Below are 288,358 nucleotides of genomic sequence, written 5' to 3'. Positions count from 1 at the left end.
TAGCTCCAAGTCGGTTTTACAGTGAAAACTGCAGGAACTTCAAACCGGCACTAGGAAACAGAGTGAGAAAGCAGAGAAAAAGTGTGTCCTGCATCCCGTTCCCTTGGTGCTAGATGAACGAACTTCTCTCCACTTGCTCAGTTCTGAGAGATAAGTGTGTGTGAAAGCCGTCCTTCACCTAGCTTGTTGGGAACACAAAGTTTCTTTTCAGTTGCAAACTCCATTCCATACATATATATGGGGAGGTACTAGCTCCAACTCGGTTTTACAGTGAAAACTGCAGGAACTTCAAAACGGCACTAGGAAACAAACTGAGAAAGCAGAGAAAAAGTGTCCCTGCATCCCGTTCCCTTGGTCCTAGATGAACGAACGTCTCTCCACTTGCTGAGTTCCGAGAGATTCGTGTGTGTGTAAGCCGTCCTTAACCTAGCCTGTTGGGAACACAAAGTTTCTTTTTTGTTGCAAACCCCATTCCATAAATATATATGGGGAGGTACTAGCTCCAAATCGTTTTTACAGTGAAAACTTCAGGAACTTCAAACCGGCACTAGGAAACAGACTGAGAAAGCAGAGAAAAAGGGTCTCCTGCATTCCGTTCCCTTGGTGCTAGGTGAACGAACGTCTCTCCACTTGCTCAGTTCTGAGAGATATGTGTGTGTGAAAGCAGTCTTTCACCTAGCTTGTTGGGAACACAAAGTTTCTTTTCAGTTGCAAACTCCATTCCATACATGTATATGGGGAAGTACTAGCTCCAAATCTGTTTTACAGTGAAAACTGCAGGAACTTCAAACCGGCACTAGGAAACAGACTGAGAAAGCAAAGAAAAAGTGTCCCCTGCATCCCGTTCCCTTGGTGCTAGATGAACGAACGACTCTCCACTTACTCAGTTCTGAGAGATAAGTGTGTGTGAAAGCCGTCCTTCACCTAGCTTGTTGGGAACACAAAGTTACTTTTCAGTTGCAAACTCCATTCCATACATATATATGGGTAGGTACTAGCTCCAACTCGGTTTTACAGTGAAAACTGCAGGAATTTCAAACCGGCACTAGGAAACAGACTGAGAAAGCAGAGAAAAAGTGTCTCCTGCAACCCGTTCCCTTGGTGCTAGATGAACGAACGTCTCTCCACTTGCTCAGTTCTGAGAGATAAGTGTGTGTGAAAGCCGTCCTTCACCTAGCTTGTTGGGAACACAAAGTTTCTTTTCAGTTGCAAACTCCATTCCATACATATATATGGGTAGGCACTAGCTCCAACTCGGTTTTACAGTGAAAACTGCAGGAACTTCAAACCGGCACTAGGAAACAGACTGAGAAAGCAGAGAAAAAGTGTCTCCTGCAACCCGTTCCCTTGGTGCTAGATGAACGACAGTCTCTCCACTTGCTCAGTTCTGAGAGCTAAGTGTGTGTGAAAGCCGTCCTTCACCTAGCTTGTTGGGAACACAAAGTTTCTTTTCAGTTGCAAACTCCATTCCATACATATCTATGGGTAGGTACTAGCTCCAACTCGGTTTTACAGTGAAAACTGCAGGAATTTCAAACCGGCACTAGGAAACAGACTGAGAAAGCAGAGAAAAAGTGTCTCCTGCAACCCGTTCCCTTGGTGCTAGATGAACGAACGTCTCTCCACTTACTCAGTTCTGAGAGATAAGTGTGTGTGAAAGCCGTCCTTCACCTAGCTTGTTGGGAACACAAAGTTACTTTTCAGTTGCAAACTCCATTCCATACATATATATGGGGAGGTACTAGCTCCAACTCGGTTTTACAGTGAAAACTGCAGGAACTTCAAACCGGCACTAGGAAACAGACTGAGAAAGCAGAGAAAAAGTGTCTCCTGCAACCCGTTCCCTTGGTGCTAGATAAACGAACGTCTCTCAACTTGCTCAGTTCTGAGAGATAAATGTGTGTGAAAGCCGCCTTCACCTGGCTTGTTGGGAACACAAAGTTTCTTTTCAGTTGCAAACTCCATTCCATACATGTATATGGGTAGGTACTAGCTCCAACTCGGTTTTACAGTGAAAACTGCAGGAACTTCAAACCGGCACTAGGAAACAGACTGAGAAAGCAGAGAAAAAGTGTCTCCTGCAACACGTTCTCTTGGTGCTAGATGAACGAACGTCTCTCCACTTGCTCAGTTCTGAGAGATAAGTGTGTGTGAAAGCCGTCCTTAACCTAGCTTGTTGCTAACACAAAGTTTCTTTTCAGTTGCAAACTTCATTCCATACATATATATGGGGAGGTACTAGCTCCAACTCGGTTTTACAGTGAAAACTGCAGGAACTTCAAACCGGCACTAGGAAACAGACTGAGAAAGCCGAGAAAAAGTGTCTCCTGCAACCCGATCCTTTGGTGCTAGATAAACGAACGTCTCTCCACTTGCTCAGTTCTGATTGATAATTGTGTGTGAAAGCCGTCCTTCACCTAGCTTGTTGGGAACACAAAGTTTCTTTTTTGTTGCAAACCCCATTCCATACATATATATGGGGAGGTACTAGCTCCAACTCCGTTTCACAGTGAAAACTGCAGGAACTTCAAACCGGCACTAGGAAACAGACTGAGAAAGCAGAGAAATAGTGTCTCCTGCATCCCTTTCCATTGGTGCTAGATGAACGAACGTCTCTCCACTTGCTCAGTTCTGTGAGATAAGTGTGTGTGAAAGCAGTCCTTCACCTAGCTCGTTGGGAACACAAAGTTTCTTTTCAGTTGCAAACTCCATTCCATACATATATATGGGGAAGTACTAGCTCCAACTCGTTTTTACAGTGAAAACTGCAGGAACTTCAAACCGGCACTAGGAAACAGACTGAGAAAGCAGAGAAAAAGTGTCTCCTGCAACCCGTTCCCTTGGTGCTAGATGAACGAACGTCTCTCCACTTACTCAGTTCTGAGAGATAAATGTGTGTGAAAGCCGTCCTTCACCTAGCTTGTTGGGAACACAAAGTTTCTTTTCAGTTGCAAACTCCATTCCATACATATATATGGGGAGGTACTAGCTCCAACTCGGTTTTACAGTGAAAACTGCAGGAACTTCAAACCGGCACTAGGAAACAGACTGAGAAAGCAGAGAAAAATTGTCTCCTGCAACCCGTTCTCTTTGTGCTAGATGAATGAACGTCTCTCCACTTGCTCAGTTCTGAGAGATAAATGTGTGTGAAAGCCGTCCTTCACCTAGCTTGTTGGGAACACAAAGTTTCTTTTCAGTTGCAAACTCCATTCCATACATATATATGGGGAGGTACTAGCTCCAACTCGGTTTTACAGTGAAAACTGCAGGAACTTCAAACCGGCACTAGGAAACAGACTGAGAAAGCAGAGAAAAATGTCTCCTGCAACCCGTTCTCTTGGTGCTAGATGAACGAACGTCTCTCCACTTGCTCAGTTCTGAGAGATAAATGTGTGTGAAAGCCGTCCTTCACCTAGCTTGTTGGGAACACAAAGTTTCTTTTCAGTTGCAAACTCCATTCCATACATGTATATGAGGAGGTACTAGCTCCAACTCGGTTTTACAGTGAAAACTGCAGGAACTTCAAACCGGCACTAGGAAACAGACTGAGAATGCAGAGAAAAAGTGCCTCCTGCAACCCGTTCCCTTGGTGCTAGATGAACGAACGTCTCTCCACTTGCTCAGTTCTGAGAGTTAAGTGTGTGTGAAAGCCGTCCTTCACCTAGCTTGTTGGGAACACAAAGTTTCTTTTCAGTTGCAAACTCCATTCCATAAATATATATGGGTAGGTACAAGCTCCAACTCGGTTTTAGAGTGAAAACTGCAGGAATTTCAAACCGGCACTAGGAAACAGACTGAGAAAGCAGAGAAAAAGTGTCTCCTGCAACCCGTTCCCTTGGTGCTAGATGAACGAACGTCTCTCCACTTGCTCAGTTCTGAGAGTTAAGTGTGTTTGAAAGCCGTACTTCACCTAGCTTGTTGCGAACACAAAGTTTCTTTTCAGTTGCAAACTCCATTCCATACATATATATGGGTAGGTACTAGCTCCAACTCGGTTTTACAGTGAAAACTGCAGGAACTTCAAACCGGCACTAGGAAACAGACTGAGAAAGCCGAGAAAAAGAGTCTCCTGCAACCGATCCCTTGGTGCTAGATGAACGAACGTCTCTCCACTTGCTCAGTTCTGAGAGATAAGTGTGTGTGAAAGCCGTCCTTCACCTAGCTTGTTGGGAACACAAAGTTTCTTTTTTGTTGCAAACCCCATTCCATACATATATATGGGGAGGTACTAGCTCCAACTCCGTTTCACAGTGAAAACTGCAGGAACTTCAAACCGGCACTAGGAAACAGACTGAGAAAGCCGAGAAATAGTGTCTCCTGCATCCCTTTCCCTTGGTGCTAGATGAACGAACGTCTCTCCACTTGCTCAGTTCTGAGAGATAACTGTGTGTGAAAGCAGTCCTTCACCTAGCTCGTTGGGAACACAAAGTTTCTTTTCAGTTGCAAACTCCATTCCATACATGTATATGGGGAAGTACTAGCTCCAACTCGGTTTTACAGTGAAAACTGCAGGAACTTCAAACCGGCACGAGGAAACAGACTGAGAAAGCAGAGAAAAAGTGTCTCCTGCAACCCGTTCCCTTGGTGCTAGATGATCGAACGTCTCTCCACTTACTCAGTTCTGAGAGATAAGTGTGTGTGAAAGCTGTCCTTCACCTAGCTTGTTGGGAACACAAAGTTTCTTTTCAGTTGCAAACTCCATTCCATACATATATATGGTGAGGTACTAGCTCCAACTCGGTTTTACAGTGAAAACTGCAGGAACTTCAAACCGGCACTAGGAAACAGACTGAGAAAGCAGAGAAAAATTGTCTCCTGCAACCCGTTCTCTTGGTGCTAGATGAACGAACGTCTCTCCACTTGCTCAGTTCTGAGAGATAAATGTGTGTGAAAGCCGTCCTTCACCTAGCTTGTTGGGAACACAAAGTTTCTTTTCAGTTGCAAACTCCATTCCATACATATATATGGGTAGGTACTAGCTCCAACTCGGTTTTAGAGTGAAAACTGCAGGAATTTCAAACCGGCCCTAGGAAACAGACTGAGAAAGCAGAGAAAAAGTGTCTCCTGCAACCCGTTCCATTGGTGTTAGATGAACGAACGTCTCTCCACTTGCTCAGTTCTGAGAGATAAGTGTGTGTGAAAGCCGTCCTTCAACTAGCTTGTTGGGAACACAAAGTTTCTTTTCAGTTGCAAACTCCATTCCATACATATATATGGGTTGGTACTAGCTCCAACTCGGTTTTACAGTGAAAACTGCAGGAACTTCAAACCGGCACTAGGAAACAGACTGAGAAAGCAGAGAAAAAGTGTCTCCTGCAACCCGTTCCCTTGGTGCTAGATAAACGAACGTCTCTCCACTTCCTCAGTTCTGAGAGCTAAGTTTGTGTGAAAGCCGTCCTTCACCTAGCTTGTTGGGAACACAAACTTACTTTTCAGTTGCAAACTCCATTCCATACATATATATGGGTAGGTACTAGCTCCAACTCGGTTTTAAAGTGAAAACTGCAGGAATATCAAACCGGCACTAGGAAACAGACTGAGAAAGCAGAGAAAAAGTGTCTCCTGCAACCCGTTCCCTTGGTGCTAGATGAACGAACGTCTCTCCACTTACTCAGTTCTGAGAGATAAGTGTGTGTGAAAGCCGTCCTTCACCTAGCTTGTTGGGAACACAAAGTTACTTTTCAGTTGCAAACTCCATTCCATACATATATATGGGTAGGTACTAGCTCCAACTCGGTTTTAGAGTGAAAACTGCAGGAACTTCAAACCGGCACTAAGAAACAGACTGAGAAAGCCGAGAAAAAGTGTCTCCTGCAACCGATCCCTTGGTGCTAGATGAACGAACGTCTCTCCACTTGCTCAGTTCTCAGAGATAAGTGTGTGTGAAAGCCGTCCTTCACCTAGCTTGTTGGGAACACAAAGTTTCTTTTTTGTTGCAAACCCCATTCCATACATATATATGGGGAGGTACTAGCTCCAACTCCGATTCACAGTGAAAACTGCAGGAACTTCAAACCGGCACTAGGAAACAGACTGAGAAAGCAGAGAAATAGTGTCTCCTGCATCCCTTTCCCTTGGTGCTAGATGAACGAACGTCTCTCCACTTGCTCAGTTCTGAGAGATAAGTGTGTGTGAAAGCAGTCCTTCACCTAGCTCGTTGGGAACACAAAGTTTCTTTTCAGTTGCAAACTCCATTGCATACATGTATATGGGGAAGTACTAGCTCCAACTCGGTTTTACAGTGAAAACTGCAGGAACTTCAAACCGGCACTAGGAAACAGACTGAGAAAGCAGAGAAAAAGTGTCTCCTGCAACCCGTTCCCTTGGTGCTAGATAAACGAACGTCTCTCCACTTGCTCAGTTCTGAGAGCTAAGTGTGTGTGAAAGCCGTCCTTCACCTAGCTTGTTGGGAACACAAACTTTCTTTTCAGTTGCAAACTCCATTCCATACATATATATGGGTAGGTACTAGCTCCAACTCGATTTTACAGTGAAAACTGCAGGAACTTCAAACCGGCACTAGGAAACAGACTGAGAAAGCAGAGAAAAAGTGTCTCCTGCAACCCGTTCCCTTGGTGCTAGATGAACGAACGTCTCTCCACTTGCTCAGTTCTGAGAGATAAGTGGGTGTGAAAGCCGTACTTCACCTAGCTTGTTGGGAACACAAAGTTTCTTTTCAGTTGCAAACTCCATTCCATACATATATATGGGTAGGTACTAGCTCCAACTCGGTTTTAAAGTGAAAACTGCAGGAACTTCAAACCGGCACTAGGAAACAGACTGAGAAAGCAGAGAAAAAGTGTCTCCTGCAACCCGTTCCCTTGGTGCTAGATGAACGAACGTCTCTCCACTTAGTTCTGAGAGATAAGTGTGTGTGAAAGCCGTCCTTCACCTAGCTTGTTGGGAACACAAAGTTACTTTTCAGTTGCAAACTCCATTCCATACATATATATGGGTAGGTACTAGCTCCAACTCGGTTTTACAGTGAATACTGCAGGAACTTCAAACCGGCACTAAGAAACAGACTGAGAAAGCCGAGAAAAAGTGTCTCCTGCAACCGATCCCTTGGTGCTAGATGAACGAACGTCTCTCCACTTGCTCAGTTCTGAGAGATAAGTGTGTGTGAAAGCCGTCCTTCACCTATCTTGTTGGGAACACAAAGTTTCTTTTTTGTTGCAAACCCCATTCCATACATATATATGGGGAGGTACTAGCTCCAACTCCGTTTCACAGTGAAAACTGCAGGAACTTCAAACCGGCACTAGGAAACAGACTGAGAAAGCAGAGAAATAGTGTCTCCTGCATCCCTTTCCATTGGTGCTAGATGAACGAACGTCTCTCCACTTGCTCAGTTCTGAGAGATAAGTGTGTGTGAAAGCAGTCCTTCACCTAGCTCGTTGGGAACACAAAGTTTCTTTTCAGTTGCAAACTCCATTCCATACATGTATATGGGGAAGTACTAGCTCCAACTCGGTTTTACAGTGAAAACTGCAGGAACTTCAAACCGGCACTAGGAAACAGACTGAGAAAGCAGAGAAAAAGTGTCTCCTGCAACCCGTTCCCTTGGTGCTAGATGAACGAACCTCTCTCCACTTACTCAGTTCTGAGAGATAAGTGTGTGTGAAAGCCGTCCTTCACCTAGCTTGTTGGGAACACAAAGTTTCTTTTCAGTTGCAAACTCCATTCCATACATATATATGGGGAGGTACTAGCTCCAACACGGTTTTACAGTGAAAACTGCAGGAACTTCAAACCGGCACTAGGAAACAGACTGAGAAAGCAGAAAAAATTGTCTCCTGCAACCCGTTCTCTTGGTGCTAGATGAATGAACGTCTCTCCACTTGCTCAGTTCTGAGAGATAAATGTGTGTGAAAGCCGTCCTTCACCTAGCTTGTTGGGAACACAAAGTTTCTTTTCAGTTGCAAACTCCATTCCATACATATATATGGGGAGGTACTAGCTCCAACTCGGTTTTACAGTGAAAACTGCAGGAACTTCAAACCGGCACTAGGAAACAGACTGAGAAAGCAGAGAAAAAGTGTCTCCTGCAACCCGTTCCCTTGGTGCTAGATGAACGAACGTCTCTCCACTTGCTCAGTTCTGAGAGTTAAGTGTGTGTGAAAGCCGTCCTTCACCTAGCTTGTTGGGAACACAAAGTTTCTTTTCAGTTGCAAACTCCATTCCATACATATATATGGGTAGGTACTAGCTCCAACTCGGTTTTAGAGTGAAAACTGCAGGAATTTCAAACCGGCACTAGGAAACAGACTGAGAAAGCAGAGAAAAAGTGTCTCCTGCAACCCGTTCCCTTGGTGCTAGATGAACGAACGTCTCTCCACTTGCTCAGTTCTGAGAGTTAAGTGTGTGTGAAAGCCGTCCTTCACCTAGCTTGTTGGGAACACAAAGTTTCTTTTCAGTTACAAACTCCATTCCATACATATATATGGGTAGGTACTAGCTCCAACTCGGTTTTACAGTGAAAACTGCAGGAACTTCAAACCGGCACTAGGAAACAGACTGAGAAAGCCGAGAAAAAGTGTCTCCTGCAACCGATCCCTTGGTGCTAGATGAACGAACGTCTCTCCACTTGCTCAGTTCTGAGAGATAATTGTGTGTGAAAGCCGTCCTTCACCTAGCTTGTTGGGAACACAAAGTTTCTTTTTTGTTGCAAACCCCATTCCATACATATATAAGGGGAGGTACTAGCTGAACTCCGTTTCACAGTGAAAACTGCAGGAACTTCAAACCGGCACTAGGAAACAGACTGAGAAAGCAGAGAAATAGTGTCTCCTGCATCCCTTTCCCTTGGTGCTAGATGAACGAACGTCTCTCCACTTGCTCAGTTCTGAGAGATAAGTGTGTGTGAAAGCAGTCCTTCACCTAGCTCGTTGGGAACACAAAGTTTCTTTTCAGTTGCAAACTCCATTCCATACATGTATATGGGGAAGTACTAGCTCCAACTCGGTTTTACAGTGAAAACTGCAGGAACTTCAAACCGGCACTAGGAAACAGACTGAGAAAGCAGAGAAAAAGTGTCTCCTGCAACCCGTTCTCTTGGTGCTAGATGAATGAACGTCTCTCCATTTGCTCAGTTCTGAGAGATAAATGTGTGTGAAAGCCGTCCTTCACCTAGCTTGTTGGGAACACAAAGTTTCTTTTCAGTTGCAAACTCCATTCCATACATATATATGGGGAGGTACTAGCTCCAACTCGGTTTTACAGTGAAAACTGCAGGAACTTCAAACCAGCACTAGGAAACAGACTGAGAAAGCAGAGAAAAAGTGTCCCCTGCAACCCGTTCTCTTGGTGCTAGATGAACGAACGTCTCTCCACTTGCTCAGTTCTGAGAGATAAATGTGTGTGAAAGCCGTCCTTCACCTATCTTGTTGGTAACACAAAGTTTCTTTTCAGTTGCAAACTCCATTCCATACATGTATATGAGGAGGTACTAGCTCCAACTCGGTTTTACAGTGAAAACTGCAGGAACTTCAAACTGGCACTAGGAAACAGACTGAGAAAGCAGAGAAAAAGTGTCTCCTGCAACCCGTTCCATTGGTGCTAGATGAACGAACGTCTCTCCACTTGCTCAGTTCTGAGAGTTAAGTGTGTGTGAAAGCCGTCCTTCACCTAGCTTGTTGGGAACACAAAGTTTCTTTTCAGTTGCAAACTCCATTCCATACATATATATGGGTAGGTACTAGCTCCAAATCGGTTTTCGAGTGAAAACTGCAGGAATTTCAAACCGGCACTAGGAAACAGACTGAGAAAGCAGAGAAAAAGTGTCTCCTGCAACCCGTTCCCTTGGTGCTAGATAAACGAACGTCTCTCAACTTGCTCAGTGCTGAGAGATAAATGTGTGTGAAAGCCGTCCTTCACCTAGCTTGTTGGGAACACAAACTTTCTTTTCAGTTGCAAACTCCATTCCATACATATATATGGGTAGGTACTAGCTCCAACTCGGTTTTACAGTGAAAACTGCAGGAACTTCAAACCGGCACTAGGAAACAGACTGAGAAAGCAGAGAAAAAGTGTCTCCTGCAACCCGTTCCCTTGGTGCTAGATGAACGAACGTCTCTCCACTTGCTCAGTTCTGAGAGATAAGTGTGTGTGAAAGCCGTCCTTCACCTAGCTTGTTGGGAACACAAAGTTTCTTTTCAGTTGCAAACTCCATTCCATACATATATATGGGTAGGTACTAGCTCCAACTCGGTTTTAAAGTGAAAACTGCAGGAATATCAAACCGGCACTAGGAAACAGACTGAGAAAGCAGAGAAAAAGTGTCTCCTGCAACCCGTTCCCTTGGTGCTAGATGAACGAACGTCTCTCCACTTACTCAGTTCTGAGAGATAAGTGTGTGTGAAAGCCGTCCTTCACCTAGCTTGTTGGGAACACAAAGTTTCTTTTCAGTTGCAAACTCCATTCCATACATATATATGGGGAGGTACTAGCTCCAACTCGGTTTTACAGTGAAAACTGCAGGAACTTCAAACCGGCACTAGGAAACAGACTGAGAAAGCAGAGAAAAATGTCTCCTGCAACCCGTTCTCTTGGTGCTAGATGAACGAACGTCTCTCCACTTGCTCAGTTCTGAGAGATAAATGTGTGTGAAAGCCGTCCTTCACCTAGCTTGTTGGGAACACAAAGTTTCTTTTCAGTTGCAAACTCCATTCCATACATGTATATGAGGAGGTACTAGCTCCAACTCGGTTTTACAGTGAAAACTGCAGGAACTTCAAACCGGCACTAGGAAACAGACTGAGAATGCAGAGAAAAAGTGCCTCCTGCAACCCGTTCCCTTGGTGCTAGATGAACGAACGTCTCTCCACTTGCTCAGTTCTGAGAGTTAAGTGTGTGTGAAAGCCGTCCTTCACCTAGCTTGTTGGGAACACAAAGTTTCTTTTCAGTTGCAAACTCCATTCCATAAATATATATGGGTAGGTACAAGCTCCAACTCGGTTTTAGAGTGAAAACTGCAGGAATTTCAAACCGGCACTAGGAAACAGACTGAGAAAGCAGAGAAAAAGTGTCTCCTGCAACCCGTTCCCTTGGTGCTAGATGAACGAACGTCTCTCCACTTGCTCAGTTCTGAGAGTTAAGTGTGTTTGAAAGCCGTACTTCACCTAGCTTGTTGCTAACACAAAGTTTCTTTTCAGTTGCAAACTCCATTCCATACATATATATGGGAAGGAACTAGGTCCAACTCGGTTTTACAGTGAAAACTGCAGGAACTTCAAACCGGCACTAGGAAACAGACTGAGAAAGCCGAGAAAAAGTGTCTCCTGCAACCCGTTCCCTTGGTGCTAGATGAACGAACGTCTCTCCACTTGCTCAGTTCTGAGAGATAAGTGTGTGTGAAAGCCGTCCTTCAACTAGCTTGTTGGGAACACAAAGTTTCTTTTTTGTTGCAAACCCCATTACATACATATATATGGGGAGGTACTAGCTCCAACTCGGTTTTACAGTGAAAACTGCAGGAACTTCAAACCGGCACTAGGAAACAGACTGAGAAAGCAGAGAAAAAATGTCTCCTGCAACCCGTTCCCTTGGTGCTAGATGAACGAACGTCTCTCCACTTACTCAGTTCTGAGAGATAAGTGTGTGTGATAGCCGTCCTTTACCTAGCTTGTTGGGAACAGAAAGTTTCTTTTCAGTTGCAAACTCCATTCCATACATATATATGGGGAGGTACTAGCTCCAACTCGGTTTTACAGTGAAAACTGCAGGAACTTCAAACCGGCACTAGGAAACAGGGTGAGAAAGCAGAGAAAAAGTGTGTCCTGCATCCCGTTCCCTTGGTGCTAGATGAACGAACGTCTCTCCACTTGCTCAGTTCTGAGAGATAAGTGTGTGTGAAAGCCGTCCTTCACCTAGCTTGTTGGGAACACAAAGTTTCTTTTCAGTTGCAAACTCCATTCCATACATATATATGGGGAGGTACTAGCTCCAACTCGGTTTTACAGTGAAAACTGCAGGAACTTCAAACCGGCACTAGGAAACAGACTGAGAAAGCAGAGAAAAAGTGTCTCCTGCAACCCGTTCCCTTGGTGCTAGATGAACGAACGTCTCTCCACTTGCTCAGTTCTGAGAGATAAGTGTGTGTGAAAGCCGTCCTTCACGTAGCTTGTTGGGAACACAAAGATTCTTTTCAGTTGTTAACTCCATTCCATACATATATATGGGGAGGTACTAGCTCCAAATCGGTTTTACAGTGAAAACTGCAGGAACTTCAAACCGGCACTAGGAAACAGACTGAGAAAGCAGAGAAATAGTGTCTCCTGCAACCCGTTCCCTTGGTGCTAGATGAACGAACGTCTCTCCACTTGCTCAGTTCTGAGAGATAAGTGTGTGTGAAAGCCGTCCTTCACCTAGCTTGTTGGGAACACAAAGATTCTTTTCAGTTGCAAACTCCATTCCATACATATATATGGGGATGTACTAGCTCCAACTCGGTTTTACAGTGAAAACTGCAGGAACTTCAAACCGGCACTAGGAAACAGACTGAGAAAGCCGAGAAAAAGTGTCTTCTGCAACCCGTTCCCTTGGTGCTAGATGAACGAACGTCTCTCCACTTGCTCAGTTCTGAGAGATAAGTGTGTGTGAAAGCCGTCCTTCAACTAGCTTGTTGGGAACACAAAGTTTCTTTTTTGTTGCAAACCCCATTACATACATATATATGGGGAGGTAATAGCTCCAACTCGGTTTTACAGTGAAAACTGCAGGAACTTCAAACCGGCACTAGGAAACAGACTGAGAAAGCAGAGAAAAAATGTCTCCTGCAACCCGTTCCCTTGGTGCTAGATGAACGAACGTCTCTCCACTTACTCAGTTCTGAGAGATAAGTGTGTGTGATAGCCGTCCTTTACCTAGCTTGTTGGGAACAGAAAGTTTCTTTTCAGTTGCAAACTCCATTCCATACATATATATGGGGAGGTACTAGCTCCAAGTCGGTTTTACAGTGAAAACTGCAGGAACTTCAAACCGGCACTAGGAAACAGAGTGAGAAAGCAGAGAAAAAGTGTGTCCTGCATCCCGTTCCCTTGGTGCTAGATGAACGAACTTCTCTCCACTTGCTCAGTTCTGAGAGATAAGTGTGTGTGAAAGCCGTCCTTCACCTAGCTTGTTGGGAACACAAAGTTTCTTTTCAGTTGCAAACTCCATTCCATACATATATATGGGGAGGTACTAGCTCCAACTCGGTTTTACAGTGAAAACTGCAGGAACTTCAAAACGGCACTAGGAAACAAACTGAGAAAGCAGAGAAAAAGTGTCCCTGCATCCCGTTCCCTTGGTCCTAGATGAACGAACGTCTCTCCACTTGCTGAGTTCCGAGAGATTCGTGTGTGTGTAAGCCGTCCTTAACCTAGCCTGTTGGGAACACAAAGTTTCTTTTTTGTTGCAAACCCCATTCCATAAATATATATGGGGAGGTACTAGCTCCAAATCGTTTTTACAGTGAAAACTTCAGGAACTTCAAACCGGCACTAGGAAACAGACTGAGAAAGCAGAGAAAAAGGGTCTCCTGCATTCCGTTCCCTTGGTGCTAGGTGAACGAACGTCTCTCCACTTGCTCAGTTCTGAGAGATATGTGTGTGTGAAAGCAGTCTTTCACCTAGCTTGTTGGGAACACAAAGTTTCTTTTCAGTTGCAAACTCCATTCCATACATGTATATGGGGAAGTACTAGCTCCAAATCTGTTTTACAGTGAAAACTGCAGGAACTTCAAACCGGCACTAGGAAACAGACTGAGAAAGCAAAGAAAAAGTGTCTCCTGCATCCCGTTCCCTTGGTGCTAGATGAACGAACGACTCTCCACTTACTCAGTTCTGAGAGATAAGTGTGTGTGAAAGCCGTCCTTCACCTAGCTTGTTGGGAACACAAAGTTACTTTTCAGTTGCAAACTCCATTCCATACATATATATGGGTAGGTACTAGCTCCAACTCGGTTTTACAGTGAAAACTGCAGGAATTTCAAACCGGCACTAGGAAACAGACTGAGAAAGCAGAGAAAAAGTGTCTCCTGCAACCCGTTCCCTTGGTGCTAGATGAACGAACGTCTCTCCACTTGCTCAGTTCTGAGAGATAAGTGTGTGTGAAAGCCGTCCTTCACCTAGCTTGTTGGGAACACAAAGTTTCTTTTCAGTTGCAAACTCCATTCCATACATATATATGGGTAGGCACTAGCTCCAACTCGGTTTTACAGTGAAAACTGCAGGAACTTCAAACCGGCACTAGGAAACAGACTGAGAAAGCAGAGAAAAAGTGTCTCCTGCAACCCGTTCCCTTGGTGCTAGATGAACGACAGTCTCTCCACTTGCTCAGTTCTGAGAGCTAAGTGTGTGTGAAAGCCGTCCTTCACCTAGCTTGTTGGGAACACAAAGTTTCTTTTCAGTTGCAAACTCCATTCCATACATATCTATGGGTAGGTACTAGCTCCAACTCGGTTTTACAGTGAAAACTGCAGGAATTTCAAACCGGCACTAGGAAACAGACTGAGAAAGCAGAGAAAAAGTGTCTCCTGCAACCCGTTCCCTTGGTGCTAGATGAACGAACGTCTCTCCACTTACTCAGTTCTGAGAGATAAGTGTGTGTGAAAGCCGTCCTTCACCTAGCTTGTTGGGAACACAAAGTTACTTTTCAGTTGCAAACTCCATTCCATACATATATATGGGGAGGTACTAGCTCCAACTCGGTTTTACAGTGAAAACTGCAGGAACTTCAAACCGGCACTAGGAAACAGACTGAGAAAGCAGAGAAAAAGTGTCTCCTGCAACCCGTTCCCTTGGTGCTAGATAAACGAACGTCTCTCAACTTGCTCAGTTCTGAGAGATAAATGTGTGTGAAAGCCGCCTTCACCTGGCTTGTTGGGAACACAAAGTTTCTTTTCAGTTGCAAACTCCATTCCATACATGTATATGGGTAGGTACTAGCTCCAACTCGGTTTTACAGTGAAAACTGCAGGAACTTCAAACCGGCACTAGGAAACAGACTGAGAAAGCAGAGAAAAAGTGTCTCCTGCAACACGTTCTCTTGGTGCTAGATGAACGAACGTCTCTCCACTTGCTCAGTTCTGAGAGATAAGTGTGTGTGAAAGCCGTCCTTAACCTAGCTTGTTGCTAACACAAAGTTTCTTTTCAGTTGCAAACTTCATTCCATACATATATATGGGGAGGTACTAGCTCCAACTCGGTTTTACAGTGAAAACTGCAGGAACTTCAAACCGGCACTAGGAAACAGACTGAGAAAGCCGAGAAAAAGTGTCTCCTGCAACCCGATCCTTTGGTGCTAGATAAACGAACGTCTCTCCACTTGCTCAGTTCTGATTGATAATTGTGTGTGAAAGCCGTCCTTCACCTAGCTTGTTGGGAACACAAAGTTTCTTTTTTGTTGCAAACCCCATTCCATACATATATATGGGGAGGTACTAGCTCCAACTCCGTTTCACAGTGAAAACTGCAGGAACTTCAAACCGGCACTAGGAAACAGACTGAGAAAGCAGAGAAATAGTGTCTCCTGCATCCCTTTCCATTGGTGCTAGATGAACGAACGTCTCTCCACTTGCTCAGTTCTGTGAGATAAGTGTGTGTGAAAGCAGTCCTTCACCTAGCTCGTTGGGAACACAAAGTTTCTTTTCAGTTGCAAACTCCATTCCATACATATATATGGGGAAGTACTAGCTCCAACTCGTTTTTACAGTGAAAACTGCAGGAACTTCAAACCGGCACTAGGAAACAGACTGAGAAAGCAGAGAAAAAGTGTCTCCTGCAACCCGTTCCCTTGGTGCTAGATGAACGAACGTCTCTCCACTTACTCAGTTCTGAGAGATAAATGTGTGTGAAAGCCGTCCTTCACCTAGCTTGTTGGGAACACAAAGTTTCTTTTCAGTTGCAAACTCCATTCCATACATATATATGGGGAGGTACTAGCTCCAACTCGGTTTTACAGTGAAAACTGCAGGAACTTCAAACCGGCACTAGGAAACAGACTGAGAAAGCAGAGAAAAATTGTCTCCTGCAACCCGTTCTCTTTGTGCTAGATGAATGAACGTCTCTCCACTTGCTCAGTTCTGAGAGATAAATGTGTGTGAAAGCCGTCCTTCACCTAGCTTGTTGGGAACACAAAGTTTCTTTTCAGTTGCAAACTCCATTCCATACATATATATGGGGAGGTACTAGCTCCAACTCGGTTTTACAGTGAAAACTGCAGGAACTTCAAACCGGCACTAGGAAACAGACTGAGAAAGCAGAGAAAAATGTCTCCTGCAACCCGTTCTCTTGGTGCTAGATGAACGAACGTCTCTCCACTTGCTCAGTTCTGAGAGATAAATGTGTGTGAAAGCCGTCCTTCACCTAGCTTGTTGGGAACACAAAGTTTCTTTTCAGTTGCAAACTCCATTCCATACATGTATATGAGGAGGTACTAGCTCCAACTCGGTTTTACAGTGAAAACTGCAGGAACTTCAAACCGGCACTAGGAAACAGACTGAGAATGCAGAGAAAAAGTGCCTCCTGCAACCCGTTCCCTTGGTGCTAGATGAACGAACGTCTCTCCACTTGCTCAGTTCTGAGAGTTAAGTGTGTGTGAAAGCCGTCCTTCACCTAGCTTGTTGGGAACACAAAGTTTCTTTTCAGTTGCAAACTCCATTCCATAAATATATATGGGTAGGTACAAGCTCCAACTCGGTTTTAGAGTGAAAACTGCAGGAATTTCAAACCGGCACTAGGAAACAGACTGAGAAAGCAGAGAAAAAGTGTCTCCTGCAACCCGTTCCCTTGGTGCTAGATGAACGAACGTCTCTCCACTTGCTCAGTTCTGAGAGTTAAGTGTGTTTGAAAGCCGTACTTCACCTAGCTTGTTGCGAACACAAAGTTTCTTTTCAGTTGCAAACTCCATTCCATACATATATATGGGTAGGTACTAGCTCCAACTCGGTTTTACAGTGAAAACTGCAGGAACTTCAAACCGGCACTAGGAAACAGACTGAGAAAGCCGAGAAAAAGAGTCTCCTGCAACCGATCCCTTGGTGCTAGATGAACGAACGTCTCTCCACTTGCTCAGTTCTGAGAGATAAGTGTGTGTGAAAGCCGTCCTTCACCTAGCTTGTTGGGAACACAAAGTTTCTTTTTTGTTGCAAACCCCATTCCATACATATATATGGGGAGGTACTAGCTCCAACTCCGTTTCACAGTGAAAACTGCAGGAACTTCAAACCGGCACTAGGAAACAGACTGAGAAAGCCGAGAAATAGTGTCTCCTGCATCCCTTTCCCTTGGTGCTAGATGAACGAACGTCTCTCCACTTGCTCAGTTCTGAGAGATAACTGTGTGTGAAAGCAGTCCTTCACCTAGCTCGTTGGGAACACAAAGTTTCTTTTCAGTTGCAAACTCCATTCCATACATGTATATGGGGAAGTACTAGCTCCAACTCGGTTTTACAGTGAAAACTGCAGGAACTTCAAACCGGCACGAGGAAACAGACTGAGAAAGCAGAGAAAAAGTGTCTCCTGCAACCCGTTCCCTTGGTGCTAGATGATCGAACGTCTCTCCACTTACTCAGTTCTGAGAGATAAGTGTGTGTGAAAGCTGTCCTTCACCTAGCTTGTTGGGAACACAAAGTTTCTTTTCAGTTGCAAACTCCATTCCATACATATATATGGTGAGGTACTAGCTCCAACTCGGTTTTACAGTGAAAACTGCAGGAACTTCAAACCGGCACTAGGAAACAGACTGAGAAAGCAGAGAAAAATTGTCTCCTGCAACCCGTTCTCTTGGTGCTAGATGAACGAACGTCTCTCCACTTGCTCAGTTCTGAGAGATAAATGTGTGTGAAAGCCGTCCTTCACCTAGCTTGTTGGGAACACAAAGTTTCTTTTCAGTTGCAAACTCCATTCCATACATATATATGGGTAGGTACTAGCTCCAACTCGGTTTTAGAGTGAAAACTGCAGGAATTTCAAACCGGCCCTAGGAAACAGACTGAGAAAGCAGAGAAAAAGTGTCTCCTGCAACCCGTTCCATTGGTGTTAGATGAACGAACGTCTCTCCACTTGCTCAGTTCTGAGAGATAAGTGTGTGTGAAAGCCGTCCTTCAACTAGCTTGTTGGGAACACAAAGTTTCTTTTCAGTTGCAAACTCCATTCCATACATATATATGGGTTGGTACTAGCTCCAACTCGGTTTTACAGTGAAAACTGCAGGAACTTCAAACCGGCACTAGGAAACAGACTGAGAAAGCAGAGAAAAAGTGTCTCCTGCAACCCGTTCCCTTGGTGCTAGATAAACGAACGTCTCTCCACTTCCTCAGTTCTGAGAGCTAAGTTTGTGTGAAAGCCGTCCTTCACCTAGCTTGTTGGGAACACAAACTTACTTTTCAGTTGCAAACTCCATTCCATACATATATATGGGTAGGTACTAGCTCCAACTCGGTTTTAAAGTGAAAACTGCAGGAATATCAAACCGGCACTAGGAAACAGACTGAGAAAGCAGAGAAAAAGTGTCTCCTGCAACCCGTTCCCTTGGTGCTAGATGAACGAACGTCTCTCCACTTACTCAGTTCTGAGAGATAAGTGTGTGTGAAAGCCGTCCTTCACCTAGCTTGTTGGGAACACAAAGTTACTTTTCAGTTGCAAACTCCATTCCATACATATATATGGGTAGGTACTAGCTCCAACTCGGTTTTAGAGTGAAAACTGCAGGAACTTCAAACCGGCACTAAGAAACAGACTGAGAAAGCCGAGAAAAAGTGTCTCCTGCAACCGATCCCTTGGTGCTAGATGAACGAACGTCTCTCCACTTGCTCAGTTCTCAGAGATAAGTGTGTGTGAAAGCCGTCCTTCACCTAGCTTGTTGGGAACACAAAGTTTCTTTTTTGTTGCAAACCCCATTCCATACATATATATGGGGAGGTACTAGCTCCAACTCCGATTCACAGTGAAAACTGCAGGAACTTCAAACCGGCACTAGGAAACAGACTGAGAAAGCAGAGAAATAGTGTCTCCTGCATCCCTTTCCCTTGGTGCTAGATGAACGAACGTCTCTCCACTTGCTCAGTTCTGAGAGATAAGTGTGTGTGAAAGCAGTCCTTCACCTAGCTCGTTGGGAACACAAAGTTTCTTTTCAGTTGCAAACTCCATTGCATACATGTATATGGGGAAGTACTAGCTCCAACTCGGTTTTACAGTGAAAACTGCAGGAACTTCAAACCGGCACTAGGAAACAGACTGAGAAAGCAGAGAAAAAGTGTCTCCTGCAACCCGTTCCCTTGGTGCTAGATAAACGAACGTCTCTCCACTTGCTCAGTTCTGAGAGCTAAGTGTGTGTGAAAGCCGTCCTTCACCTAGCTTGTTGGGAACACAAACTTTCTTTTCAGTTGCAAACTCCATTCCATACATATATATGGGTAGGTACTAGCTCCAACTCGATTTTACAGTGAAAACTGCAGGAACTTCAAACCGGCACTAGGAAACAGACTGAGAAAGCAGAGAAAAAGTGTCTCCTGCAACCCGTTCCCTTGGTGCTAGATGAACGAACGTCTCTCCACTTGCTCAGTTCTGAGAGATAAGTGGGTGTGAAAGCCGTACTTCACCTAGCTTGTTGGGAACACAAAGTTTCTTTTCAGTTGCAAACTCCATTCCATACATATATATGGGTAGGTACTAGCTCCAACTCGGTTTTAAAGTGAAAACTGCAGGAACTTCAAACCGGCACTAGGAAACAGACTGAGAAAGCAGAGAAAAAGTGTCTCCTGCAACCCGTTCCCTTGGTGCTAGATGAACGAACGTCTCTCCACTTAGTTCTGAGAGATAAGTGTGTGTGAAAGCCGTCCTTCACCTAGCTTGTTGGGAACACAAAGTTACTTTTCAGTTGCAAACTCCATTCCATACATATATATGGGTAGGTACTAGCTCCAACTCGGTTTTACAGTGAATACTGCAGGAACTTCAAACCGGCACTAAGAAACAGACTGAGAAAGCCGAGAAAAAGTGTCTCCTGCAACCGATCCCTTGGTGCTAGATGAACGAACGTCTCTCCACTTGCTCAGTTCTGAGAGATAAGTGTGTGTGAAAGCCGTCCTTCACCTATCTTGTTGGGAACACAAAGTTTCTTTTTTGTTGCAAACCCCATTCCATACATATATATGGGGAGGTACTAGCTCCAACTCCGTTTCACAGTGAAAACTGCAGGAACTTCAAACCGGCACTAGGAAACAGACTGAGAAAGCAGAGAAATAGTGTCTCCTGCATCCCTTTCCATTGGTGCTAGATGAACGAACGTCTCTCCACTTGCTCAGTTCTGAGAGATAAGTGTGTGTGAAAGCAGTCCTTCACCTAGCTCGTTGGGAACACAAAGTTTCTTTTCAGTTGCAAACTCCATTCCATACATGTATATGGGGAAGTACTAGCTCCAACTCGGTTTTACAGTGAAAACTGCAGGAACTTCAAACCGGCACTAGGAAACAGACTGAGAAAGCAGAGAAAAAGTGTCTCCTGCAACCCGTTCCCTTGGTGCTAGATGAACGAACCTCTCTCCACTTACTCAGTTCTGAGAGATAAGTGTGTGTGAAAGCCGTCCTTCACCTAGCTTGTTGGGAACACAAAGTTTCTTTTCAGTTGCAAACTCCATTCCATACATATATATGGGGAGGTACTAGCTCCAACACGGTTTTACAGTGAAAACTGCAGGAACTTCAAACCGGCACTAGGAAACAGACTGAGAAAGCAGAAAAAATTGTCTCCTGCAACCCGTTCTCTTGGTGCTAGATGAATGAACGTCTCTCCACTTGCTCAGTTCTGAGAGATAAATGTGTGTGAAAGCCGTCCTTCACCTAGCTTGTTGGGAACACAAAGTTTCTTTTCAGTTGCAAACTCCATTCCATACATATATATGGGGAGGTACTAGCTCCAACTCGGTTTTACAGTGAAAACTGCAGGAACTTCAAACCGGCACTAGGAAACAGACTGAGAAAGCAGAGAAAAAGTGTCTCCTGCAACCCGTTCCCTTGGTGCTAGATGAACGAACGTCTCTCCACTTGCTCAGTTCTGAGAGTTAAGTGTGTGTGAAAGCCGTCCTTCACCTAGCTTGTTGGGAACACAAAGTTTCTTTTCAGTTGCAAACTCCATTCCATACATATATATGGGTAGGTACTAGCTCCAACTCGGTTTTAGAGTGAAAACTGCAGGAATTTCAAACCGGCACTAGGAAACAGACTGAGAAAGCAGAGAAAAAGTGTCTCCTGCAACCCGTTCCCTTGGTGCTAGATGAACGAACGTCTCTCCACTTGCTCAGTTCTGAGAGTTAAGTGTGTGTGAAAGCCGTCCTTCACCTAGCTTGTTGGGAACACAAAGTTTCTTTTCAGTTACAAACTCCATTCCATACATATATATGGGTAGGTACTAGCTCCAACTCGGTTTTACAGTGAAAACTGCAGGAACTTCAAACCGGCACTAGGAAACAGACTGAGAAAGCCGAGAAAAAGTGTCTCCTGCAACCGATCCCTTGGTGCTAGATGAACGAACGTCTCTCCACTTGCTCAGTTCTGAGAGATAATTGTGTGTGAAAGCCGTCCTTCACCTAGCTTGTTGGGAACACAAAGTTTCTTTTTTGTTGCAAACCCCATTCCATACATATATAAGGGGAGGTACTAGCTGAACTCCGTTTCACAGTGAAAACTGCAGGAACTTCAAACCGGCACTAGGAAACAGACTGAGAAAGCAGAGAAATAGTGTCTCCTGCATCCCTTTCCCTTGGTGCTAGATGAACGAACGTCTCTCCACTTGCTCAGTTCTGAGAGATAAGTGTGTGTGAAAGCAGTCCTTCACCTAGCTCGTTGGGAACACAAAGTTTCTTTTCAGTTGCAAACTCCATTCCATACATGTATATGGGGAAGTACTAGCTCCAACTCGGTTTTACAGTGAAAACTGCAGGAACTTCAAACCGGCACTAGGAAACAGACTGAGAAAGCAGAGAAAAAGTGTCTCCTGCAACCCGTTCTCTTGGTGCTAGATGAATGAACGTCTCTCCATTTGCTCAGTTCTGAGAGATAAATGTGTGTGAAAGCCGTCCTTCACCTAGCTTGTTGGGAACACAAAGTTTCTTTTCAGTTGCAAACTCCATTCCATACATATATATGGGGAGGTACTAGCTCCAACTCGGTTTTACAGTGAAAACTGCAGGAACTTCAAACCAGCACTAGGAAACAGACTGAGAAAGCAGAGAAAAAGTGTCCCCTGCAACCCGTTCTCTTGGTGCTAGATGAACGAACGTCTCTCCACTTGCTCAGTTCTGAGAGATAAATGTGTGTGAAAGCCGTCCTTCACCTATCTTGTTGGTAACACAAAGTTTCTTTTCAGTTGCAAACTCCATTCCATACATGTATATGAGGAGGTACTAGCTCCAACTCGGTTTTACAGTGAAAACTGCAGGAACTTCAAACTGGCACTAGGAAACAGACTGAGAAAGCAGAGAAAAAGTGTCTCCTGCAACCCGTTCCATTGGTGCTAGATGAACGAACGTCTCTCCACTTGCTCAGTTCTGAGAGTTAAGTGTGTGTGAAAGCCGTCCTTCACCTAGCTTGTTGGGAACACAAAGTTTCTTTTCAGTTGCAAACTCCATTCCATACATATATATGGGTAGGTACTAGCTCCAAATCGGTTTTCGAGTGAAAACTGCAGGAATTTCAAACCGGCACTAGGAAACAGACTGAGAAAGCAGAGAAAAAGTGTCTCCTGCAACCCGTTCCCTTGGTGCTAGATAAACGAACGTCTCTCAACTTGCTCAGTGCTGAGAGATAAATGTGTGTGAAAGCCGTCCTTCACCTAGCTTGTTGGGAACACAAACTTTCTTTTCAGTTGCAAACTCCATTCCATACATATATATGGGTAGGTACTAGCTCCAACTCGGTTTTACAGTGAAAACTGCAGGAACTTCAAACCGGCACTAGGAAACAGACTGAGAAAGCAGAGAAAAAGTGTCTCCTGCAACCCGTTCCCTTGGTGCTAGATGAACGAACGTCTCTCCACTTGCTCAGTTCTGAGAGATAAGTGTGTGTGAAAGCCGTCCTTCACCTAGCTTGTTGGGAACACAAAGTTTCTTTTCAGTTGCAAACTCCATTCCATACATATATATGGGTAGGTACTAGCTCCAACTCGGTTTTAAAGTGAAAACTGCAGGAATATCAAACCGGCACTAGGAAACAGACTGAGAAAGCAGAGAAAAAGTGTCTCCTGCAACCCGTTCCCTTGGTGCTAGATGAACGAACGTCTCTCCACTTACTCAGTTCTGAGAGATAAGTGTGTGTGAAAGCCGTCCTTCACCTAGCTTGTTGGGAACACAAAGTTACTTTTCAGTTGCAAACTCCATTCCATACATATATATGGGGAGGTACTAGCTCCAACTCGGTTTTACAGTGAAAACTGCAGGAACTTCAAACCGGCACTAGGAAACAGACTGAGAAAGCAGAGAAAAAGTGTCTCCTGCAACCCGTTCCGTTGGTGCTAGATAAACGAACGTCTCTCAACTTGCTCAGTTCTGAGAGATAAATGTCTGTGAAAGCCGTCCTTCACCTAGCTTGTTGGGAACACAAAGTTTCTTTTCAGTTGCAAACTCCATTCCATACATGTATATGGGTAGGTACTAGCTCCAAATCGGTTTTACAGTGAAAACGGCAGGAACTTCAAACCGGCACTAGGAAACAGACTGAGAAAGCAGAGAAAAAGTGTCACCTGCAACCCGTTTTCTTGGTGCTAGATGAACGAACGTCTCTCCACTTGCTCAGTTCTGAGAGATAAGTGTGTGTGGAAGCCGTCCTTCACCGAGCTTGTTGGGAACACAAAGTTTCTTTTCACTTGCAAACTCCATTCCATACATATATATGGGGAGGTACAAGCTCCAACTCGGTTTTACAGTGAAAACTGCAGGAACTTCAAACCGGCACTAGGAAACAGACTGAGAAACAGAGAAAAAGTGTCTCCTGCAACCCGTTCCCTTGGTGCTAGATGAACGAACGTCTCTCCACTTGCTCAGTTCTGAGAGCTAAGTGTGTGTGAAAGCCGTACTTCACCTAGCTTTTTGGGAACACAATGTTTCTTTTCAGTTGCAAACTCCATTCCATACATATATATGGGGAGGTACTAGCTCCAACCCGGTTTTACAGTGAAAACTGCAGGAACTTCAAACCGGCACTAGGAAACAGACTGAGAAAGCAGAGAAAAAGTGTCTCCTGCAACCCGTTCCATTGGTGCTAGATGAACGAACGTCTCTCCACTTGCTCAGTTCTGAGAGTTAAGTGTGTGTGAAAGCCGTCCTTCACCTAGCTTGTTGGGAACACAAAGTTTCTTTTCAGTTGCAAACTCCATTCCATACATATATATGGGTAGGTACTAGCTCCAAATCGGTTTTCGAGTGAAAACTGCAGGAATTTCAAACCGGCACTAGGAAACAGACTGAGAAAGCAGAGAAAAAGTGTCTCCTGCAACCCGTTCCCTTGGTGCTAGATAAACGAACGTCTCTCAACTTGCTCAGTGCTGAGAGATAAATGTGTGTGAAAGCCGTCCTTCAACTAGCTTGTTGGGAACACAAACTTTCTTTTCAGTTGCAAACTCCATTCCTTACATATATATGGGGAGGTACTAGCTCCAACTCGGTTTTACAGTGAAAACTGCAGGAACTTCAGACCGGCACTATGAAACACACTGAGAAAGCAGAGAAAAAGTGTCTCCTGCAACCCGTTCCCTTGGTGCTAGATGAACGAACGTCTCTCCACTTGCTCAGTTCTGAGAGATAAGTGTGTGTGAAAGCCGTCCTTCACCTAGCTTGTTGGGAACACAAAGTTTCTTTTCAGTTGCAAACTCCATTCCATACATATATATGGGTAGGTACTAGCTCCAACTCGGTTTTAAAGTGAAAACTGCAGGAATATCAAACCGGCACTAGGAAACAGACTGAGAAAGCAGAGAAAAAGTGTCTCCTGCAACCCGTTCCCTTGGTGCTAGATGAACGAACGTCTCTCCACTTACTCAGTTCTGAGAGATAAGTGTGTGTGAAAGCCGTCCTTCACCTAGCTTGTTGGGAACACAAAGTTACTTTTCAGTTGCAAACTCCATTCCATACATATATATGGGGAGGTACTAGCTCCAACTCGGTTTTACAGTGAAAACTGCAGGAACTTCAAACCGGCACTAGGAAACAGACTGAGAAAGCAGAGAAAAAGTGTCTCCTGCAACCCGTTCCGTTGGTGCTAGATAAACGAACGTCTCTCAACTTGCTCAGTTCTGAGAGATAAATGTCTGTGAAAGCCGTCCTTCACCTAGCTTGTTGGGAACACAAAGTTTCTTTTCAGTTGCAAACTCCATTCCATACATGTATATGGGTAGGTACTAGCTCCAAATCGGTTTTACAGTGAAAACGGCAGGAACTTCAAACCGGCACTAGGAAACAGACTGAGAAAGCAGAGAAAAAGTGTCACCTGCAACCCGTTTTCTTGGTGCTAGATGAACGAACGTCTCTCCACTTGCTCAGTTCTGAGAGATAAGTGTGTGTGGAAGCCGTCCTTCACCGAGCTTGTTGGGAACACAAAGTTTCTTTTCACTTGCAAACTCCATTCCATACATATATATGGGGAGGTACAAGCTCCAACTCGGTTTTACAGTGAAAACTGCAGGAACTTCAAACCGGCACTAGGAAACAGACTGAGAAACAGAGAAAAAGTGTCTCCTGCAACCCGTTCCCTTGGTGCTAGATGAACGAACGTCTCTCCACTTGCTCAGTTCTGAGAGCTAAGTGTGTGTGAAAGCCGTACTTCACCTAGCTTTTTGGGAACACAATGTTTCTTTTCAGTTGCAAACTCCATTCCATACATATATATGGGGAGGTACTAGCTCTAACTCGGTTTTTCAGTGAAAAATGCAGAAACTTCAAACCAGCACTAGGAAACAGACTGAGAAAGCAGAGAAAAAGTGTCTCCTGCAACCCGTTCCCTTGGTGCTAGATGAACGAACGTCTCTCCACTTGCTCAGTTCTGAGAGATAAGTGTGTGTGAAAGCCGTCCTTCACCTAGCTTGTTGCTAACACAAAGTTTCTTTTCAGTTGCAAACTCCATCTATACATATATAGGGGAGGTACTAGCTCCAACTCGGTTTTACAGTGAAAACTGCAGGAACTTCAAACCGGCACTAGGAAACAGACTGAGAAAGCCGAGAAAAAGTGGCTCCTGCAACCCGATCCCTTGGTGCTAAATGAACGAACGTCTCTCCACTTGCTCAGTTCTGAGAGATATGTGTGTGTGAAAGCCGTCCTTCACCTAGCTTGTTGGGAACACAAAGTTTCTTTTTTGTTGCAAACCCCATTCCATACATATATATGGGGAGGTACTAGCTCCAACTCGGTTTTACAGTGAAAACTGCAGGAACTTCAAACCGGCACTAGGAAACAGACTGAGAAAGCAGAGAAATAGTGTCTCCTGCATCACATTCCCTTGGTGCTAGATGAACGAACGTCTCTCCACTTGCTCAGTTCTGAGAGATAAGTGTGTGTGAAAGCAGTCCTTCACCTAGCTCGTTGGGAACACAAAGTTTCTTTTCAGTTGCAAACTCCATTCCATACATGTATATGGGGAAGTACTAGCTCCAACTCGGTTTTACAGTGAAAACTGCAGGAACTTCAAACCGGCACTAGGAAACAGACTGAGAAGGCAGAGAAAAATTGTCTCCTGCAAACCGTTCTCTTGGTGCTAGATGAATGAACGTCTCTCCACTTGCTCAGTTCTGAGATATAAATGTGTGTGAAAGCCGTCCTTCACCTAGCTTGTTGGGAACACAAAGTTTCTTTTCAGTTGCAAACTCCATTCCATACATATATATGGGGAGGTACTAGCTCCAACTCGGTTTTACAGTGAAAACTGCAGGAACTTCAAACCGGCACTAGGAAACAGACTGAGAAATCAGAGAAAAATTGTCTCCTGCAAACCGTTCTCTTGGTGCTAGATGAATGAACGTCTCTCCACTTGCTCAGTTCTGAGAGATAAATGTGTGTGAAAGCCGTCCTTCACCTAGCTTGTTGGGAACACAAAGTTTCTTTTCAGTTGCAAACTCCATTCCATACATATATATGGGGAGGTACTAGCTCCAACTCCGTTTTACAGTGAAAACTGCAGGAACTTCAAACCAGCACTAGGAAACAGACTGAGAAAGCAGAGAAAAAGTGTCTCCTGCAACCCGTTCCATTGGTGCTAGATGAACGAACGTCTCTCCACTTGCTCAGTTCTGAGAGTTAAGTGTGTGTGAAAGCCGTCCTTCACCTAGCTTGTTGGGAACACAAACTTTCTTTTCAGTTGCAAACTCCATTCCATACATATATATGGGTAGGTACTAGCTCCAACTCGGTTTTAGAGTGAAAAATGCAGGAATTTCAAACCGGCACTAGGAAACAGACTGAGAAAGCAGAGAAAAATTGTCTCCTGCAACCCGTTCCATTGGTGTTAGATGAACGAACGTCTCTCCACTTGCTCAGTTCTGAGAGATAAGTGTGTGTGAAAGCCGTCCTTCAACTAGCTTGTTGGGAACACAAAGTTTCTTTTCAGTTGCAAACTCCATTCCATACATATATATGGGTAGGTACAAGCTCCAACTCGGTTTTACAGTGAAAACTGCAGGAACTTCAAACCGGCACTAGGAAACAGACTGAGAAAGCAGAGAAAAAGTGTCTCCTGCAACCCGTTCCCTTGGTGCTAGATAAACGAACGTCTCTCAAGTTGCTCAGTTCTGAGAGATAAATGTGTGTGAAAGCCGTCCTTCACCTAGCTTGCTGGGAACACAAACTTTCTTTTCAGTTGCAAACTCCATTCCATACATATATATGGGTAGGTACTAGCTCCAACTCGGTTTTACAGTGAAAACTGCAGGAACTTCAAACCGGCACTAGGAAACAGACTGAGAAAGCAGAGAAAAAGTGTCTCCTGCAACCCGTTCCCTTGGTGCTAGATGAACGAACGTCTCTCCACTTGCTCAGTTCTGAGAGATAAGTGTGTGTGAAAGCCGTCCTTCACCTAGCTTGTTGGGAACACAAAGTTTCTTTTCAGTTGCAAACTCCATTCCATACATGTATATGGGTAGGTACTAGCTCCAAATCGGTTTTACAGTGAAAACTGCAGGAACTTCAAACCGGCACTAGGAAACAGACTGAGAAAGCAGAGAAAAAGTGTCACCTGCAACCCGTTTTCTTGGTGCTAGATGAACGAACGTCTCTCCACTTGCTCAGTTCTGAGAGATAAGTGAGTGTGGAAGCCGTCCTTCACCTAGCTTGTTGGGAACACAAAGTTTCTTTTCACTTGCAAACACCATTCCATACATATATATGGGGAGGTACAAGCTCCAACTCGGTTTTACAGTGAAAACTGCAGGAACTTCAAACCGGCACTAGGAAACAGACTGAGAAACAGAGAAAAAGTGTCTCCTGCAACCCGTTCCCTTGGTGCTAGATGAACGAACGTCTCTCCACTTGCTCAGTTATGAGAGCTAAGTGTGTGTGAAAGCCGTACTTCACCTAGCTTTTTGGGAACACAATGTTTCTTTTCAGTTGCAAACTCCATTCCATACATATATATGGGGAGGTACTAGCTCCAACTCGGTTTTTCAGTGAAAAATGCAGAAACTTCAAACCAGCACTAGGAAACAGACTGAGATAGCAGAGAAAAAGTGTCTCCTGCAACCCGTTCCCTTGGTGCTAGATGAACGAACGTCTCTCCACTTGCTCAGTTCTGAGAGATACGTGTGTGTGAAAGCCGTCCTTCACCTAGCTTGTTGCTAACACAAAGTTCCTTTTCAGTTGCAAACTCCATTCTATACATATATATGGGGAGGTACTAGCTCCAACTCGGTTTTACAGTGAAAACTGCAGGAACTTCAAACCGGCACTAGGAAACAGACTGAGAAAGCCGAGAAAAAGTGTCTCCTGCAACCCGATCCCTTGGTGCTAGATGAACGAACGTCTCTCTACTTGCTCAGTTCTGAGAGATATGTGTGTGTGAAAGCCGTCCTTCACCTAGCTTGTTGGGAACACAAAGTTTCTTTTTTGTTGCAAACCCCATTCCATACATATATATGGGGAGGTACTAGCTCCAACTCGGTTTTACAGTGAAAACTGCAGGAACTTCAAACCGGCACTAGGAAACAGACTGAGAAAGCAGAGAAATAGTGTCTCCTGCATCACGTTCCCTTGGTGCTAGATGAACGAACGTCTCTCAACTTGCTCAGTTCTGAGAGATAAGTGTGTGTGAAAGCAGTCCTTCACCTAGCTCGTTGGGAACACAAAGTTTCTTTTCAGTTGCAAACTCCATTCCATACATGTATATGGGGAAGTACTAGCTCCAACTCGGATTTATAGTGAAAACTGCAGGAACTTCAAACCGGCACTAGGAAACAGACTGAGAAAGCAGAGAAAAAGTGTCTCCTGCAACCCGTTCCCTTGGTGCTAGATGAACGAACGTCTCTCCACTTACTCAGTTCTGAGAGATAAGTGTGTGTGAAAGCCGTCCTTCACCTAGCTCGTTGGGAACACAAAGTTTCTTTTCAGTTGCAAACTCCATTCCATACATATATATGGGGAGGTACTAGCTCCAACTCGGTTTTACAGTGAAAACTGCAGGAACTTCAAACCGGCACTAGGAAACATACTGAGAAAGCAGAGAAAAAGTGTCTCCTGCAACCCGTTCCCTTGGTGCTAGATGAACGAACGTCTCTCCACTTGCTCAGTTCTGAGAGATAAGTGTGTTTGAAAGCCGTCCTTCACCTAGCTTGTTGCTAACACAAAGTTTCTTTTCAGTTGCAAACTCCATTCTATACATATATATGGGGAGGTACTAGCTCCAACTCGGTTTTACAGTGAAAACTGCAGGAACTTCAAACCGGCACTAGGAAACAGACTGAGAATGCCGAGAAAAAGTGTCTCCTGCAACCCGATCCCTTGGTGCTAGATGAACGAACGTCTCTCCACTTGCTCAGTTCTGAGAGATATGTGTGTGTGAAAGCCGTCCTTCACCTAGCTTGTTGGGAACACAAAGTTTCTTTTTTGTTGCAAACCCCATTCCATACATATATATGGGGAGGTACTAGCTCCAACTCGGTTTTACAGTGAAAACTGCAGGAACTTCAAACCGGCACTAGGAAACAGACTGAGAAAGCAGAGAAATAGTGTCTCCTGCATCACGTTCCCTTGGTGCTAGATGAACGAACGTCTCTCCACTTGCTCAGTTCTGAGAGATAAGTGTGTGTGAAAGCAGTCCTTCACCTAGCTCGTTGGGAACACAAAGTTTCTTTTCAGTTGCAAACTCCATTCCATACATGTATATGGGGAAGTACTAGCTCCAACTCGGTTTTATAGTGAAAACTGCAGGAACTTCAAACCGGCACCAGGAAACAGACTGAGAAAGCAGAGAAAAAGTGTCTCCTGCAACCCGTTCCCTTGGTGCTAGATGAACGAACGTCTCTCCACTTACTCAGTTCTGAGAGATAAGTGTGTGTGAAAGCCGTCCTTCACCTAGCTTGTTGCTAACACAAAGTTTCTTTTCAGTTGCAAACTCCATTCCATACATATATATGGGGAGGTACTAGCTCCAACTCGGTTTTACAGTGAAAACTGCAGGAACTTCAAACCGGCACTAGGAAACATACTGAGAAAGCAGAGAAAAAGTGTCTCCTGCAACCCGTTCTCTTGGTGCTAGATGAATGAACGTTTCTAATCTTGCTCAGTTCTGAGAGATAATTGTGTGTGAAAGCCGTCCTTCACCTAGCTTGTTGGGAACACAAAGTTTCTTTTCAGTTGCAAACTCCATTCCATACATATATAAGGGGAGGTATTAGCTCCAACTCGGTTTTACAGTGAAAACTGCAGGAACTTCAAACCGGCCCTAGGAAACAGACTGAGAAAGCAGAGAAAAAGTGTCTCCTGCAACCCGTTCCCTTGGTGCTAGATGAACGAACGTCTCTCCACTTGCTCAGTTCTGAGAGATAAGTGTGTGTGAAAGCCGTCCTTCAATTAGCTTGTTGGGAACAGAAAGTTTCTTTTCAGTTGCAAACTCCATTCCATGCATATATATGGGGAGGTACTAGTTCCAACTCGGTATTACAGTGAAAACTGCAGGAACTTCAAACCGTCACTAGGAAACAGACTGAGAAAGCAGAGAAAAAGTGTCTCCTGCAACCCGTTCCCTTGGTGCTAGATGAACGAACGTCTCTCCACTTGCTCAGTTCTGAGAGATAAGTGTGTGTGAAAGCCGTCCTTCACCTAGCTTCTTGGGAACACAAAGTTTCTTTTCAGTTGCAAACTCCATTCCATGCATATATATGGGCAGGTACTAGCTCCAACTCGGTTTTACAGTGAAAACTGCAGGAACTTCAAACCGGCACTAGGAAACAGTCTGAGAAAGCAGAGAAAAAGGGTCGCCTGCAACCCGTTCCCTTGGTGCTAGATGAAAGAACGTCTCTCCACTTGCTCAGTTCTGAGAGATAAGTGTGTGTGAAAGCCGTTCTTCAGCTAGCTTTTTGGGAACACAAAGTTTCTTTTCAGTTGCAAACTCCATTCCATACATATATATGGGTAGGTACTAGCTCCAACTCGGTTTTAAAGTGAAAACTGCAGGAATATCAAACCGGCACTAGGAAACAGACTGAGAAAGCAGAGAAAAAGTGTCTCCAGCAACCCGTTACCTTGGTGCTAGATGAACGAACGTCTCTCCACTTACTCAGTTCTGAGAGATAAGTGTGTGTGAAAGCCGTCCTTCACCTAGCTTGTTGGGAACACAAAGTTACTTTTCAGTTGCAAACTCCATTCCATACATATATATGGGGAGGTACTAGCTCCAACTCGGTTTTACAGTGAAAACTGCAGGAACTTCAAACCGGCACTAGGAAACAGACTGAGAAAGCAGAGAAAAAGTGTCTCCTGCAACCCGTTCCCTTGGTGCTAGATAAACGAACGTCTCACAACTTGCTCAGTTCTGAGAGATAAATGTGTGTGAAAGCCGTCCTTCACCTAGCTTGTTGGGAACACAAAGTTTCTTTTCAGTTGCAAACTCCATTCCATACATGTATATGGGTAGGTACTAGCTCCAAATCGGTTTTACAGTGAAAACTGCAGGAACTTCAAACCGGCACTAGGAAACAGACTGAGAAAGCAGAGAAAAAGTGTCACCTGCAACCCGTTTTCTTGGTGCTAGATGAACGAACGTCTCTCCACTTGCTCAGTTCTGAGAGATAAGTGTGTGTGGAAGCCGTCCTTCACCTAGCTTGTTGGGAACACAAAGTTTCTTTTCACTTGCAAACTCCATTCCATACATATATATGGGGAGGTACAAGCTCCAACTCGGTTTTACAGTGAAAACTGCAGGAACTTCAAACCGGCACTAGGAAACAGACTGAGAAACAGAGAAAAAGTGTCTCCTGCAACCCGTTCCCTTGGTGCTAGATGAACGAACGTCTCTCCACTTGCTCAGTTCTGAGAGCTAAGTGTGTGTGAAAGCCGTACTTCACCTAGCTTTTTGGGAACACAAAGTTTCTTTTCAGTTGCAAACTCCATTCCATACATATATATGGGGAGGTACTAGCTCCAACTCGGTTTTTCAGTGAAAAATGCAGAAACTTCAAACCAGCACTAGGAAACAGACTGAGAAAGCAGAGAAAAAGTGTCTCCTGCAACCCGTTCCCTTGGTGCTAGATGAACGAACGTCTCTCCACTTGCTCAGTTCTGAGAGATACGTGTGTGTGAAAGCCGTCCTTCACCTAGCTTGTTGCTAACACAAAGTTTCTTTTCAGTTGCAAACTCCATTCTATACATATATATGGGGAGGTACTAGCTCCAACTCGGTTTTACAGTGAAAACTGCAGGAACTTCAAACCGGCACTAGGAAACAGACTGAGAAAGCCGAGAAAAAGTGTCTCCTGCAACCCGATCCCTTGGTGCTAGATGAACGAACGTCTCTCCACTTGCTCAGTTCTGAGAGATATGTGTGGGTGAAAGCCGTCCTTCACCTAGCTTGTTGGGAACACAAAGTTTCTTTTTTGTTTCAAACCCCATTCCATACATATATATGGGGAGGTACTAGCTCCAACTCGGTTTTACAGTGAAAACTGCAGGAACTTCAAACCGGCACTAGGAAACAGACTGAGAAAGCAGAGAAATAGTGTCTCCTGCATCACGTTCCCTTGGTGCTAGATGAACGAACGTCTCTCCACTTGCTCAGTTCTGAGAGATAAGTGTGTGTGAAAGCAGTCCTTCACCTAGCTCGTTGGGAACACAAAGTTTCTTTTCAGTTGCAAACTCCATTCCATACATGTATATGGGGAAGTACTAGCTCCAACTCGGTTTTATAGTGAAAACTGCAGGAACTTCAAACCGACACTAGGAAACAGACTGAGAAAGCAGAGAAAAAGTGTCTCCTGCAACCCGTTCCCTTGGTGCTAGATGAACGAACGTCTCTCCACTTACTCAGTTCTGAGAGATAAGTGTGTGTGAAAGCCGTCCTTCACCTAGCTCGTTGGGAACACAAAGTTTCTTTTCAGTTGCAAACTCCATTCCATACATATATATGGGGAGGTACTAGCTCCAACTCGGTTTTACAGTGAAAACTGCAGGAACTTCAAACCGGCACTAGGAAACATACTGAGAAAGCAGAGAAAAAGTGTCTCCTGCAACCCGTTCTCTTGGTGCTAGATGAATGAACGTTTCTCCTCTTGCTCAGTTCTGAGAGATAAATGTGTGTGAAAGCCGTCCTTCACCTAGCTTGTTGGGAACACAAAGTTTCTTTTCAGTTGCAAACTCCATTCCATACATATATATGGGGAGGTATTAGCTCCAACTCGGTTTTAAAGTGAAAACTGCAGGAACTTCAAACCGGCCCTAGGAAACAGACTGAGAAAGCAGAGAAAAAGTGTCTCCTGCAACCCGTTCCCTTGGTGCTAGATGAACAAACGTCTCTCCACTTGCTCAGTTCTGAGAGATAAGTGTGTTTGAAAGCCGTCCTTCACCTAGCTTGTTGCTAACACAAAGTTTCTTTTCAGTTGCAAACTCCATTCCATACATATATATGGCGAGCTACTAGCTCCAACTCGGTTTTACAGTGAAAACTGCAGGAACTTCAAACCGGCACTAGGAAACAGACTGAGAAAGCCGAGAAAAAGTGTCTCCTGCAACCCGATCCCTTGGTGCTAGATGAACGAACGTCTCTCCACTTGCTCAGTTCTGAGAGATATGTGTGTGTGAAAGCCGTTCTTCACCTAGCTTGTTGGGAACACAAAGTTTCTTTTTTGTTGCAAACCCCATTCCATACATATATATGGGGAGGTACTAGCTCCAACTCGGTTTTACAGTGAAAACTGCAGGAACTTCAAACCGGCACTAGGAAACAGACTGAGAAAGCAGAGAAATAGTGTCTCCTGCATCACGTTCCCTTGGTGCTAGATGAACGAACGTCTCTCCACTTGCTCAGTTCTGAGAGATAAGTGTGTGTGAAAGCAGTCCTTCACCTAGCTCGTTGGGAACACAAAGTTTCTTTTCAGTTGCAAACTCCATTCCATACATGTATATGGGGAAGTACTAGCTCCAACTCGGTTTTATAGTGAAAACTGCAGGAACTTCAAACCGGCACTAGGAAACAGACTGAGAAAGCAGAGAAAAAGTGTCTCCTGCAACCCGTTCCCTTGGTGCTAGATGAACGAACGTCTCTCCACTTGCTCAGTACTGAGAGATAAGTGTGTGTGAAAGCCGTCCTTCAATTAGCTTGTTGGGAACAGAAAGTTTCTTTTCAGTTGCAAACTCCATTCCATGCATATATATGGGGAGGTACTAGTTCCAACTCGGTATTACAGTGAAAACTGGAGGAACTTCAAACCGTCACTAGGAAACAGACTGAGAAAGCAGAGAAAAAGTGTCTCCTGCAACCCGTTCCCTTGGTGCTAGATGAACGAACGTCTCTCCACTTGCTCAGTTCTGAGAGATAAGTGTGTGTGAAAGCCGTCCTTCACCTAGCTTCTTGGGAACACAAAGTTTCTTTTCAGTTGCAAACTCCATTCCATGCATATATATGGGCAGGTACTAGCTCCAACTCGGTTTTACAGTGAAAACTGCAGGAACTTCAAACCGGCACTAGAAAACAATCTGAGAAAGCAGAGAAAAAGGGGCGCCTGCAACCCGTTCCCTTGGTGCTAGATGAACGAACGTCTCTCCACTTGCTCAGTTCTGAGAGATAAGTCTGTGTGAAAGCCGTTCTTCAGCTAGCTTTTTGGGAACACAAAGTTTCTTTTCAGTTGCAAACTCCATTCCATACATGTATAAGGGGAAGTACTAGCTCCAACTCGGTTTTATAGTGAAAACTGCAGGAACTTCAAACCGGCACTAGGAAACAGACTGAGAAAGCAGAGAAAAAGTGTCTCCTGCAACCCGTTCCCTTGGTGCTAGATGAACGAACGTCTCTCCACTTACTCAGTTCTGAGAGATAAGTGTGTGTGAAAGCCGTCCTTCACCTAGCTTGTTGGGAACACAAAGTTACTTTTCAGTTGCAAAATCCATTCCATACATATATATGGGGAGGTACTAGCTCCAACTCGGTTTTACAGTGAAAACTGCAGGAAATTCAAACCGGCACTAGGAAACAGACTGAGAAAGCAGAGAAAAAGTGTCTCCTGCAACCCGTTCCCTTGGTGCTAGATAAACGAACGTCTCTCAACTTGCTCAGTTCTGAGAGATAAATGTGTGTGAAAGCCGTCCTTCACCTAGCTTGTTGGGAACAGAAAGTTTCTTTTCAGTTGCAAACTCCATTCCATACATGTATATGGGTAGGTACTAGCTCCAAATCGGTTTTACAGTGAAAACGGCAGGAACTTCAAACCGGCACTAGGAAACAGACTGAGAAAGCAGAGAAAAAGTGTCACCTGCAACCCGTTTTCTTGGTGCTAGATGAACGAACGTCTCTCCACTTGCTCAGTTCTGAGAGATAAGTGTGTGTGGAAGCCGTCCTTCACCTAGCTTGTTGGGAACACAAAGTTTCTTTTCACTTGCAAACTCCATTCCATACATATATATGGGGAGGTACAAGCTCCAACTCGGTTTTACAGTGAAAACTGCAGGAACTTCAAACCGGCACTAGGAAACAGACTGAGAAACAGAGAAAAAGTGTCTCCTGCAACCCGTTCCCTTGGTGCTAGATGAACGAACGTCTCTCCACTTGCTCAGTTCTGAGAGCTAAGTGTGTGTGAAAGCCGTACTTCACCTAGCTTTTTGGGAACACAATGTTTCTTTTCAGTTGCAAACTCCATTCCATACATATATATGGGGAGGTACTAGCTCCAACTCGGTTTTTCAGTGAAAAATGCAGAAACTTCAAACCAGCACTAGGAAACAGACTGAGAAAGCAGAGAAAAAGTGTCTCCTGCAACCCGTTCCCTTGGTGCTAGATGAACGAACGTCTCTCCACTTGCTCAGTACTGAGAGATAAGTGTGTGTGAAAGCCGTCCTTCAATTAGCTTGTTGGGAACAGAAAGTTTCTTTTCAGTTGCAAACTCCATTCCATGCATATATATGGGGAGGTACTAGTTCCAACTCGGTATTACAGTGAAAACTGGAGGAACTTCAAACCGTCACTAGGAAACAGACTGAGAAAGCAGAGAAAAAGTGTCTCCTGCAACCCGTTCCCTTGGTGCTAGATGAACGAACGTCTCTCCACTTGCTCAGTTCTGAGAGATAAGTGTGTGTGAAAGCCGTCCTTCACCTAGCTTCTTGGGAACACAAAGTTTCTTTTCAGTTGCAAACTCCATTCCATGCATATATATGGGCAGGTACTAGCTCCAACTCGGTTTTACAGTGAAAACTGCAGGAACTTCAAACCGGCACTAGAAAACAATCTGAGAAAGCAGAGAAAAAGGGGCGCCTGCAACCCGTTCCCTTGGTGCTAGATGAACGAACGTCTCTCCACTTGCTCAGTTCTGAGAGATAAGTCTGTGTGAAAGCCGTTCTTCAGCTAGCTTTTTGGGAACACAAAGTTTCTTTTCAGTTGCAAACTCCATTCCATACATGTATAAGGGGAAGTACTAGCTCCAACTCGGTTTTATAGTGAAAACTGCAGGAACTTCAAACCGGCACTAGGAAACAGACTGAGAAAGCAGAGAAAAAGTGTCTCCTGCAACCCGTTCCCTTGGTGCTAGATGAACGAACGTCTCTCCACTTACTCAGTTCTGAGAGATAAGTGTGTGTGAAAGCCGTCCTTCACCTAGCTTGTTGGGAACACAAAGTTACTTTTCAGTTGCAAAATCCATTCCATACATATATATGGGGAGGTACTAGCTCCAACTCGGTTTTACAGTGAAAACTGCAGGAAATTCAAACCGGCACTAGGAAACAGACTGAGAAAGCAGAGAAAAAGTGTCTCCTGCAACCCGTTCCCTTGGTGCTAGATAAACGAACGTCTCTCAACTTGCTCAGTTCTGAGAGATAAATGTGTGTGAAAGCCGTCCTTCACCTAGCTTGTTGGGAACAGAAAGTTTCTTTTCAGTTGCAAACTCCATTCCATACATGTATATGGGTAGGTACTAGCTCCAAATCGGTTTTACAGTGAAAACGGCAGGAACTTCAAACCGGCACTAGGAAACAGACTGAGAAAGCAGAGAAAAAGTGTCACCTGCAACCCGTTTTCTTGGTGCTAGATGAACGAACGTCTCTCCACTTGCTCAGTTCTGAGAGATAAGTGTGTGTGGAAGCCGTCCTTCACCTAGCTTGTTGGGAACACAAAGTTTCTTTTCACTTGCAAACTCCATTCCATACATATATATGGGGAGGTACAAGCTCCAACTCGGTTTTACAGTGAAAACTGCAGGAACTTCAAACCGGCACTAGGAAACAGACTGAGAAACAGAGAAAAAGTGTCTCCTGCAACCCGTTCCCTTGGTGCTAGATGAACGAACGTCTCTCCACTTGCTCAGTTCTGAGAGCTAAGTGTGTGTGAAAGCCGTACTTCACCTAGCTTTTTGGGAACACAATGTTTCTTTTCAGTTGCAAACTCCATTCCATACATATATATGGGGAGGTACTAGCTCCAACTCGGTTTTTCAGTGAAAAATGCAGAAACTTCAAACCAGCACTAGGAAACAGACTGAGAAAGCAGAGAAAAAGTGTCTCCTGCAACCCGTTCCCTTGGTGCTAGATGAACGAACGTCTCTCCACTTGCTCAGTTCTGAGAGATACGTGTGTGTGAAAGCCGTCCTTCACCTAGCTTGTTGCTAACACAAAGTTTCTTTTCAGTTGCAAACTCCATTCTATACATATATATGGGGAGGTACTAGCTCCAACTCGGTTTTACAGTGAAAACTGCAGGAACTTCAAACCGGCACTAGGAAACAGACTGAGAAAGCCGAGAAAAAGTGTCTCCTGCAACCCGATCCCTTGGTGCTAGATGAACGAACGTCTCTCCACTTGCTCAGTTCTGAGAGATATGTGTGTGTGAAAGCCGTCCTTCACCTAGCTTGTTGGGAACACAAAGTTTCTTTTTTGTTGCAAACCCCATTCCATACATATATATGGGGAGGTACTAGCTCCAACTCGGTTTTACAGTGAAAACTGCAGGAACTTCAAACCGGCACTAGGAAACAGACTGAGAAAGCAGAGAAATAGTGTCTCCTGCATCACGTTCCCTTGGTGCTAGATGAACGAACGTCTCTCAACTTGCTCAGTTCTGAGAGATAAGTGTGTGTGAAAGCAGTCCTTCACCTAGCTCGTTGGGAACACAAAGTTTCTTTTCAGTTGCAAACTCCATTCCATACATGTATATGGGGAAGTACTAGCTCCAACTCGGTTTTATAGTGAAAACTGCAGGAACTTCAAACCGGCACTAGGAAACAGACTGAGAAAGCAGAGAAAAAGTGTCTCCTGCAACCCGTTCCCTTGGTGCTAGATGAACGAACGTCTCTCCACTTACTCAGTTCTGAGAGATAAGTGTGTGTGAAAGCCGTCCTTCACCTAGCTCGTTGGGAACACAAAGTTTCTTTTCAGTTGCAAACTCCATTCCATACATATATATGGGGAGGTACTAGCTCCAACTCGGTTTTACAGTGAAAACTGCAGGAACTTCAAACCGGCACTAGGAAACATACTGAGAAAGCAGAGAAAAAGTGTCTCCTGCAACCCGTTCTCTTGGTGCTAGATGAATGAACGTTTCTCCTCTTGCTCAGTTCTGAGAGATAAATGTGTGTGAAAGCCGTCCTTCACCTAGCTTGTTGGGAACACAAAGTTTCTTTTCAGTTGCAAACTCCATTCCATACATATATATGGGGAGGTATTAGCTCCAACTCGGTTTTAAAGTGAAAACTGCAGGAACTTCAAACCGGCCCTAGGAAACAGACTGAGAAAGCAGAGAAAAAGTGTCTCCTGCAACCCGTTCCCTTGGTGCTAGATGAACGAACGTCTCTCCACTTGCTCAGTTCTGAGTGATAAGTGTGTTTGAAAGCCGTCCTTCACCTAGCTTGTTGCTAACACAAAGTTTCTTTTCAGTTGCAAACTCCATTCAATACATATATATGGGGAGGTACTAGCTCCAACTCGGTTTTACAGTGAAAACTGCAGGAACTTCAAACCGGCACTAGGAAACAGACTGAGAAAGCCGAGAAAAAGTGTCTCCTGCAACCCGATCCCTTGGTGCTAGATGAACGAACGTCTCTCCACTTGCTCAGTTCTGAGAGATATGTGTGTGTGAAAGCCGTCCTTCACCTAGCTTGTTGGGAACACAAAGTTTCTTTTTTGTTGCAAACCCCATTCCATACATATATATGGGGAGGTACTAGCTCCAACTCGGTTTTACAGTGAAAACTGCAGGAAATTCAAACCGGCACTAGGAAACAGACTGAGAAAGCAGAGAAATAGTGTCTCCTGCATCACGTTCCCTTGGTGCTAGATGAACGAACGTCTCTCCACTTGCTCAGTTCTGAGAGATAAGTGTGTGTGAAAGCAGTCCTTCACCTAGCTCGTTGGGAACACAAAGTTTCTTTTCAGTTGCAAACTCCATTCCATACATGTATATGGGGAAGTACTAGCTCCAACTCGGTTTTATAGTGAAAACTGCAGGAACTTCAAACCGGCACTAGGAAACAGACTGAGAAAGCAGAGAAAAAGTGTCTCCTGCAACCCGTTCCCTTGGTGCTAGATGAACGAACGTCTCTCCACTTACTCAGTTCTGAGAGATAAGTGTGTGTGAAAGCCGTCCTTCACCTAGCTCGTTGGGAACACAAAGTTTCTTTTCAGTTGCAAACTCCATTCCATACATATATATGGGGAGGTACTAGCTCCAACTCGGTTTTACAGTGAAAACTGCATGAACCTCAAACCGGCACTAGGAAACATACTGAGAAAGCAGAGAAAAAGTGTCTCCTGCAACCCGTTCTCTTGGTGCTAGATGAATGAACGTTTCTCCTCTTGCTCAGTTCTGAGAGATAAATGTGTGTGAAAGCCGTCCTTCACCTAGCTTCTTGGGAACACAAAGTTTCTTTTCAGTTGCAAACTCCATTCCATGCATATATATGGGCAGGTACTAGCTCCAACTCGGTTTTACAGTGAAAACTGCAGGAACTTCAAACCGGCACTAGGAAACAGTCTGAGAAAGCAGAGAAAAAGGGGCGCCTGCAACCCGTTCCCTTGGTGCTAGATGAACGAACGTCTCTCCACTTGCTCAGTTCTGAGAGATAAGTGTGTGTGAAAGCCGTTCTTCAGCTAGCTTTTTGGGAACACAAAGTTTCTTTTCAGTTGCAAACTCCATTCCATACATGTATAAGGGGAAGTACTAGCTCCAACTTGGTTTTATAGTGAAAACTGCAGGAACTTCAAACCGGCACTAGGAAACAGACTGAGAAAGCAGAGAAAAAGTGTCTCCTGCAACCCGTTCCCTTGGTGCTAGATGAAAGAACGTCTCTGTACATGCTCATTTCTGAGAGATAAGTGTGTGTGAAAGCCGTCCTTCAATTAGCTTGTTGGGAACAGAAAGTTTCTTTTCAGTTGCAAACTCCATTCCATGCATATATATGGGGAGGTACTAGTTCCAACTCGGTATTACAGTGAAAACTGCAGGAACTTCAAACCGTCACTAGGAAACAGACTGAGAAAGCAGAGAAAAAGTGTCTCCTGCAACCCGTTCCCTTGGTGCTAGATGAACGAACGTCTCTCCACTTGCTCAGTTCTGAGAGATAAGTGTGTGTGAAAGCCGTCCTTCACCTATCTTCTTGGGAAAACAAAGTTTCTTTTCAGTTGCAAACTCCATTCCATGCATATATATGGGGAGGTACTAGCTCCAACTCGGTTTTACAGTGAAAACTGCAGGAACTTCAAACCGGCACTAGGAAACAGTCTGAGAAAGCAGAGAAAAAGCGTCGCCTGCAACCCGTTCCCTTGGTGCTAGATGAACGAACGTCTCTCCACTTGCTCAGTTCTGAGAGATAAGTGTGTGTGAAAGCCGTTCTTCAGCTAGCTTTTTGGGAACACAAAGTTTCTTTTCAGTTGCAAACTCCATTCCATACATATATATGGGGAGGTACTAGCTCCAACTCGGTTTTACAGTGAAAACTGCAGGAAATTCAAACCGGCACTAGGAAACAGACTGAGAAAGCAGAGAAAAAGTGTCTCCTGCAACCCGTTCCCTTGGTGCTAGATGAACGAACGTCTCTCCACTTGCTCAGTTCTCAGAGATATGTGTGTGTGAAAGCCGTCCTTCACCTAGCTTATTGGGAACACACAGTTTCTTTTCAGTTGCAAACTCCATTCAATACATATATATGGGGAGGTACAAGCTCCATTTCGTTTTTACTGTGAAAACTGCAGGAACTTCAAACCGGCACTAGGAAACAGACTGAGAAAGCAGAGAAAAGTGTCTCCTGCAACCCGTTCCCTTGGTGGTAGATGAACGAACGTCTTTCCACTTGCTCAGTTCTGAGAGATAAGTGTGTGTGAAAGCCGTCCTTCACCTAGCTTGTTGGGAACACAAAGTTTCTTTTCAGTTGCAAACTCCATTCCATACATGTATATGGGGAGGTACAAGCTCCAACTCGGTTTTACAGTGAAAACTGCAGGAACTTCAAACCGGCACTAGGAAACAGACTGAGAAAGCCGAGAAAAAGTGTCTCCTGCAACCCGATCCCTTGGTGCTAGATGAACGAACGTCTCTCCACTTGCTCAGTTCTGAGAGATATGTGTGTGTGAAAGCCGTCCTTCACCTAGCTTGTTGGGAACACAAAGTTTCTTTTTTGTTGCAAACCCCATTCCATACATATATATGGGGAGGTACTGCTCCAACTCGGTTTTACAGTGAAAACTGCAGGAACTTCAAACCGGCACTAGGAAACAGACTGAGAAAGCAGAGAAATAGTGTCTCCTGCATCACGTTCCCTTGGTGCTAGATGAACGAACGTCTCTCCACTTGCTCAGTTCTGAGAGATAAGTGTGTGTGAAAGCAGTCCTTCACCTAGCTCGTTGGGAACACAAAGTTTCTTTTCAGTTGCAAACTCCATTCCATACATGTATATGGGGAAGTACTAGCTCCAACTCGGTTTTATAGTGAAAACTGCAGGAACTTCAAACCGGCACTAGGAAACAGACTGAGAAAGCAGAGAAAAAGTGTCTCCTGCAACCCGTTCCCTTGGTGCTAGATGAACGAACGTCTCTCCACTTACTCAGTTCTGAGAGATAAGTGTGTGTGAAAGCCGTCCTTCACCTAGCTCGTTGGGAACACAAAGTTTCTTTTCAGTTGCAAACTCCATTCCATACATATATATGGGGAGGTACTAGCTCCAACTCGGTTTTACAGTGAAAACTGCAGGAACTTCAAACCGGCACTAGGAAACAGACTGAGAAAGCAGAGAAAAAGTGACTCCTGCAACCCGTTCCCTTGGTGCTAGATGAACGAACGTCTCTCCACTTGCTCAGTTCCGAGAGGTAAGTGTGTGTGAAAGCCGTCCTTCATCTAGCTTGTTGGGAACACAAAGTTTCTTTTCATTTGCAAACTCCATTCCATACATATATATGGGGAGGTACTAGCTCCAACTCGGTTTTACACTGAAAACTGCAGGAACTTCAAACCGGCACTAGGAAACAGACTGAGAAAGCAGAGAAAAAATGTCTCCTGCAACCCGTTTCCTTTGTGTTAGATAAACGAACGTCTCTCCACTTGCTCAGTTCTGAGAGCTAAGTGTGTGTGAAAGCCGTACTTCACCAAGATTGTTGGGAACACAAAGTTTCTTTTCAGTTGCAGACTACATTCCATACATATATATGGGGAGGTACTAGCTCCAACTCGGTTTTACACTGAAATCTGCAGGAACTTCAAACCGGCACTAGGAAACAGACTGAGAAAGCAGAGAAAAAGTGTCTCCTGCAACCCGTTCCCTTGGTGCTATATGAACGAACGTCTCTCCACTTGCTCAGTTCCGAGAGGTAAGTGTGTGTGAAAGCCGTACTTCAGCAAGATTGTTGGGAATACAAAGTTTCTTTTCAGTTGAAACACCATTCCATACATATATATGGGGAGGTACTAGCTCCAACTCGGTTTTACAATGAAATCTGCAGGAACTTCAAACCGGCCCTAGGAAACAGACTGAGAAAGCAGAGAAAAAGTGTCTCCTGCAACCCGTTCCCTTGGTGCTAGATGAACGAACGTCTCTCCACTTGCTCAGTTCTGAGTGATAAGTGTGTTTGAAAGCCGTCCTTCACCTAGCTTGTTGCTAACACAAAGTTTCTTTTCAGTTGCAAACTCCATTCAATACATATATATGGGGAGGTACTAGCTCCAACTCGGTTTTACAGTGAAAACTGCAGGAACTTCAAACCGGCACTAGGAAACAGACTGAGAAAGCCGAGAAAAAGTGTCTCCTGCAACCCGATCCCTTGGTGCTAGATGAACGAACGTCTCTCCACTTGCTCAGTTCTGAGAGATATGTGTGTGTGAAAGCCGTCCTTCACCTAGCTTGTTGGGAACACAAAGTTTCTTTTTTGTTGCAAACCCCATTCCATACATATATATGGGGAGGTACTAGCTCCAACTCGGTTTTACAGTGAAAACTGCAGGAAATTCAAACCGGCACTAGGAAACAGACTGAGAAAGCAGAGAAATAGTGTCTCCTGCATCACGTTCCCTTGGTGCTAGATGAACGAACGTCTCTCCACTTGCTCAGTTCTGAGAGATAAGTGTGTGTGAAAGCAGTCCTTCACCTAGCTCGTTGGGAACACAAAGTTTCTTTTCAGTTGCAAACTCCATTCCATACATGTATATGGGGAAGTACTAGCTCCAACTCGGTTTTATAGTGAAAACTGCAGGAACTTCAAACCGGCACTAGGAAACAGACTGAGAAAGCAGAGAAAAAGTGTCTCCTGCAACCCGTTCCCTTGGTGCTAGATGAACGAACGTCTCTCCACTTACTCAGTTCTGAGAGATAAGTGTGTGTGAAAGCCGTCCTTCACCTAGCTCGTTGGGAACACAAAGTTTCTTTTCAGTTGCAAACTCCATTCCATACATATATATGGGGAGGTACTAGCTCCAACTCGGTTTTACAGTGAAAACTGCATGAACCTCAAACCGGCACTAGGAAACATACTGAGAAAGCAGAGAAAAAGTGTCTCCTGCAACCCGTTCTCTTGGTGCTAGATGAATGAACGTTTCTCCTCTTGCTCAGTTCTGAGAGATAAATGTGTGTGAAAGCCGTCCTTCACCTAGCTTCTTGGGAACACAAAGTTTCTTTTCAGTTGCAAACTCCATTCCATGCATATATATGGGCAGGTACTAGCTCCAACTCGGTTTTACAGTGAAAACTGCAGGAACTTCAAACCGGCACTAGGAAACAGTCTGAGAAAGCAGAGAAAAAGGGGCGCCTGCAACCCGTTCCCTTGGTGCTAGATGAACGAACGTCTCTCCACTTGCTCAGTTCTGAGAGATAAGTGTGTGTGAAAGCCGTTCTTCAGCTAGCTTTTTGGGAACACAAAGTTTCTTTTCAGTTGCAAACTCCATTCCATACATGTATAAGGGGAAGTACTAGCTCCAACTTGGTTTTATAGTGAAAACTGCAGGAACTTCAAACCGGCACTAGGAAACAGACTGAGAAAGCAGAGAAAAAGTGTCTCCTGCAACCCGTTCCCTTGGTGCTAGATGAAAGAACGTCTCTGTACATGCTCATTTCTGAGAGATAAGTGTGTGTGAAAGCCGTCCTTCAATTAGCTTGTTGGGAACAGAAAGTTTCTTTTCAGTTGCAAACTCCATTCCATGCATATATATGGGGAGGTACTAGTTCCAACTCGGTATTACAGTGAAAACTGCAGGAACTTCAAACCGTCACTAGGAAACAGACTGAGAAAGCAGAGAAAAAGTGTCTCCTGCAACCCGTTCCCTTGGTGCTAGATGAACGAACGTCTCTCCACTTGCTCAGTTCTGAGAGATAAGTGTGTGTGAAAGCCGTCCTTCACCTATCTTCTTGGGAAAACAAAGTTTCTTTTCAGTTGCAAACTCCATTCCATGCATATATATGGGGAGGTACTAGCTCCAACTCGGTTTTACAGTGAAAACTGCAGGAACTTCAAACCGGCACTAGGAAACAGTCTGAGAAAGCAGAGAAAAAGCGTCGCCTGCAACCCGTTCCCTTGGTGCTAGATGAACGAACGTCTCTCCACTTGCTCAGTTCTGAGAGATAAGTGTGTGTGAAAGCCGTTCTTCAGCTAGCTTTTTGGGAACACAAAGTTTCTTTTCAGTTGCAAACTCCATTCCATACATATATATGGGGAGGTACTAGCTCCAACTCGGTTTTACAGTGAAAACTGCAGGAAATTCAAACCGGCACTAGGAAACAGACTGAGAAAGCAGAGAAAAAGTGTCTCCTGCAACCCGTTCCCTTGGTGCTAGATGAACGAACGTCTCTCCACTTGCTCAGTTCTCAGAGATATGTGTGTGTGAAAGCCGTCCTTCACCTAGCTTATTGGGAACACACAGTTTCTTTTCAGTTGCAAACTCCATTCAATACATATATATGGGGAGGTACAAGCTCCATTTCGTTTTTACTGTGAAAACTGCAGGAACTTCAAACCGGCACTAGGAAACAGACTGAGAAAGCAGAGAAAAGTGTCTCCTGCAACCCGTTCCCTTGGTGGTAGATGAACGAACGTCTTTCCACTTGCTCAGTTCTGAGAGATAAGTGTGTGTGAAAGCCGTCCTTCACCTAGCTTGTTGGGAACACAAAGTTTCTTTTCAGTTGCAAACTCCATTCCATACATGTATATGGGGAGGTACAAGCTCCAACTCGGTTTTACAGTGAAAACTGCAGGAACTTCAAACCGGCACTAGGAAACAGACTGAGAAAGCCGAGAAAAAGTGTCTCCTGCAACCCGATCCCTTGGTGCTAGATGAACGAACGTCTCTCCACTTGCTCAGTTCTGAGAGATATGTGTGTGTGAAAGCCGTCCTTCACCTAGCTTGTTGGGAACACAAAGTTTCTTTTTTGTTGCAAACCCCATTCCATACATATATATGGGGAGGTACTGCTCCAACTCGGTTTTACAGTGAAAACTGCAGGAACTTCAAACCGGCACTAGGAAACAGACTGAGAAAGCAGAGAAATAGTGTCTCCTGCATCACGTTCCCTTGGTGCTAGATGAACGAACGTCTCTCCACTTGCTCAGTTCTGAGAGATAAGTGTGTGTGAAAGCAGTCCTTCACCTAGCTCGTTGGGAACACAAAGTTTCTTTTCAGTTGCAAACTCCATTCCATACATGTATATGGGGAAGTACTAGCTCCAACTCGGTTTTATAGTGAAAACTGCAGGAACTTCAAACCGGCACTAGGAAACAGACTGAGAAAGCAGAGAAAAAGTGTCTCCTGCAACCCGTTCCCTTGGTGCTAGATGAACGAACGTCTCTCCACTTACTCAGTTCTGAGAGATAAGTGTGTGTGAAAGCCGTCCTTCACCTAGCTCGTTGGGAACACAAAGTTTCTTTTCAGTTGCAAACTCCATTCCATACATATATATGGGGAGGTACTAGCTCCAACTCGGTTTTACAGTGAAAACTGCAGGAACTTCAAACCGGCACTAGGAAACAGACTGAGAAAGCAGAGAAAAAGTGACTCCTGCAACCCGTTCCCTTGGTGCTAGATGAACGAACGTCTCTCCACTTGCTCAGTTCCGAGAGGTAAGTGTGTGTGAAAGCCGTCCTTCATCTAGCTTGTTGGGAACACAAAGTTTCTTTTCATTTGCAAACTCCATTCCATACATATATATGGGGAGGTACTAGCTCCAACTCGGTTTTACACTGAAAACTGCAGGAACTTCAAACCGGCACTAGGAAACAGACTGAGAAAGCAGAGAAAAAATGTCTCCTGCAACCCGTTTCCTTTGTGTTAGATAAACGAACGTCTCTCCACTTGCTCAGTTCTGAGAGCTAAGTGTGTGTGAAAGCCGTACTTCACCAAGATTGTTGGGAACACAAAGTTTCTTTTCAGTTGCAGACTACATTCCATACATATATATGGGGAGGTACTAGCTCCAACTCGGTTTTACACTGAAATCTGCAGGAACTTCAAACCGGCACTAGGAAACAGACTGAGAAAGCAGAGAAAAAGTGTCTCCTGCAACCCGTTCCCTTGGTGCTATATGAACGAACGTCTCTCCACTTGCTCAGTTCCGAGAGGTAAGTGTGTGTGAAAGCCGTACTTCAGCAAGATTGTTGGGAATACAAAGTTTCTTTTCAGTTGAAACACCATTCCATACATATATATGGGGAGGTACTAGCTCCAACTCGGTTTTACAATGAAATCTGCAGGAACTTCAAACCGGCACTAGGAAACAGACTGAGAAAGCAGAGAAAAAGTGTCTCCTGCAACCCGTTCCATTGGTGCTAGATGAACGAACGTATCTCCACTTGCTCAGTTCTGAGAGATAAGTGTGTGTGAAAGCTGTCATTCACCTAGCTTGTTGGGAACACAAAGTTTCTTTTAGGTTGCAAACTCCATTCCATACATATATATGGGGAGGTACTAGCTCCAACTCGGTTTTACAGTGAAAACTGCAGGAACTTCAAACCGGCACTAGGAAACAAACTGAGAAAGCAGAGAAAAAGTGTCTCCTGCAACCCGTTCCCTTGGTGTTAGATGAACGAACGTCTCTCCACTTGCTCAGTCCTGGGAGATAAGTGTGTGTGAAAGCCGTCCTTCACCTAGATTGTTGGGAACACAAAGTTTCTTTTCAGTTGCAAACTCCATTCCATACATATATATGTGGAGATACTAGCTCCAACTCGGTTTTACAGTGAAAACTGCAGGAACTTCAAACCGGCACTAGGAAACAGACTGAGAAAGCAGAGAAAAAGTGTCCCCTGCAACCCGATCCCTTGGTGCTAGATGAACGAACGTCTCTGTACATGCTCATTTCTGAGAGATAAGTGTGTGTGAAAGCCGTCCTTCAACTAACTTGTTGGGAACACAAAGTTTCTTGTCAGTTGCAAACTCCATTCCTTACATATATATGGGGAGGTACTAGCTCCAACTCGGTTTTACAGTGAAAACTGCAGGAACTTCAAACCGGCACTAGGAAACAGACTGAGAAAGCAGAGAAAAAGTGCCTCCTGCAACCCGTTCCCTTGGTGCTAGATGAACGAACGTCTCTCCACTTGCTCAGTTCTGAGAGATAAGTGTGTGTGAAAGCCGTCCTTCATTTAGCTTGTTGGGAACACAAAGTTTCTTTTCAGTTGCAAACTCCATTCCATACATATATATGGGGAGGTACAAGCTCCAACTCGGTTTTTCAGTGAAATCTGCAGGAACTTCAAACCGGCACTATGAAACAGACTGAGAAACCAGAGTAAAGTTTCTCCTGCAACCTGTTCCCTTGGTGCTAGATGAACGAACGTCTCTGTACATACTCATTTCTGAGAGATAAGTGTGTGTGAAAGCCGTCCTTCACCTAGCTTGTTGGGAACACAAAGTTCCTTTTCAGTAGCAAATTACATTCCTTGCATGTATATGGGGAGGTACTAGATCCAACTCGGTTTTACAGTGAAAACTGCAGGAACTTCAAACCGTCACTAGGAAACAGACTGAGAAGTCAGAGATATAGTGTCTCCTGTAACCCGTTCCCTTTTTTGCTAGATGAACGAACGTCTCTGTACATGCTAATTTCTGAGAGATAATTGTGTGTGAAAGCCGTCCTTCAACTAGCTTGTTGGGAACACAAAGTTTCTTTTAGGTTGCAAACTCCTTTCCGTACATATATATGGGGAGGTACAAGCTCCAACTCGGTTTTACAGTGAAAACTGCAGGAACTTCAAACCGGCACTAGGAAACAGACTTAGAAAGCAGAGAAAAAGTGTCTCCTGCAACCCGTTCCCTTGGTGCTAGATGAACGAACGTCTCTCCACTTGCTCAGTTCTGAGAGATAAGTGTGTGTGAAAGCCGTCCTTTAATTAGCTTTTTGGGAACAGAAAGTTTTTTTTCAGTTGCAAACTCCATTCCATACATATATATGGGGAGGTACAAGCTCCAACTCGTTTTTTCAGTGAAATCTGCAGGAACTTCAAACCGGCACTAGGAAACAGACTGAGAAAGCAGAGAAAAAGTGTCTCCTGAAACACGTACCATTGGTGCTAGATGAACGAACGTCTCTCCACTTGCTCAGTTCTGAGAGATAAGTGTGTGTGAAAGCCGTCGTTCAATTAGCTTGTTGGGAACAGAAAGTTTCTTTTCAGTTGCAAACTCCATTCCATACATATATATGGGGAGGTACAAGCTCCAACTCGGTTTTTCAGTGAAATCTGCAGGAACTTCAAACCGGCACTAGGAAACAGACTGAGAAACCAGAGTAAAGTTTCCCCTGCAACCTGTTCCCTTGGTGCTAGATGAACGAACGTCTCTGTACATACTCATTTCTGAGAGATAAGTGTGTGTGAAAGCCGTCCTTCACCTAGCTTGTTGGGAACACAAAGTTCCTTTTCAGTAGCAAATTACATTCCATGCATATATATGGGGAGGTACTAGATCCAACTCGGTTTTACAGTGAAAACTGCAGGAACTTCAAACCGTCACTAGGAAACAGACTGAGAAGTCAGAGATATAGTGTCTCCTGTAACCCGTTCCCTTTTTTGCTAGATGAACGAACGTCTCTGTACATGCTAATTTCTGAGAGATAATTGTGTGTGAAAGCCGTCCTTCAACTAGCTTGTTGGGAACACAAAGTTTCTTTTAGGTTGCAAACTCCATTCCATACATATATATGGGGAGGTACAAGCTCCAACTCTGTTTTATATTGAAAACTGCAGGAACTTCAAACCGGCACTAGGAAACAGACTGAGAAAGCAGAGAATAAGTGTCTACTGCAACCCGTTCCCTTGGTGCTAGATGAAAGAACGTCTCTCCACTTGCTCAGTTCTGAGAGATAAGTGTGTGTGAAAGCCGTCCTTCATTTAGCTTGTTGGGAACACAAAGTTTCTTTTCAGTTGCAAACTCCTTTCCATACAATATATATGGGGAGGTACAAGCTCCAACTCGGTTTTACAGTGAAAACTGCAGGAACTTCAAACCGGCACTAGGAAACAGACTTAGAAAGCAGAGAAAAAGTGTCTCCTGCAACCCGTTCCCTTGGTGCTAGATGAACGAACGTCTCTCCACTTGCTCAGTTCTGAGAGATAAGTGTGTGTGAAAGCCGTCCTTTAATTAGCTTGTTGGGAACAGAAAGTTTCTTTTCAGTTGCAAACTCCATTCCATACATATATATGGGGAGGTACAAGCTCCAACTCGTTTTTTCAGTGAAATCTGCAGGAACTTCAAACCGGCACTAGGAAACAGACTGAGAAACCAGAGTAAAGTTTCTCCTGCAACCCGTTCCCTTGTTGCTAGATGAACGAACGTCTCTGTACATGCTCAGTTCTGAGAGATATGTGTGTGTGAAAGCCGTCCTTCACCTAGCTTGTTGGGAACAAAAAGTTTCTTTTCAGTTGCAAACTCCATTCCATAAATATATATGGGGAGGTTCAAGCTCCAACTCGGTTTTACAGTGAAAACTGCAGGAACTTCAAATCGGCACTAGGAAACAGACTAAGGAAGCAGAGAAAAACTGTCTCGTGAAACCCGTTCCCTTGGTGCTAGATGAACGAATGTCTCTCCACTTGCTCAGTCCTGAGAGATAAGTGTGTGTGAAAGCCGTCCTTCACCTAGCTTGTTGGGAACACAAAGTTTCTTTTCAGTTGCAAACCCAATTCCATACATATATATGGGGAGATACAAGCTCCAACTCGGTTTTACAGTGAAAACTGCAGGAACTTCAAACCGGCACCAGGAAAAAGTCTGAGAAAGCAGAGAAAAAGTGTATCCTGCAACCCGGTCCCTTGGTGCTAGATGAACGAACGTCTATGTACATGCTCATTTCTGAGAGATAATTGTGTGTGAAAGCCGTCCTTCACCTAGCTTGTTGGGATCACAAAGTTTCTTTTCAGTTGCAAACTACTTTCCATACATATATATATGGGGAGGTACTAGCTCCAACTCGGTTTTACAGTGAAAACTGCAGGAACTTCAAACCGGCACTAGGAAACAGATGGAGAATGCAGAGAAAAACTGTCTCCTGCAACCCGTTCCCTTGGTGCTAGATGAACGAACGTTTCTCAACTTGCTCAGTTCTGAGAGATAAGTGTGTGTAAAAGCCGTCCTTCACCTATCTTGTTGGGAACACAAAGTTTCTTTTCATTTGCAAACACCGTTCCATACATATATATGGGGAGGTACTAGCTCCAAATCGGTTTTAAAGTGAAAACTGCAGGAACTTCAAACCGGCACTAGGAAAGAGACTGAGAAAGCAGAGAAAAAGTGTCTCCTGTAACCCGTTCCCTTAGTGCTAGATGAACGAACGTCTCTCCACTTGCTCAGTTCTGAGAGATAAGTGTGTGTGAAAGCCGTGCTTCACCTAGCTTGTTGGGAACACAATGTTTCTTTTCAGTTCCAAACACCATCCCGTACATATATATGGGGAGGTACTAGCTCCAACTCGTTTTTACAATGAAATCTGCAGGAACTTCAAACCGGCACTAGGAAACAGACTGAGAAAGCAGAGAAAAAGTGTCTCCTGCAACCCGTTCCCTTGGTGCTACATGAACGAACGTCTCTCCACTTGCTCAGTTCCGAGAGGTAAGTGTGTGTGAAAGCCGTACTTCACCAAGATTGTTGGGAACACAAAGTTTCTTTTCAGTTGCAAACACCATTCTATACATATATATGGGGAGGTACTAGCTCCAACTCGGTTTTACAATGAAATCTGCAGGAACTTCAAACCGGCACTAGGAAACAGACTGAGAAAGCAGAGAAAGAGTGTCTCCTGCAACCCGTTCCATTGGTGCTAGATGAACGAACGTATCTCCACTTGCTCAGTTCTGAGAGATAAGTGTGTGTGAAAGCTGTCATTCACCTAGCTTGTTGGGAACACAAAGTTTCTTTTCAGTTGCAAACTCCATTCCATACATATATATGGGGAGGTACTAGCTCCAACTCTGTTTTATATTGAAAACTGCAGGAACTTCAAACCGGCACTAGGAAACAGACTGAGAAAGCAGAGAAAAAGTGTCTCCTGCAACCCGTTCCCTTGGTGCTAGATGAACGAACGTCTCTCCACTTGCTCAGTTCTGAGAGATAAGTGTGTGTGAAAGCCGTCCTTTAATTAGCTTGTTGGGAACAGAAAGTTTCTTTTCAGTTGCAAACTCCATTCCATACATATATATGGGGAGGTACAAGCTCCAACTCGGTTTTTCAGTGAAATCTGCAGGAACTTCAAACCGGCACTAGGAAACAGACTGAGAAACCAGAGTAAAGTTTCTCCTGCAACCCGTTCCCTTGGTGCTAGATGAACGAACGTCTCTGTACATGCTCAGTTCTGAGAGATATGTGTGTGTGAAAGCCGTCCTTCACCTAGCTTGTTGGGATCAAAAAGTTTCTTTTCAGTTGCAAACTCCATTCCATAAATATATATGGGGAGGTTCAAGCTCCACCACGGTTTTACAGTGAAAACTGCAGGAACTTCAAACCGGCACTAGGAAACAGACTGAGAAAGCAGAGAAAAAGTGTATCCTGCAACCCGTTCCCTTGTTGCTAGATGAAAGAACGTCTCTGTACATGCTCATTTCTGAGAGATAATTGTGTGTGAAAGCCGTCCTTCACCTAGCTTGTTGGGAACACAAAGTTTCTTTTCAGTTGCAAACTACATTCCATACATATATATATGGGGATGTACAAGCTCCAACTCGGTTTTACAGTGAAAACTGCAGGAAATTCAAACCGGCACTAGGAAACAGATTGAGAAAGCAGAGAAATAGTGTCACCTGCAACCCGTTCCCTAGGTGCTAGATGAACGAACGTTTCTCAACTTGCTCAGTTCTGAGAGATAAGTGTGTGTAAAAGCCGTCCTTCACCTATCTTGTTGGGAACACAAAGTTTCTTTTCATTTGCAAACACCGTTCCATACATATATATGGGGAGGTACTAGCTCCAACTCGGTTTTACAGTGAAAACTGCAGGAACTTCAAACCGGCACTAGGAAAGAGACTGAGAAAGCAGAGAAAAAGTGTCTCCTGCAACCCGTTCCCTTGGTGCTACATGAACGAAAGTCTTTCCACTTGCTCAGTTCTGAGAGATAATTGTGTGTGAAAGCCGTCCTTCACATAGCTTGTTGGGAACACAAAGTTTCTTTTCAGTTGCAAACACCATTCCATACATATATATGGGGAGGTAAAAGCTCCAAATCGTTTTTACAGTGAAAACTGCAGGAACTTCAAAACGGCACTAGGAAACAGACTGAGAAAGCAGAGAAAAAGTGTCTCCTGCAACCCGTTTCCTTGGTGCTAGATGAACGATCGTCTCTCCACTTGCTGAGTTCCGAGAGATAAGTGTGTGTGAAAGCCGTCATTCACCTAGCTTCTTGGGAACACAAAGTTTCTTTTCAGTTGCAAACTCCATTCCATACATATATATGGGGAGGTACTAGCTCCAAATTGGTTTTACAGTGAAAACTGCAGGAACTTCAAACCGGCACTAGGAAACAGACTGAGAAATCAGAGAAAAATTGTCTACTGCAACCCGTTCCCTTGGTGCTAGATGAACGAAGGTCTCTCCACTTGCTCAGTTCTGAGAGTTAAGTGTGTGTGAAAGCCGTCCTTCACCTAGCTTGTTGGGAACACAAAGTTTCTTTTCAGGTGCAAACACCGTTCCATACATATATATGGGGAGGTACTAGCTCCAACTCGGTTTTACAGTGAAAACTGCAGGAACATCACACCGGCACTTGAAAACAGACTGAGAAAGCAGAGAAAAAGTGTCTCCTGCAACCCGTTCCCTTGGTGCTAGATGAACGAACGTCTCTCCACTTGCTCAGTTCTGAGAGATAAGTGTGTGTGAAAGCCGTCCTTCACCTAGCTTGTTGGGAACAGAAAGTTTCTTTTCAGTTGCAAACACCGTTCCATACATATATATGGGGAGGTACAAGCTCCAAATCGGTTTTACAGTGAAAACTGCAGGAACTTCAAACCGGCACTAGGAAACAGACTGAGAAAGCAGAGAAAAAGTGTCTCCTGCAACCCGTTCCCTTGGTGCTAGATGAACGAACGTCTCTCCACTTGCTCAGTTCTGAGAGGTAAGTGTGTGTGAAAGCCGTCCTTCAATTAGCTTTTTGGGAACAGAAAGTTTCTTTTCAGTTGCAAACTCCATTCCATACATATATATGGGGAGGTACAAGCTCCAACTCGGTTTTATATTGAAAACTGCAGGAACTTCAAACCGGCACTAGGAAACAGACTGAGAAACCAGAGTAAAGTTTCTCCTGCAACCCGTTCCCTTGGTGCTAGATGAACGAACGTCTCTCTACATGCTCAGTTCTGAGAGATATGTGTGTTTGAAAGCCGTCCTTCACGTAGCTTGTTGGGAACAAAAAGTTTCTTTTCAGTTGCAAACTCCATTCCATAAATATATATGGGTAGGTTCAAGCTCCAACTCGGTTTTACAGTGAAAACTGCAGGAACTTCAAACCGTCACTAGGAAACAGACTGATAAATCAGAGATATAGTGTCTCCTGTAACCCGTTCCCTTGGTGCTAGATGAACGAACGTCTCTGTACATGCTAATTTCTGAGAGATAATTGTGTGTGAAAGCCGTCCTTCACCTAGCTTGTTGGGAACACAAAGTTTCTTTTCAGTTGCAAACTCCATTCCATACATATATATGGGGAGGTACAAGCTCCAACTCTGTTTTATATTGAAAACTGCAGGAACTTCAAACCGGCAGTAGGAAACAGACTGAGAAAGCAGAGAATAAGTGTCTCCTGCAACCCGTTCCCTTAGTGCTAGATGAAAGAAAGTCTCTCCACTTGCTCAGTTCTGAGAGATAAGTGTGTGTGAATGCCGTCCTTCATTTAGCTTGTTGGGAACACAAAGTTTCTTTTCAGTTGCAAACTCCTTTCCATACATATATATGGGGAGGTACAAGCTCCAACTCGGTTTTACAGTGAAAACTGCTGGAACTTCAAACCGGCACTAGGAAACAGACTGAGAAAGCAGAGAAAAAGTGTCTCCTGCAACCCGTTCCATTGGTGCTAGATGAACGAACGTCTCTCCACTTGCTCAGTTCTGAGAGATAAGTGTGTGTGAAAGCCGTCCTTAAATTAGCTTGTTGGGAACAGAAAGTTTCTTTTCAGTTGCAAACTCCATTCCATACATATATATGGGGAGATACTAGCTCCAACTCGGTTTTACAGTGAAAACTGCAGGAACTTCAAACCGGCACTAGGAAACAGACTGAGAAAGCAGAGAAAAAGTGTATCCTGCAACCCGTTCCCTTGGTGCAAGATGAACGAACGTCTCTGTACATGCTCATTTCTGAGAGATAATTGTGTGTGAAAGCCGTCCTTCTCCTAGATTGTTGGGAACACAAAGTTTCTTTTCAGTTGCAAACTACATTCCATACATATATATATGGGGAGGTACTAGCTCCAACTCGGTTTTACAGTGAAAACTGCAGGAACTTCAATCCGGCACTAGGAAACAGACTGAGAAAGCAGAGAAAAACTGTCTCGTGAAACCCGTTCCCTTGGTGCTAGATGAACGAAAGTCTCTCCACTTGCTCAGCCCTGAGAGATAAGTGTGTGTGAAAGCCGTCCTTCACCTAGCTTGCTGGGAACACAAAGTTTCTTTTCAGTTGCAAACTCCATTCCATACATATATATGGGGAGATACTAGCTCCAACTCGGTTTTACAGTGAAAACTGCAGGAACTTCAAACCGGCACTAGGAAACAGACTGAGAAAGCAGAGAAAAAGTGTATCCTGCAACCCGTTCCCTTGGTGCTAGATGAACGAACGTCTCTGTACATGCTCATTTCTGAGAGATAATTGTGTGTGAAAGCCGTCCTTCACCTAGCTTGTTGGGAACACAAAGTTTCTTTTCAGTTGCAAACTACATTCCATACATATATATATGGGGAGGTACTAGCTCCAACTCGGTTTTACAGTGAAAACTGCATTAAATTCAAACCAGCACTAGGAAACAGATTGAGAAAGCAGAGAAATAGTGTCACCTGCAACCCGTTCCCTAGGTGCTAGATGAACGAACGTTTCTCAACTTGCTCAGTTCTGAGAGATAAGTGTGTGTGAAAGCTGTCATTCACCTAGCTTGTTGGGAACACAAAGTTTCTTTTCAGTTGCAAACTCCATTCCATACATATATATGGGGAGGTACATGCTCCAACTCGGTTTTACAGTGAAAACTGCAGGAACTTCAAACCGGCAGTAGGAAACAAACTGAGAAAGCAGAGAAAAAGTGTCTCCTGCAACCCGTTCCCTTGGTGTTAGATGAACGAACGTCTCTCCACTTGCTCAGTCCTGGGAGATAAGTGTGTGTGAAAGCCGTCCTTCACCTAGCTTGTTGGGAACACAAAGTTTCTTTTCAGTTGCAAACTCCATTCCATACATATATATGTGGAGATACTAGATCCAACTCGGTTTTACAGTGAAAACTGCAGGAACTTCAAACCGGCACTAGGAAACAGACTGAGAAAGCAGAGAAAAAGTGTCCCCTGCAACCCGTTCCCTTGGTGCTAGATGAACGAACGTCTCTGTACATGCTCATTTCTGAGAGATAAGTGTGTGTGAAAGCCGTCCTTCACCTAGCTTGTTGGGAACACAAAGTTTCTTGTCAGTTGCAAACTCCATTCCATACATATATATATGGGGAGGTACTAGCTCCAACTCGGTTTTACAGTGAAAACTGCAGGAACTTCAAACCGGCACTAGGAAACAGACTGAGAAAGCAGAGAAAAAGTGACTCCTGCAACCCGTTCCCTTGGTGCTAGATGAACGAACGTCTCTCCACTTGCTCAGTTCCGAGAGGTAAGTGTGTGTGAAAGCCGTCCTTCATCTAGCTTGTTGGGAACACAAAGTTTCTTTTCATTTGCAAACTCCATTCCATACATATATATGGGGAGGTACTAGCTCCAACTCGGTTTTACACTGAAAACTGCAGGAACTTCAAACCGGCACTAGGAAACAGACTGAGAAAGCAGAGAAAAAATGTCTCCTGCAACCCGTTTCCTTTGTGTTAGATAAACGAACGTCTCTCCACTTGCTCAGTTCTGAGAGCTAAGTGTGTGTGAAAGCCGTACTTCACCAAGATTGTTGGGAACACAAAGTTTCTTTTCAGTTGCAGACTACATTCCATACATATATATGGGGAGGTACTAGCTCCAACACGGTTTTACACTGAAATCTGCAGGAACTTCAAACCGGCACTAGGAAACAGACTGAGAAAGCAGAGAAAAAGTGTCTCCTGCAACCCGTTCCCTTGGTGCTATATGAACGAACGTCTCTCCACTTGCTCAGTTCCGAGAGGTAAGTGTGTGTGAAAGCCGTACTTCAGCAAGATTGTTGGGAATACAAAGTTTCTTTTCAGTTGAAACATCATTCCATACATATATATGGGGAGGTACTAGCTCCAACTCGGTTTTACAATGAAATCTGCAGGAACTTCAAACCGGCACTAGGAAACAGACTGAGAAAGCAGAGAAAAAGTGTCTCCTGCAACCCGTTCCATTGGTGCTAGATGAACGAACGTATCTCCACTTGCTCAGTTCTGAGAGATAAGTGTGTGTGAAAGCTGTCATTCACCTAGCTTGTTGGGAACACAAAGTTTCTTTTAGGTTGCAAACTCCATTCCATACATATATATGGGGAGGTACTAGCTCCAACTCGGTTTTACAGTGAAAACTGCAGGAACTTCAAACCGGCACTAGGAAACAAACTGAGAAAGCAGAGAAAAAGTGTCTCCTGCAACCCGTTCCCTTGGTGTTAGATGAACGAACGTCTCTCCACTTGCTCAGTCCTGGGAGATAAGTGTGTGTGAAAGCCGTCCTTCACCTAGATTGTTGGGAACACAAAGTTTCTTTTCAGTTGCAAACTCCATTCCATACATATATATGTGGAGATACTAGCTCCAACTCGGTTTTACAGTGAAAACTGCAGGAACTTCAAACCGGCACTAGGAAACAGACTGAGAAAGCAGAGAAAAAGTGTCCCCTGCAACCCGATCCCTTGGTGCTAGATGAACGAACGTCTCTGTACATGCTCATTTCTGAGAGATAAGTGTGTGTGAAAGCCGTCCTTCAACTAACTTGTTGGGAACACAAAGTTTCTTGTCAGTTGCAAACTCCATTCCTTATATATATATGGGGAGGTACTAGCTCCAACTCGGTTTTACAGTGAAAACTGCAGGAACTTCAAACCGGCACTAGGAAACAGACTGAGAAAGCAGAGAAAAAGTGCCTCCTGCAACCCGTTCCCTTGGTGCTAGATGAACGAACGTCTCTCCACTTGCTCAGTTCTGAGAGATAAGTGTGTGTGAAAGCCGTCCTTCATTTAGCTTGTTGGGAACACAAAGTTTCTTTTCAGTTGCAAACTCCATTCCATACATATATATGGGGAGGTACAAGCTCCAACTCGGTTTTTCAGTGAAATCTGCAGGAACTTCAAACCGGCACTATGAAACAGACTGAGAAACCAGAGTAAATTTTCTCCTGCAACCTGTTCCCTTGGTGCTAGATGAACGAACGTCTCTGTACATACTCATTTCTGAGAGATAAGTGTGTGTGAAAGCCGTCCTTCACCTAGCTTGTTGGGTACACAAAGTTCCTTTTCAGTAGCAAATTACATTCCATGCATGTATATGGGGAGGTACTAGATCCAACTCGGTTTTACAGTGAAAACTGCAGGAACTTCAAACCGTCACTAGGAAACAGACTGAGAAGTCAGAGATATAGTGTCTCCTGTAACCCGTTCCCTTTTTTGCTAGATGAACGAACGTCTCTGTACATGCTAATTTCTGAGAGATAATTGTGTGTGAAAGCCGTCCTTCAACTAGCTTGTTGGGAACACAAAGTTTCTTTTAGGTTGCAAACTCCTTTCCGTACATATATATGGGGAGGTACAAGCTCCAACTCGGTTTTACAGTGAAAACTGTAGGAACTTCAAACCGGCACTAGGAAACAGACTTAGAAAGCAGAGAAAAAGTGTCTCCTGCAACCCGTTCCCTTGGTGCTAGATGAACGAACGTCTCTCCACTTGCTCAGTTCTGAGAGATAAGTGTGTGTGAAAGCCGTCCTTTAATTAGCTTGTTGGGAACAGAAAGTTTTTTTTCAGTTGCAAACTCCATTCCATACATATATATGGGGAGGTACAAGCTCCAACTCGTTTTTTCAGTGAAATCTGCAGGAACTTCAAACCGGCACTAGGAAACAGACTGAGAAAGCAGAGAAAAAGTGTCTCCTGAAACACGTACCATTGGTGCTAGATGAACGAACGTCTCTCCACTTGCTCAGTTCTGAGAGATAAGTGTGTGTGAAAGCCGTCGTTCAATTAGCTTGTTGGGAACAGAAAGTTTCTTTTCAGTTGCAAACTCCATTCCATACATATATATGGGGAGGTACAAGCTCCAACTCGGTTTTTCAGTGAAATCTGCAGGAACTTCAAACCGGCACTAGGAAACAGACTGAGAAACCAGAGTAAAGTTTCCCCTGCAACCTGTTCCCTTGGTGCTAGATGAACGAACGTCTCTGTACATACTCATTTCTGAGAGATAAGTGTGTGTGAAAGCCGTCCTTCACCTAGCTTGTTGGGAACACAAAGTTCCTTTTCAGTAGCAAATTACATTCCATGCATATATATGGGGAGGTACTAGATCCAACTCGGTTTTACAGTGAAAACTGCAGGAACTTCAAACCGTCACTAGGAAACAGACTGAGAAGTCAGAGATATAGTGTCTCCTGTAACCCGTTCCCTTTTTTGCTAGATGAACGAACGTCTCTGTACATGCTAATTTCTGAGAGATAATTGTGTGTGAAAGCCGTCCTTCAACTAGCTTGTTGGGAACACAAAGTTTCTTTTAGGTTGCAAACTCCATTCCATACATATATATGGGGAGGTACAAGCTCCAACTCTGTTTTATATTGAAAACTGCAGGAACTTCAAACCGGCACTAGGAAACAGACTGAGAAAGCAGAGAATATGTGTCTACTGCAACCCGTTCCCTTGGTGCTAGATGAAAGAACGTCTCTCCACTTGCTCAGTTCTGAGAGATAAGTGTGTGTAAAAGCCGTCCTTCACCTATCTTGTTGGGAACACAAAGTTTCTTTTCAGTTGCAAACCCAATTCCATACATATATATGGGGAGATACAAGCTCCAACTCGGTTTTACAGTGAAAACTGCAGGAACTTCAAACCGGCACCAGGAAAAAGTCTGAGAAAGCAGAGAAAAAGTGTATCCTGCAACCCGGTCCCTTGGTGCTAGATGAACGAACGTCTATGTACATGCTCATTTCTGAGAGATAATTGTGTGTGAAAGCCGTCCTTCACCTAGCTTGTTGGGAACACAAAGTTCCTTTTCAGTAGCAAATTACATTCCATGCATATATATGGGGAGGTACTAGATCCAACTCGGTTTTACAGTGAAAACTGCAGGAACTTCAAACCGTCACTAGGAAACAGACTGAGAAGTCAGAGATATAGTGTCTACTGCAACCCGTTCCCTTGGTGCTAGATGAAAGAACGTCTCTCCACTTGCTCAGTTCTGAGAGATAAGTGTGTGTGAAAGCCGTCCTTCATTTAGCTTGTTGGGAACACAAAGTTTCTTTTCAGTTGCAAACTCCTTTCCATACAATATATATGGGGAGGTACAAGCTCCAACTCGGTTTTACAGTGAAAACTGCAGGAACTTCAAACCGGCACTAGGAAACAGACTTAGAAAGCAGAGAAAAAGTGTCTCCTGCAACCCGTTCCCTTGGTGCTAGATGAACGAACGTCTCTCCACTTGCTCAGTTCTGAGAGATAAGTGTGTGTGAAAGCCGTCCTTTAATTAGCTTGTTGGGAACAGAAAGTTTCTTTTCAGTTTCAAACTCCATTCCATACATATATATGGGGAGGTACAAGCTCCAACTCGTTTTTTCAGTGAAATCTGCAGGAACTTCAAACCGGCACTAGGAAACAGACTGAGAAACCAGAGTAAAGTTTCTCCTGCAACCCGTTCCCTTGGTGCTAGATGAACGAACGTCTCTGTACATGCTCAGTTCTGAGAGATATGTGAGTGTGAAAGCCGTCCTTCACCTAGCTTGTTGGGAACAAAAAGTTTCTTTTCAGTTGCAAACTCCATTCCATAAATATATATGGGGAGGTTCAAGCTCCAACTCGGTTTTACAGTGAAAACTGCAGGAACTTCAAATCGGCACTAGGAAACAGACTAAGGAAGCAGAGAAATACTGTCTCGTGAAACCCGTTCCCTTGGTGCTAGATGAACGAATGTCTCTCCACTTGCTCAGTCCTGAGAGATAAGTGTGTGTGAAAGCCGTCCTTCACCTAGCTTGTTGGGAACACAAAGTTTCTTTTCAGTTGCAAACCCAATTCCATACATATATATGGGGAGATACAAGCTCCAACTCGGTTTTACAGTGAAAACTGCAGGAACTTCAAACCGGCACCAGGAAAAAGTCTGAGAAAGCAGAGAAAAAGTGTATCCTGCAACCCGGTCCCTTGGTGCTAGATGAACGAACGTCTATGTACATGCTCATTTCTGAGAGATAATTGTGTGTGAAAGCCGTCCTTCACCTAGCTTGTTGGGATCACAAAGTTTCTTTTCAGTTGCAAACTACTTTCCATACATATATATATGGGGAGGTACTAGCTCCAACTCGGTTTTACAGTGAAAACTGCAGGAACTTCAAACCGGCACTAGAAAACAGATGGAGAATGCAGAGAAAAACTGTCTCCTGCAACCCGTTCCCTTGGTGCTAGATGAACGAACGTTTCTCAACTTGCTCAGTTCTGAGAGATAAGTGTGTGTAAAAGCCGTCCTTCACCTATCTTGTTGGGAACACAAAGTTTCTTTTCATTTGCAAACACCGTTCCATACATATATATGGGGAGGTACTAGCTCCAAATCGGTTTTAAAGTGAAAACTGCAGGAACTTCAAACCGGCACTAGGAAAGAGACTGAGAAAGCAGAGAAAAAGTGTCTCCTGTAACCCGTTCCCTTAGTGCTAGATGAACGAACGTCTCTCCACTTGCTCAGTTCTGAGAGATAAGTGTGTGTGAAAGCCGTGCTTCACCTAGCTTGTTGGGAACACAATGTTTCTTTTCAGTTCCAAACACCATCCCGTACATATATATGGGGAGGTACTAGCTCCAACTCGTTTTTACAATGAAATCTGCAGGAACTTCAAACCGGCACTAGGAAACAGACTGAGAAAGCAGAGAAAAAGTGTCTCCTGCAACGCGTTCCCTTGGTGCTAGATGAACGAACGTCTCTCCACTTGCTCAGTTCCGAGAGGTAAGTGTGTGTGAAAGCCGTCCTTCACCTAGCTTGTTGGGAACACAAAGTTTCTTTTCATTTGCAAACTCCATTCCATACATATATATGGGGAGGTACTAGCTCCAACTCGGTTTTACAATGAACTCTGCAGGAACTTCATAGCGGCACTAGGAAACAGACTGAGAAAGCAGAGAAAAAGTGTCTCCTGCAACCCGTTCCCTTGGTGCTACATGAACGAACGTCTCTCCACTTGCTCAGTTCCGAGAGGTAAGTGTGTGTGAAAGCCGTACTTCACCAAGATTGTTGGGAACACAAAGTTTCTTTTCAGTTGCAAACACCATTCTATACATATATATGGGGAGGTACTAGCTCCAACTCGGTTTTACAATGAAATCTGCAGGAACTTCAAACCGGCACTAGGAAACAGACTGAGAAAGCAGAGAAAGAGTGTCTCCTGCAACCCGTTCCATTGGTGCTAGATGAACGAACGTATCTCCACTTGCTCAGTTCTGAGAGATAAGTGTGTGTGAAAGCTGTCATTCACCTAGCTTGTTGGGAACACAAAGTTTCTTTTCAGTTGCAAACTCCATTCCATACATATATATGGGGAGGTACTAGCTCCAACTCTGTTTTATATTGAAAACTGCAGGAACTTCAAACCGGCACTAGGAAACAGACTGAGAAAGCAGAGAAAAAGTGTCTCCTGCAACCCGTTCCCTTGGTGCTAGATGAACGAACGTCTCTCCACTTGCTCAGTTCTGAGAGATAAGTGTGTGTGAAAGCCGTCCTTTAATTAGCTTGTTGGGAACAGAAAGTTTCTTTTCAGTTGCAAACTCCATTCCATACATATATATGGGGAGGTACAAGCTCCAACTCGGTTTTTCAGTGAAATCTGCAGGAACTTCAAACCGGCACTAGGAAACAGACTGAGAAACCAGAGTAAAGTTTCTCCTGCAACCCGTTCCCTTGGTGCTAGATGAACGAACGTCTCTGTACATGCTCAGTTCTGAGAGATATGTGTGTGTGAAAGCCGTCCTTCACCTAGCTTGTTGGGATCAAAAAGTTTCTTTTCAGTTGCAAACTCCATTCCATAAATATATATGGGGAGGTTCAAGCTCCACCACGGTTTTACAGTGAAAACTGCAGGAACTTCAAACCGGCACTAGGAAACAGACTGAGAAAGCAGAGAAAAAGTGTATCCTGCAACCCGTTCCCTTGGTGCTAGATGAAAGAACGTCTCTGTACATGCTCATTTCTGAGAGATAATTGTGTGTGAAAGCCGTCCTTCACCTAGCTTGTTGGGAACACAAAGTTTCTTTTCAGTTGCAAACTACATTCCATACATATATATATGGGGAGGTACAAGCTCCAACTCGGTTTTACAGTGAAAACTGCAGGAAATTCAAACCGGCACTGGGAAACAGATTGAGAAAGCAGAGAAATAGTGTCACCTGCAACCCGTTCCCTAGGTGCTAGATGAACGAACGTTTCTCAACTTGCTCAGTTCTGAGAGATAAGTGTGTGTAAAAGCCGTCCTTCACCTATCTTGTTGGGAACACAAAGTTTCTTTTCATTTGCAAACACCGTTCCATACATATATATGGGGAGGTACTAGCTCCAACTCGGTTTTACAGTGAAAACTGCAGGAACTTCAAACCGGCACTAGGAAAGAGACTGAGAAAGCAGAGAAAAAGTGTCTCCTGTAACCCGTTCCCTTAGTGCTAGATGAACGAACGTCTCTCCACTTGCTCAGTTCTGAGAGATAAGTGTGTGTGAAAGCCGTGCTTCACCTAGCTTGTTGGGAACACAATGTTTCTTTTCAGTTCCAAACACCATCCCGTACATATATATGGGGAGGTACTAGCTCCAACACGTTTTTACAATGAAATCTGCAGGAACTTCAAACCGGCACTAGGAAACAGACTGAGAAAGCAGAGAAAAAGTGTCTCCTGCAACGCGTTCCCTTGGTGCTAGATGAACGAACGTCTCTCCACTTGCTCAGTTCCGAGAGGTAAGTGTGTGTGAAAGCCGTCCTTCATCTAGCTTGTTGGGAACACAAAGTTTCTTTTCATTTGCAAACTCCATTCCATACATATATATGGGGAGGTACTAGCTCCAACTCTGTTTTTCAGTGAAATCTGCAGGAACTTCAAACCGGCACTAGGAAACAGACTGAGAAACCAGAGTAAAGTTTCTCCTGCAACCCGTTCCCTTGGTGCTAGATGAACGAACGTCTCTGTACATGCTCAGTTCTGAGAGATATGTGTGTGTGAAAGCCGTCCTTCACCTAGCTTGTTGGGATCAAAAAGTTTCTTTTCAGTTGCAAACTCCATTCCATAAATATATATGGGGAGGTTCAAGCTCCACCACGGTTTTACAGTGAAAACTGCAGGAACTTCAAACCGGCACTAGGAAACAGACTGAGAAAGCAGAGAAAAACTGTCTCGTGAAACCCGTTCCCTTGGTGCTAGATGAACGAAAGTCTCTCCACTTGCTCAGCCCTGAGAGATAAGTGTGTGTGAAAGCCGTCCTTCACCTAGCTTGTTGGGAACACAAAGTTTCTTTTCAGTTGCAAACTCCATTCCATACATATATATGGGGAGATACTAGCTCCAACTCGGTTTTACAGTGAAAACTGCAGGAACTTCAAACCGGCACTAGGAAACAAACTGAGAAAGCAGAGAAAAAGTGTCTCCTGCAACCCGTTCCCTTGGTGCTAGATGAACGAACGTCTCTGTACATGCTCATTTCTGAGAGATAATTGTGTGTGAAAGCCGTCCTTCACCTAGCTTGTTGGGAACACAAAGTTTCTTTTCAGTTGCAAACTACATTCCATACATATATATATGGGGAGGTACAAGCTCCAACTCGGTTTTACAGTGAAAACTGCAGGAAATTCAAACCGGCACTAGGAAACAGATTGAGAAAGCAGAGAAATAGTGTCACCTGCAACCCGTTCCCTAGGTGCTAGATGAACGAACGTTTCTCAACTTGCTCAGTTCTGAGAGATAAGTGTGTGTGAAAGCTGTCATTCACCTAGCTTGTTGGGAACACAAAGTTTCTTTTCAGTTGCAAACTCCATTCCATACATATATATGGGGAGGTATTAGCTCCAACTCGGTTTTACAGTGAAAACTGCAGGAACTTCAAACCGGCATTAGGAAACAAACTGAGAAAGCAGAGAAAAAGTGTCTCCTGCAACCCGTTCCCTTGGTGTTAGATGAACGAACGTCTCTCCACTTGCTCAGTCCTGGGAGATAAGTGTGTGTGAAAGCCGTCCTTCACCTAGCTTGTTGGGAACACAAAGTTTCTTTTCAGTTGCAAACTCCATTCCATACATATATATGTGGAGATACTAGCTCCAACTCTGTTTTACAGTGAAAACTGCAGGAATTTCAAACCGGCACTAGGAAACAGACTGAGAAAGCAGAGAAAAAGTGTCCCCTGCCACCCGTTCCCTTGGTGCTAGATGAACGAACGTCTCTGTACATGCTCATTTCTGAGAGATAAGTGTGTGTGAAAGCCGTCCTTCACCTAGCTTGTTTGGAACACAAAGTTTCTTGTCAGTTGCAAACTCCATTCCATACATATATATATGGGGAGGTACTAGCTCCAACTCGGTTTTACAGTGAAAACTGCAGGAACTTCAAACCGGCACTAGGAAACAGACTGAGAAAGCAGAGAAAAAGTGTCTCCTGCAACCCGTTCCCTTGGTGCTAGATGAACGAACGTCTCTCCACTTGCTCAGTTCCGAGAGGTAAGTGTGTGTGAAAGCCGTCCTTCATCTAGCTTGTTGGGAACACAAAGTTTCTTTTCATTTGCAAACTCCATTCCATACATATATATGGGGAGGTACTAGCTCCAACTCGGTTTTACAGTGAAAACTGCAGGAACTTCAAACCGGCACTAGGAAACAGACTGAGAAAGCAGAGAAAAAATGTCTCCTGCAACCCGTTTCCTTTGTGTTAGATGAACGAACGTCTCTCCACTTGCTCAGTTCTGCGAGCTAAGTGTGTGTGAAATCCGTACTTCACCAAGATTGTTGGGAACACAAAGTTTCTTTTCAGTTGCAGACTACATTCCATACATATATATGGGGAGGTACTAGCTCCAACTCGGTTTTACAATGAAATCTGCAGGAACTTCAAACCGGCACTAGGAAACAGACTGAGAAAGCAGAGAAAAAGTGTCTCCTGCAACCCGTTCCCTTGGTGCTATATAAACGAACGTCTCTCCACTTGCTCAGTTCCGAGAGGTAAGTGTGTGTGAAAGCCGAACTTCACCAAGATTGTTGGGAACACAAAGTTTCTTTTCAGTTGAAACACCATTCCATACAAATATATGGGGAGGTACTAGCTCCAACTCGGTTTTACAATGAAATCTGCAGGAACTTCAAACCGGCACTAGGAAACAGACTGAGAAAGCAGAGAAAAAGTGTCTCCTGCAACCCGTTCCATTGGTGCTAGATGAACGAAAGTATCTCCACTTGCTCAGTTCTGAGAGATAAGTGTGTGTGAAAGCTGTCATTCACCTAGCTTGTTGGGAACACAAAGTTTCTTTTAGGTTGCAAACTACATTCCATACATATATATGGGGAGGTACTAGCTCCAACTCGGTTTTACAGTGAAAACTGCAGGAACTTCAAACCGGCACTAGGAAACAAACTGAGAAAGCAGAGAAAAAGTGTCTCCTGCAACCCGTTCCCTTGGTGTTAGATGAACGAACGTCTCTCCACTTGCTCAGTCCTGGGAGATAAGTGTGTGTGAAAGCCGTCCTTCACCTAGCTTGTTGGGAACACAAAGTTTCTTTTCAGTTGCAAACTCCATTCCATACATATATATGTGGAGATACTAGCTCCAACTCGGTTTTACAGTGAAAACTGCAGGAACTTCAAACCGGCACTAGGAAACAGACTGAGAAAGAAGAGAAAAAGTGTCCCCTGCAACCCGTTCCCTTGGTGCTAGATGAACGAACGTCTCTGTACATGCTCATTTCTGAGAGATAAGTGTGTGTGAAAGCCGTCCTTCAACTAGCTTGTTGGGAACACAAAGTTTCTTGTCAGTTGCAAACTCCATTCCATACATATATATGGGGAGGTACTAGCTCCAACTCGGTTTTACAGTGAAAACTGCAGGAACTTCAAACCGGCACTAGGAAACAGACTGAGAAAGCAGAGAAAAAGTGTCTCCTGCAACCCGTTCCCTTGGTGCTAGATGAACGAACGTCTCTCCACTTGCTCAGTTCTGAGATATAAGTGTGTGTGAAAGCCGTCCTTCACCTAGCTTGTTGGGAACACAAAGTTCCTTTTCAGTTGCAAACTCCATTCCATACATATATATGGGGAGGTACCTGCTCCAACTCGGTTTTACAGTGAAAACTGCAGGAACTTCAAAACGGCACTAGGAAACAAACTGAGAAAACAGAGAAAAAGTCTCTCCTGCAACCCGTTCCCTTGGTGCTAGATGAACGAACGTCTCTCCACTTGCTCAGTTCCGAGAGATAAGTGTGTGTGAAAGCCGTACTTCACTTAGCTTCTTGGGAACACAAAGTTTCTTTTCAGTTGCAAACTCCATTCCATACATATATATGGGGAGGTACAAGCTCCAAATCGGTTTTACAGTGAAAACTGCAGGAACTTCAAACCGGCACTAGGAAACAGACTGAGAAAGCAGAGAAAAATTATCTACTGCAACCCGTTCCCTTGGTGCTAGATGAACGAACGTCTCTCCACTTGCTCAGTTCTGAGAGTTAAGTGTGTGTGAAAGCCGTCCTTCACCTAGCTTGTTGGGAACACAAAGTTTCTTTTCAGTTGCAAACACCGTTCCATACATATATATGGGGAGGTACAAGCTCCATCTCGTTTTTACAGTGAAAACTGCAGGAACTTCAAACCGGCACTAGGAAACAGACTGAGAAAGCAGAGAAAAAGTGTCTCCTGGAACCCGTACCCTTGGTGCTAGATGAACGAACGTCTCTCCACTTGCTCAGTTCTGAGAGATAAGTGTGTGTGAAAGCCGTCCTTCAATTAGCTTGTTGGGAACAGAAAGTTTCTTTTCAGTTGCAAACTCTATTCCATACATATATATGGGGAGGTACAATCTCCAACTCGGTTTTTCAGTGAAATCTGCAGGAACTTCCAAACGGCACTAGGAAACAGACTGAGAAACCAGAGTAAAGTTTCTCCTGCAACCCGTTCCCTTGGTGCTAGATGAACGAACGTCTCTGTACATGCTCAGTTCTGAGAGATATGTGTGTGTGAAAGCCGTCCTTCACCTAGCTTGTTGGGGACACAAAGTTTCTTTTCAGTTGCAAACTCCATTCCATAAATATATATGGGGAGGTTCAAGCTCCAACTCGGTTTTACAGTGAAAACTGCAGGAACTTCAAACCGGGACTAGGAAATAGACTGAGAAAGCAGAGAAAAACTGTCTCGTGAAACCCGTTCCCTTGGTGCTAGATGAACGAAAGTCTCTCCACTTGCTCAGTCCTGAGTGATAAGTGTGTGTGAAAGCCGTCCTTCCCCTAGCTTGTTGGGAACACAAAGTTTCTTTTCAGTTGCAAACACCGTTCCATACATATATATGGGGAGGTACTAGCTCCAACTCGGTTTTACAGTGAAAACTGCAGGAACTTCACACCGGCACTTGGAAACAGACTGAGAAAGCAGAGAAATAGTGTCTCCTGCAACCCGTTCCCCAGGTGCTAGATAAACGAACGTTTCTCAACTTGCTCAGTTCTGAGGGATAAGTGTGTGTAAAAGCCGTCCTTCACCTAGCTTGTTGGGAACGCAAAGTTTGTTTTCATTTACAAACACCGTTCCATACATATATATGGGGAGGTACTAGCTCCAAATCCGTTTTAAAGTGAAAACTGCAGGAACTTCAAACCGGCACTTGGAAAGAGACTGAGAAAGCAGAGAAAAAGTGTCTCCTGTAACCCGTTCACTTAGTGCTAGATGAACGAACGTCTCTCCACTTGCTCAGTTCCGAGTGGTAAGTGTGTGTGAAAGCCGTCCTTCATCTAGCTTGTTGGGAACACAAAGTTTCTTTTCATTTGCAAACTCCATTCCATACATATATATGGGGAGGTACTACCTCCAAATCGGTTTTACAATGAAATCTGCAGGAACTTCAAACCGGCACTAGGAAACAGACTGAGAAAGCAGAGAAAAAGTGTCTCCTGCAACGCGTTCCATTGGTGCTAGATGAACGAACGTATCTCCACTTGCTCAGTTCTGAGAGATAAGTGTGTGTGAAAGCTGTCATTCACCTAGGTTGTTGGGAACACAAAGTTTCTTTTCAGTTGCAAACTCCATTCCATACATATATATGTGGAGATACTAGCTCCAACTCTGTTTGACAGTGAAAACAGCAGGAACTTCAAACCGGCACTAGGAAACAGACTGAGAAAGCAGAGAAAAAGTGTCCCCTGCAACCCGTTCCCTTGGTGCTAGATGAACGAACGTCTCTGTACATGCTCATTTCTGAGAGATATGTGTGTGTGAAAGCCGTCCTTCACCTAGCTTGTTGGGAACACAAAGTTTCTTTTCAGTTGCAAACTCCTTTCCATAAATATATATGGGGAGGTACAAGCTCCAACTCGGTTTTACAGTGAAAACTGCAAGAACTTCAAACCGGCACTAGGAAACAGACTGAGAAAGCAGAGAAAAAGTGTCTCCTGCAACCCGTTCCCTTGGTGCTAGATGAACGAACGTCTCTCCACTTGCTCAGTTCTGAGAGATAAGTGTGTGTGAAAGCCGTCCTTCATTTAGCTTGTTGGGAACACAACTTTTCTTTTCAGTTGCAAAATCCTTTCCATACATATATATGGGGAGGTACAAGCTCCAACTCGGTTTTACAGTGAAAACTGCAGGAACTTCAAACCGGCACTAGGAAACAGACTGAGAAAGCAGAGAAAAAGTGTCTCCTGAAACACGTACCATTGGTGCTAGATGAACGAACGTCTCTCCACTTGCTCAGGTCTGAGAGATAAGTGTGTGTGAAAGCCGTCGTTCAATTAGCTTGTTGGGAACAGAAAGTTTCTTTTCAGTTGCAAACTCCATTCCATACATATATATGGGGAGGTACAAGCTCCAACTCGGTTTTTCAGTGAAATCTGCAGGAACTTCAAACCGGCACTAGGAAACAGACTGAGAAACCAGAGTAAAGTTTCTCCTGCAACCCGTTCCCTTGGTGCTAGATGAACGAACGTCTCTGTACATACTCATTTCTGAGAGATAAGTGTGTGTGAAAGCCGTCCTTCACCTAGCTTGTTGGGAACACAAAGTTCCTTTTCAGTATCAAATTACATTCCATGCATATATATGGGGAGGTACTAGATCCAACTCGGTTTTACAGTGAAAACTGCAGGAAATTCAAACCGGCACTAGGAAACAGACTGAGAAATCAGAGATATAGTGTCTCCTGTAACCCGTTCCCTTTTTTGCTAGATGAACGAACGTCTCTGTACATGCTAATTTCTGAGAGATAATTGTGTGTGAAAGCCGTCCTTCAACTAGCTTGTTGGGAACACAAAGTTTCTTTTAGGTTGCAAACTCCATTCCATACATATATATGGGGAGGTACAAGCTCCAACTCTGTTTTATATTGAAAACTGCAGGAACTTCAAACCGGCACTAGGAAACAGACTGAGAAAGCAGAGAATAAGTGTCTACTGCAACCCGTTCCCTTGGTGCTAGATGAAAGAACGTCTCTCCACTTGCTCAGTTCTGAGAGATAAGTGTGTGTGAAAGCCGTCCTTCATTTAGCTTGTTGGGAACACAAAGTTTCTTTTCAGTTGCAAACTCCTTTCCATACATATATATGGGGAGGTACAAGCTCCAACTCGGTTTTACAGTGAAAACTGCAGGAACTTCAAACCGGCACTAGGAAACAGACTTAGAAAGCAGAGAAAAAGTGTCTCCTGCAACCCGTTCCCTTGGTGCTAGATGAACGACCGTCTCTCCACTTGCTCAGTTCTGAGAGATAAGTGTGTGTGAAAGCCGTCCTTTAATTAGCTTGTTGGGAACAGAAAGTTTCTTTTCAGTTGCAAACTCCATTCCATACATATATATGGGGAGGTACAAGCTCCAACTCGTTTTTTCAGTGAAATCTGCAGGAACTTCAAACCGGCACTAGGAAACAGACTGAGAAACCAGAGTAAAGTTTCTCCTGCAACCCGTTCCTTTGGTGCTAGATGAACGAACGTCTCTGTACATGCTCAGTTCTGAGAGATATGTGTGTGTGAAAGCCGTCCTTCACCTAGCTTGTTGGGAACAAAAAGTTTCTTTTCAGTTGCCAACTCCATTCCATAAATATATATGGGGAGGTTCAAGCTCCAACTCGGTTTTACAGTGAAAACTGCAGGAACTTCAAACCGGCACTAGGAAACAGACTAAGGAAGCATAGAAAAACTGTCTCGTGAAACCCGTTCCCTTGGTGCTAGATGAACGAAAGTCTCTCCACTTGCTCAGTCCTGAGAGATAAGTGTGTGTGAAAGCCGTCCTTCACCTAGCTTGTTGGGAACACAAAGTTTCTTTTCATTTGCAAACACCGTTCCATACATATATATGGGGAGGTACTAGCTCCAAATCGGTTTTAAAGTGAAAACTGCAGGAACTTCAAACCGGCAATAGGAAAGAGAGTAAGAAAGCAGAGAAAAAGTGTCTCCTGTAACCCGTTCCCTTAGTGCTAGATGAACGAACGTCTCTCCACTTGCTCAGTTCTAGAGATAAGTGTGTGTGTAAGCCGTGCTTCACCTAGCTAGTTGGGAACACAATGTTTCTTTTCAGTTGCAAACACCATCCCGTACATATATATGGGGAGGTACTGGCTCCAACTCGTTTTTACAATGAAATCTGCAGGAACTTCAAACCGGCACTAGGAAACAGACTGAGAAAGCAGAGAAAAAGTGTCTCCTGCAACGCGTTCCCTTGGTGCTAGATGAACGAACGTCTCTCCACTTGCTCAGTTCCGAGAGGTAAGTGTATGTGAAAGCCGTCCTTCATCTAGCTTGTTGGGAACACAAAGTTTCTTTTCATTTGCAAACTCCATTCCATACATATATATGGGGAGGTACTAGCTCCAACTCGGTTTTACAATGAACTCTGCAGGAACTTCATAGCGGCACTAGGAAACAGACTGAGAAAGCAGAGAAAAAGTGTCTCCTGCAACCCGTTCCCTTGGTGCTACATGAACGAACGTCTCTCCACTTGCTCAGTTCCGAGAGGTAAGTGTGTGTGAAAGCCGTACTTCACCAAGATTGTTGGGAACACAAAGTTTCTTTTCAGTTGCAAACACCATTCCATACATATATATGGGGAGGTACTAGCTCCAACTCGGTTTTACAATGAAATCTGCAGGAACTTCAAACCGGCACTAGGAAACAGACTGAGAAAGCAGAGAAAGAGTGTCTCCTGCAACCCGTTCCATTGGTGCTAGATGAAAGAACGTCTCTCCACTTGCTCAGTTCTGAGAGATAAGTGTGTGTGAAAGCCGTCCTTCATTTAGCTTGTTGGGAACACAAAGTTTCTTTTCAGTTGCAAACTCCTTTCCATACATATATATGGGGAGGTACAAGCTCCAACACGGTTTTACAGTGAAAACTGCAGGAACTTCAAACCGGCACTAGGAAACAGACTTAGAAAGCAGAGAAAAAGTGTCTCCTGCAACCCGTTCCCTTAGTGCTAGATGAACGAACGTCTCTCCACTTGCTCAGTTCTGAGAGATAAGTGTGTGTGAAACCCGTCCTTTAATTAGCTTGTTGGGAACAGAAAGTTTCTTTTCAGTTGCAAACTCCATTCCATACATATATATGGGGAGGTACAAGCTCCAACTCGTTTTTTCTGTGAAATCTGCAGGAACTTCAAACCGGCACTAGGAAACAGACTGAGAAACCAGAGTAAAGTTTCTCCTGCAACCAGTTCCCTTGGTGCTAGATGAACGAACGTCTCTGTACATGCTCAGTTCTGAGAGATAAGTGTGTGTAAAAGCCGTCCTTCACCTATCTTGTTGGGAACACAAAGTTTCTTTTCATTTGCAAACACCGTTCCATACATATATATGGGGAGGTACTAGCTCCAAATCGGTTTTAAAGTGAAAACTGCAGGAACTTCAAACCGGCACTAGGAAACAGACTGAGAAAGCAGAGAAAAAGTGTCTCCTGTAACCCGTTCCCTTAGTGCTAGATGAACGAACGTCTCTCCACTTGCTCAGTTCTGAGAGATAAGTGTGTGTGAAAGCCGTGCTTCACCTAGCTTGTTGGGAACACAATGTTTCTTTTCAGTTCCAAACACCATCCCGTACATATATATGGGGAGGTACTGGCTCCAACTCTTTTTTACAATGAAATCTGCAGGAACTTCAAACCGGCACTAGGAAACAGACTGAGAAAGCAGAGAAAAAGTGTCTCCTGCAACGCGTTCCCTTGGTGCTAGATGAACGAACGTCTCTCCACTTGCTCAGTTCCGAGAGGTAAGTGTGTGTGAAAGCCGTCCTTCATCTAGCTTGTTGGGAACACAAAGTTTCTTTTCATTTGCAAACTCCATTCCATACATAAATATGGGGAGGTACTAGCTCCAACTCGGTTTTACAATGAACTCTGCAGGAACTTCATAGCGGCACTAGGAAACAGACTGATAAACCAGAGTAAAGTTTCTCCTGCAACCCGTTCCCTTGGTGCTAGATGAACGAACGTCTCTGTACATACTCATTTCTGAGAGATAAGTGTGTGTGAAAGCCGTCCTTCACCTAGCTTGTTGGGAACACAAAGTTCCTTTTCAGTATCAAATTACATTCCATGCATATATATGGGGAGGTACTAGATCCAACTCGGTTTTACAGTGAAAACTGCAGGAACTTCAAACCGGCACTAGGAAACAGACTGAGAAATCAGAGATATAGTGTCTCCTGTAACCCGTTCCCTTTTTTGCTAGATGAACGAACGTCTCTGTACATGCTAATTTCTGAGAGATAATTGTGTGTGAAAGCCGTCCTTCAACTAGCTTGTTGGGAACACAAAGTTTCTTTTAGGTTGCAAACTCCATTCCATACATATATATGGGGAGGTACAAGCTCCAACTCTGTTTTATATTGAAAACTGCAGGAACTTCAAACCGGCACTAGGAAACAGACTGAGAAAGCAGAGAATAAGTGTCTACTGCAACCCGTTCCCTTGGTGCTAGATGAAAGAACGTCTCTCCACTTGCTCAGTTCTGAGAGATAAGTGTGTGTGAAAGCCGTCCTTCATTTAGCTTGTTGGGAACACAAAGTTTCTTTTCAGTTGCAAACTCCTTTCCATACATATATATGGGGAGGTACAAGCTCCAACTCGGTTTTACAGTGAAAACTGCAGGAACTTCAAACCGGCACTAGGAAACAGACTTAGAAAGCAGAGAAAAAGTGTCTCCTGCAACCCGTTCCCTTGGTGCTAGATGAACGACCGTCTCTCCACTTGCTCAGTTCTGAGAGATAAGTGTGTGTGAAAGCCGTCCTTTAATTAGCTTGTTGGGAACAGAAAGTTTCTTTTCAGTTGCAAACTCCATTCCATACATATATATGGGGAGGTACAAGCTCCAACTCGTTTTTTCAGTGAAATCTGCAGGAACTTCAAACCGGCACTAGGAAACAGACTGAGAAACCAGAGTAAAGTTTCTCCTGCAACCCGTTCCTTTGGTGCTAGATGAACGAACGTCTCTGTACATGCTCAGTTCTGAGAGATATGTGTGTGTGAAAGCCGTCCTTCACCTAGCTTGTTGGGAACAAAAAGTTTCTTTTCAGTTGCCAACTCCATTCCATAAATATATATGGGGAGGTTCAAGCTCCAACTCGGTTTTACAGTGAAAACTGCAGGAACTTCAAACCGGCACTAGGAAACAGACTAAGGAAGCAGAGAAAAACTGTCTCGTGAAACCCGTTCCCTTGGTGCTAGATGAACGAAAGTCTCTCCACTTGCTCAGTCCTGAGAGATAAGTGTGTGTGAAAGCCGTCCTTCACCTAGCTTGTTGGGAACACAAAGTTTCTTTTCAGTTGCAAACTCCATTCCATACATATATATGGGGAGATACAAGCTCCAACTCGGTTTTACAGTGAAAACTGCAGGAACTTCAAACCGGCACTAGGAAACAGTCTGAGAAAGCAGAGAAAAAGTGTATCCTGCAACCCGTTCCCTTGGTGCTAGATGAACGAACGTCTCTGTACATGCTCATTTCTGAGAGATAATTGTGTGTGAAAGCCGTCCTTCACCTAGCTTGTTGGGATCACAAAGTTTCTTTTCAGTTGCAAACTACATTCCATACATATATATATGGGGAGGTACTAGCTCCAACTCGGTTTTACAGTGAAAACTGCAGGAACTTCAAACCGGCACTAGGAAACAGATGGAGAATGCAGAGAAAAACTGTCTCCTGCAACCCGTTCCCTTGGTGCTAGATGAACGAACGTTTCTCAACTTGCTCAGTTCTGAGAGATAAGTGTGTGTAAAAGCCGTCCTTCACCTATCTTGTTGGGAACACAAAGTTTCTTTTCATTTGCAAACACCGTTCCATACATATATATGGGGAGGTACTAGCTCCAAATCGGTTTTAAAGTGAAAACTGCAGGAACTTCAAACCGGCAATAGGAAAGAGACTAAGAAAGCAGAGAAAAAGTGTCTCCTGTAACCCGTTCCCTTAGTGCTAGATGAACGAACGTCTCTCCACTTGCTCAGTTCTAGAGATAAGTGTGTGTGAAAGCCGTGCTTCACCTAGCTTGTTGGGAACACAATGTTTCTTTTCAGTTCCAAACACCATCCCGTACATATATATGGGGAGGTACTGGCTCCAACTCGTTTTTACAATGAAATCTGCAGGAACTTCAAACCGGCACTAGGAAACAGACTGAGAAAGCAGAGAAAAAGTGTCTCCTGCAACGCGTTCCCTTGGTGCTAGATGAACGAACGTCTCTCCACTTGCTCAGTTCCGAGAGGTAAGTGTGTGTGAAAGCCGTCCTTCATCTAGCTTGTTGGGAACACAAAGTTTCTTTTCATTTGCAAACTCCATTCCATACATATATATGGGGAGGTACTAGCTCCAACTCGGTTTTACAATGAACTCTTCAGGAACTTCAAACCGGCACTAGGAAACAGATGAAGAATGCAGAGAAAAACTGTCTCCTGCAACCCGTTCCCTTGGTGCTAGATGAACGAACGTTCCTCAACTTACTCAGTTCTGAGAGATAAGTGTGTGTAAAAGCCGTCCTTCACCTATCTTGTTGGGAACACAAAGTTTCTTTTCATTTGCAAACACCGTTCCATACATATATATGGGGAGGTACTAGCTCCAACTCGGTTTTACAATGAAATCTGCAGGAACTTCAAACCGGCACTAGGAAACAGACTGAGAAAGCAGAGAAAGAGTGTCTCCTGCAACCCGTTCCATTGGTGCTAGATGAACGAACGTATCTCCACTTGCTCAGTTCTGAGAGATAAGTGTGTGTGAAAGCTGACATTCACCTAGCTTGTTGGGAACACAAAGTTTCTTTTCAGTTGCAAACTCCATTCCATACATATGTATGGGGAGGTACTAGCTCCAACTCTGTTTTATATTGAAAACTGCAGGAACTTCAAACCGGCACTAGGAAACAGACTGAGAAAGCAGAGAATAAGTGTCTACTGCAACCCGTTCCCTTGGTGCTAGATGAAAGAACGTCTCTCCACTTGCTCAGTTCTGAGAGATAAGTGTGTGTGAAAGCCGTCCTTCATTTAGCTTGTTGGGAACACAAAGTTTCTTTTCAGTTGCAAACTCCTTTCCATACATATATATGGGGAGGTACAAGCTCCAACTCGGTTTTACAGTGAAAACTGCAGGAACTTCAAACCGGCACTAGGAAACAGACTTAGAAAGCAGAGAAAAAGTGTCTCCTGCAACCCGTTCCCTTAGTGCTAGATGAACGAACGTCTCTCCACTTGCTCAGCTCTGAGAGATAAGTGTGTGTGAAACCCGTCCTTTAATTAGCTTGTTGGGAACAGAAAGTTTCTTTTCAGTTGCAAACTCCATTCCATACATATATATGGGGAGGTACAAGCTCCAAGTCGTTTTTTCTGTGAAATCTGCCGGAACTTCAAACCGGCACTAGGAAACAGACTGAGAAACCAGAGTAAAGTTTCTCCTGCAACCAGTTCCCTTGGTGCTAGATGAACGAACGTCTCTCCACTTGCTCAGTTCTGAGAGATAAGTGTGTGTGAAAGCCGTGCTTCACCTAGCTTGTTGGGAACACAATGTTTCTTTTCAGTTCCAAACACCATCCCGTACATATATATGGGGAGGTACTGGCTCCAACTCGTTTTTACAATGAAATCTGCAGGAACTTCAAACCGGCACTAGGAAACAGACTGAGAAAGCAGAGAAAAAGTGTCTCCTGCAACGCGTTCCCTTGGTGCTAGATGAACGAACGTCTCTCCACTTGCTCAGTTCCGAGAGGTAAGTGTGTGTGAAAGCCGTCCTTCATCTAGCTTGTTGGGAACACAAAGTTTCTTTTCATTTGCAAACTCCATTCCATACATATATATGGGGAGGTACTAGCTCCAACTCGGTTTTACAATGAAATCTGCAGGAACTTCAAACCGGCACTAGGAAACAGACTGAGAAAGCAGAGAAAGAGTGTCTCCTGCAACCCGTTCCATTGGTGCTAGATGAACGAACGTATCTCCACTTGCTCAGTTCCGAGAGGTAAGTGTGTGTGAAAGCCGTACTTCACCAAGATTGTTGGGAACACAAAGTTTCTTTTCAGTTGCAAAAACCATTCCATACATATATATGGGGAGGTACTAGCTCCAACTCGGTTTTACAATGAAATCTGCAGGAACTTCAAACCGGCACTAGGAAACAGACTGAGAAAGCAGAGAAAGAGTGTCTCCTGCAACCCGTTCCATTGGTGCTAGATGAACGAACGTATCTCCACTTGCTCAGTTCTGAGAGATAAGTGTGTGTGAAAGCTGTCATTCACCTAGCTTCTTGGGAACACAAAGTTTCTTTTCAGTTGCAAACTCCATTCCATACATATGTATGGGGAGGTACTAGCTCCAACTCTGTTTTATATTGAAAACTGCAGGAACTTCAAACCGGCACTAGGAAACAGACTGAGAAAGCAGAGAATAAGTGTCTACTGCAACCCGTTCCCTTGGTGCTAGATGAAAGAACGTCTCTCCACTTGCTCAGTTCTGAGAGATATGTGTGTGTGAAAGCCGTCCTTCATTTAGCTTGTTGGGAACACAAAGTTTCTTTTCAGTTGCAAACTCCATTCCATACATATATATGGGGAGGTACAAGCTCCAACTCGGTTTTACAGTGAAAACTGCAGGAACTTCAAACCGGCACTAGGAAACAGACTTTGAAAGCAGAGAAAAAGTGTCTCCTGCAACCCGTTCCCTTAGTGCTAGATGAACGAACGTCTCTCCACTTGCTCAGTTCTGAGAGATAAGTGTGTGTGAAACCCGTCCTTTAATTAGCTTGTTGGGAACAGAAAGTTTCTTTTCAGTTGCAAACTCCATTCCATACATATATATGGGGAGGTACAAGCTCCAACTCGTTTTTTCTGTGAAATCTGCAGGAACTTCAAACCGGCACTAAGAAACAGACTGAGAAACCAGAGTAAAGTTTCTCCTGCAACCAGTTCCCTTGGTGCTAGATGAACGAACGTCTCTGTACATGCTCAGTTCTGAGAGATATGTGTGTGTGAAAGCCGTCCTTCACCTAGCTTGTTGGGAACAAAAAGTTTCTTTTCAGTTGCAAACTCCATTCCATAAATATATATGGGGAGGTTCAAGCTCCAACTCGGTTTTACAGTGAAAACTGCAGGAACTTCAAACCGGCACTAGGAAACAGACTAAGGAAGCAGAGAAAAACTGTCTCGTAAAACCCGTTCCCTTGGTGCTAGATGAACGAAAGTCTCTCCACTTGCTCAGTCCTGAGAGATAAGTGTGTGTGAAAGCCGTCCTTCACCTAGCTTGTTGGGAACAAAAAGTTTCTTTTCAGTTGCAAACTCCATTCCATACATATATATGGGCAGATACAAGCTCCAACTCGGTTTTACAGTGAAAACTGCAGGAACTTCAAACCGGCACTAGGAAACAGTCTGAGAAAGCAGAGAAAAAGTGTATCCTGCAACCCGTTCCCTTCGTGCTAGATGAACGAACGTCTCTGTACATGCTCATTTCTGAGAGATAATTGTGTATGAAAGCCGTCCTTCACCTAGCTTGTTGGGATCACAAAGTTTCTTTTCAGTTGCAAACTACATTCCATACATATATATATGGGGAGGTACTAGCTCCAACTCGGTTTTACAGTGAAAACTGCAGGAACTTCAAACCGGCACTAGGAAACAGATGGAGAATGCACAGAAAAACTGTCTCCTGCAACCCGTTCCCTTGGTGCTAGATGAACGAACGTTTCTCAACTTGCTCAGTTCTGAGAGATAAGTGTGTGTAAAAGCCGTCCTTCACCTATCTTGTTGGGAACACAAAGATTCTTTTCATTTGCAAACACCGTTCCATACATATATATGGGGAGGTACTAGCTCCAAATCGGTTTTAAAGTGAAAACTGCAGGAACTTCAAACCGGCACTAGGAAAGAGACTGAGAAAGCAGAGAAAAAGTGTCTCCTGTAACCCGTTCCCTTAGTGCTAGATGAACGAACGTCTCTCCACTTGCTCAGTTCTGAGAGATAAGTGTGTGTGAAAGCCGTGCTTCACCTAGCTTGTTGGGAACACAATGTTTCTTTTCAGTTCCAAACACCATCCCGTACATATATATGGGGAGGTACTAGCTCCAACTCGTTTTTACAATGAAATCTGCAGGAACTTCAAACCGGCACTAGGAAACAGACTGAGAAAGCAGAGAAAAAGTGTCTCCTGCAACGCGTTCCCTTGGTGCTAGATGAACGAACGTCTCTCCACTTGCTCAGTTCTGAGAGGTAAGTGTGTGTGAAAGCCGTCCTTCATCTAGCTTGTTGGGAACACAAAGTTTCTTTTCATTTGCAAACTCCATTCCATACATATATATGGGGAGGTACTAGCTCCAACTCGGTTTTACTATGAACTCTGCAGGAACTTCATAGCGGCACTAGGAAACAGACTGAGAAAGCAGAGAAAAAGTGTCTCCTGCAACCCGTTCCCTTGGTGCTACATGAACGAACGTCTCTCCACTTGCTCAGTTCCGAGAGGTAAGTGTGTGTGAAAGCCGTCCTTCACCTAGCTTGTTGGGAACACAAAGTTTCTTTTCGGTTGCAAACTCCATTCCATACATATATATGTGGAGATACTAGCTCCAACTCGGTTTTACAGTGAAAACTGCAGGAACTTCAAACCGGCACTAGGAAACAGACTGAGAAAGCAGAGAAAAAGTGTCTCCTGCAACCCGTTCCCTTGGTGCTAGATGAACGAACGTCTCTCCACTTGCTCAGTTCTGAGAGATAAGTGTGTGTGAAAGCCGTCCTTCACCTAGCTTGTTGGGAACACAAAGTTCCTTTTCAGTTGCAAACTCCATTCCATACATATATATGGGGAGGTACTAGCTCCAACTCGGTTTTACAGTGAAAACTGCAGGAACTTCAAAACGGCACTAGGAAACAATCTGAGAAAACAGAGAAAAAGTCTCTCCTGCAACCCGTTCCCTTGGTGATAGATGAACGAACGTCTCTCCACTTGCTCAGTTCTGAGTGATGAGTGTGTGTGAAAGCCGTACTTCACTTTGCTTCTTGGGAACACAAAGTTTCTTTTCAGTTGCAAACTCCATTCCATACATATATATGGGGAGGTACTAGCTCCAACTCGGTTTTACAGTGAAAACTGCAGGAACTTCAAACCGGCACTAGGAAACAGACTAAGAAAGCAGAGAAAATTTATCTACTGCAACCCGTTCCCTTGGTGCTAGATGAACGAACGTCTCTCCACTTGCTCAGTTCTGAGAGTTAAGTGTGTGTGAAAGCCGTACTTCACCTAGCTTGTTGGGAACACAAAGTTTCTTTTCAGTTGCAAACACCGTTCCATACATATATATGGGGAGGTACAAGCTCCATCTCGGTTTTACAGTGAAAACTGCAGGAAATTCAAACCGGCACTAGGAAACAGACTGAGAAAGCAGAGAAAAAGTGTCTCCTGAAACCCGTACCCTTGGTGCTAGATGAACGAACGTCTCTCCACTTGCTCAGTTCTGAGAGATAAGTGTGTGTGAAAGCCGTCCTTCAATTAGCTTGTTGGGAACAGAAAGTTTCTTTTCAGTTGCAAACTCCATTCCATACATATATATGGGGAGGTACAAGCTCCAACTCGGTTTTTCAGTGAAATCTGCAGGAACTTCAAACCGGCACTAGGAAACAGACTGAGAAAGCAGAGAAAAATTATCTACTGCAACCCGTTCCCTTGGTGCTAGATGAACGAACGTCTCTCCACTTGCTCAGTTCTGAGAGATAAGTGTGTGTCTAAGCCGTTTTTCACCTTGCTTGTTAGGAACACAAAGTTTCTTTTCATTTGCAAACACCGTTCCATGCATATATATGGGGAGGTACTAGCTCCAAATCGGTTTTAAAGTGAAAACTGCAGGAACTTCTAACCGGCACTAGGAAACAGACTGAGAAAGCAGAGAAAAAGTGTCTCCTGCAACCCGTTCCCTTGGTGCTAGATGAACGAACGTCTCTCCACTTGCTCAGTTCTGAGAGATAAGTGTGTGTGAAAGCCGTACTTTACCTAGCTTGTTGGGAACACAAAGTTTCTTTTCAGTTGCAAACACCGTTCCATACATATATATGGGGAGGTACAAGCTCTAAATCAGTTTTACAGTGAAAACTGCAGGAACTTCAAACCGGCACTAGGAAACAGACTGAGAAAGCAGAGAAAAACTGTCTCCTGCAAACCGTTCCCTTGGTGCTAGATGAACGAACGTCTCTCCACATGCTCAGTTCTGAGAGATAAATGTGTGTGAATGCCGTCCTTCACCTAGCTTGTTTGGAACACAAAGTTTCTTTTCAGTTGCAAATTCGAATCCATGCATATATATGGGGAGGTATTAGCTCCAACTCGGTTTACAGTGAAAACTGCAGGAACTTCTAACCGGCACTAGGAAACAGACTGAGAAAGCAGAGAAAAAGTGTCTCCTGCAACCCGTTCCCTTGGTGCTAGATGAACGAACGTCTCTCCACTTGCTCAATTCTCAGAGATAATTGTGTGTGAAAGCCGTCCTTCAATTAGCTTGTTGGGAACACAAAGATTCTTTTCAGTTGCAGACTCCATTCCATACATGAATATGGGGAGGTACTAGCTCCAACTCGGTTTTACAGTGAAAACTGCAGGAACTTCAAAACGGCACTAGGAAACAGACTGAGAAAGCAGAGAAAATGTGTCTCCTGCAACCCGTACCCTTGGTGCTAGATAAACGAACGTCTCTCCACTTGCTCATTTCTGAGAGATAAGTGTGTGTGAAAGCCGTCCTTCACCTAGCTTGTTGGGAACACAAAGTTTCTTTTCAGTTGTAAACTCCATTCCATACATATATATGGGGAGGTACAAGCTCCATCTCGGTTTTACAGTGAAAACTGCAGGAACTTCAAACCGGCACTAGGAAACATACTGAGAAAGCAGAGAAAAAGTGTCTCCTGAAACCCGTACCCTTGGTGCTAGATGAACGAACGTCTCTCCACTTGCTCAGTTCTGAGAGATAAGTGTGTGTGAAAGCCGTCCTTCAATTAGCTTGTTGGGAACACAAAGATTCTTTTCAGTTGCAAACTCCATTCCATAAATATATATGGGGAGGTTCAAGCTCCAACTCGGTTTTACAGTGAAAACTGCAGGAAATTCAAACCGGCACTAGGAAACAGACTGAGAAAGCAGAGAAAAACTGTCTCGTGAAACCCGTTCCCTTGGTGCTAGATGAACGAACGTCTCTCCACTTGCTCAGTTCTGAGAGATAATTGTGTGTGAAAGCCGTCCTTCACCTAGCTTGTTGGGAACACAAAGTTTCTTTTCAGTTGCAAACTCCATTCCATACATATATATGGGGAGATACTAGCTCCAACTCGTTTTTACAGTGAAAACTGCAGGAACTTCAAACCGGCACTAGGAAACAGACTGAGAAATCAGAGAAAAAGTGTCTCCTGCAACCCGTTCCCTTGGTGCTAGTTGAACGAACGTCTCTGTACATGCTAATTTCTGAGAGATAATTGTGTGTGAAAGCCGTCCTTCAACTAGCTTGTTGGGAACACAAAGTTTCTTTTCAGTTGCAAACTCCATTCCATACATATATATGGGGAGGTACAAGCTCCAACTCTGTTTTATATTGAAAACTGCAGGAACTTCAAACCGGCACTAGGAAACAGACAGAGAAAGCTGAGAATAAGTGTCTCCTGCAACCCGTTCCCTTGGTGCTAGATGAAAGAACGTCTCTCCACTTGCTCAGTTCTGAGAGATAAGTGTGTGTGAAAGCCGTCCTTCATTTAGCTTGTTGGGAACACAAAGTTTCTTTTCAGTTGCAAACTCCTTTCCATACATATATATGGGGAGGTACAAGCTCCAACTCGGTTTTACAGTGAAAACTGCAGGAACTTCAAACCGGCACTAGGAAACAGACTGAGAAAGCAGAGAAAAAGTGTCTCCTGCAACCCGTTCCATTGGTGCTAGATGAACGAACGTCTCTCCACTTGCTCAGTTCTGAGAGATAAGTGTGTGTGAAAGCCGTCCTTTAATTAGCTTGTTGGGAACAGAAAGTTTCTTTTCAGTTGCAAACTCCATTCCATACATATATATGGGGAGGTACAAGCTCCAACTCGTTTTTTCTGTGAAATCTGCAGGAACTTCAAACCGGCACTAGGAAACAGACTGAGAAACCAGAGTAAAGTTTCTCCTGCAACCCGTTCCCTTGGTGCTAGATGAACGAACGTCTCTGTACATGCTCAGTTCTGAGAGATATGTGTGTGTGAAAGCCGTCCTTCACCTAGCTTGTTGGGAACACAAAGTTTCTTTTCAGTTGCAAACTCCATTCCATACATATATATGGGGAGATACAAGCTCCAACTCGGTTTTACAGTGAAAACTGCAGGAACTTCAAACCGGCACTAGGAAACAGATGGAAAATGCAGAGAAAAACTGTCTCCTGCAACCCGTTCCCTTGGTGCTAGATGAACGAACGTCTCTCAACTTGCTCAGTTCTGTGAGTTAAGTGTATGTGAAAGCCGTACTTCACCTAGCTTGTTGGGAACACAAACTTTCTTTTCAGTTGCAAACACCGTTCCATACATATATATGGGGAGGTACTAGCTCCAACTCGGTTTAACAGTGAAAACTGCAGGAACATCACACCGGCACTTGGAAACAGACTGAGAAAGCAGAGATATAGTGTCTCCTGCAACCCGTTCCCTAGGTGCTAGATGAACGAACGTTTCTCAACTTGCTCAGTTCTGAGAGATAAGTGTGTGTAAAAGCCGTCCTTCACCTAGCTTGTTGGGAACACAAAGTTTCTTTTCATTTGCAAACACCGTTCCATACATATATATGGGGAGGTACTAGCTCCAACTCGGTTTTAAAGTGAAAACTGCAGGAACTTCAAACCGGCACTAGGAAAGAGACTGAGAAAGCAGAGAAGAAGTGTCTCCTCTAACCCTTTCCCTTAGTGCTAGATGAACGAACGTCTCTCCACTTGCTTAGTTCTGAGAGATAAGTGTGTGTGAAAGCCGTGCTTCACCTAGCTTGTTGGGAACACAATGTTTCTTTTCAGTTCCAAACACCATCCCATACATATATATGGGGAGGTACTAGCTCCAACTCGTTTTTACAATGAAATCTGCAGGAACTTCAAACCGGCACTAGGAAACAGACTGAGAAAGCAGAGAAAAAGTGTCTCCTGCAACGCGTTCCCTTGGTGCTAGATGAACGAACGTCTCTCCACTTGCTCAGTTCCGAGAGGTAAGTGTGTGTGAAAGCCGTCCTTCATCTAGCTTGTTGGGAACACAAAGTTTCTTTTCAGTTGCAAACTCCACTCCATACATATATATGGGGAGGTACTAGCTCCAACTCGGTTTTACAGTGAAAACTGCAGGAACTTCAAACCGGCACTAGGAAACAAACTGAGAAAGCAGAGAAAAAGTGTCTCCTGCAACCCGTTCCCTTTGTGCTAGATGAACGAACGTCTCTGTACATGCTCATTTCTGAGAGATAAGTGTGTGTGAAAGCCGTCCTTCACCTAGCTTGTTGGGAACACAAAGTTTCTTGTCAGTTGCAAACTCAATTCCATACATATATATATGTGGAGGTACTAGCTCCAACTCGGTTTTACAGTGAAAACTGCAGGAACTTCAAACCGGCACTAGGAAAGAGACTGAGAAAGCAGAGAAAAAGTGTCTCCTGCAACGCGATCCCTTGGTGCTAGATGAACGAACGTCTCTCCACTTGCTCAGTTCCGAGAGGTAACTGTGTGTGAAAGCCGTCCTTCATCTAGCTTGTTGGGAACACAAAGTTTCTTTTCATTTGCAAACTCCATTCCATACATATATATGGGGAGGTACTAGCTCCAACTCGGTTTTACACTGAAAACTGCAGGAAATTCAAACCGGCACTAGGAAACAGACTGAGAAAGCACAGAAAAAATGTCTCCTGCAACACGTTTCCTTTGTGTTAGATGAACGAACGTCTCTCCACTTGCTCAGTTCTGAGAGCTAAGTGTGTGTGAAAGCCGTACTTCACCAAGCTTGTTGGGAACACAAAGTTTCTTTTCAGTTGCAGACTACATTCCATACATATATATGGGGAGGCACTAGCTCCAACTCGGTTTTACAATGAAATCTGCAGGAACATCATACCGGCACTAGGAAACAGACTGAGAAAGCAGAGAAAAAGTGTCTCCTGCAACCCGTTCCCTTGGTGCTATATGAACGAACGTCTCTCCACTTGCTCAGTTCCGAGAGGTAAGTGTGTGTGAAAGCCGTACTTCACCAAGATTGTTGGGAACACAAAGTTTCTTTTCAGTTGCAAACACCATTCCATACATATATATGGGGAGGTAAAAGCTTCAACTCGGTTTTACAATGAAATCTGCAGGAACTTCAAACCGGCACTAGGAAACAGACTGAGAAAGCAGAGAAAAAGTGTCTCCTGCAACCCGTTCCATTGGTGCTAGATGAACGAACGTATCTCCACTTTCTCAGTTCTGAGAGATAAGTGTGTGTGAAAGCCGTCCTTCACCTAGCTTGTTGGGAACAGAAAGTTTCTTTTCAGTTGCAAACTCCATTCCATACATATATATGGGTAGGTACTAGCTCCAACTCGGTTTTACAGTGAAAACTGCAGGAACTTCAAACCGGCACTAGGAAACAAACTGAGAAAGCAGAGAAAAAGTGTCTCCTGCAAACCGTTCCCTTGGTGTTAGATGAACGAACGTCTCTCCACTTGCTCAGTCATGGGAGATAAGTGTGTGTGAAAGCCGTCCTTCACCTAGCTTGTTGGGAACACAAAGTTTCTTTTCAGTTGCAAACTCCATTCCATACATATATATGTGGAGATACTAGCTCCAACTCGGTTTTACAGTGAAAACTGCAGGAACTTCAAACCGGCACTAGGAAACAGACTGAGAAAGCAGAGAAAAAGTGTCTCCTGCAACCCGTTCCCTTGGTGCTAGATGAACGAACGTCTCTGTACATGCTCATTTCTGAGAGATAAGTGTGTGTGAAAGCCGTGTTCACCTAGCTTGTTGGGAACACAAAGTTTCTTGTCAGTTGCAAACTCCATTCCATACATATATATATGGGGAGGTACTAGCTCCAACTCGGTTTTACAGTGAAAACTGCAGGAACTTCAAACCGGCACTAGGAAACAGACTGAGAAAGCAGAGAAAAAGTGTCTCCTGCAACCCGTTCCCTTGGTGCTAGATGAACGAACGTCTCTCCACTTGCTCAGTTCTGAGATATAAGTGTGTGTGAAAGCCGTCCTTCACCTAGCTTGTTGGGAACACAAAGTTCCTTTTCAGTTGCAAACTCCATTCCATACATATATATGGGGAGGTACTAGTTCCAACTCGGTTTTACATTGAAAACTGCAGGAACTTCAAAACGGCACTAGGAAACAATCTGAGAAAACAGAGAAATGTCTCTCCTGCAACCCGTTCCCTTGGTGATAGATGAACGAACGTCTCTCCACTTGCTCAGTTCCGAGAGATAATTGTGTGTGAAAGCCGTACTTCACTTAGCTTCCTGTGAACACAAAGTTTCTTTTCAGTTGCAAGCTACATTCCATACATATATATGGGGAGGTACTAGCTCCAACTCGGTTTTACAGTGAAAACTGCAGGAACTTCAAACCGGCACTAGGAATCAGACTGAGAAAGCAGAGAAAAATTATCTACTGCAACCCGTTCCCTTGGTGCTAGATGAACGAACGTCTCTCCACTTGCTCAGTTCTGAGAGTTAAGTGTGTGTGAAAGCCGTCCTTCAATTAGATTGTTGGGAACAGAAAGTTTCTTTTCAGTTGCAAACTCCATTCCATACATATATATGGGGAGGTACAAGCTCCAACTCGGTTTTTCAGTGAAATCTGCAGGAACTTCAAACCGGCACTAGGAAACAGACTGAGAAACCAGAGAAAAGTTTCTCCTGCAACCCGTTCCCTTGGTGCTAGATGAACGAACGTCTCTGTACATGCTCAGTTCTGAGAGATATGTGTGTGTGAAAGCCGTCCTTCACCTAGCTTGTTGGGAACACAAAGTTTCTTTTCAGTTGCAAACTCCATTCCATAAATATATATGTGGAGGTACTAGCTCCAACTCGGTTTTACAGTGAAAACTGCAGGAACTTCACACCGGCACTTGGAAACAGACTGAGAAAGCAGAGAAATAGTGTCTCCTGCAACCCGTTCCCTTGGTGCTAGATGAAAGAACGTTTCTCAACTTGCTCAGTTCTGAGAGATAAGTGTGTGTCTAAGCCGTCCTTCACCTTGCTTGTTAGGAACACAAAGTTTCTTTTCATTTGCAAACACCGTTCCATACATATATATGGGGAGGTACTAGCTCCAAATCGTTTTTAAAGTGAAAACAGCAGGAACTTTAAACCGGAACTAGGAAAGAGACTGAGAAAGCAGAGAAAAAGTGTCTCCTGCAACCCGTTCCCTTAGTGCTAGATGAACGAACGTCTCTCCACTTGCTTAGTTCTGAGAGTTAAGTGTGTGTGAAAGCCGTCCTTTACCTAGCTTGTTGGGAACACAAAGTTTCTTTTCAGTTGCAAACACCGTTCCATACATATATATGGGGAGGTACAAGCTCTAAATCGGATTTACAGTGAAAACTGCAGGAACTTCAAACCGGCACTAGGAAACAGACTGAGAAAGCAGAGAAAAAGTGTCTCCTGCAACGCGTTCCCTTGTTGCTAGATGAACGAACGTCTCTCCACTTGCTCAGTTCCGAGAGGTAAGTGTGTGTGAAAGCCGTCCTTCATCTAGCTTGTTGGGAACACAAAGTTTCTTTTCAGTTGCAAACTCCATTCCATACATATATATGGGGAGGTACTAGCTCCAACTCGGTTTTACAGTGAAAACTGCAGGAACTTCAAACCGGCACTAGGAAACAAACTGAGAAAGCAGAGAAAAAGTGTCTCCTGCAACCCGTTCCCTTTGTGCTAGATGAACGAACGTCTCTGTACACGCTCATTTCTGAGAGATAAGTGTGTGTGAAAGCCGTCCTTCACCTAGCTTGTTGGGAACACAAAGTTTCTTGTCAGTTGCAAACTCAATTCCATACATATATATATGGGGAGGTACTAGCTCCAACTCGGTTTTACAGTGAAAACTGCAGGAACTTCAAACCGGCACTAGGAAAGAGACTGAGAAAGCAGAGAAAAAGTGTCTCCTGCAACGCAATCCCTTGGTGCTAGATGAACGAACGTCTCTCCACTTGCTCAGTTCCGAGAGGTAACTGTGTGTGAAAGCCGTCCTTCATCTAGCTTGTTGGGAACACAAAGTTTCTTTTCATTTGCAAACTCCATTCCATACATATATATGGGGAGGTACTAGCTCCAACTCGGTTTTACACTGAAAACTGCAGGAAATTCAAACCGGCACTAGGAAACAGACTGAGAAAGCACAGAAAAAATGTCTCCTGCAACACGTTTCCTTTGTGTTAGATGAACGAACGTCTCTCCACTTGCTCAGTTCTGAGAGCTAAGTGTGTGTGAAAGCCGTACTTCACCAAGCTTGTTGGGAACACAAAGTTTCTTTTCAGTTGCAGACTACATTCCATACATATATATGGGGAGGCACTAGCTCCAACTCGGTTTTACAATGAAATCTGCAGGAACATCATACCGGCACTAGGAAACAGACTGAGAAAGCAGAGAAAAAGTGTCTCCTGCAACCCGTTCCCTTGGTGCTATATGAACGAACGTCTCTCCACTTGCTCAGTTCCGAGAGGTAAGTGTGTGTGAAAGCCGTACTTCACCAAGATTGTTGGGAACACAAAGTTTCTTTTCAGATGCAAACACCATTCCATACATATATATGGGGAGGTAATAGCTTCAACTCGGTTTTACAATGAAATCTGCAGGAACTTCAAACCGGCACTAGGAAACAGACTGAGAAAGCAGAGAAAAAGTGTCTCTTGCAACCCGTTCCATTGGTGCTACATGAACGAACGTATCTCCACTTGCTCAGTTCTGAGAGATAAGTGTGTGTGAAAGCCGTCCTTCACCTAGCTTGTTGGGAACAGAAAGTTTCTTTTCAGTTGCAAACTCCATTCCATACATATATATGGGTAGGTACTAGCTCCAACTCGGTTTTACAGTGAAAACTGCAGGAACTTCAAACCGGCACTAGGAAACAAACTGAGAAAGCAGAGAAAAAGTGTCTCCTGCAAACCGTTCCCTTGGTGTTAGATGAACGAAAGTCTCTCCACTTGCTCAGTCATGGGAGATAAGTGTGTGTGAAAGCCGTCCTTCACCTAGCTTGTTGGGAACACAAAGTTTCTTTTCAGTTGCAAACTCCATTCCATACATATATATGTGGAGATACTAGCTCCAACTCGGTTTTACAGTGAAAACTGCAGGAACTTCAAACCGGCACTAGGAAACAGACTGAGAAAGCAGAGAAAAAGTTTCTCCTGCAACCCGTTCCCTTGGTGCTAGATGAACGAACGTCTCTGTACATGCTCATTTCTGAGAGATAAGTGTGTGTGAAAGCCGTGTTCACCTAGCTTGTTGGGAACACAAAGTTTCTTGTCAGTTGCAAACTCCATTCCATACATATATATATGGGGAGTTACTAGCTCCAACTCGGTTTTACAGTGAAAACTGCAGGAACTTCAAACCGGCACTAGGAAACAGACTGAGAAAGCAGAGAAAAAGTGTCTCCTGCAACCCGTTCCCTTGGTGCTAGATGAACGAACGTCTCTCCACTTGCTCAGTTCTGAGATATAAGTGTGTGTGAAAGCCGTCCTTCACCTAGCTTGTTGGGAACACAAAGTTCCTTTTCAGTTGCAAACTCCATTCCATACATATATATGGGGAGGTACTAGTTCCAACTCGGTTTTACATTGAAAACTGCAGGAACTTCAAAACGGCACTAGGAAACAATCTGAGAAAACAGAGAAAAGTCTCTCCTGCAACCCGTTCCCTTGGTGATAGATGAACGAACGTCTCTCCACTTGCTCAGTTCCGAGAGATAATTGTGTGTGAAAGCCGTACTTCACTTAGCTTCCTGTGAACACAAAGTTTCTTTTCAGTTGCAAACTACATTCCATACATATATATGGGGAGGTACTAGCTCCAACTCGGTTTTACAGTGAAAACTGCAGGAACTTCAAACCGGCACTAGGAATCAGACAGAGAAAGCAGAGAAAAATTATCTACTGCAACCCGTTCCCTTGGTGCTAGATGAACGAACATCTCTCCACTTGCTCAGTTCTGAGAGTTAAGTGTGTGTGAAAGCCGTCCTTCAATTAGCTTGTTGGGAACAGAAAGTTTCTTTTCAGTTGCAAACTCCATTCCATACATATATATGGGGAGGTACAAGCTCCAACTCGGTTTTTCAGTGAAATCTGCAGGAACTTCAAACCGGCACTAGGAAACAGACTGAGAAACCAGAGAAAAGTTTCTCCTGCAACCCGTTCCCTTGGTGCTAGATGAACGAACGTCTCTGTACATGCTCAGTTCTGAGAGATATGTGTGTGTGAAAGCCGTCCTTCACCTAGCTTGATGGGAACACAAAGTTTCTTTTCAGTTGCAAACTCCATTCCATAAATATATATGGGGAGGATCAAGCTCCAACTCGGTTTTACAGTGAAAACTGCAGGAACTTCAAACCGGCACTAGGAAACAGACTGAGAAAGCAGAGAAAAACTGTCTCGTGAAACCCTTTCCCTTGGTGTTAGATGAACGAAAGTCTCTCCACTTGATCAGTCCTGAGAGATAAGTGTGTGTGAAAGCCGTCCTTCACCTAGCTTGTTGGGAACACAAAGATTCTTTTCAGTTGCAAACACCGTTCCATACATATATATGGGGAGGTACTAGCTCCAACTCGGTTTTACAGTGAAAACTGCAGGAACTTCACACCGGCACTTGGAAACAGACTGAGAAAGCAGAGAAATAGTGTCTCCTGCAACCCGTCCCTAGGTGCTAGATGAACGAACGTTTCTCAACTTGCTCAGTTCTGAGAGATAAGTGTGTGTAAAAGCCGTCGTTCACCTAGCTTGTTGGGAACGCAAAGTTTGTTTTCATTTGCAAACACCGTTCCATACACATATATGGGGAGGTACTAGCTCCAAATCGGTTTTAAAGTGAAAACTGCAGGAACTTCAAACCGGCACTTGGAAACAGACTGAGAAAGCAGAGATATAGTGTCTCCTGCAACCCGTTCCCTAGGTGCTAGATGAACGAACGTTTCTCAACTTGCTCAGTTCTGAGAGATAAGTGTGTGTAAAAGCCGTCCTTCACCTAGCTTGTTGGGAACACAAAGTTTCTTTTCATTTGCAAACACCGTTCCATACATATATATGGGGAGGTACTAGCTCCAACTCGGTTTTAAAGTGAAAACTGCAGGAACTTCAAACCGGCACTAGGAAAGAGACTGAGAAAGCAGAGAAGAAGTGTCTCCTGTAACCCTTTCCCTTAGTGCTAGATGAACGAACGTCTCTCCACTTGCTTAGTTCTGAGAGATAAGTGTGTGTGAAAGCCGTGCTTCACCTAGCTTGTTGGGAACACAATGTTTCTTTTCAGTTCCAAACACCATCCCATACATATATATGGGGAGGTATTAGCTCCAACTCGTTTTTACAATGAAATCTGCAGGAACTTCAAACCGGCACTAGGAAACAGACTGAGAAAGCAGAGAAAAAGTGTCTCCTGCAACGCGTTCCCTTGTTGCTAGATGAACGAACGTCTCTCCACTTGCTCAGTTCCGAGAGGTAAGTGTGTGTGAAAGCCTTCCTTCATCTAGCTTGTTGGGAACACAAAGTTTCTTTTCAGTTGCAAACTCCATTCCATACATATATATGGGGAGGTACTAGCTCCAACTCGGTTTTACAGTGAAAACTGCAGGAACTTCAAACCGGCACTAGGAAACAAACTGAGAAAGCAGAGAAAAAGTGTCTCCTGCAACCCGTTCCCTTTGTGCTAGATGAACGAACGTCTCTGTACACGCTCATTTCTGAGAGATAAGTGTGTGTGAAAGCCGTCCTTCACCTAGCTTGTTGGGAACACAAAGTTTCTTGTCAGTTGCAAACTCAATTCCATACATATATATATGGGGAGGTACTAGCTCCAACTCGGTTTTACAGTGAAAACTGCAGGAACTTCAAACCGGCACTAGGAAAGAGACTGAGAAAGCAGAGAAAAAGTGTCTCCTGCAACGCGATCCCTTGGTGCTAGATGAACGAACGTCTCTCCACTTGCTCAGTTCCGAGAGGTAACTGTGTGTGAAAGCCGTCCTTCATCTAGCTTGTTGGGAACACAAAGTTTCTTTTCATTTGCAAACTCCATTCCATACATATATATGGGGAGGTACTAGCTCCAACTCGGTTTTACACTGAAAACTGCAGGAAATTCAAACCGGCACTAGGAAACAGACTGAGAAAGCACAGAAAAAATGTCTCCTGCAACACGTTTCCTTTGTGTTAGATGAACGAACGTCTCTCCACTTGCTCAGTTCTGAGAGCTAAGTGTGTGTGAAAGCCGTACTTCACCAAGCTTGTTGGGAACACAAAGTTTCTTTTCAGTTGCAGACTACATTCCATACATATATATGGGGAGGCACTAGCTCCAACTCGGTTTTACAATGAAATCTGCAGGAACATCATACCGGCACTAGGAAACAGACTGAGAAAGCAGAGAAAAAGTGTCTCCTGCAACCCGTTCCCTTGGTGCTATATGAACGAACGTCTCTCCACTTGCTCAGTTCCGAGAGGTAAGTGTGTGTGAAAGCCGTACTTCACCAAGATTGTTGGGAACACAAAGTTTCTTTTCAGATGCAAACACCATTCCATACATATATATGGGGAGGTAATAGCTTCAACTCGGTTTTACAATGAAATCTGCAGGAACTTCAAACCGGCACTAGGAAACAGACTGAGAAAGCAGAGAAAAAGTGTCTCCTGCAACCCGTTCCATTGGTGCTACATGAACGAACGTATCTCCACTTGCTCAGTTCTGAGAGATAAGTGTGTGTGAAAGCCGTCCTTCACCTAGCTTGTTGGGAACAGAAAGTTTCTTTTCAGTTGCAAACTCCATTCCATACATATATATGGGTAGGTACTAGCTCCAAATCGGTTTTACAGTGAAAACTGCAGGAACTTCAAACCGGCACTAGGAAACAAACTGAGAAAGCAGAGAAAAAGTGTCTCCTGCAAACCGTTCCCTTGGTGTTAGATGAACGAAAGTCTCTCCACTTGCTCAGTCATGGGAGATAAGTGTGTGTGAAAGCCGTCCTTCACCTAGCTTGTTGGGAACACAAAGTTTCTTTTCAGTTGCAAACTCCATTCCATACATATATATGTGGAGATACTAGCTCCAACTCGGTTTTAAAGTGAAAACTGCAGGAACTTCAAACCGGCAATAGGAAACAGACTGAGAAAGCAGAGAAAAAGTTTCTCCTGCAACCCGTTCCGTTGGTGCTAGATGAACGAACGTCTCTGTACATGCTCATTTCTGAGAGATAAGTGTGTGTGAAAGCCGTGTTCACCTAGCTTGTTGGGAACACAAAGTTTCTTGTCAGTTGCAAACTCCATTCCATACATATATATATGGGGAGTTACTAGCTCCAACTCGGTTTTACAGTGAAAACTGCAGGAACTTCAAACCGGCACTAGGAAACAGACTGAGAAAGCAGAGAAAAAGTGTCTCCTGCAACCCGTTCCCTTGGTGCTAGATGAACGAACGTCTCTCCACTTGCTCAGTTCTGAGATATAAGTGTGTGTGAAAGCCGTCCTTCACCTAGCTTGTTGGGAACACAAAGTTCCTTTTCAGTTGCAAACTCCATTCCATACATATATATGGGGAGGTACTAGCTCCAACTCGGTTTTACAGTGAAAACTGCAGGAACTTCAAACCGGCACTAGGAATCAGACAGAGAAAGCAGAGAAAAATTATCTACTGCAACCCGTTCCCTTGGTGCTAGATGAACGAACGTCTCTCCACTTGCTCAGTTCTGAGAGTTAAGTGTGTGTGAAAGCCGTCCTTCAATTAGCTTGTTGGGAACAGAAAGTTTCTTTTCAGTTGCAAACTCCATTCCATACATATATATGGGGAGGTACAAGCTCCAACTCGGTTTTTCAGTGAAATCTGCAGGAACTTCAAACCGGCACTAGGAAACAGACTGAGAAACCAGAGAAAAGTTTCTCCTGCAACCCGTTCCCTTGGTGCTAGATGAACGAACGTCTCTGTACATGCTCAGTTCTGAGAGATATGTGTGTGTGAAAGCCGTCCTTCACCTAGCTTGTTGGGAACACAAAGTTTCTTTTCAGTTGCAAACTCCATTCCATAAATATATATGGGGAGGATCAAGCTCCAACTCGGTTTTACAGTGAAAACTGCAGGAACTTCAAACCGGCACTAGGAAACAGACTGAGAAAGCAGAGAAAAACTGTCTCGTGAAACCCTTTCCCTTGGTGTTAGATGAACGAAAGTCTCTCCACTTGCTCAGTCCTGAGAGATAAGTGTGTGTGAAAGCCGTCCTTCACCTAGCTTGTTGGGAACACAAAGATTCTTTTCAGTTGCAAACACCGTTCCATACATATATATGGGGAGGTACTAGCTCCAACTCGGTTTTACAGTGAAAACTGCAGGAACTTCACACCGGCACTTGGAAACAGACTGAGAAAGCAGAGAAATAGTGTCTCCTGCAACCCGTCCCTAGGTGCTAGATGAACGAACGTTTCTCAACTTGCTCAGTTCTGAGAGATAAGTGTGTGTAAAAGCCGTCGTTCACCTAGCTTGTTGGGAACGCAAAGTTTGTTTTCATTTGCAAACACCGTTCCATACACATATATGGGGAGGTACTAGCTCCAAATCGGTTTTAAAGTGAAAACTGCAGGAACTTCAAACCGGCACTAGGAAACAGACTGAGAAAGCAGAGAAAAACTGTCTCCTGCATCCCGTGCCCTTTGTGCTAGATGAACGAACGTCTCTCCACTTGCTCAGTTCTGAGAGATAAGTGTGTGTGAAAGCCGTGCTTCAACTATCTTGTTGGGAACACAATGTTTCTTTTCAGTTGCAAACACCATCCCATACATATATATGGGGAGGTACAAGCTCCAACTCGGTTTTACAATGAAATCTGCAGGAACTTCAAACCGGCACTAGGAAACAGACTGAGAAAGCAGAGAAAAAGTGTCTCCTGCAACCCGTTCCCTTGGTGCTAGATGAACGAACGTCTCTCCACTTGCTCAGTTCTGAGAGATAAGTGTGTGTGAAAGCCGTCCTTCACCTAGCTTGTTGGGAACACAAAGATCCTTTTCAGTTGCAAACTCCATTCCATACATATATATGGGGAGGTACTAGTTCCAACTCGGTTTTACAGTGAAAACTGCAGGAACTTCAAAACGGCACTAGGAAACAAAGTGAGAAAACAGAGAAATAGTCTCTCCTGCAACCCGTTCCCTTGCTGCTAGATGAACGAACGTCTCTCCACTTGCTCAGTTCCGAGAGATAAGTGTGTGTGAAAGCCGTACTTCACTTAGCTTCTTGGGAACACAAAGTTTCTTTTCAGTTGCAAACTCCATTCCATACATATATATGGGGAGGTACTAGCTCCAACTCGGTTTTACAGTGAAAACTGCAGGAACTTCAAACCGGCACTAGGAAACAGACTGAGAAAGCAGAGAAAAATTATCTACTGCAACCCGTTCCCTTGGTGCTAGATGAACGAACGTCTCTCCACTTGCTAAGTTCTGAGAGTTAAGTGTGTGTGAAAGCCGTCCTTCACCTAGCTTGTTGGGAACACATAGTTTCTTTTCAGTTGCAAACACCGTTCCATACATATATATGGGGAGGTACTAGCTCCAACTCGGTTTTACAGTGAAAACTGCAGGAATTTCACACCGGCACTTGGAAACAGACTGAGAAAGCAGAGAAATAGTGTCTCCTGCAACCCGTTCCCTTGGTGCTAGATGAAAGAACGTTTCTCAACTTGCTCAGTTCTGAGAGATAAGTGTGTGTCTAAGCCGTCCTTCACCTTGCTTGTTAGGAACACAAAGTTTCTTTTCATTTGCAAACACCGTTCCATACATATATATGGGGAGGTACTAGCTCCAAATCGTTTTTAAAGTGAAAACAGCAGGAACTTTAAACCGGAACTAGGAAAGAGACTGAGAAAGCAGAGAAAAAGTGTCTCCTGCAACCCGTTCCCTTAGTGCTAGATGAACGAACGTCTCTCCACTTGCTTAGTTCTGAGAGATAAGTGTGTGTGAAAGCCGTCCTTTACCTAGCTTGTTGGGAACACAAAGTTTCTTTTCAGTTGCAAACTCCATTCCATACATATATATGTGGAGATACTAGCTCCAACTCGGTTTTACAGTGAAAACTGCAGGAACTTCAAACCGGCACTAGGAAACAGACTGAGAAAGCAGAGAAAAAGTGTCTCCTGCAACCCGTTCCCTTGGTGCTAGATGAACGAACGTCTCTGTACATGCTCATTTCTGAGAGATAAGTGTGTGTGAAAGCCGTGTTCACCTAGCTTGTTGGGAACACAAAGTTTCTTGTCAGTTGCAAACTCCATTCCATACATATATATATGGGGAGTTACTAGCTCCAACTCGGTTTTACAGTGAAAACTGCAGGAACTTCAAACCGGCACTAGGAAACAGACTGAGAAAGCAGAGAAAAAGTGTCTCCTGCAACCCGTTCCCTTGGTGCTAGATGAACGAACGTCTCTCCACTTGCTCAGTTCTGAGATATAAGTGTGTGTGAAAGCCGTCCTTCACCTAGCTTGTTGGGAACACAAAGTTCCTTTTCAGTTGCAAACTCCATTCCATACATATATATGGGGAGGTACTAGTTCCAACTCGGTTTTACATTGAAAACTGCAGGAACTTCAAAACGGCACTAGGAAACAATCTGAGAAAACAGAGAAAAGTCTCTCCTGCAACCCGTTCCCTTGGTGATAGATGAACGAACGTCTCTCCACTTGCTCAGTTCCGAGAGATAATTGTGTGTGAAAGCCGTACTTCACTTAGCTTCCTGTGAACACAAAGTTTCTTTTCAGTTGCAAACTACATTCCATACATATATATGGGGAGGTACTAGCTCCAACTCGGTTTTACAGTGAAAACTGCAGGAACTTCAAACCGGCACTAGGAATCAGACAGAGAAAGCAGAGAAAAATTATCTACTGCAACCCGTTCCCTTGGTGGTAGATGAACGAACGTCTCTCCACTTGCTCAGTTCTGAGAGTTAAGTGTGTGTGAAAGCCGTCCTTCAATTAGCTTGTTGGGAACAGAAAGTTTCTTTTCAGTTGCAAACTCCATTCCATACATATATATGGGGAGGTACAAGCTCCAACTCGGTTTTTCAGTGAAATCTGCAGGAACTTCAAACCGGCACTAGGAAACAGACTGAGAAACCAGAGAAAAGTTTCTCCTGCAACCCGTTCCCTTGGTGCTAGATGAACGAACGTCTCTGTACATGCTCAGTTCTGAGAGATATGTGTGTGTGAAAGCCGTCCTTCACCTAGCTTGTTGGGAACACAAAGTTTCTTTTCAGTTGCAAACTCCATTCCATAAATATATATGGGGAGGATCAAGCTCCAACTCGGTTTTACAGTGAAAACTGCAGGAACTTCAAACCGGCACTAGGAAACAGACTGAGAAAGCAGAGAAAAACTGTCTCGTGAAACCCTTTCCCTTGGTGTTAGATGAACGAAAGTCTCTCCACTTGCTCAGTCCTGAGAGATAAGTGTGTGTGAAAGCCGTCCTTCACCTAGCTTGTTGGGAACACAAAGATTCTTTTCAGTTGCAAACACCGTTCCATACATATATATGGGGAGGTACTAGCTCCAACTCGGTTTTACAGTGAAAACTGCAGGAACTTCACACCGGCACTTGGAAACAGACTGAGAAAGCAGAGAAATAGTGTCTCCTGCAACCCGTCCCTAGGTGCTAGATGAACGAACGTTTCTCAACTTGCTCAGTTCTGAGAGATAAGTGTGTGTAAAAGCCGTCGTTCACCTAGCTTGTTGGGAACGCAAAGTTTGTTTTCATTTGCAAACACCGTTCCATACACATATATGGGGAGGTACTAGCTCCAAATCGGTTTTAAAGTGAAAACTGCAGGAACTTCAAACCGGCACTAGGAAACAGACTGAGAAAGCAGAGAAAAACTGTCTCCTGCATCCCGTGCCCTTTGTGCTAGATGAACGAACGTCTCTCCACTTGCTCAGTTCTGAGAGATAAGTGTGTGTGAAAGCCGTGCTTCAACTATCTTGTTGGGAACACAATGTTTCTTTTCAGTTGCAAACACCATCCCATACATATATATGGGGAGGTACAAGCTCCAACTCGGTTTTACAATGAAATCTGCAGGAACTTCAAACCGGCACTAGGAAACAGACTGAGAAAGCAGAGAAAAAGTGTCTCCTTCAAACCGGCACTAGGAAACAGACTGAGAAAGCAGAGAAAAAGTGTCTCCTGCAACCCGTTCCCTTGGTGCTAGATGAACGAACGTCTCTCCACTTGCTCAGTTCTGAGAGATAAGTGTGTGTGAAAGCCGTCCTTCACCTAGCTTGTTGGGAACACAAAGATCCTTTTCAGTTGCAAACTCCATTCCATACATATATATGGGGAGGTACTAGTTCCAACTCGGTTTTACAGTGAAAACTGCAGGAACTTCAAAACGGCACTAGGAAACAAAGTGAGAAAACAGAGAAATAGTCTCTCCTGCAACCCGTTCCCTTGCTGCTAGATGAACGAACGTCTCTCCACTTGCTCAGTTCCGAGAGATAAGTGTGTGTGAAAGCCGTACTTCACTTAGCTTCTTGGGAACACAAAGTTTCTTTTCAGTTGCAAACTCCATTCCATACATATATATGGGGAGGTACTAGCTCCAACTCGGTTTTACAGTGAAAACTGCAGGAACTTCAAACCGGCACTAGGAAACAGACTGAGAAAGCAGAGAAAAATTATCTACTGCAACCCGTTCCCTTGGTGCTAGATGAACGAACGTCTCTCCACTTGCTAAGTTCTGAGAGTTAAGTGTGTGTGAAAGCCGTCCTTCACCTAGCTTGTTGGGAACACATAGTTTCTTTTCAGTTGCAAACACCGTTCCATACATATATATGGGGAGGTACTAGCTCCAACTCGGTTTTACAGTGAAAACTGCAGGAACTTCACACCGGCACTTGGAAACAGACTGAGAAAGCAGAGAAATAGTGTCTCCTGCAACCCGTTCCCTTGGTGCTAGATGAAAGAACGTTTCTCAACTTGCTCAGTTCTGAGAGATAAGTGTGTGTCTAAGCCGTCCTTCACCTTGCTTGTTAGGAACACAAAGTTTCTTTTCATTTGCAAACACCGTTCCATACATATATATGGGGAGGTACTAGCTCCAAATCGTTTTTAAAGTGAAAACAGCAGGAACTTTAAACCGGAACTAGGAAAGAGACTGAGAAAGCAGAGAAAAAGTGTCTCCTGCAACCCGTTCCCTTAGTGCTAGATGAACGAACGTCTCTCCACTTGCTTAGTTCTGAGAGATAAGTGTGTGTGAAAGCCGTCCTTTACCTAGCTTGTTGGGAACACAAAGTTTCTTTTCAGTTGCAAACTCCATTCCATACATATATATGTGGAGATACTAGCTCCAACTCGGTTTTACAGTGAAAACTGCAGGAACTTCAAACCGGCACTAGGAAACAGACTGAGAAAGCAGAGAAAAAGTGTCTCCTGCAACCCGTTCCCTTGGTGCTAGATGAACGAACGTCTCTGTACATGCTCATTTCTGAGAGATAAGTGTGTGTGAAAGCCGTGTTCACCTAGCTTGTTGGGAACACAAAGTTTCTTGTCAGTTGCAAACTCCATTCCATAAATATATATATGGGGAGTTACTAGCTCCAACTCGGTTTTACAGTGAAAACTGCAGGAACTTCAAACCGGCACTAGGAAACAGACTGAGAAAGCAGAGAAAAAGTGTCTCCTGCAACCCGTTCCCTTGGTGCTAGATGAACGAACGTCTCTCCACTTGCTCAGTTCTGAGATATAAGTGTGTGTGAAAGCCGTCCTTCACCTAGCTTGTTGGGAACACAAAGTTCCTTTTCAGTTGCAAACTCCATTCCATACATATATATGGGGAGGTACTAGCTCCAACTCGGTTTTACAGTGAAAACTGCAGGAACTTCACACCGGCACTTGGAAACAGACTGAGAAAGCAGAGAAAAAGTGTCTCCTGCAACCCGTTCCCTTGGTGCTAGATGAACGAACGTCTCTCCACTTGCTCAGTACTGAGAGATAACTGTGTGTGAAAGCCGTGTTCACCTAGCTTGTTGGGAACACAAAGTTTCTTGTCAGTTGCAAACTCCATTCCATACATATATATATGGGGAGTTACTAGCTCCAACTCGGTTTTACAGTGAAAACTGCAGGAACTTCAAACCGGCACTAGGAAACAGACTGAGAAAGCAGAGAAAAAGTGTCTCCTGCAACCCGTTCCCTTGGTGCTAGATGAACGAACGTCTCTCCACTTGCTCAGTTCTGAGATATAAGTGTGTGTGAAAGCCGTCCTTCACCTAGCTTGTTGGGAACACAAAGTTCCTTTTCAGTTGCAAACTCCATTCCATACATATATATGGGGAGGTACTAGTTCCAACTCGGTTTTACATTGAAAACTGCAGGAACTTCAAAACGGCACTAGGAAACAATCTGAGAAAACAGAGAAAAATCTCTCCTGCAACCCGTTCCCTTGGTGATAGATGAACGAACGTCTCTCCACTTGCTCAGTTCCGAGAGATAATTGTGTGTGAAAGCCGTACTTCACTTAGCTTCCTGTGAACACAAAGTTTCTTTTCAGTTGCAAACTACATTCCATACATATATATGGGGAGGTACTAGCTCCAACTCGGTTTTACAGTGAAAACTGCAGGAACTTCAAACCGGCACTAGGAATCAGACAGAGAAAGCAGAGAAAAATTATCTACTGCAACCCGTTCCCTTGGTGGTAGATGAACGAACGTCTCTCCACTTGCTCAGTTCTGAGAGTTAAGTGTGTGTGAAAGCCGTCCTTCAATTAGCTTGTTGGGAACAGAAAGTTTCTTTTCAGTTGCAAACTCCATTCCATACATATATATGGGGAGGTACAAGCTCCAACTCGGTTTTTCAGTGAAATCTGCAGGAACTTCAAACCGGCACTAGGAAACAGACTGAGAAACCAGAGAAAAGTTTCTCCTGCAACCCGTTCCCTTGGTGCTAGATGAACGAACGTCTCTGTACATGCTCAGTTCTGAGAGATATGTGTGTGTGAAAGCCGTCCTTCACCTAGCTTGTTGGGAACACAAAGTTTCTTTTCAGTTGCAAACTCCATTCCATAAATATATATGGGGAGGATCAAGCTCCAACTCGGTTTTACAGTGAAAACTGCAGGAACTTCAAACCGGCACTAGGAAACAGACTGAGAAAGCAGAGAAAAACTGTCTCGTGAAACCCTTTCCCTTGGTGTTAGATGAACGAAAGTCTCTCCACTTGCTCAGTCCTGAGAGATAAGTGTGTGTGAAAGCCGTCCTTCACCTAGCTTGTTGGGAACACAAAGATTCTTTTCAGTTGCAAACACCGTTCCATACATATATATGGGGAGGTACTAGCTCCAACTCGGTTTTACAGTGAAAACTGCAGGAACTTCACACCGGCACTTGGAAACAGACTGAGAAAGCAGAGAAATAGTGTCTCCTGCAACCCGTCCCTAGGTGCTAGATGAACGAACGTTTCTCAACTTGCTCAGTTCTGAGAGATAAGTGTGTGTAAAAGCCGTCGTTCACCTAGCTTGTTGGGAACGCAAAGTTTGTTTTCATTTGCAAACACCGTTCCATACACATATATGGGGAGGTACTAGCTCCAAATCGGTTTTAAAGTGAAAACTGCAGGAACTTCAAACCGGCACTAGGAAACAGACTGAGAAAGCAGAGAAAAACTGTCTCCTGCATCCCGTGCCCTTTGTGCTAGATGAACGAACGTCTCTCCACTTGCTCAGTTCTGAGAGATAAGTGTGTGTGAAAGCCGTGCTTCAACTATCTTGTTGGGAACACAATGTTTCTTTTCAGTTGCAAAAACCATCCCATACATATATATGGGGAGGTACAAGCTCCAACTCGGTTTTACAATGAAATCTGCAGGAACTTCAAACCGGCACTAGGAAACAGACTGAGAAAGCAGAGAAAAAGTGTCTCCTGCAACCCGTTCCCTTGGTGCTAGATGAACGAACGTCTCTCCACTTGCTCAGTTCTGAGAGATAAGTGTGTGTGAAAGCCGTCCTTCACCTAGCTTGTTGGGAACACAAAGATCCTTTTCAGTTGCAAACTCCATTCCATACATATATATGGGGAGGTACTAGTTCCAACTCGGTTTTACAGTGAAAACTGCAGGAATTTCAAAACGGCACTAGGAAACAAAGTGAGAAAACAGAGAAATAGTCTCTCCTGCAACCCGTTCCCTTGCTGCTAGATGAACGAACGTCTCTCCACTTGCTCAGTTCCGAGAGATAAGTGTGTGTGAAAGCCGTACTTCACTTAGCTTCTTGGGAACACAAAGTTTCTTTTCAGTTGCAAACTCCATTCCATACATATATATGGGGAGGTAGTAGCTCCAACTCGGTTTTACAGTGAAAACTGCAGGAACTTCAAACCGGCACTAGGAAACAGACTGAGAAAGCAGAGAAAAAGTGTCTCCTGCAACCCGTTCCCTTGGTGCTAGATGAACGAACGTCTCTCCACTTGCTCAGTTCTGAGAGATAAGTGTGTGTGAAAGCCGTCCTTCACCTAGCTTGTTGGGAACACAAAGTTCCTTTTCAGTTGCAAACTCCATTCCATACATATATATGGGGAGGTACTAGTTCCAACTCGGTTTTACAGTGAAAACTGCAGGAACTTCAAAACGGCACTAGGAAACAAAGTGAGAAAACAGAGAAATAGTCTCTCCTGCAACCCGTTCCCTTGCTGCTAGATGAACGAACGTCTCTCCACTTGCTCAGTTCCGAGAGATAAGTGTGTGTGAAAGCCGTACTTCACTTAGCTTCTTGGGAACACAAAGTTTCTTTTCAGTTGCAAACTCCATTCCATACATATATATGGGGAGGTACTAGCTCCAACTCGGTTTTACAGTGAAAACTGCAGGAACTTCAAACCGGCACTAGGAAACAGACTGAGAAAGCAGAGAAAAATTATCTACTGCAACCCGTTCCCTTGGTGCTAGATGAACGAACGTCTCTCCACTTGCTAAGTTCTGAGAGTTAAGTGTGTGTGAAAGCCGTCCTTCACCTAGCTTGTTGGGAACACATAGTTACTTTTCAGTTGCAAACACCGTTCCATACATATATATGGGGAGGTACTAGCTCCAACTCGGTTTTACAGTGAAAACTGCAGGAACTTCACACCGGCACTTGGAAACAGACTGAGAAAGCAGAGAAATAGTGTCTCCTGCAACCCGTTCCCTTGGTGCTAGATGAAAGAACGTTTCTCAACTTGCTCAGTTCTGAGAGATAAGTGTGTGTCTAAGCCGTCCTTCACCTTGCTTGTTAGGAACACAAAGTTTCTTTTCATTTGCAAACACCGTTCCATACATATATATGGGGAGGTACTAGCTCCAAATCGTTTTTAAAGTGAAAACAGCAGGAACTTTAAACCGGAACTAGGAAAGAGACTGAGAAAGCAGAGAAAAAGTGTCTCCTGCAACCCGTTCCCTTAGTGCTAGATGAACGAACGTCTCTCCACTTGCTTAGTTCTGAGAGATAAGTGTGTGTGAAAGCCGTCCTTTACCTAGCTTCTTGGGAACACAAAGTTTCTTTTCAGTTGCAAACTCCATTCCATACATATATATGGGGAGGTAGTAGCTCCAACTCGGTTTTACAGTGAAAACTGCAGGAACTTCAAACCGGCACTAGGAAACAGACTGAGAAAGCAGAGAAAAAGTGTCTCCTGCAACCCGTTCCCTTGGTGCTAGATGAACGAACGTCTCTCCACTTGCTCAGTTCTGAGAGATAAGTGTGTGTGAAAGCCGTCCTTCACCTAGCTTGTTGGGAACACAAAGTTCCTTTTCAGTTGCAAACTCCATTCCATACATATATATGGGGAGGTACTAGCTCCAACTCGGTTTTACAGTGAAAACTGCAGGAACTTCAAACCGGCACTAGGAAACAGACTGAGAAAGCAGAGAAAAATTATCTACTGCAACCCGTTCCCTTGGTGCTAGATGAACGAACGTCTCTCCACTTGCTCAGTTCTGAGAGATAAGTGTGTGTGAAAGCCGTCCTTCACCTAGCTTGTTGGGAACACAAAGATCCTTTTCAGTTGCAAACTCCATTCCATACATATATATGGGGAGGTACTAGTTCCAACTCGGTTTTACAGTGAAAACTGCAGGAACTTCAAAACGGCACTAGGAAACAAAGTGAGAAAACAGAGAAATAGTCTCTCCTGCAACCCGTTCCCTTGCTGCTAGATGAACGAACGTCTCTCCACTTGCTCAGTTCCGAGAGATAAGTGTGTGTGAAAGCCGTACTTCACTTAGCTTCTTGGGAACACAAAGTTTCTTTTCAGTTGCAAACTCCATTCCATACATATATATGGGGAGGTAGTAGCTCCAACTCGGTTTTACAGTGAAAACTGCAGGAACTTCAAACCGGCACTAGGAAACAGACTGAGAAAGCAGAGAAAAAGTGTCTCCTGCAACCCGTTCCCTTGGTGCTAGATGAACGAACGTCTCTCCACTTGCTCAGTTCTGAGAGATAAGTGTGTGTGAAAGCCGTCCTTCACCTAGCTTGTTGGGAACACAAAGTTCCTTTTCAGTTGCAAACTCCATTCCATACATATATATGGGGAGGTACTAGTTCCAACTCGGTTTTACAGTGAAAACTGCAGGAACTTCAAAACGGCACTAGGAAACAAAGTGAGAAAACAGAGAAATAGTCTCTCCTGCAACCCGTTCCCTTGCTGCTAGATGAACGAACGTCTCTCCACTTGCTCAGTTCCGAGAGATAAGTGTGTGTGAAAGCCGTACTTCACTTAGCTTCTTGGGAACACAAAGTTTCTTTTCAGTTGCAAACTCCATTCCATACATATATATGGGGAGGTACTAGCTCCAACTCGGTTTTACAGTGAAAACTGCAGGAACTTCAAACCGGCACTAGGAAACAGACTGAGAAAGCAGAGAAAAATTATCTACTGCAACCCGTTCCCTTGGTGCTAGATGAACGAACGTCTCTCCACTTGCTAAGTTCTGAGAGTTAAGTGTGTGTGAAAGCCGTCCTTCACCTAGCTTGTTGGGAACACATAGTTACTTTTCAGTTGCAAACACCGTTCCATACATATATATGGGGAGGTACTAGCTCCAACTCGGTTTTACAGTGAAAACTGCAGGAACTTCACACCGGCACTTGGAAACAGACTGAGAAAGCAGAGAAATAGTGTCTCCTGCAACCCGTTCCCTTGGTGCTAGATGAAAGAACGTTTCTCAACTTGCTCAGTTCTGAGAGATAAGTGTGTGTCTAAGCCGTCCTTCACCTTGCTTGTTAGGAACACAAAGTTTCTTTTCATTTGCAAACACCGTTCCATACATATATATGGGGAGGTACTAGCTCCAAATCGTTTTTAAAGTGAAAACAGCAGGAACTTTAAACCGGAACTAGGAAAGAGACTGAGAAAGCAGAGAAAAAGTGTCTCCTGCAACCCGTTCCCTTAGTGCTAGATGAACGAACGTCTCTCCACTTGCTTAGTTCTGAGAGATAAGTGTGTGTGAAAGCCGTCCTTTACCTAGCTTGTTGGGAACACAAAGTTTCTTTTCAGTTGCAAACTCCATTCCATACATATATATGTGGAGATACTAGCTCCAACTCGGTTTTACAGTGAAAACTGCAGGAACTTCAAACCGGCACTAGGAAACAGACTGAGAAAGCAGAGAAAAATTGTCTCCTGCAACCCGTTCCCTTGGTGCTAGATGAACGAACGTCTCTGTACATGCTCATTTCTGAGAGATAAGTGTGTGTGAAAGCCGTGTTCACCTAGCTTGTTGGGAACACAAAGTTTCTTGTCAGTTGCAAACTCCATTCCATACATATATATATGGGGAGTTACTAGCTCCAACTCGGTTTTACAGTGAAAACTGCAGGAACTTCAAACCGGCACTAGGAAACAGACTGAGAAAGCAGAGAAAAAGTGTCTCCTGCAACCCGTTCCCTTGGTGCTAGATGAACGAACGTCTCTCCACTTGCTCAGTTCTGAGATATAAGTGTGTGTGAAAGCCGTCCTTCACCTAGCTTGTTGGGAACACAAAGTTCCTTTTCAGTTGCAAACTCCATTCCATACATATATATGGGGAGGTACTAGTTCCAACTCGGTTTTACATTGAAAACTGCAGGAACTTCAAAACGGCACTAGGAAACAATCTGAGAAAACAGAGAAAAGTCTCTCCTGCAACCCGTTCCCTTGGTGATAGATGAACGAACGTCTCTCCACTTGCTCAGTTCCGAGAGATAATTGTGTGTGAAAGCCGTACTTCACTTAGCTTCCTGTGAACACAAAGTTTCTTTTCAGTTGCAAACTACATTCCATACATATATATGGGGAGGTACTAGCTCCAACTCGATTTTACAGTGAAAACTGCAGGAACTTCAAACCGGCACTAGGAATCAGACAGAGAAAGCAGAGAAAAATTATCTACTGCAACCCGTTCCCTTGGTGGTAGATGAACGAACGTCTCTCCACTTGCTCAGTTCTGAGAGTTAAGTGTGTGTGAAAGCCGTCCTTCAATTAGCTTGTTGGGAACAGAAAGTTTCTTTTCAGTTGCAAACTCCATTCCATACATATATATGGGGAGGTACAAGCTCCAACTCGGTTTTTCAGTGAAATCTGCAGGAACTTCAAACCGGCACTAGGAAACAGACTGAGAAACCAGAGAAAAGTTTCTCCTGCAACCCGTTCCCTTGGTGCTAGATGAACGAACGTCTCTGTACATGCTCAGTTCTGAGAGATATGTGTGTGTGAAAGCCGTCCTTCACCTAGCTTGTTGGGAACACAAAGTTTCTTTTCAGTTGCAAACTCCATTCCATAAATATATATGGGGAGGATCAAGCTCCAACTCGGTTTTACAGTGAAAACTGCAGGAACTTCAAACCGGCACTAGGAAACAGACTGAGAAAGCAGAGAAAAACTGTCTCGTGAAACCCTTTCCCTTGGAGTTAGATGAACGAAAGTCTCTCCACTTGCTCAGTCCTGAGAGATAAGTGTGTGTGAAAGCCGTCCTTCACCTAGCTTGTTGGGAACACAAAGATTCTTTTCAGTTGCAAACACCGTTCCATACATATATATGGGGAGGTACTAGCTCCAACTCGGTTTTACAGTGAAAACTGCAGGAACTTCACACCGGCACTTGGAAACAGACTGAGAAAGCAGAGAAATAGTGTCTCCTGCAACCCGTCCCTAGGTGCTAGATGAACGAACGTTTCTCAACTTGCTCAGTTCTGAGAGATAAGTGTGTGTAAAAGCCGTCGTTCACCTAGCTTGTTGGGAACGCAAAGTTTGTTTTCATTTGCAAACACCGTTCCATACACATATATGGGGAGGTACTAGCTCCAAATCGGTTTTAAAGTGAAAACTGCAGGAACTTCAAACCGGCACTAGGAAACAGACTGAGAAAGCAGAGAAAAACTGTCTCCTGCATCCCGTGCCCTTTGTGCTAGATGAACGAACGTCTCTCCACTTGCTCAGTTCTGAGAGATAAGTGTGTGTGAAAGCCGTGCTTCAACTATCTTGTTGGGAACACAATGTTTCTTTTCAGTTGCAAACACCATCCCATACATATATATGGGGAGGTACAAGCTCCAACTCGGTTTTACAATGAAATCTGCAGGAACTTCAAACCGGCACTAGGAAACAGACTGAGAAAGCAGAGAAAAAGTGTCTCCTGCAACCCGTTCCCTTGGTGCTAGATGAACGAACGTCTCTCCACTTGCTCAGTTCTGAGAGATAAGTGTGTGTGAAAGCCGTCCTTCACCTAGCTTGTTGGGAACACAAAGTTCCTTTTCAGTTGCAAACTCCATTCCATACATATATATGGGGAGGTACTAGTTCCAACTCGGTTTTACAGTGAAAACTGCAGGAACTTCAAAACGGCACTAGGAAACAAAGTGAGAAAACAGAGAAATAGTCTCTCCTGCAACCCGTTCCCTTGCTGCTAGATGAACGAACGTCTCTCCACTTGCTCAGTTCCGAGAGATAAGTGTGCGTGAAAGCCGTACTTCACTTAGCTTCTTGGGAACACAAAGTTTCTTTTCAGTTGCAAACTCCATTCCATACATATATATGGGGAGGTACTAGCTCCAACTCGGTTTTACAGTGAAAACTGCAGGAACTTCAAACCGGCACTAGGAAACAGACTGAGAAAGCAGAGAAAAATTATCTACTGCAACCCGTTCCCTTGGTGCTAGATGAACGAACGTCTCTCCACTTGCTAAGTTCTGAGAGTTAAGTGTGTGTGAAAGCCGTCCTTCACCTAGCTTGTTGGGAACACATAGTTACTTTTCAGTTGCAAACACCGTTCCATACATATATATGGGGAGGTACTAGCTCCAACTCGGTTTTACAGTGAAAACTGCAGGAACTTCACACCGGCACTTGGAAACAGACTGAGAAAGCAGAGAAATAGTGTCTCCTGCAACCCGTTCCCTTGGTGCTAGATGAAAGAACGTTTCTCAACTTGCTCAGTTCTGAGAGATAAGTGTGTGTCTAAGCCGTCCTTCACCTTGCTTGTTAGGAACACAAAGTTTCTTTTCATTTGCAAACACCGTTCCATACATATATATGGGGAGGTACTAGCTCCAAATCGTTTTTAAAGTGAAAACAGCAGGAACTTTAAACCGGAACTAGGAAAGAGACTGAGAAAGCAGAGAAAAAGTGTCTCCTGCAACCCGTTCCCTTAGTGCTAGATGAACGAACGTCTCTCCACTTGCTTAGTTCTGAGAGATAAGTGTGTGTGAAAGCCGTCCTTTACCTAGCTTGTTGGGAACACAAAGTTTCTTTTCAGTTGCAAACTCCATTCCATACATATATATGTGGAGATACTAGCTCCAACTCGGTTTTACAGTGAAAACTGCAGGAACTTCAAACCGGCACTAGGAAACAGACTGAGAAAGCAGAGAAAAAGTGTCTCCTGCAACCCGTTCCCTTGGTGCTAGATGAACGAACGTCTCTGTACATGCTCATTTCTGAGAGATAAGTGTGTGTGAAAGCCGTGTTCACCTAGCTTGTTGGGAACACAAAGTTTCTTGTCAGTTGCAAACTCCATTCCATACATATATATATGGGGAGTTACTAGCTCCAACTCGGTTTTACAGTGAAAACTGCAGGAACTTCAAACCGGCACTAGGAAACAGACTGAGAAAGCAGAGAAAAAGTGTCTCCTGCAACCCGTTCCCTTGGTGCTAGATGAACGAACGTCTCTCCACTTGCTCAGTTCTGAGATATAAGTGTGTGTGAAAGCCGTCCTTCACCTAGCTTGTTGGGAACACAAAGTTCCTTTTCAGTTGCAAACTCCATTCCATACATATATATGGGGAGGTACTAGTTCCAACTCGGTTTTACATTGAAAACTGCAGGAACTTCAAAACGGCACTAGGAAACAATCTGAGAAAACAGAGAAAAGTCTCTCCTGCAACCCGTTCCCTTGGTGATAGATGAACGAACGTCTCTCCACTTGCTCAGTTCCGAGAGATAATTGTGTGTGAAAGCCGTACTTCACTTAGCTTCCTGTGAACACAAAGTTTCTTTTCAGTTGCAAACTACATTCCATACATATATATGGGGAGGTACTAGCTCCAACTCGATTTTACAGTGAAAACTGCAGGAACTTCAAACCGGCACTAGGAATCAGACAGAGAAAGCAGAGAAAAATTATCTACTGCAACCCGTTCCCTTGGTGGTAGATGAACGAACGTCTCTCCACTTGCTCAGTTCTGAGAGTTAAGTGTGTGTGAAAGCCGTCCTTCAATTAGCTTGTTGGGAACAGAAAGTTTCTTTTCAGTTGCAAACTCCATTCCATACATATATATGGGGAGGTACAAGCTCCAACTCGGTTTTTCAGTGAAATCTGCAGGAACTTCAAACCGGCACTAGGAAACAGACTGAGAAACCAGAGAAAAGTTTCTCCTGCAACCCGTTCCCTTGGTGCTAGATGAACGAACGTCTCTGTACATGCTCAGTTCTGAGAGATATGTGTGTGTGAAAGCCGTCCTTCACCTAGCTTGTTGGGAACACAAAGTTTCTTTTCAGTTGCAAACTCCATTCCATAAATATATATGGGGAGGATCAAGCTCCAACTCGGTTTTACAGTGAAAACTGCAGGAACTTCAAACCGGCACTAGGAAACAGACTGAGAAAGCAGAGAAAAACTGTCTCGTGAAACCCTTTCCCTTGGAGTTAGATGAACGAAAGTCTCTCCACTTGCTCAGTCCTGAGAGATAAGTGTGTGTGAAAGCCGTCCTTCACCTAGCTTGTTGGGAACACAAAGATTCTTTTCAGTTGCAAACACCGTTCCATACATATATATGGGGAGGTACTAGCTCCAACTCGGTTTTACAGTGAAAACTGCAGGAACTTCACACCGGCACTTGGAAACAGACTGAGAAAGCAGAGAAATAGTGTCTCCTGCAACCCGTCCCTAGGTGCTAGATGAACGAACGTTTCTCAACTTGCTCAGTTCTGAGAGATAAGTGTGTGTAAAAGCCGTCGTTCACCTAGCTTGTTGGGAACGCAAAGTTTGTTTTCATTTGCAAACACCGTTCCATACACATATATGGGGAGGTACTAGCTCCAAATCGGTTTTAAAGTGAAAACTGCAGGAACTTCAAACCGGCACTAGGAAACAGACTGAGAAAGCAGAGAAAAACTGTCTCCTGCATCCCGTGCCCTTTGTGCTAGATGAACGAACGTCTCTCCACTTGCTCAGTTCTGAGAGATAAGTGTGTGTGAAAGCCGTGCTTCAACTATCTTGTTGGGAACACAATGTTTCTTTTCAGTTGCAAACACCATCCCATACATATATATGGGGAGGTACAAGCTCCAACTCGGTTTTACAATGAAATCTGCAGGAACTTCAAACCGGCACTAGGAAACAGACTGAGAAAGCAGAGAAAAAGTGTCTCCTGCAACCCGTTCCCTTGGTGCTAGATGAACGAACGTCTCTCCACTTGCTCAGTTCTGAGAGATAAGTGTGTGTGAAAGCCGTCCTTCACCTAGCTTGTTGGGAACACAAAGTTCCTTTTCAGTTGCAAACTCCATTCCATACATATATATGGGGAGGTACTAGTTCCAACTCGGTTTTACAGTGAAAACTGCAGGAACTTCAAAACGGCACTAGGAAACAAAGTGAGAAAACAGAGAAATAGTCTCTCCTGCAACCCGTTCCCTTGCTGCTAGATGAACGAACGTCTCTCCACTTGCTCAGTTCCGAGAGATAAGTGTGTGTGAAAGCCGTACTTCACTTAGCTTCTTGGGAACACAAAGTTTCTTTTCAGTTGCAAACTCCATTCCATACATATATATGGGGAGGTACTAGCTCCAACTCGGTTTTACAGTGAAAACTGCAGGAACTTCAAACCGGCACTAGGAAACAGACTGAGAAAGCAGAGAAAAATTATCTACTGCAACCCGTTCCCTTGGTGCTAGATGAACGAACGTCTCTCCACTTGCTAAGTTCTGAGAGTTAAGTGTGTGTGAAAGCCGTCCTTCACCTAGCTTGTTGGGAACACATAGTTACTTTTCAGTTGCAAACACCGTTCCATACATATATATGGGGAGGTACTAGCTCCAACTCGGTTTTACAGTGAAAACTGCAGGAACTTCACACCGGCACTTGGAAACAGACTGAGAAAGCAGAGAAATAGTGTCTCCTGCAACCCGTTCCCTTGGTGCTAGATGAAAGAACGTTTCTCAACTTGCTCAGTTCTGAGAGATAAGTGTGTGTCTAAGCCGTCCTTCACCTTGCTTGTTAGGAACACAAAGTTTCTTTTCATTTGCAAACACCGTTCCATACATATATATGGGGAGGTACTAGCTCCAAATCGTTTTTAAAGTGAAAACAGCAGGAACTTTAAACCGGAACTAGGAAAGAGACTGAGAAAGCAGAGAAAAAGTGTCTCCTGCAACCCGTTCCCTTAGTGCTAGATGAACGAACGTCTCTCCACTTGCTTAGTTCTGAGAGATAAGTGTGTGTGAAAGCCGTCCTTTACCTAGCTTGTTGGGAACACAAAGTTTCTTTTCAGTTGCAAACACCGTTCCATACATATATATGGGGAGGTACAAGCTCTAAATCGGATTTACAGTGAAAACTGCAGGAACTTCAAACCGGCACTAGGAAACAGACTGAGAAATCAGAGAAAAAATGTCTCCTGCAAAACGTTCCCTTGGTGCTAGATGAACGAACGTCTCTAAACATGCTCAGTTCTGAGAGATAAATGTGTGTGAATGCCGTCCTTCACCTAGCTTGTTTGGAACACAAAGTTTCTTTTCAGTTGCAAATTCCAATCCATGCATATATATGGGGAGGTTCTAGCTCCAACTCGGTTTTACAGTGTAAACTGCAGGAACTTCAAAACGGCACTAGGAAACAGACTGAGAAAGCAGAGAAAATGTGTCCCCTGCAACCCGTTCCCTTGGTGCTAGATGAACGAACGTCTCTCCACTTGCTCATTTCTGAGAGATAAGTGTGTGTGAAAGCCGTCCTTCACCTAGCTTGTTGGGAACACAAAGTTTCTTTTCAGTTGTAAACTCCATTCCATACATATATATGGGGAGGTACAAGCTCCATCTCGGTTTTACAGTGAAAACTGCAGGAACTTCAAACCGGCACTAGGAAACAGACTGAGAAAGCAGAGAAAAAGTGTCTCCTGAAACCCGTACCCTTGGTGCTAGATGAACGAACGTCTCTCCACTTGCTCAGTTCTGAGAGATAAGTGTGTGTGAAAGCCGTCCTTCAATTAGCTTGTTGGGAACAGAAAGTTTCTTTTCACTTGCAAACTCCATTCCATACATATATATGGGGAGGTACAAGTTCCAACACGGTTTTTCAGTGAAATCTGCAGGAACTTCAAAACGTCACTAGGAAACAGACTGAGAAACCAGAGTAAAGTTTCTCCTGCAACCCGTTCCCTTGGTGCTAGATGAACGAACGTCTCTGTACATGCTCAGTTCTGAGAGATATGTGTGTGTGAAAGGCGTCCTTCACCTAGCTTGTTGGGAACACAAAGTTTCTTTTCAGTTGCAAACTCCATTCCATAAATATATATGGGGAGGTTCAAGCTCCAACTCGGTTTTACAGTGAAAACTGCAGGAACTTCAAACCGGCACTAGGAAACAGACTGAGAAAGCAGAGAAAAACTGTCTCGTGAAACCCGTTCCCTTGGTGCTAGATGAACGAAAGTCTCTCCACTTGCTCAGTCCTGAGAGATAAGTGTGTGTGAAAGCCGTCCTTCACCTAGCTTCTTGGGAACACAAAGTTTCTTTTCAGTTGCAAACTCCATTCCATACATATATATGTGGAGATACTAGCTCCAACTCGGTTTTACAGTGAAAACTGCAGGAACTTCAAACCGGCACTAGGAAACAGACTGAGAAATCAGAGAAAAAGTGTCTCCTGCAACCCGTTCCCTTGGTGCTAGATGAACGAACGTCTCTCCACTTGCTCAGTTCTGAGAGATAAGTGTGTGTGAAAGCCGTCCTTAACCTAGCTTGTTGGGAACACAAAGTTACTTTTCAGTTGCAAACTCCTTTCCATACATATATATGGGGAGGTACAAGCTCCAACTCGGTTTTTCAGTGAAATCTGCAGGAACTTCAAACCGGCACTAGGAAACAGACTGAGAAACCAGAGTAAAGTTTCTGCTGCAACCCGTTCCCTTGGTGCTAGATGAACGAACGTCTCTGTACATGCTCAGTTCTGAGAGATATGTGTGTGTGAAAGCCGAACTTCACCTAGCTTATTGGGAACACACAGTTTCTTTTCAGTTGCAAACTCCATTCCATAAATATATATGGGGAGGTTCAAGCTCCAACACGGTTTTACAGTGAAAACTGCAGGAACTTCAAACCGGCACTAGGAAACAGACTGAGAAAGCAGAGAAAAACTGTCTCGTGAAACCCGTTCCCTTGGTGCTAGATGAACGAAAGTCTCTCCACTTGCTCAGTCCTGAGAGATAAGTGTGTGTGAAAGCTGTCCTTCACCTATCTTGTTGGGAACACAAAGTTTCTTTTCAGTTGCAAACTCCATTCCATACATATATATGGGGAGATACTAGCTCCAACTCGCTTTTACAGTGAAAACTGCAGGAACTTCAAACCGGCACTAGGAAACAGACTGAGAAAGCAGAGAAAAAGTGTCTCCTGCAACCCGTTCCCTTGGTGCTAGATGAACGAACGTCTCTGTACATGCTCATTTCTGAGAGATAATTGTGTGTGAAAGCCGTCCTTTACCTAGCTTATTGGGAACACAAAGTTTCTTTTCAGTTGCAAACTAAATTCCATACATATATATATGGGGAGGTACTAGCTCCAACTCGGTTTTACAGTGAAAACTGCAGGAACTTCAAACCGGCACTAGGAAACAGACTGAGAAAGCAGAGAAAAAATGTCTCCTGCAACCCGTTTCCTTTGTGTTAGATGAACGAACGTCTCTCCACTTGCTCAGTTCTGAGAGCTAAGTGTGTGTGAAAGCCGTACTTCACCAAGCTTGTTGGGAACACAAAGTTTCTTTTCAGTTGCAAACTACATTCCATACATATATATGGGGAGGTACTAGCTCCAACTCGATTTTCCAATGAAATCTGCAGGAACTTCATACCGGCACTAGGAAACAGACTGAGAAAGCAGAGAAAAAGTGTCTCCTGCAACCCGTTCCCTTGGTGCTAGATGAACGAACGTCTCTCCACTTGCTAAGTTCCGAGAGGTAAGTGTGTGTGAAAGCCGTACTTCACCAAGCTTGTTGGGAACACAAAGTTTCTTTTCAGTTGCAAACACCATTCCATACATATATATGGGGAGGTACTAGCTCCAACTCGGTTTTACAATGAAATCTGCAGGAACTTCAAACCGGCACTAGGAAACAGAATGAGAAAGCAGAGAAAAAGTGTCTCCTGCAACCCGTTCCATTGGTGCTAGATGAACGAACGTATCTCCACTTGCTCAGTTCTGAGAGATAAGTGTGTGTGAAAGCTGTCATTCACCTAGCTTGTTGGGAACACAAAGTTTCTTTTCAGTTGCAAACTCCATTCCATACATATATATGGGGAGGTACTAGCTCCCACTCGGTTTTACAGTGAAAAATGCAGGAACTTCAAACCGACACTAGGAAACAGACTTAGAAAGCAGAGAAAAATTGTCTCCTGCAACCCGTTCCCTTGGTGTTAGATGAACGAACGTCTCTCCACTTGCTCAGTCCTGGGAGATAATTGTGTGTGAAAGCCGTACTTCACCTAGCTTGTTGGGAACACAAATTTACTTTTCAGTTGCAAACTCCATTCCATACATATATATGTGGAGATACTAGCTCCAACTCGGTTTTACAGTGAAAACTGCAGGAACTTCAAAACGGCACTAGGAAACAGACTGAGAAAGCAGAGAAAAAGTGTCCCCTGCAACCCGTTCCCTTGGTGCTAGATGAACGAACGTCTCTGTACATGCTCATTTCTGAGAGATAAGTGTGTGTGAAAGCCGTCCTTCACATAGCTTGTTGGGAACACAGATTTTCTTGTCAGTTGCAAACTCCATTCCATAATTATATATATGGGGAGGTACAAGCTCCAACTCGGTTTTACAGTGAAAACTGCAGGAACTTCAAACCGGCACTAGGAAACAGACTGAGAAAGCAGAGAAAAAGTGTCTCCTGCAACCCGTTCCCTTGGTGCTAGATGAACGAACGTCTCTCCACTTGCTCAGTTCTGAGAGATAAGTGTGTGTGAAAGCCGTCCTTCACCTAGCTTGTTGGGAACACAAAGTTCCTTTTCAGTTGCAAACTCCATTCCATACATATATATGGGGAGGTACAAGCTCCAACTCGGTTTTACAGTGAAAACTGCAGGAACTTCAAAACGGCACTAGGAAACAAACTGAGAAAACAGAGTAAAAGTCTCTCCTGCAACCCGTTCCCTTGGTGCTAGATGAACGAACGTCTCTCCACTTGCTCAGTTCCGAGAGATAAGTGTGTGTGAAAGCCGTACTTCACTTAGCTTCTTGGGAACACAAAGTTTCTTTTCAGTTGCAAACTCCATTCCATACATATATATGGAGAGGTACTAGCTCCAACTCGGTTTTACAGTGAAAACTGCAGGAACTTCAAACCGGGACTAGGAAACAGACTGAGAATGCAGAGAAAAATTATCTACTGCAACCCGTTCCCTTGGTGCTAGATGAACGAACGTCTCTCCACATGCTCAGTTCTGAGAGATAAGTGTGTGTGAAAGCCGTCCTTCACCTAGCTTGTTGGGAACACAAAGTTTCTTTTCAGTTGCAAACACCGTTCCATACATATATATGGGGAGGTACTAGCTCCAACTCGGTTTTACACTGAAAACTGCAGGAACTTCACACCGGCACTTGGAAACAGACTGAGAAACAGAGAAATAGTGTTTCCTGCAACCCGTTCCTTGGTGCTAGATTAACGAACGTTTCTCAACTTGCTCAGTTCTGAGAGATAAGTGTGTGTCTAAGCCGTCCTTCACCTTGCTTGTTGGGAACACAAAGTTTCTTTTCATTTGCAAACACCGTTCCATACATATATATGGGGAGGTACTAGCTCCAAATCGGTTTTAAAGTGAAAACAGCAGGAACTTTAAACCGGCACTAGGAAAGAGACTGAGAAAGCAGAGAAAAAGTGTCTCCTGCAACCCGTTCCCTTAGTGCTAGATGAACGAACGTCTCTCCACTTGCTCAGTTCTGACAGATAAGTGTGTGTGAAAGCCGTTCTTCACCTAGCTTGTTGGGAACACAAAGTTTCTTTTCAGTTGCAAACACCGATCCATACATATATATGGGGAGGTACAAGCTCTAAATCAGTTTTACAGTGAAAACTGCAGGAACTTCAAACCGGCACTAGGAAACAGACTGAGAAAGCAGAGAAAAACTGTCTCCTACATACCGTTCCCTTGGTGCTAGATGAACGAACGTCTCTCCACATGCTCAGTTCTGAGAGATAAGTGTGTGTGAATGCCGTCCTTCACCTAGCTTGTTGGGAACACAAAGTTTCTTTTCAGTTGCAAATTCCAATCCATGCATATATATGGGGAGGTACTAGCTCCAACTCGGTTTACAGTGAAAACTGCAGGAACTTCAAAACGGCACTAGGAAACAGACTGAGAAAGCAGAGAAATAGTGTCTCCTGCAACCCGTTCCCTTGGTCTTAGATGAACGAACGTCTCTGTACTTGCTCATTTCTGAGAGATAAGTGTGTGTGAAAGCCGTCCTTCACCTAGCTTGTTGGGAACACAAAGTTACTTTTCAGTTGCAAACTCCTTTCCATACATATATATGGGGAGGTACAAGCTCCAACTCGGTTTTTCAGTGAAATCTGCAGGAACTTCAAACCGGCACTAGGAAACAGACTGAGAAACCAGAGTAAAGTTTCTGCTGCAACCCGTTCCCTTGGTGCTAGATGAACGAACGTCTCTGTACATGCTCAGTTCTGAGAGATATGTGTGTGTGAAAGCCGAACTTCACCTAGCTTATTGGGAACACACAGTTTCTTTTCAGTTGCAAACTCCATTCCATAAATATATATGGGGAGGTTCAAGCTCCAACACGGTTTTACAGTGAAAACTGCAGGAACTTCAAACCGGCACTAGGAAACAGACTGAGAAAGCAGAGAAAAACTGTCTCGTGAAACCCGTTCCCTTGGTGCTAGATGAACGAAAGTCTCTCCACTTGCTCAGTCCTGAGAGATAAGTGTGTGTGAAAGCTGTCCTTCACCTATCTTGTTGGGAACACAAAGTTTCTTTTCAGTTGCAAACTCCATTCCATACATATATATGGGGAGATACTAGCTCCAACTCGCTTTTACAGTGAAAACTGCAGGAACTTCAAACCGGCACTAGGAAACAGACTGAGAAAGCAGAGAAAAAGTGTCTCCTGCAACCCGTTCCTTTGGTGCTAGATGAACGAACGTCTCTGTACATGCTCATTTCTGAGAGATAATTGTGTGTGAAAGCCGTCCTTCACCTAGCTTATTGGGAACACAAAGTTTCTTTTCAGTTGCAAACTAAATTCCATACATATATATATGGGGAGGTACTAGCTCCAACTCGGTTTTACAGTGAAAACTGCAGGAACTTCAAACCGGCACTAGGAAACAGACTGAGAAAGCAGAGAAAAAATGTCTCCTGCAACCCGTTTCCTTTGTGTTAGATGAACGAACGTCTCTCCACTTGCTCAGTTCTGAGAGCTAAGTGTGTGTGAAAGCCGTACTTCACCAAGCTTGTTGGGAACACAAAGTTTCTTTTCAGTTGCAAACTACATTCCATACATATATATGGGGAGGTACTAGCTCCAACTCGATTTTACAATGAAATCTGCAGGAACTTCATACCGGCACTAGGAAACAGACTGAGAAAGCAGAGAAAAAGTGTCTCCTGCAACCCGTTCCCTTGGTGCTAGATGAACGAACGTCTCTCCACTTGCTAAGTTCCGAGAGGTATGTGTGTGTGAAAGCCGTACTTCACCTAGCTTGTTGGGAACACAAATTTTCTTTTCAGTTGCAAACTCCATTCCATACATATATATGTGGAGATACTAGCTCCAACTCGGTTTTACAGTGAAAACTGCAGGAACTTCAAACCGGCACTAGGAAACAGACTGAGAAAGCAGAGAAAAAGTGTCCCCTGCAACCCGTTCCCTTGGTGCTAGATGAACGAACGTCTCTGTACGTGCTCATTTCTGAGAGATAAGTGTGTGTGAAAGCCGTCCTTCACATAGCTTGTTGGGAACACAAAGTTTCTTGTCAGTTGCAAACTCCATTCCATAATTATATATATGGGGAGTTACAAGCTCCATCTCGGTTTTACAGTGAAAACTGCAGGAACTTCAAACCGGCACTAGGAAACAGACTGAGAAAGCAGAGAAAAAGTGTCTCCTGCAACCCGTTCCCTTGGTGCTAGATGAACGAACGTCTCTCCACTTGCTCAGTTCTGAGAGATAAGTGTGTGTGAAAGCCGTCCTTCACCCAGCTTGTTGGGAACACAAACTTCCTTTTCAGTTGCAAACTCCATTCCATACATATATATGGGGAGGTACAAGCTCCAACTCGGTTTTACAGTGAAAACTGCAGGAACTTCAAAACGGCACTAGGAAACAAACTGAGAAAACAGAGTAAAAGTCTCTCCTGCAACCCGTTCCCTTGGTGCTAGATGAACGAACGTCTCTCCACATGCTCAGTTCTGAGAGTTAAGTGTGTGTGAAAGCCGTCATTCACCTAGCTTGTTGGGAACACAAAGTTTCTTTTCAGTTGCAAACACCGTTCCATACATATATATGGGGAGGTACTAGCTCCAACTCGGTTTTACACTGAAAACTGCAGGAACTTCACACCGGCACTTGGAAACAGACTGAGAAACAGAGAAATAGTGTTTCCTGCAACCCGTTCCTTGGTGCTAGATTAACGAACGTTTCTCAACTTACTCAGTTCTGAGAGATAAGTGTGTGTCTAAGCCGTCCTTCACCTTGCTTGTTGGGAACACAAAGTTTCTTTTCATTTGCAAACACCGTTCCATACATATATATGGGGAGGTACTAGCTCCAAATCGGTTTTAAAGTGAAAACAGCAGGAACTTTAAACCGGCACTAGGAAAGAGACTGAGAAAGCAGAGAAAAAGTGTCTCCTGCAACCCGTTCCCTTAGTGCTAGATGAACGAACGTCTCTCCACTTGCTCAGTTCTGACAGATAAGTGTGTGTGAAAGCCGTTCTTCACCTAGCTTGTTGGGAACACAAAGTTTCTTTTCAGTTGCAAACACCGATCCATACATATATATGGGGAGGTACAAGCTCTAAATCAGTTTTACAGTGAAAACTGCAGGAACTTCAAACCGGCACTAGGAAACAGACTGAGAAAGCAGAGAAAAACTGTCTCCTACATACCGTTCCCTTGGTGCTAGATGAACGAACGTCTCTCCACATGCTCAGTTCTGAGAGATAAGTGTGTGTGAATGCCGTCCTTCACCTAGCTTGTTGGGAACACAAAGTTTCTTTTCAGTTGCAAATTCCAATCCATGCATATATATGGGGAGGTACTAGCTCCAACTCGGTTTACAGTGAAAACTGCAGGAACTTCAAAACGGCACTAGGAAACAGAATGAGAAAGCAGAGAAAATGTGTCTCCTGCAACCCGTTCCCTTGGTGCTAGATGAACGAACGTCTCTCCACTTGCTCATTTCTGAGAGATAAGTGTGTGTGAAAGCCGTCCTTCACCTAGCTTGTTGGGAACACAAAGTTTCTTTTCAGTTGAAAACTCCAATCCATACATATTTATGGGGAAGTACAAGCTCCATCCCGGTTTTACAGTGAAAACTGCAGGAACATCAAACCGGCACTAGGAAACAGACTGAGAAAGCAGAGAAAAACTGTCTCCTGAAACCCGTACCTTTGGTGCTAGATGAACGAACGTCTCTCAACTTGCTCAGCTCTGAGAAATATGTGTGTGTGAAAGCCGTCCTTCAATTAGCTTGTTGGGAACAGAAAGTTTCTTTTCAGTTGCAAACTCCATTCCATACATATATATGGGGAGGTACAAGCTCCAACTCGGTTTTTCAGTGAAATCTGCAGGAACTTCAAAACGGCACTAGGAAACAGACTGAGAAACCAGAGTAAAGTTTCTCCTGCAACCCGTTCCCTTGGTGCTAGATGAACGAACGTCTCTGTACATGCTCAGTTCTGAGAGATATGTGTATGTGAAAGCCGTCCTTCACCTAGCTTGTTGGGAACACAAAGTTTCTTTTCAGTTGCAAATTCCATTCCATAAATATATATGGGGAGGTTCAAGCTCCAACTCAGTTTTACAGTGAAAACTGCAGGAACTTCAAACCGGCACTGGGAAACAGACTGAGAAATTAGAGAAAAACTGTCTCGTGAAACCCGTTCCCTTGGTGCTAGATGAACGAAAGTCTCTCCACTTGCTCAGTCCTGAGAGATAAGTGTGTGTGAAAGCCGTCCTTCACCTAGCTTGTTGGGAACACAAAGTTTCTTTTCACTTGCAAACACCAATCCATGCATATATATGGGGAGGTACAAGCTCCAAATCGGTTTTACAGTGAAAACTGCAGGAACTTCAAACCGGCACTAGGAAACAGACTGAGAAAGCAGAGAAAAAGTGTCTCCTGCAATTGTTCCCTTGGTGCTAGATGAACGAACGTCTCTCCACTTACTCATTTCTGAGAGATAAGTGTGTGTGAAAGCCGTCCTTAACCTAGCTTGTTGGGAACACAAAGTTTCTTTTCAGTAGCAAATTCCATTCCATGCATATATATGGGGAGGTACTAGTTCCAACTCGGTTTTACAGTGAAAACTGCAGGAACTTCAAACCGTCACTAGGAAACAGAGTAAGAAAGCAGAGAAATAGTGTCTCCTGCAACCCGTTCCCTTGGTGTTAGATGAACGAACGTCTCTGTACATGCTCATTTCTGAGAGATAAGTGTGTGTGAAAGCCGTCCTTCACCTAGCTTTTTGGGAACACAAAGTTTCTTTTCAGTTGCAAACTCCTTTCCATACATATATATGGGGAGGTACAAGCTCCAACTCGGTTTTACAGTGGAAACTGCAGGAACTTCAAACCGGCACTAGGAAACAGACTGAGAAAGCAGAGAAAATGTGTCTCCTGCAACCCGTTCCCTTGGTGCTAGATGAACGAACGTCTCTCCACTTGCTCAGTTCTGAGAGATATGTGTGTGTGAAAGGCGTCCTTCACCTAGCTTGTTGGGAACACAAAGTTTCTTTTCAGTTGCAAACTCCATTCCATAAATATATATGGGGAGGTTCAAGCTCCAACTCGGTTTTACAGTGAAAACTGCAGGAACTTCAAACCGGCACTAGGAAACAGACTGAGAAAGCAGAGAAAAACTGTCTCGTGAAACCCGTTCCCTTGGTGCTAGATGAACGAAAGTCTCTCCACTTGCTCAGTCCTGAGAGATAAGTGTGTGTGAAAGCCGTCCTTCACCTAGCTTCTTGGGAACACAAAGTTTCTTTTCAGTTGCAAACTCCATTCCATACATATATATGGGGAGATACTAGCTCCAACTCGGTTTTACAGTGAAAACTGCAGGAACTTCAAACCGGCACTAGGAAACAGACTGAGAAATCAGAGAAAAAGTGTCTCCTGCAACCCGTTCCCTTGGTGCTAGATGAACGAACGTCTCTCCACTTGCTCAGTTCTGAGAGATAAGTGTGTGTGAAAGCCGTCCTTAACCTAGCTTGTTGGGAACACAAAGTTTCTTTTCAGTAGCAAATTCCATTCCATGCATATATATGGGGAGGTACTAGTTCCAACTCGGTTTTACACTGAAAACTGCAGGAACTTCAAACCGTCACTAGGAAACAGACTGAGAAAGCAGAGAAATAGTGTCTCCTGCAACCCGTTCCCTTGGTGTTAGATGAACGAACGTCTCTGTACTTGCTCATTTCTGAGAGATAAGTGTGTGTGAAAGCCGTCCTTCACCTAGCTTGTTGGGAACACAAAGTTACTTTTCAGTTGCAAACTCCATTCCATACATATATATGGGGAGGTACTAGCTCCAACTCGATTTTACAATGAAATCTGCAGGAACTTCATACCGGCACTAGGAAACAGACTGAGAAAGCAGAGAAAAAGTGTCTCCTGCAACCCGTTCCCTTGGTGCTAGATGAACGAACGTCTCTCCACTTGCTAAGTTCCGAGAGGTAAGTGTGTGTGAAAGCCGTACTTCACCAAGCTTGTTGGGAACACAAAGTTTCTTTTCAGTTGCAAACACCATTCCATACATATATATGGGGAGGTACTAGCTCCAACTCGGTTTTACAATGAAATCTGCAGGAAATTCAAACCGGCACTAGGAAACAGAATGAGAAAGCAGAGAAAAAGTGTCTCCTGCAACCCGTTCCATTGGTGCTAGATGAACGAACGTATCTCCACTTGCTCAGTTCTGAGAGATAAGTGTGTGTGAAAGCTGTCATTCACCTAGCTTGGTGGGAACACAAAGTTTCTTTTCAGTTGCAAACTCCATTCCATACATATATATGGGGAGGTACTAGCTCCCACTCGGTTTTACAGTGAAAAATGCAGGAACTTCAAACCGGCACTAGGAAACAGACTGAGAAAGCAGAGAAAAAGTGTCTCCTGCAACCCGTTCCCTTGGTGCTAGATGAACGAACGTCTCTCCACTTGCTCAGTCCTGGGAGATAATTGTGTGTGAAAGCCGTACTTCACCTAGCTTGTTGGGAACACAAATTTACTTTTCCGTTGCAAACTCCATTCCATACATATATATGTGGAGATACTAGCTCCAACTCGGTTTTACAGTGAAAACTGCAGGAACTTCAAACCGGCACTAGGAAACAGACTGAGAAAGCAGAGAAAAAGTGTCCCCTGCAACCCGTTCCCTTGGTGCTAGATGAACGAAAGTCTCTGTACATGCTCATTTCTGAGAGATAAGTGTGTGTGAAAGCCGTCCTTCACATAGCTTGTTGGGAACACAAAGTTTCTTGTCAGTTGCAAACTCCATTCCATAATTATATATATGGGGAGGTACAAGCTCCATCTCGGTTTTACAGTGAAAACTGCAGGAACTTCAAACCGGCACTAGGAAACAGACTGAGAAAGCAGAGAAAAAGTGTCTCCTGCAACCCGTTCCCTTGGTGCTAGATGAACGAACATCTCTCCACTTGCTCAGTTCTGAGAGATAAGTGTGTGTGAAAGCCGTCCTTCACCTAGCTTGTTGGGAACACAAAGTTCCTTTTCAGTTGCAAACTCCATTCCATACATATATATGGGGAGGTACAAGCTCCAACTCGGTTTTACAGTGAAAACTGCAGGAACTTCAAAACGGCACTAGGAAACAAACTGAGAAAACAGAGTAAAAGTCTCTCCTGCAACCCGTTCCCTTGCTGCTAGATGAACGAACGTCTCTCCACTTGCTCAGTTCCGAGAGATAAGTGTGTGTGAAAGCCGTACTTCACTTAGCTTCTTGGGAACACAAAGTTTCTTTTCAGTTGCAAACTCCATTCCATACATATATATGGAGAGGTACTAGCTCCAACTCGGTTTTACAGTGAAAACTGCAGGAACTTCAAACCGGGACTAGGAAACAGACTGAGAATGCAGAGAAAAATTATCTACTGCAACCCGTTCCCTTGGTGCTAGATGAACGAACGTCTCTCCACATGCTCAGTTCTGAGAGATAAGTGTGTGTGAAAGCCGTCCTTCACCTAGCTTGTTGGGAACACAAAGTTTCTTTTCAGTTGCAAACACCGTTCCATACATATATATGGGGAGGTACTAGCTCCAACTCGGTTTTACACTGAAAACTGCAGGAACTTCACACCGGCACTTGCAAACAGACTGAGAAACAGAGAAATAGTGTTTCCTGCAACCCGTTCCTTGGTGCTAGATTAACGAACGTTTCTCAACTTGCTCAGTTCTGAGAGATAAGTGTGTGTCTAAGCCGTCCTTCACCTTGCTTGTTGGGAACACAAAGTTTCTTTTCATTTGCAAACACCGTTCCATACATATATATGGGGAGGTACTAGCTCCAAATCGGTTTTAAAGTGAAAACAGCAGGAACTTTAAACCGGCACTAGGAAAGAGACTGAGAAAGCAGAGAAAAAGTGTCTCCTGCAACCCGTTCCCTTAGTGCTAGATGAACGAACGTCTCTCCACTTGCTCAGTTCTGACAGATAAGTGTGTGTGAAAGCCGTTCTTCACCTAGCTTGTTGGGAACACAAAGTTTCTTTTCAGTTGCAAACACCGATCCATACATATATATGGGGAGGTACAAGCTCTAAATCAGTTTTACAGTGAAAACTGCAGGAACTTCAAACCGGCACTAGGAAACAGACTGAGAAAGCAGAGAAAAACTGTCTCCTAAATACCGTTCCCTTGGTGCTAGATGAACGAACGTCTCTCCACATGCTCAGTTCTGAGAGATAAGTGTGTGTGAATGCCGTCCTTCACCTAGCTTGTTGGGAACACAAAGTTTATTTTCAGTTGCAAATTCCAATCCATGCATATATATGGGGAGGTACTAGCTCCAACTCGGTTTACAGTGAAAACTGCAGGAACTTCAAAACGGCACTAGGAAACAGACTGAGAAAGCAGAGAAATAGTGTCTCCTGCAACCCGTTCCCTTGGTCTTAGATGAACGAACGTCTCTGTACTTGCTCATTTCTGAGAGATAAGTGTGTGTGAAAGCCGTCCTTCACCTAGCTTGTTGGGAACACAAAGTTACTTTTCAGTTGCAAACTCCTTTCCATACATATATATGGGGAGGTACAAGCTCCAACTCGGTTTTTCAGTGAAATCTGCAGGAACTTCAAACCGGCACTAGGAAACAGACTGAGAAACCAGAGTAAAGTTTCTGCTGCAACACGTTCCCTTGGTGCTAGATGAACGAACGTCTCTGTACATGCTCAGTTCTGAGAGATATGTGTGTGTGAAAGCCGAACTTCACCAAGCTTATTGGGAACACACAGTTTCTTTTCAGTTGCAAACTCCATTCCATAAATATATATGGGGAGGTTCAAGCTCCAACACGGTTTTACAGTGAAAACTGCAGGAACTTCAAACCGGCACTAGGAAACAGACTGAGAAAGCAGAGAAAAACTGTCTCGTGAAACCCGTTCCCTTGGTGCTAGATGAACGAAAGTCTCTCCACTTGCTCAGTCCTGAGAGATAAGTGTGTGTGAAAGCTGTCCTTCACCTATCTTGTTGGGAACACAAAGTTTCTTTTCAGTTGCAAACTCCATTCCATACATATATATGGGGAGATACTAGCTCCAACTCGCTTTTACAGTGAAAACTGCAGGAACTTCAAACCGGCACTAGGAAACAGACTGAGAAAGCAGAGAAAAAGTGTCTCCTGCAACCCGTTCCCTTGGTGCTAGATGAACGAACGTCTCTGTACATGCTCATTTCTGAGAGATAATTGTGTGTGAAAGCCGTCCTTCACCTAGCTTATTGGGAACACAAAGTTTCTTTTCAGTTGCAAACTAAATTCCATACATATATATATGGGGAGGTACTAGCTCCAACTCGGTTTTACAGTGAAAACTGCAGGAACTTCAAACCGGCACTAGGAAACAGACTGAGAAAGCAGAGAAAAAATGTCTCCTGCAACCCGTTTCCTTTGTGTTAGATGAACGAACGTCTCTCCACTTGCTCAGTTCTGAGAGCTAAGTGTGTGTGAAAGCCGTACTTCACCAAGCTTGTTGGGAACACAAAGTTTATTTTCAGTTGCAAACTACATTCCATACATATATATGGGGAGGTACTAGCTCCAACTCGATTTTACAATGAAATCTGCAGGAACTTCATACCGGCACTAGGAAACAGACTGAGAAAGCAGAGAAAAAGTGTCTCCTGCAACCCGTTCCCTTGGTGCTAGATGAACGAACGTCTCTCCACTTGCTAAGTTCCGAGAGGTAAGTGTGTGTGAAAGCCGTACTTCACCTAGATTGTTGGGAACACAAATTTTCTTTTCAGTTGCAAACCCCATTCCATACATATATATGTGGAGATACTAGCTCCAACTCGGTTTTACAGTGAAAACTGCAGGAACTTCAAACCGGCACTAGGAAACAGACTGAGAAAGCAGAGAAAAAGTGTCCCCTGCAACCCGTTCCCTTGGTGCTAGATGAACGAACGTCTCTGTACATGCTCATTTCTGAGAGATAAGTGTGTGTGAAAGCCGTCCTTCACATAGCTTGTTGGGAACACAAAGTTTCTTGTCAGTTGCAAACTCCATTCCATAATTATATATATGGGGAGTTACAAGCTCCATCTCGGTTTTACAGTGAAAACTGCAGGAACTTCAAACCGGCACTAGGAAACAGACTGAGAAAGCAGAGAAAAAGTGTCTCCTGCAACCCGTTCCCTTGGTGCTAGATGAACGAACGTCTCTCCACTTGCTCAGTTCTGAGAGATAAGTGTGTGTGAAAGCCGTCCTTCACCTAGCTTGTTGGGAACACAAAGTTCCTTTTCAGTTGCAAACTCCATTCCATACATATATATGGGGAGGTACAAGCTCCAACTCGGTTTTACAGTGAAAACTGCAGGAACTTCAAAACGGCACTAGGAAACAAACTGAGAAAACAGAGTAAAAGTCTCTCCTGCAACCCGTTCCCTTGGTGCTAGATGAACGAACGTCTCCCCACTTGCTCAGTTCCGAGAGATAAGTGTGTGTGAAAGCCGTACTTCACTTAGCTTCTTGGGAACACAAAGTTTCTTTTCAGTTGCAAACTCCATTCCATACATATATATGGAGAGGTACTAGCTCCAACTCGGTTTTACAGTGAAAACTGCAGGAACTTCAAATCGGGACTAGGAAACAGACTGAGATAGCAGAGAAAAATTATCTACTGCAACCCGTTCCCTTGGTGCTAGATGAACGAACGTCTCTCCACATGCTCAGTTCTGAGAGTTAAGTGTGTGTGAAAGCCGTCATTCACCTAGCTTGTTGGGAACACAAAGTTTCTTTTCAGTTGCAAACACCGTTCCATACATATATATGGGGAGGTACTAGCTCCAACTCGGTTTTACACTGAAAACTGCAGGAACTTCACACCGGCACTTGGAAACAGACTGAGAAACAGAGAAATAGTGTTTCCTGCAACCCGTTCCTTGGTGCTAGATTAACGAACGTTTCTCAACTTGCTCAGTTCTGAGAGATAAGTGTGTGTCTAAGCCGTCCTTCACCTTGCTTGTTGGGAACACAAAGTTTCTTTTCATTTGCAAACTCCATTCCATACATATATATGGGGAGGTACTAGCTCCAAATCGGTTTTAAAGTGAAAACAGCAGGAACTTTAAACCGGCACTAGGAAAGAGACTGAGAAAGCAGAGAAAAAGTGTCTCCTGCAACCCGTTCCCTTAGTGCTAGATGAACGAACGTCTCTCCAATTGCTCAGTTCTGACAGATAAGTGTGTGTGAAAGCCGTTCTTCACCTAGCTTGTTGGGAACACAAAGTTTCTTTTCAGTTGCAAACACCGATCCATACATATATATGGGGAGGTACAAGCTCTAAATCAGTTTTACAGTGAAAACTGCAGGAACTTCAAACCGGCACTAGGAAACAGACTGAGAAAGCAGAGAAAAACTGTCTCCTACATACCGTTCCCTTGGTGCTAGATGAACGAAAGTCTCTCCACTTGCTCAGTCCTGAGAGATAAGTGTGTGTGAAAGCCGTCTTTCACCTAGCTTTTTGGGAACACAAAGTTTCTTTTCAGTTGCAAACTCCTTTCCATACATATATATGGGGAGGTACTAGCTCCAACTCGGTTTTACAGTGAAAACTGCAGGAACTTCAAACCGGCACTAGGAAACAGACTGAGAAAGCAGAGAAAATGTGTCTCCTGCAACCCGTTCCCTTGGTGCTAGATGAACGAACGTCTCTCCACTTGCTCAGTTCTGAGAGATAAGTAGGTGTGAAAGCCGTCCTTCAATTAGCTTATTGGGAACAGAAAGTTTCTTTTCAGTTGCAAACTCCATTCCATACATATATATGGGGAGGTACAAGCTCCAACTCTGTTTTACAGTGAAAACTGCAGGAACTTCAAAACGGTACTAGGAAACAGACTGAGAAACCAGAGTAAAGTTTCTCCTGCAACCCGTTCCCTTGGTGCTAGATGAACGAACGTCTCTCCACTTACTCATTTCTGAGAGATAAGTGTGTGTGAAAGCCGTCCTTCACCTAGCTTGTTGGGAACACAAAGTTTCTTTTCAGTAGCAAATTCCATTCCATGCATATATATGGGGAGGTACTAGTTCCAACTCGGTTTTACAGTGAAAACTGCAGGAACTTCAAACCGTCACTAGGAAACAGAGTAAGAAAGCAGAGAAATAGTGTCTCCTGCAACCCGTTCCCTTGGTGTTAGATGAACGAACGTCTATGTACATGCTCATTTCTGAGAGATAAGTGTGTGTGAAAGCCGTCTTTCACCTAGCTTTTTGGGAACACAAAGTTTCTTTTCAGTTGCAAACTCCTTTCCATACATATATATGGGGAGGTACTAGCTCCAACTCGGTTTTACAGTGAAAACTGCAGGAACTTCAAACCGGCACTAGGAAACAGACTGAGAAAGCAGAGAAAATGTGTCTCCTGCAACCCGTTCCCTTGGTGCTAGATGAACGAACGTCTCTCCACTTGCTCAGTTCTGAGAGATAAGTAGGTGTGAAAGCCGTCCTTCAATTAGCTTATTGGGAACAGAAAGTTTCTTTTCAGTTGCAAACTCCATTCCATACATATATATGGGGAGGTACAAGCTCCAACTCTGTTTTACAGTGAAAACTGCAGGAACTTCAAAACGGTACTAGGAAACAGACTGAGAAACCAGAGTAAAGTTTCTCCTGCAACCCGTTCCCTTGGTGCTAGATGAACGAACGTCTCTGTACATGCTCAGTTCAGAGAGATATGTGTGTGTGAAAGCCGTCCTTCACCTAGATTGTTGGGAACACAAAGTTTCTTTTCAGTTGCAAACTCCATTCCATACATGTATATGGGGAGGTACTATCTCCAAATCGGTTTTACAGTGAAAACTGCAGGAACTTCGAAACGGCACTAGGAAACAGACTGAGAAAGCAGAGAAAAAGTGTCTCCTGCAATTGTTCCCTTGGTGCTAGATGAACGAACGTCTCTCCACTTGCTCAGTTCTGAGAGATAAGTGTGTGTGAAAGCCGTCCTTAACCTAGCTTGTTGGGAACACAAAGTTTCTTTTCAGTAGCAAATTCCATTCCATGCATATATATGGGGAGGTACTAGTTCCAACTCGGTTTTACAGTGAAAACTGCAGGAACTTCAAACCGTCACTAGGAAACAGACTAAGAAAGCAGAGAAATAGTGTCTCCTGCAACCCGTTCCCTTGGTTTTAGATGAACGAACGTCTCTGTACATGCTCATTTCTGAGAGATAAGTGTGTGTGAAAGCCGTCCTTCACCTAGCTTGTTGGGAACACAAAGTTTCTTTTCAGTTGCAAACTCCTTTCCATACATATATATGGGGAGGTACAAGCTCCAACTCGGTTTTACAGTGGAAACTGCAGGAACTTCAAACCGGCACTAGGAAACAGACTGAGAAAGCAGAGAAAAAGTGTCTCCTGCAACCCGTTCCCTTGGTGCTAGATGAACGAACGTCTCTCCACTTGCTCAGTTCTGAGAGATAAGTAGGTGTGAAAGCCGTCCTTCAATTAGCTTGTTGGGAACAGAAAGTTTCTTTTCAGTTGCAAACTCCATTCCATACATATATATGGGGAGGTACAAGCTCCAAGTCTGTTTTACAGTGAAAACTGCAGGAACTTCAAAACGGCACTAGGAAACAGACTGAGAAACCAGAGTAAATTTTCTCCTGCAACCCGTTCCCTTGGTGCTAGATGAACGAACGTCTCTGTACATGCTCAGTTCTGAGAGATATGTGTGTGTGAAAGCCGTCCATCACCTAGCTTGTTGGGAATACAAAGTTTCTTTTCAGTTGCAAATTCCATTTCATAAATATATATGGGGAGGTTCAAGCTCCAACTCGGTTTTACAGTGAAAACTGCAGGAACTTCAAACCGGCACTAGGAAACAGACTGAGAAAGCAGAGAAAAAGTGTCTCCTGCAACCCGTTCCCTTGGTGCTAGATGAACGAACGTCTCTCCACTTGCTCATTTCTGAGAGATCAAGTGTGTGTGAAAGCCGTCCTTCACCTTGATTGTTGGGAACACAAAGTTTCTTTTCAGTTGCATACTCCATTCCATAAATATATATGGGGAAGTAGTAGCTCCAACTCGATTTTACAGTGAAAACTGCAGGAACTTCAAACCGGCATTAGAAAACAGACTGAGAAAGCAGAGAAATAGTGTCTCCTGCAACCCGTTCCATTGGTGCTAAATGAACGAACGTCTCTCCACTTGCTCAGTTTTGAGAGATAAGTGTGTTTGAAAGCCGTCCTTCACCTAGCTTCTTGGGAACACAAAGTTTCTTTTCAGTTGCAAACTCCATTCCATACATATATATGGGGAGGTACTAGCTCCAACTCGGTTTTACAGTGAAAACTGCAGGAACTTCAAACCGGCACTAGGAAACAGACTGAGAAAGCAGAGAAAATGTGTCTCCTGCAACCCGTTCCCTTGGTGCTAGATGAACGAACGTCTCTCCACTTGCTCAGTTCTGAGAGATAAGTAGGTGTGAAAGCCGTCCTTCAATTAGCTTGTTGGGAACAGAAAGTTTCTTTTCAGTTGCAAACTCCATTCCATACATATATATGGGGAGGTACAAGCTCCAACTCTGTTTTACAGTGAAAACTGCAGGAACTTCAAAACGGCACTAGGAAACAGACTGAGAAACCAGAGTAAAGTTTCTCCTGCAACCCGTTCCCTTGGTGCTAGATGAACGAACTTCTCTGTACATGCTCAGTTCAGAGAGATATGTGTGTGTGAAAGCCGTCCTTCACCTAGATTGTTGGGAACACAAAGTTTCTTTTCAGTTGCAAACTCCATTCCATACATTTATATGGGGAGGTACAATCTCCAAATCGGTTTTACAGTGAAAACTGCAGGAACTTCGAAACGGCACTAGGAAACAGACTGAGAAAGCAGAGAAAAAGTGTCTCCTGCAATTGTTCCCTTGGTGCTAGATGAACGAACGTCTCTCCACTTGCTCAGTTCTGAGAGATAAGTGTGTGTGAAAGCCGTCCTTAACCTAGCTTGTTGGGAACACAAAGTTTCTTTTCAGTAGCAAATTCCATTCCATGCATATATATGGGGAGGTACTAGTTCCAACTCGGTTTTACAGTGAAAACTGCAGGAACTTCAAACCGTCACTAGGAAACAGACTAAGAAAGCAGAGAAATAGTGTCTCCTGCAACCCGTTCCCTTGGTTTTAGATGAACGAACGTCTCTGTACATGCTCATTTCTGAGAGATAAGTGTGTGTGAAAGCCGTCCTTCACCTAGCTTGTTGGGAACACAAAGTTTCTTTTCAGTTGCAAACTCCTTTCCATACATATATATGGGGAGGTACACGCTCCAACTCTGTTTTACAGTGAAAACTGCAGGAACTTCAAAACGGCACTAGGAAACAAACTGAGAAAGCAGAGAAAAAGTGTCTCCTGCAACCCGTTCCCTTGGTGCTAGATGAACGAACGTCTCTCCACTTGCTCAGTCCTGGGAGATAATTGTGTGTGAAATTCGTCCTTCACCTAGCTTGTTGGGAACACAAAGTTTCTTTTCAGTTGCAAACTCCATTCCATACATATATATGGGGAGATACTAGCTCCAACTCGGTTTTACAGTGAAAACTGCAGGAACTTCAAACCGTCACTAGGAAACAGACTAAGAAAGCAGAGAAATAGTGTCTCCTGCAACCCGTTCCCTTGGTTTTAGATGAACGAACGTCTCTGTACATGCTCATTTCTGAGAGATAAGTGTGTGTGAAAGCTGTCCTTCACCTAGCTTGTTGGGAACACAAAGTTTCTTTTCAGTTGCGAACTCCTTTCCATACATATATATGGGGAGGTACAAGCTCCAACTCGGTTTTACAGTGAAAACTGCAGGAACTTCAAACCGGCACTAGGAAACAGACTGAGAAAGCAGAGAAAAAGTGTCTCCTGCAACCCGTTCCCTTGGTGCTAGATGAACGAACGTCTCTCCACTTGCTCAGTTCTGAGAGATAAGTAGGTGTGAAAGCCGTCCTTCAATTAGCTTGTTGGGAACAGAAAGTTTCTTTTCAGTTGCAAACTCCATTCCATACATATATATGGGGAGGTACAAGCTCCAAGTCTGTTTTACAGTGAAAACTGCAGGAACTTCAAAACGGCACTAGGAAACAGACTGAGAAACCTGAGTAAATTTTCTCCTGCAACCCGTTCCCTTGGTGCTAGATGAACGAACGTCTCTGTACATGCTCAGTTCTGAGAGATATGTGTGTGTGAAAGCCGTCCATCACCTAGCTTGTTGGGAATACAAAGTTTCTTTTCAGTTGCAAACTCCATTTCATAAATATATATGGGGAGGTTCAAGCTCCAACTCGGTTTTACAGTGAAAACTGCAGGAACTTCAAACCGGCACTAGGAAACAGACTGAGAAAGCAGAGAAAAAGTGTCTCCTGCAACCCGTTCCCTTGGTGCTAGATGAACGAACGTCTCTCCACTTGCTCATTTCTGAGAGATCAAGTGTGTGTGAAAGCCGTCCTTCACCTTGATTGTTGGGAACACAAAGTTTCTTTTCAGTTGCAAACTCCATTCCATACATATATATGGGGAGGTACTAGCTCCAACTTGGTTTTACAGTGAAAACTGCAGGAACTTCAAAACGGCACTAGGAAACAAACTGAGAAAGCAGAGAAAAAGTGTCTCCTGCAACCCGTTCCCTTGGTGCTAGATGAACGAACGTCTCTCCACTTGCTCAGTCCTGGGAGATAATTGTGTGTGAAATTCGTCCTTCACCTAGCTTGTTGGGAACACAAAGTTTCTTTTCAGTTGCAAACTCCATTCCATACATATATATGGGGAGATACTAGCTCCAACTCGGTTTTACAGTGAAAACTGCAGGAACTTCAAACCGTCACTAGGAAACAGACTGAGAAAGCAGAGAAAAATTGTCCCAGCATCCCGTTCCCTTGGTGCTAGATGAACGAACGTCTCTGTCCATGCTCATTTCTGGGAGATATGTGTGTGTGAAAGCCGTCTTTCACCTAGCTTGTTGGGAACACAAAGTTTCTTTTCAGTAGCAAACTCGATTCCATACATATATATATGTGGAGGTACTAGCTCCAACTCGGTTTTACAGTGAAAACTGCAGGAACTTCAAACCGGCACTAGGAAACAGACTGAGAAAGCAGAGAAAAAGTGTCTCCTTCATCCCGTTCCCTTGGTGCTAGATGAACGAACGTCTCTCCACTTGCTCAGTTCTGAGAGATAAGTGTGTGTGAAAGCCGTCCTTCACCTAGCTTGTTGGGAACACAAAGTTACTTTTCAGTTGCAAACTCCATTCCATACATATATATGGGGAGGTACTAGCTCCAAAACGGTTTTACAGTGAAAACTGCAGGAACTTCAAACTGTCACTAGGAAACAGACTTAGAAAGCAGAGAAAAAGTGTCTCCTGCAACCCGTTCCCTTGGTGCTAGATGAACGAACGTCTCTCCAATTGCTCAGTTCTGAGAGATAAGTGTGTGTGAAAGCCGTCATTCACCTAGCTTGTTGGGAACACAAAGTTTCTTTTCATTTGCTAACACCGTTCCATACATATATAAGGGCAGGTACTAGCTCCAAATCGGTTTTAAAGTGAAAACTGCAGGAACTTCAAACCGGCACTAGGAAAGAGACTGAGAAAGCAGAGAAAAAGTGTCTCCTGCAACCCGTTCCCTTGGTGCTAGATGAACGAACGTCTCTCCACTTGCTCAGTTCTGAGAGATATGTGTGTGTGAAAGCCGTCCTTCACCTAGATTGTTGGGAACACAAAGTTTCTTTTCAGTTGCAAACACCGTTCCATACATATATATGGGGATGTACAAGCTCCAAATCGGTTTTACAGTGAAAACTGCAGGATCTTCAAACCGGCACTAGGAAATAGGCTGAGAAAGCAGAGAAAAACTGTCTCCTGCAAACCGTTCCCATGGTGCTAGATGAACGAACGTCTCTCCACTTGCTCAGTTCTGAGAGATAAGTAGGTGTGAAAGCCGTCCTTCAATTAGCTTGTTGGGAACAGAAAGTTTCTTTTCAGTTGCAAACTCCATTCCATACATATATATGGGGAGGTACAAGCTCCAAGTCTGTTTTACAGTGAAAACTGCAGGAACTTCAAAACGGCACTAGGAAACAGACTGAGAAACCAGAGTAAATTTTCTCCTGCAACCCGTTCCCTTGGTGCTAGATGAACGAACGTCTCTGTACATGCTCAGTTCTGAGAGATATGTGTGTGTGAAAGCCGTCCATCACCTAGCTTGTTGGGAATACAAAGTTTCTTTTCAGTTGCAAACTCCATTTCATAAATATATATGGGGAGGTTCAAGCTCCAACTCGGTTTTACAGTGAAAACTGCAGGAACTTCAAACCGGCACTAGGAAACAGACTGAGAAAGCAGAGAAAAAGTGTCTCCTGCAACCCGTTCCCTTGGTGCTAGATGAACGAACGTCTCTCCACTTGCTCATTTCTGAGAGATCAAGTGTGTGTGAAAGCCGTCCTTCACCTTGATTGTTGGGAACACAAAGTTTCTTTTCAGTTGCATACTCCATTCCATAAATATATATGGGGAAGTAGTAGCTCCAACTCGATTTTACAGTGAAAACTGCAGGAACTTCAAACCGGCATTAGAAAACAGACTGAGAAAGCAGAGAAATAGTGTCTCCTGCAACCCGTTCCATTGGTGCTAGATGAACGAACGTCTCTCCACTTGCTCAGTTTTGAGAGATAAGTGTGTTTGAAAGCCGTCCTTCACCTAGCTTCTTGGGAACACAAAGTTTCTTTTCAGTTGCAAACTCCATTCCATACATATATATGGGGAGGTACTAGCTCCAACTTGGTTTTACAGTGAAAACTGCAGGAACTTCAAAACGGCACTAGGAAACAAACTGAGAAAGCAGAGAAAAAGTGTCTCCTGCAACCCGTTCCCTTGGTGCTAGATGAACGAACGTCTCTCCACTTGCTCAGTCCTGGGAGATAATTGTGTGTGAAATTCGTCCTTCACCTAGCTTGTTGGGAACACAAAGTTTCTTTTCAGTTGCAAACTCCATTCCATACATATATATGGGGAGATACTAGCTCCAACTCGGTTTTACAGTGAAAACTGCAGGAACTTCAAACCGTCACTAGGAAACAGACTGAGAAAGCAGAGAAAAATTGTCCCAGCATCCCGTTCCCTTGGTGCTAGATGAACGAACGTCTCTGTCCATGCTCATTTCTGGGAGATATGTGTGTGTGAAAGCCGTCTTTCACCTAGCTTGTTGGGAACACAAAGTTTCTTTTCAGTAGCAAACTCGATTCCATACATATATATATGTGGAGGTACTAGCTCCAACTCGGTTTTACAGTGAAAACTGCAGGAACTTCAAACCGGCACTAGGAAACAGACTGAGAAAGCAGAGAAAAAGTGTCTCCTTCATCCCGTTCCCTTGGTGCTAGATGAACGAACGTCTCTCCACTTGCTCAGTTCTGAGAGATAAGTGTGTGTGAAAGCCGTCCTTCACCTAGCTTGTTGGGAACACAAAGTTACTTTTCAGTTGCAAACTCCATTCCATACATATATATGGGGAGGTACTAGCTCCAAAACGGTTTTACAGTGAAAACTGCAGGAACTTCAAACTGTCACTAGGAAACAGACTTAGAAAGCAGAGAAAAAGTGTCTCCTGCAACCCGTTCCCTTGGTGCTAGATGAACGAACGTCTCTCCAATTGCTCAGTTCTGAGAGATAAGTGTGTGTGAAAGCCGTCATTCACCTAGCTTGTTGGGAACACAAAGTTTCTTTTCATTTGCTAACACCGTTCCATACATATATAAGGGCAGGTACTAGCTCCAAATCGGTTTTAAAGTGAAAACTGCAGGAACTTCAAACCGGCACTAGGAAAGAGACTGAGAAAGCAGAGAAAAAGTGTCTCCTGCAACCCGTTCCCTTGGTGCTAGATGAACGAACGTCTCTCCACTTGCTCAGTTCTGAGAGATATGTGTGTGTGAAAGCCGTCCTTCACCTAGATTGTTGGGAACACAAAGTTTCTTTTCAGTTGCAAACACCGTTCCATACATATATATGGGGATGTACAAGCTCCAAATCGGTTTTACAGTGAAAACTGCAGGAACTTCAAACCGGCACTAGGAAATAGGCTGAGAAAGCAGAGAAAAACTGTCTCCTGCAAACCGTTCCCATGGTGCTAGATGAACGAGCGTCTCTCCACTTGATCAGTGCTTGAGAGATAAGTGTGTGTGAAAGCCGTCCTTCAACTAGCTTGTTTGGAACACAAAGTTTCTTTTCAGTTGCAAACTCCATTCAATACATATATATGGGGAGGTAAAAGCTCCAACTCGGTTTTACAGTGAAAACTGCAGGAACTTCAAACCGGCACTAGGAAACAGACTGAGAAAGCAGAGAAAATGTGTTTCCTGCAACCCGTTCCCTTGGTGCTAGATGAACGAACGTCTCTCCACTTGCTAAGTTCTGAGAGATAAGTGTGTGTGAAAGCCGTCCTTCAATTAGCTTGTTGGGAACACATAGTTTCTTTTCAGTTGCAAACACCATTCCATACATGTATATGGGGAGGTACTATCTCCAAATCGGTTTTACAGTGAAAACTGCAGGAACTTCGAAACGGCACTAGGAAACAGACAGAGAAAGCAGAGAAAAAGTGTCTCCTGCAACCCGTTCCCTTGGTGCTAGATGAACGAACGTCTCTCCACTTGCTCATTTCTGAGAGATCAAGTGTGTGTGAAAGCCGTCCTTCACCTTGATTGTTGGGAACACAAAGTTTCTTTTCAGTTGCAAACTCCATTCCATACATATATATGGGGAGGTACTAGCTCCAACTCGGTTTTACAGTGAAAACTGCAGGAACTTCAAACCGGCACTAGGAAACAGACTGAGAAAGCAGAGAAAAAGTGTCTCCTGCAACCCTTTCCCTTGGTGCTAGATGAACGAAAGTCTCTGTCCATGCTCATTTCTGAGAGATATGTGTTTGTGAAAGCCGTCTTTCACCTAGCTTGTTGGGAACACACAGTTTCTTTTCAGTTGCAAACTCCATTCCATACATATATATATGGGGAGGTACTAGCTCCAACTCGGTTTTACAGTGAAAACTGCAGGAACTTCAAACCGGCACTAGGAAACAGACTGAGAAAGCAGAGAAAAAGTGTCTCCTGCATCCCGTTCCCTTGGTGCTAGATGAACGAACGTCTCTGTACATGCTCATTTCTGAGAGATAAGTGTGTGTGAAAGCCGTCCTTCAACTAGATTGTTGGGAACACAAAGTTTCTTTTCAGTAGCAAATTCGATTCCATGCATATATATGGGGAGGTACTAGTTCCAAATCGGTTTTACAGTGAAAACTGCAGGAACATCAAAACGTCACTATTAAACAGACTGAGAAAGCAGAGAATTAGTGTCTCCTGCAACCCGTTCCCTTGGTGCTAGATGAACGAACGTCTCTGTACATGCTCATTTCTGAGAGATAAGTGTGTGTGAAAGCCGTCCTTCAACTAGCTTGTTGGGAACACAAAGTTTATTTTCAGTTGCAAACTCCATTCCATACATATATATGGGGAGGTACTAGCTCCAACTCTGTTTTACAGTGAAACCTGCAGGAACTTCAAACCGGCACTAGGAAACAGACTGAGAAAGCAGAGAAAAAGTGTCTCCTGCATCCCGTTCCCTTGGTGCTAGATGAATGAACGTCTCTCCACTAGCTCAGTTCTGAGAGATAAGTGTGTGTGAAAGCCGTCCTTCACCTAGCTTCTTGGGAACACAAAGTTTCTTTTCAGTTGCCAACTCCATTCCATACATATATATGGGGTGGTAAAAGCTCCAACTCGGTTTTACAGTGAAAACTGCAGGAACTTCAAACCGGCACTAGGAAACAGACTGAGAAAGCAGAGAAAAAGTGTCTCCTGCAACCCGTTCCCTTGGTGCTAGATGAACGAACGTCTCTCCACTTGCTCAGTTCTGAGATATAAGTGTGTGTGAAAGCCGCCCTTCACATAGCTTGTTGGGAACACAAAGTTTCTTTTCAGTTGCAAACTCCATTCCATACATATATATGGGGAGGTACTAGCTCCAACTCGGTATTACAGTGAAAACTGCAGGAACTTCAAACCGGCACTAGGAAACATACTGAGAAAGCAGAGAAAAAGTGTCTACTGCAACCAGTTCCCTTGGTGCTAGATGAACGAAATTCTCTCCACTTGCTCAGTTCTGAGAGATAAGTGTGTGTGAAAGCCGTCCTTCACCTAGCTTGTTGGGAACACAAAGTTTATTTTCAGTTGCAAACTCCTTTAAATATATATATATGGAGAGGTACTAGATCCAACTCGGTTTTACAGTGAAAACTGCAGGAACTTCAAACCCGCTCTAGGAAACAGACTGTGAAACCAGAGTAAAGTTTCTCCTGCAAACCGTTCCCTTGGTGCTAGATGAACGAACGTCTCTGTACTTGCTCAGTTCTGAGAGACATGTGTGTGTGAAAGCCGTCCTTCACCTTGCTTGTTGGGAACACAAAGTTTCTTTTCAGTTGCAATCTCCAATCCTTACATATATATGAGGAGGTTCAAGCTCCAACTCGGTTTTACAATGAAAAATGCAGGAACTTCATACCGGCACTAGGAAACACAATGAGAAAGCAGAGAAAAATTGTCTCCTGCAACCCGTTCCCTTGGTGCTAGATGAACGAACATCTCTCCACTTGCTCAGTTCTGAGAGATAAGTGTGTGTGAAAGCCGTCCTTCAACTAGCTTGTTGGGAGCACAAAGTTTCTTTTCAGTAGCAAATTCCACTCCAGAATTATATATGGGGAGGTACTAGCTCCAACTCGATTTTACAGTGAAAACTGCAGGAACTTCAAACCGGCACTAGGAAACAGACTGATAAACCAGAGTAAAAGTTTTTCCTGCAACCCGTTCCCTTTGTGCTAGATGAACGAACGTCACTCCACATGCTCAGTTCTGAGAGATAAGTGTGTGTGAAAGCCATCCTTCACTTAACTTGTTGGGAACACAAACTTTCTTTTCAGTTGCAAACTCCATTCCATCCATATATATTGGAAGGTTCTAGCTCCAACTCGGTTTTACTGTGAAAACTGCAGGAACTTCAAACCAGCACTAGGAAACAGACTGAGAATCAATATTAAAAGTTTCTCCTGCAACCCGTTCCCTTGGTGCTAGATGAACGAACGTCTCTGTACATTCTAAGTTCTGAGAGATAAGTGTGTGTGAAAGCCGTCCTTCACCTAGCTTGTTGGGAACACAAAGATTCTTTTCAGTTGCAAACTCCTTTAAATATATATATATGGAGAGGTACTAGATCCAACTCGGTTTTACAGTGAAAACTGCAGGATCTTCATACCGGCACTAGGAAACATACTGAGAAAGCAGAGAAAATGTGTCTCCTGCAACCCGTTCCCTTGGTGCTAGATGAATGATCGTCTCTCCACTTGCTCAGTTCTGAGAGATAAGTGTGTGTGACAGCCGTCCTTCACCTAGCTTGTTGGGAACACAAAGTTTCTTTTCAGTTGCAAACTCCATTCCATACATATATATGGGGAGGAACTACCTCCAACTCGGTTTTACAGTGAAAACTGCAGGAACTTCAAACCGGCACTAGGAAACAGACTGAGAAAGTAGAGAATAATTGTCTCCCGCAACCCGTTCCCTTGGTGCTAGATGAACGAACGTCTCTCCACTTGCTCAGTTCTGAGAGATAAGTGTGTGTGAAAGCCGTCCTTCAATTAGCTTGTTGGGAACACAAAGTTTCTTTTCAGTTGTAACTCCACTCCATACATATATGTGGGGATGTACTAGCTCCAACTCGGTTTTACTGTGAAAACTGTAAGAACTTCAAACCAGCACTAGGAAGCCGACTAAGAATCCATTATAAGTCTTTCTACTGAACCCACTCCCTTTTGTTAGTTGAACAAATGTCTCTCTATATGTTGAATATTGAGTGTTAATTTTTTGGTAAGTCTTCAATGTTCTAAATTGTTTAGAACACATTTTTTTCTGTTGTAATCTGCACTACATACATATATATGGTGATTACTAGCTCCAACTCAGCTTTACAGAAAAACTTCATGATATTTGCCCGGATCTAGGATAAGATACTGATAAACCAGAGTAATTTTTTCTACTACAGTCCTTTCCATTTTTACTGGATAATAGAACTTCTCTTCTCATTCTCAATTCTGACAGATAAATATTTGTGCATGGCATCAGAAAGCTTAATTGTTGGAAAAACCGTTTCTTTTCAGTGGGTAAATACACTACATGCATATATATGGGAAAGTACTAGCTCCAAGTCGATTTTACAGTGAAAACTGCGTGAACTTCAAAGTGTCACTCTGAACCATACTGTGAGTCCAGGGTATGTGATTCTATTTCAACTCTTTTCCTTTTTATATATGAACGAACTTCTCTCCACTTGCACAATTCTGAGTGTTAAGTGTGTGTGAAAGTCTTCAATTAAATTTCCTGTTGGGAACACACAGTTTCTTATGAGTGTTATAATTCACTACATTTGTATAAATATGTAGATACTAGTTACAACTCGTATTTACAATGAAAACTGCATGAACTTCAAACCAGCACTAGGAAGCATAGTCAGAATCCAGTGTAGGTGTTTCTCCTGCACACCATTCCCTTTATGCTAGACAAATGAATATCTCTCCACATTCTCAATATTCAAAACTGAATGAGTGTTGAAGCCATCCTTCATCTACCTTGTTGATAACCCAGAGTTTCAGTCCAATGGAAATTACTTTTCTTTCATATATATAGGAACTTTCTAGCATGGACTCGGTTTTATACTGTAAACTTCTTTTATTTGAAACCGGCTTTGAGAAACATGCTGACAACTCATAGAATCTGTTTCTGTATATCACTTAACCTTCAATGCTGGATGAAAAAACTCCTCTCCACAGGCTTACTTCTGACATCTGAATTTGTTTTGGAGACGACCTTCACTTAACTTGTTTGAAAACCAGAGGTTCTGTTGTAGGGGAACTAAGCTACTTACGTATCTAAGGGCAGGCGCTCACTCCAACGTGGTTTTCCACACTAAATCGCTTTTACATTGAAAACGGCGTTAGGAAACATGCTGAAATTTTAGAGAATGTGTGTCTGTAATACCTCTGCATTTTATTCTGCATGAAGGAACTCCTCTCAACATGCTCAATTTTCATAACTCTATGAGTTTGGAAGCTTTAATTCACCTAGCTTGTTGGAAACCCAGAGTTTCAGTCCAAGGCAAACTAAGCTGCTTCCATATATATCGGGACGTAATAGTACTAACTCAATTTTAAACTGCAAATCGCCTTTACTTGAAATCGGCTTTGAGAAACATACTGAGAAATCAGAGTAATTATTTCTGTATGTCACTTAACCTTCAATGCTGGATGAAAGAACGTCTCTCCACAAGCTCAATTCTGATATCTGAGTTTGTGTTGGAGCCGTCCTTCAGCTAACTTGTTGGAAATCCATAGTTTCTGGTACAGGGGAACTACGCTACTTACATATCTAAGGGGAGACACTCGCTCCAACGTGGTTTTCCACACTAAATCGCTTTTACATTGAAAAAGGCGTTAGGAAACATGCTTACAAATCAGAGAATTTGTGTCTAGAATACCTCTGCCTTTTATGCTGCATGAAGGAACGCCTCTCAACATGCTCAAATATCAGATCTGTACGAGTGTGAAAGCCGTTCTTCACCTAAGTTTTTGGAAACCCAGTGTTTCAGTCCAAGGTAAACTACTCTGCTTTCCAATATATGGGGATGTACTAGCATGAACTCGATTTTTCATTGCAATCGGCTTTTACTTGAAACCGGCTTTGAGAAACATGCTGAGAAATCAGAGTACTTGTTTCTGTATGTAACTTAACCTTCAAGGCTGGATGAAAGAAGCCTCTCCACAAGCTCACTTTTGACATCTGAATTTCTCTTGGAGCCGTCCTTCACCTAACTTGTTGGAACCCCAGAGTTTCTTGTATAGGGTAACTACGCTACTTACATTTGTAAGGGGGGGCTTTCGCTCCAACTTCGTTTTCCAGATCAAACCGCTTTTACATTGAAACCGGCATAAGAAACACGGTCAGAAATCAGAGAATGTGTGTCTAGAAGTCCCTCTGCCTTTTATGCTGGATAAAGGAACGCCTCTCCACATGCTCAATTTTCAGGAATATAGGAGTGTGGAAGCCACCTTTCACCTAGCTTGTTGGAAACCCAGATTTTCAGTCCAAGGTAAACTTCGCTGCTTTCATATATATGGGGACGTACTAGCACGAACTCAGTTTTTCACTGCAAACCGCTTTTACTTGAAACCGGGTTTAAGAAATATACTGAGAAATCAGAGAACGTGTTTGTACATCTCACTCTGCCTTTTATGTTTACTGTGAAACGGTGGTTTGAAAGAAAAATCACTTTGCTTTGGTAAACTGCTTTGAATCGAGTTCCTCCGCTTTGATATGTAAATTGGGTAGTTCCCGTTTTCCAGAAGCTCTGGTTTTCCAACAGGTTAGGAGAAGGACGTCTCCAACACAAATTCAAGTGTCAGAAGTGATCTTGTGGAAAGGCGTTCTTTCATCCAGCATTGAAGTTTAAGTGACATACAGAAATAATTACTCTGAATTCTCAGCATGTTTCCTAATGCCAGTTTCTAAGGAAGAGTGGTTTGCTGTGGAAAACCACTTTGGAGCGAGAGCCTCTGCTTAGATATGTAAGCAGCGTAGTTCCCCTAGACCAGAAACCCTTGTTTTCGAAGAAGTTATGTGAATGGCTCCAACTCACATTTAGATGTCAGAAGTGAGCATGTTGGGAGGCGTTCCTTCTTCCACCATTGAAGGTTAAGTGACATACTGAAACACTCACTCTGATTTCTTAGCATGTTTCTGAAATCCGTTTCAAGTAAAAACGTCTTGCAGTGGAAATGAGAGTTGGTGCTAGTTCGTTCGCATATATATGAAAGCAGCGTTGTTTCCCTAGTCCAGAAACTGTTGGTTCCCAACGAGCTAGGTGAAGGACGGCTTCCATACATATACAGGTTTGAAAATAGAGCATGTGTAGAGGCCTTATTTCACCCAGCATAAAAGGCAGAGTGACATATAGAAACACATTCTCTGATTTCTCAGCATGTTTACTAACGCCGATTTCAAAGTAAAAGTAGTTAGCTGTGGAAATCCACGTTGAAGCGAGTGCCTCCCCTTAGACATGTTAGTAGCGTAGTTCCCCTAGACCAGAAACAATGGGTTTACTGCAAGTTAGGTGAAGGACAGTTCCAACACACATTCAGCTGTCAGACGTGAGCTTGTGGAGATGCGTTCTTTCATCCAGCATTGAAGGTAAAGTGACATACAGAAACATTTACTCTGATTTCTCAGAATGTTTCGCAAATCCGGTTTCAAGTAAAAGCGGTTTGCATAGGAAAACCGAGTTGGTGTTAGTACATTGCCATATATATGAAAGCAGCGTAGTTTCCCTAGTCCAGAAATTCTGGGTTCCCAACAAGCTTGGTGAAGGACGGCCTCCACACTTATACAGATCTGAAAATAGAGCATGTGGAGTGATGTTCTTTCATCCAGCATAAAAGGCAGAGTGACATGTAGAAACACATTCTCTGATTTCTCAGCATGTTTACTAACGCCGATTTAAAAGTAAAAGCTGTTTGTGTGGAAAACTGCATTGGAGAGAGTGCCTCCCCTTAGATATGTAAGCAGCGTAGTACCCCTAGACCAGAAAATCTTGTTTTCCAACATTTTAAGTGAAGGACGTCTCCAACACTCATCCAGCTGTCATAAGTGAGCATGTGGAGAGGCGTTCTTTCATCCTGCATTGAAGGTTAAGTGACATACTGAAACACTATCTCTGATTTCTCAGCATGTTACTCAAAGCCGGTTTCAAGTAAAGCGGTTTGCAGTGGAAATGAGGGTTGGTGCTAGGACGTCCCCAAATATAAGAAAGCAGCGTAGTTCCCCTAGTCCTGAAACTATGGTTCCCAACAAATAGGTGAAAGAAGGCTTCCATACATATACAGATTTGAAAATAGAGCATTTGGAGTGGCGTTCTTTCATCCATCATAAAAGGCAGAGTGACATGTAGAAACACATTCTCTGATTTCTCAGCGTGTTTACTAACGCTGGTTTCAAAGTAAAAGTGGTTTGCTTAGGAAAACCGCGTTGGAGCGACTGCCTCCGGTTACATTTGTAAGTAGCTTAGTTCCCCTAGACCAGAAACTCTGGGCTTCCAACAAGTAAGGTGAAGGACACCTCCAACACACATTCAAATGTCAGAAGTTATCATGTGGAGAGGCGTTCTTTCGTCCAGCATTGACGGTTAAGTGACATACAGAAACACTTACTCTGATTTCTCAGTGTTTTTTTCAGAGCCGGTTGCAAGTAAACATGGTTTGCAGTGAAAAACCGTTTTGGTACTAATGCATCCCCATAGATATGTATGTAGCGTAGTTTCCCTACCCCAGAAACTGTGGGTTCCCAATTAGCTAGTTGAAGGACAGCTTTCAAACTCATACATTATCTAAAAATTGAGCATGTGTTGTGGAGTTCTTTCATACAGCATAAAAGGTGGAGTGACATATAGAAACACTAACTCTGATTTCTCAGCATGATTCTGAAAGCTGGTTTCAAGTAAAAGCTCTTTGGAATGGAAAAGCCAACTGGAGCTTGTGCCTCACCTTATATAAGTAAGTACCGTAATTCCCCGAGACCAGAAACTGGGTTCTCAAAAACCTAGGTGAAAGTTGGCTTCCACTCACATATGTTTCCAAAATGGAACAAGTGTAGAAGAATTCCTTTGTCTCACCTAAACAGCAAGGCTAAATCTCAAGCACTTACCATGATTTCTCTGCATGTTTACTTGAGTAGATTTAAAGCTAAAAGCATTTTTCGCTCAGATACCTAGTTAGAGCTTATTCCTGCTGTTATATATATCGGTCGGGCAGTGCCCCAACACCACAATTCTGTTTTCCAGCAGTGTTGGTGAAGGGTGGCTTCCACACATATTCAGTTTTCTCTCATCCTCATTCTCCTGCTTAGACATCAATGCAGGTTGTGTATTGTGGAAGCCAAGGAAATTTTTTTTCATTTAGGATCAGCCTCGGAGAAAACTGAGACCTGCTTCTGCTTCTTTTCCCTGCTAGATTTCCTCTTGGTGCATTACCAATCCTCAAGAGTGAGTTCCTTTAACCAAGTAATTATTTCAAAAAAATGAGCAGGTTTCCATATGGCCATTACTTCTTTTATATTCTTGCTTTTTAATACCTCTCTTCCATCTCTTTATCTCCAGGTGTCTTATTTCTATGTCCTTTGGTTTGGGCTGATGGCTAATCAGCATTAGTGTAGAAATTGTTGCTTGATATTACTGATCTATATTCTTTCCATGGATATTTGATTTATCATTGGATTTTAGGGAAGATAGTTTCTTTAAAAAATCTCTGGTAAGTAACTTGCGGAGGACCCTGATTCTGTTGGTCTAGAACTATAATGCTTAATTTCTGAATAAGTGATACTTTCACAGAGCTCAAAATTCCAAAGGTTTGCGTGTCACCTCTGTCCCGAAGACTTTCAAACTTTTCTTTGGGGGCACTCAGAACTGAGTGTGTGTGTGTGTGTGTGTGTGTGTGTGTGTGTGTGTGTGTGTGTGTGTTTGTGTGTGTGTGTGTGTCCTTCTGGACTTAGTTTAGCCTGAAATGAGCAAAGGCAAGTACCCCCCATTTTACACAATCAATAGACGACTTTCACAATTTGATACCTTTTAAAAATATATGAACTGTAATGTTGTAGAATTTTACAAGAGGCAGTGACCTTCAGGACTGTCAGCAATGGAGGCAGAACAGTTGGAGGGACAGCAGGTGCTCGTGCTCAGTGGCTGAAGTCACACAACATCCACGGCCACCTCTGGTTAATCTTATAGAGTGGGTGCTGTCTGCAGGCTTTCAGGGCTGTGCCCCCTCCCCACCAAACATATATATTAGGAAAAGTGGTGAGCCTCAGTATGATACACAATAAAGAATTAGTAGGGGAAATTGAGTTTATTGTTTTTAAAAGAAAAATTAACATCCAGGTAGTTTAATTTCAGCTCCTAATAGACTGATGTGTTGACATTCACAAGGATGCGTAAACACCTGCAAGATCATGGGGCAGGACCGGAGACTCTGAAGCAGCAATCACCACACACAACTTCCACTGCTGTCCTTGATAGCCTTATAGAATTACTTGATTAAGAAAAGGCCATAGATTTTAAATATCATCATTTTGAGAAACCAGTACTTTTGAAATCTTATATACTAATGTAACTGAATTGGAGAAAGAAATTTTAAATGTGTAATAAAGCATCCAAAGAGGTAATGATTACTGAAAACACCACAAATTGAAGAGGACCACAGCATAATGTGCATATATATTTTAATGATCTGGAAGAATCAGCTCAGCAGTGTATTCGAGACATCTAGAGATGATGTCAAAAGTGGGTGTCCTTGGATAGCTTTTTGTGAATGTTAGAGTGAAGTCAGGGTCAGGTACACAAAATTAGTTTAAAAAAAAAGGTGAACCAGATTTCTTTTCAAAAATCTATTGTGTCTTGTTAGAAATCATCAAATCCAGTGTCAAGGGAAGGAAAAAAAAAACCTAGTGACCACGTGACTGTTTCAGGAGCTGGTAGTAAAATGACAGTTGACAATTGTGTAAATTAGATATGATCTTGATGTCCAACTGACCCAAAGATTTTTAGTCCATGTGCCAATAATATATCAAGGAATAAATAGTGATATATGTTTTATCAGCTCTGTTATCCCCCCTTCAAGCCTGCATTTTGATTGGGAAACTAAGAACTTCTACTGCAGGGAGGGGGATTTTCAAAAATGGAGTGTCCCCCAACCGAGAAAATTAAGAAAATGTAGCCATACACTGTAGAGACACAGGGAGATCTGTTGAGCCAGATGACACTTGCTTTACTGTCAACTAATGGATGTGCAGCTTTTTGAAGACTTGGGTACCACGTTGCTGCCTTTCTCAAGGTATTGCCGACGGCTCTTGAGAAGCGATGAAGTGAGGCCAAGGAATTAGCCTCCGAATGCCCTTTGCCATGGATGTTGTCTCTATTCGCCACTTTTAAGATTTAGCTTAGACAAGTTGCCGTGTCTTGCCAAGTGAGCTAAATACAGTAAGTACATCTTGAAGCACACGACTCTTTCCTCCTCACTGCAGCAGAGGACCTCTGCATTGGAGCATCCTGAGATGTCATCAATTGTCATTTTTTATGTTCGGAATCAGTAAGGATGCTATGTCCACATGGATGAGGAGGGTAAGATTTCATTCTCTAAAGTGGCAATGATGGGTTGACCTTTTCACTTAAAGGGTCTCACATCAACAAATGCGTGTCTGTTCTGGACCAAGAAGAAACAAGTGTTTGAAAAAGAATAGCTTGAAAGGTCAGTGGGACATGTCAGGCATCTTCTTCATGTCCTCAAGTTCGGGTATCCAACATGGTTTTCCTATCCTGAGTGATACTGACAATTTGCCGTGCTCTGTGCCACATGTATACCAAAGGCTTTCCTAAATAAAATATCTAGAAATGGTAACATTCTTGATATGTGTTAAACCGGGGGATGTGAAGGATTTAAAATTAGTCCCTAATGTGCATTGATTTTTTTAAAGACATCAATTTTATAGAAACTTTTGAAGAATTAAAGTGACAGAAAATTACAAAGCACCTTTTCCTTCTGGTAAGAAAGGGTTCTGTATTCCTTTATTGATGAATGTAACATAGAATCAGTACTAATATTGTTTGTATTGTACTTAGTGTTTACAGAGTGATTCACAGATATTCTCCTATTTCATCTGTGCAATGACCTCTGGAAGATAAGATTTCCTAGTTATGCTTTTTAATGTCTATTTTTAACTCTGTCTAAAAGCAGATTGAGCCCCATTTGCTCAATTTAGAAGGCTGGACTGATATTGTGTCAGAACATTCCATGAGGCAGAGGAAAGGAAGAGACTGGGGTTCTACATGATGGAAGCTGCTCCTGAAATGATTTGACCAGCAGTCTTATCCATTTTTCCCAAGGCTGGAAACAAAACATAACCCAAGACAAGGAGAACAAGGATCCCATGTGACTCCAGCCTTGGCACGTAGAGTCACTGCTGTCTTTCTGTGCCTTGGAGAGGAGGATGCTTTGGGACTGTGTTCTACAAACTCTGTTTTGTTTATCTCCACAGTGTCTTGTTTTACTGGCATATGCTGTAACTTGATTTAAATTTCATAGCTTTAAAACAAAAATCAAGATCTCTTTATCATTTATTAACTATTTGGTAAAGAGTTTTTGGTGAATATTGAACTTTATTATTAGGTCTTACCATGGCAATGCACAACACCTAGTTCCCCAGATAACAGCAGTGGCTTAAACATGCTAAAATTGTATTTCCCTCTTACATAAAGAAGTCAAGCAATCGGTAGCCCAGGGCTGGTTTGCATGATGGCCCCTGGGTCAGAGAACAAGATGCCTGTTATCTTCAGCCCATCAACCTGATGGCCCAAAGTGGCTGCCTGAGGGTCAACCATCAGGTCCACATTCCAGGCAGCAGAGAGGAGGGAAGAAAGGTGCTTCAGTTCCCTTTTGGGATGGTTCTGTAAAGTCCCAGGTAGCTTTCCTGCTTTTATCTTGCTTTAGACAGAGGGCTGAGAGACAGCTTGCTATGAGGTAAGCTCAACTCAGGACCAGCCTTCTCCCTCGAGGGGAGGGGAGGTAGTGCGCGGGGAGGAACCGATCATCCTGCACATGGTGTAAGACACCACGATGAGCCGCCAGGGGCCTCTGCAGTCCGCCCATTGCTTTGGGCTGCACTGAGCAGTTGGTAACGGTTGAGATTTTCACGTAGAGGTGCGTGTATGCTTGAACAATTGCTCGGTTCATTTAAACTAGTGGCTACCAGAGCACGTTGGAGAACACATTTGTTCTCACCTTCTAGCCAGTGACCCTCCCGCCAGGTTGCTGTCCTGCTGTTCATTTCCACGTTATTTTCCAAGACTTCCAGAAGAAATGTAAGCAGCCTGATGCTCAAATGCTTTTCTGTGTGATTCCCCCCTTGTTCTTTGAAGGAAAAACAAATTGCCTAGAGAAGAGTGGACAAAATTCCAACCCTCCATTTCTTTAAAGCTCTGAGATTTGGTGTTAGGAAATAGAAGAAAATTCCAGAAACACCGTTAAGAAACATTATTTCTTTCAAATGTGATTTTTAACAGCAAAGGACAATATAATTTATAGAACAACTTTTAAGACAATTGAATTGGCAGTAAGTTCACATAATGAAACTTCCAACAAGTCTTTATATTTCTCCTGGAAATTCCTTGGCTATTGGTGTAAATTATTAATAATTAATATCAGCTTTCTATTCTTTCTCTTCCTGTAGTTGTAGAGTTAACGTGAAAATAGCTTGTTGTGTCACTGAGAAAGCCTCCTGGTCAGCCTTTTAGTTAAACAGCTTGTGTGCGTTTCGGTGGCAGGTGTGCTAAATAGTAGTTTTCAGGCACTTGGGGGATGCCCATCACACCAGCACTGTGGGAGCCTATTTCTCACCCACGACCAGGTGAGACCCTCCTTTCCTCCACTGCCTCGCCCAGCCCCCCGCATTCTGGTTATTTCTCACCACCCAATTTCATCAGATTCAGCCCTGCACAAGCAGAACAAGTCTTGGTTTCTCAAAGACCAGGATCTTAGTTCTAGGTTTTCTGTTAAAGGACAGTGTATAAAATCAGGCAAATTTATGTGTCTATTGAGGCCTCGGGATCTCTGCAATTAAAACAAGAAGTTGAGTTACAATACTATTCTTTTCCACTTCTGAATTTCTATAACTCCACACAATAGCTTTTTTATTAATTAGCTAAAATTTTTTCCAGAATATATTTTCCTAAGATTCACAAATATCTGTTACTTTATATTTAAAGATGATATATTTAAAAAATGGAATAATTATTTACTTTTAAAAAGTAATTTAAGTCAAGAAATGTTTGATACTGAAAGTTTACTATGAGTTCAAGTATGTAAGCTTAATTTTTGTGGTACTGTCGTTAAAACACACAACGTGAGAGTTGTGGGTTAAGTTTTATCTGGAGCAAAATGAGGACCAGAGCCCAGGTGTCAGCATCTCAGAGAGCTCGGAGGAACTGCTCTGAATTTGAGGGGGAGTTCAGCATTATATGAGATTTCATTGAATGCGGGCGTGCAGTCAAGTGTACGTTAAGTCAGAGGCTGCTGCTATTCGAGGAACAGGTGTCTCTGTTAATGATTTTAGTGCTTTTCTAGATAGGAGGATATGCAAGAATTTGGGCTCATAAAATTTCCTGAAAATGTCTAACTATCTGAAAGATTTTCTGCCCATTTTCCCAGAGCACAGAGCGCCCCATTCCTGATCTCCACCCTGAACTACTTTCAGAGGGTGTTCAAGGTCAGCAGCTGCAGTGGCTCATGACTTAATCAAATCAGAGGCAGATGACAAGTGCCAATTTTTAGTTGACAATATGTATATATTGTAGGAAAAAATGTTACTTTCCAACCCTACCCCTGTTTTACTTATAGTTAGAGGTCAACTGATAACTGTTAGATGACTTAAGTCAGATGAGGGGTGAAGGAGTCGTCTCGTGAGCCGGCCAGTGCTCTATGTCAGCCTCCTTGATCACATTCAATTTTCTTTCTGTTCAAACAGCATGCATCTGATTTTATGAAGTTTGGAGACTGTCCTGAGCACATGGGGTCTGGAAGTGGCCCTGTTCCTGTGGTCTTTGTTTATTCTGTGAATTATGGTGTGAATCTTTATGTGCCCAAGCTTCATCATAATTTCAAACTTTAAGGATTTAAATATGGGAGATGGATGCCAAGTTCTGGGAATAGATTTTCAGGATAACAGCCAGGATTGGTAAAAAGTAGGGAGAATGGATACAGCCTTTAAAAAAGAAAAGTTATTTTACTATTTCTGGCAGATAAATTAAAGTCCTTGTTGGGATTCTATCAGGAATGTTTAATTGGGAGACCTACCTCCCATTTTCATGAAATAAAATAATTTTATTATTTGTTTAGTGCCTACTGTCTAACAAATAAGTATCCCCTTTGCATATATTTTTATCATTTAATCTCTACAAAGATTCCCTGGAGAACACACGTGTCACAGGTGAGGGAACCAAGATCATCCAGGGTAAGTGGCTGGAAGGCAGATGGGTTGGAGGGCTTACCCTCCTTCAGGCAGAGACAGAGACACCAAGGTTTATTGACAAGCTTGTTGTTGAAGTTGTTTATTTAATACTTTGCTTCCTTGATGAATTGGATCTCTTGAAATTGTTTATGTCTGGCTTATCTTCCCCTCTCTCCTCTGCCTCAGGACTTCTCCTCGTAAGTAGTATGAATTCAGCCTGAGCTGATTCAGGAAAATCAGAAAATAAAAAATTAGCCCACACAAATGACTTCTTAGTCCTTGTAATTCAGTACTTCCTAAAATTCTCAGAAACGCAAGGAAGGTGTGTTACCTCGGGGACTGAGTGCATTTGAAGAGTGAGAAATGTTAAGTGTGATATGGTAAAGGCCCAGGCTCTATAGACAAAGATCCGGGTTTGGGTACTGGCTCCATCAAGTACTGGAAACATGACCACCTACAGCCTCAGTTTCTTCATGTGTTAAATGGGCTGATGGAGCTCACGTCCAAGTGGTCAGGTCAAAATGAGATGGTACGAGTGACTCTCAGGCAGAATGCTTGGCAAAGTGCTAGTTGCTCTTGCTGGTTTATAATGTCCTCTTAGGTAATTCCGTTGTCCATTGGCTTGAGAATACCTCCTCATTTGATTTAAGAAAAATAGCATACCTTAAGAATTTTAAAATAAGGAATGAAGATTTACTGATTAATGCTGGGTGTATTTTTATAGGTCATTTATTAAAAAAAAAAGTAGGAGTTCTCTAAAGAGAATTTATTCAGTGTGCCTAGAATATGATTCAGTTAAAAATGGTTTTCCTTTAAATACTTTTCAGAAATTTTCTGTGATATTTTTCTTGAAATGTACTTGAAGATTTCTGAGGAGGTTTTACATTTAGAAAAGTTTATTCTTGTAACAATTGACACATTAAATAAATGATTCATATCCCTGGACAGCATAAAGCACTGGCTTTTTTTTTTTAATATATATAATTTTGGTGGTTAGTTCTATGACATTTTATTGGGTAGAACTATCTCCCATTTCCATTTTACAGGCAGAGAAGATGAGTCATACGATACTCACTATACAAGAGAAGCAGAGGCTGATTAATTTGGGCAGAAGTGTAAAAGGGTGTGGAGAAAAAAATCGTTGACTCACAAACTGGACGCATTCTGTGGTGCTGTGCAGCTGAAACGGATTTGATTTTGCTTCTGGGTTGTCCTAGGTTTTGGCACATGTGCCTGGAAATATCTGTCGGGCAAAGATGCTTATTTAAGAAGGTTGTCATTGTAAATGTTCTTAAGAGTATTAAACAAATTCCACAGCAAATAAATGAACATGTTTGGAAGGTTTTCCACCCTCATGTAATTTCCAGAAAACAAACATGATTCACTTGCTAAACCAAACACACAGGTACAGTAATGAGCCTGGCTCACATGACTGGACAGCACGGAGGGAGCCTCATCTATTGGCGTGGGTTACGCTGCAGGAAGCGCAACTGAAATTTTAATTAGAATTTATTTACAGCGAGTGCTGCTTCCGCGTTTTTCTCCCCAAAGTAAGGAAGCGCCCTCAATGCCTGGCCATTAGTCTGCAGAGCCCCGCGGCTCACACACTCCCCTGCTCATCAGGAGGCTGATGGAGCCAGTTTGCTTAGACACACTTAGCTACACTCGCAGCGGGGATCATCAGTCTCTTCTGTGTGTTGATCTCCACGTGCAGGGGAGAAAATCGACTTTTGCTGCCGACAAACGCTAAATGACTACCAGTTGTTTCAGAGGGACTGTGATGTTGAAAACTGGTGTCCCATTCATTTTTATATGTTGGATGCTGACAAATTTCACGGCATCACCTTCACGGTAAGTACACCCACCAGGGAGGGTGTCGGAGTTTGAATCTGTGTGTTTTAGTATTCAGATCCTGGCACTGGTCAGTTTACAGTGTTCTCGCTGGGTTTGGGAGACTGTTTCTGGAGCGATTTCTTTGGCTTCCAATAAATTTGCAAAGCCGTCTCCTTCAGTCGATTTCTGATGAGTTGAGTTGGGAGGGGCATGTGAAATTGGGGCGGGCAGAGAGGTGCAATGAAAACTAGCCACCATCTGGTTACCTTTCATTTTTTGTGGGCCAAAAATGCTTGTCTTCTTTTCTTTTCTCCTCAATTCATCCCTTCAGGTCAGGGAGTCGTCTTCAAGAATTTCTTCCTAAAATGTAAAGTAATGATGAAGGCAGTGTGTTTCTGTGGTTGATTTCATTTGATTTGCTTTCATTGTTAAAGATTTTCTGGTGAGGTTCTTATGAGCTCTTAAAAGCTGGAAGAGCAGCAATACCAAGGAGAGAAAGTCAGAGAAATGAGTCAGCGGCCCCTGTGAGGTCTGGGGGACGAGGGCAGGAGGTGGGGCGGAGGCAGCACCGTGGCCTCACCTGCAGCCCTGAGGGCAACGTGCGCATGTAAAGCCAGAGTCTCTTGTCACCATGTGTTCTAACAGGACTCCCACTAAAGGAATGCGAGGAGATTTGGGGAGGCCTTAACTTTTACCCTCTTGCCAAACATCTTTAATGCTGACTGTATTTATTCAAGATGACACAGAGATCACCTGCAGAGTGTGAGGAAGCGGTGCTTGCTTCCTGTCTTGCCCGCCCCAGGCTCACTCGTCAGACACCTGATTCTTGCAGGCACTGCAGTGCCCGTGGGGGGAGCTCTGCTCCTCGGGGAGCTGGGCACGGCAGTGCGCACACTGAAGCCGGCCGCACCATCGCTGATCCCACTCCAAATGGTGAGATGAGCCCTTTGTGTAAGTATTAGAGGTGGGATCCAGAGTCTTCCTGTGTTTAAGGAGTTCTGCAGTAAAGCCAACTTGGAGGAAAGAAAGAAAATGCCTACTGTTCCATGACTGTGTCCTAAGGGTTTAAAGCTCACTGTGGAGCACACGTGAGATCTCATTCAGTAAACACTCTGGGGTCTTGATTCTGACTTGTCTTGAATTTGGCATTCTCATGTTATTTCTCTTAAAATATGTCTAAGCAATCATTTTTGTTTGATGGTTATGTGTGCATAAGGGTCCTGAAGAAACTGTTGTGGATGGAAGTGTGGGTACCAGAAGGGCTGGTGGCCCTGGGGGCTGCCCGAGCTCCACACCATTTGTTACCAGCAGTCTTTCAGATTGCATCTTATTCCAGAGCTCATCGGGGCTCCCATCTCTCACTACGTGTCTTGAGAGAATATTTGTTCAGAGGGGAGGGGATGGGGTGCTTCCAAGTTTGGGTTCTGGGGTTCCCTGTCTAAAGGTGGCACTGGAACAAATCATTTATTCATGGAGTAATGAAGCCCCCCAGTCTCGTGGCTAATTGGGACTCCCTGTCCTTCTTCATTTTAGGAGCTGGAGGGCTTGGGTTAGGCCCCCAAACCTGTTTTTTGGTGAGCTTTCAGTCCTATAACTCCACCTGGGTTGTCCCGTTTCAGTCACATGACTTTGATTTTTGCAGGTAGGTGTGAATCCTGGATAGTGCCTGGGACTTCCTGGTTTCCCCTACAGTAGGGACACTGAAGAAAGTTCACCCCATAAGGTGTGTTCGGGGGCCTCGAGGACAAGTAGGGACCCACAGACAGATGTCTGGATGGGTGGCGATCAGGCCCAAGTCTTGGAAGAACAGAGATTCCATTACTGTTTTAACAGTGAAATTGAAGGAGTAATTCTGGAAGGTCTGATGCAACTGAGATTAAAATTATTATATGGTTTTTATTGTTAGCAGGAGTGGTTTTTAACCCTTAGACCCAGTCCCCCCTATTGACAATAAATATTTTTTAACCTTTCTTTTCTGGTGCCCGGAAGTGAACGTCATAGAAAATGTAAAGTAACTATAAATATGATAAACAAATAGACAGGTAGATGGAAATATGTTTTGCCTAAATTCTTATATTATGGGGTATTTTATATTCTATGCTAATTAGTGACCACTCAGGACAAAAGGCACATACAAAGGGAGTCACTTCTAATAAACTATTTTTCCAACCCTTACCTAACTGGGAAACAAGTGGCTTCAGAATGTTAGAGCACCTCCCAAGTCCCTGGGGAAATCTCCTTGTCAGAGTTACACTTGCTGATGGTGTCCTGTGCCAAGTGAAAGCAAATGCGGTTCGGAAGCTGCCCGGAGGCTGACTCCGTGGATTCCTTCTCCGTCTCAGCTGTGAGGGAGCCTTGTCTTTCCTGACCACAACCAAAGAGGCGATTTTGAATCTCTTAAAACTGCCATACCAGTGTATATCACAACCCTCACAAGATACATTGAATAAAGTAGAAAAATTTAAGTGTCTCCTTTAGGATAGAAATAGGGTATAAAAGAAATTAATTAAAAAATTCTAGTGCCCGAATAAGTGCTACATTACACTGGCTGCATTATAAGGTTAGAAAACTTCATTACCGCTTTACATACCACATCTTGTATTTAGATTTTATTTATCTTTTTTTCCCTAAAGAAAAAACAATCATTTGATGAGTTCTTGTGTCAGAGGTGATGAGAAGAGAGCAAGTGTAAAACCGGGAATCGTGGTGCTGGTTAGTCTAAGACCATCTCCGTCACTGCGCAGATCATCTTTACTCATTTTACTGCACTTTTTGGAATCACCTTCTCACTTGGGAAAACTCCCGTGTCAGTTGGATTTGCTAGTAAAACAATTATTTTTCTTACCTAGAACATCAGTGATGTTTTCAAGATGATAAAAAAAATTTGCCCATGGCATTTAAACAGTTGCTTGTTCTCGTAACTCATGGCTCACGGTCTCGTATTTGTCAAAATTGGAACTGTGTTTTCTTTCTGCAAATTCTCATTGCTTTGGTGACGCAGGGACACTTGTCCTTACTGGATGGAGTATGATAGTAGTTTTTTGCATTCTCTCCCTAAATCTGGAGTCCTGTGTTATGTTTCCTGTTAACTTAAAAAATAGGAATATTGTTATTTACCTAAATATCTGACCTCACACCAGTGGTGCATATCAAATTGGTCCAAATAGGAATTCCAATATTAAATGAAACAGTAATTTCACAACCCACTTTTCCAAAAATTTGGATTGATGGTTCAATTATACCAGGGACATTAGCTGTTTTAATTGAATCAATCATTGCTTTCTTCAATAAAATTTTCCATTCCATCTGCTCTTTTGGTTTATTGTTCTTCAGTGTTTCATTTGCTTTCTTTCCCAAAAATATATGATTTTGGCTTTTGTCATTGAAAACCCTTACTGGTTTTGCTACCTCTTGCTGGAGAGGAAGGCTTGTGACTGTTTTATAGTCACTGGTTTCATGGTTGTATGAGTGCTTAATGCCACGTTGCAGGGGTGTGGAGACCTAATGAATTTTGTACATAAAAGGCTTAGTCTACACTGAGTGCAGGGTTAGTGTTCGCAGCCCATGTCATCAGTATCATAATTAATCCATTACAATCATCCTCTATTAATCAGTGTTTTCCTTCTAACGTCTCCAGGAGAGGAAATGTAGTAGTCTAAATTCAAATCTTTGCCAAACTTTCAGTCAATTCAAAACCTTTAAAGCTTTGCTGTCAATAGGACTGTGTGCCTTCTATCCCTAATTCTGCTCCTCCTGACCCAGGACGCGGTCTCCACAGCTGATGATCCATGAGACACTGGATTCTTGGTCCCATGGCTCTGTGTGTTCTGGGACTTCTGGGGACTTCAGCACTGTTTTAGGGGCTTTGGGTCCCACCTCTTCATAGCATTGCTGAGAAGAGATCTGTGGGTTCACCCTCATTCTTGACTGTATGGTGCATTTTTTCTAGAACCAACACACGCCACCGTGGCAGCACTACTTTGAACACGTGCTGGGGCAGCGTGTGCTTGTCAGTTCTTGGGTTTAAATTTTCTGTTCTAATTTCTATAATGGGGTATATTGACAGATACACTCCATGTAAACAGAAGCTCTGTGGGGTTTTCAGCAACTTCTAAGAGCATAAATATTCCTGAAGCAGCTAATCTTCCTCCCAACAATTGAGGAGCAAGCCGGCAAGTCCTGGGCGCCTGTGGCGGCCAAGCTGTGCAGCCCAGGCTGCTCACCGAGGAACAAGGAGAAAATCTTAAAAACCTACTTCCATGCTGTCTTTCACAGAATCTCAGAAATGAACGTTTTAATATCTAAAGAGGGGTGTTTTTTTTAAAAAAATTTTTATTTTTTTCCTTTTTCAGTTTTATCAGGTAGAATTTTTACAGTTCAACTTCACATACACATATTGCATGTAAATACATGTATAGAGCATACTGCAGTTTTTAGTTTACATATATGTACTAATTATTGTTTCATAAGAACAGATTAGAGCTTTAGATTTTTAAAATTAGTTACCAGAGGAATAAGGACATCTACAAAAGAATAAACAGAATATGGTAATCCAATCACAAAGGACAGTCAGATGTGCTTGCATATATTCAAGAAATCAAAACAATATTTAGTTCATTTGTGGTCTTATTATTATTGCTATTAATTTTAGATTCCCCATAAATGAAGTCATATGGCATTTTTCTTTCTCTTTCCACCCCACTTCACTTAGAATGACAGTCTTCAGGTCCATCCATATTGCTGCAAATGGCATCTTTTATGGCTGAGTAGTATTGCATTGTATATATGTATCACCTCGTCTTTATCCAGTCATGTGCTGATGGACATTTGTGTTGTTTACATGTTCCTTGTTCTATGTCCCTTCTGGCAACAATTACGGATTTTAAATATTTTCCACCTTAAAATCCTTCCTGAAGGAGATGTGGTAACTGGAATCAAAAACAGTTACAGCACAGGGTTGTTTGTGATGGCCTTGGGGGCTTGGTAGAAAGGTTGGCAGAAAGGATTTCAGATTCTGATCAAATGAGTCCTCCTCTTGTAGCCCTGCTGACCGCCTCTCTCACGGCCTGCCCTACAAGTCTGACCAGTCCCTTCTGTGAATCCTACTGTATTGTGCACAAATTTTGTCCAATTGGTGTCATCCAGTAGGGACCTTAAGTGAGGCACCCAAGCTCCTGTGTTGGTTTCTTCCATCAGCCCTTACTTCCTTGGGAGCCAGGACTGTCTCATTGCCCCAAGGATCCCTAATGCCTAGTGAGATGCATGATAAAGCTGGTACTTAATGAGCACATGGGTCAAATGGAAAAACCTGATCAAAAAAAGGCCCTCATTTTTCAGACATGCCTACTTGAGCACATAGGGTAAAATGACATGTCTTCTTGGATTTGCTGTCAAATACTTCAACAAAGGACAAATAAAAGAACAAAGGTCTGAATAAAGGAAATATGGAAAAGTTTGTGAATTCCTTAATCTGGGTGATTGGCTTATTGTACTATACTTACTCATGTATACTTAAGTTAGTTTATAATTTTTCTGTCTTTAGCTGAATAGCAAGTATTAATACGTATTAATTGAAATCCTTAGAACTGAACAAACTTACCCCACACAAAATCCTTAATATCCTAGTAGTTTGTCTTTCAGAAATCTTTTCCCACAAAGACAGGAAAAAAGGGAAAGGCAGATCCGTGCAGTATTTCCACGTTGTCAAAAGACCAAAGGCCGATACAAAAGAAGAGATTGTAAAAAAGATAAAGAGGCTGAAATCAATGTCCAGAAAACCTAGCTAACAATCCTAAATGGCCCAACTTAACTAACCTCAGCACTGCTGCATCAAGAATGGGGCAAATAGCACCTAGTGGATTTTTTTTTAATAAATAAATAATAATCCAGTTCCTACCACAGGCAATTATGATAAGACTGAGTATAATTTCTAACACCAACTAGTGTACAAATCAATTTCTACTTGATTCAAACTGCTTCTTCTATAAAATTTGAATCTTTTTATTCTTAAGACAGATTTGTGGCCTATGACCTAGTGATAAAATTTTCAACTGGCTTGTATTAAAAAAGGTTCATCATAGTGAGAGTTTATTACATCAAGTATTCCTTTTTGGGAAACCCATGTGCCTTGTCACTCTCTTTCATAAGATTTCCTGTGGAAAATTCAATCCTTCATTCAGGAAAAGGCTGAGCAATATATCTCATGGGAAAACCTTCATAAACTGCAACACAAGAAAATGAAAATGACAGTGAGCAGCCCGTGAAGCCGGCAGACACGCAGCGCACGGCTATGTTCCCGCCTCGAATTTCTGTAACCAGCAGGGAAAATGTGCATTTCAAGAAATAGACATAAACAATTTTCAGGACCTGAGCACACAATTTCCCTTTCAGGGTTTAGTGGGCTTCCATTTAATTCTATGAGAAATGTTTAAAACAACAGAACAACAGCTGAGATAGGGTTTAAAGTAACTTTTATGTCTTAGTGAAAATAAAGCCAACTGATAGTTATCATTTTTACTTTATTTGATCTCACTCTCTTACTTTACCTCCCCAACCTCCTCCAGAAAATGATTGTGAACATCCCCTCCTGTGTCAGAAAGCTAAGTAGAAAGTACCAATCAAATGGAGGTGTGCTTTGTTGTTTTATTTTTCAAAACAAACAAGTTTAATTCATGTGATTTAATAATTTACATCAGAAACAAAGTCTACTCAATAAATGGTAGCCAACACATGTCATCATAGCTGCTCATCAGGTTTGGCCCCACGTTACACACTTTTACATGGACATGTGCCATGTGCTGTCATGGGAAATGGTGAGTGGGGACAGGGCCTCTGCTCTCACAGGGCACACAGCCTGGTGGGGGAGGTGGTGTTCAATCATTGCCCTTTTTTTTTTTAATATACTTACAAATTATGGGAAATGCTATTTAAAAAGAACAAAATGAGTCAATGAAAGTGAAAAATACAAGGACAGTATTTAGGCTGAGGGAAGACAGGGAACCTCTTTGAAGAGCTGACACTCCACTGAGACCCAAAGGACAACTCCGGTGCTGCAGGTGAAGGGCAGGGACACATTGATAAGGGGCTGATATCCAGAATATACCAAAATCTCTTTAAACTCAACAAGAAGAATGAACAACCTGATTAAAAAATGAGCAAAATTCCTGACACAGACCTCATCAAAGAAAAAATCTAGATGCCAAAGAAATCTATGGAAAGCTGCTCCACAGCATCTGTCATCAAGGGGATGCAGACTGAAACAGCGAGGTACCACTGCACACCTGTCAGAACTGCCAAAACGCAGAACGCTGACAGCACCGAATGCTGGTGAGGATGTGGAGCATAAGGAATTCTCATGCATTGCTGGTGGGAATGTAAAATGGCCCAGATACTTTGGAAGACGGTCTGGCAATTTTTTACAAAACTAAACGTACTCCTAACACATGATCCGGCAACTGTGCTCCTTGGTGTTTACTCGACGAAATGGAAACTTATGTCCACACACAAAACTGCATACAGATGTTAATAGCAGCTTTATTCATAATCACCAGAACTCAGAAGCAACTAAGATGTTCTTCAGTAGGTGAATGGATTAACTGTGGTCCAGCCAGAAAATGGACTATTATTTGGTGCTAAAATGAAATGAGTTATCAAGGCATGGAAAGACATGGAGGAACCTTAAATGCATATTACTAAGTGAAAGAAGCCAATCTGGGAAGGTTCCGCAACTGTCTGATTCCAACTGTATGGTGTTCTGGGAAAGGGAAAACCACAGAGACTAAAAGATCAGTGGCTGTCAGAGGCTAGAGGGGAAGGAGCAATGAATGAGGTGCAGCACGGAGCATTTTAAGGTCACTAAGACAGACTACTCTGTATGATGCTGTGACGGTGGATACATGTCATTGCACATCTGTCCAAACCCACAGAGTGCACACCACCAAGTGTAAATCCTAGTGTCAAGTCTGGGCTCTGGGTGATGATGACGTGTCAGTGCAGGTTCACCCAGTGTCGCAAATGCATGCTCTGTTGAAGGCGTCAATAATGAGGAGGCTGTGGGGACAAACTGCAGTTCATACACTGAATCCAGCCCCAGACACCGCTGTTAATAAAGCTCTGTGGGTGTGTGGAATGTCCGGATGCTCTGGCGTCTGAACAGCAGAGCTGAGCAGCTGCACCAGAGATCAGGAGGTTTGCAGACCCTGAAATACTTACTCCCAAGCCCTTGACAGAAAAAGTCAGCTGAGCCCTATTCTAAACGAATCAGAATTCACCCTGATGAGACAGGACAGCAGGGCCCAAACCTGGCATGGTTAATGGGACTGAAGCAATGTTTTAGTTCCAACACCTTTGCTGAAGTCCTGCAGATCCAGCGACAGACTGTAGCCAGGAAGCGTCTGCAGAAGGAGTCGGTAGCAGGCCTTCGCGCCAGGCTCCGTAATGCCAGGGGCCACGCGCTGCACGGGGGCCACCCACTTGAAGAAGGCGGACTTGCGGTGGAAGCCGATCAACTCATAGAGCTCGGAGAGGATGCTGCACTGCTGAATTCTCTCCTAGGAATGCTGAAGCACAGGGAAAAAAGCAACAAGCATCTGAACGAAAAATGTAATGGAAAAAAGACCCGTAAAAAATTTTCCCTTAAAACAGAGACCCAACGATACAGGAAGGAAGAGGAAGGCTGACTTCATGCACTGATGGGACCGGATGCAGAAATGCAGGGAAGCAGCGCTGTGCAGATGCTCCAGACCCACTCTGGGCCCCACCTTTCCGCGTTCCGCCTCTCCTTTTACTAGAAAGGTCCGTATTCCCTGAAACAGAGGAATCTGCTACCTAAACATGGGACACAGAGAAGGGAAATAGGAAAAGGACGGGAAAGTAAAGGAACAACAGTTCATCTACACCCTAGGGTTTGGGCGGGACTTTCACCAAACACACAACCTCTCAAAGCACAGAGCACACAGTGAGAGGCTGACAGAGTGACTGCGACTTCTGCTCCTTAAACACCAGCTACCTGCCAGCACACGCTGTGCCCGTTACTGAATCATTACAATCATTTCAGAAACTATTACTACCCCGGCTCACAGGCAAGGAAATCTGAATCTCGGGGAGGATTTATTATCATCCTGGACAAATTCCCATGGCCCAGAAGTGTCAGAGCCTCCGGCAGACCCTGGACTAAAATGCTCCTCATCACCACGGGCCCTGAGCCCAGGCTGAGGCCACGTTAGGTCTGCACGGGCCCAGAGCATGAGTCTGTGGGACAGGGAGTGGTCCCATTTGAAGTGCCAGGCCAAGGCCCTCAGGAACATATGTAATGAAACCAAATACCCAAACTCATTTCCAACGCACTTCCCTGTCCGGTAGGACTGCTCGGCACATCTGGCTTATCACCTGTGCACAGGCTGTGCAAGGGGCCCAGACAGTGACGTGACGTCCCCATGGAAGTGGCTCGGAGACCGCTTCATCACAGGACAGACTCTCCCGGCTTCCAACGTTAACTCTCCATTCCATTTCCAACTGGAAAGTAAGTTTAGACTTGTTTTCCTCTCCAGAAACAAAGACAGTGGTAACATCAGCGGGAAACTCAAGACTGAGGAAGAGTCTCCTGGACATTTGGAAGGATAGGCTGGGGAGGGAACAGAGATAGGGATCAGAAAGACCCGTGTTCCAGTCCAAAGTCTGCACATCACTCGCTTTGACAGTTTCCTTATTAATACAGGTGATAAAATCTAATTATGATTGTTTTGAAAACTAGAAGAAATAACGTATGCCACTAGCATAGTTGTAAAATCCTCCATGAGTGTTCCAGAAATGGACGTGACCATGGTTAGATACTGTCTGCCAAGTCTTGTGTGCTAAGCTCACATCAGCCAGCCAGAGATGTGCCAGAGAATGCCTCAACAGCCAGCAGCCTTCTCCAACTTGGAAACTCACAGTGTCCGAAGAACAGGCAGTGGTGGATGCTTTGGGACACTCTGGAGGTAGCACTCCAGGGATGACTTTAAAAAGCTGGGGAGAGTTTAGGGGACCATACAGTTCAAATACAGTAAACTCATTCCATGTCTACAAATATTCATCTGTAGCCATGATGATTCAGAGAGGAAATACATATTCAAACGTACATCATTTCCCACATAAGTGCATCAAAACAATTTGGAAAGAATGTAACTTTCTTCTCTAGATCACACAGTGGGGATTACAAGGTTTGTACTGACAGCACTACGTGTAAATCATATGCAAACGTAACTGGGTCCATTATCAGTCATCATCATTTGAAGGGAAGGATGGAAAAGAACAAAGCCAAGCTAATACGCTCCGGTATTTTGTTGGGTTACTATGTCACAGAGGAGACGGACAGGTCATCAAGGAACCACTCTGCCGTGATCACGGAGCCAGGGAACAGGATGTGCGGCAAGATGTATGGCGCAGCCGTAGCTGTGCCCGCCCTTCTAGGCAGGTACCCAGTCACTTTGACAAGATGTCAAAAGTGTATGCCCACGTCCTCATCACCTGTCATGCATTAAAGAGAAATGGAAACCTATAAACGGCCAATAACCTCGGTGGGTACACCGTCCAAAGAGCAACGTCACAGTTTGACAACTGGCCATCCCGGTTCCCTGGGCTTCATTCTTGGAGAACCTTAAAAACCACTCCTCTGTCCTCAAGAAGTGCTGCCTACTTGTCCTATCTTTGGCTCAGGGATACAGCACGTTCACGTGGACTTTAATGTCTGCACAGATTTGACTGTCTTTCTCCAGGTTCACTTGTCCATTCTGAAGAGGCCTGAGTTAAGTCCAAACTCCATAAGATCAATTCCCTCCAGTGACAACTCAACGAGCCTGCAATTACAAACCAACTGAACAGGACTGTCCTCAGCTAAAAATGTCACCCGCCCTTCACTGCTTTCTTAATCTCCTCTCCTGGCTAAATGCAACAGACTAAAACCACCCTCCACCAAGTTCCCTAACTATGTCAAATAGAAAGTAAGGTCCATAAAAGAGGTGACAACTCCATAGTCACCTCTGAATTCCTAGCATATGTTAATGTCAATAAGTAGAACTATGATTATGGCTTCTTTCCTTTAAAACCTTTCTGGTTATTTAAATGAGACCATGGAAGGGAGGAGTTTGGGTTCAGTATCTTGATCCAGTAGACTCTGGAGACATTTTTCGGAATGGCTGTCCACTGATTCATTCAAAACACAACTTCTCTTTCCGGGAGGAGCTGTGATTTTCTGCCAGGAGCTTGTTGTCACTCTCATGCCAGAACAGATTTAAACTAAATACTTACATTGGATATGTTATTTTTCCCCGCTTCCAAAAAATTTAACTTTCCTTACTTCCTTGCCTTGAGGAATGCTTTTTTACTTTTCATTCTAATTCACCCTTTTATAAAGCAGGATTCTCAGGATGTGCTTGCCTTACATAAGAACAGCCATCCAACTCCCAGTGTGAGAGGCCTTGGGCTCATCTCCTGACCTCCAGTCAAGGCAACTGAAACTCAGTTCAGGAGCCAACTGGCCCCCCAGGGCTTCTAAAGCTCGCGTATCCCCAGAATCCCTGCTTTCTGGTTTGACATGTCTTCTGAGGATTTCCCCTCACTTACTTCACAATTAGCTGTGCAGCTTGAAAGATGAGGAAGGAAGGTATAATTTCTTAATCAGCATTTTAAGGAACTTATGTAATGAAGGTTTTCAAGACTTTCTAGAACCCTCCATTGCCAAGGCAGAAAACACAATAGATATTTTCTAAATTTAGCTATCATGTGCATTTTTTCTTTGCTTTTGTTTTCTTAACTGCTAACAGACATTTTTTAATTAAAAAATAAAATAAGGCCCCAAATAGGATAGAACATTGAAGAGGAAACAAAATTAAAGGGCAAAGACAGAAAAATGATAAGTACTCTACAAAGTTAATAGAAAACATACACTATGGATCAGATCAGCAATTCTCAGTAACAACTAATTGAAAACTGACTATGAGGTAAAATGTCTCTCCTGTCAGGAGACGGCCAACAGAAAGCAGAATTAAATCAACAAACTAAAATTCTAAGTCTGGAGAAGTAGAGAAGTCTACCAGCTAAATGTGTTTTCTTCTGGAAGAGAGGGAGACTCATAAGATCTTTTCTGTGGAGCCTGAGCCCAGGTGAGGACGGTGAAGTGAGCTCTGTAAGTACCCAATTAGCAAAGTGAGTGATGAATAAAGAGACGTGAGCTTTGATGACAGAGATGATACTACTATTCACTTGTCCTTTAAGTATGTCTTCACGTTCAATGATCAATACCTCGGCGTCCTCAGGGATTGAGATTATAGGAAAATGCACAGCCCGGGCCTAGACCTCCTCTGTGATTGTGGCACTGCACTTAGATGTTTCAAGGGCACCTCCAACTCCACCTGCAAAGAGCTGACTTCATGGTGCTCTTCCCATGGCCGTCCTGCCCAGGGCCCCTTGTCGGGGTCAAGGTCTGTCTGCCTCTCCCAGCTCAGTCCCATCACTCACAGATGTGACTGGACCCCTCCTTCAGGGCCCAATTTCCTCAGTCAACGAGTCACACCACCCACACCTCACCTACCAGGTTCTCACTGGCACTCCCTCAGCACTGACTCTGTGCTGGGGACCACACTGCACACTATGAACACGTTATCTCACTGGATCTCCACAGCAGTCCTGGGAAGTCGGTATATCACTGTTTCAATTAATAAGATAAATTGTTTCACTTCCTTGAGTGTGTCATCCAAAGTGACACGGCTACTGAGACACAAACATGGTACTGAAAATCACTTGAAAATTGAACACTGCTACACCTCAAAAACACCCTACTCTGACTTATCACATCACCTCCTGCCGAGCCTTCTAAATGTTTCTAAGCATTCTACAAGACAAAAGTGATCTACGAGAGCACCCTTCTCCCCTACTTAAAATCTGACAATGACGTTCCACTTCCCTTAGGAGAAAGCCCCACCGGGCCTGAGCAAAGCCCAACAGCCCGGCATCCGCGTTCCCTGCGCGGCCGCGCCACCTCACCCACCACGCAGCGCTACACGTGCCGTGTCCAGGACAGGGATGCTGACTCCCTACAACCCGGGGATCGTCTCAATCGAACAATGATCACCCTCTTCAGTGGTCACCCTATTCATTGCTGACTCTCAGAAAAATATTTTCTCAGGGTGAATCAATATCTTTTTCCTTACAACTTCCCATCATTGATAATGAGCTCCCCCCAAAAGAGAGAAGACCTAATCCTCAGTCTCCTTATCTGCAATGTATGAATAACAAGGAAATATGGGAGGTTTTAAGCGAAATAATATTGATATGAAGCTGAGGGACAATTCCCAACATACAGTAAGCACTCAATATGTGCTTACTTAATATTAATAAAATAGATTCCATTCCAGCAACCTTAAATCAATGTTTTATGGCTTTGTCCAAAAGACTACTGACAAACTATTGGACGAACCCCTTTGAGCAGATCCGCCCAAGCGTACTGGGATAGGTAAGCCTTGACTCCAGTTACAGCTGCAGCCAACCAGCACTACGGGGCAGGGGCAGTTTGCTCAAACTCTTACATGTTGTTTGAGCATTTAGTTGTAGTTATTGAATAAAGACAGGTATTATATAGTCAAAGCTCCTGAAACATAAATCTTCAAAGATTGATTCAAATTAGGTTTCAAGTACAACACTCTCACTAGAAATTATTTGAAAATTATTGTCTTAGCTCCTCTGCACATCAAAAGGTCATGTTCTTAATGTATCTGACTATATACACTGAGAGGATTGTTTAAAAGAAATTAAGATGAAGCCATAATGAATAAGCTTTCATTATAATCTGCACAAAGCCCCACCCAAGGGTCTCACTTCTCACTTCCACATAGGAGTTCAGGTAGCTTAACCTGGGTCTTGGTTTCTTATGACACGGGGGTGGGAAGAATTGTGGATAGATTTATGTAGCAAATATAAATCTAGGTTATTTGCTGTGTAGGAATCCTAGAAATAAATAAATTGATATATAGTCCCACCCTTAGGAAGCTCAGCCTTTCAAATTACAACAGCATAAAAAATGAAATGAGAGATACATTTAAGAAAATTTTACAAGATTTTCACATTGAACATTTTGAAGTATCACCAAAAAAATAATTAAAAGATCTACATATATGGAAGGCATCCCATGTTCATGGAATGGTAGACAATATTGTTAAAAATGTTAAGACTCCCGAAAGTGATCTACAAATTAAATGGAGTCCCTATCAAAATTCCAGCTGACTTCTTTGCAAAAATTGAAAAACTGATGCCAAAATTCATATGGAAGTGCAAGGGGCCCAGGACAGCCAAAACAATCTTGAAAAAGAAGAGCAAAGTTGGAGGACTCACTCAAAGGTTACTACAAATCTATAGTACTAAAGTCATTATGGTACTGGCATAAGTTTGAATGCAAAAATCTATGAGACACAATAAAAAATCCAGGGGGGAAACTTACATTTACAGTCATTTTTCCAGAAATGTGCCAACAACACTCCATTGAAAGAATAGTCTATTCAACAAATGGTGCAGAGACACCTGGGTATCTGAAGGCAAAAGAATGATTCTGGAATCTGGACCCCCGTATTTTATATAACAAATAAAATATTAATTCAAAATGGATCACAGACAGAAACGTAAAAACTAAATGTATAAATTTTCTAAAAGAAGACATAGTTTAAATCTTTGTGGTCCTAGGATAGGCTATGGCTTCCTAGATACAATACCAAGAGCACAAGTGAAAAACAAGAAAGATAAGATGGACTTCATCAAAATTAAAACCATTTGTTACAAAGGACATCATCAAGAAAGTGAAATGAAAGGGGAAGGGGGTAGCTCAAGTGATAGAGTGCGTCCTTAGCAAGAAAAATAAAATGAATAAATCTAATTACCTCCCCTAGAAAGAAATTGTTTTAATGCTTAAAAAAAGTAAAGTGAAACAACAATCTGCAGAATAGGAGAAAAATTTTGCAAAGCATATATCTAATAAGAGACTAGTATCCACGATATAAAACAAATGCTTACAACTGACCAATACAAAGAAAATCGACCCAATTTTTAAATATGCCAAGTGTTTAAATAGATACACAATTGGCCAATAAGCATATGAAAAGATGCTCAGCATCACTAGCGAAATCAACATCAAAATGAGATCTGATTTTACACTCACTAGGATGGTTATAATCAAAACATGGAGAATAACAAGTGTTGGTCAGGAGGCAGAGAAATGGGAACCCTCAATACGCAGCCGTTGGAAGGGGCAATGGTACAGCTTCTTTGGAAAAGCCTGGTGTTTCCTCAAAAGGTTAGAATTATATGGCACAGCAATTCCACTCCTACATATAGAGTCATCCCTCAGTATCCTCGGGATTTCGTTTCAGGAAACCCCCACCCTGGATACCATAATCCAAGGATGTTCGAGTCCCTTTACAATCAGCCATCTGGATCCATGAAGTGGAAACTACAGATATGGCGGGCCAACTGTACAGCCAACAGAATGAAAATATATTCTCACAAAACTTGCACATCAATATTCATGGCAGTATCATTCAGAGTAGCCAAAGGTTACAAACAATATCCATCCATCAATGAACGGATAAACAAAATTACCAAGAATAGTCCCACAAACTTTTGGTCATTGAATCTTTGACAAAGGAGGTGAGAACATACAATTGAGTAAAGACAGCCTCTTCAGAAAATGGTGTAGGGAAAACTGGACAGCTGCATGTAAATCAATGAAGTTAGTCTACTCCCTCACAGCATACACAAAAATAAATTTAAAATGGCTTAAAGACTTAAACATGTAGTCAAGACACTATGAACCTCTTAGAAGAAAACATAGGCAAAACATCTGACATACATCTCAACAATGTTTTCCTAGAGCAGTCTACTCAAGCAATAGAAATACAAGCAAAAATATACAAGTGGGATTTAATTAAACTTGCAAGCTTTAGCACAGAAAAGGAAACAATAAGCAAAACAAAAAGACAATCTATGGAATGGGAGAAAATAGTTGCAATAAATGAGACTGACAAGGGCTTAATTCCCAGAATATGTAAACAGCTTTTACACTTCATAAGAAAGAAAAACAAACAATTCAATCCAAAAATGGTCAGAAGTCCTAAAGAAACATTTCTCCAATGAAGACATACAATTGACCAAGAGGCACATGAAAAAATGCTCAATATCATTATCAGAGAAATGCAAATCAAAACTGCAATCAAGTATCAACTCTCACTAGTCAGAATAGCCATCATTCAGAAGTTCACAGACAGTAAATGCTGGAGAGGCTGCGGGGAATTGGGAACCCTCCTACACTGTGGTGGGAATGAAGTTTGGTGGAGCCATTGTGGAAAACAGTATAGAGGTTCCTCAAAAGACTAAAAATTGACCTCTCATATGACCCAGCAATCTCACTCCTGGGCGTATATCCAGAAGGATCCGTAATTCAAAAAGACACCTACACCCCAACTTTCAGAGCAGCACTATTTACAATAGCAAGACATGGAAACAACCTAAATGTCCACTGACAGATGACTGGATAAAGAGTTTGTAGTGTATTTGTACAATAGATTACTATTCACCCATAAAAAAATAATAAAATAATGCCATTTGCAGCAACATGAATGGACCTGGAGAATGTCATTCTAAGTGAAGTAAGCCCGAAAGAGAAAGAAAAATACCATATGAGATCGCTCACATGTGGAATCTAAAACAAACAAACAAACAAAAAACAAAAAACAAAAAATAAAGCAAAGAAACAAAAAGATAAACTTATCTACAGAACAGAAACAGACACAGAGACATAGAAACCAAACTATGGTTACCAGAGAGGAGAGGGTGTGGGAAGGAATATATTGGGAGTTCAAGATTTGCAGATACAGAGTATGTATAGAATAAACAGCAAGTTTATACTGTATAGGACAGGAGAATATATTTATTATCTTATAGTAACTTATGTTTAAAAAGAATATGAAAATGAATACAGGTATGTTCTTCTTTAACTGAAGTGTTGTGCTGTACAAAAGAAACTGACACATTATAAACTGACTAGACTTCAATGAAAATGTTTTTAAATAGACCAAAAACGAAAAAAAAGAAAAAGGATATTATCAAACTAAAAGAATAAAGTACTGATTCAGGCTACAACATGGATGAACCTTCAAACTTTATGCTAAAATAAGCCAGACACAAAAGGCCAAATAGTGCCCTTTAAGGTGAACTGTATCTGAGTGTTTATTGTACTATTCCTGTAAATTTTCCGGAGGTTTGAAGTCTATCAATATCAAAAAAAAGTTTTATTCATTAAAATCATAAAACGCTTCCTCACAGGAGGGCTTTAATTATTAAATGCAAAAATGCATGTAAAGCTCTTGAAACAACACTGCACGTCCACACACAGTCACTGCTTTCACTGCCACTCAGAGGTTGGTACCAGCGCTGATGAGAGCTACCTCCACTCGCTCTCCTGCATACAGGAGTGAGGGCCTGAGCTCTAACAGGCAGTGTGAGCGTGAACCTGGGTCAGACACAGCCACATCCCAGACTCTGCGTTACCCAACTTTCTTATACAAACTGCAACATATAATGTAAACACGCTACAGGGATGTATCTTACAACGCAGGGAATACAGCCAATGTTTTACAGTAACTATAAATGGAGCATCTATTGTACACCTGAAATATATCATATTTTAAATCAGCTATATCTTTGTAAAAAATTAAAAAATAATTTAAAAATGTTATCACTTTAATATTCAATTCAGTTTTTAAGTAACTACTAAACAGCTTAGAATGTATAAAAGCATTTAAGTGTGCTGTTTGTTTACATATTTATTTACTTTTAGCCTCCTGCTAAAAGAGAAATTAAACAATTTTTTCAAACACAGCTTAACAACCATAACAACAAAAAGGCAAAACTGAGAGTGAAGAGAAAATGGAGATTCAATACTTAAATGAAACCAGGGGGAGGTAAAGTCATAAAAATGGATTCCATGAAGTCAGGGCAAGTGTTAAAGGCCGACTAGAAATTCAAGACCAGGGCCTCCACTAACAGATAAATACACCTAATTACCTACACCCCCAAAGAGCCCCAAAGAAAAGAAAAAGACAAATTTCTTTCCCAAATAACCCTGATATTAAATTTGGATTAAATACTTAAAAAAAAAAAAAAAAAACAGAAAAGATGAGTGACACTGTGAAGGAAAAGCCCAGCTGGGCTAACAAGCTAAGTCACAAATCTAAGTGTGATAAGTGTCCGTTTACTGATGTAAGTTTTGCTGGGCTAACTCGTAAATCCGATGTCAACAATTGTCAGTAATGTGATCTGTTCCAAATTGATAAGCTTCAGTGTACTGATTCCTTGCTTTTTGTTGTTGGAGCCTTATTGGCTAATAGCCCCATACTTGTAATTAAACCTATAAAACCTCACGTGCAGGTCTTGGAGGTGCTCAGAGCTTCGGAACAGAAGCCCCTCTGAGCCCGCCGGGGTAATAAATCTCAGTACTCCAACCCTCTGTGTGGTGCTTGTTTCTTGGCTGGCCTGTTGTTTCCAAAACAACACAAGCGACGATGCCCGTGAGATAGTTCTGCAGTGGGTGCTGGCAGGTCCCCATGTCTCACGTGGGAAAATCTGAAACATCCTTCTCACCACTCAGAGTCATCATAAGCCCACACCTCACCTCCCGCTGTTAAATGCAGGAGCACAGGCAGGGCCCGGCCTTTGTTCTCTCTGTGTCATCACAGTGAGATAGGATGGAAGGGGGCAGAGCACATCCATTCAAGGAAGGCCACAACAATTAACATCATAATGGTGAAGGATTCAACCCCCAATAGGCCTTGAGGCACAGGATGAAGAGATTTAACTTCTAGCAGATCTTGAGCTTCATTATGCACCCACTGTAATAGTAACATGGTGAATAACATGCCCCAGGCACCATGGCAGTCCCAAGGCTAGCCACAAAAGGTCAAAGGGTGGGAAATGGTCAACTCTCTGGGAATACAAGCCCCTTGCCCTAAGGCTGATCCTTCTACTTATTAGCATATGAAACCACCAAGCCCAAGAAAAAAGGGCAACAAAACACCACCTCGGGGTCACCACTCTCTCTCCCTCTTCAGAGAAGGCCCACACTATGTGGAGTGTGTACCTACTTTTAATCTGAGCATCAAACCCCCACAACTCGTGAAGTTTCTCTTGCCTTTCAATGTATCTCTCTGAATAAATATACCTTTACTCAACACTGGCTTGCTCTTGAATTCATTACTGCATGAAGCCAAGGAACAAAATCTGGTGGGGCACATCCCAGGGGCTCATCCAAACCCTGAGACACAGCCCTTCTCATGCGTCACGTTTTTTTTTTTTCTTGTATCAACAGGACTGGGTTGTGAAGGGAGCTCTGAGGCCTCAGCTAAGGGACAGAAGCAGCCCCCAGGGCTCGAATTGGCGGGCAGCCTCTTCCCCAGCAGGGGCCCTGGGGTCTGCCCAGTTCTGTGTGTTTCCCTGTTGTGCTGACTCCCCAGCCTGACAGCGTTCTCCCTAGGCCTGTCCCCACAAAACCCTTCTCTCCAAAATACAAGCACATCATGTCACAGTCCTCTTGTTCAACCAGGAAATGTTCAACCCACTGTTTCCCTCCCCAGTAAAGTACCTAACTGTCCTCCCTCCCATCCCACCACTTCTTTCTTTGTGACAACTCTGCACTCCCCACCCACCATCCTGAACGCAGGTGCCTTGCTGGCTGGGACCGAGATGTTTCAGTCTCACACATCCTGCGTCCATTCACTTTCCCCTTGTTACCTTATAAAAGCCTTTCCTGAGTCACCCACGAATCTGATACTGAACATCACAAAGTGCTGAGTTTGCAGTCACTGTGTGCATACCTCCCAGGTTTTGAGTAGGTTTCCTTCACAAGATCTTCATTAAGGAGCTGCATCAAGAAGTTTAAAGAGTCTTTTCTTACATCTGAGCTGAGGAGCCTGCAAAAAATTTAAATGGCTTTGAAGAGAGGGTTAACCAGGGACAGAGGGTTCGCAGGTCCTATTCAACAGTGTCATGAGGCAAAATGTTCTTCAAAGGCTCAGAGTGGCTTCTGAACGTGGAGTCAGCAAGGAGGAGGTGACAGGCAGTGAGTAGGGTGGGTGACACTGGGTGCGCTTCCCCAGCTGGGGAAGAATTGGATTTTGTTCTAGTTTTCCAAACAATTTCTTACTACCTTTTTCACCTATTGTCACATACCATTTCCTACGAATTAAGAATATCAATGTCAGTCATTTGGGCCACTTGGGAGAAGCAACACGATGCCATTCACAGGGCTGGGACATGACAGCCACACCAGTCTAGGTTGATAGACCAGTGGGGGTATTTCCAAGGTGATCACGGGCATGCAGCAAACTCCCCAGCTTCAATGACCTCATCTCAAAGGTGGGGCCAATAAAACTACCAAGAAAAGTGCGTGATGATTATTGCCGACAACTGTTTACTAGGTAATTGCCCGTGACAGCTGCAGCTTAATGGGTAATGAGTATGATAGCAAGGCCCTGTCTACCTGGCCACACGCTCCCTGCCTTCCTGCCTTGGTGCAGCAGCAGAGTTTGTTTAGCCGATATGAACGCCCCCAGAGCAGCACTGATGGGAAAGCTCGCAGCTCTGCACTGCGAGGTGTGTTCCTTTCCTTCTCAGTGCTGATCACAGTTTGCTGTCATCTGTTTTTATGTTTATCCCTTTTATAACTGCCTCCCCCCGGAGTTTTTGCTCAAGCAGCGCAGGGCCAGTGTGTCTTGCGGCCTGCCAGATATTCTGGGCTGGGAAACAGCTGACCCCACATCTGGCTCTATTGCTGAACGGAGAGGGCAGAAGGCCCTGGGGCACATGCTGAACCGAGGCCACTGCACCCAAAATTATGATCTGACTTTGGGCAAATTACAGTCTTCTTTACCCTGAGATTCCTCATCTGTCCATGAAAATAAATGCCCATGGCACACAGAGTTACAAGGATTAAAGGAAATCACCAAATTCATAACCTAGCCAAGGGGCTACCAGTGCGTCCTCAACAGACAAATGCTGCCTTTACGGCTCTGACACACGCGAAGTGGGGCGGCCGCACACAGTGAACACTGATAAATGCCAGTGTGTTAAGTGCTTCATGTGTGCTACAATACTCTTCAGAACTTACAACAATCCCAGGAAGAAACGAATAATATCATGCCCATTTCACAGATTCACCAACAGGTTAAGAGAGGTTACATTCTAGTCCAAGGCCCTATGGTGAGGAAATGGCGATTTAAACCGGATTCTGGGCCCAGGCCTTGTCTCCAACTCTCTCCCAGCCACCTGATCACTTGCCTATGAATTCCACATGTCCAATACCTAAGTGTGCAGTCGGCCAGCTCTTAAATGCAATGTGTGCCACCGTTTGTCAATGTTGGTTAATTACCATAAACTGTTCTCAGAAACCACTACAGAAAAGAAAGGTGGACTTAAGGAATTCTGCATTGCGTTCTCCTGTAATGTGCAGAAACCCTTCCCTACACCACCAAATCCAAACGTATGCTTCCTCCATGTTTATGTTTGCACACGGCTTATTAAAGTAGAAGGTACCTGCAGTAATTCCATCTCGGCTGCTTTCCAAGTTTGCAGATTATCCATAATCATTCCGTGAATGAAAATACTACAATGTGAATGAAAATACTGCAACCATGTCAGTAAGCAAAGAATGCTGAAACCAAGTCATTAGCGGCTGCTGCCACACCCCAGCGAGGAAAGGCCTGCAGCCCAGCCGCTGCAGCAACTCACAATGGTGCCCTCTGAGCAGACTCAGAATAAGAAAGGACAGGATACTGGCCCTAGATAGCTAGGTGCTTGTCTAAAGAATGAATTCAGTGAGTCCAAAATATTTTCTTCCTCCCATATATAGAAAAGCACTAAATTATTGAACTTGAGATACCTGGCTTTCTTTAGATAACAAGCAATCTTTTATTGTTCCAACAACCTTGTCTTTGTTGTAAAGCTCCTATATATCCTAGCTCATCCCAAACCTCTTGGGAGCAGTCCCTCAGAGAGATCTGAGAGGCTGTCATCCCGGCTCGAGTCCTCCCGCAAATAAAACATAACTCTTAAATTTTAGGTGGCACATGTATTTCAGTCAACTGTTTTGGACACCATGAAGGGACCCAGAGCAGACTTTCTCCACCTGAACTCTCCGAGTAACTGGGGCCTTTGTACCAGCAGTGGCCCTTTGTGACCATCCGCCTCCTCGGGGAGTCCAGATGAATTTGGGTGAGTCTCTCCTGGTTCTCGGATCTCATATATTGGTTGATAATCCTGAGTTTTATTTGGCGGTGTTTCCAGGTACCTGGCCCTCCAGTTGAAGGAGACTGGGGGGAATTACCCACCCAGTGGAGACATACTGGGTGGGACCTCGTTGAAAGGTAACGGGAAATACCCACATTGAAGAGACGTCAGAAGTGGGCTGGTGGAAACCTATTAGGAAAATACTCACCCAGTGGAGACGTCCTGAGTGGGTCCAAGTTGAAAACACTGGGTTCAGGACTGAGTGGTTAGGTAAGAGGCTGGTCTAATGTTTTCCTCAATTTGGTTACATCCATTGAATTTTTCAGGATAAAAGTAAAACTCTTACGAGGAACCTTTCAACTCCAAAAATGGGACCATCCTCCTGGCTGGTAACAGCTTTCTCGGGTGACAGAGAATCTTTCAGGAGTGGTAGAGACAAAGACTTCATGCCATAGAGTTGTCCCTGCGGGAAATCTTACTAGCAAATTTATTCTGAGTACCCGACCTTACAATGGGGAATAGAACTTTCAAAAAAAATTAAAAAAAGAAAAGAAAAGAAAAAGAAATGACAGATTGCCAGCCTCCAATTAATACCCCAGCCAGGTTTATGTACATACAAAACTTACAACATTAATTGGGAATTAGAAAAGAAAATCTCAATCTGAAAGTAAATAATCAGGCCTGATAGAAACATTTTTTGGAATTCTGAACTTATAAAAACAAAATCCACTTTAGGGGGAACTTGAATTTCTCTTCCTGTGTCCTTGAAATGTAAACGTTTTATCTTTCTCTGGGTCTTTTAAGTGTGTTTATGTATGTATATGTATGTTTACTTTCTTTTTAAAGGAAACCTTGGACTCTGCCATACAAAAGGTACAAGTATTGCGTACATATGGTGGCCACGTAAATAAATTGGATTCTAAGCAATTCTTTGTTTGTACCAATTTTCAGATATTTTGCCATCTTAAACTTTGTTGCATCAGCCTGGACCACAAAGGCCTTTAGCTTTTGGAGAGTAAAGCTTTGAATTTTATTTAGGCAACACCCCCACTCTCATGTGGAAAAGCCTCTTCATCTTATTCATTTAAAATCACTATATATATATATATATATATATAAATTGATGGCCATATGATGGATCCTTTAATTTGGAAAAGCTTTTAAATTTGTGAAAGTTGAAAGAGATCTCATGATAAACAGCTGTTTAATTGGTACCTATTAAAATCAAGTTTAAAGATAGAAAAATATATCTAATTGTTAACCTAAGAACTTAGTTAAAAAAAAAAACTGTTTTGAAAAGCTACATTTGTGTTTTTCCTTTCCAATAGATGGTTCTAGAGATGTTAATAAAAACTTAGAATAATTATTGGTAATTAAGTTGAATAACTGGAAAAAGGATTGTAAAAATGTCAGAAAAAAAAAGATAAGGGCTTATCCCAAATGGATAAATATTTTTATATGGTTATTTTGAATGAGATAAATAAAATGGACATTTTTGGAATAGATACAAGGTTATGATACTACACTAGTAAAGTTAAAAAAAAGGGCCAAAGAGATCACCTACTGTCCCCCAACATTAAAGTTCAAACAAGTCCATTTTATTTGCCACAGTTTAAAATATATGTATATATAGACTGATATACTTGATTAATGATTGGGACAACAGACCAATTAATCAAATTAAAAATTGAGTAGGACCTAAGCACTTTGGCTGAAACTTGGGCATCCTAGAGACTTTTCTATAAAATTAGATACAATGAACAACAACAACAAAAAGTTTCTGGCAATCCTTCTAGAAATAAAAATTATTGATTAAACCTAATAAATATAAAAATTAAAGGTATAAGATTTAAAAAATTTGAGATAAATATTTATAAAATTGGTATATTTAAATGGTCTTTATATAAACCTTTTGCTTAATTATGTTGTGGGATAGATCTGTTTCAATGGAAAAACGCTTCCCCTTCTTGGTATTATAAGGCTGGGCACATATCTGTCCCTCAGAAAATATTAATTGAACAAAGTAAAGGAAACCAATAGAGTTACATGAGCCATCCAATATAACGTAGAACTAAAAACTAATATACAATGGCTAATAAAAAAAATATAATAAGAGGTTTACCCTGGGTTTAACTTATAACTCAAGGAAAAGAGACATCACTAAATACCTTATGCAAGCTTTGGAAGACATGATAAAGTAAACCTTAAAGTTTTAAAACATTGAATTCTTTGTTTACAGCTCTCCTGATTGCTAAAAAAAATGCCAATTACGGAGATACAATTGGTTCTGGGTGACAGAGCAGTTCTCTGGGGAACTGGAAGCGTGTGTCTTTGTCTTGCAGACCAGAAATGTAAATACAGAAACAGTGACCTAGGACTGAGCCTAGTTAGCTCAATGAGATAAAACTTAGGGCCAAGAAATTTTTGGCATTTTAGAACTCAGAACTCTGACGGGTCCTTCAGACTTTGTCAAGAAATCTTAAATATCTGTTTCATAAATAGTAAGCCTTAGTGATTTGAGCAAGCAAATTCAGCCTACTAGAACTATTATTATACCTATATTATAATTAACTTTTAAAGTGAAGCTATGAGATCTCTAGCTTTTGTCTGTTTATAAACCTGCGTACACATTACAGATGTGAGATATTTATACAGCTAAAAAAAAAAATCAAAGTCAAAGATCTCTGCTTAATTGACGTAAAAAATAAGAGCTTACAAATTAAGTATTTTTAAAATAAAAACTGAACAAATTGACTTTCAGCATCACGTGAACTGGAAAAATTCAATATTAAGATAATATTTGATATTGTTTAGTTTAAGTTTGTTCTAATTAATATAGACATCTTTAAAGTCATCAATATTAAGTATAATACCTTTACTGTACCTAGGTTTAATGAAAGTCAAATAAGATTCTGTTATATCTGGTGAAGATTTGTCAAGAAAAAAATAACAGTAATGTGGTGTGGTAAAATTTTAAGTAAATTAAATGCAAATGAGATGAGAGCTTTGGGTAAATTTTTAAAATATATTTTTAAAATGTATGCTTAACATAATCTCTAAATGTTTGGTATCTTTAAATTCTAGAGTTGTGCTAAATTAAGTTAAATGATAGGATTTTATTTAATAGCTATGCCATTTTCAGATAAAATAAGATTGAAATATGAATTACTTAACATTTAACTTACTCTTACAGAGAAACTAAAGGTGTTTAGATATATTAATAAATGGTTGGTGCCACCCTGAAATAGACTCTATTTTTAAGGGAATGATCTCAGTATCCTAGGAAAGTAAGATAAATGTGTAAAGGAAGATATAAGAATGGAATTATATTTTGTTAATGAAAAATAGTGACTTTGTCCTGAAGCTGGTTATTTCTGAATGGAAGAGAAAATAAGGGACACACTAATATGAGAATAGAAAGCTGTGGAAGGCTTGTGGAAGAGGTACCCTAAGGAAAGAGTTTCGTACGTTGTCGGAATTGGCTAAATTTAGAATCAACTTGGGCAAAGTAAATGAATCTTAGAAGTAAGTTGGTACAAGACTAGATTTGGTTTTCTCGCTGTTAAGAGGAAACATGTTTTTTGAAATGTTAATCCACCTTCAGCAACAGATTGTAAACCTTCTTATACCACTTAACTGATCTGTTCTGCCTTTACCTTTGACGTATTTTCTTGTTAATGAATAAGTACTGCTTTACAGTGACCTATATGTTTATCTGACCAAGTGTTCTGAAATCTTTTAAAAAGATCCCCAGATATCAATTTCTAATTAAAGTTCTTTTAATCTCCAGTTAAGTTTGGGAAGTTACAGATGGCCCCTGAAACATCCCAAAGAGAGATTTTAAAAGAGTAAGTTTCAATTGGCGTGTTAAATAACATGATATTGTCAAATGAATAATAAATCTTCTAAGGTTATATTGTATGAGAAAATATTATTAATATAGATATTGTAGAAATTATATGGACTCCCTAAAATTCTGGTATATCTGAAATGTTACCAGTGATAATTCTGGGTATAGTGACCAGGTTTCTTTATCGATTATAGTGTAATGGTGTTTAACCATGATTTTAAATCTTTTGTCATTTATAGACAGTTAATGGTTGTCTTCTGATGGTTTTGCAAAATGCTTGCTCTTCAAGGAGATTTACTGATTTCTAATAAATTTCAAACTATAGCAGTGAACTAAACTGGGTAAGAAATTTTAAATTTCCAATGAAAACTGTGATTAAAAGAATTAGTTACATGGGACTGAGTAAACTGGTGAATATGGTTATAATTTTTGATTTTGTTTAAAATACTACTGGCTTTTAACCTGTTTCCCAGACATAAAGAATCTCTTCTCTTTAAGCTAGCTATGATTCACAGCAATTTGATAAATTATACCTATGTAATCAGACTTGGAACAGTTATCTTTTCTCTCTATCTGATCCCTCAATAGACTAAAAACTCTTAGGTCCCCAGTGGCTCTATCAGACAAATGAGGAAGATCATCTCCTAACAGATATAGGAATCTCAAGGTATTTTAAGGATTTTAAAGAGAAAAGAATTTACCTAAATTTGTAAGGCAGAAATCCATGACAAGCCATTGACGGGGCTTTCCAGGCCTTAGCAAATCTTATTAACATTCTACCCTGAGACTCCTTATTAAAAGTTCCAACACAGCCAATTTAAAAAAGCCTATATGATCAAATAATCAGACTTGACTTGTAAAGAAATTAATCTTGATTTGGCTTTGAGAAAAATGAGGGTAATTTTAGAGAGAAAAAATCTTATATTTTACTGGATATTAAGTTCTAGTTTTGTTAATTGAGGTCTATATTTACTAAGACACTTCCCAGATCATTCCTTGCTTTTATGTCATATTGCTGTACAGTTTAATTTAATTATGAAAAGGATACTCTAGGTTTGTTTCCGAAGCTCAGTAATCTATCCTTGTGTAAATTTCCAATGCTCCATGACCTAAGCCAGGGGATTATACATACTGGAACATGCATGACTTAAAGAACTGTCTCCAACCTGAATGGAAAGACCTTTTATCAAGTACTCTTAACTAGACCATACACACAAAAGCTGAAGGAAACGGAATTTCGGATTCATTTCCTATCAGAAACAGCCACTGCAATGCACTGGCCTATAGAGCACTTGCTCACCTGAAAACAATGCCAAAATGGTGAAAAAGCTACCAGGCCAGGATGAGAAGAAGACGACATCTGAGCTCGACAGCTGACCCAAGACAACGGAGCAGGCTTGTATACCAATTACTTTGACAATTTCTCCTACCTTTGATTATGAACTACTCCAATTGTTAAGTTTATGGTAAATTACCTATGTCTAGTACTTCTGTGTTACCTTGGTGGGTTTCCCTACTCCAAGGCTCTAACTAGATAGCCCTCAGAAACGTTATTCTAAAAATAATTTATAGTTCTGTTTAGGCCACTGTTGATCTTACAACGTGGGAGAACTCACCTGGCCAATTAATACCTGCTCGGAGCCTGACCATAAATATGAACTTTCTCATAAGATCACTCAAACTCAATCAGAAATACAAGCAAAATTTTAACCCAAATATACAACTTCTCTACTATTAAATTCTTACTCGTTACTTAAAAACGTTACTAGCTATATTAGTTATATGATCTCTATTTTATTAAATTGTTGTCTGTTACATTTCCCAACGTGTAACTAGGCCTACAAGATTGATGATGGCTAAACATCCTGAAGAAATAGATAAAATTTTTAACCCTGCATAAAATAAATGTAATAGTGTGATTCTAGGTATGGGAATGAGCAACGAAGGGCAAACATTTCCTGGATCATAATAGACTAGTAAGACAGGCGATCCAGAAAACTTTTAGTATCAACAGGCCCTGATAAAAAAACCTAACACCTTGAATGGCAGCTCAGAAAATTCTTCACCTGAAATAGGAATGAGCCATCCTAGCACCGTGGGACAAAATTGGTCATGAAATGTCTCTCAAAATATAGGTCGAATTTAGGACCAAGGGGGAGCACTGTGAATGAAAATACTACAATGTGAGTGAAAATACTGCAACCATGTCAGTAAACAAAGAATGCTGAGACCAAGCCCTCAGCAGCTGCTGCCACACCCCAGCGAGGATATGCCTGAAACCCAGCCTTTCAGCCACTCACAGTGGTGCCCTCTGAGCAGACTCAGAATAAGAAAGGACAGGATACTGTCCCTAGATAGCTAGGTGCTTGCCAAAGGAATGAATTCAATAACCCATATGTTTGCTTCATCCCATACATAGAAAAGCACTAAATACTTGAACTTGAGATATCTGGCTTTCTTTAGATAACAAGCAATCTTTTATTGTTCCAAGTACCTGGTCTTTGTTGTAAAGCTCCTATTTATCCAAGCTCCTCCCCTACCTCTTGGGAGCAGTCCCTCAGAGATCTGAGAGGCTGTCATCCAGGCTCGAGGCCTCCCGCCAAATAAAACATAACTCTTAAATTTTAGGCTGAACGATTATTTCAATGAAGTCCCAGAATAGACACAACTCATCAATTCTGTAATGGAACACACTGAGTCAGGAACCAAAAGCATGTTCTAGTCCCGAAAAACTACGGTTTCCTCTTTCTTCCTGTCATTATACAATCCCACCAGAACTCATTAATTTGCTGTCTGCACGCTTGGCAACCAAACTCAGAGAAGATTCAACTTAACAGAGCTCCATGCTGGGGAGAACCCCCCGCAGAAGCACAGCGGTTGGCCTGCCCTCCCGCACGCTCTGCTGACCCCTAGTGTCCTCCGTGGAGACCAGGCCAACAGAACTGCTCCAAACAGCTACAAAGTCCCACAGATTAAATAAAAGCATTTTATTTTATACTATATGTTATGTATATACTCATCTCTGAAAACAGCTTTGCCAGAAGCCCAAATCTTCAACATTAATCTGCAAAGGCAAATCCGGTCCCCAAGGGAAAACAAGTTTTAAGATGATGCTATGGCCTCCAAAGTCCTCTCCAGGACCATCAACCAAACTGCCTGCAGGCCTGCAGCTGCAGGCGGCTACATGTCTGCTTTTAAAGCAACCCCTTCCTGCCCTCGGGCACTACAATGTCCCTCTACGCCCTCCCTTCTCAGGGTAAGAGCAGCTGCTGCAGAACCTTGCAGGGCAGCACTGACAGGACTGGACTAAAGGATCAGAGCTAAACTAAGCCTTCTGATGACACGAGCTGTGTCACTTTACAGATGAAGATATATATAGAGAGGGTTGGGGTGATATTGCTCAAAGTCACACAGCTAATAAGTGGCAAAGTCCATACCTCTGCTCCTCCCTCTGGCGTGATGCCCCAGCTGGGACGCCCACAGGGTTCTCTCGTGCCTGCCTGACCAGTCCTTTACTGTCACTCATAACCCACAACACGGTCTGACCCTAGCCTGCTTTTTCAGCATCTTTTCCTTCCAATCTCGCAGGAACAAGGCTGCTTGGGCCACTTTATGACTTCCGGCTTCCCAAAACCTCCATGCTCAGGCTGGTCTTGCCTGTGCATCCTTCCCCCTGCTCAGAGGCACTTCTTCCCCTGCAGGAGGACTTTTCCACTCTCCACAGGGACACCCCCTCAGGGGAGCCCTCTTCTTGCCCTCAGAAAGGCAGGTGTCCCAGGCCACATCCCGAGCTGCCCCACTAAGTCTGCGGGTGCTCAGGTCTGCTAGTCAGACCAGCAGCCTCAGAGCCAGGAATTATGCCCGGGTCACCCTGCAAACCTACTGCCCGCCTCACAGCCCCCAGCCAGCAGGCCACCTGGAAGTCACAGCAAGTGCCCCACCCAATCCAGAAGTCTCTTCATTTGCCAGCACCGCTGATGACTTGTCTCCAACCTTTGGTCAGTTTTGCAAAAAAGAGCACCTTCCACAGTGAACAGGGGGTTTTCGCTTCTGCTCCCATCCTTACTGCAAATGTCAAGGGAAACCAAAAGGCCTTTTCTCAACACTTTTCTGATGACACCCTTCCACCCACTATACTCATATGCTCAAGAAAATTGGGTCCACGTGATTTTGTTTCCCTTACGCTAAGTGGCTCAAAACACTTTGTGATTTTTTTTTTTCCTTTTTTGAGGGTATTTGTACTCAGTTTCTCGGCTTTAATCGGTTTTCGTCTCTCTCTTCAGTATCCCAAGCAGTTACCACTTCTTAGCCACTTCAGCAGCCTCCCTCCCAACATCTAGTCTAGGAAATCAGCTGTGATGAGGGGCCTGGAGGCAGTCACAGAAGAAGTAACTAAGGGACAGAGAGGCGACATAGTTTGCCCAAGGTGATCAGCCTCAACCCCCAACAGTGTGTTTCACGTCCCTCTGTTTAACTCTTATGCTAAACAAGCTAACTTTTTGTAGATTATGGTTATAAACAGATGAGGTATCAAAATACATACAAGGACACACATCAACTCTAAGATGTTCATTAACTTCACTATTTTGTTTCTATTTTTTTATTTCTATTAAAAAATAATTAAGAACCTCTGCAGTCAATATAGAAAAATGTTACTGGGTTTTAATCCAGAATATAGAGGTGTTGTGTGTCATTACTCATACTTATTTGTATGTTCACAAGACAAAATGATTTGAAGGTCTCTCTCCCCTCCTCCTACTCAGTACCTGCTCTCACCAGATCTCCCAGTCCACACATCTAACAGCCTTTCACTTCACCCACAGCTGAACTCATCAGTTTTCCCCCAGAGCTCCCTCTGCAGCTTTCCCTCCTCAGAGCACAGCAGGACCATCACTTACCTCATTAATCCACCCAGAAACCTGGGCCTTCCTCCATCCTACCTTCACAGACAGCATTCATCCTTTCATTTTTACCATCTAAACATGCCTTCAATCTGTTCGCTTTTACACACTGACCGTCCCACCGCTCAAGTGGAAGCCACCAACACTGCACACCTGGACTCACGAGTCTCCCAAGTGTCCCCACAGCCGCTCTCACGTACTTGAGACAAAAGGGATTGTGTCACTCCCGCGGTTTTAGGACTCTTTTCAAACCCACTCTTCTTAGAAGAAACTCCCAGTTCTTCACCTGATAAAGATCTTTGCCATCAAATTGTCAGCTCAGGGAGGGCAGGACAAGCCCTCTCCCCTCGGCCCCTCCCTCTGGCAGAGCATCAGGTTGGGAGGACCTGCTGAGCTACACCAGCCTGTATTCTAACCCTGGTCTTGAGTTCTTAGCAAACTGCTTCACTTATCCATACAAATCCAAGGTAGATTAGAAAGATTTTAGATGTTGAGCTAGACTATTGATTTGGGGATTTTGCACTAGCAACCTGCAAGTACATGTTCTAATGATTCTGTCTTCTTAAAACCACACCCAGATTTAAGGAGTATTTGTGGAATGTCTTCGGAGTAAAAGGGACTGTACTTTAACAGACTATATGTTTTATAACATGAACAACCCTGACAGGGTCACAAATGGAACCACCTCACAAGTGACAGAAGACAGGTGAGAGGCACAAAGCAACAGGTCACAGAGATGGTAAGAGCAAAGTTGTTTCTCCAACCCCCAAAAAATTTTTTGAAAGAACCGAAAACTCTGAATTTTGAAAGTAAAACACTATCATATAAAGAAATAAAATAAATAATCCTCTTCATCAGTGTTTCAAGATCTGACTGCAGAATTTTTAGCATGCCATACTGAATCCTAGCACAGAAAAATCAGATGGACTAGTGGTGAGTAAGTTCCAGGGAAACGGCAGCAATTCCTCCACTTGTAAGAGGACACACACTCAATTGTCGAAGGTGATTTTAAACCACATTCTGGAGAAATTCAGAAGATTCAGGCACCGATTCTAGATGGTGATGACACGGAAGGACGGGTTGGATGCATGCTTCTAACTGAGTCACCGGCATTCTTACACTGCAGGGGGAAACGGAGGCTCTCAGTTATGAGCAGAGATGTTCCTGTCATGTCTCCCAGGCCGTGCCTCGGGGACTCAGTGTCCTGCAGCAGCCTGGCCCCAGACGAGGACCCGCAGCGTGGCCCACTCAACCAGGAGGGGCACTGTGCTTGAGAAAGCCCATCCCCGATGGGAGAAAGAGGGGCTGGTGGGGTTGTGTGTACCTAAAATGATCATAGAAATACACCTGCATACATTCATTTGATACAATTAATATTAGCAGGCTATTTAACAAAATTTCAATTGTCAGTGTTAATTTTACCATTCCTTTCCTCTTGTCCCCTGCACTCTGAGACAGGCTTAGGCTCTCTCACACCTGCAGCTCTGATGCAATAGTTGTGAAGTCATTTTACTTTGCTGCAAGTGTCCTCGCTCCCCGTGTCGCTGTGACTGTCGTCTCTTAACAGAGTCAGATGTCTTCCTGGATCTCTCCCTGAGTTCCTTGCTCCTGCTTCTCAGATCCTGAGATAAAGAACAGGTGAAGACACATGACTAGAAAAGGCACTGTGGACTTGACCAAGTCCTCAGTGACCCCCTAGGTGAGTGCTGCCCACACCTTACCTTCGATTCTCAACGTTCTGCCCAGGGTGACATCCAGACAGGAAAGAGTCTTGGGCCCAATTAAAAGCTGTGAGGCTTGGGTGCAGGGAAAGGTGCAGGAGCTGGTTCTGGAGCCGGGCCCCTCCCCACCTCTGCTACTCTCTCTCCCGAGGCCCTGCCCCCAAGCCCCCAGGCTCCCTGATCTTCTGTCCTTCTCTTCTACACTACTCTAAGCCCTTTTCCCCTTCCTTTATTCCCTGATTATCCCCAGCTGGAGTGATTTTTTCATCACAGCATCTAAAAAAAATTTCCTACAGCTGAAAAAGAAGTCTCCAGAGGTCAATGCCCACATGGTGGTTCCTGAAGAGAGCCCCTGGTTAGGGGGACTCTCACCAACACTCACAGGGCATCAGACATGTTGCAGGGTCGACCACCCCCAACAAGAATTTGCTGTGACCCCTATGCCCGCACAGCATCCCTGTTCACAAAACTGTAGTTGGGCCACTTATCCGTTATTAAGAAGCAAAAGTAAAAAAATTGCTCATGTTTCTTACTAAAATTATCTATGAGGTGGAAAAAGAAATTGTAATAGAAAAGAACAAATTTGACTCCATGTTAGATGTGTTCGTTTGTCTTTAAACCTGTACCCTGTTTTCTAGGCTAAGACTTGTTATCTCTGCACCTTTTGTAAAAGAAAGTTGCCTTTAGCCTGAAATATCCAGGAGGGCCTATTTTGCGGGCTCTGATCTTTAAGGATGTTAGCTCTTCTACACTTATGTAGAGATGGCAAGTTGCAAAATAAAGAATAAACTTTGTTTTTTTGAGGTTTTACAGGGGTGCCATGATTTGACCCACATGGACAGCTGCAAGAACAAAGGATTCCAAGGAAATCAATTCGTACAGCAAGAAGTTTGCAACAACCAACCACACAGCCGCCCCTTTTTAGTAAAAAAGGAGACTGAATTCTGACTTGGGGAAGAGGGTTCTCCAGGATATCAGTATGCCATCTTCTGGGTCTGCCAACTTTTCAAATAAAGTCACTATTCCTTGCTCTAACACCTCATCTCCCGATTTACTGGCCTGTCATTCAGGAAGCAGAACTAGTTTTGACGTGGTAACTAAATGACTTCATTGGAGGTAGTATGTCTCCACTGTTTCCTCATTTCCAATATGTCACAACCTATCAATTTTATATGCTGTTTAACAACACAACCAAAAAACCTTTGTTAGGGAATTGATTCTATGGAAAGAAAGTTATTTCTACTCCTTCAAACCTTTTTTTTTTCTTTTCTATTTTATTTTGTTTTGCTTATTGAAAAGAAAATAAAAGTGAAATCATTTTATTTCACGTATTTTTGTTACAACTACATATTTTAAATTCTACAGAAAGATTTAAATTGCATTATAAATTTGTTCATATATTAATATAAAGATATATACACAATCAATGCGGATTAGGAAAGGAATGGATATTTACTAAAAATCCACTGCACATCCAGTCTTTTACAAGCATATCCTGGAATATAATAAGCTCTAGAATCCAGGGGTCCCCCACCCCCTTTCTCCCTGCCGAGTGCCTTAGTAATCAACAACCAAGGCACCATCATAGAGCCACGCGATATGTATTTTAGGTATAAATGAGGAAATTAACTCATTCAACTCTAAATCAAAAACCTTAAAATAAATACTTAACTTATTTACAAACAAAGAAAATTGAACACAATTAAGTACAGTTTCTTCCCCAAGGTCACTAAGCTAATAACTGGTAAAGGCAAGATTTGAGCTCATCTGCCTGATTCTAAACACTAAGGTGGAAAACACATTTGATTGTGGAGGGTCCAGCAGCAAAGCCTATCACCCTATCTTTATTCAGATCTAGCCTTAGACAGCCTGAGACAGCACCCCATTCCTATGGAACTCGAGGATAACACAAAGGATTTTATATCCAGTAGTTTCTTAGGTCTCATTTATATAAAGTGTCAGCAGGTCAGCAGAAAAAACTCTGGGAAATATGAGTGGGTCCAGAGCTTTTTGCTGATTAGTAACTTTATCAGAACAGCGTGACCTTCCCATGAGAGGCCACATGGACCTTAACTAAAGGCAGGTGAGCAATGAAAACTAGCAAGACCCTGGAACTCAAGCAAGAAGGATCACTGCCATCCCCCACCAAGTTGCCTCTTCACCCTCGTGGGCACGATGGCAGAAGATCCAGGTTCTTGTCCAAGTTACACTATCATGGATTCTCACCCATAAAGAGATACGACTCTATGCTGTCTTAAGTCCTTCCCAACTCAAATATGATGACACCAATATCTGAGCAGAATGTCTATGTCTCCACTTCCTCTCTTCTGTTAGGAGAATAATTCTATGGCCACAAAGCAGAAATCCAACTAAAAACACCATGCATGAAGCCAGGTGAAAGTCTGCATAAGACACTTTGCTCTCACGGACAGTGAATGAAAACTCAGAATAAGTGGTTCTTCTTCCTCTGTAAGTGGGAGGTAGCCTGATTGTGTGTGTGTGTGTGCGCGCGCGCGTGTGTGCGTAAATCAAATACAATGATTTCTGGGATGTGTACAGATTTTTTTATGTTACTGTCATTTCATGAGGATGAGACAACCTTTAAAGTAATTTGAATCTAGTGTTCTGAGATATTCTCAGGTTCTTTTGGTGGAGGAGGGGAAAGGGGAAATGAAAGGAGGAAAGAAGTAAATGAAGCAAAGGAGTAAGAATACTGCTAGCGAAAGGCAAGACATTAATTTTGTTCCTACTTGCATCACACACAAATTAGGGACTGGCTTTCCCCAGGTGTGTTGTCGAACACTGATTTGCAGAAGAGGCAACAGCCCATTTCTCACTGAACTTGTGACAGTACGTGGCATCTTATAGACACAAATCATTTACCCTGATCAAACACTCTAGCAGCAGGCCGTAATTCTCCTATTTTGAGACACAAGAAAACAGGAGTTCAAAGCGGATATATAACTTGACAAAAGTCAGAGGACCATTAAACAAGAGAGGATGAATTCAAACTCAGATCTGAATGCAGAGTCTGCTCTTCTCACTCCCAGGACTGGAAAATCCTTAACACACAGGCTCCCCAGCTCCCCTGCAGTGTTCCTGGCGCCAAGCATTTCCCATGTTAATGGTCGCCAGTTCTCACAGTCACAGCGCTCTGTGCAGCCAATGGCCTCCATCGGACCTTGATCATCTACCTGTCACGCCCAACAGGCTTCTCCACAAAGGCAGGAATGCTGGCTTTCAAGTGCATAAAAAGCCATCCCTGGTCTAACCTGGGCTCTTCGGAGGCCTCTCCAGCCTAAAGGCAGCCATGAAAATGCTCACAGTTTGTACATGAGCCACACTACCTCTCTCCATCAGTCTCCCCATATACACTACTTAGCTACGACCACTTTGATAATCTTGGAAACAAATTTTGAAAAACAGAAAAGAAAGGATTCTGGAACAAGTATTTAATACTTACAATTTTAAATGACAAGTTACAAAGTGAGTATTGACAATCCGAATCTGCCTTCCTAGGTGTCAGTTTGAAGAGTTAAAAAATATAATTGCAAAAAATTCTCACTTACAAAATTAAGTAAAACATAAACAATAATCTGGGCTAAACTCAAAAATAATGCCCATGTTGTACATGGAGAAAAATACAGGACTATACTGAGGGGTAAATTAAGAGATGTGAATGTAGAGACATCAACATATTGCATGGAGGAAAGCAGCTTTGTAAAATGAATGCTCTTTTAAATATAATTCAAAACTTACTAAAAAATCCTATGAAAACCCTTATCTGTTTTTATACTTTAACTTGAACAAAGAATTTTAGAATTCTTCAGGAATAATAAAGTCATAATACTAGCCAAGAAAAATTGGGATGGAAGAAAAGAATCAAAAAAAAATCACACTGTCAGATATTAAATAAACTTTTACAATATGTAAGTTATGGTGCTGGAGTAATAAAGTAAGATTGACAGAAATAAACCATGAGCTCAAAAAGAGACTTTAGTGTACATAAGTATTTTGTGCATGTGGGATTTCAAATCAAAGAGCAAAGTATGAATTCAATAATTGTCCTGGGAAAATCAGAGAATCACCTGGAAAGAACAAATTCTATTCCTGTCATAATGACCAAAGAAAAATTACAGATAGTGATGTAAATATTAAAAAGTACTAATAACAGCAAATGCAACTCTTTGCTCATATTAATTCAACTTCTCCTCACTATAACAAGTACTATTATCATCTCCATCTTAGAGATTAAAAAACCTACAGAAGAGATTTGTACCATTATAAGAAAGTATTTCTAAAATAATACCAAAAATAAAACCCAAAAAGAAGACATTTACTATCTTAAGTATATTTTGGGCCACAACAAAAGTAAACCTACTGAATAAAATGAAAGGCAAGAAATGACAAGTAAAAACTGCGTGATACATATTGATGAAGTCAAGGGGTTAATGTTCATAACATACAAAGAGCTGTCACAAAGCAACAAGAAGCTCCCTCACTTAACTGTGTGCGAAGGACAAAAGGGATCATTCACGTTTTAAAAGTCAGATGGCTAATAAGTGAAAAATGCTGAATACCTCATTGGTCATCAAATGCAAACTAAAACAATGAAAAAGCACTTTTGCTCATCATATTGGCAAATATTTTTAAAAGTTGTTCTAGCTAGTGTCCATCTGTGAGAGAACAAACTGTGAGCAACGTGTTTGGAGGACGACATGTAAATGGATATGTAAACTCTGATAAACGTGTGTACACACAGATTCAACTCCCCTTCTAGGAATCGTTTCGTTTAGAAAAAAATCAGTTCAAAAAGATTTACTCATCAGAGCATTTACACAGCACTTTTTACAATGGTGGGAAGAAAAGCTGAAGTGAAATCATATCCAGCGATAGAGAATTGGTTACATAAGTTATTCTACATCTTTTCATTCCCCGCAGGAGAAGGAATTTCTAGAGTCACTTGAAAGGAGCCTGTGATGTATGTAATTGTCACATCCAGGGACTAAATTTCCAGAAACCTTAACTAAAGGAATACTCATACAAGATCACAGGAATGTTTGTACAAGAAGGACGCCAGTCAAACACCCTTTCTGACAGTGGAAAATGGAGAAAACTTAAGTATCCACCATCAAGACAATGATGCGGTAAATCAAGGCGAGCTGTGGGCACTAAGGGGCAGGCGTTTTGGCGTGGTCCAAGGCCTTGTCCACAGTACTCTCCCACCAAAGGTGTCCTTACACAAGAGACCAAATCTACTGCACATCAGGAGACCCCTCTACTCTATCTGAAAGGACCGGGTGAGTCTGGAGTGGGAGGACGTCTATGATATACACCTCAGTGAATAAACCGAGCTGCACAAAACATATAGTGTGGCCTTATTTTTCAATACAGCATATATACACACACATATACATAGATTTCTCATATACATGTATGTATGTATGTGTATATATATATGACAGGCATAAAGGTCATGAAATATATACACCACATTGTCAGCAGTTTTTACTCTCAGAAAAAAAAAGGGGAAGGGATGTAGGGGCCTTTCGGTACCACCAGAGTTCTCTTTTCAGTATTTCAGTTAAATATACTTGGAATTTAAAAGTTTATTTAAGTCCGAAGTAAAATGGACGATGCCTCCACAAGACAGAATGCTATACTGGTCATTAAAAATCATGCCAGGGGAGAGAGAATACTGTAGAAAAACGTGTAATAAGCCGAATGGAAAATGGATGTCTCCACACAGTAAACAGGCACAGAGTGCTCGCTGGTTTTTATGACAGATGTAATACACACTGATGAAAAGAACAGAAAATAGATGTAAAAGTGTTAATTATTATCTCTGAGTAGTGGGACCAGGATAGACACTTTTGTCCCTTTTTTCAGACTTATTATATTAAATACACATTATTTTTCATCTGAAAAAAAGCATTTTTAGATGTCTAGTACCACACATTGAAAAAATTACACTAGTACTTACAGAAATAACTAGGAGACACGGCAGCAGCGTCACAAAGTGTAGAACGGGCGATCCTGAATAACACCGCGCAGTTACATAAGGACCCACAAAGTAAGAGCACCTGCTGTCTTAGGGCGTAGCCCCCTTCTATTTGTCAGTTGTGTCTTCAGGGCTAAGGCAGTTGTGAGCACGGCCAGTGTCAGTGCTGGTGTCTGGATGGATGCCACTGGAGGTGAGGGCACCTGCAAGCCGAGAGGAAGAACAGAAATCATCCTCTGCTTTTTCTGTCTTGTTTCTTTGTTACTTTTGAAGAGAGGTGTAAATAAGATAAACTAAATCTTCCCTATTAAAATTTCAGTAATGAAACCGTTTTTAAAGGGTTCACAACTTATATTCTGCCTATAACTGTCTTTTCAACAAAGCATCATATTTCTTAAATGTTAATTAACTCAGTTAATTAACTACCTGTTGAAACCTATTAAAGAACATGAAATGCACTATGTAAAATCACCACTCCTGCAGTGACTGGCACATCTGTCTTGATAGCAGTGCAGTCAGCCCCCACCATCCCGTGGCCCTGAGCTCCTTATGCTGCTAAGAGAGCACGCTGCCACCTCAGATGGAGAGAAACGGTGAAAGCGTTTTCTGAAATCTACAGCACTGACAAAACATAACTGACAAATCCCAGGCTCCTTTGAGGCTGTCATTTTCTGTTTCTGGCCTACACCCGTCAATGAGCAGAACCACCCCATTCCCGAGCAATGGGACTCACGTGGGAAGCAGTTTTGGAGAAATTTCCAGGTATAGAATGTAACCAACTATACATAGAACTCTGAAAAAAGAAAAGATGCAATACTCTGATTTTGGAAGAAACTCAAAATATTCTCCTAAGCCTTAGTAGCTGGAAAGTCTGGGCATCTCCTAAGCCACTTATTTATTTCACAGCCAGTGAGCATCTCCCACAAACCCTGTTTCCCTGTGTCTGCTGGGAGCCTCAGGCACACTCTTGCTGTCGATCTTATAAGTCACAGGCCTGAGGCGTGTGTCTCACGCCTGCAACTCTCACACAGGCTCGCCTCCTAGCCTCACTGTCTGAACTTGGCCCCATTTCTCACCTGTTTATTTGGTATCTGTTCTTCTGTAAGCTGCCTGAAATGCTTTTTGGAACAAGTCAGAAGAATCAGTGGGTAGAGAAATGGACAGATGGACAGGTGAGAGTTGGGGAGACAGAGTGACTCCAAGAAAAGGGGAACAAAGAAAATTTCCTATGCAGAACCCTCTTCTAGTCAGGGAAGAAAACCACCACGGAGAAGTGTGAAGAGGCAGGTGGCTTAGGACTGTTTCCTGGATTCCATGAAAAGTCACACCAAGAGATGAGAGGGTAGAACTATAAATAATAAAAGAAAAAAGCATGCATGCTTGAAAAATATATCTACAATATGTACTTTCTAAAGAATAGATTCAAATCAGCACGGCCCAATAACACAATCCTTGGGTATTTACAGAAGTGAGAATCCCATCTCCAAACCACAAGGCATCCCTTCGGAGCACTAAGAGTCTACACGGGACGGTCATAAAGCTGTCACCGCAAAAGCGATGCTATCCTGCCCTTACGAGGAATGAGCAGCTGTGCTCGGGCTGCCCACGCGCGCCATTTACACCCCACAGCACCTCTACGGGAGAGGGACGCCTAGCGAGCCCCATCTCTGCAGGACAGAAAACAAGTCCGGGAGAGGCTAAGCCGACCTACCAGTTCTCCATCTCACAGGACTGGTCACTCCAGAGCAGGACTCGAACTCGGACCCACGTTTGTAACCGCAGTACTACCGTGATTTGTGTGCTTTTTGTGTGTATAATACATTTGTTTCCGGCATGAAAGGATATTTAACAAATGTTCGGTTGTCTTGTCTATCTCATTAGCTCACAATCTTTATATTTTTGAATTGTACTCTTTTCCCCTGGAGAAAGGAACGGAAAGAGCGGGGGTCAGAATGAGATGGGGCTCCATTCTTTATCTGTTACCTCATCTCATCCAGTCCCCAACCAGGGAGAAGGAGCAAATGTTCTCTTCATCTTTAAAGAGAGAGCTCCACTGATGGTGACTTACTCAACTCCAAAACCATGTCTGGGGGAAGGGCACAGACAGCAACCAGAGAAGTATCACCCGTAGGAAGGAGAAAAGAGCTCAGGGTGTCAGCCTGATTTAATTTCAATGGATAATATAATACCACAGACTAAAAATACTAGCATGCAGTGAATTTGCTATTTCTTGACATCTAGCAAGTTTTCATAGCCCGCATGAAACATTATCGTGAACTAGTTAAAGGAAGAGTCCACACTCAGGGAAAATCAATGCCACAGGCAGGCTGAAAACGAGGCTGGAGGAAAGGAAGAGAAAAGGCATAGTTAAGAAGAGGGGAAAGTCTGGGAAAAAGACATCATCACAAGGACTCTCCAGCATCATCCAGCTATCATATAATCATTCATTCAAGAGAGAGTTACTTAGGTCCTATTTTGTGCAAGATTTTACACAGGGCAAAGCAAGAGTGCAGCGTACATGGTGGCAGCAAGTGGCGGGGCTATAATACAATTCTGATCCTGGTACCTTGCACAATTGTACTCAGTATAAAGGCAAAAAAATAAGGTAAAATAATACTATGTAAACTCTACGCATTGTTAAAAAAAATTAAAGAAGACCTAAATACCTGGACAGACACACCACGCACATTCCTGGATCAGATGACAGCGCTCTTGGGATGGCAGTGCTCCCCAGAGCGATCTGTATACTCAACGTGGTCTCGATCACAATCCCAGCCGGCTCCTCTGCAGTAACTGACTAGCTGCTGCTACAATTCATATGGGAATTCGAGGGACTCAGTAACCAAAACGTACTTGAAAAAAAGAAAAAAATGAGAGGACTTGTAATTCTCAATTTCAAACCTTACAACTGTATCTCCAGGTGAGATTAGAGGCCATTTTTAAGTTATTACTGGGTTTATCCTTATTTTCAAAATTCTCTACAATGAATATACCTGTTAGAATAAGAAAAATAAAAAGAAAGGTATCTTGTAAAATATGCACAGTGATTCATTCATTGGGAAAAAAATTATTTTAACTATAAAGAGGTAAACAAATATCTAGTGAAAAAGGACTACTTAAAAACAAGTGTGCATTTACAATTTTCATAATTTGAAAACTGAAAAGCACAAAAACATCAAGTTACTAGGGAGACTAGTGAAACATATTAATAGTTATTTTCAAAAATTCTAATTGAACAATGAAAACTCAAGAAAGGGAAAATTGTGATTGACACCCAAGTGCAAACACATGGAGAGCAAACGCCTAGAAATCACAGTTCCTTTAAATCTGCTTCTAACTCAATAGGAGAGGAAATTCCTCACTTAGGGGACAGTGGAATCCCATACATAAGACAGGATACACAGTACAAACTGCAGTAGTATCGGGAGTGAATTTCTTAGAATTCTAATGTTACAACATTGCTGAAAAACTATAAAAACACTGACAGACAGATTAAAACACACAGTCATATATATTATATAGAAACATATGAAGTCTGCTCCCATGTTGCATAGAAATACAAACATATTTGTTCATTTATAGGCACTGATTACTTTATCACAGATAGAATATTTCAAATAAAACAAAAAATCAATAATACACTCCTCTTGTCAAATCTACTTGATAAGTTACTCTGCTATGCAACCATAATGTGTTTAAGATAGATCTAAAATTAGTGAAAAATCTTTGTATGGTTTCTTGAATTGTTCTCAAAATTCCAAGCTTAATATTAAAATAGATCTGAGCAGTATTTCTATATTATCTTTTCCCTTGTGAAATGAACAACACAGTCTGTTGTCAAAATTCTGTCCTTACAATGATTCACGAGCACCGTTTCCTAACAAAACTGCTGAACAGCAAGGCACTATCCAGACACTGTGACCAAATAAATGAAACACAAGGAAGACAGTGACCCTATCCTGGAGGGCTTATAATCTGTGTCAACAGCGGGTTTTTATTTGATTGGTTTGATTGGGTAGCAAAATAAAATCAATCAAGTACTTTCTGCTTTTAGCATTCTGTAAGTCATGACTGTTTTTAGTGTCATGAGAAGGAAAGACTTAAGCATGACTTGATTAGGTCAACTAGCAACAATCATCACTGGAGAGTGAGTAATAAAGAAGTTAACTGATAGAAATACTTCTGACTACATGAAACCTAAAATAAATCTACACTGATATCCGAAAGGAAAATGAGGAGATGAGGTCCCCAATGAGAAAACAAACTAACAAGGAATCAAAAAAGGAAAGACGTTTTCATTAACGATTCCAGGCAGTAGTGGAGCATGGTGGTGAGGATCACAGATGTTTGGGACGAACATGAGTGCCTGAACTCCCACAGCACTGGGTAGTTGTGAAACTGATATTTCAGAGAAATTTTCTGCATCTCAGTCTTCTATCCATACACTGGGGACAACAACCGCACCCATCTCCTAGAACGGTCCTACGAATTAAGTTATTTTATATATAAAATTTTAAATAAAAGACCTCAGATTTTAAATAATACCCCAAAAGCACAAGGAACAAAGAAAACAGAGATAAATTGGAGTTCATCAAAATTTAAAACTTTGCTTCAAAGGGCACCATCCAGAAAGTGAAAAAACAACACACAGGAGAAATTTTTTTCAAATCATTTATCTGATAAGGAATTTGTATCTATAAAAAAAAAAGTACCTCCTACAACTCAACAATAAAAAGGCAACTCAATTAAAAGGTGAATAAAGGATCTGAAATGGTATTTTTCAAGGAAAATATACAAATGGCCAATAAGCACAAAGAAACGATGTTCAATATCTTTAGCTGTAAGGGAAATCAAGTCAAAATCACTAGGAGAAACCACTTCACACTCACAACAATAGCTTATAATAAAAAAAAAGGGTAACAAGCACTAATAATGACACAGAGGAAGTGGAGCGCACAGCCCTTTCTGGTGAGGACGTAACACAGCGTGGCCACTTTGGAAAACAGCCTGGCAGGTCCTCAGAGAGTTGAACATTTGGTTTCTGAATGACCCAGCAACTCTGCTGTCTGGGCACAGACGTAAGAGAACTGAAAACAAATATCCACATAAAAACTCCTACAGGAATATTCATGGCGACATTACTCATCACAGCCAAAAAGCAGAAACAACCCAATTGCCTATCACCTGATGAATGGGTAAACAGTGGGGCCCAGCCATACAGTGGAATATTATTCAGCAATAGCAAAGCATAGAGTACTGACCCAGGCCACAACGTGGACAAACTTTGATAACGTTACTCAGTGTGAAATAAGTCAGTCACAATAGACGGTTCCACTTACATGAAGTGACTCGATTTAAATGAAATGTCCAGCACAGGCAAATCCACAGAGAGAGAAGAGTGGCTCCTTGGGGCTGGGGGAGGATGGGGAAGATGGGAATGACTGCTTATGCATACGGGGCTTCCTGTTGGGGGAATGAAAATATTCTAAGATTAAATGGGATGCACAATTCTGGGCATAGAGTAAAAACGACTGTATATTTAAATGGTTGAATTGTATTAAAACTGGTAAGAAAAAAAGCACCTCGGGCCAGTACCTTCCCTAGTAAATGCAAATTGCTAACTTTTATTAGAGGAAGAAGAAACTGCCCTCAGCATGAAAGTAGGAGATAAGCAAATGTGAGTTAACCGAAATTGGACAAGAGCATTTCACTTGAAACAGTTGCTGAGTGTACACGAAATATTCAGAAATAAGAAAATCTGTTTCACATCAGGAAGAAGCATTCTGCTTCAAATGCAGATCAAGGTTTCGGCAAGCCCAGCTGCTACAAATGACCAGAGAAGAAACCTGGTTCTTAAAACAAGCACCAGAGCCAACAAGGAAATGGTGGTGAGGAAAGCAGGCGGCCGAATATCTGGAACAGTTTGCTACAAATAATTTCTCCACTGAAAATTTAAAAATAAAATGAAAGTGATAAAATGCTCTGTTGACCTCACGTGAATGGGCTTCCTTCGGTGTTCGACTGTTCTGTAACCCCGATTGAGAGACTCAGGAGAATCAGCATGTCTCCTGGGAGTCCCCAAAGGACTGCCCACCAGCACGCTGACCACCATCACATCTACCAGGGTTGAATTGCAGAGAAGAGACCAACTTCTGAAAGGCACAGGAAATGTTGACAAGGGAAGAAAAAGCTGCAGTCAGTCCTGGGACAGAGGCCCTCTGAGCAGAGGCCAGAAGGCTGCAGGTGAACTGCAGTGGCCGTGGGACAGGAAGGGACCATGGGGGAGCATATCTCAATTCTCTCCTCTCTCTCCATCGGGTAGGAGAGATAAACATGCATCCTTCTCACCTGGAACTGTGGGTTGGCTGGCAGAATTCTTACCGACATGGAATGATTATTCAAGTCTCTGTGGAAAAAGTCAATAAATCGAGAGGGAGTAGGGAGCCAACTCCACGAGCCTCTCAATTGCACCCTTATTTATTGTGTATAATCAAAGGAAAAATTCATTAACAGTTGTGTGATAGTAATAGGAACTTCGGGAAAGACAGTATGAAGCAGAGATTGTAGAATACACAATGAGTACAAAGGATTAGTGTATCTTTAGGGAAGTCATGGGGTGAGGGGAGCAAGATACATTTTTAGACATGTGAATTACAAAGCAGACCACCAGACCAGCCAGGTCCTTGTTCTGTGGATCATAGACTATCTAACAGCACACAAGCTCAGCGTTTATAGCTGAGGGCCTCGGTCCTTGCTTTGCAACCAGCAGAGTGCTATCTAAAAGCTCAACTATGCAAGCAAAGCGTTGTCTCTGCTTTTTAAGGCAAGGAGACTGGAGTGAGGATGTACAGGCACTTGCTTGCAAAGCAGTTTTTAAGCATATATTTTTCTTCTTAAAGTTCACAGGAGGCTGGAGTGTGTTACAATTTGTTAAACCAATCATGGGGTCCCACATGGAACCATTATGGAGGACACCCTAGGATGACAAATCCTGCCTCTGGGTCTTTTCCTGCCATCTTCAGCCACTCTAGCAGGGTCTAGGCACATCCGTGAATAACGATCCTACAGAACTACCCACACTCTTAACTCCTGGTGCTTGAAACTTAATTTTAGCTCTACACAACTTACCGTAGAAAAGTTTCAGAAATAAAAGATATAATATTCCTTTTATATCTCATCATATTACTGATTTTTCTGATTGCTCTAAGTTGCTTCTACTTGGTAAAGCACATAATTCTGCAGGTGAATTCAGTAATTTCCATTGGGCATATCTAGCCATTTTGGGCTCTCTAACTTCTATTGGTCAAATACCGATACACTTAATTGATTTCTTTGTTTATCAATTTCAGCCGGGAGGAGAGGGAGTGTCACTCTTTTCCTCAGCCCACCCTCAACCCTTTTCTCATCAACTCAGGCCTCCTGAAAACAAAACAAAGGATTGGTTTCCCTTCTACTCTTTCCACAAAAGCAACAGGAAACATCAGCCTGGAGAAAGAATTCAACACAAATGTTAAAACAAAAATCTATAAACCTGGAGCAACTCCATCTCCGAATCATGATACACAATGACATGAGAGTAAGTGTGTCAGGCACAAAGCATGCGTGAGCCTGACCACCTGATTTCTATTCTTCAAAGGAAGGAAGGTTTTCATATTTTTTATTATCATACTTTGTCATTGTTTCTGATTATGCCAAAAAATAGTTTATGAAAGAATTATGCACTGCAATAACAGATTACTATTGTATCAATTATAGAAGGCATTCAGAGGGGATAGGAAAAGCCACCTCTGTAAAAAATGCAAAATTTCTTCCCCTGTTAAGAACACGTATACAAAATGCAACAGAGAATTCAAATTCTTGTGGAGAGGAGCAAAAGCCACAGAACCAAAGCAAAGTCAATAGAATGAGTTAATTCAGAATTCACTGGACAAACATGCTCAATGCATTCAAATAATTTTAAAGGCACACTGCAAACCATTCACTTAATGATCTGCAGGCTAGAGGAAGCATTTCCCGCTTTAACAGACAACAGAAATCAATAGGGTGCCCCAACAAACAAGGACCAAAGAACAATCAGGTTTTTAACAGCTCTGATATATCAGCATGTTCTAAAGATCAAAATCCAGAAATTTTAAACATTCATTCACACCACAATGAAACAAGCACTTAAAAAAAAAAAAAACAAAGAAACTAAGCACATAGATCATGTACATAGATCAATGAGGACTTCATGTACCGCTGGAAGAACAGGCTATAGCCTTCTACTTGAAAAATAAAACTACTTTTAATGATAACTGCTAAAACACATTTCATCATTCATGTTGCCTTGAAAAATCTGAGGCACTTGTATCTGATCAGAAAAGCAATTCTGGGTAATAGTAGGTTACAATTCAGTGCCAGTTTGCTTTAGAAGAAAAGAGAAAAAAAAGCTACTGTTTCTCATATCCTGCACAAAGTGTGAAGTGTCTCCCTGCCTCTTTCTCCTCCCGTTTTCTGAGCTCATGCTCCCCAACCCTTCTGAAACAAGTATGAGAAACTCTTATTCCCACCAATATGCCAAATGACAAAAGAATATCAATTTATTTGTGTAAATATGTGCCTATACCTTGAACTGTAGGAGAAAGGTATCAGAAGTCCATATGAAACTTATTTCTAGATTCCTGAAGTCACACACACAAACGTTCACACAGACACAGACACATACCCCCTGGATTACTGGGCACTTCACAAGTTTAGGAATTCCAACTTCTAGAAGATAACTTTGTAGTTAGTTTAAAATACAAATCTGTCAGCTTTTGAAAGCCTTGATCATCTGCTAAACCATCCAAATATCAAAGAGATCCAATTAGCTTTCTCTGTAGAATGTAATTTCACTTGATGGCAAAACAGACCCTAAGAAGTACTGGATCAAAGATTCGTGTTTATCACTACCTATGATCGTTTTTAAGCACATTAACAGATTCAGAAATGTATGTCTCAACAACATTTATTCTTATTGAAAAAGCATACGTGTTCAACTCTCTATACAGTGACTAGGTTCCATGATGGTGTTTAAGAGCTATTTTGTGTATTGAAATATTTATTTTCAAGTGCAGACAAGGAGGGTGTGTATTACTCAGTTGTAGAGCACCTGCTTAGCATGAACAATGTCCTGGATTCAGTCCCCAGTACCTCCAAAAAAATAAATAAAAATAAGTGCATATTTAAAAATAAGAATAAAGTTATATAAAAAAAAAGCAGACTAAAAAGCACTGCAATCTATGTGCTACAATTATAGTAAAAAAAAAGTGTTTCTTTCAAATATTGACTATATGCCAATCACAGAGACAATCACAAATCACACCTGATAACCATCACGTGTGATTCTCAGCAACAGTACTAAGTAGACATGGATGAGAATCCCGGCACTGCGGATGAGGAGACGGAGCTCGGAGGAGCTGCGGACCCTGACCGTCCTGCTCCCCGTGACACCGCGTCTACCCAGGGCAAGCTCTGACAGACCTGCTCTGAGGGGACACCCAGCTGCATGGAACCTTGGGGCATTGGGGAGTCGCAGAAAACACTAAAAATTGTTCAGTGAAAAACCAGCTCAAATATATTACACTTTGCCACATCCTTTAAAAAGGGAAAATGACTGAGACCTTTTTGATGCCTCCGTGTCCTTTCTGCCATCATCAATTATTTGCCCTCTCAGGGTGACCAGTGATGAACTGGACCCCATATGAAATGCACTCATATGGAAGAGCTTTTAAAGTTATTTTAAGAAGTTTGTAAGACCCTGTCTATGCCTCACACAGGTGGTCATCCATCACTTCTCACCGGTGTGGACGTACCACCTGAAATCACTCCTTTCTGCTTTTTAAAATCCCTTCATCTAATCCAGGCTTTTCAACAGCAAAGAAGCACCTCAACCACAGACACTGGACAGCTTTTCACCAAACGGACTCGAACAGCCCATTGGACTACCTGGAAACCCTTTTCTTCTATTAAAACCACTTCCAGGTACTTCATCATTTTCTGATTGGTGGACTTGGCCTCTGACTGGCCTACTCAGAGAGCTCCCAGCCTCACATGCGGGGGTGGGAGAGGACCCTGCTGTTGGGGGAAATCAGTGAGGAAGGCGGACATACTCCCGCCAGGTCTGCAAGGGTAGAAGTGCCACAACGTGCTCAGAAATTATACCGTCATCACCCCTGGGCTCCCATGGACTTGTTTCACATTAACCAAACTCATGACACACTGATGAAAGAAAACCAGAAACTTAACTTATTAATGTAACAGAAGACGTGAAACTATGAACCAGACTGAAATATCAGAGTTCAACCATGAGTACATTTTCTCAATGGCCTAATCACGGGGAGGCAGTCACATGGCAAGCATGGACAGAAACAGAGCAGGAAGGGTTTCTAGATTAACTCAATGGACTAAATTTCTGTTATAAGAACTGATCTACTGCCTGGAAAACAAATAACGCCAATCACGATGCACTCTCTGTGGACAGTGGCCAAGACATGACTATGAGCATCTGTGTAACTCTCCTTTCCCTGTCCTTTCTGGGCTAACATATGCACAGAGGTACAAAGATTCAGGGATGCAGATAACTCTAAACACCCAAAGCCCATCTCTGGGAGCCTCAAACCAGTAAGCCAGGGTTTAAATACCAGCTCTGCCACTTACTATTTCTGTGATTTTGGCCAACTTACCCTCTGTGTGCCTCAATTTCCACACTGTAAAACTGGGATAACAATCAAACCTTCCTTACTCGCTTGTTGAGCAGATTGAAGGATTCATTTCTGTAAAACTCTCAGAAAAGAATGTAGCACATTTTGGGTGTTCAACAAATGTCAACTTAATATCAAAGTGATTTACAAGTCTCCCTTCTAATCATCTTATGTGTTTCCTGACTAGTCTAAGTCCCAAAGAAAATCCTTATTTCTCCTTTTATAAACTCTTGGGGAGGACCCTTCTCTTCCATCCCACCACCTGTTTAAACCGAGGGAGGGAATGCCTCCTAACCACTCCTCTGGGCCATGGAGAGTGCTTCTCCATTCACACCCCTGGCCCCTGGCCAACAGATAGCCCTCGTCACACTAACAGAGTGAGGTGTGAGTCCGGGAAGACAAGCAGGGCATTTGAAACCCTTCCTTTCCCTCCAGTGTTGATCACCATTGGGAAGCACTTGGGATGCTCGGCTCCATGGCAGGACAGCCTTGTGCATGAATGGGCAGGTCCTCTCAAGGGAAGGTTCGCTGTGTCACAGAGCTACATGGGACAGGGTGAGTCTCTAATTCTGGGACACAGTATCATGACACGCATTTTCCCACAGCCCTGAAGTTCATGGAGAACGTGGCTTCATCAGTAACAAATAAGACATTTATCGCCTGCCTACTCTTATGTGTCATCTCTCAGTTGGCTGCTGGAGACAACATGTGTATAAGTATTGGATCCCTTTAAGCCCCAAAATATATGAAGTAACAAAGAATTCTGTGGCTTAACGTTGGTTCAGGGCGACTGTGTAACAGTTCTGACTCTGCTGATGCTTAATTATGGGTATAGGAACTAAGGAACCTCCTCAAATATCTCTCAGCATAAAACCAGCTTTTCTTATTTTCCTGTTTCTTAGTAATTGCCAAAGACTCTCAAATGATGGCTTCACACAAAAAAGCAGCTAAAGTTTATGAGCCCTCTTGACATACCCACTGTGGTAAACACTTTACATAATTTCTAATTCTCACAATTCTGCAAAGCAGATACGAGCGTCCCCATCTCACAGACGAGGGAAAAACTAAGAGCAAACTGACTCAGGCTCACGTGGCTCAGTGGCAGCACGTGCACGCAAACCCAAGACAAAAAACTACACCCCTTCTTATATGTACAAAATCACCTCCCAACAAATGATACACAGCTGCTGGGTCAATACTCAGGGAACTCAGTACACTTTTCAGCTTTAAGGTGCTCCAGAGGCCGCTCTTAGCTGCTTTATAAAATTCCGGCTCACTGGTTGCTAACACTGGAAGAAAAGACCGATTTTGCCATTGTTTGCACAGCAAGTCTGAAATGTTCACAGCGAGATGACAGAATAAGTCTAAGACATAAGCAGAATAATTTTTCCAGGTAGACAGACATAATGGACATTGTGCTATTCTGAAGCACTAAGCAACGGAATCAAAACAAAATAACATTTGTTAAGCCTTCTTTTGCAAAAGGAATATTAAGACTGTTAGAAGGTGCAACAGCGCCACCTATGGCTAAAATGACCTTCCAGGTTGCCGGGAAAGATGCAACACAAAAATTGCCTGTAGGATCAGAAAAGAGAATCAGATAACTAAAAGCTTATGTAGCACATACTGCACTTTGCTTCGGGGGAAGGGAAGGGTATTTAGTATTTAATCTGATATTGCTAATACTCCTGAATATAAACAAAAGACATAGGTTCATGGAAACTCATCTTAGAAGAGGAAAGAATCCAGTCCAGCCACTTCATTTTACAGGAGGGGAAACTGAGACATGGGTTCTGTCCTGCAATCGGCAGCAAAGCTCTCCCAGGCCTCATGTCTTGCACTGTAGCATAAACCAACAGATCTGTACTAGGCCTATATTCATAAAAGTCACGTTTGTATTTTTCCAACATTAGGTTATCTAAGTATCTTGCAAAATAATTCTCAAAGAGCCAGGATATCATACAAGATTGATGAAATACAAAAACATTTATTTACATAATAAAACAGCATGAGCTTTATTCTATTAAAAAAGTGACTTGTTAAATCAATGTTTTGATATTTTAAACCTGTTAAGAGTGCAGGAAAAAAAATCAAAATTTTGCTTAATCACAAAAGAGAGAAGCTTATTCCCTGAAAATGATCAATGTGGATTTTACTAAACTTAATGAATCTGGTCAGAATCCCACGAATTTAAATGTCTGTGTGGATGGTTACACGGCAACATGAATTCTGAGTTGTAACAATACATATTCTGTGTAAATAATATTCAAGGTCGTCTGATTAAGGCAATTTAACCAGTCCCTGTCTCACTAGTATGATACAGATTTCATTAAAACTTCATACTACACTAAAAAAAAAAATGAATCCTTGTTACTTTAAACCATATTCAAATATATCATATATATGAATATTATAAATATTGAATATGCATCAGAAATAAGCGACACTCTTTAGTATTCAGAGTTGATCCTTCTAAAATATCTGTCATTCTGACAGCACATTTTTATTAAGCACCTCTTGGGTTCTTTGTATACAAGGCGTCTAACTCTCACAGTCAGACAAGTTAAACGATATTACTCAAATTTCACAAATAAGGAAATGTACTTAAGCCATGAAAACAACTTACATATTCACCATCAAGAAAGAAAAGAGTAAAGATTTTACTTATAATATTCACTGACAATCTTTTCTTCCATATTAAGACTACATAAAACCAATTCAGTCTTTGTAAGTATTTCTGTCAATAAGGGCCACTAGAGAAAAACAAGTAACATCATTAACAGTGGTTGGACTTTCAAAGCCCACTTCTCTTTGGCACTATAATTGTTTTTAATGTTTTGTTTTTTGTGCTAACAGACCACTAAATTAAAAAAATTAACTTTTTAAGTAATTACATGAGAATTAAACATTTGTGAAAATGTACAATTTTAATTTATGACACTCTGTCTCACATTCTCACTGGTGTCTCTCCTTTGAAGGCCTCATAAGGCTGAGATCACAAAAATCGGCCATTTATGGAGTCACAGCAGTTCGGGTAACCACTCAACGGGAGGCTGATTAGAGGAGCAATTAAGAATGCATCCTGTGCAGCCTGGGTTCCAGCACCGAGCTAGCCACCGCCAGCTGGGTGTGATTTAGGACAAGCTGCTCCATCTCTCAATCCCTCAGCTGCAAAAAAGGAGACAATGATACCTACCCTCAAACACCTGCTATGAAGTAAAACATGAGGAAAGCATTTTAGTGTTAGGTAGGTGTCCACTCAGAGCGAGTTTGGTCATTATGATGATGAGGATGGCTGTTAATAAATTAAGCTAGACCAAAAAGGAGAAATCACCTTAAAGGAGAAACATTTTAATTCAATCAGCATTTCCTTTTGGATGGATTGCAGAAAGTTCTATTGATGTTTTTAATAAACCAAGTTTTGTCCATTAATTATAGATTTACAGGTTCATGGACAAGTCTCCAGAAAAAGAATTAGAGGCCTCTAACTTCTGAATACTAAGAAAGTAAATTAAAAAAAAAATCATTTGGGAGATTATACCTCATTTGGGAGAGTATGTGCTTAGCATGCATGAGGCCCTCACTTCAGTCCCCAGTAACTCCATTTAAAAACTTTCTTTTTTAAGAAATGGAGAATTAAAGCAAAAAGATGGAGGAATACAGAATTTTTTAGAGACTCATCTCAGATTTAAGATGGGGAGAAAACATCCATTTCTCAGAGGAAATCTTGAGAACTATGTAAACAGGATCTGAGATGTCTAGTCTTCTAACATTATTCATGAATTCATATTACCAAGTCTTAAAACTACCTGATAACCCACAGAGGTGATACTGATCGTAACACCTGCCAACACGGATCGAGCTCCCGCTAGGACTGCTCTGTTCTGACATCTCTGCTCCTGAGGCCTGACCAGGCTGAGAGCACTAAATTCGGTCATTCATGAGCATCTCGTGTAAGTCCTCCATGTGTGCTTCTAACTCTCCCCTCACCAGCCCCTCTGAGGGAAGCACTGTTATCATCATCCCCACCCGCAGATAAGGCCACTGAGGCACAGAGACGAAACCTTCCCAGGTCACATTGGCATTAAAGGACGTCTGTATTTCTGCTGTTTTCCTTTTGACAAAGTAATCTGAGATATCAATTCAAGGGAGACTGTTAAATAGTCAAGTCTGTCAGGTCTTCACCTCAAAGAGCAGATACTATAAATTCCTGATGTAGGATGAGGCTGCCGCCACAAACTGACTCAGCTTGAAATTAATATCCAAGATGAAGCAGCGGATTCATGTAAATATTCACGACTGTCAACTCCGCTCTCGGGTCTGGGCCCTTCACTGCCTGAACGGGGGTGAAATCCCCACCCGTGTCAGGGAGGGACGCGCAGCTCTTCCGGGACTCACCCAGGATTCACGGGCTGTTTCCCCCCACAGGCTGTCCTCAACGATTAAAAAGCTCTCAAGATTTTTACACCATGCAAAACTAAAAGACATTTCTGCAGATGGAGCACTTTCTCAGGCTTAAACCTTTTTTGCCTACACTCAGCAAGGGGCAAAAAAAAAAGAAACATGACTCTACAAAGTCTCTGACCCTCACCACTCACGGGAGTAGAACGGCCACAGCAGCAGATGAGTCTTCTCATTGCACGATGAGAACAAAATAAAGCCGCCCCAACAACAGGCACTCCCAGAGACAGAGCTCAGCAGTCTTCTGCACACTCACAGTTGTGCAGCCCTCACCACCATCTATTTCCTGAACACTTCATCACCCCAGAAGAAACCTCCTGTCACTAACAGTCACTCCCTAATCCCCCTCCACCCAGCCCCTTTCAACCATCACCTGCTCTCTGCCTCTGCATGTGCCTTTTCTGGGCATTTCAGATCACTGAAATCAACAATATGTGGCCGTTTGTGTCTGCTTCCTTTCACTTAAAATGCTGTTTTCAAGGCTTGTCCATTTTGAAGTGGTATCAGCATCTCTCTCTCTCTCTTTTTTTTTTTTTTTTGAAAACGTTAAAGTTTATTAGAAGGTAGTAAGTACTATCAAAAAGAGTACGGTGGAGCATAAGTGATTGGGTTTCAAAGGGAAAAGTGTGGGTTGAACAGTCAGGGAGGAGTTCCCAGAACAGGTGGCCTTTTTCATTTTCCTCTTTATTTGTTTTTTCTTTTTTATTCACTCTTACATGTGAATAATGTTCCACTACATGGAGATACTACATTCTGTTCTTCCATTCAGCAGCTATTTATGGACGAAGTCCAGTAGAATGAGTGTAAGAAGTGACTACCATTGATGGCATTTAAGCAAAGGGCAAGACGTGCTTTCAAAAAACAAGCCAACAAACAGAGGCACAAGGAAATTCAGTGCGTTTCTGAGCAAAGAACATGCTTGCTTCGGCAGGACTACCGTGCAGGGCTGGGGCGGATACTGGCAAGAATCACGGTGAGGGAGTCACCTGAGAAGACTCCCCACTGCAAGCAGCTCAGCCAATTCTCCCTCACCCTGTATTGTTAGAGCCATGTTTCTAGGTTACTCTTATTTCAAGTAATAGTACTTTAACTGCACATCTGATCATCTGCCTCAGACCACATTACCTAGAAGCCACAGAAAATCATTCACTGTCCGGAGCAGCTCCAGGACATAACGGTGATGGATCAGGGAGTCCAGCAGCATTCCAGCCTGCAGGCACAAACCCCACATGTGCCCTGGTGATGTCCGGAAAATAAAATGCATGGAAATATCTCATTGCTGGTACACGACATCTGCCCTCAAATTGCCCCAAAATCATGCTGGCAAAGCACTACTCAAACTTTTCACTCCAAAAAAAAAAAAAAAAATGCTAAGAAGGCAAATTTAGGCCCTTCCATTAAAAACCAGCAACCATCACTGCCAGTATCTGAGCTGGAATTCTCCTGACTTCAAAAACCACCGCGCAGTTACTTTTCAAAAGTGAAAGTCATATATGTATTCCACGTAGATGATATTACAGTAGGATTTTTCTTTTCAAAATTTCCAGTTGCAACATTAGCACAAGAAAGTTTATGTTTCAGCTTTAAAAAAATCAATTATCCTCCACTTTCTTAATTTTGAACCTATTATTATTTTATAAAGGGAGCTATGCTGCATATTATAAACCAACTGTTTGGTTTCTGCAAATAAGACCTTTATGGCCTCACTATTTCAGAGCAAACTTTAATGATGTTTTGAGAGGTGGGGCCTGGGGCGCTCACTAACAGCTCTTTAAATACTGACAAGTATGTGCTCTTAAGTAATGCAAAGGCTCTAACTCCACACTAGCTCAGAAAGCAAAGAAACTGCACCAAAGACTTACTTTAAAATTTTAATATATTCCTATTGTTTTGAATATTAAAGTTCTTAAAAGATATGATTATTTTTGAGAAAGCCAACAGCTGTATTAAATTTCCTCTCACCAAGAAAACAATCTTTATCAAGAATAAATACCCCATGGAAATCGAAATGACGGGAGGTTTCTAGCTAAGTGAACATGCAGATCTGAACACAAACCTAAATCCTATCAGATCTCACTCGAACGAGCTCAACAAAGTCCTGGGCTACCCTGGAACTTAGCTCTTCTTTTCCAAAAGCTGGCTGAGCTAAGATCATCACACAAGGCAGGGAAGGAGAGAAGACGAAAGTCCACCTGGCAGCCTCCATCTGTTTTCTTCCAGCCAAAAGTCGCCTCTAGGGTCGCCCTGCTAACAAGCCCTCCCCATAAGGAAATCCGGCATCCACACTGCCCCTGCCGTCCCCAAGCAGTCCCGACGCCTCTCTCCCAGCCTGTGAATGTTCTTCTAATGACCCCCCCTGTTGGTGGCACCCTTCCCCTCTTCCCTGCTACACACACACACACACACAGAGCCACAGCAGTCTTCCCAAATCACAAATTTGATTACATCACCCCCACTTCAAACCCTTCAGAGGCTCCCTGGTGGAATTCTAGCCCCACCCCAGACACTGCTCACCCAGCCTCACCTCAGTACACAGGTCCCCAGTGACCTCAGGGGCCCCCTGACTTGCTCCTACTTCCCACTTGTCTCCAGGCTCATTTTGACTGTTTCCCAAGGAAGCCTTCCCTCCTTCCAACTACCACAATTTGTTCCTCTATTCCTAGAACATTCTAGGCTAAGTCAACTTCTGACAATGCTAAGCTCACAAGAAGCAAATACATTTTGCTTACTAATGTGGCTCCACCCTCTCTCCCCTAGACACACAGAAGTGCACGTGTTATGAATAAACGAATGACGGGGTGGGTCTCAAAGGGACAGACATACCTACTCTCACCCGTCCCGACCCTTGTGTCTGTAGAATATCAGAAGAAAAACCAGAATTACCTTTCCTGAGGGTCACTTTCTGATGACACCCTTCACTGACTACTGTGTCAGTTCTAGTAAAACCCAAGCTCTTCCAAAGCCCTCCATCCCGGACTCTCTCCAGTGTCCTCACCAGCAGGGGCACCTTCCACCCTGGACCACACAGGGCACTCTCCCCGTTTCCCCACGCCAAAAGCCTCCAGGCATCTGCCCGGGCTGCACCTGCCACCTGAGCCACATTCTTGACTACTTCTCCTGGCTGACACTCTGTCCTCACAAATGAATGTAGAGTCCATTTCTTCCAGGAAGTCCTCTCTGATAATGTCCTTTAGGTCTTGGTTGGGCTTCATCTATAGCAGCAGTACATGGTGACCAACCGGGTGTTTGCCCGCTCCTTTGAGACCACGAACTCTTGGGGGCCACGTGGGAAGGAGTGAGAGATTACAAGAGGGGTGCGGGAAGCAAAAAGCAAAAATCACAGCCCAAGTCCCAAATTCAAGGATACTTTCTCAGGAAAAAGTATAAACAATTTCACACGTGTGCAATTTGGCTACTGTTTTTGTGGCTTGTGGACAGCAAGAACTTGGTGTTCTAGTCCAAAACCAAGATTACATGCAAAGAAATGTATATATTCATATCCAAAGGAAACCAGAGCTGCTCAACAACAGTTTGCAGTTAGAATTGAAAGGAACTTTGATAAAGGCAATCTCTCTCTCTCTCTTCCTTCTTTTCTGGCATCATATAATTTTAGAAGTATTTGCGTGACCAAGAGATGGCTACAGCCCGTGATTCTTCACTGAAGTGTTTGGGGCTGAGGAAGACCAGATTACATTCACTGCATAAATGCAATCACACCAACACACTGATAGGTGCCGTGGTGGTGGAGCTGATGTTCCAAAGCAGGCAACCTTATTCTGTAAGAGAGCTCTAAATAGAAAGTAAGAAATGCAATGTTCTGTAGTCAATTTCATTTGCTATATGGGTCATTAATTGATAGTATATCTTGTCTAATGAAACCCAAAAATAAATTGTCAAAGTCGATTTTCTTCATCTGACCATTTTATGCTAACTTTGGATATTAAACCCTCACTCCATAAGTAAAACTCAGGCCTACGCTGCAGCATAGTTACATCCCGTGGAAGAAAGCCGATCAAGGGAGAACTGGAGAGTTTCCCTTCAGAAGCTGCTAAGTCTGGTTTTGCACCTGTACGTGATTTGCAACCACGTCATCGAGAATGGAGAAAACCTAACAACTGTGGGGCGAAAAGCACTGCGGTGCTTCAGAAAAATCAAAGAACGCTGAGCTTTGTGAAACAGTCCTGAGGCACTTAAATCGTACTTTTTCTGAAAGGCTCCAAAACTGACCCAATTCACCATTCCAGGTTCAACAGGGAGGTACCGGAATTAGTAGAGAAAACATGCCCTTGAAGTCTGACAAGGCCTTGCTTGAATTCTGCTGCAGCATTTACTAGCCACTAAACGGACCAATTCTTTAACCCTCTGAGAATGCTTCCCGATCTGCAAAAGGGGGCTGCCACCGCCCACCTGGGAAGCATGGATGTGAATTCAACACGCAAGTAGGGTGGCCGACTGGTACCTGACACGGGGCCTGGCTAGTTTCCCTCCGCTGCCCTTCTCCCCCTTTAAACTTGCACTGTTCCCCCGGTAAGGATCAAAACCACGGAACAGAATGCCCGATTTTTCTGTGTATCCCCGGATACATGACTTACCCTTAGGAGGCCAGAAAAACTGCTTCCTCCCCAGTCACTATCAACGTTCTTAAGATTCTGGGTATTTTTAACTCTATTTTCCAGGGAGACTATTCCAGACCTTTCCAAGCACCATTCTCCAGGTTGGCTCCCCTCCCAGCACCCATCCTTTCTCACTTCAGATACTCTGTATGATTGCCTTCTGTTCATGGGAAAGCGAGTCCGGTAGGGTGTGGACTCCCAAGGACTCCACCCTCCCTCACAGGTGAGTGTGACTACCTTCTGCCCACTCCTCACTCCAACTCCAGCTTCTAAGAAATCTACCCTCCAGGACCCTGCAGACTCTGCATCTTCCCAAGACACACACGTGGCCACGACCCTCCCTTCAGATTTCTTCCTGGCTGGCCCTGCACACACCCCAGCCCCTTAAAGATAAATGGCATTTGGCTGAAAATCGCAAATGCCGCTGACTGACACACCAAAGCTGCATGGTCTGGGCTTTCCTCCAACCCAGGCAGGGCCCTGCCCCGCCTCAGCCTCAGTCTGCAGCTCTCGAGATGATGTAATTCACATGCAAGGCTATGAACACCAGCTAAGAATGACGATTCCCAACGTGTATCTATAGTCCGGCTCCTTCACCTGAGCCACAATCTCATAGACACGAGTGCCTCTTTGAAGTCCTAACTTGGATGACAAATGGCATCTTAAAAATGCCTCATGTTCACCATTTAATCTGGAATTCGATTCCTGGCAGGTACCTCCCAGACTCCCCATTTTAGTAACAGCCCCAGCACCCAACTATGTGTTTGAGGTCACATTCAATTTCCAATGTTCCCTCCCCTAATCCCTGCCCTGGAATCAGTCCTATTATTTCCGTCACTAAGCCCATCTCAAATGTGGTTCTACAGGGACCATGGCCGTAACCCCCCAAGTTCACAGCATGGTACACTGACTAACAGTCCTCCGTAGGGTGCTCCCTGGAGGGGGAGGCATCTCCTGCCGCTGGTCACCTCAGAAGGCACTGGATTCTCACAAAGGAGGCCCAGGAGAAGGGACTCAAGGTTCTCCCGTGGTCTGAGCTTTGAAGGGCCCGAGGTCTGGGGGAGCTCCTAATTAGCAGCCACACTTGCCAGTGAGCAGATGAGGATGGAGGAACCCAGGCACGGCTGTTCTCACTCCAACCCCTGGGCTCTCGGGAGCCACGGGAAAGGCCTGTGTCCAGGGCACAGCCCGGCCATCACAGATCCCAGCCAGCATTAGCCAACCCGGACAGCCTAGACTCCATCTAATTGTGACACTTACTTCTGTTCTGTTCCCCACCCAGAATGTGATGGACTCATTCAGATATTATGGCCTGTCTCAAGCGATACAAATTCAGTGATAAATGAAGTGCCCACATTTGGACCAGAGCATGAAAGGAGAAACAAGGCCTCATGTTCAGCATGATGGTGGTGGCCAAACCCTTCCACCGAGTGAGATGAAGCATGATGGGGGTGAGAATCCAAGGTCCTAGGTCGGCCAAAACATCTTCCTTCAAGGTTGGCTGGGGTGTTGCAGACTCCCTACCGCAAACTAACTACACGGCCGTCAGTGGTGGACGTCAGCTGCAACAGACACGGAGTCAGCTATTTATGCCAACATGGGTTAAAAGTAAAGGCCGTTGCAGGGAGGCCTGCACGGCTGCTGAGGCAAAGCACAGACCCGTCTCTGAATGCCCACTGGCTGGAGAAGAGAGGAAGCTACGGTCCCCTTTAGCGGTCGCTGTGTCAACAAGATCCAGGTGAGCCAGCTACTTAGGAGAAGGCCATGTTTTCCTGATACTCAGAAAAACCAGCCTCGTAAAGGGAACACAAGAGTGGCATGGATTTTAGACCCCACTAAGCCACTTTATGAAGGCAAAGTAAAGTAAATGGCACAGGGATGTTGAATGCAAAAAAAAAAAAATTAAATAAGTAAACGGTGACTGCTTCCTCCAACAGCGTCCCCTGCAGCTGCACACCCATGAGCCTGCCACTCTCTCACCAGTGACCGCTGGCCAGGAAGTGCCATCACGCACGTCACACAGTGACAGCCAGGAACCGCGTGAAGAGCACGTTTGTGTAAAAGCAGGAATCGAGCAAGATGCTGCAGAATTTGACTTTACAAGTTTAAATACTCCATGAAAAGAATCCCTCAGCAGCCGCCTAAATCAATTCGCATCTCACTTCTTCAAAACAATCAAACAAATTTAATAAGGGCGCATTTGTCACCAAATATAAGGAGGACCAAACAGGTTCCTCAAAGCAAGGATTTTAACAGGTATCAAACACCAGTGGGTGATGTGCTAACAAAGCAAATATTCCAAAAAATTAGAAAATAAAAAATGACTAGGATAATACATGGATCAAGGCAACTGTTAAGTTTTTGCTCTTTAAAGCGATGGAGACTGTACGGAGGGCAATCTGGATATTTCCAATGCAGGGTGTGCACAGCCCACATTTTCAGACGCAACAACATGCTCACTTGGCAGTACAAGAGAAAAAGAATAAAGAAAAAGGAAAAGAGGAACAAGAGAAAATTAGAAACACACAAGAACAAAAATGATTTTGACAGCATATACAAGAATTTATGTGAGTGTGTGAGGCCAGGGATGCTGGGACGGTGAGACCCACACTCACCTCCTGCTCCGGGGAAGGCAGGGGCCTGAGGGGAGTGGCGCTGCCGGGGGACCCCAACATGATCAGCGCCCCTAACCAAAACTCCACCTATATGCGTCTAGGCAGATTTTGAGCTACAAAATGTGGTCGCATTTCAGGCTGGACAGTTTTACTCACTTCCACCAAGAGTAGCAGGAGAGAATTAGGCTGTTCCTGTACCAAAGCATTGTTTAAAAAATTAATGACTGTGGAATAGTAAAAGCAAAAATTCAGTAAAAGTGACTGGAGGAGAATGTGCTTGACCCGAGCTCACTGGCCACGTTATCTCACTGACGTTAAGATGCTGGCTGAGCCCTTATGGTACCAAAACAGACAGACCCACCAGGAGGGAGGTTTAATGCGCTGCTGTATTTTGATGCCGAGAGCCATGCCTGGTACACGAGGTTCTGGGTAAACAATGGTGACAGTGTCAACCACTATGGGCTAAGCACACATCCAGCTACTCCGCCAAATCCCAAGGGCAGACTTCAAAAGGCAAAAACAAGTTGGCATTCTCTGGTGGGTCTGCAGAGTCAGAGCCAAGCAGTTGCTGAGCAAAAATGTCACCAGTGCCTCCTATGACAAAAGAGGAGGCACTGGCCTGGGGCTGGGGCAGGGCTCTAGGCTTCCACTGCTCACCAACCAATCTGTCCAGGGGGAGAAGGTGGTCTCTGCGTATGTTGCACCTATGCACCTACCTTGACTGACGCCTGGGGGCTCAGCAGGGGGTGACATGTGAGGTGAACGGAGCCAGCCTCGGTGTAGCACGGTGCTGGCAGCTATGCCCTCAGCAGCGCCCAGGCTCCTAAACCTGACACCTCGTCTCCAAGGAGCAGAAGGGGAGTGCGGGCATGAAGATCACAGGGCCCTGTGAGGACAAGTACAGGCCATGACATGCCTTGCCCATTCCTTAAGCCATAGAGTTATGTCCGGGAGGAACAGAAAATTCATCCAGAGCCCGCTAGGCACCTCACACACGTGGGGGACTCGGGTCCCCTGTGCCTATCACTCACAGGGCTGGTCTGGACATTCTTTTTATCAATTCTCTGGCATCTTCTCCTCCAACTTACCAACAAACAGAAAGTAGAATCTGATCTTAGTTAATTTCAAGAATCACAGAGCACCGCCTTCACAGTGGGCCCGGCAGCCGTGCCAGGTCCTCCGACCGTCACCTGTCAGACCGCCATGAGTACTCTCCAGACTCAAGGCCTGAGGCCGTAGGCCGTGGGCACACAGCTTCCCTCACTCTCCCCAGCAAAGGGGGACCACCTCTCGGCAAAGGCATGTCACCCTCTTCTGCACGAAGGACAGCACTATAGATACACGGGGAAACAGAGCAGATGGTGGGGGGGGGTAGGCAGCCCAGAAGAGCTCGTCTGTAATTCCGAGACAAAGTGGGGCCGTTGACTTAATCACAGGGACAAAGTGAGGATGAACATTTCCCTGCTCTTTCCCATACTCCGTGATACGCCTTTCCCTGCATAAGGAGTTCATTCGGAAGTCCCTGGCGGTGATTCTGATGTCCTAACATGGCATGCTGGCTGTCGGGCAGGAATAGAGGGCCTGAGCCGAACAGGTGCTGGGCCTGGGAGGCAGGAGACACCGGCTCCAGCCCCAGCTCAACCAGCGCCTCGTTCTGCCTCTCGGGATTCAGCATCTCATCTACAAGCAAAGGGATGAGACTATCTTAAGACAGGCTGCCCAACATAAATGAAATGAGAGCCATGTAAAGAAAGTTTCCCAGTTGCCACATTTAAAACGGTAAACAAAGAAACAAACCAAGAAACAAAAAACAAATACTAGAAAATGATTTTAAGAACAAATCTTAACCTACTGTATGTAAAATACTATCATTTTGACATGTAATCAATATAGGAAGTGATAAGATAGTTTACATTCTTTTTACTAGACAAGTCTCAGCGTCTGATGTTCATTTGACCTACAGCAAATCTCACCTCAGAGCAGCCTCCTCCCCAGCTCTCCTAGCATCAGTGGCTGTGGCTACTCTATTGGACAGCAACTCCAGGGGTCCCACCAGGGTCCTGGCTGAAAACCTGGAGTAAGTGTCCACAATAACCCTAAAAGGATCTCTCTGAAACAAAGGCGGATTCACTTTTAAATGTCTGTAAACCGGCGGGCTGGACCTCCCTCCACCCTTGGCTACAAGAGAGTCCTCTTCCTTGCTGATCCCTTTCTGGATGTAGGGAAGAAACCCGGCACACAGCCAGGGTGGACTGGCCTCCAGGTAAACTTACCTGCTTTCTGTGTCCAGTCCCATGATGTCCTCCTTCTCAAATGGGATGCAGAGAAGGAGGATCTTGTCCCCAGAATTGTCGGATGCACAGTCCAGCCTCTTGGACTTGGGCAAGATGAAGAGTGACTCAGTGAAGTCCTTGATCCTCTTCTCCACCACCCTGCAGTCCTCGTAAATTGAAGGCCACTTTGGTGCGCGGCTGCTCGGCCACCTCCCCATGCAGCAGAAAGTCAAAGAGCTGAGAGTCATAGAGCGTGGTGCCATACAGCTCCTCTGCACGTGGAGCTTTTCGAAGCCTTGGCCGAGAGGCAGTCAGTAATGATGACAAGGCCCAAGACCTTGCGCTGGGTCTGGAAGTCGCTCCACCCATTCTTGGGCGCATAGTGGTGCCTGTAGTGGATACAGTTTGCCCACTGGGAGCCGCACGGACTGATCTGACTCACCAAGGTGATTCACTTATAGATGCAAAAGAAATTCTCCTCTGAGATGATCCCCACCTGTTCGACCACCACGGGGAAAGTCTGGTGGTCCTCAGCACACTGCTCGTAGTCAGGGATGCTCATGTTGCAGGCCCTGACGAGAGGGCAGAGGAGATCGAGGTACATACTGTACTGTGGGCTGCAGGCCCATCTGGGTTGTGGTGACCTGGTGTGTACCAACCAGAAGGCAAGGGAAGCTCAAGTAAATCCGGGGGTACAGTTTGTCCTCAGAGTCTTCAAATGGCTACCGTAGCTCGGATCACATTACCCAGCTTTTGGTCTAGGCTTTCTGCCCTGCAGAGAAGGGTCATTTCTTGTTTTCTGTTTCCAAGCACCTACCAAGGCCCTGATGCAAAGTCACTGCTGAAAAATGCTGAATAAGGAAGTGAACAAAGGAAGTGCTTTCCCCAACCTCCTTCAGCAGAATATAAAGAAAAGGACTACAGTGGGATCAAAAGATCTGGTTTTCTATCCAATTTATTTGAACTCCTAAGCTTCAGAATAATGGATAAGAAAACTTGCCTTGGGGAGGAGGGTACAGTTCAGTGGTAGAGCACGTGCTTAGCATGTACGAGGTCCTGGGTTCAAACACCAGTACCTCATTTTAAAAAATGAAACAAATAAATAAACCTAATTACCCTCCTGAAAAAATATTTTTTAATTCAAAATTCAAAAAAAAAACCTTGCAATTGACACAACATTGTAAACTTGACTATACTTCAATTAAAAAAAAAAATCTTTGTCTTACATGAATATATCTGGATTACAGAAGTCTGCAAATGTAAAATGCCTAGGGTACCACCTGCATAAAAAGGGGTGACTGTACAAATTTAGTATCGCTCCTTTATGAGCTATATTTCATCTGGGGGGGTTATAACTTCTTAGAGCTAATTTTCTCAGATTAAAAAATATAAACAATACCTGATTCTCAGGACTGCTGAAGAATCAGATAACCCTATGAAAGCATCTGACCCACAGAGGTTACTCAATAATGTTTGTTGAATGAATGAATAAACCAGCAAAATGAATGCTGCTCCCTGCCACAGACCATCATAATGGTACTACCTGGAAATCCCAAGCCCACGTTCCATCCGTCTCGACACTAACCATGTGGGTGACCTGGTCAGGCCTGTGTGATTCTCTAAGCCCCAGTTTAATCGTGAATAAAATTAGGGCAATAAAACAAACCTCAAATTGTTAGTGAGTCAGTAATGAATTGTACCCCAAACTTGCAAGTTGGAACCATTAAGGAAAACTATACAAAGGGTCCATAGGCCCTCTCCATATTATCTCTTACAACTACATGGGAATCTACATTATATCTCAAAATAAAAAGTCTAATTTTTTAAAGAGGCTATTGAGGTTAAATGAGCTCACTGTCTCAAATAAGGAACACAAAGCACAAATAGGACAATGCCCAGCACATGAGATACACTCAGTTAACATTCCCACTCAACCCATTGTTCCCTCCAACTTCAGAGCAAGAGGATGGGTCCTCGTGGCAAGAGGCCACTGTACCTGAAGCTAACAAAACTAATGGTGCCCACTTCCAAGAGCTCCTGTCATCACCCTTGTTCTAATTTTCTATTAGTAATTTTTTTCTTTTTATTAAATAGAAACTCCCAATTGCATAGCCTTCACCTGACTAGACATCATGATGGCAGCCCTTCAAAACCTGACCACAGAGATCATGATGGCAGCCCTTCTTGGTGAAACAATAAAATGAAAAGCCATTTCCACAAGACCTCTGTGTAAATCTACTAGGGAACTTAATCCTGGACTGAGGAAGAGGACTGGGGAGGAGGGGGCAATCAGGTGCACAGAAAACTATGGGCCACCTGTCCCACGATGGACTTTAGACTCAACCCTCACCCTCCAGGAAATTCAAAATACACACCGACAGATTGCTATGGACAAGATTTTTTTTTTTTAAACAAATCCCTGAATCCCTAGCAGGTCTTATTTCTACCGAAACACCAATGGATTATGTGTATAATGTTTCACAAAAGCCCTAAAATATTATCACGCCAACTTGACACATCAAGAAAAACTGAGGTAGAGAAGTTTATCACATTGTACATGATTAGAGAGAGGCCACGTCAGACACCGTATTTAAATCCAAGCCACTGCTCCAGTGCTCACACTAGAAAGTGTGACATACTGCACCTTTCCTGCCCTCTCCCTGCAATAAATCTCTGAAGAGTCTTTTCTGTGCCACCTGGAATCACAATCACATCAATTTTCCACAAAGTGCTTTGTCACTCCTTGGAGGCTGTATCAAAATCTAAAGGGTTGGGATTGGAGGAGTGATTTGCATTTTCTGTTTCTCAAAGGAAACATGGCTTTAAAAGAAACTGAAAAGCACATATCTAGTCTAAGACCTCATTGTGCAGAGAAAAAAATGGAGGCTCAGAAGAGATGAGGAAAGGTCCTTATTAATAAATATATCCTCAGCGCAGCACCAAGCCAGCCCTGGGCACTGCTGGGGGAGGATCTGGGAGACCCAGGAGAATGAGTGTTAGAAAAAGGAAAGAGAATAAGCATAAAAGGCCCTGTCTCTACACCACCATACCATGGAATTCCACCAAATTACCAAGTAAGGGTGCAGCCAATATTAAGGTGGGCTAAGCAGGTTATAGAAACCTGGAAGTCTCAACCATATTGGAAATTCCAACATTTACTATGTTTTTTTCCCAGTTCAAGCATCAACTCAGTGGGAACTCTGTACCAGGGACTACACGAGTCCTGGAGTTCTCCCAAATACAGACCTATATTACCACGTGTACAAACCACATAAAGGCCACCAGAAGAAAAGCACCCACAGATGGAATTACTGAAACTGAAAGCAGCCAACCAGCATATATTACTAAGAAAAATGATGCTCCTAGAAATGGACTCATGGACATAGAAAGCCAACTGTGTTTAGCAGGCAGGAAAGGGGGGATTAACAGATACACGTTAATAAATATAAAATAAATGACAAGGACCTACTATATAGCACAGGGAACTATATTCAATTTCTTGTAATGAGTTGTACTAAAAACAATCTAAAACATATTTATACACATATGCATATGTTTATAACTGAATCTCTGCTGTACACCTGAAACTAACATTGTAAATTGACTACACTTCAATAAAAATTAATTTAAAAAAATAAGTAAAAATAAAAGCAACGCCATTAAGAAAAAATAAAAGAACACTCTAATCCCCTTAGCTGTAGCTGCTGAAGAATTTTGGTTGCAAGCACCAAGTCCACTAGATCACTCCAGCACTGGCTGTCACTCTTTCTGACCATCAGAGAGTCACTTGGCTTCACTGAGGTTAATTTTCTCTTCTGTGAAAGGCTACAGTTGCAACTAATGATGTATAGAATCTCATCATTCACAAGCCCAACAATTAGTGAGGACTTCCCATGGGCCAGGCTCTGGAGAGATGAAAATATAGGGTCCCAGTTATATTCATGGGTAGAAGAAGTTTATGCCATAAAGACATTAATTCTTCCTATTTTGATAGACAGATTCATTGCAATTCTGATTAGAATTCCTACCAGATTTTTCATGGAATGTAACAAGTTAATTTATGGTCAAGAATAGGCAAGAAACTTCTTTAGAACCACCACTGGGGAGGGGTGGATTGGTCATTCATTTCCACTGGTCTTTCTGATGTGATGAAAATGTTCTGGAATAATAATTGTTGCACAAGTGTAAATATGCTAAAAGCTGCTGAATTGTACCATTTAAATGGGTGGACTTCATGGTGTGTGAACAATATCACAATAAAGCTGTTATATGAAAAAATATTTCTTGACAATTATTTTTCCCTCTATACTACTTAGTCTGCCCCACAATTTAAGAAAAACAAAAAACCAAAACAAACCAAACTGTGCCAGGAGCTCTTTAGGACTGCAATGTCCCTGGGTCTCCAACGCCTCTGGTGGTGCTGTTCCTGTTAACACACCAAGCTGGGCTGGGCTAGTTAGGGAATGTAACTGTCTTTTTAAAATCGATGGTCACACGTTTCACCCTGGGAGAGGGAAGGAAGGAGGATGACACAGCCTTATGCCTTCAGCTCATTTTTAACTGAACCAAGCCCTGCTATCAACACTGTAATCCCTCTCACTATAAAAACACATGACACCAACAAGCATCGCCATCATAACACCTGAAAGTGTTCAAGGTACTTACCTGGGGCAGAAACACTGAGGGAGGAGACAGAAGCTCGCTTGGCACTGAGGATCCCTTTTCCCAACTCCACCAGCAGCTGGGCTTTACAGCCGGAGGCTCTCAGCCCAGGGAGCAGCGCAGACGCCACTGAGCTGTTCCTCAGGGAGCGGGAAAGGAAGACCAGGGCAGCCCCGGAGTCGCGGGGCAGGGAAATGGGTGGAAACGCGGGCTGCAGCCCCGCTCGGTGGCCATCCACAGCCCCAGCCCCAGCTGCCCCGTCCGGGTCCGCAGACCCCGCCCGCCTGGGACGCAGCCCGCCCAGTTGTGGGGACGGGCCGGTGGCCGAGGAGAGGAAGCCCGGGAGGAGAGGACTCGCGGGCGAGAGAGGGGAAGGGGACGCCAGCAGCGGACTGAGTGGAGGCCGGCTGGGTGAGAGGCGGCAGGTGCACACCTGGCCCCGGGAAGCTGTGGCACTGGGGCACTGGGGCAGGTGGCGCGAGCAGAGGGGTCTGGCCCGAGCAATTCAGCTGAACACAGGCTGACTCGCGCCCTCGTGGTCTGTGACACGCGGACCGCCCTCCCGCAGCCACCTGACCCCTTTCCCGGGAGACCCCACATTGCACTTCCACAGCCAGAGGCACCGGCCCCAGGCAGGAGCTAAAGGCCTGCCGGGCGACAGAGCTGAGAAGCCTTTGGGGCTAATCCCCGGCTCGGAGCTGGAGCTTCCAACCCGCGGTCCAGCTGACACCGACCGCCCATGCGCAGGAGGGCCAGCAATCCGCTCTGGGTTCTGCGAGAGAAGGTGGGGCAGTGAGGGAGGGAAAAGATGGGAGGGGGAGGAGAGGAGGGAAAAAGTGGAGGGAGACAGATGGACAGGAAGAGCAGAGAGAAGGGAGGGATCTGGAAAGGGTAAGGTCCTAGCGGGGATGGAGAGAAAAAGCTTTACCTCTGGTGGCACCCTGAAGAAGGCGGCAGTCCTGCCTCTGTACCATTCTGTAACACTTCAAGGCCCGCAGCTCAAGTTTTACCTCCCTGATCCAGCCCTCCATCCGATGCTGCTGCAGAACCCCTACGGGTATCACACCTGTTGCCCCCACGCGGAGCAGGGTTTTCTGTTGGTCTGGGAACCAAGCACCCGCAGGTGTTGTCGCTCAGAACTACCTTGGGAAGAGTACATATTCCCCTTTTACACGCTGGGAAACAGGCAGGCACGATCTTTGCCTTAGCTCCACTGTCCCAGGTGTTGGGCTGGCAGGGAGCGGGGTGGTTCAAGATCAGAGCCCCAGACAGAGCAGACTGCCTGAGTGTTGGTGCATAGTCCCCATCCGTCCTGGGTAAACCACACCCCACCCTAGTGGAACCATCAAGGGCTCACAGTAGTTCCCTGGGTGTGGGAGAGCTGTCCTCATGTGAAGGAAAAGCCCAGCTGGGCTAACAAGCTAAGTCACAAATCTAAGTGTGATAAGTGTCGGTTTACTGATCTAAATTCTGCTGGGCTAACTCGTAAATCTGAAGTTTAGTGTCAGTTTACTGGGCTAACAAGCTAAGTCGTAAATCGAAGCTCAACAAGTGTCTATTACAAGTTGACAAGCACCAGTGTGCGGATTCCTTGCTTTTTGTTGCTTGAGCCTTATTGGCTAATACACCCTTACTTGTAATTAACCCTTTAAAACTTCATGTGTATGTCTTGGAGGTGGGTGCTCAGAACTTCGGAGCAGAAGCCCCTTTGAGCCCGCCGGCATAATAAATCTGAGTACGCCAACACTCCGAGTGGTGATTGTTCCTTGGCTGGCCTGTTGTTTCCATAACACTCAGTTCCAGTGCCCAGCTTGCTAGGTATATAGGAGTGCTACCAAATCCAAATTCATTCTCTTCAGTGCAGGACAGGCCAATAAGTTGGGAGACCAGGTGTTGGGGCATGGAATAGCAAGTTTCTGTAGACCTAGATGGCAAACTAATGTCCTGGAAAACCATCTCCCCAAGTCAGAATTCAGGCTCTTTTCCTACGTGCTTGGTTGTTGCAATCTTCTTGGTGTAGGAATTCCTTCTTGTTAGAATCCTTTGTTCTTGCAGCTATCTGCCTGGGTCAAATCTCTGTAAACCTCTAACAAAACAAACGTTATTTTCTATTCTGCAATTTCTTATCTTTTTATGAATGAAAATGTGTTAAATATACTTAAAGATCAGAGCCTTCAGAATAGGTTCTCCTGTATATTTCAGGCTCTAAGCAACATTGTTTTACAAGCAAGATGAAGCCTAGGAGACAGAGCATAGGGTTAAAGTCAAAGGAAAAGATCTAATATGGAGTCAGATTTGTTCTGTTCTATTACCCAGGCAGAAGCCACTTGAGGATTTAAATCACATTAAGTTAAAAATAACTAAAACTTTAAAGGAATTTACATACATAGGTGGGAATGTGCATAGCATATCTGGAAAAGCACCCAAAGGATAGTAAACAGTGGCATCTCCAGGGAGGGCTGGAAGAACAGAGGATGAGGGAAAACTTCTTTCACTTGTGTATTTTTGTGCTCTGTTTGAATTTTTTTTAACCATTTGCATGTATTTCTTTTTCAGTTAAAAAAATGTGTAATGGAGCAAAGGAGTAACTAGCTCAGCAAATACAGCAGCCATGGAATCACTGAGTCATCACTTTTGATTTAAGCCAGGAAGCATTTATTGACTCTCACCTATGTGCCCAGTGCTGTTTTAAGACTTCTTTTATTATTATTATTATTATTATTATTATTATTATTATTATTATTATTATTATTATTACTATTATTACTATTATTATTTTTATTATTACTATTTTTATTATTATTATTATTTTATGAAATAATAACAAGGTATCCCTCACCCCTGCCCATGGCTGGTGGAAAACCAACTGAGTTTTTATTGAGTTGTTTTCCAAGGAGTAGAGATGAGTTATAAACTGAACACATCTTCAGGGCAAAACAGTCGGAGTGGTTTTCCAGCAGGCCAGACAGCTATGAAGGGTTTTCAATAGAGGCCCCCAGAGGCTGAGAGAGAAATCCTCGAGGACCCTACAAAAAGCTGCCCAAACTGTCTTCTCCATGGCAATACTGAAATAGGAAAGAACAAATCTGACTCCATATTAGATCTGTTCCTTTGACTTTAACAAAGCCAAGTTAATACTCTCCGGTCTTTTCATGGGTTATGATGTCACAGAGGAGATGGACAGGTCAACAAGGAACCACTCTGCCGTGATCACGGAGACGGGGAGCGGGATGGGCGGCAACATGTGTGACGCAGCTGTAGCCGTGCCCGCGTTTCTAGGCAGGTACCCAAAGTCGCCTCGACAAGATGTCAAACACTTGTGCCCACGTCCTCATCACCTGACATGTATTAAAGAGAAATGGAAATGTATAAAAGGCCAATACCCTTGGTGGGTACACCGTCCAAAGAGCAAAGTCACAGTTTGACAACTGGCCATCTCGGTTCCCTGGGCTTCATTCTTGGAGAACCTTAAAAACCACTCCTCTGTCCTTAAGAAGTGCTGCATATTTGTCCTATCTTTGGCTCAGGGATGGAGCACGTTCAAGTGAACTTTAATGTCTGCACAGATTTGACTGTCTTTCTCCAGGTTCACTTGTCCATTCTAAAGAGGCCTGAGCTAAGTCCATCCTCCATAAGTTCTATTCCCTCCAGTGAAAACTCATCGAGCCTGCAATTAAAAGCCAACTGAACAAGACTCTCCTCAGCTAAAAAGTTCACCCACTCTTCACTGATTTCTTAATCTCCTTTCCTAGCTAATTGCAACAGACTAACAACTCCCTCCACCAAGCTCCCCAACTATGTCAGTTTGTCTCCCCAAACAGAAAGTGAGGTCCATAAAAGAGGTGACTCCATAGTCACCTCTGAATTCCTAGCATACAGTAATGTTAAGAAGTAGAACTATGATTATGGCTTCTTTCCTTTAAAACCTTTCTGGTTATTTGATTGAGACCTTGGAAGACAGGTGTTTGCAGTCAAGTATCTTGATCCTCAAGACTCTGGAGGCCTTTTTCGGAATGGCTGCTCACTGATTCATTCAAACCACAGCTTCTCATTCCAGGAGTAGCTGTGATTCTCTGCCAGGAGTTTGTGGTTACTCTCATGCCAGAAGAGCTTTAAACTATATCCTTACATTGGATTTGTTATTTTTCCCCTCTTCCAAAAAATTGACTTTCCTTACTGTCTTACCTTGAGGAATTTTTTTTCATAGTTAACCCTTTTGTAAACCATGCTTCTCGGGATGGGCTTGGCCTTACATATGATCAGTCATCCAACTCCCAGTGTGAGAGGACTCGGGTTCACCTCCTACCCTCCTGTCAAGGCAACTGAAACTCAGTACAGGAGCCAACAGGCACCCCAGGGCTTCTAAGGCTCGTGTATCACCCAGAATCCCTGCTTTCTGGTTTGTCTTGGCTTCTGAGGATTTCCCCTCACTTTCTTCACAATTAGCTGTGCAGCTTGAAAGATGAAGAAAGAAGGTTTTATTTCTTGATCAGCATTTTAAGAAACTTGTGTAATGAAGGTTTTCACGAGTTTCTAGAACCCTCCGTTGCCGAGACAGAAAACACACTAGATATTTTCTAAGTTTAGCTATCATGTGTATTTTTTCTTTTCTTTTGTTTTCTTAACTGCAAATAGACATTTTTTAATTAAAAAAAATAAGGCCCCAAATAGGATAGAGACTTCAAGGGGCATACAAAATTAAAGGGCAAAGACAGAAAAATGATAAATACTCTACAAGGTTAATATAATACTTACACTATGGATCAGATCAGCAATTCTCAGTAACAGCTAATTGAAATATGCCCATGAGGTAAAACGTCTCTCCTGTCAGGAGATGGCTAACAGAAAATAGAATTAAAAAAACAAACTAAAATTCTAAGTCTGGGGAGGTACAGAATTCTACCAGCTAAATGTGTCTTCTTCTGGAAAAGAGGGAGGCTCACCAGCTCTTTACTGTGGAGCCTGAGCCCAGGGGATGGCGGTGAAGTGAGCTCTGTAAGTACCCAATAGCAAACTTGTGATGAATAAAGAGATGTGAGCTTTGATGACAGAGATGATAATACTATTCACTTGTCCTGTAAAGTATGTCTTCACGTTCAATGATCAATACCTCGGCGTCCTCAGGGATTAAGATTATAGGAAAATTCACAGCCCGGGCCCAGACCTCCTCTTTGAGCTCATGACAATGCACTTAGATGTCTCAAAGGCAACTCGAGCTCCACCTGCAAAGAGCTGACTTCACGGTGCTCCTCCCATAGCCGTCCTACCCAGGGCCCCTGGTCGGGGGGCAAGGTCTCCCTGCCTCTCCCAGCTCAGGCCCATCACTCACAGATGTGACTGGACCCCACCTTCAGGGCCCAGATTTCCTCAGTCACCGAGTCCCACCACCCACACCTGACCTACCATGTACTCACTGGCACTCACTCAGTACTGACTGTGTGCTGGGGACCACGCTGCACACTGTGCACACGTTATCTCACTGGATCGCCACAGCAGTCCTGGGAGGTCGGTACATCACTTCTTCAATTGATTAGATAAATTGTTTACTTCCTTGAGTGCATCATCCAAAGTGACACAGCTACTCAGCCACAAAACTGGGACTGAAAACCACTTGAAAATTCTACACTCCTACACCTGGCAGCCACCCTAATCTGACTCATCACATCACCTCCTGCAGAGCCTTCTAAATGTTTCTAAGCATTCTACAAGACAAAAGTGATCTACGAGAGCACCCCACTCCCCTACTTAAGATCTGTCAATGACGGTCCACTGCCCTTAGGAGAAAGCCCCACCAGGCCTGAGCACAGCCCAATGGCCCGGCATCCGCGTTCCCTGCGCGGCCTCGCCGCCTCACCCACCACACAGATCTACACGTGCCGTGTCCAGGACAGGGATGCTGACTCCGTACAATCCGGGGCTCGTCTCACTCAAACAATGATCACCTTCTTCAGTGTTCACCCTCTTCACTGCTGACGGTCAGAAAAATATTTTCTCAGGATGAATCAATATCTTTTTCCTTACAACTTCCTGTCATTGATAATGAGCTCCATCCAAAATACAGAAGACCTAATTCTCAGTCTCCTTATCTGTAAAGTGAGAATAACAAGGAAATATATGAAGTTTTAAGTGAAATAATATACATGTGAGGCTGAGGGACAATTCCCAACATACAGTAAGCACTCAATATGTGCTTACTTAATATTAATAGGAATATATTGCATTCCAGCAACCTTAACTCAATGTTTTATGGCTTTGTCCAACAGACTACAGACAAACATTTGGACGAACACCTTTGAGCAGATCAGCCCAAGCGTGCTGGGAGAGGTAAGCACTGACTCCAGTTACAGCTGCAGCCAACCAGCACTACGGGGCTGGGGCAGTTTGCTCAAACTCTTACATGTTGCTTGAGAATTTAGTTGTCATTAATGAATAAAGACAGGTGTTCTTTAGTCAAAATTCCTGAAACATATATCTTCAAAGATTGATGCAAATTTGATTTCAAGTACAACACTCTCACTAGAAATTATTTGAAAATGATAGTCTTAGCTCCTCTGCACATCAAAAGGGCATGATCTTAATGTATCTGACTACACCAAAAGTGTTGTTTAAAGGAATTTAAGATGAAGCCATCCTAAATAAGCTCTCAGTATCATCTTCACAAAGCCCCACCCAAGGGTCTCATTTCTCACTTCCACATAGGTGTTCAGGTAGCTTAACCTGGGTCTTGGTTTCTTATAACACGGGGGTGGGAAGAGTTGTGGATAGATTTATGTAGCAAATATAAACCTAGAGTATTTGCTGTGTAGAAATCCTAGAAATAAACAAATTAATATATAGTCCTACCCTCAAGAAGCTCAGCCTTTCCATTTACAACAGCATTAAAAATAAAATGAGAGATACATTTAACAAAAATTTACAAGATTTGTACATTGAATATTTTGATGTATCATCAAAGTAATACTTAAAAGATCTACATATATGGAACACATCCCATGTTCATGGAATGGTAGACAATATTGTTAAAAATGCTAAGACTCCCCAAAGTGAGTTACATATTCAGTGGAATCCTTATCAATATTCCAGCTGACTTCTTTGCAAAAATTGAAAAAGTGATCCCAAAATTCATATGGAAGTGCAAGGGGCCCAGGTCAGCCAAAACAATCTTGAAAAAGCAGAGAAAAGTTGGAGGACTCACTTTAAAGGGTACTAAAGCTATAGTACTAAGTCAGAATGGTACTGGCATAAGTTTGGGTAAATAAATCTATGAGACATAATAAAAACCCAGGGGGAAAAACTTACATTTACAGTCAGTTTTCCACAAGGGTGTCAACAACACTCCATTGAAAGAATAGTCTATTCAACAAATGGTGCAGGGAGTGCTGAGTATCTGCAGGCAAAAGAATGAATCTGGAATCTGGACCCCCATATTTTAAATAAATAAAAATTAATTCAAAATTGATCACAGACAGAAACGTAAAAACTAAACCTATAAACTTTCTAAAAGAAGACACAGTATAAATCTTTGTGGTCCTAGGATAGGCTTTGGTTTCCTAGATACAATAAGAAGAGCACAAGTGATAGAAGAAAAAAGCAGATAAACTGGACTTCATGAAAGTTAAAACCTTTTTGTTACAAATTACATCATCAAGAAAGTGAAATGACAGGGGAAGGGGGTATATCAAGTGACAGAGTGCATGCTTAGCAAGAAAAATAAAATAAATCAGTACATCTAATTACCTCCCCTGTAAAGAAATTGTTTTAATGCTTAAAAAAACTAAAGTGAAAGGACAATCTGCAGAATAGGAGAAAAATTTTGCAAAGCATGTATCTAAGAAGAGACTAGTATTCAGGATATATAAAAAATGCTTACAACTGAACAATACAAAGAAAATCGACCCAATGTTTAAATTTGCCAAGGATTTAAATAAATACACAAATGGCCGATAAGCACATGAAAAGAAGCTCAGCATCACTAGCCAAATCAAAATCAAAATGAGTTCTCATTTTACACCCACTAGGACGGTTTTAATCAAAACATGGACAATAACAAGTGTCGTTGAGGAGGCAGAGATACCTCATTTGCGGCCAGTGGAAAGGGACAATGGTGCAGCTTCTTTGGAGAAGTCTGGTGTTTCCTCAAAAGGTTAGAGTTATATGGCTCAGCAATTCCACTCCTACATGTAGAGTCATCCCTCAGTATCCTCGGGGGGTTGGTTTCAGGAACCCCCCACCCTGGATACCATAATCCAAGGATGTTCGAGTCCCTTTACAATCAGCCATCTGGATCCATGAGGTGGAAATTACAGATATGGCGGGCCAACTCTACAGCCAACAGAATGAAAACATATTCTCACAAAAACTTGCACATCAATATTCATGGCAGTATCATTCAGAGTAGACAAAGGTTACAAACAATATCCATCCATCAATGAACGGATAAACAAAATTACCAAGAATAGGCCCACAAACTTTTGGTCATTGAATCTTTGACAAAGGAGGTGAGAACATACAATGGATTAAAGACAGCCTCTTCAGCAAATTGTGTAGGGATAACTGGACAGCTGCATGTAAATGAATGAAGTTAGACTACTCCCTCACAGCATACACAAAAATAAATTCAAAATGGCTTAAAGACTTAAACACGTAGACAAGACACTATAAACGTCTTAGAAGAAAACATAGGCAAAATATCTGACATACATCTCAGCAATGTTCTCCTAGAGCAGCCTACTCAAGCAATAGAAATACAAGCAAAAATATACAAGTGGGATGTAATTAAACTTACAAGGTTTTGCACAGCAAAGGAAACAGTAAGCAAAACTAAAAGACAACCTATGGAATGGGAGAAAATAGTTGCAATAAATGAGACTGACAAGGGCTTAATTCCCAGAATATATAACACCTTTTACACTTGATAAGAAAGAAAAACAAACAATTCAATTCAAAAATGGGCAGAAGGCCTAAAGAAGCTTTTCTCCAATGAAGACATACAAATGGCCAATAGGCACATGAAAAAATGCTCAATATCTTTATCAGAGAAATGCAAATCAAAACTGCAATCAAATATCACATCTCACCAGTCAGAATAGGCATCATTCAGAAGTTCACAAACAATAAATGCTGGAGAGGCTGTGGAGAATAGGGAACTCTCCTACACTGTGGTTGCAGTTTGGTGGAGCCATTGTGGAAAACAGTACAGAGGTTCCTCAAAAGACAAAACATTGACCTCCCATATGACCCAGCAATCCCACTCCTGGGCATATATCCAGAAGGAATCGTAATTCAAAAAGATACCTACACCCCAATATTCAGAGCAGCACTATTTACAATAGCAAGACATGGAAACAACCTAAATGTCCACTGACAGATGACTGGATAAAGAGGTTGTAGTATATTTGTACAATAGACTACTATTCAGCCATAAAAAAATAATAAAATAATGCCATTTGTAGAAACATGAATGGACGTGGAGAATGTCATTCTAAGTGAAGTAAGCCAGAAAGAGAAAGAAAAATACCATATGAGATCGCTCACATGTGGAATCTAAAAAAACAAACAAACAAAAAGATAAACTTATCTACAGAACAGAAACAGACACAAAGACATAGAAACCAAACTATGGTTACCAGAGGGGAGAGGGTGTGGGAAGAAATAAATTGGGAGTTCAAGATTTGCAGATACTGAGTATGTATAGAGTAAACAGCAAGTTTATACTGTATAGCACAGGAGAATATATTTAATAACTTATAGTAACTTATGTTGAAAAAGAATATGAAAATGAATACATGTATGTTCCTATATAAATGAAGTGTTGTGCTGTACACAAGAAACTGATGCAAAATTATAAACTGACGCAACATTATAAACTGACTAGAATTCAATGAAAATATTTTTAAATAGAGAAAAAACGAAAAAAAAAAAGAAAAAGGATATTATAAAACCAAAAGAATAAAGTACTGACTGAGGCTACAACATGGATGAACCTTGAAAGTTTATACTAAAATAAGCCAGACACAAAAGGGCAAACAGTGCCCTTTTAGGTGAACTGTATCTAAGCCTTTATTGTACTATTCCAGTAAATTTTCTGGAAGTTTGAACTCTCAAAATCAAAATAAAATGTATTATTCATTAAAAACCTAAAATGATTCCTCACAGGAGGGCTTTAATTATTAAATGCAGAAATGCATGTAAAGCTCCTGGAACAACACTTTGCACGTCCACACACAGTCACTGCTGTCACTGCCACTCAGAGGGTGGTGCCAGCGCTGATGAGGGCTGCCTCCAGGTGCTCCCCTGCAGAAAGGAGTGAGGGCCTGGGCTCTGACAGGAAGGGTGACCGGGAACATGGGTTAGACAGAGCCACGCCCCAGACTTTGTATTACCCAACTTTCTTATACAAACTGCTCCATGTAACATAAACACGCTACAGGGATGTATCTTACGACACAGGGAATATAGCCAATGTTTTACAATAACTATAAATGGAGCATAACAATAAAAATTGTGCAACTATTGTACACCTGAAACTTATATCATATTGTAAATCAGCTATAATTTTATAAAATGTTAAAAAATAATTTTAAAATGTTATCACTTCAGTATTCAATTCGGTTTTTAAGTAACTAATAAACAGCTTAGAATGTATAAAACATTTAAGTGTGATAAGTTTGTTTACATATTTATTTACTTTCAGCCTCCTGCTAAAAGAGAAATTAAACAATTTTTAACACAGCTTAACAACCATAACAACAAAAAGACAAAAGTTAGAGTGAAGAGAAAATGGAGATTCAATACTTAAATGAAACCAGGGGGAAGAAAACTCATAAAAACGAATGCCATGAAGTCAGGGTAAGTGTTAAAGGCCAACTAGAAATTCAGCCGTAAGATTCTTGGCAGCTAAAACAAAAAGTAAAAGATGATGGGGCGGGTGGTAGAGCTCAGTGGTAGAGCATGTTCTTAGCGTGCACGGGGTCCCGGGTTCAACCGCCAGGGCCTCCTCTAACAGATAAATACACCTAATTACCTACCCCCCCAAAAGAGCCCCAATGAAAAGAAAAAGAGAAATTTCTTTCCTAAGAAAACCTGATGTTAAATTTAGATTAAATACTTGAAAAAAAAAAAAAGAAAGAAAAATAGAAAAAGATGAGTGACACAAGCGATAATGCCCGTGAGATAAATCTGCGGTGGCTGCTGGCACGTCCCCATGTCCCACGTGGGAAAATCTGAAACATCCTTCTCACCACTCAGAGTCATCCTCAGCCCACCACACCCCTCTCCCTGTTAAATGCAGGAGCACAGGCAGGGCCCGGCCTTTGCTCTCTCTGTGTCAACACAGTGAGACAGGATGGAAGGGGCCAGAGCACAGCCATTCAATGAAGGCCACAGCAATTAACATCAAAATGGTGAAGGATTCAAACCCCAGTAGGCCTTGAGGCTCAGGATGAAGAGATTTTACTTCTAGCAGATCTTGAGCTTCATTATACACCCGTTGTAATAGTAACATGGTGAATAACACGCCCCAAGGCACCATGGCCATCCCAAGGCTAGCCACAAAAGGTCAAAGGGTGGGAAATGGCCAACTCCCTGGGAATCCCAGCCCCTTGCCCTTAGGCTGCTCCTTCTAATTATTAGCATATAAAACAACCAAGCCCATGAAAACCAGCAACACAGCGCCACCTCGCGGTCATCACTCTCTCTCCCTCTTCGGAGAAGGCCCACACTTTGTCTGTGGAGTGTGTACCTACTTTTAATCTGAGCACCCAACCCCCACACCTCGTGGAATTTCTCCTGCCTTTCAATGTGTCTCTGTGAATAAATCTACCTTTACTCAACAGTTGCTTTTGAAACCTTTCCTGCATGAAGCCAAGGACCCACGTCTGGTGGGGCACATTCCAGGGGCTCAACCAAAGCCTGGGACACAGCCCTTCCCATGCCCCACATATGTTTTCTTGTATCAACAGGACTGGGATGTGAAGGGAGCTCTGAGGCCCCAGCTAAGGGACAGAAGTAGCCCCCAGGACCAAAATGGCGGGCAGCCCCTCCCCCAGCAGGGGCCCTGAGGTCAGCCCGGTTCTCTGTGGTTCTCTGTTGTGCTGACTCCCCAGCCAGAGAGCGTTCTCCTAGGCCTGTCCCCACAAAACCCTTATCTCCAAAATGCAAGCACATCATGTCACAGTCCTCTTATTCAACCAGGAAATTTTCAGCCCACTTTTTCCTTCCCTAGTAAAGAATCTATCTGTCCTCCCTCCCATCCCACCACTTCTTTTTTGTGAGAACTCTGTACTCCCCATTCACCATCCTGAACGCAGGTGCCTTGCTGGCTGGGACCGAGATATTTCAGTCTCACACAGCCTGCATCCTTTCACTTTCCCCTTTCTACCTTAAAAAGCCTTTCCTGAGTCTCCCACCCCTCTGATTCTGAACTTCACAAAGTGCTGAGGTTGCATGCAGTCACTGTGTGCATACCTCCCAGGTTTTGACTAGGTTTCCTTCACAAGATCTTCATTAAGGAGCTTCATCAAGAAGTTTAAAGAGTCTTTTCTTACATCGGAGTGGAGGAGCCTGCATAAAATTTAAATGGCCTTGAAGAGAGAGTAAACCAGGGACAGAGAGGTCATAGGTCTTAGTCAACAGTGTCACGAGGCAAAATGTTCTTCGAAGGCTCAGAGTGGCTTCTGAACACGGAGTCGGGAGGGAGGAGGTGCCAGGCTGTGAGTGGGATGAGTGACACTGGATACGCTACCCCAGCTGGGGAAGTATTGGATTTTGTTCTAGTTTTCCAAAGAATTTCTTACCACCTTTTCTCTTATTGTCACATACCATTTCCTACGGATTAAGAAAATCAATGTCAGTCATTTGGGCCACTTGGTAGAAGCTACACGATGCCATTCACAGGGCTGGGATGTAACAGCCACACCAGTCTAGGTTGAAAGACCAGTAGGGGTATTTCCAAGGTAATCACGGGCATGCAGCAAACTCCCCAGCTTCAATTACCTCATCTCAAAATTGGGGCCAATAAAACTACCAAGCAAAGTGCGTGATGATTATGGCCGACATCTGTTTACTAGGTAAGTGCCCGTGACAGCTGACACTGGATTAGGAATGAATATGATCAACGAGGCACAGTCAGCCTGGTTACATGCACCCTGCCTTCATGCCTTGGTGCAGGAGCTGAGTTTGTTTAGCTGAAATGAACGCCCCCAGAGCAGCCCTGAAGGGAAAGCTCCCAGCTCTGCACGGCGAGGCGTGTTCCTTTCCTTCTCTGAGCTGATAACAGTTTGCAGTCGTCTGTTTTTACATTTATCCCTTTAGTACCTGCCTCCCCTCCGGAGTTTTTGCTTAAGCAGAACAGGTCCAGGTTTGTGTTGCTGCCTACCGGATATTCTGGGCTGGGAGACAGGCGACTCCACGTCTGGCTCTGGTGCTGAACGGAGAGGGCAGAAATCCCAGGGGCCCATGCTGAACAGAGGCCCCTGCACCCAAAATTATGGTCTGACTTTGGGCAAATTACACCGTCTTCTTTACCCTAAGATTCCTCATCTGTTCATGAAAATAACTGCCCATGGCATGTAGAGTTTCAAGGATTAAAGGAAATCACCAAATTCACAACCTATTCAAGCGGCTACCAGTACGTCCTCAACAGGCACATGCTACCTTTACAGCTGTAACACACGCTAAGCGGGGCGGAAGGACACAGTAAACACTGCTAAGTGCCTGTTAAGTGTTTCATGTGTGTTATAATACTGTTTAAAACTTACAACAAACCCAGGAAGAAACGAATATTATAATGCATATTTCACAGATTCACCAACAGTTTAATGGAGGTTACACTCTAGTCCAAGGTCCTTTGGTGAGGAAATGGCGATTTAAACCTGAATCTGAGCCCAGGCCTGGGCTACACCTCTCTCCAATCCACCTCACCACTTGCCTATGAAATCCACCTGTCCAATACACGTTTGCACAGGTCAGCTCTTAAATGCAAAGTGTGCCACCGTTTGTCAATGTTTGTTAATTACCATAAAGTGCTCTCAGAAACCGCTACAGAAAAGACAGGTTGACCCACATCCCTGCCAACAAAGAAGAGATATTCTGCCTTGCGTTCTCCTGTAATGTGCAGAAACCCTTCCCTACACCACCAAATTCAAATGTATGCTTCCTCCATGTTTATGTTTGCACACGGCTTATTAAAGTAGAAGGTACCTGCAGTAATTCCATCTCGTTTCCTTTGCAAGATTCCAGATTATCCACAATCAGTCTGTGAATGAAAATACTACAATGTGAATTAAAATACTACAACCATGTCAGTAAACAAAGAATGCTGAAACCAAGTCATCAAGGCTGCCGCCACCCCCCAGTGCGGACAGACCTGAAGCCCAGCCTCTACAGCCACTCACAATGCTGCCCTCTGAACAGACTGAGAATAAGAAGACAGGATAATTGCCCTAGATAGCTAGGTGCTTGTCTAAAGAATGAATCCAGTGAGGTCAAATGATACATACAAAGGCACTAAATTTTTTAACTTGAGATGCCTGGATTTCTTTAGATAAAAAGCAATCTTTTATTGTTCCAACTCCCTGGTCTTTGTTGTAAAGCTCCTATATAATCCTAGTTCCTCCCCTACTTCTTGGGAGCAGTCCCTCAGACAGATTTGAAGGCTGTCATCCCGCCTCGAGTCCTCCCGCCTAATAAAGTGTAACTCTAAACTTTCAGGCTACACATTTCTTTCAGTCGACAAGTCCCAGAATAGACACAACTCATCAATTCTGTAATGGAACACACTGGATCAGGAACCAAAAGCGTGTTCTAGTCCAGAAAAACTACGGGTCCCTCTTTCTTTCTGTCATTATACAATCCCACCAGAACTCATTAATTTGCTGTCTGCTCATCTGGCAACCAAACTCAGAGAAGAGTCAACTCAGCAGAGTGCTCTACTCGGGAGAACACCCCGCAGCAGCACTGCAGGCTACCTGCCCTCCCGCACGCTCTGCCGACCCCTAGTGTCCTCCGTGGAGACCAGGCCAACAGAGGTGTTCCCAACAGCTGCAAAGTCCCACAGATTAAATAAAAGCATTATATTTTCTACGATATGTTATGTATATTACCATTTCTGAAAACAGCTTTGCCAGAAGCCCAAATTTTCCACATTAATCTGCATAGGCAATTCCGGCCCCCAAGGGAAAACAAGTCTTATGAACATGCTAAGGCCTCCAAAGTCCTCTCCAGGACCATCAACCAAACTGCCTGCAGGCCTAAAGCTGCAGGCAGCTACATGTCTGTTTTTAAAGCAACCCCTTCCTGCCCTCGGGCGCTACAAAGTCCCTCTATGCCCTCCCATCTCAGGGTAAGAGCAGCCACTGCAGAAACTTGCAGGGCAGCACTGACAGGACTGGACACAGAGGATCAGAGCTAAACTAAGCCTTCTGATGACACGAGCTTGTCACTGTGTCATTTTACAGATGAAGGTATATATAGAGAGGTGGGGTGATCTTGCTCAAAGTCACACAGCTAATAAGTTGCAAAGTCTATAACTCAGCTCCACCCTCTGGCGTGACGCTCCAGCTGGGACACCCACAGGGTTCTCTCGTGCCTGCCTGACCAGTCCTTTACTGTCACTCATAACCCACCACAGTGTCTGACCCTAGCCTGTCTTTTCAGCCTCATCTCCCTCTAGTTTCTCAGGAACAAGGCTGCTCAGGCCACTGTGTGACTTCCGGCTCCCCAAACCCTCAGTGCTCAGGGTGGTCTTGCCTGTGCAACCAGCACCCTGCTCAGAGGCTCTTCCTTCCCTGCAGGAGGACGTTTCCACTCTCCGCAGGGACACCCCCTCTGGGAAGCGCTCTTCTCCCCCTCGGCACGGCAGGTGTCCCAGGCCACATCCCGAGCTGCCCCATTAGGACTGCCTGTGCCCAGGTCTGCTAGTCAGACCAGCAGCCTCAGAGCCAGGGATTATGCCCGGGTCTCCCTGCAAACATACTGCCCGCCTCACAGCCCCCAGCCAGTAGGTCACCTGGAAGTCACAGCAAGTGCCCCACCCAATCCCGAAATCTCTTCATTTGCCAGCACCGCTGATGACTGGTCTCCAAAGTTTGGTCAGTTTCACACAAAACAGCAGCTTCCACTGAAGCTGAGGGTTTTCACTTCTGCTCCCCATCCTTAATGGAAACGTCAAGGGAAACCAAAAGACCTTTTCTCAACCCTTTTCTGATGACACATTCCCACCCACATTACTCACATGCTCAAGAGTTTTGGGTCCACGTGATTTCGTTTCCCTTATGCTAAGTGGCTCAAAACACTGCAGGATTCTTTCTCTTTTGAGAGTATTTGTTTGTACTGAGTTTATTGACTTTAATCTCTTTTTGTCTCTCTCTTAAGTGTCCCTAGCAGTTGCCACTTCTTAGCCCCTTCAGCAGCCTCCCTCCCATCATCTAGTCTAGGAAATCATCTGTGATGAGGGGCCCGGGGGCAGTCACAGAAGATGGAACAAAGGTACAGAGAGGCTACATAATTTGCCCGAGAAGATCAGCTTCAAGCCCCAAAACTGTGTGTCACGTCCCTCTGTTTAACACTTATGCTAAACTAGTTAACTTTTTATAGATTATGGTTATAAACAGATGAGGTATCAAAATACATAGAAGGACACACATCAACTCTAAGATGTTTATTAACTCCACTATTTTGTTTCTATTTATTTTATTTCTATTAAAAAATATTAGGAACCTCTGCAGTGAATATAACAAAATGTTAATGGGTGTTAAATCCAGAATATAGAGGCGTAAGTGTATCATTACTCATAATTATTTGTATGCTCACAAGACAAAATGATTTGAACGTCTCTCTCCCCTCCCCCTACTCGCTACTGGCTCTCACCTGAGCTCCCAGACCACACATATAACAGCCTTTCAATTTATCCACAGCTGAACTCATCAGCGTTCCCCCAAAGCTCCCTCTGCAGCTTTCCCTGCTCAGAGCACAGCAGGACCATCATTTACCTCATTAATCCACCCAGAAACCTGGGCCTTACTCCATCCTACCTTCACAGACATCATTCATCCTTTCCTTTTTACCATCTAAACATGCCTAAAATCTGTTCGTTTTTTCCCGGTGACTGTCCCACTGACTGTCCCACCGCTCAGGTAGAAGCCACCAACACTGCCCACCTGGACTCACGAGTCTCCCAAGTGGCCTTCCAGCTGCTCTCCCCTACTTGACACAAATTGGATTTTGTCACTCCCTTTCTTTTATGACTCTTTTCAAACCTAGTGTTCTTAGAAGAAACTCCAAGTTCTTCACATGGTGAAGGTGTTTGCCATGAAACTGTCAGCTCAGGGAGGGCAGGACCCCCCTCCTCCTTGGCCCTCCTCTTTCCCTAAGCCCCGCCCTCTCCCTCGGCCCCGCCCTCTGGCACAGCGCTGGCTCAGGAGGACCTGCTGAGCTACACCATCCTGTATTCTAACCCTGGTGTTCAATTCTTAGCAAATTGCTTCACTTATCCATACAAATCCAAGGTAGATTAGAAAGATTTTAGATGTTGAGCTAGACTATTGATTTGGGGATTTTGCACTAGCAACCTGCAATTACATGTTCTAATGATTCTGTCTTCTTAAAACAACACCCAGATTTAAGGAGTTATTTGTGGAATGTCTTCGGAGTAAAAGGGACTGTACTTTTACAGACTTTATGTTGTATAACATGAACAACACGGACAGGGTCACAAATGGAACTGCCTCACAAGTGACAGAAGACAGGTGAGAGGCACAAAGCAACAGGTCGCAAAGACGGTAAGAGCAAATTTGTTTTACCAACACCCCCAAAAATGCCTGAAAGAACCAAAAATTCTGAATTTTGAAAGTAAAAGATTATCATATAGTGAAATAAAATAAATAATCCTCTTCATCAGGGTTTCAAAATCTGACTCCAGATTTTTTAGCAGGCCATACTGAATCCTAGCACAGAAAAATCAGATGGACTAGTGGTGAGTAAGTTCCAGGAAAACTGCAGTAATTCCTCCACTTGTGTAAGGACATACACTCACCTGCCGAAGGTGAATGTAGACTGCATTCTGGAGAAATTCGGAAGCTTCCAGGCTCCGCTTCTGGATGCCGAGGACACGGACAGCTTGGAAGCATGCTTCTAACTCAGTCACCGGAATTCTTACACTGCAGGGGGAAAAGGAGGCCCTCAGTCGATAGCAGAGATGTTCCTGTCGTGTATCACAGGCCGTGCCTCAGGGACTCAGTGCCTTGCAGCAGCCCGGCCCCAGGCGAGGACCCGAAGCGTGGCCCACCGAAGCAGGAGGTGCACTGTGCTTGAGAAATCCCATCCCCGATGGGGGCAAGAGGGGCTGGTGGGGTTGAGTGAACCTATAAATGCCCACAGAAATATGCCTGCATTCATTCAAGTGATACAAGCAACAGTAGCAGGCTATTTAACAAAATTTCAATTTTCAGTGGAAATTTTGCCATTCCTTTCCGCTTGTCCCCTGCACTCTGAAACAGGCTTAGGCTCTCTCACACCTGCAGCTCTGAAGCAATAGTTGTGAAGTCATTTTACTTTGCTGCAAGTGTCCTCGCTCCCCGTGTCACTGTGTCTGTCCTCTCTTAACACAGTCGGATATCTTCCTGGATCTCTATCTGAGTTCCTTTCTCCTCCTCCTCAGATCCTGAGATAAAGGACAAGTGAAGACACATGAACAGAAAAGGCACTGTGGACTTGACCGAAATCTACAGTGACCCCTAGGTGAGTGCTGCCCACCCCTTACCTTCGATTCTCAAGGTTCTGCACAGGGTGACATCCAGCCCAGAGAGGTGGCCCAATTAAAAGCTATGTGGCTTGGGCATGTTGACAGGTGCAGGAGCTGGTTCCGGTGCCAGGCCCCTCCCCACGTCTGCTCCCCTCTCCCCCGAAGCCCCGCTGCCAAGCACTCAGGCTCCGTGATCTGATGTCCTTCTCTTCTACTCTACTCCAAACCCTTTTACTTTTCCTTTTTTCCCTAATTATCCCCAGCTGGAGTGATTTTTCAATCGCAGTATCTAAAAAATTTCCTGCAGCCGAAAATGAGGTCTCCAGATATCAATGCCCATATGCTGCCTCCTGAAGAGAGCCGCTGGCTAGGGGACCCTCACCAACACTCACGGGGCATCAGACATGTTCCAGGGTCGGCCACCCCCAACAAGAGTTTGCTGTGACCCCTATGCCCGCACAGCATCCCTGCTCACAAAAGTATAGTTGGCCCACTTATCGGTTATTAAGAAGCAAAAATACAAAATTGCTCATGTTTCTTACTAAAATTATCTATGAAGAGGAAAAGGGAATTGTAATAGAAAAGAACAATTTTGACCCCATGTTAGGTCTGTTCCTTTGGCTTTAAACCTGTGCCCTGTTTTCTAGGCTCAGACTTGCTATCTCTGCACCATTTGTAAAAGAAAGTTGCCTTTAGACTGAAATATACAGGACAGCCTCTTCTCCTGGCCGTGATCTTGAAGGATGCTAACTAATCTGCACTTATGTAGAGATGGCAAGTTGCAAAATAGAGAATAACTTTGTTTTACTTTTGGAGGTATTACAATGGCAACATGATTTGAACCACATGGACAGCTGCAAGAACAGCGGATTCAAAGGACAAGCAATTCATACAACAAGAAGTTTCCAACAACCAACTGCAGCCCCACCCCTTTTTAGTATAAAAGGAGACTCAATTCTGACTTGGGGAAGATGGTTCTTCAGGACATCAGTCTGCCATCTTCTGGGTCTGCCAGCTTTGCAAATAAAGTCACTATTCCTTGCTCCAACACCTCATCTCCCAGTTTATTGGCCTGTCATTTGGTGAGCAGAATGAGTTTGGACTCGGTAACAAAATGACTGCATTGGAGGTAGTATGTCTCCACTCTTTCCTCGTTTCCAATATGTAACATGCACATTATTTATGATCTAGTGCAAATAATTCATCAAAGACTACCACAAAAAGAAACTATACTCACCCAGCTATCAACACTGAAGTCAAAACCTGTCAATTTTATATGCTGTTTAAGAACACAACCGAAAAACCTAACATAGGGAGTCGATTACACGGAAATAAAATTATTTCTACTCCTTCAAAACTTTTTCTTTTCTTTTCTATTTTATTTTGTTTTGTTTATTGAAAAGAAAATAAAAGTCAAATCATTTTATTTCACGTATTTTTGTTATAGCTACATACTTTAAATACTACAAAAAGACTTATATTGCAATAAAAAATTGTTCATATATTAGTATAAAGATATATACACAATCAATGGGGATTAGGAAAAGAATGGACATTTACTAAAAATCCACTGCAATCCAGTCTTTTACAAGCATATCATGGAATATAAGCTCTATTATCCAGAGAGCCTCACCCACATTCTCACTACTGAGTCCCTTAGTAATCAACCACTAGGTCACCAGCATAGAACCATGTGATCAGTATTTTAGGAATAAATGAGGGAATTAGCTCATTCAATTCTAAAACAAAAACCCTAAAATAAATACTGAACTTATTTACGGATAAAGAAAATTTGTCCCCAAAAAAGTAAAGTTTCTTCCTCAAGGTCACAAAGCTAATAACTGGTAAAGGTAAGATTTGAACTCATCTGCCTGATTCTAAAAACTAAGGTGGAAATCCCATTCGACTGGGGAGTGTCCAGCTGCACAGCCTATCACCCTATCTTTGTTCAGAGCTGGCCTTAGACAGCCTGAGACAGCACCCCATTCCTGTGGAACTCGAGGGCAAATGATAACAATAAGGATTTTATATCCAGCAGTTTCTAAGATCTCATGTATATAAACTGTCAGCAGGTCAGCAGAAAATCTCTGGGAAACATGAGTGGGTCCAGACCTTTTTGCTGATTAGAAACTCAATCTATCAGGATAGAGTGACCTTCCCATGAGAGGCCACATGGACATAAACTAAAGGCAGCTGAACAATGGAAACTAGCAAGACCCCGGAACTCAAGTAAGGATCCCTGCCATCCCCCACCCAGTTGCCTCTTCATCCGCGTGGACATGAAGACAGAAGACCCGGGTTCTTGTCCAAGTTACACTATCATGGATTCTCACCCATAAAAAGGTACGACTCTATGCTGTCGTAAGTCCTTTCCAACTCAAATATGATGACACCAATATCTCAGCAGAATATCTATGTCTCCACTTCCCCTCTTCTAATAGGAGTCTATTTCTGTGGACACAAAGCAGAAATCCAATTTAAAAAACCATGCAAGAAGCCAGGCGAATTTCTGCTTAAGAGACTTTGCTCTCACGCTCAGTGAATGAAAACTCAGAAAAAGTGGTCCTTCTCCCTCAGCAAATGGGAGGTAGCCTGATTGTGTGTGTGTGTGTGTGTGTGTGTGTGTGTGTGTGTGTGTGTGTGTGTGTGTGTGTGTAAATCAAATATAATCATGTCTGGGACGTGTACAGATTATTTTTAATTTCACTGTAATTTCATGGGGATGAGCCAACATTTAAAGTAATTTGAATGTAGTGTTCTGAGACAGACTCAGTCTCTTTTGGTGGAGGAGGTGAAAGGGGAGAGTAAAGGAGGAAAGAGGTAAATGAAGCAAAGAAATAAGAATCCTGCTAGGGAAAGGCAAGACGTTAATTTTGTTCCTCATTGCATCACATACAAATTAGGGACTGGCTTTCCCCCGATGTCTTATCGAGCACTGAGTTGCAGAAGAAGAGGCGACAGCCCATTTCTCACTGAGATTGTGACTGTACGTGGCATCTTATAGACACAAATCATTTACCCTGATCAAACACTCTAGCAGCAGGCTGTAATTCTCCTGTTTTGAGAGACAAGAAAACAGGAGTTCAAAGCGGGTAGATAACTTGACAAAAGTCAGAGGACCAGTAAACAAGAGAGGATGAATTCAAACTCAGATCTGAATGCAGAGTCTCATCTTCCCACTCCCAGGGCTGGAAAATCCTTAACACACAGGCTCCCCAGCTCCCCTGCAGTGTTCCTGGCGCCAAGCATTTCCCATGGTAATGGTCTCCAGTTCTCACAGACACAGTGCTCTGTGCAGCCAATGACCTTGATCAGACCTTGATCATCTACCTGCCACGCCCACCAGGCTTCACCATACAGGCAGGAAAGCTGGCTTTCAAGTGCATACAAAGCCACCCTTGGTCTAACCTGGGCTCTTCTGTGGCTTCTCCAGCCTAAAGGCAGCCATGAAATTGCTCACAGTTTGTTCGTGAGCCACACTTCCTCTCTCCATCTGTGTCCCCACCTATACTACTTAGCTATGAACATTTTGAGAATCTTGGAAACAAATTTTAAAAAACAGAAAAGAAAGGATTCTGGAACAAGTACTTAATACTTACAATTTTAAATGACAAGTTACAAAGTGAGTATTGACAAACCGAATCTTCCTTTCTAAATGTCAGTTTTAAACATTTAAAAATATAATAGCAAAAAATTCTCACTTACAAAATTAACAAAAACATAAACAATAATCTGGAATAAATTCAAAAATAATGCCCATATTCTAAATGGAGAAACTTCAGGACTGTACTGAGGGTTAAAGTAAGAGGTATGAATGTAGAGACATAAACATATTGCATGGAGAAAAGCAGTTTTGTAAAGATGTAAGTTCTCCTAAGAATAATTCAAAACTTACTAAAAAATCCCATGAAAATTCCAATCTGATTTTTTTTAACTTGAACAAAATATTTTGGAATTCTTCAGGAATAATAAAGTCATAATACTTGACAAGAAAATTTGGGATGGAAGAAAAGAATCAAAAAAAATCAGACTGCCAGTTATTAAATAAATTTTTACAACATGTAAGATATGGTGCTGGAGTAAGGAAAGGAGATTGACAGAAGGGAACCATGAGCTCAAAAAAGACTCTAGTGTATGTAAGTATTTTGTACAGGTGGGATTTCAAATCAAAGAGAAAATTATGAATTCGATAATTGTCCTGGGACAGAGAATCACCTGGAAAGAATAAATTCTACTCCTCTCATAATGACCACAATATAAATTGCAGATAGCGATGTAAATATTAAAAAGTACTAGTAACAGCAAATACAACTCTTTGCTCTTATTAACTCAACTTCTCCTCACTATAACATGTACTATTATAATCTCCATCTTAGAGATTAAAAAATACCTACAGAAGAGATTTATTCCATTATAAGAGAGTATTTCTAAGAATAATGTCAAAGATAAAACCCATAAGGAAGACATTTACTATCCTAAGAATAGTTTGAGCCACAACAAAAATCAGAAAACTTCCTGAACAAAATGAAAGGAAAGAAATGACAAGAAAAAGCTCTGTGATACATGTTGATGAATTCACGAAGTTAATTTTCATAACATACAAAAAGCTGTCACAAAGCAACAAGAAGCTCCCTCACTTAAATGTGGGCAAAGGACAAAAGGAATCATTCATTTTAAAAAAGTCAAATGACTAATGAGTGAAAAATGCTCAAAACTTCACTGGTCATCAAATGCAAAAAAAAAATGAAAAAGCACTTTTGCTTATCATATTGGCAAATATTTTTAAGATAATCTAGCTAGTGTCCATCTGTGGGAGAACAAATCATGAGCGACTTTTTCAGAGGATGACATATCAATGGATTTGTAAGCTCTGAAAAACGTACATACACACTGACTCAACTCCACTTCTAGGAATCGTTTCCTTTAGGAAAAAAAAATCAGTCCAAAAAGATGTACCCATCAGGGCATTTACACAGCACTGTTTACAAAGGTGGGAAGAAAAACTGAAGTGAAATCATATCCAGCGATAGAGAATTGGTTACATAAGTAATTGTGCATTTTTTCATTCCCCAATGGAGAAGGAATTTCTAGTCACTTGAAAGGAGTCTGTGATGAATGTAAATGTCACATCCAGGGACTAAATTTCCAGAAGCCTTAACTAAAGGAATACACATACAAGATCACAGGAAGTTCTGTACAAGAAGGATGCAACTCAAACATTCTTTCTGACAGTGGAAAATGGAGAAAACTTAACTGTCCACCATCAAGACAATGATGCGGTAAATCAAGGCGAGCTGCGGGCGCTGAGGGAGCCGGCGTTTCGCCGTGGTCCAGGGCCTTGTCCACAGCAGTCTCCCACCAAATGTTTCCGTGGACAAGAGACGACACCCGCACATCAGGAGACCCCTCCAATCTATCTGAAAGGGCCGGGTGAGTCTGGAGTGGGAGGACGTCCATGATATACCCCTGAGTGAATAAAGCGAGCTGCAGAAAAACATATAGTATGGTCTCATTTTTAAATAAAGCATATATACACACACCTATATATTGATTTCTCATATGTGTATATATATGTATCTCATAGGCATAAAGGTCATGAAATATATATACCAAATTTTCAACAGCTTTTACTCTCAGGAAATAATGAGAAGGGAGTTAGGGGCCTTCCTGTACCACCACAGTTCTCTTTTCAGTATTTCAGTTAAGTACACTTGGAATTTAAAAGTTTATTTAAGTCCGAAGTAAAATGGACCATGCCTCCATAAGACAGAATGCTACACTGGTCTTTAAAAATCATGCCAGGGGAGATAGAATATTGTAGAAAAACATGTAATAAGCCGAATGGAAAATGGAGGTCTCCGAACAGTAAACAGGGACAGAGTGCTCACTGGTTTTTATGACAGAGATGATACACACTAACGAAAAGAACAGAAAATAAATGTTAAATTGTTAATTATTATCTCTGAGTAGAGGGACCAGGATAGAATCTTTTGCCCCTTTTTTCAGACATATTATATTAAATGCACATTATTTTTCATCTGAAAAAAGCATTTTTAGACGTGTAGTACCACTCAGTGGGGAATAATACATGAATACTTACAGAAACAAGTAACTAGGAGACACCGCAGCAGCGCCACACAATGTAGAACGGGCAATCCTGATTAACACCGCTCAGTTACATAAGGATCCACAAAGTGAGAGCACCTGCTGTAACAGGGCGTGGTCCCCTTCTATTTGTCAGTTGTGTCTTCAGGGCTGAGGCAGTTCGGAGCACGGCCAGTGTCAGTTCCGGTGTCTGGATGGATGCTACTGGAGGTGAGGGCACCTGCAAGCAGAAAGGAAGAACAGAAACAATCCTCTGCCTTTTCTGTCTTGTTTCTTTGTTACTTTAAAAGACAGGCATAAATAAGATAAACTGTGTATCTCCCCTACTGAAATTTCAGTAATGAAACCGTTTTTAAAGGCTTCAGAGCTTATATTCTGTCTATAACTGTCTTTTCAACAAAGAATCATATTTATTAAATGTTAATTAACTCAGTTAATTAACTCCCTGTTGAAACATTCAAGTAAAGAACATGAAAGGCCTTACGTAAAAGAATCAAACCTGCAGTGACTAGCTCAGCTGTCTTGACGGCAAAGCAGTCAGCCCCCACCATCCCATGGCCCTGAGCTCCTGATGCTGGTAAGAGAGCACGCTGCCGCCTCAGATGGAGAGATACTGTGAAAGCATTTTTTGAACTCTACAGTACTGACAAAACATAACTGACAAATCCCAGGCTCCTTTGAAGCTGTCATTTTTGGTTTCTGGCCAACCCCAGTCAATGAGCAGAACCACCCCATTCCCGAGTCATGGGACTCAAGTGGGAAGAAATTTTGTAGAAATTTCCAGGTACAGAATGTAACCATCTATATGTAGAACTCTGACAAAAGAAAAGATGAAATACTCTGATGTTGAAGACACTCAAAATATTCTCCTAAGCCTTAGTAGCTGGAAAGGCTGGGCTTCTCCTCAGCCACTTATTTATTTCACAGCCAGTGAGCATCTCCCACAAACCCTGTTAACCTGTGTCTGCTGGGAGCCTCAGGCACACTCTTGCTGTCGATCTTATAAGTCACAGGGCAGACGCGTGTCTCTCATGCCTGCCACCCTCACACAGGCTCGCCTCCTAGCCTCACTGTCTGAACTTGGTCCCATTTTCTCACCTGTTTATTTGGTATCTGTTCTTCTGTAAGCTGCCTGAAATGCTATTTGGAACAAGTCAGAAGAATGAGTGGGTAGAGAAATGGACAGTTGGACAGGTGAGAGGTGGGCAGACAGACAGAGAGACTCCAAGAAAAGGGGAACAAAGAAAATTCCCTATGCAGAACCCTCTTCTAGTCAGGGAAGAAAACCGCCACGGAGACGTGTGAAGAGGCAGGTGGCTTAGGGCTGTTTCCTGGATTCCATGAAAAGTCCCACCAAGAGAGAGGGTAGAACAATAAATGATAAAAGAAAAAAGCATGCATGCTTGAAAAATATATCTACAATATGTACTTTCTAAAGAATAGATTCAAATCAGCAGGGCCCAATTACACAATCCTTGGGTATTTACAGAAATGAGAATCCCATCTCCAAACCACAAGGCATTCCTTTGGAGCACTGAAAGTCCACACGGGGCTGTTATAAAGCCTTCACCACAAAAGCTATGCTCTCCTTCACTTACGAGGAATGAGCAGCTATGCTCGGGCTGCCCATGCGCATTATTTGCACCCTACAGCATCTCTATGGGGGAGGGACGCCTAGCGAGCCCCATCTCTGCAGGACAGAAAACAAGCCCGGGAGAGGCTAAGCCGACCTACCAGTTCTCCATCTCACAGGACTGGTCACTCCAGAGCAGGACTCGAACTCGGACCCACGTTGGTAATCACGGTACTACCGTGCTTTGTGTGCTTTTTGTGTGAATAATACATTTGTTTCTGGCATGAAAGTATATTTAATAAATGATCGGTTGTCCTGTCTATCTCATTTGCTCACAATCAATCTTTATAGTGTTGAATTGTACTCTTTTTCCGTGGAGAAAGGAACGGAACGAGCGGGTGTTAGAATGAGGTGGGGCTCCATTCTTTATCTGTTACCTCATCTCATCCAAGTCCCCAACCAGGGAGAAGGAGCAAATGTTTTCTTCATCTTTTAAAGAGAGGGCTCCACTGATGGTGACTTAACTCCAAAACCAAGTATGGGGAAAGGGCACATTCAGCAGCCAGAGCATTATCACCTGTAGGATGGCAAAAACAGCTCACAGGAGGGCTCAGGGGGTCACCCTGATTTAATTTCAATCGATAAAACAATAATGCACTCTAAAAATACTAGCATGCAATGGATTGGCTCTTTCTTGACATCTAGCAAGTTTCCACAGCCCACATGTAAAATTATCGTGAACCAGTGAAAGGAAGTGTCTACAGACAAGAAAAATCAATGCCACAGGTAAACTGAAACCCAGGCTGGAGGAAAGGAAGAGAAAGGGCATAGTAAAGAAGTGGGGAAAGGCTGGGGAAAAAAAATCATCACACGGACTCTCAAGCATCATCCAACAAGCATATAATCATTCGAGAGAGAGAGTTACTGAGGTCCTATTCTGTGCAAGATTGTAGAGCGGGTGAAGCAAGAGCGCAGTGACCATGGTGGCAGCAAGTGGCGGGGCTCAAATACACTTCTGATCCCGGTACCTTGCACAATTGTCCTCAGTATAAAGGCAAAAAAAAAACAAAGTAAAATAACTCTGTAAACTCAAAGCATTGTTAAAAAAAAATTAAACAATACCTAAATACCTGGACAAACCACGCACATTGCTGGATCAGAAGACAGCGCTTTTGGAATGGCAGTGCTCCCCAGAACGATCCGTATATTCAACGTGGTCTCGATCACAATCCCTGCGGTCTCCTCTGCAGAAACTGACTAGCTGCTGCTACAATTCATATGGGAATTCGAGGGTCTCAGTAACCAAAACGTACTTGAAAAAGAAGAACAATGTGAGAGGACTTGTAATTCTCAATTTCAAACCTTACAACTGTATGTCTAGGTGAGATTAGAGGCCATTTTAAGTTATTAATGTGTTTATCCGTATTTTCTAAATTCTCTACAATGAATATAACTGTTACAATAAGAAAAATAAAAAGTAAGGTATCTTTTAAAACATGCACACCGATTCATACATTGGGAAAAAAATATTTTAACTATAAAGAGGTAACCAAATATCTAGTGAAAAAGGACTACTTAAAAACAAGTGTGTATTTACATTTTTCATAAATTGAAAACTGAAAAGCACAAACACATCAAGTTTCTAGGGAGATCGATGCAACATATTAGTAGTTATTTTCAAAAATTCTAATTGAACAATGAAAACTCAAGAAAGGGAAAATCGCGATTGACAGCCAACTGCAAACACATGGAGAGCAAAGGCCTAGAAATCACAGTTCCTTTAACTCTGATACGAACTCAATATAAGAGGAAATTCCTCCCTGTGGGGACAGTGGAATCCCATGCATAAGACAGGATACACAGTACAAACTGCACTAGAATCTGGGGTGATTTTCTTAGAAGAATTCTAAAGTTACAACATTGCTGAAAAACTATAAAAACACTGAAAGACAGATTAAAACACACAGTCATATATATTATATAGAAACATATGAAGTCTGCTCCCATGTTGCATAGAAATACAAACATATTTGTTCATTTATGGGCACTGAATATTTTATCCCAGGTAGAATATTTCAACTAAAACAAATAATCAATAATACACAGCTCTTGTCAAATCTACTTGATAAGGTACTCTGCTATGTAACCATAATGTGTCTAAGATAGATCTAAAATTAGTGAAAAAGATCTTTGTATGGTTTCTTGAACTCTTCTCAAAATTCCAAGCTTAATTTTAAAATAGATCTGAGCAGTATTTCTATATTAACATTTCCCTCGTGAAATGAACAGCACAGTCTGTTGTCAAAATTCTGTCCTTACAATGATTCACGAACACTGTATCCTAACAAAACTGCTGGACAGCAAGGCACTATCCAGACACTGTGACCAAACAAATGAAACACAAGGAAGACAGTGACCCTATTCTGGAGGGCTTACCGTCTGTGTCAACTCTGGGGTTCTTATTTGATTGGTTTGATTGGGTAGCAAAATAAAATCAATCAAGTACTTTCTTCTTTAAGCATTCTGTAAGTCATGACTCTGTTGTTAGTGTCATGAGAAGGAAAGACTAAAGCAAGACTTCATTAGGTCAATTAGCAACAGCCATCACTGGGGAGTGAGTAATAAAGAAGTTAACTGATAGCAATGCTTCTGCCTACATGAGACCTAAAATAAACCTACACTGATCTCTTTAAGGAAAATGAGGAGATGAGGCCCCAATGAGAAAAACAAAAACTAACAAGAAATCAAAAAAGTAAAGACTTTTTCATTAACGATTCCAGGAAGGAGTGGAGCATGGTGGTGAAGAGCACAGACGCTGGGGACAAACATGAGGGTCTGAACTCCCAAAGCACTGGGTAGCTTTGACACTGATAAGTCAGTGAAATTTTCTGCAACCCAGTCTCCTATCCATAGACTGGGGACAACAACAGCACCCGTCTCCTAGAACTGTCCTAATAATTAAGTTATTTTATATATAAAAGTTTAAATAAAATACCTCAGATATTAAATATTACCCCAAAAGGACAAGGTAAACTGAAGGAAAGGACAAGGAAAAAGAAAACAGAGGACAAGGAAAAAGGACAAGGAAAAAGAAAACAGAGATAAATTGGAGTTCATCAAATTTTAAAACATTGCTTCAAAGGACACCATCCAGAAAGTGAAAAAACAACACACAGCAGAAATTTTTTCAAATCATTTATCTGATAAGGAATTTGTATCTACCAAAAAAAACCAAAACAAAAACAAAAAGAACCTCCTACAACTCAACAATAAAAAGGCAACTCAATTAAAAAATGAATAGAGGATCTGAAAAACATTTATCAAGGAAAATATACAAATGACCAATAAGCACAACGAAACGATGTTCAATATCATTAGCTGTAAGGGAAATCAAGTCAAAACCACTAGGAGAAACCGCTTCACACTCACTACAATAGGTTATAATCAAAAAAAGAGTAAAAAGCACTAATGAGGACACAGAAGATGCAGAGGACGCAGCCGTTGCTGGTGAGGATGTAACACAGCCTGGCCACTTTGGAAAAACGCCTGGCAGGTCCTTAGAGAGTTGAACATTTGGTTTCTGAATAACCAGGCAATTTTGCTTCCTGGGCACACACGTAAGAGAACTGAAAACAAATGTTCACATAAAAACTCCTACAGGAATATTCACGGAGCCATTACTCATCACAGCCAAAAAGCAGAAACAACACAAATGCCTATCACGTGATGAATGGGTAAACAGAGGGGCCCAGCCATACAGAGGAATATTATTCAGCAATAGCAAAGCATTGAGTACTGACCCAGGCCACAACGTGGACAAATATTGAAAACGTTACTCAGTGTGAAAGAAGTCAGTCACAATAGATGCTTCCACTTACATGAAGTAACTCGATTTACATGAAATTTCCAGCAGAGGCAAACCCACAGAGAGAGAAAACTGGCTCCCTGGGGCTGTGGGAGGATGGGGAAGATGGGGATGTCTGCTTATGCATAAGGAGCTTCCTGTTGGGGGGATGAAAATGTTCTAAGATTGAATGGGATGCACAATTCTGGGCATAGAGTAAAAACCACTGTACATTTTAATGGGTGAATTGTTATTAAAACTGTTAAGAACGAGAGCACCTCGGGCCAGTACCTTCCCATAGTAAATGCAAATTGCTAAATTTTATTACAGGAAGAAGAAACTGCCCTCAGCATGAAAGCAGGAGTTCAGCAAATGTGAGTTAACCGAAATTGGACAAGAGCATTTCACTTGAAACAGTTGCTGAGTGTACACAAAATATTAAGACATGACAAGGAAAATCAGTTTGACATCACGAAGAAGCATTCTGCTTCAAATGCAGATCAAGGATTCGGCAAGCCCAGCTGCTAGAAATGACCAGAGAAGAAACCTGGTTCTTTAAACAAGCACCAGAGCCAACAAGGAAATAGTGGTGAGGAAAGCAGGCGGCCGAAAATCTGGAACAGTTTGTTACAAAAATTTCTCCACTGAAAATTCAAAAATAAAAAGAAAGTGATGTAATACTGTGTTGACCTCACGTGAATGGGCTTCCTCCGGTTCTCGACAGTTTTGTAACCCCGAATGAGAGACTCAGGAGAATCAGAATGGTTCCTGGGAGTCCCCAAATGACTGCCCACCAGCACGCTGACCACCATCACATCTGCCAGGGTGGAATTGCAGAGAAGAGACCAACTCCTGAAAGGCACAGGAAATATTGACAAGGGAAAAAAAGGCTGATGTCAGTCTTGGGACAGAGGCCCTGAGAGCAGAGGCCAGAAGGCTGCAGGTGAACTGGAGTGGCCCTGGGGCAGGAAGGGACCACGGGGGAGCAGATCTCAATTCTCTTCTCTCTCTCCCTCGGGTAGGAGAGATAAAGTCTGCATCCTTCTCACCTGGAACTGTGGGTTCTGGCTGGCAGAAGTCTTACCGACATGGAATGAATGACTCAAGACTGTGGAAAAAGGAAAGAAAGCGAGAGGGAGTAGGGAGCCAACTCCAAGAGCCTCTCAAATCCTCCCATATTTATTGTGTATAATCAAAGAAAATAGTCTTTAACAGTTGTGTGATAGTAAACAGGAACTTGGGGAAAGACAGAATGAGACAGAGATTGTAGAATCCACAATGAGTAAAAAGGCTTAGTTTACCTTTAGGGGAGTCATGGGGAGAGGGGAACAAGATAAATTCTTTAGATATTCATTACAAAGCAGACCACCAGTCCAGCCAGGTCCGTGTTTTGGGGATAATAGACTATCTAACAGCACGCACGCCCAGCATTTATAGCTGAGGGCCTGGGTCATTGCTGTGCAATGAACATAGTGCTATCTAAAACCTCAAATATGCAAGCAAGGCATTGTCTCTGCTTTTTATGGCAAGGAGACAGGAGTGAGGATGCACAGGTGCTTGCTTGAAAGCAGTTACTAAGCACACTTTTTCTTCTTAAGGTTGACATGCGTCTGGTGTCTGTTAAATTTGTTAACCCAATCATGGGCTATCACATGGAACCGTTATGGAGGACACCCTAGGATGACAAATCCTGCCTCTGCGTCTTTTCCTGCCAGCTTCGGCCATTCCAGCAGGGTCTAGACACATCCCTGAATAACGATCCCACAGAACCACCCAGACTCTTAACTCCTGGTGCTTGGAACTTAATTTTAGCTCTACACAACTTAACATACAAAAGTTTCAGAAATAATAGATATTATATTCTTTTTATATCTCATCATAGAACTGATTTTTCTGATTGCTCTAAGCTGCTTCTACTTGGTAAATCACCTAATTCTGCAGGTGAATTCAGTACTTTCCATTGCGCATAACTAGACAGTCTGGGCCCTCTGACTTCTATTGGTCAAATAAATACCGATACACCTAATTGATTTCATTGTTCATCAATTTCAGCCTGGAGGTGAGGGAGTGTCACTCTCTTCCTCAGCCCACCCTCTACTCTATACTCTTCAGCAACTCAGGCCTCCTGAATACAAAACGTAGCATCTGTTTCCCTTCACCTACACTTTCCACAAACGCAACAGGAAACATCAGCCTAGAGAATGAATTCAACACAAATGTTAAAACAAAAATCTACAAACCTGAAGCAACTCCATCTCCGAATCATGATACACAATGACATGAAAGTACGGGTGTCAGGTACAAAGCACGCGTGAGCCTGACCACCTCATTTCTATTCTTCAAAGGAAGGAAGGTTTTCATGTTTTTTATTATCATTCTTTGTCATTGTTTCTGATTAAGCCAAAAAATAGTTTATGAAATAATTAAGCACTGAAATAACAGATTTTCGCTGTATCAATTACAGAAGGCATTCAGAGGGGATAGGAAAACCCACCTATGTAAAAAATGCAAAATTTCTTCCCCTGTTAAGAACACGTATACAAAATGCAACAGAGAATTCAAATTCATGTGGAGAGGAGCAAAAGCCACAGAATCAAACAAAGTCATTACTATGAGTCAATTCAAAATTCACTGGACAAACATGCTCAATGCATTCAAAGAATTTTAAAGGCACACTGCAAACCATTCACTTAATGATCTACAGGCTAGAGGAAGAATTTCCCTCTTTAACAGACAACAGAAATCAATAGGTTGCCCCACCAAACGAGGACCAAACAACAATCAGGTTTTTAACAGTTCTGATAAATCAGCATGTTCTAAACATCAAAATCCAGAAATTTTAAACATTCATTCACACCACAATGAAACAAGCACTTAAAAAAAAACACAAAACAATAACCCGAAGAAACTAAGCACAATTATCATGTACCTGGATCAATGGGAACTTCTTGTAACGCTGGAAGAAAGAACAGGCTATAGCCTTTTACTTAAAAAATAAAACTACATTTAAAGATAATTGCTAAAACACATTTCATCATTCATGTTGCCTTGAAAAATCTGAGGCACTCGTATCTGATCAGAAAAGCAATTCTGAGTAATAGTATGTTACAATTCAGTGCCAGTTTGCTTTAGTAGAAAAAAGAAAAGCTACTGTTTCTCATCCTGCACAAAGAGTAAAGAACCTTCCTGCCTCTATCTCCTCCTATTTTCTAAGCTCATTCTCCCCAACCCTTCTGAAACAAGTATGAGAAACTTTTATACCCACCAATATGCCAAATGACAAAAGAGTATCAATTTATTTGTATAAATATATGCCTACACCTTTTACTGGAAGAGAAAGGTATCAGAAGGCTATATGGAACTTATTTCTACCTTCCTGAAATCACACACACACACACACACACACACATACACACACGTTCACAGAGACACAGACATGTACACACTGAATTACTGGGCAATTCACAAGCTGAGGACTTCCAATTTATAGAAGATAACTTTGTAGTTAGTTTAAAATACAAAACTGTCAGCTTTTGAAAGCCTTCATCATCTGCTAAATCATCCAAATATCAACGAGACCCAATTAGCCTTCTCTGTAAAATATAATTTCCCATGATGGCAAAACAGACCCTAAGTAGTGGATCCAAGACTCGTGTTTATCACTACCTATGATCGTTTTTAAACACATAAACAGATTCAGAAATTATGTCCCAACAACATTTATTCTTATTGAATTAGCATATGTATTCAATTGTCTATACAGAAAATAGGCCCATGATGGGGTTTAAGAGCTATTTTGTGTATTGAAATATTTATTTTTAAGTTCAGACAAGGAGGGTCTGTATTACTCAGTTGTAGAACACCTGCTTAGCATGCACAATGTGCTGGCTTCAGTCCCCAGTTCCTTCATAAAAATAAATAAAAATAAGTGCTTATTTAAAAATAAGAATAAATTTATAAAAAGAGTAAATGCAGACTAAAAACCCCTGCAATCTAGGAGCCATAATTTTAATAAAAAACAAGAGTTTCTATCAAATATTCACTATATGACAATCACAGAGACAACCACAAATCGCCCCTGACAACCATCACGTGTGATTCTCAGCAACCCTACTAAGTAGACACCGAAGAGAAACCCAGCATTGCGGATGAAGAAACGGAGCTCGGAGGAGCCGGGGACGCTGACTGTCCTGCTCCCCGTGACACCACGTCAGCCCAGGATGAGCGCTGACAGAGCTGCACTGAGGGGACACCCAGCTGCACGGAACCTTGGTGCACTGGGGAGTCCCAGAAAACACTCAAAACTGTTCAGTGAAGAACCAGCTCAAATATATTACATTGTGCCACATCCTTTAAACAGGGAACATGACTGATACCTTTTTGATGCCTCCGTGTCCTTTCTGCCATTATCAATTATTTGCCCTCTCAGCATGCCCAGTCATGAATTGGACCCCATATGAAGTGCACTCAGATGGCAGAGCTTTTAAAGCTGTTTTATGAAGTTTGTAAGACTCTGTCTATGCCTCACACAGGCGGTCATCCATCACTACTCACCGGTGTGGATGTACCACATGAAATCACACCTTTCTGCTTTTTAAAATCCCTCCATGTAATCCAGACTTTTCAACAGCAAAGAAGCAGCTCAACCAGTAACAGTGGATAGCTTTTCACCAAATGGACTCGAACAGCCCATCGGAATAACTGGAAGCCCTTTTTTTCTATTAAACCCACTTCCAAGGACTTCATTATTTTCTGATTTGTGGACTTGGCCTCTGACTGGCCTACTCTGAGAGCTCCCAGCCTCACATCCGGGGGTGGGAGAGGACCCTGCTGTTCGGGAAAATAAGTGCGGAAGGCGGAAATCTTCCACCCAGGTCCACACGGGTAGAAGTGCCACAACGTGCTCAGAAAATATACCGTCAGCAACACTAGGCTCCCATGGACTGATGTCACATTAACCAAACTCATGAGAGACTGATGCAAAGAAACCAGAAATTGAATTTATTAATGTAACAGGAGATGTGAAACTACGAACCAGACTGAAATATCAGAGTTCAACTATGAGTACAGATTCTCCTCAACGGCCCAATCACGGGCAGGCAGTCACATGGCAACCATGGACAGAAGCAGAGCAGGAAGGGTTTCTAGATTAACTCAATGGACTAAATTTCTGTTATACGAACAGATCTGCTGCCCAGAAGACATTTAACGCCAATCACGGTGCACTGTCCGTGGACAGTGGCTGAGACACGACTGTGAGCACCTGTGTAACTCTCCTTTCCCTGTCCTTTCTGGGCTAAGTGATGCACAGAGGTACAGAGATCCAGGGATGCAGATACCTCTAAACACCCAAAGCCCATCCCTGGGAGCCTGGAAACCAGACAGCCAGGGTTTAAATACCAGCTCTGCCACTTACTAGCTCTGTGACCTTGGCCAACTTACTTACTCTCTCCGTGCCTCAATTTCCACATTGTAAACCTGGGATAACAATCAAATCTCCCTTACTCACTTGTTGTGAAGATTGAAGGATTCATTTCTGTAAAACGCTCAGAAAAGAATGTAGCACATTTTTGGTGCTCAACAAATGTGAATTTAATAAGAAAGTGATTTACAAGTCTCCCTACTAATCATCTTCTGTGTTTCATGGCTAGTCTGAGTCCCAAAGGAAATCCTTATTTCCCCTCTTATAAACTCTTGGAGAGCACCCTTCTCTTGCATCTCACCACCTGTTTAAACTGAGAGAAGGGATGCCTCCTCCACACTCCTCTGGTCCATGGAGAGTGCTTCCCCCTTCACACCCCTGACCCCTGGCCAACGGCTAGCACTCTTCACAATAACAGATTGAGGTGTGAGTCCGGAGAGACAAGCAGGGCATATGAAACCTTTCCTTTCCCTCCAGTGTTGGCCACCCTTGGGAAGCACCCGGGATGCTCAGCTCCATGGCAGGGCAGCCCTGTGCAGGATGGGGCAGATCATCTTAAGGGAAGGCTCGCTGTGGCCCAGAGTTACCTGGGACTGCGTGAGTCTCTAATTCTGGGACACAGTATCATGACATGCATTTTCCCACAGCCCTGAATTTCATGGAGAACGTGGCTTCATCAGTAATAAAGGAGACATTTATCGCCTGTCTGTTCTTCTGTGTCATCTCTCAGTTGGCTGCTGGAGAAAACATGTGTATAAGTATTGGGTCCACTTAAGCCCCAATATATATGAAGTACCAAAAAATTCTGTGGCTTAACGTTGGTTCAGGGCGACTGTGTAACGGTCCTGACTTTGCTGATGCTAAATTATGGGTATAGGAACTATGGAACCTCCTCAAATATCTTTCATCATAAAACCAGCTTTTCTTATTTTCCTGTTTCTTAGTAATTGCCAAAGACTGTAAAATGATGGCTTCATACAAAACAGGAGCTAAACTTTATGAGCCCTTTGACATTCCCACTGTGCTAAACAATTTACATAATTTCTAATTCTCACAATTCTGCAAAGCATATACGAGCATCCCCATCTCACAGACGAGGGAGAAACTCAGAACAAACTGACTCAGGCTCACGTGGCTCAGTGACAGCGTGTGCACGCAAACCCAAGTCAAATCACTACACCCCTTCTTCTATGTACAAAATCACCTCCCACCAAATGACACACAGCGGCTGGGTCAATACTCAGGGAACTCAGTACACTTTTCAGCTTTAAGGTGCTCAAGAGGCCGCTTCTAGCTGCTTTATAAAATCCCGGCTCACTGGTTGCTAACACTGGAATAAAAGACCGATTTTGCCATTGTTGCACAGCAAGTCTGAAATGTTCACAGCGAGATGACAGAATAAAACAAAGATATAAGCAGAATAATTTTTCCAGGTAGACAGACATAATGGACATTGTGCTATTCTGAAGCACTAAGCAAAGGAATCAAAGCAAAAAAATATTTGTTAAGCCTTCTTTTACAAACAGGAAAATTAAGAATGTATGAAGGTGCAACAGCGCCTCCTATGGCTAAAAAGACCTTCCAGGTTGCCGGGAAAGATGCAACACAAAAATTGCTTGTTGAATCAGAAACAAGAATCAGATAACTAAAAGCTTATGTAGCACATACTGCAGTTTGCTTCGGGGAAGGGAGGGGTATTCAGTATTTAATCTGACATTGCTAATACTCTTGAATATAAACAAAAGACACAGGCTCATGGAAACACATCTTAGAAGAGGAAAGAATCCAGTCCAGCCACTTCATTTTACAGGAGGGGAGACTGAGATCTGGGATCTGTCCTTCCGGCAATCAGCAGCAAAGCTCTCTCTCCTAGGCCTCATGTCATGCACTGTAGCAAAAACCAACAGATCTGTACTAGACCTCTATTCATAAAAGTCACGTCTGTATTTTTCCAACAGTAGGTAATCTAAGTATCTTGCAAAATACTTCTCAAAGAGCCAGGAAATCATACAAGTGTATTGAAATACAAAAACTTTTATTTGCACATTAAAACAGCATGAGCTTTATTCTATTAAAAAAAGTGACATGTCAAATCAATGTTTTGATATTTTAAAACCTATTAAGCATGCAGAAAAATAAATCAAAATTTCTTTAATCACAAAAGAAAGAAGCTTATTCCCTTAAAATAATCAATGTGGATTTTTCTAAACTTAATAGTTCTGGTCAGATTTCTACGAATTTAAATGTCTGAGTGGATGGTTACACGGCAACATGAATTCTGAGTTGTAACAACACACATTCTGTGTAAATAATCTTCAAGGCCGTCTGCTTAAGGTGATTTAACTAGTCCCTGTCTCACTAGAATGATACAGATTTCATTAAACCTTCATACTGCACACACACACAAAACCCTGAATCCTTGTTACTTTAAGCCATATTCATATATTCATATATATGCATATTGAATATGCATCAGAAACAAGCCACCCTCTTTAGTATTCAGAGTTGATCCTTCTAAACTATCTGTCCTTGTGACAGCATATTTTTACTAAGCAGCTCTTGGGTGCTTCGTATACAAGGCGTCTACATCTCACAGTCAAACAAGGTAAACGGCATCACTCAAATTTCACAAATGAGGAAATGTACTTAAGCCATGAAAACAACTTACATATTCATCATCAGGAAAGAAAAGAGTAAAGATTTTACTTACAATATTCACTGACAAAACTTTCCTCCATACTAAGACTACATAGAACCAATTCAGTCTTTGTAAATTTTTCTGTCAATAAGCACCACTAGAGAAAAACAAGCAACATCATTAGCAATGGTTGGACTTTCAAAGCCCACTCCTATTTTGCACTATAATCATTTTTAATATTTTGTTTTTAGTGTTTACAGAGCACTAAAATAAAAAAATATAAACTTTTTAAGCCATTGCCTGAGAATGCAACATTTGTGAAAATGTACAATTTCAATTTATGCCACTCTGTCTCACATTCTCACTGGTGTCTCTCCTTTGAAGGCTTCATCAAACTGAGACCGCTAAAATCGTTCACTTATGGACTCACAGGAGTTCGGGAAACCACTCAACACGGGGCTGATCAGAGGAGACATTGAGAAAGCATCCTGTGCAGCCTGGGTTCCAGCCCTGAGTCTGCCAGCGCCAGCTGTGTGAGATTTTGGACAAGCTGCCCCATTTCTCAATCCCTCAGCTGCAAAAAAGGAGACACTGATGCCTACCCTTAAACACCTGCTATGAGGTAAAATATGAGGAAAGCATTTTAGCCTTAGGGAGGTGTCCACTCAGAGCAAGCTTGGTCATTATGATGATGAGGATTACTTTTAATAAGTTAAGGCAGACAAAAAATTAGAAATCACCATAAAGGAGAAACATTTTATGTCAATGAGCATTTACTTTTGAAAGGATTGCAGAATGTTTTATAGAATTTTTTAATAAACCAAATTTTGTCCACTAATTATAGATTTACAGGTTCATGGACATGTCTCCAGAAAAAGAATTAGAGGCCTCTAATCTCTGAATACTAAGAAAGAAAAGTTTAAAAAAATCACGGGGGAGATTATACCTCACTTGAGAGAGTATGTGCTCAGCATGCATGAGACCCTCAGTTCAGACACCAGTAACTCCATTTAAAGACTTTTTTTTCAAGAAATGGAGAATTAAATAAAATTTGGAGGAATACAGAAGTTGTTTAGAGACTCAACTCAGATTAAAGATGGGGGAAAAATATCCATTTCTCATAGGAAATCTTGAGAACTATGTAAACCGGATCTGAGTTGTCTAATCTTTTAACATTATTCATGAATTCCTATTACCAAGTCTTAAAACTGCCTGATAACCCACAGTGGTGATACTGATCATAACAGCTGCCAACACGGATCGAGCTCCGGCTAGGACTGCTCTGTTCGGCCATCTCGGCCCTGAGGCCTCACCAGGCTTAGAGCACTAAATTTTGTCATTCATGTGTATCTCGTGTAAGTCCTCCCTTTGTGCTCCTCCCTCTCCCCTCACCAGCCCCTCTGAGGGAAGCACTGTTATCATCTTCCCCACCCGCAGATAAGGCCACTGAGGCACAGAGACTAAACCTGCTCCAGGTCACATCGGCATAAAAGGACGTCTATATTTCTGCTGTTTTACTATTGACAAAGGAATCTGAGATATCAATTCAAGGGAGACTGTTAAATAATCAAGTCTGTCAGGTCTTCACCTCAAAGAGCATATAGTATAGATTCCTGATGTAGGATGAGGCTGCCGCCACAAACTGACTCAGCTTGAAATTAATATCCAAGATGAAGCAGCGGATTCACGTAAATATTCACGATTGTCAACTCCGCTCACGGGTCTGGGCCCTTCACTGCCTGAACGGGGGTGAAATCCCCACCCCTGTCAGGGATGGAAGCGCGGCTCTTCCCAGTGTCACCCAGGCTTCACGGGCTGTTTCCCCCCACAGGCTCTCCTCAACGATTAAAAATCTCTCAAGATTTTTACACCATGCAAAACTCAAAGACATTTCTGCAGATAGAGCACTTCCTCAGGCTTAAAAATTTTTTGCTTACACTCAGCAAGGGGGAAAATAACACATGACTCTGCAAAGTCTCTGAGCCTCAACACTCACAGGAGTAGAATGGCCTCAGCACAAGATGACTCTTCACGGATGAGAACAAAATAAACCCGCCCCCAACCACAGGCACTCCCAGAGACAGCGCTCAGCAGTCTTCTGCACACTCACGGTTGTGCAGCCCTCACCACCATCTATTTCCAGAACACTTCATCACCCCAGAAGAACACCCCTGTCACTAGCAGTCACTCCCCAACCCCCCTCCACCCATCCCCTTGCAACCATCACCTGCTCCCTGCCTCTGCATGTGCCTATTCTGAGCATTTCAGATCACTGAAGTCAACAATATGTGGCCGTTTGTGTCTGCTTCCTTTCACTTAACGTGCTGTTATGAAGGCTCGTCCATGTTGAAGTGGTATCAGCATCTCTCTCTTTTTTTTTTTTTTGAAAGTGTTAAAGTTTATTAGAAGGTGGTAAGTACTATCAAAAAGAGTAGAGAGGAGCATAAGTGATTGGGTTTCAAAGGGAAAAGGAAGGGTTGAGCAGTCAGGGTGGACTTCCCAGAGCAGGTGGCTTTTTCATATTCCCCTTTATTTATTTTTTCTTTTTTATTCACTCTTACGTTTGAATAATGTTCCACTACATGGAGATACTACATTCTGTTCATCCATTCAGCAGCTTTGTACGGACGAGGTCCAGAAGAATGAGTGTAAGAGGTGACTAGGCAGGGATGGCATTAAACAAAGGGCAAGATGTGCTTTGAAAAAAAAAAAAGCCAACAAACAGAGGCACAAGGAAATTCAGCGTGTTTCTGAGAAAGTGCATGCTTGCTTCAGCATGACTGCCGTGCAGGGCTGGGTGGGGGGATTGACAGGAGACACAATGAGGGAGTCACCTGAGAATATTCCCCATGCAAGCAGCTCAGCCATTTCTCCTCCTTCATCCTGTATTTTAGAGCCATTTTTGATAGGTTTTCTATTTCAAGTAACAGTACTTTTTACACATCTGATCATTTGCATCAGATCACCTTACCTCCAAGCCACAGAAAGTCATTCACTGACTGGAGCAGCTCCAAGACATAACGGTGATGGACCAGGGAGTCCTGCAGCATCCCGGCCTGCAGGCACAAACCCCCACATGTTCCATGGTGATGTCCGGAAAGTAAAATGCATGGAAATATCTAACTGCTTGTGCACGATATCTGCCCCCAAATTGCCCCAAAATCATGCTGGCAAAGCACTACTGAGCCCTCTCACTACAAAAAAAAAAAAAAAAAAAAAAAAAAAAAAAAAGATAGAGAGAGAGAGAACAGAAAAGAAAAGAATAAAGCTAAGTAGGCAAATTTAGGGTTTTCCATTGAAAACCAGCAAGCATCACTGCCAGTATCTCAGCTGGAATGGTCCTGTCTTCAAAAACCACTGCGCAGTTACGTTGCAAACGTGATAGACATATATGTATTCCACGTAGATGATATTACAGTAGGATTTTTTTTTCGAAATTTCCAGTTGCAACATTAACACAAGAGAGTTTATATTTCAGCTTTAAAAAAATCAGTTATCTTCCACTTTCTTAATTTTGAACCTATTATTATTTTATAAAGGGTGCTATGCTGCAAATTATAAACCAACTGTTTGGCTTCTGCCAACAAGAACTTTATGACTTCAGTATTTCAGAGCAAGATTTAATGATGCTTTGAGAAGTGGGGCCTGGGGCGCTCACTAACAGCTCTTTAAATACTGACAAGGATGTGCTATTTAAGTAATGCAAAGGCTCTAACTCTACATTAACTCAGAATCCAAAGAAACTACACCAAAGCCTTACTTTATCATTTTTAAATTTTGCTATTCTTTTGAATATTAAATTTCTTAAAAGATAAGATTTTTTTTTTGAGAAAGACAGCAGCTGTATTAAATTTCCTCTCACCAAGAAAGCAATCTTTATCAAGAATAAATACCCCTATGGAAATCCAAAAGACGGGACGTTTCTAGCTAAGTGAACATGCAGATCTCAACACAAGCCTAAATCCTATCAGATCTCACTCGAACGAGCTCAACAAAGTCCTGGACTACCCTGAAACTTAGCTCTTCTGTTCCAAATGTTGGCTGAGCTAAGATCATCACACAAGGCAGGGAAGAAAAGTCCACCTGGCTGCATCCGTTTTCTTCCAGCCACAAGGTGCCGCTAGGTGGTCACAGTTAATAAGCCCTCCCCATGAGGAAATCCGGCATCCACACTGCCCCTGCCGTCCCCAAGCAGCCCCGACGCCCCTCTCCTACTGGTGGCCCCCCAGCCTGTCAATGGTCTTCTAATGACCCTCCCAGTTGCTGGCACTCTCCCCCTCTTCCCCGCTTCACACACACACACACACACACACACACACACACACAGCCAGGACAGCCTTCCCAAAGCACAAATTTGATTACATCACCCCCACTTCAAACCCTTCAGAGGCTCCCTGGTAGAGTTCTAGCCCCACCCCCGACCCTGCTCGCCCACCTTCACCACAGTACCCAGGTCCACAATGACCTCAGGTGCCCCCTGACCTGCTGCTACTTCCCACTTGCCTCCAGGCTCATTTTGACGGTTTGTCAAGGAAGCCTTCCTTCCCTCGAACCTCTGCCCTTTGGGTTAGGTGCCCCTGCTGTGTTCCTAGAACATTCTACGCTAAGACAACTTCTGACACTGCTAAGCTCTCAAGAAGCAATACATTTTTCTTACTACTGTGAGTCCACCCTCTCTCCCCTGGACACTCAGAATTGCATGTGTTATGGATAAATGAATGAAGGGGTGGGTCTCAAAGGGACGGGCAGAGTTGCTCTCGCCCACCCCGACCCCTTCTTTCTGTAGAACATCAGAAACAAAACCAGGAGTACCTCTCCTGAGGGTCACTTTCTGCTGACACACTTCACTGCCTCTTCTGTGTCAGTTCTAGTAAAAAAGCAAGCTCCTCCAAAACCCTCCATCCCTAGGCCCACTCCAGGGTCCTCCCAAGCAGGGGCACCCTCCACCCTGGACCACACAGTGCACTCTCACCGAGTCCCCACCCCACAAGCCTCCAGGCCTCTACCCGGGCTGCTCCTGCCACCTGAGTCACCCTCTTGATTCCTTCTCTTGGCTGACTCTTACTCTGTCCTCATAACTGAATGTAGAGCCCATTTCTTCAAGGAAGCCCTCTCTGATGATGTCCTTTAGCTCTTGGCTGGGCTCCCTCTACAGCAGGACTGCTTGGCGACCAACTGGTGTTTGTCCACCTGCTCCTCGGAGACCATGACATCTTGGAGGCCACGTGGGAAAAAGGAGTGAGATGACAAGAGGGGTGGGAAGAGCAAAAAGCAAAATCACAGCCCAAGTCCCAGATTCAAGGATTCTGTCTCAGAAGAAAAGAATAAAATATTTCATACGTATGTCATTTGGCTATGAGTTTTGTGGCTCATGGAAAGCAAGAGGTTGGTGTTCTAGTCTAAAATCCAAGTTACATGCAAAGAAATGTACATATTCATATCCAAAGGAAACCAGAGCTGCTCAACAACAGTTTGCAGTTAAAATCAAAGGAACTTTGATAAAGGCAATCTCTCTCTCTCTCTCTCTCTCTCTCTCTCTCTCTCTCTCTCTCTTTTTTTTTTTTTGTATCATATAGTTGTAGAAGTATTTGTGTAACTAAGTGATGGCTACAGCCTATGATTCTGCACTGGAGTGTTTGGGGCTGAGGAAGCTCAGATTACATGCACTGTGTAAATACAATCACACCAACACACTGACAGGCGCCCTAGTGGCTAAGCTGAAGTTCCAAAGCAGACAACCTTACTTTGCAAGACATCTCTCATTAGAAATTAAGGAATGCAATATTCTGTATTCAATTACATACGTTATATGGGCCATTAAGCGATAGTGCATCTTGTCTAATGAAACCCCAAAATAAATTGTTAACGTCGATTTTCTCCATCTGACCCTTCTTTGCTAACTTTGGATATCAAACCCTCACTCCATACGGAAAGCTCAGATCTACGCTGCAGCAGGTTACATCCCGTGGAAGAAAGCCTATCAAGGGAGAACTGGAGAGTTTCCCTTCAGAAGCTGCTAAGTCTGGTTTTGCACCTGTACGTCATTTGCAACCACGTCAGCGTCAAAGGAGTAAGACCTTACCTCTGTGGGGCGAAAAGCACTGCGGTGCTTCTGAACCATCAAAGAACACTGAGCTTTGTGAAACAGTCCTGAGGCACTTAAATCGTACTTTTTGTGAAAGGCTCCAAAACTGACCCAATTCACCAATCCAGGTACAACAGGGAGGTACCGGAATTAGTAGATAGAACATGCCCTTGAAGTCTGACAAGGCCCTGCTTGAATCCTGCTACAGCATTGACTAGCCGCTAAACGGACCAATCCCTTAACCCCTCTGAGAAGGCTTCCCAATCTGCAAAAGGGGGCTGCCACCGCCCACCTGGGAGACATGGATGTGAATGCAACACGCAAGTAGTGCGGCCGACTGGTACCTGACACGAGGCCTGGCTAGTTTCCCTCCGCTGCCCTTCTCCCCCTTTAAACTTGCATTGTTCCCCCTGGTAAGGGTCAAGCCCCCGGACCAGACTGCCCGATTCTTCTGTGTATCCCCGGATACATGCCTTACATTTAGGAGGCCAGAAAAAGAACTATCTCCTCCAACGTCACTATCAATATTCTTAAGAGTCTGGGTTTTTTAACTCTATTTTGCAGGGAGACTATTCCAGAACTGTCCAACCACCATTCTCCACTTTGGCTCCTCTCCCAGCGCCCGTCCCTTCTCACCTCAAATCTTCTGTCTGCTGGCCTTTTGTTCGTGGGAAAGAGAGTCCGCTAGGGTGGAGACTCCCTAGGCCTCTGTCCCTCCCTCACAGGTGAGTGTGACTACCTTCTCCCCACTCCCCACTCCGACTCCAGCTTCCGAGGAGGTTCCTCTCCCGGACCATGCAGCCTCTGCATCATCCCAAGACGCGCACGCGTGGCCACAACCCTCCCTTCAGATTTCTTCCTGGGTGGCCCTGCCCACCCCCAGGACCCTTAAGGATAAATGCCATTGCTCTGAAAATCCCAAACGCCACTGACTGACACACCAAAGCTGCATGGTCTGGGATTTCCTCCAACCCAGGCACAGCCCTGCCCCGCCTCAGCCTCAGTCTGCACCTCTCGAGATGAGCTCATCCACCTGCACGGCTGTGAACACCAGCTAAGAATGATGACTCCCAACGTGTATCTGTGGTCCGGCTCCTTCACATGAGCCCCAGGGCCATAGACCCGAGTGCCTCTTTGAAGTCCTAACTTGGATGAAAAATGGAATCTTAAAAATGCCTCATGTCCACCATTTACTCTAGAGTTCGATTCCTGGCAGGTACCTCCCAGGCTCCCGATTTTAGTAACAGACCCAGAACCCACCTAGGTGTTTGAGGTCACATTCAATTTCCCCTGTTCCTCCCCCCGGCCCTGCCCTGGAATCAGTCCTGTCATTTCTATCGTTAAGCCAGTCTCAAGTCTGGTTCTGCAAGGACCACGGATGGAACCCCACAAGCTCATAGCAAGGTACAGTGCGTCACAGTCCTCCGAAGAGAGCTCCCTGGAGGGGGAGGCATCTCCTGCCGCTGGTCATCTCAGAAGGCACTGGATTCTCACAAAGGAGGCCCAGGAGAAGGGACTCAAGGTTCTCCTGTGGTCTGAACTTTGAAGGGCCCGAGGTTTGGGGCAGTTCCTAGTTAGCAGACACACCTGCCAGTGAGCAGATGAGGATGGGGGAACCCAGGCAAGGCTGTTCTCACTCCGACCCCTGGGCTATCGGGAGCCACGGGAAAGGCCTGTGTCCAAGGCACAGCCCAGCCTTCACAGATCCCAGCCTGCATTTGCCAACCCAGATTGCCTAGACACCTACTTGCTACTCTTCCTTCTGTTCTGTTCCCCCCCAGAATGTGATGGACTCTTTCAGAAAGTCTGGCCTGTCTCAAGCGAGACCAAGTCAGTGAAGGATGAAGTGTCCACAATTGGACCAGGGCATGAAAGGAGAAACAAGGTCTCATGGCCAGCATGACGGTGGTGGCCAAACCCTTTCCCCGGGTGAGATGAACCAGGGTGTGGTTGAGAATGCAAGGTCACTTCACGGCTGACTGGGGTGTTGGAGACTCACTACCGCAAACTAACGACACGGCCGTCAGTGGTGGATGTCAGCTGCAACAGACACGGAGTCAGCTATTTACTGCCAACATGGGTTAATAGTAAAGGCTGGTACAGGGAGGCCTGCATGGCTGCTGAGGCAAACCACAGACCCGACTCTGAATGCCCACTGGCTGGAGCAGAGAGGAAGCTACGGTCCCCTTTAGCGGTCCCTGTGTCCACCAGATCCAAGTGAGCCAGCTACTTAGGAGAAGGCCATGTTGTTCTGATACTCAGAAAAACCAGCCTCGTAAAGGGAAAATAAGAGTGGCATGGAGTTTAGACCCGCTCCTGCCTCTCTATGAAGGCAAAGTAAAGTAAATGGCACGGGGAAGGTGAATGCAAAAACAAAAAACAAAAAAAACATAAAACCGGTGACTGCTTCCTCCAACAGCATCCCCTGCAGCTGCTCATCTCCGAGCCTGCCACTTTCTCACCAGTGACCACCGGCCAGGAATCTCCGTCACGCACGTCACACAGCGACAGCCTGGAACCGCGTGCCAAACACGTTTGTGTGAAAGACAGAATCAAGGAAGATGCTGCAGATTTTGACTTTCCAAGTTTAAATACTCCATGAAAAAAATCCCTCAGCAGCCGCCTAAATCAATTCGCATCTCACTTCTTCAAAACAATCAAACAAATTTAATAAGTGCGCATTTGTCACCAAACATAAGGAGGACCAAACTGGTTCCTCAAAGCAAGGATTTTAACAGGTATCAAACCCCAGTGGGTGATGTGCTAACAAAGCAAACATTCCAAAAAACTAGAAAATAAAAAGATGACTAGGATAATATATGGATCAAGGCAACTGTTAAGGTTTTTGCTTTTTAAAGCGATGGGGACAGCACGGAGGACAATCTGGCTATTTCCAATGCAGGGTGTGCACAGTCCACTTTTCAGACGCAACAACATGCTCACAGGGCGGTACAAGATAGAAAGGGAAATAGAAAAAGGAAAAGAGGAACAGCGAAAATTAGAAACACATGAGAACAAAAATAACTGACAGCAATTACAAGAATTTAGGTGAGTTTGGTGAGGACAGGGACGAGGGGACGGTGAGACCCACCCTCACCTATTGTTCCAGGGAAGGCAGGGGCCTGAGGCGAGCGGCGCTGCCTGGGGACCCCAACGTGGTCAGCGCCCCAAACCTAAACTTCACCTAGATGCGTGTAGACAGCTTTTGAGCTACAAAATGTGGTCGCATTTCAAGCTGGACAATTTTACTCACTCCCACCAAGAGTAACAGGAGAGAATTAGGCTCTGTTCCTGCACGAAAGCATTGTTTAAAAAAAGTAACGACTGAGGAATAGTAAAAGCAACAATGGAGTAAAAGTGACTGGAGGAGAGCGTACTTGACCCGAGCTCACTGGCCGCGTTATCTCACTGACGTTCAGATGCTGGCTGAGCCCTTACGGTACCAAAACAGACAGACCCACCAGGAGGGAGGTTTAATGCGCTGCTGTATTTTGATGCCGAGAGCCATGCCTGGTAAACGAGGTTCTGGGTAAACAATGGTGACAGTGTCAACCACTATGGGCTAAGCACACAACCAGCTACTCCGCCAAATCCCAAGGACACACTTCAAAAAGCAAAAACAAGCTGGCATTCTCTGGTGGGTCTGCAGACTCAGAGCCAAGCAGTTGCTGAGCAAACATATCACAAGTGATTCCTGTGACAAAAGAGGAGGCACTGGCCAGGGGGCTGGGGCAGGGCTCCAGGCTTCCACTGCTCACCCACCATTCTGTCCAGGGGGATAATGTGGTCCCTGCTTACGTTGCACCGATGCACCTACATTCACTGACGCCTGGGGACTGAGCAGGAGGTGACAGGTGACGGGAATGGAGCCAGCCTGGGAGTGGCACGGTGCTGGCATCTGTGCCCTCGGCTTTGCCCAGACCACTACATCTGCCAGCTCATCTACAAGAAGCAGAAGGGGAGAAAGCCATGTAGATCACAGGGCCCTGCGAGGACAAGTACAGGTCATGGCCACGATATGCCTCGCCCCTTCCTTAAGCCATAGAGGTATGTCCGGGGAGGAAGTGAAAATTCATCCAGAGCCCGCCAGGCACCACAAGCAGGTGGGACTCGGGTCCCCTGTGCCTGTCACTCACAGGACTGGTCTGGACTATCTTTTTATCAATTCTCTGGCATCTTCTCCTCCAACTTACCAACAACCAGAAAGTAGAATCTGATTTTAGACTCACAGAGAATCGCAGAACACCTCCTCCACTTCGGGCCCGGCAGCACGTGCCAGGTCCTCCGACCGTCACCTGTGGGACCGCCATGAGCCCTCTCCAGAGTCAAGGCCCGAGGCCGTAGGCCGGGGGGACACAGATTCCCACAATCTCCCCAGCAAATGGGGACCACCTCTCGGCAAAGGCATCTCACCCTCTTCTTCTCGAGGGATATCTCAATAGATACACAGGGAAACAGAGCAGAAGGTGGGGGGGTAGGCAGCCCAGAAGAACTCGTCTGCACTTCCAAGGCAAAGTGGGTCCGTTGACCTAATCACAGGGACAAAGTGAGGACGAATCTTTCCCTGCTGTGCCCCATACTCCGTGACATGCCTTTCCCTGCGTAAGGAGTTCATTTGGAAGCCCCTGGCAGTGTTTCCGTTGTCCTCAATTGGCATGGTGGTTGTCAGGCAGGGAGAGAGGGCCTGAGCCGTGCAGGTGCTGGACCTGGGAAGCAGGAGACACTGGCTCCACCCCCAGCTCAACCAGCGCCTCATTCTGCATCTCAGGATTCAGCATGACATCTATAAGCACAGGGATGAGACTGTCCCAGGAGAGGCTGTCCAACAGGAATGAAATGTGAGCCATGTAAAGAAAGTTTCCCAGTTGCCACATTTAAAGAGGTAACCCCCCCAAAAAAAACCCCTAGAAACTGATTTTAAGAACATATCTTACTTATTCTACTGTATGTAAAATACTATCATTTTGACATGTAATCAATAAAGAAAGTAACAACATAGTTTACATTCTATTTACTAGACAAGTCTCAGCGTCTGATGTGCATTTGACCTAGAGCACATCTCAGCTCAGAGCAGCCTCCTCCCCAGCTCTCCTAGCATCAGTGGCTTTGGCTAATCTATTGGACAGCAACTCCAGGGGTCACACCAGGGTAATTGGCTGAAAAGCGGGAGTAAGTGTCCATAATAACCCTAAAAGAATCTCTCCGAAACAAAGGCGGATTCACTTTTAAACGTCTGAAAACCGGCGGGTTGCTCCTCCCTCACGCCTTGGCTACAAGACAGCCCTCCTCCTTGCTGATCCCTTTCTGGATGTAGGGAAGCAACCCTTCACATAGCCAGGGTGGCCGGGCATCCAGGTAGACTTTCCTGTTCTCTGTGTCCAGTCCCACGAAGTCCTCATTCTCAAACAGGATGTAGAGCAGGAGGATCTTGTCCCCAGACTTGTCGGATGCAACGTCCAGCCACTTGGACTTGAGCATGATGAAGAGAGACTCAGTGAAGTCCTCGATCCTCTTCTCCACCACCCTGCAGTCCTCGTAAATTGACGGCCACGTTCATGCGCGGCTGCTCGGCCACCTCCCCATGCAGCACAAAGACAAAGAGCCGAGAGTCATAGAGCGTGGTGCCATACAGCTCCTCTGCACGTGGAGCTTCTCGAAGGTCTTGGCCAAGAGGCAGTCGGTAATGGTGACAAGGCCCACGACCTTGTGGTGGGTCTGGAAGTCGCTCCACCCATTCTCGGGCGCATAGTGGTGACTTTAGTGGATACAGAGTGCCCACTGCGAGCCGCACGGGCTGATCTGCCTCACCAAGGAGATTCGCTTATAGATGCATAACAAATTCTGCTCTGAGATGATCCCCACAGGTTGGACCACCACGGGGAGAGTCTGGTGGTCCTCAGCACACTGCACGTAGTCAGGGATGTTCATGTTGCAGGCCCTGACGAGAGGGAAGAGGAGACCGAGGTACATACTGTGCTGCGGGCTGCGGGCCTCACTGGGTTGCGGTGACCTGGTGTGTACCAGTCAGAAGGCAGGGGAAGCCCAAGCAAAGCCGGGGGTACAGTTTGTCCTCAGCGTCTGCACATGGCTACCGCAGCTCAGATCACATTACGCAGCTTTTGGTCTAGGCCTCCGCCCTCTGCAGAAAAGGGTCATTTCTTGTTTTCTGTTTCCAAGCACCTAGCCAGGCCCTGATGCAAAGTCAGTGCTCAAAACTGCTGAATAAAGGAATGAATAAAGGAACTGCTTCCACACCCCTCAGCAGGATATAATGCAAAGAAACACAGTAGGATCAAAAGTCCTGGATTTCAACTCCAATTTATTTGAACTCCTAAGCTGCAGAATACTTGATAAGAAAACTTGCTTTGGGGAGGAGGGTACAGTTCAGTGGTAGAGCAAATGCTTAGCATGTATGAGGTCCTGGGTTGAATCCTCAGTACCTCATTTAAAAAAAAAAATGAAACAAATAAATAAACCTATTTACCCCCCTCAAAAAATATTTTTTGAATTCCAAATTCAAGAAAAAAAAAAAAAAACACCTTGCAATTGACACAACATTGTAAACATGAGTATACTTCAATTAAAAAAAAAATCCTTGCCTTACAAGAATATATCTGGATTATGGAAGTTTACAAGTGTAAAATGCCTAGGGTACCACCTGCATAAGAAGAAGGAACTGTACAAATTTACTATCCCTCATTTATGAGCTATATTTCCTTTGGGCGGTTTATAACATCTCAGAGCTAATTTTCTCAGATTAAAAAAAAAGAAGGAAACATTACCGGATTCTCCATACTGCTGAAGAATCAGATAAACCTATGATAGCATCTGACCCACAGAGTTTACTCAATAAATGCTTGTTGAATGAATGAACAAGCAAAGTGAATGCTGCTCCCTGCCACAGAGCATCATGATGGTACTGCCTGGAAATCCCAAGCCCACGTTTCACCCGACTCTACACTAACCATGTGTGACCTGGGCAGGCCTGTGTGCTCCTCTTAACCCCAGTTTAATCATGAATAGAAATGAGGGCAATAACACAAACCTCAAAGGGTTAGTGAGTCATTACTGAATTGTATCCCAACTTTGCAAGATGGAACCTTTAAAGAAACTTGGGCAAAAAGTCCGTAGGCCCTCTCCATATTATCTCTTACAACTACATGGGAATCTACATTATATCTCAAAATAAAAAGTCTAATTTATTAAAGAGGCTATTGAGGTTAAATGAGCTCACTGTCTCAAATAAGGAACACACAGTACAAATAGGTCAATGCCCAGCCCATGAGATACACTCAGTAAACATTCCCACTGAGCCCACTGGTCCCTCAAACTTCAGAGCACGATGATGTGTCCTCATGGCCAGAGGCCCCTGCACCTGAAACTAACAAAGCTAATGGTCCCCACTTTCAAGAGCCCCTGCCACCACCGTAGGTCTAATTTTGTACTTGTAATTTTTTTCTATTTATTAAATAGAAAAACGTAATTGCATAGCCTTCAGGTCACCAAAAGCAGACTACAGAGATCATGATGGCAGCCCTTCTTCATGAAACAATAAAATGAAAAGCCATTTCCACAAGATCTCTGTGTAAATCTACTAGGGAACTTCATCCTGGACTGAGAGGAAGAGGACTGGGGAGGAGGGGGCAATCTGCGGCACACAGAACCATGGGCCACCTGTCCCACGATGGACTTTAGACCCAACACTCACCCTCAAGGAACTTCAAAATAGACACAGACAGAGTGCTGTGGACAAGATTTTTTTTTTTTTTAAAAATCCCTGATTCTCTCGCAGGTTTTGTTTCTACCGAGAAACAAATGTCTTATGTGTATAATGTTTCACAAAAGACTTAAACTATTATCACCCCAACTTGACGCATTAAGAAACTGAGGGAGAGAGGTTTATCACATTGTGCAAGATAAGAGAGAGGCAAAAAAAAAAAAAAAAGATTAGACTGAGGCCACGTCAGACACTGTATTTAAACCCAAGCCCCTGTTCCAGTGCTCACACTAGAAAGTGGGATATACTGCCCCTTTCCTGCCCTCTCCCTGCAATAAATGTCTGAAGAGTCTTTTCTGTGCCACCTGGAATCACAATCACTTCAATTTTCCACAAAGAGCTATGTCATTCCTTGGAGGATGTGTCAAAATCTGTATGTTGAATGGGAGGAGAGATATGTATATTCGGTTTCTCAAAGGAAACATGGCTTAAAAGAAACTGAAAAGCAATTTTCTAGTCTAAGTCTTCATTGTGCAGAGAAGGAAACGGAGGCTCAGAAGAGATGAGGAAAGGGTCTTATTAACAAATATTGCCTCAGCGCAGCACCAAGCCAGCCTTGGGCACTTCTGGGGGAGGATCTGGAAGGCCCAGGAGAATGAGTCTTAGAAAACGGAAAGAGAAGAAGCATACGAGGCCCCGTCTCTACACCACCATACCATGAAGTTTCACCAAATTACCCAGTATGGGTGCAGCCAACATTAAGGTGGGCTAAACAGGTTATGGAAACCTGGAAGTCTCAACCATAGTGGAAATTCCAACGTTTACTATGTTTTTTTTCCCAGTTCAAGCATCAGCTCAGTGGGCACTCTGTACCAGGCACTACATGAGGCCTGGAGTTCTCCCAAATACACAACTCTTATATCACGTGTGCAAACCACACACAGGCCCACCAGAAGGAAAATGCCCACAGATAAGGTGGAATTACTGAAACTGAAAGCAGCCAACCAGCATATATTACTAGCAAATACGGTGCTGCTAGAAATAGACTCATGGACATAGAAAGCAAACTGTGGTTAGCAGGCAGGAAAAGGGGGATTAACAGATACACATTAATAAATATAAAATAAATGACAAGGACCTACTATATAGCACAGGGAACTATATTCAATTTCTTGTAATGAGTTGTACTAAAAACAATCTAAAACATATGTAGATACATATGCATATGTTTATAACTGAATCTCTGCTGTACATCTGAAACTAACATTCTAAATAGACTACACTTCAATAAAAAGTAATTTTAAAAAATAAGTAAAAATAAAAGCAACGCCATTTAGAAAAAATAAAAGAATACTCTGATCCCCTTAGCTGTAGGTGCTAGAGAAATCTGGTTACAAACACCAAGTCCACTGGGTCACTCCAGCACTGGCTGTCACTCTTTCTGACCATCAGAGAGTCGCTTGGCTTCAGTGAGTTTATTTTCTCTTCTGTGAAAGGCTTCAGTTGCAACTAACGATGTATAGAATCTCATCATTCACAAACCCAACAATTAAAGAGGACTTCCCATGGGCCAGGCTCTGGAAATATGAAAATATAGGGTCCGAGATATATTCATGGGTAGAAGAAATTTATGCCATAAAGACATTAATTCTTCTTGCTTTGATAGACAGTTTCAATACAATTCTGTTTAGATTTCCTACCAGAGTTTTTATGGGTAACAAGATAATTTATGGTCAGGAACAACCAAGAAACTTCTTTAGAACCAGCACTGGGAAGGGGTGGATAGGTCATTCATTTCCACTGGTCTTTCTGAAGTGATGAAAACGTTCTGGAATATTAATGGTTGCACCACTGTGAATATGCTAAAGCTGCTGAATTGTAGCATTTAAGTGGGTGGACTTCATGGTGTGTGAACAATATCACAATAAAGATGTTAAATGAAAAAATATTTCTTGACAATTATTTTTCCCTCTATACTACTAGTCTGCCCCACAATTTAAGAAGAACAAAAAAACCAAAACAAACCAAATTTTGCCAGGAGCTCTTTAGGACTGCAAAGTCCCTGAGTCTCCAACTCCTCTGGTGGTGCTGTTCCTGTTAACACACCCTAGCTGGGCTGGGCTAGTTAGGGACTGTAACTATCTTTTTAAGAAAGACGGCCACACGTTTCACCCTGGGAGAGGGAAGGATGGAGGATGTCACAGCCTCATGCCTTCAGCTCATTTTTAACTGAAACAAGCCTTGCTTTCAACACTGTAATCCCTCTCACTATAAAAACAGTGACATCATCAAGCACCGCCATCAAAACACGTGAAAGTGTTCAAGGTACTTACCTGGGGCAGAAACACTGAGGGAGGAGACGGAAGCTCGCTCAGCACTGACGCTCCCTTTTCCCGACTCCAACAGGAGAAGCTGGGGTTCACAGCCGGAGGCTCTCAGCCCGGGGAGCAGCGCCCACACCACTGAGCTGGTCCCCAGGTAGCGGGAAAGGGAGAGGAGGGCAGCCCCGGGGTCGCGGGTCAGGGAAAGCGGTGGGGGGGACGCGGGCTGTAGCCCCGCTCGGAGGCCAGCCCCAGCCCCAGCCCCAGCCGCCCGCCCCCGTCCGGGTCCGCAGAACCCGCCCGCCCGGGACACAGCCAGCCCAGGGGCGGGGACGGGCCGGCGGCCGAGGAGAGGCAGCCCGGGAGGAGAGGACTCGCGGGCGGGAGAGGGGAAGGGGACGCCAGCCGCGGACTGAGGGGAGCCCGGCTGGGGCGAGAGGCGGCAAGTGCACACTTGGCCCTGGACAGCTGTGGCCGGGGCGCCAGGGCAGGAGCCAAAGTCCTACCGGGCGAAAGAGCTGAGAAGCCTTTGGGGCCGATCCCCGGCTCGGAGTTGCAGTTTCCAACCCTCGGTCCAGCTGGCACAGACTGCGCATGCGCAGGAGGGCCAGCGATCCTCTCTGTGTTCTGCAAGAGAAGTTGGGGAAGGGAGGGACGGAGAAGATGGGAGGAGGAGGGGAGAAGGGGAAAAGTGGAGGGAGAGACATGGACAGGAGGAGCAGAGAGAAGGCAGGGATCTGGAGTGCGGAGGAGAGTAGCAGAGATGGAGAGAAATAGTTTTAACTCTGGGGGCATCCTGAAGGAGGCAGCAGTCCTGCCTCTGCACACTTCTCTAACCCTTCAAGGCCCGCAGCTCATATTTTAACTCCCTGGCACAGCCCTCCACCCAAGGCCTCTGCAGGACCCCTACGGGGATCACACCCGTTGCCCCCAAGCGGAGCTGGGTTTCCTTTTGCTCTGGGAACCAAGCACCCGCAGGTGTTGTCGCTCAGAACTACCTTGGAAAGAGTACATATTCCCCTTTTACACGCTGGGACACAGGCAGGCAATATATCTGCCTTACCTCCACTGTCCCAGGTGTTGTGCTGGCGGGGAGCGGGAGGTACAAGGTCAGATCCCAAAAGGAGCATACTGCCTGAGTTTTGGTGCATAGTCCCCATCCTTCCTGGGTAAACCACTCCCCACACTCGGGGAACCATCAAGGGCACACAGTATGTCCCTGGGTGTGGGATAGCTGCCCTCAATTCCAGGGCCCATCTTGCTAGGAAGATAGGAGTGTTACTGAGTCCAAATTCATTCTCCTTAATGCAGGACAGGCCAGTAAGTTGGGAGACCAGGTGTTGGGGCATGAAATAGCAACTTTCTGTAGACCTAGATGGCAAACTAATGTCCTGGAAAACCATCTCCCCAAGTCAGAATTCAGGCTCCTTTCCTACGAGCTTGGTTTTTGCAATCTTCTTGATGTAGTAATTCTTTGTTGTTAGAATCCTTTGTTCTTGCAGCTATCTACCAGTGTCAGATCCCTGTAAACCTCCAACAAAACAGACGTTATTTTCTATTAGGTAACTTGTTATCTTTATATGAATGGAAAAGTGTTAAATATCCTTAAAGGTCAGAGCATTCAAAATAGGCTCTCCTGTATATTTTAGGCTCTAGGCAACATTGTTTTACAAGCAAGATGAAGCCTAGGAGACAGAGCACAGGGTTTAGTCAAAGGAACAGATCTAATATGGAGTCAGATTTGTTCTTTTCTATTACCAGGGCAGAAGACACATGAGGATTTAAATCCCTTTAAGTTAAAAATAAGTAATATTTTAAAGGAATTTACATACATAGGTCGGAATGTGCATAGCATATCTGGAAAACACACAAAGGTTTGTAAACAGTGGCATCTCCAGGGAGGGCTGAAAGAAGAGAGGATGAGGGAAAACTTCTTTCACTTGTGTATTTTTGTGCTCTGTTTGAAATTTTTTAACCACATGCATGTATTTCTTTTTCAGTTAAAAAAAATGTGTAATGGAGCAAAGGAGTAGCAAGCTCAGCAAATAAAGCAGCCATGGAATCACTGAGCCATCACTTTTGATTTCAGCCAGGAAGCATTTATTGACTCTCTCCTATGTGCCCAGTGCTGTTTTAAGACTTCTTTTATTTTTTTTCATAAAATAATAAAGTGCTATTCCTCACCCCTGCCCATGGCTGGTGGAAAACCAACTGAGTTTTTATTGAGTTGTTTTCCAAGAAGTAGAGATCAGTTATAAACAGAACACATCTTCAGGGCAAAACAGGCGGAGTGGTTTTCCAGCAGGCCAGATAGCTATGAAGGGTTTTCAACAGAGGCACACAGAGGCTGAGAGAGAAAGCCTCCAGGACCCTACAAAAAGCTGCCCAAACTGCCTTCTCCATGGCACTACTGAAATAGGAAAGAAAAAATCTGACTCCATATTAGATCTGTTCCTTTGACTTTAACCCTGTGCCCTGTTTCCTAGGCTTAGTCTTGTTGGTTCTGCACCTTTTGTAAAACAATGTTGCCTAGAGCCTGAAATATACAGGAGACCCTATTCTCAAGGCTCTGACTTTGAAGGATATTAACACTTTTCTATTCACATAAAGATAACAAGTTACAGAATAGAAAACAACATTTGTTTGTTGGAGGTTTACACGGATGTGACCCAGGTGAAGAGCTGCAAGAACAAAGGATTCTAACAACAAAGAATTCATACACCAAGTTTGCAACAACCAAGCATTCCCACTTCCCATTTTTAATATAAGAAGAGCCTGAAATCTGACTTGGGGTGATGGTTCCCCAGGACATTATTCTACCATTTCTCAGCTGGCTTTCCAAATTAAAGTCGCTATTTCTTGCCCCCAAAACCTGGTCTCCTGAGTTATTGGCCTGTAATGCACGAGCAGAACAAGCCTGGACTCGGAAACACAGACATTGAAAGTACCCATTTGGTATATTAAATGACCTGCTTCTACTCATCTTCCTGACGTTTTATTCTCTTGACCACTCCTGCTATGTTTATGAAAAACCTGTCATGTGGACACATTTCCACCTCTAGCCACTACCCTTCCAGGTAAGAACTGATGCCAAGAAGGCAATGGAAGTTGCTAGAAGGTATTACCTGGACAAAATAGAGCAGAAGTGGGTTCTGGCTGATATTCAGGAGCAGGCTGGAACACCTGACAAGATGTTATAAGTACGGATAGACAGCTGGGCACCAAAGGAGAAGCTTCTAAACTTCCATGAGGGACTTGTTGGATAGGAAGGAAAAGTCCCAGACTATAGCTCGGATCCCACCACGAGCTTCCTGGGCGAGTCTGGGCAAGTAATTTAAAATCTCTAGGCCCGTGCTGTCCAACATGGGAGCCACCAGCAACATGCAGGATTATGAAGTTATTCTGTAGCCAGACAGAATTATAAAAAGACATTTTATTGCAAAGGCCCAGCAGGTATAATATTTAAAAACGTTATTGGTTATCTTGACCTAACGAGATATTTTTGTATGTGTAGGTTTCTGTGGTTTGTAAGGCCTGTGACTAATGATTCCGTTACAGTGAAGTATTTTGAAATTATAAGTTACTGGACACAGTACCCTCATATCACAGTTGAAAAAAACTGATCCACATAAGCAAGGTGATCTGACTTATTAGTTATGAGCAGGGGCTCTGGGGCCAGCCTGCCTGAGTATAAATTCTCACTCTGCCTCCAGGGGGTTCTGTGTGAATCTTGGACAAATTATTGTTGTTTTTGTTGTCGTTGTTATTATTTGTGCCTCTTTTTCCTTACCTTTTAAGTAGCGAGGAATATGTAGACTCTATCTCCTACTGTGTTGGCAGGATTAAATGAGTAAACGTCTGTGCTGCCCACTTCCCTGGGTTTCAGCATTCTCCAGGCAATCAGTGCCAAACTCAGAGGCATTCTCCACTGTCTTCGTCAGTCTGGGGTGCTGTAACAAATTACCGTGGGTCGGGTGGCTTAAACAACCAGCATATTCCTTATGGTTTGGAGGCTGAGACTTTCAAGGTCAATGTATCCTTGAGAGGATTGCCAGCTCGAAGATGGCTGTCTTCCCAATATATTCATATCCCAGAGAGCAGAGAGAAGCAAGCACTCTGGGGGCTTGTATAAGAACACTAATCCCATTCATGAGGGCTCTACTCTCATGACCTCATTTTATCCTACTAATCACGTCCCAAAGGCCCCACCTCCCAATACCATCACCCTGGGAGATGGGGTTTCGACATATGGATTTTGAGGGGATGCAAACATTCAGTCCACACATCGGCTAAGTCTCCCCAACATGCAGTCATCAAACCTGTAGCTAATTTCAAAGTAATATTTATGTCTCTCTGCCCATTTCCATTCCTACATCCACTATCACTGAAGCCCTGTTACATTTTATTCCTTATTTTTCTGGTAGAGATTTAATTGATTCCTCTAACTCCAATGCTCCCCTCGCTCCAGTCTGCTTAATAGCCCTGCCAGGTAGGTCTTCCTTAAAACACCTTCCACTTCACCTGGTTGTTTTTTAGTTGTAAATGTCAGAATCCTCTCCACACCCCATCCTATACCTTTAATCCGTTACACTACGGCTCACTATGTTATTTTCCTCTTACCAATGTAAGAAATTTCCATAAGCTTAAGAGCTTAAACCAGCACAGATTTATCAGCTTATGGCTGTGGAGGTCAGAGATCCAACACAGTTCTCATTGGGCTAAATTCAAGGTAGCAGCAGGGTTCCTTCCTTCTAGAGGGTCTAGAAGAGAATGTTTCCTTGTTGTTGTTGTTTTTTTCCAGTTTCCAGAGGTCACCCACCTTCCTTAGCTTGTGCCCCACGACTTCCTCCATTTTCATGGTCAGCAGCCTTTCTGAACATTGCTCTATGGCTACACCTCCCTCTGATTTTAAACTCAGCTGGGAAATGTCCTCCATTTCAAGGACCCCTGTGATTACATTCAGCCCACCTGGACAATCCAGGCTACTCGCCCTATTGTCTCATCTCAGGATCCCCTTGTCCCATCCCATTCAGGCATTATGAATGTGGCTGTGACACTCACCTTGTGTAACATTTCCTCTCATGGGCATTTTATGGTTCAAGGCACATATGAATGACTTTTTGTTTTTCTTCCTTAGCCTTTCTACATTCAGTATGTCTGGTGAGATTACATGAATCCTTTTTATTTGTCCCCCTGCACTAATCTTTAATAATGTATCATGGGTTTAAAATGCTAACTGATAGACAATTTAGAAGACAGAAATCCTCTAAGATTTTTGTCCTAAAATATCTGTCATGCATTTTGCCATGTACAGTAACATGTCACAGGTGGCTACCCTGTGGCCGGGGAGGGACATGATTCTGCCATAACACTCCCCTCATCCTCACCAATGTGCTGATCACCTAACCAAGGACCTATGCTCCCCGCTTCGCTCACTTCCTCCTCCTTTCCATTGACTACCCTGTTCCCATCGCTTCCTTCATTCAGCACATCAGGATTTCATGACCACATTCTTCTCTAAATGGAATGGGTATCTTGAATCTAATGTCTGACAACTGTTCTTACTGTATATGCACACACTGACCTGCACATAACCCCGTCCAGCTCTTTATTTTCCTAGAATCTCCCAGAGGAATCAGTTCCATGATGATGGTGATGATGATGATGATACTGACAATGATGACAGGGACCTCTCAAGGATTCTGATAAAGAGGGAATTAATAAAGGGAGGGAATCATTGCAAAATTGCCCCAGAGACAGGCTTAAAAGTAAATAACTGCTGTAGTGTTTAATGAAATTGACTAATATTTAACTATTTTTAAAACTTTATATCACTGAATTTAAAATTTTAACGGGAATTCTCATTCACCAGTAACCAAGATTCAACTCTAGGACCAAAGTCTAAGGATTTCAATCTTCTAACAAATTGTCCACTAGCCTTTTAAACACGTGATCCTTTTAAAAAGCTTAGTGCTGGGCTGAAAATAAGCAGGATTCATATAATCTCACCAGACACAGTGAATGTGGAAAGACTAAGGAAGAAAAACAAAAAGCCATTCATAACGTCTTGAACTTCACGTTGCTCACAGGAGAAAATGTTAGCCAAGGTGAGCGTCACATCAACATGACGCCTGAGTGGGATGGGGAAGCTGATCTTCCTCATCAGACATTTATCCTGATTTGTTAGATGCCAACACAGTTTCCTCATTGGATTTGCTTCTAACAAGTATGGAAGAATTTACGTTCTACCAAAAGCAGTCTAAACATTTTCCCCTGCTGTCAGGTCTCTGGACTGAATGTCCCCACAAGAAGGACATGAATATGTTTCATAGGGAATTCTTCCTGAGAAACAACAGGATTTTCGAGGGAAGAACTGCAGGCCCCCCATGGAGGGCTGGAGGAGTGCTAGAGGGGGCACTGGAAAAACAGCAGGAGTGAGTTCAGATACTACCGCTCAGGTTGCCAAAGACAGCATTGCTATCTCTGAGGATATGACATTCTCCCAAAAGTTCCATGAGTGAAGGTACCTGTGAACACTAAGCAGGTTGTTAAGAAACAGCAGCACATAATTTGCGTCACAGCTCAATTACAGTATGTTTTGATATTTGGAAAATAATTAGCCCATTTTCCTTTGAAACTGCAGCAGTAGCAATAGAAATAAAAAAGGCTGAGCCGTCTTGGAGACAACAATCAATAAACAATTCTAAATCTGCAGGATTCCTTGACGATATGCAAGCAATGAGCTAGATGTGTGCTGCAGATACCTCTTACTGCAGGGCTCACTCCTGCAAAGCATAGAACTAGTTTTCTCAGCAGACAGAGGGAACCAAGTCAAGATTCCAAATCTTGAGAGATTTACTATATGGCAGGAAAGATCACACAAGTACATCCAGCCAAATATGAATAAATGTAATCAAATATTATCAAATGTGATTGGAGCACAGATGAAACAGAAATTCCTTTCACCTGGGATCTAGAGAGACTTCTTCAGAAAATGTGGCTTTGGAGATGGCCAAAGACATGGGTGGAAATTTGGCAGAACAGGATGTAAGGAATTTTAAAACTGATTCTAAAATTCATATAAAAATTCAAAGGATCCCAAATATCCAAAACAATTTTGAACAAGAAAAACAAATTTGGAAGACTTGCACTATCTGATTTTCAGCCTTTTTTTTTTTTTTTTTTAAACTACAGTAATCAGAAAGTATGGTGTTGGTGTAAAACAGGAAAATAGAATAATGGAGCAGAATAGAATGTTCAGAACTAAACCAACACTTATATAGACAATTGATTCTCAAAAAGGATGCAGTGGAGAAAGGATCTTTTCAACAAGTAGTGCTGGAAGAATTAGATAGTGATATGCAAAAAAAAAAAAAATGAACTTTGATCCACACCTCACAAAATATACAAAAATTAAGTCACAATGGATCATAGATCTTAATAGGAAATCTAAAACTATAAAACAGCTAGGAGAAAAAGCATAGGCTTAAGCTTTATGACCTTGGGTTTGGCAAATATTTCTTTGCTATGACACCAAAAGTATAATCTATTTTAAAAAGAAACTGATAGAGTGAACTTTATCAAAATGAAGACTCTTCAAAGCTGTTCTAAACACTGCTAAGCAAATGAAAAGACAAGCCTTAGACAGAAGCTATTTGCAGATCATATGTCTGATAAAGGTCTCTCTTTGTATCTGATCCAGAATAAAGAGGTCTCAAAACTCAATAATAATGCAAACACCTGAATGAATGAATGAGGCCAGAAAACACACTTCAGTAAAGATATCCAGATGGATATTAAGCATATGAAAAGATGCTGATTAAAGATGCCATTAGTCATTAGAGAAATGCTTTTAAAAACCACAGTGAGATACTAGTACACATACATACAAGAATGAATACGATTAGAAAGACCGACCTTACAAAGTGCTGGTAAGGAAGTAGAGCAACCAGAGCTGATACACACCACAAGGAATTTACAATAGTACAACCATTTTGGAAAAGTCTTTAACAGTTTCTTTAAAAAAGGTAAATACCTATCTACCATATAACCCAGATATTCCTCATGTGGTGCTTTAGAAAAGAAAAGCATATGTCCATATAAAGACTTGTAACCAAATATTCACTGCAATTTTATTTATAATAGCTCAAGTTGTAAATAACCCATGCATCCATCAAGAAGTAAATGGAGAAACAAATGATGGTCTATCCAAACACTGCTCACAACAAACTCTTCAGTAAAAACTCAGCACTAAACAATACTCTGCTATAAGAAAAATAAGCTATTAATACAGCAACACAGATGACTCTCAAAATAATTACACTGAATGAAAGAAGTCAGACAACATAGAGTAGATACTGCATTAATCCATTCATACAAGGATCTTGAAAATGCAGACCAATATGTTGTGATGGAAAGCAGATCAATGGTTTCCAGGGGAAGAGATGGGGAGGGAGGGAGGGACAACAAATGGCAGGAGAGAAGCTTTGTGGGTGATGGGTATGTTCACTCTCTTGAATGTGGTCATGGTTTCTTGGGGATATACTTATGTCAAAACGTATTAGCTGTACACTTTATACGTGTGAAAATTACTTTGCCAAGTATACCTCAAAGCTGTTTTAAGAAAAAAGGCACTTCAGTCCTGATCCACCTCAGCGCCTGATTGGAGCGACATGATCAGTCCCTCACCCTGTTTGCCTAACAGGAAGGTAGAAAACCTCTCACGGAAAATAACATATGGATTTTTCATTTGCAATGTCTGCCATGTAATAAAGAATTTCAAGACATGCAACATGTCAAGACTATATAACGGATAATATGAGAATAAGGAACATTAGACAAAGGATGCAAACCCCCAGGTGATGTAGGCATCAGAGTTACCAATAAAGGCTATAAAATACTTTTAATATATTCAAGAAAATAAGGAAATTATGGGAGAATAGACAACAGGGTAAAGACTTTCACCAGAGAAATATACTGGAATGTATTTTTAAGAGAAATCAAACAGATAATCTAGAACTGAAGCCTTCAGCTCTGGAAACAGGTAAACAGAGCTAATTAGGATCCATTTTAAGTAAAACTTTCAGTAATGCCGGGTAAAATACAACAACAAATGTAACAGAGAGCTAACTATGGAAAGAGAAGTTCCCAGGTGTCAATACAAAGAGGACACTTAAAGCCCAGAGTGGTAATCTTGTGAGCTGATGCCACCACACCCTGGAGGGAAGGGGTTTTAATCTGCACATAAATAGAGATACAATGTCCATTTAGGAAAAAGGGTCCATACCAGATGTCGAAGACTCTTCCTTTATATCTATATAGTCAGAGACAGAGATGTAAAGTGGCAGCAGAGGTCACAGTGACACAGGGCCCTGGGCCAAGGAGTGTGAACACCTCTGCAAGCTGGGAAAGGTAGGAAGACGAATCCCTCCCTAGAGCCTCGGTGTGGAACGTAGCCTTGGCCACACGTTGGTTTAAGCCCACTGACAATGACTTTGCACTTCTGCACAAAAGAACAGTGAGATGATGAATGTGTATTGCTTTAAGCCACTGAGTCTGTGGTCCTTTGTTAGAACAGCAAAAGGAAAGAAACTCAGGAACCAACATGAACATGAACCCCAAGCTGCCTGCTGTGCTGGCAAGAAGTTCTTTGTCTCTGAACCTGGGGGAGTCTCCTGTCTTCTGGCAGCATCCACAAACTACCTCATGCTAACTTGAGAGCTTGCAGAGGGTTCAATCTTAACCCTGCACAGTTCTTGATATTTAGTTAATAAAAATGATGGTGTCATCATGGGTATTTTTCCATCTTTTAAATACCCTTCAGTCTTCTAATAAAGCTACCTCTAATTGAGAGACAGTGTAAATAGTTTTCAAACTTCATAATAAATAACTGTGGTTTTATTTGGTTACTTAAATTATGAGTAATAATATTCACATTAGTAAAATTTATTAAAATCAACATTGTTTAATGAAAATATCATTACTTTTTGCATGAACATGTATTAACTACAATAAATGTTCCATGCTTTGTTCTACGATTTACTGTTAGAGCCTTAAAGAATAATATTTTCCTCAAAAGATATTATGGCAAAGGGATTTCTTTTGGTGGAACAGTTCCTACATCAAATCTGGTGCATGGCTCAGGCCACTGGGAACCTAGAGATGATAGATATTAGGAGGCATTATAAACACAAAATGATTTTTAAAGGAATTAAACAACTGGATGTGTGAAAACAAAGAATCTGAGAATATTCTAGTGAAATAAATGTATTTTTCAGCTTAAGCAAGACACTGGGTGAATAAATCTAAAATGAAAAAACCACCCAGAGATCAGCAGTGAGTCATGCATGCAGTGTGACTGATCAAAACCAAGTTGTTTCCAAACCAGTGT

The 288,358-nt window shown here is 43.2% G+C and overlaps 1 long non-coding RNA gene across 6 annotated transcripts; it reads right to left on the bottom strand.

Annotated features, from left to right (window-relative positions):
• Positions 1 to 161,418: 161,418 nt before the first annotated feature.
• LOC135320498 (uncharacterized) lies at positions 161,419 to 283,339 on the bottom strand. 6 transcript variants are annotated; one of them, XR_010379658.1, is made up of 15 exons: positions 281,759 to 283,339; positions 278,475 to 278,705; positions 277,981 to 278,114; positions 251,072 to 251,253; positions 248,364 to 248,588; positions 241,556 to 241,679; positions 218,863 to 219,434; positions 196,846 to 197,031; positions 195,891 to 196,098; positions 194,913 to 194,972; positions 194,162 to 194,382; positions 187,880 to 188,079; positions 175,297 to 175,392; positions 164,795 to 165,029; positions 161,419 to 163,965 (listed from the first exon to the last, which is right to left on the bottom strand). It is a non-coding gene; the product is annotated as an uncharacterized LOC135320498 (long non-coding RNA). The 6 variants fall into 6 exon arrangements; XR_010379660.1 differs by lacking the exons at positions 161,419 to 163,965; positions 164,795 to 165,029; positions 175,297 to 175,392; ... (4 more) ...; positions 196,846 to 197,031; positions 218,863 to 219,434 and adding an exon at positions 228,415 to 229,610; XR_010379662.1 differs by lacking the exons at positions 161,419 to 163,965; positions 164,795 to 165,029; positions 175,297 to 175,392; ... (5 more) ...; positions 218,863 to 219,434; positions 241,556 to 241,679 and adding an exon at positions 241,697 to 242,182.
• Between the last annotated feature and the right edge of the window lie 5,019 nt (positions 283,340 to 288,358).

This window comes from Camelus dromedarius, unplaced genomic scaffold (assembly GCF_036321535.1).
Source record: "Camelus dromedarius isolate mCamDro1 unplaced genomic scaffold, mCamDro1.pat HAP1_SCAFFOLD_117, whole genome shotgun sequence".
In the NCBI taxonomy this organism is placed as follows: Eukaryota; Metazoa; Chordata; class Mammalia; order Artiodactyla; family Camelidae; genus Camelus; species Camelus dromedarius.
Note: the sequence above shows the minus strand (reverse complement) of the source record. Positions and strands in the feature narration are given on the sequence as shown.